The sequence below is a fragment of the Pomacea canaliculata genome, linkage group LG1, assembly GCF_003073045.1.
Source record: "Pomacea canaliculata isolate SZHN2017 linkage group LG1, ASM307304v1, whole genome shotgun sequence".
NCBI lineage: Eukaryota > Metazoa > Mollusca > Gastropoda > Architaenioglossa > Ampullariidae > Pomacea > Pomacea canaliculata.
The window spans coordinates 14,153,246-14,417,638 of NC_037590.1; the positions used below are offsets into that span (position 1 = coordinate 14,153,246).

Sequence of the window (264,393 nt, forward strand, 5' to 3'; positions counted from 1 at the left end):
AAAATTCAATTTGTGAGAGTCTTTCTTGCTGGAAACAATGTGAAATGTATAGTACTTAGAATTCCTGCTTCATGTTATGAAGTACATATTTTGTATTTTACATATATATATTTAGTATTATATATTATTATAAATTCTTATGAATACTTGTGAATACTGATATGACAGAAGGTAACTCCATGCCTGTGTTTAATGTAAACTTCATTTTACAGTTTCCTTGCGTTGTGCTGCATAAAACTAATGTGAAATGTTTCTAAAGAAATCGTATCATAAAATATTATTGTCGAATTCCTTTTTTTTTTTTGCTTTTATATTGACCTCAGCTTTCTTTTGCCTGTGTTGTTTTATTTTTTTAGGATCGTCCTCCTAAACTAAAAAATCGCCATTTTCATTATCATTGTAGAAGACAATGTACAGCCTTTACCCCTCACATACGACTGTCCTGTTCTCACGATTATTTCTGTTTAGCATACCTCATGTCTAAGAGAATCCGTGTAAATAAAAATAAAGCCACATCTTCATCAGATGGCAAGAAGGCGGCTGGTGCCAGAAAAATTCTGAACTCTTTCGTACCCCGAGTTACGAACGTCAGCCAGGCACGTGGCGAGGGATTTTGCGCTCGGATTGGCGATGATTAATGCGCGGGGGGAGAGTGGGGTTACCATCCACCATTCAAGAGGCTGAAGTGCTTCATCTTCCTGCTCTCTAACGAGGAATGCCACCCAGCTAAAAGCTTCGTCATTGTTACCCGCTCCATTTCAGTTTACTTGACTGCAGGAAGGCAGCTGACCTCGCAATTTCTGGTCTGCGATGCTTGCGGAAAAGACCAAGTTTTTTTTAATTTCGTTTTTTTCCCCATTTTTAGGAGCATTAATGTAGCCTCAATTATTAAGTCAGGTCATTAGCTCCGAAGTGTAAATCAGATCATGACTGTGCCTGGAAGGGAACTATCGTATGTAGAAATTTGGATTAGCTTGGCTCGGTGTTCTTTTTCCCAGAGTTGCCGCTCCCTGTATAAAACAGACAATACATCAATTTTTTTTTAAATTTGAAATAAAGGTGTCTAGGTGTCTTTTTCAGCACTTGGCTTACCGTGTTTCCACTCAACTACCCAAAGAGCTAGTTTTCTTCCTGCCAAGATGAAAAAAAACCAGCTTGTGCACCCCGAGAGAGATATTTATATTCTGGAAGAAGCTAACACACTTGTGCAAGGGTAGACAATTTTCTGAGGTAATTACCATCTAGTCTTTCAGGCGTACCGCCAGACATAAGCTTTCATGCACGGGCATACTCCAGCACTCACAAAAATAGTGGAGATGTGATATCATCCAGTGTCTACTGTATTCCATCAGCCACCAGGACAATACTCCAGACTTCTTCATTGGTCTGAAGTGACCATCTTCCTCCTTTCTTCGATTTTATCTCTCCAAAGTAGTAATTCATATTGCCAATAACAGTTTGTGATCGAGCATAAATATGTTATGTAATACAACTGGACATTGAATTATATATTTGTTATTTATGTGTCTCTTGGATGATGATTAAAAAAAAATGACATTCTTTGTTCTGCACTCATCCTTGGTTGAATATCCCTGTGTCAGGAAATTCTGTTGAGAATTTACACTCATTGCATAAAACATATGTTAGAGATAATCTTTCATTTCATTATATCAGAATTGCATCATTTAAACTGCAGAAAATAAGAAAGTCGGAAATGAACGTGTGGCTGGTATTGATCTGCGTTTTCCTTTTTGTACTAAGACTTAATACTGTGGACAAAATAGAAAGTAGACAAAAGCTTTCAGACCAGATTAAACGAAGGCAATTTCGAAGAAATCCGTCAAAGCTACAGCCGTTCCCATTAGACCACAGAGCTAATCACTATTGTACTCAACACATACATCAAAGCCAATGACAAATGATAAAAGGAGTTGATAAGCTGGATGCTGGAAGAAAAATAAACAAAGAAACAAAGGTGAAAGAAAGAATCCAATCAAACAAACAAAAAGCAATACGAACCAGGCAACACTAACTTAAAGAACCTCGCAGAATAAATATTTTAAATTGTTCTTTTAGCCGCTAAAAAGTCCAGACACTGCATGAATATACTGTTCGAAACAAAATCTCCTTCAAGAAGCTTCATCCTTGTTGGACTTAAGACTAATAACAAATCTGAAGACAGGACATTGCTTAAGCTGTTTTGCTTTGCTCGCTCCGTCCCGCGAGTGTGATTTATGGACCAAATCAGAAACCAAAATAGAAGACTACAGTCCCACAAGGAGGTCGATAACCAAAGACCAACCACTCATGCTTGCGAGTGTTTCCCAGCTCCGTCCTTGTCTTTGTGCTTAATACACATTTGCCAACTCCAGCCATGATTTTTTCTCTCATAAGTCCATTAAGTTGTCTGCATTGCATTGTATTATCGTCTGAAAAGGTGTGTAAATTTACCAGTGGACCCAGACGCAGTAAAATGTATGTGGACAGTTCTAGAAAACAAAAAGGTGTTGCCAGTGGCTAAAGATTTCGTGATAAAATATTTGTACAATAAATTCTCATTGCTCCGGCAGAACAATGCGACTCACTCGGCAAAGAAGAGGATGAATGCTGACCGGATGTATTACTTCATAAAATGTTTTATGGAATTTCTAACACTTTTTTTGAATGCCCGGGTTTTGTTGTTTTGATATGAAAAATGTTTCCACCAAATGGTGATTTCGCACTGTAGGGGAATAGACCTCATTCACGTGTGGCTCTTCCGGCTTTCCAAAGCGAGGCTCCATGAACCTTAAGGTTACCAGAAAGAATGAGAGCTTTTCAAAGAAAGTCAAATGGCACAGGTACTACTGTGTGCCACTGTATAAATGATGACACATTACATGTCTGCCAGGCTCTCGTGATTTTTCTTTTTTGTTTGCAAGTGATAAAAAAACTTTGAAATCTTTGAACTTGAACATTTTGGGGAGATAGGCAAACAGTTTCAATGCATGATATCTCTACATTTGTCTCTTTCTAACTATTTTAGACTGGTTCAATCTATTTGAATTACATAAAATAATCGGAATATGGTTAGGTTGCTGTCGTTTTCCTAGTTTTTTGGTTTGTTTTTGTTTTGGGTTGTTTTTTTTTAAATTTCACTTTTCACTTCCCACAGTGCTTTTAAGGTTGACTCAGTGGCTGGAGGAACTTTCTGCTGGAGGAATACAAATGTTAAAGTTGACAAAATTAAAGTTAGGATTTTGTTTTCTTACAAATCAAGTTAGGTCAAAAGCTTCTTCGTTTTCTTTTAATCTTCTACGAAAATAAACTTACGAAATTTAATTTCCCAAATTGCTTTGCCGGTCTTACTCATGAGAGTTCATATTTCCTACACTATGTATAGTTTGTCAGAAGTTTGATTGTGTAGGGCCTGCAGTCAGACATTACAAGATACCATCGGTCCGTCGTCTGTTCATTTTGTGTAGGATGGTCTCAATTGCTCTTTGTATAGCAGTCAATCACGGAATGATTGTCTGAAATACTATTTTTCTAGAAGTGATCTCTTCCACCTATCTCTTTACATTCGTATGTCTCGGTGCAGGCTGCTGTCAGTCTGAACCCCTACTTCCGCTTTTGTCACCGACGTGTGTGTACTGCGCATGCGCTGAATAATGGACGAACTGCCTCTAATCGTCCTGCCACGTCCACTCCAAAGGTTGTGGCCATTAAAACAGTTGTGACCTTTTCACTCAAAGAACAGGATGCTAAGAGCTATCCCACACACTCGCTCCACGAGTTACATTCAAGCTGCGCTGTAAGAAGCCATCGCACGGACTGTGACAAACTGTGAAACCACAGTTAACATCTAGTTATCACCTGTCCCCCGTCTCCATGGAGATGATCTGATCAGAACTGCTAACTCGCCTCGGCTGCCGTGTCAGCTAGCAGAGTTTCTGTCCATTCGATTTTTCTGTTTTCCTTTCAGCAAGATTGAGATGGATTGATACATAAGTGTCACTGTGATCCGTGTCATGACATTTCTATTTCTCTCGCCTTTCTGTGACTACCGCAATATTTGCTAGTCAAATATTTCCCCCGCTTATTCAATTTCCACTTGAAAGAGATGAATTTAGACCAGTTCTTTACTGGCTTCGAAAACACGGATTCTTGAGTCCGATCTTAATTTGAGTTTGTGACCTCTGTGGCTGGTACACATTGCCATGCTTAAAGTACCGAATCCCAAATGGTCTGACACTTCACCGACATGAAATCCCTGGGGGATGAGACTCTTGGTAGAAGAGCTCTGAAAATAGTGTGGGTGGGCGGTAATTTGCAACAAATTTCATACCGATAATCAATGTTTATTACAATCTATGCCGGTAGTTGCCAGCTTTTCAAAGCTTTGCGAAGCTACAAAATATACCAGCAGTCATCATATGACCCGTCTCCTTTCGTCTGTCCATCTTCCTTTTCTTTCTTTCCCTTTCCCTACCTGCACCTGTACCTTGCTGTCCACCTACCATACCTTTCCTGTGGCTTCAGATTGCACCAACATTTGCTGTGTGACCCCGGTCATTACTTTACTCGTGAAGTATTGTTTGTGAAATGAGGCTGACATAAGTTTGTCAAATGAAGGCGTTCGATTTAAAAAAATTTTCTTTTAATCTTGTATTTGCTTAACTTTTTAGGACAGCTTGACAAAAGTTTAACAAATCTTTTTCTGCTTTTTATATCGATTCTTCCCTCTTGGCCGCGATCAACATTTGTTAATCTTTACGTCAGAAAGGACTATTTTTTTCCTCTCCTTCCTTCATTCTTTTCTTCATTCGTTGCATTTTTTTTTATTATTATTATCGATATCTCTTTTTTTTTCTAAAAAACTGGCAAATCAGCTGTAAAGTTTTACTTAGCGAATTGTCGCTCTCGTCATCTCACCCAATCGACTTGCTCCTACTCATCAGAACTCCGGCAAAGCTCAAGCTTCTTATGTTACATTGAAAGGCGTTCAGCAGAAGACAAGTACTTGTGAGAAGGTGAAGGGGGCCGTCGCTTCTTGGGTCTGAGTTTGGGGATGGCCGTCTCACTCGGGTCAAGTCATCTAGACTTGCAGGACCAGACAATTCCACACGCTTTCCGAACACGCAGACCCTGGTTAAATCCCTGCGCAGGCGGAGGCAATATGGCGGGATTGTCTCGCTCCGCGTATTGAGCACTCCACAGACTACCCGCTGGCGTGGCCAGGCTCACTTCCGGTACGTGTTGGAAAACGGTTTTCGTATCTGTCCTGTAGGTTAACGGACTTTTTTTTTTTTCAAAGCAAGTCTTCCGACTTCCTTCCTAGCTCAATGTCTCCATCACATGTTTCCGCGACCTTCTCCTTACTTAACCTTAAGAAGCACGAAAAGTTACACCGGCTTCGAGGTCTCGGTTTGTTTTGTGCTTTTTGTTTGCAGGATATGTCCTGAAGGCGACAAGGTCGTGCACAGTTTGGCAACAAAACATTTGGAGTAAAAAGTCGATGCTCAAAGCCCTTTTTTCTTTCTTTTATGTTTTGTGGTGAACGTGGTCCGTGTCGGAAGAAAGGTCTGGCATATCTTCATCTTGGCAATCTTCTCAAACGGAAAACCCATGAAGTAAATTAACAAGCGCTGCACCCTACCTTTTGTCCAAAAATAAAACTCTTACAGCTAACTCACCCCAAAACCCTTTCTCCTTTTTTCCACTTTATCTCATTTAACCACTTTTACATCCTGCCACAGTGCATCAGCTTGCCTTCTTACTCTAGCTCTTATTTCACTAATGTAAGCACCATGTCTGTCATTCTGAACGATCTTCTTTAAATCGATGATAGCTCAGATGCTTTCGAATAAAGTTTTTTTCCTTTGTTTTTTTTTTAAACCAGTATTCTCTTTTCGGTGGTTTTCTTCCTTGCATCTGCCGTAATCCCGTGCCGATATTGACAGCACCAATCAACATAAACAAAAAGCGAACAGAATGAAACTTCAGTATTTTATTGTTTATAAGAAAGTCGCGAAGATATTCATCAGTTAGCTGCAGCACAGGTGGACGGAAAGTCAGGCGCTTACGTTCTCCCAACCAGCTTTCCACTATGTGTGGAGAGACAGCAGAAACCAGCAGTCGACACTTTCTTTCTTGCCATCCTTCTCTCACCAGATTACGCGTAAATTTTTGAACAGCATGGACACATAACGGCCGTCAACCCTTTCAAAAATAACAAAGATTTGTGGGAACAAAAATTTGGTCTGCAACGCTGCTGTCTTCGGTCAAACCCCAACGAGAAAGAGAGAGAGAGCACGCAAGATGGCCGAGGTCAAGTGGAGTTCATGCAACACTTCAATGTCGCCTGAAGCACCCGTCAGCAGACAGTGAGGTCGTTCATGGCCAGCCATGGCTTGCACAGCAGACAGGTCGCGCCCCCCTGGTGAGACTGAGAGCTGTGGCTCCTGCACGTTCAAGAGCGGCTCTGCACGGTGCCGAGAGAGTCGATCTCATCAACGTCTTTGACCAGACCCCCGTGCCAACGTCTGAGTGCCCGCTACTTACTTGCCAGTCGAAACATGCTACAGTGAAGATGCTACGGTCAATGCTACGGTTGCCCTCCTCTGCAGACCAAAGAGAAACCACTACGGTCACGTGATATTTATCATGAAGCGTGTTTTGGGATTCTCGTAAGAACCAACGAACCTATGAAAGACCCCACGTGCGATGCCTTATTTATGCAGGGTGCAGTTTTTCATGTTATTTGGATTTCGTAGTCATTCATCAAAGCAGAATCCCATCCACCCCAACTTACCGCCCATATTTGTGACCTGAACCCTCCTCCCTAGTTTGGGACCTGATCTGTATCTGAAGCATAACATAGTTGGACACTCAAGGTCGTCAGACACTCGAGTCTATTCAAGAAACTTTCTGACATTCTATGTCTAGTAGCAGATGTACCTGTTGCAACTGCAGTGCAGATATTCGATTACAGCGGTTTGTACAATACTTGGGACGGATTTGGCTGCTCTAAACCTCTTTATTTCGGGGAAATTGGGGGAGGGAGAGAAGAGAAAACGGAAGACTAAACGCGGATTGTGGCAGCAAAGCTGCTTTGCCTCCGGTCTGTACCTACAGCTGCATGCAGCTCCCTCAGCAATGGACCAATCCCAGCCCGTGATTGCTCCCGGACAATTATGTTGTAAGCTCCAGTCCTTACCTACAGCCAGAAGATGGATGGATTGCCGTTGACGTCACTTCCCGCCTGTACAAATTATTATAAACACCTCAGTCCTTTGCAGGAGGTCTGATTCCTTTGTGGGAATCTCTCGATGACGGCCTTGCTTAGAATGAAAATGCACTCAGCTTTGTTCATTTACTTACGTGCCGTTTCCATTCAGTAAGATAATGCCATAACATTTATTTTAGTTGGAGAAATACTGAGGAAAACCCAACAGTGACTACCACAATGTGTGAGTAGTCAATAGTACATCGTGAAGCGCGGCTAGCTGACGTGTCTGGTAGTGACAATGGGTATTCCTTATATCTATCAATGGGTGCGAGTCAGCATGCTGTACAAGCAAATAAACAGATATTTTCTGTTAGAGAATCAGGGCACATCCTTTCGCTTCTTCAGTACTTCAGTTTTTGGTACAATGTCTCACCAAGCACGTGAACAAGTATTGTTTGTTTGTTTGTTTGTTTGTTTGTTTGTTTGTTTGTTTGTTTGTTTGTATTAATTTTATGTTCCACGAGCGCTTACGTGAGGCAACAGGTTTGTCCTCCTGCATGACGGATGTTTCGGAAGTTATCTTGTTCAGCTGAATTAGTGAATTCCCATTGCAATCCTCTTGGCGGATAATCCCTTTCTTTGCCCGCCTTCGTTCAGACATTCATTGTAATCTGAACAGTGCGTTGATGTATGAAGGACTGTGGTCCCATACACGTCTGCATTAAAATTTAAAAAAGGGGGGAAAGGAGATGGCTCAGACTTTTCGAGACGTTTTATTGAAGGAAAATTCGCTCGTCAAAACGAGGCAGGAACCGATTTTTCACGCCGATACGTGGCGGGACGTGGCGACGCCTGGCGAGGCGATTCAATTTGCGGGACATGCGAGACCGTATAGCTTATGACGGACTATTTGTTCTGTCTGATGCACGGGCTTTCTCCTTCCGCCCTGCCGTTTGCTGGCCCCGATAACGTGACTAGCGCCAGAAAACAAGGATGGGGGGCCCTCTTAACTGAAATCCCTTCTTAACCCAAGTCCCTATCGTTACTGCCGCGGATCGCATCCCTGTGGGTGTCTAACTTGGTTACACTCTGGCGGCTTTCCAACGACCGTCTGGGAACAAGGTTCTCCGATTCTAAAACGGAAAGAAAGCCGACGATAATATTGAATGTAAAGATAAGGGCATCGGAAGATACAAGTCCGCGTGAACACGAAAGTAATTTACACTTCATTCGAGCACAACAGTCGCGAAGTGTATTACAGCCTCCCCCGCCTTAACTGAAAGATCTTGTTTCTATAATCTGATGAGGGTTGTAACTTTGCATGTGTTTATTAATAATTGCTTAATATTAATATTTGGTATACGTATGTATGTTGTGTTCATTTTGAGTCTGCATTTGTTGGTGGGTTTTTTTTTTTTTGTTTTTGTTTTGTTTTTTATTTTTTAGTTTGGTTTGGTTTGGGGGGTTTTTGGTTTTGTTTTGTTTGCTTTTTTGTTCTGTTTGTTGTTCTTTGTTGTTGTTTTTTGTTTTGTTGTTTTTGTTTGATTTTTGCTTTTGTAAAGCGTATTGCGCCAACTTTAAAATGGGAAAATGTACTATGCAAAATCTGTTTATCATATATTTGACGGAAAGAAGTTCACGATTTTTCTCGAATGTTCCTAACATTACTTGTGGGTGTTGCGTTGAAGTTACCATGTTAAAACTGCTGAAGTGAGCATTCCATCTTTCTCTCCTTCGCACAAATAATAATAGGTAAAGACGAGAGGTGGCTCTGTCAATCCGACTTTGTTAAGGAATGGCTCCGATCGCTACATGATTGATTGGTCCCCATTAGAGGCGTTCGCAGGTTTGAGTACTCGGCTCAAAGAGCTGTCCATGCCGAGTCCAGAGTGGCAGCACTGGCGCCAATCAAACTTCACGCCCGGATGCGTTGTTGAAAGGATGGCTACTTACAGATACGATGTGTGCATGAAAAGAAGACAGAAAAAAAACTCCCGATGGCATTAATCTCTCACGTGGTTACTCACTGACATGCCAGGTGAAGCCAGCCGTGAACATTGCAGTGAGAGGAAAACATTGGATGTGGAACACGCCGGATGCCTACGGGTTTGGTTTTTCTTTCTTTCTTTTTGACAGGGTGTGTGATTTGAGGAGTACGACGGAGAGAGAGGTACAAAGAAGAATGAGGAACGAGATCAGCGGCCGAGAAAAGGAAAAAAATGGCTAAGCGACTCTGGATAACCCAAGAACTGTCTGTGTTTGTCCGTCGCGCTGAACGTCCTGGTGGTGTCTGACAACATGGACGCCTATCGCCGCAAGCTCATCAGTCAGCAAAAACTCAGCAGCAAGTGTAAGGAGTAGATCGTCAGCAAGTGTCAGCGGCAGAAAATCCTTAGCCAGTACCAGCAGTAGATAGGGTGCCATACGAAAGTCAATCCTGATATAAACTAACAGTGGACGTCTTTGGTGTCGGTGGTGGCTCGGTCCTCTTTAGCATTGTCGGCTGGTCATGTCGGTCAGCTGATCCTACTTGTCAATTGTTCCTGTTATTCAGTGACTTTTGATAGTTCTGCTGGTCAACTGGCTATTTAGTTCTGCTATTCATTTAGTCCTGTTGGTTAACTAGTCCTGTCAGTTAGCCTTCCTCGAAAGACACCTTCTTTCCCTTTCCTTCCACATTCCAGTCTCTGTGCATCGCGTGTTGAATAATTTTAAGGACGAACAGGGCAGCTCACCTCAGATCATGTAACAATCATCTTGAGCTATTGACTAGTTGTCATCGTCTATGCCGATGCAAATTTTGCGCGCGCATCTGTGTTTATTTGTGTGTGTGGAAAAGAGGAATAAAGGAACAATGGCGCATATGGCGAGAACTTTAAGACATTTCTCTAATCGTGGAAGTAAAGCTTCGCTTTATTCTAGAATGAGGCACAGTACACAGCAAGACGGGATGACTCAAATGACTCGTGTCCAGTCTACCTCTCCATGCCTGCATGCATTGCACTGCGGACATTTCGTCCCCCGCCTCGCTGTACTTGTATGTCTGCGTGTTGAAGACATGGCTAGCAGACCTTACAACCACGGTTTTACTATCCAGACACGGTCACTACAAAACTTTCACCACTAGCCACCAGGTGTCATGAACCTTAAAAATTTGTTTCTTAGATATTTTTTCAGTCACGTGACTGTTGCACAGCATGTTCATACTGCAAGTGCATCACGTGTAACCTCAGTTTCCTGTATGCGTCGAGCGCACGGCAACAAGCTGGAAGCCTCAGTTGGTGATGTCGTCTTTCTCCATCATCCCTGTATTGTATCGAGACATTTCTATCTTTTCAGAAAACTTTCAGACGGAAAACTGAAGAGGGAGAAAAGAGGCTCGGCTCAGATATATATTCACTTGATTGTTTCTGACAATTTGTGGACTTCTTTTCGCACACGGCTGTCAGTATTTGTTGAAACATGTCGTCGACACCGTCTCCAGTTGCTGCCGAGGTCTCGAAATAACTGTAACAAACGAGATGCTCTTTTTTCGGTTCAATGTTTCATCAATTTGAAGCAATTTCTTGAAAACTCTGCCAGGTAATCAACATGGCAATCATAGCCTCCCACACACCCTCCACACACGCGCACACACACAAAGGATTTCCAAGAATTCAAGAGCTGAATGACTTTCCTTTTTTACATCAATTCTGTGTGTGTGTGTGTGTGAGAGAGAGAGCTTTTCATGTTTCTTTGCTATATGAAAGAGTCTGTGGCAAAACATGCTTACCGATAATTATGCAGGAGAGCAAAATCTTTGGCTTCGACTGAAGAAACGACACGCTTTTGTTTGAGATCAACCTGAAATATTAAAAGGATGAAACATATCATCCGTTACGGCACTTTGTAAGCATACGTAATTTAAGTTTGAAATATTTTCTTTTTCTATCATGCCCGTACATATACAGAGATAGATAATTTAATTCGATGCAGTCATATTAAACTGCCTGTGGTTTTAAAAAAAAAGGTTCTTGCTGCAATTGAATATACAGAATACAATTTAGTTTTATTTAGCATTAGGCAATAATATAGAATGAAATGCAACCTTGCAACAATGCTATAATATAAAAAGATGCTGTTTGCTGGCAATCCCTTGTATTGCACCATAACTAGAACATTAAATTAACACTGATCCTAGACCTTGCTTGCAGTGATACAAGAGGTACAGGTCAGCAGTTTTGCTAGCATCTAAAACAGTTTTTCTCTCACAGTGAGACAAAGGACAAACAATATGGCTTCCTAGCACGGCTTTCACATCCTTAAGCTCGCATGCACCCAAAGAGTCTTATAATTCAAGTCTCTGATTCAAAACGCTGGCGTGTAGACTCTGCCATGGACTCGACATGTGGCTAAGAAGATATGGTTTGTGTTTCCTAGTCGTTCATAGTAGAGTCTTTAAAAAGAGGTTAAATTTTCTACATGCAACTCACGCGCTTGCCCACGAGTGCTCATGAATACACACAGGCACGCACACAAGCAAACACACAGGTGTGCTCGATCACACGTTGACACTACACACAGACGCCGCACACCTTATTGCCGACGATCACAATATCAGGGTTGCCTGTCGCGTAGCGGTTGGCCTCCCGCACCCAAGATTCCAGGGCTTCAAAGGAGCCAGGACTGGTGACATCATACACAATAAAAATGGCGTCACTTCCGCAGTAGAGCTCGTTCCTGACGTCGAGGTACTCCGCACTTCCGGACAGATCCCACAGGTGGACTCTTACTGCAAATCAAACAGGTTCTTCACAATCTGCTTCAGTTTTTGCTTCCTCGGCGGTGCCTGATGGTTAATTATTGTGTGTACAAGAAGTGTGACGAGAAGGTGCAAGTGAGGATCGAACTGCCCTTTGACCTGGTAGTTTGGGCCAAAACTATCACAGCCGAGTAACCGAAATATCTCACTGTCCTATCTCATACAGTATGGTTGCCCGTGCAACAATAACAAGCTAATCTCAATCTAACGCCGAGTAACAACTGACACTAGATGTGCACAAGAAATTACAGAAATTCTTTAAAGTAATCCTTCTAGCCAGATCGGATACCACTGGCTATAATTAGAACGGGAAAAGCAATGAGTTGTGAATTGTGAGCACCTAACTTGAGCAAAAGGAATTTAAAAATTGAACGTTTTCCCTGGCTAGAGAGATGGAGATTGAAAGTCGTAAACACAGCGATTGGGAAAAGAGAAGAGGGTTAAGAACACACATAGGTAAAAAAAAAAATTGTTTATACCTTTAAACAAAGCCATTAGGACCCGTTGCTTTTTTTTTTCTTTTTTGCTTGTAAAGGTCATCCCTTAACCTTTTATAGGTTGTTAGAAGCTGAGGTGTTGGAGACCGCACTTTCCTCTAGCTAGTTATTCTTGTGAGGGCGGTGCCCTATCCCTCGCCCTCTCACGGCCTTACCTTTCCCAACCCTGTATGGAGTCAGGTCCCCATGTCAACATCTGAGTTGATCAAGGGAAATTCACTGCGCTACACGGATATCGAACGCGCACGTCACACCTCTCTTCATTTCATCTAAACGAATGCAACTGAATATTAATAGTTGTAATTTGCATTTATTTTACATTTGCGTTTCATTGGTGATGTTTGTTTATGATTTTTTTTTCAGGGGGAAGGGAGGGGTGTAGTAATTTCGACGGAAGGTGGGTTGTGAACGTAAAGTTCCCTCCTTTATTTGAAATATTGCTTAGAACACAGTAATTCTTTGGATAGCGTCTTATATCAAGAATAAAAACCAAATAAAATCAAAGGCGGCTGCACACGTCCCTGGCAGTGCGTGCGTTCAGTATGAAGCCATGTGGAATCATGTAGGAAACACAGCTTTGCACGATAGATCGATAGGCTGTGCTCGGGCAGACCTGCTGTTGTCAGCCCCGCGAGAAATCGAAGTGCTTGTAACCTGACCCTCTCTAAACTGGATACCACATGCCGGCACTCAAGAGCTCTGTATACTTGCCAATATGCAGGAGTGCTTGCTGGGTGGCGTGTAGGAGGCGACAGAAGAGGTGTGCTCGTGATTTTTTTCTTTTTTTTACGGGGTTGTAGCAAGGGCATAACAGTATATAATCCTCTCACATATTTTGTTTCAATGCATTGTCTTGTTCTAAAATGACGATTTATTTACGAAAAGAAACTATTTCAAAAAATGTTTCTTGTACACAAAGAACAAAGATAAAAAAAACTAGACAGTTTAAAAAAACCTTAAATGCACTGAATTGATTGAAAAATTAATCTTTCACGCAAACCATACGAGAGAGAAAGTGGAATGGATCTTGACAACAAAACTAAACTAAAACATTTTTGTTTGTATCTGCTGCCAACGCCTTTCCTCCTTCGCTAGGTTCTCCTAATACGGATTTTGGAAACATCAAGAGGCATGCAACATAAAAGGATTCTTTACCTCTTTGAGAAAATGAGGCTCTTGTGAAAGAAGGGAGGGAAGGGGGATTTAAGGAGAAGGGAACAAATGGCAAGTGTGAAGCCGATCGTTTTTAGTCTTAATCTCCATAATATCAAGAATTAAAAAATTTTCTTTTGGACGGCTCATTTCAGCCTAGCGGCGATAGCATCAAAATTCGTCATTTGAACCTATGCCACTGTTTACTTTCTCCTCACTAGGGGGAAAAAAAGAAAAATTGTAACTCTTTGCACTTCTATTACCCGTTTTCGACCAGAAAATCAGTTTGGCTTAGGTGTTGTCCCCCCACTTCCCCAAATATGTCGCCAAAAGGTAATTTACACAAACTAATCTGGAGAGTCTACACTATTTTAGGTCTGAAGAGTTTGCTTCTCACATAGCTAATAGCAAGATCAATAGCAGCAAGTCTCTTCAGCAGCACAACATCAGTCACTGAGGAGATTAGTAAGCTGAGAATGTGGATTCTTAGGACTACAAATGTACCCGGCTGTTTCTGAGAGACCGAAGGGTTAGGTCAGGTAGTAAACAGTCCCATTACGCCTCAGACGCTGCTCTCGGCTCTTCCAGTCTTCCTATGTCTTTTCAGAAGTGTTCTTCTGGTTTGAAATTACAGAAACGCAGAACACTGCTGCTACGGATGTGCATGGGGGAGATAACTAACTCACCCCTCGTTACTGAGACGTTCCAAGAAGACCCACATCGACACACATATTTTGTTTTCGTCAGAAATGTATAGAGAACAAGAAAACACGTTAAAAAAATAATGTGCGTTTGAGTTTGCATTCGATAAATGTTGGATAGATCCTTCGCAGCGCATGCACAAAAAAAAAAAAACAACTGACTGTTGGTCCTTCACTGCGTCTTGAAGGAAAGTCCAACATTAAGTACTGCGTGGTGGGTATCACACACAGAAAGAGATAGAAATCTTTAGCGTTAATAACTTACAATCTGTGTTCTTCACTGTCTGAATCTTGAACCCATAATCAACGCCCACTGTTGGCTGGTAACCAGCACTGAACTGCAGCAAAATATAAACCAGTGAGATCATTTTCGCTCTCTCTCTCTCTCTCTTCAGCCCCTCCCCAATTTTTTTTCTCTCTCTCCCGTACTCATGAACCCAGGTGAACGTGCATAATTATACGTAAATATCTATACACACGCAGGATTGACAGATATAGGAAACACACACATGACACGGAACATAACATTTATTCCATACCCTGAAATATATCGTTTTACAAACTCTTACCTACCTTTGCTATGTAGTGTTTTGGTCACCTATTTCAATAAAAATTTGGTTTTCTTTCTCAAATCGATGTAACCTAATGAAACATGACAATGTGAACATAACTACAATATTTACTGTTGCTAGTTCAAACATTTTCAAATTTACATACACTAAATTCTGTTATGTTATTTACACAATTATGCAATTGTTTGCATCATTTCAACAGGCATATTAAGATGATAAATCTATATGGTTGCATGAAGTATATGTATCAAATTAAAGATCAGAGTGATCAACTGTCAAATCTTGTATTTTAAGCTAAACAAGGAAGCGTGTGCTTTTGTTCTGCATCTATTTAAATAGCTGCAATATACTATAGGGTATCAAATATCTAGCTACTCTTTTTTTTTTTTTTTGCTTTATCATCAATCAAAGCCAGTAATTTTAACTCCTCCATAATTGTTTTCAAAATGTTTCTCAGTTACATGTTTGATTCTTCGGAAACAAATCCAAAAAGCACATAGACAATTGAGGAGCTGATTAAATCAGGAAGTGTGAGTCATATTACCGACCATTCTAGAAGAGACCATAGAAATAGAAGATAATCTAAGATTTCCGTCATTGTACAGTAAGCCACAAAAGCTATGGGAGGCAACTTTAGTTTGCAACACTGTGGTTACTGAATAAAGCAGGTGATAGCCTCCCTCTAGCCAACCTAAAGCCTAAGCCAAAAAAAAAAAGTTTGTTCTGACCATCCATTTACAAACACTGTACTACTGCAAATACTCTTTCAAAAAACAGGAATCCCATTAATAACAGACAAACCTCTGATTCTTGGTTTTGTGTCTCATCTTCATCCTGCCATTGGGTATACAAATACACCATTTGATGTATAGGTAAAAACAAAGCAAATCAATTACCAAATAAAACTGAGTGTCATTATTCAAAATTAAGGCAACGCCTCTAACTTATTTTACACATGCTTACTTATTCTTAAATTATTAAATTAAGGCAGGCCCTTATGATATTTATTAGTGTTCTTTGCTCCTATCTGAGCTAATAAAAGAGCACATTAAGCAACATCTGTATTGAAGAGGGTAAAGCAAGCAATATATCTGTGTATTGAAGTAGGTTAGGCAGTATTCATATGCCTCTGTATATCATTATTTTTTGCTGTATTCATGTATGTCTACATTTTAATTCAACTATAGCATTCTAACATATGGAAAGATATGTATTAATAAAGTAAAACACATATAACCTCTTTAATTATTTCAGTGACCACTGACACCCCAATATTCACTCAATCACACAAAATGTAGCACGTATATGAGCTCAGAAGCAGCTAATGGAGTTGAACATACAAGAAGTTAGTACCTACCTTGCTTTCACAGAAATGCTTTATAAGGCATGTTTTTCCTGTCCCTGCATTTCCAATTCCAACAATCTGAGGGAAAGTGAGTAAAGTATTATTATATTTTCTCCACGTTACTGTTATTTACGCTATATTATGATGCAAAGTTTTGAAAAAAATTTATGTGTTATTTAAAAGAAATGAAATTGCACAAATCTAAATTTGGAAACTTCTAAATTTTAAAATATACTTTTTATGAAGTGTAATCAAGGAGCCTATAGAACTTATATATGTGGTTGGTTGTGTAAAGCTCCTCATGATGGCTTGTGGTTGCACTTATGTAGTTGAAGCAGTGAAGATTACGACTGTGAATCCCTTTCTTTTATAATCAAAAGATTACATTTAGTCTTCTACTGGGTGTGCGATTACGAGCACGCCTACAGCGATAAACATCTACCTTAATCCAAACAAGCGTGGAGACTGCTTCATGATAATTTTTTGTCAGATGGCCTGGAGTTCTGTTCATTCCTATGTTAGCTGACGTTTCAAAGCCAAGAACGCATACGTTTATAATTAATAATCTAAAACACTTTAAAGTTCTGAGCAGAATGCACTGTCCTGTTGCTATGGTGACACCTAGCCAAGTTCAGAGCAGTAGCTTGTTAACTCTGTTCCGATTGGCCACTCTACAAAAATACCAATCATTTACTTCCGGTGTTGGTCAATTGTTTGTCGTACGAGGTGCTTTCGAAGTGCAAAGACATTTGTACTCAGCGATCTTTCAATCTTATTTTAAATGTTAAAATTTGTTTAAATTTTCTTTAAATATTCCGTATCTCAAATTAAAAATCGATCGTGTTGTATAAATGGCAAGGAGAGCCATGAAGTATGCTGAAGACGTCGGCTCGAATTAGATATGTCGACAGAGAGTGGCATTGTATCGATCCATGGAATCGAGGTAGATATTCGTGGTCGATCAACATTGTCACGATGAGCGTAAACTGTGTAGGCTGTAATAAAGGTGTTCCGAACTATTACTAATATAAGTTCCACATTAGCATGAAAAGAACATTTTTTTATTTAAAGTCTGCAATAAAATTTTAAATGATAGCCATTTAAACTCCCTGCAATAGCTGTCGATGTAACGAGACCCGATGTCTCAGAACCATATGAATTCGTATCCTTATGGTCTGTCGACGGGATGACAATTAGTAATGCGGTGTGGATTATAAATAATAATATATGACTTCTGCGGAGCATATGTCTCTCGATGGATTATCAGACATATATATTCGTGGTTTTCCAACGCATATAATAAAATCCATGTGTTGTGTGTGTTTGCTTTTTCATGTTATTCTAACACATTAATTATAATTAGATCAAAGCGTGGCTTGTATGAGACATCATTCAAGGAACCTCTGTGTAATAAAAATGAATGTTAACAGTGTAACCATTTTTTTCTCCCCCGGCTCCAAGAAACAAAATTATACGTACGTACCGCTATTTCACGCGATAAAAAAAAATGGATGACACCTGTATAATTATTGATCTGTTTTGTAGCTCGTACAGGCAGCGCGCTTAAAGTACTATCACTGACCCCAAACGGAATTACACTCCAAGCATTAAATTCTCTCAGTCTTGCAGGTAGTAATTCGCAAATGACAGCAAACTAATGATTGTTGTTTTCATACTTTTTAACATGGTATAGTACAATCCGTTTTCAGTTTAAATAAGTGTATTGAACAGAAAAGGTAAGACCGCTGAAAGTCAGCACATGCGAATAAACGTGGGCCCCGTTTCACTTGAGATATCGCTTTAAAACGCTTAATTAATGCGTAAAACTTTACAAAAATCAATTGGAAAAATAACGCCTGTTGCCAGTCTGGCTTCAACACGTCAGTTCTAAGCGTGTTCCCTCAACCGTGCGCATGCTCTGAACTACCGGTGCTCAGCGACTTTTCCGCCCTATGAATCGGACTTTAAACTCAAAGATTCAATGCTTAAAGAAAATAATAAAGTAAGATCATATTATTTTAATTTATATTTTGGGGATAAAATTACTCTCCCGTAAATTCATTAATTTTCAAAAATATAAATGATTAAATACTTGACGTAAAAGAAGACGGTTTCAATAACAGGAACCACAGTAGCCGCTCACCGCTCTATTTACGGAGCAGTTGCCGGATAGCAGATGCTTTCCGATGGAAAGGCAACAAGCTGGCGTCTGCTAGCAACCTGCATGAGAGCAATACACCGTCACTGTCTTCGTGCGTTTAACCACGCTGTAGCTAAAGATCATTTTTTAAACAATGGCAAACTTAACAATAGCTTACATTTTGTGGTTTTTTCTGGGAATATTTGGTGTTCACCACTTTTACCTCCGGCGGGATCGCCAAGCCTTCGTGTGGTGGAGTACTCTAGGCGGCTTTTTTGTGTCGGCTGGGTTAGAGATCTTTGGCGTCTTCCTGAGTATGTGAAGGAGTGTAACGAAGACCAGAATGTAGATGTCAGGGACCGTAATGACAACAGTTTTACTGTAAGATCCAGAGGAAAACCGAAAGTAGGGTTTGCTAGATTTTTTGGAATGATGATGATGGGAATCATTTTGGGGTACTTGGTACAGGCTGCGTGCCCCAAAGAAGTGTTCAACAGTCCAGGCATTGTTGGTTGGATTTGTAGTATGGTGATTCCTCCATTTGCCGCTGCCATCGGTAATTTCTTAATCATTGCTTATCTTATATGGAAATATACAGCATGTGTTCTTTAGTCTCCCATATGTTGACATTTCCAGTGTGTGCCGAATTGTGCATTTATAGTTACATATTTCTTTGTAACTTCATTTAGAAAAATGATTTATTGAATTATATAAAATAATATAGATACTGAGTAAATATCAAAAATACATGTAATTAACAAATTGCTTTTGCAGGCTTTTTGGAAATCAAATGTGAATGGGTTTGGTAAAGCAAATATTTCAAATCTATTTGAAATAAATTTTAAAACCATATGATAAAAAAAAAAAATAAATGTTTCTATTTTCCTGTTTGGTCTCGTTTTTCTTTTAATCCTAGGTGTACACCTTGTGGCCAACATTGGACTACTACAAGCAAGCTTGAAGTGGCCATTGATTGGAGCATATTTAGGCAGTCTTTGGCTTTTAGAAGATCCCAATAATATTGGTATGGTCAGTCTTTTGTCTTCACTGGCAACTTTTTTCCAAGGTTTTAGGTGGAAGCCAGTTCAGAAGCATTGCGGACTTTGCAAACGTCTGACTATTTTAAGCCTTCTGTGGGACAGCATACTTGTTGCTTTTGGGCTCAGCACTGTACTATAATGCTAACATCATCACAAAGGATGGTGAGTCAGTCCCATTGCGAGAGGCGGTCCACCACTTCTTCAAATCTCCAGCTTGGACACAGACAAAGGAGTCATTCAGGCGATTGTGGTACTCTTTGCAGGCTCATGGCTGGAGGAACGTTCTAAATGAGCTGTTGAAGGATTTAGATCCACAAGGAGAGGCAAATGCATACAAGGTGAGTCTACATATGGTTCAATTTTTATCTTAGTATTTCTGCTGCATGGCTAAGGTTCATTGATAATGCTGTCTTTTTTATATTGTTAATCAAAAATCAACCAATTCTAAAAGAAGCCTTATGAAATACTAGTATCTGACTCACAACACCTTTCAACCTCTATTATCATATGTGCAAAATTTAATAATTTAGAGAATCACAGGTCTGAGTCAAAAATGATTAATCTTAGAGCAAACACTGTAAATGCAACAATTAAAAAACAAACCCACATTTTCAGATACTAAGAGTAAGAGTACAAAAAACATGGAAAACCATACATACATATTTTGCAGGTGCTCGGACTGGATGACTCTGCAACCCAGGAAGATATCAAAGCTCAGTATCGGAAACTAGTAAAGAGAGTGGCATCCTGACAAGCACAAAGACTCAGAAAAAGAGGAATCTCATCAAAGGTTTATGGAGATTCAACAAGCATATAACACATTATCTACGCTTAAAGCTCGCAGGACACAAAAAAGTAGCAGCTTTTCAGAAAAAAAGCATACAGAATTTTAAATGTTTACATATGATTTTGTCAAATATCTGCTGTTTTATGTGAATGAGGATAGATGGAAATTACAAAAACCAAAATGCATTTGTGTGCAAGGCAGAGTTGTATTTATAAGATGAGGCAGTTCAGATCATATGTTCTGTGTCTTTAATCTGGTAATAAGCATGCCAAAAAAGTTCTAAACAATTCCTTGAACCAGAGTTAGTTACAGGGCTCAAATGGTTTTACATTAGGCAAACTGTCAGTCACCTAGAGTACAATTTCTTTTGAGAAGGCACAAAAATGAGAAAATTTATTAATTTGGGGAGGTGCTATTGATGGTGCTCAAGGATAGCTATAAGATATTACTCTTGAAGGCCAAATTTTCACCGGCTTGCAGGAAAGAATGGATTTGATCTGGCGAAGGAAAGTAGGGGAGCTTGTCAGGCCAGATGGAAGCAATTAGCAAAAAATGACTACTAGGGTAGCCAGCACAATGTTTGCTCCTCACCTCACTCGCTCAGGTTGAACCATTCTTTCCTACAATAAGCTTAAAGTTTGGCTTTCAGATGTAATGACATGAACAAAGTTAATGTAGAACATGGTTGGTTGGGGAGTAGAGAATGTAGTGGAAATATAGCCACGACTAGTTCTGTTTAATTTTATATTTTCAGTATTGATATTTTATCAACATGACAGTGAACCAAGCATGTCATTGTGACAAATGGTGAAATGTTTCTGTGTGGATCACATTTATTTTTATCATGACAAAATGTGTCCAGATGACAAAGTTGTAAAACTATGCAATTTTTTCGTGCTAGTGTAACTTGTAGACTACAGTTTTGGCAAATGGCTTTTGTCGATCTTTCACAACATATTTTCTGTTTGTCTTTCTTATTTTGATAATATTTATAATATTGCACCAAGTTCTAGTTAGAAGCTACTCATCATGCATGTCACACCTTCCATCCCAATTCAAAAGAAAGTCCAATCTATCATGATGCTCAAATTAAAGATACTTTCAACTGGATATTACTATGGACCACTTTAAAAAGTGTTAAGAAGTTAAAAAGAACATGTTATCTAAATTTGTTTTTCCCCAAACCCCATTTTCTATAATGCAGCTAAATAAATTTAAAATGAGGAACTTATCACTTACTAGAACATTTGAATCTCAACATATTTGTTTCTGTATTCACTTTAAATTGTTGAACATCCTTATTAGGTGGTGGTCACCTATAATGTCAAATAAATATATACAAACTATTTACAATACCTTTGTACATAAAATTAATTAGCCCATTTTTTGACATCCCTCTAGTTCTCTTAATATCCTTTGGGAATAGATGGTACTTGTAGTAAATGTTTTTCAGTCTCATTATAATCAATGGCAGAATTTCCCTTTATTACAGACCAGATGTACACTGCTGACTCTGCTGAGAAATACTTTTATGCATACTATTTTTCAAAAGAAATAAAAATAACCCGATTTATGCAATATTTTTGCTTTGATATCCTGCAGTTTTATCCTGAAATATTGCTCATCTAAATGGCCTGTGAATTACACAATGTATGAACTTTATTCATGTTAGCCGTTTGTCAAAAAGGTGTTTTAGTCACCTGTTTTGAAACTACATCTAATCAGCTGATCAACAATGGAATCTAAATCTGAATAACACATATGACCTTCAGATCATTCTGTATTTATGACTTTTGTGTATTTGTTTTATTGGTATTGATCTGTAAATATTTAATCTTTGTAGTGTGTAGCAGAAAATGATCAGTTTTCAGATCATTTAAAAATATTCATGTCCTTCCATGCAATAAATTATACACAAGTTTTCATTAAACTATTTTTTAAGGAAAATGATCAACGAGAAAACAACTTTTACTTTTAACAAATGAAAACATCTGTATAAAAATATATTATTCCATTAATATACAATAAACAGTTGGTTAACCAATTTGAGTTTTTAAACAAGTTATGCATTGATCTTTATCCAATCTCTCTCTTTGTACGTGCATGCAAGCAGGTGTATCATTTACCTTTGACGCAAACCTGGCTATACAACACCCTCCTTTGCAAGCTCCACGGGCAAGCCATTTCAAGGTCGCATTGATTACAAGAACGCCACATGATGCAACTATTTCCTTCGTAGCTTCCCCCAACAAACATATCTAAGTTACTGATATTTACCTTCTCTATGTTAGGTATCAGACAAAAGAAATTCGTCAGATGCTCCTTTTCTTTCTCTACAATTCTCTGCCCTTTCTGCCAGAGGGCCCATATGTTAATCAGATATATCTTTGTACGAACATGGCAAGATTCTGACCTCTTTCTATGCGTGGTGATGTCTGTATAGGTACGTGTCTTGAGAATCAAAGAGGGTTAGTCGCCCAGATTTGGGAAAGTAATATCTTGCCCTGAGCTCTACCCAGTCATTAGAAAAAAAACTCTGTACCTCAATACTCAACTTTTCGCAGTAAGTTCAAAGGTTGAATCAGAGGAACTGAATGGCATGACTGAACTCAAGCAAAAGTCTGCAGTCCAAAAGATTTGCACGGAACTCATTTGCTTCTGCATCATGTTGACAAAAAAAACCTGATGTAAAATGTTAAATGTCAGACAGTAGAATCTGGGTTGCAATATATTCACTTTGTAAGTGCGGAGGGCATAATAATATCTCAAACTTAACTCTATTTAACAAGGAGGGTGCTTTGCAAAAAAAAAAAGAACCATTTGTAAAAGATTCAATATATATATTAAACTGTTTACATTTGCTTATAATAAGGCAATGACAAAAGACTACCATAATAATGCTTTTATCTATAACACCTAATTCTGCAATCTACTCAACAATAAAATTAATCTTAAGATTACAAATATCAAAACTTCAACAATTCAAAGGGATAAGTTGGGAATACAGCATAACTGCATCGGCCAATTTCATCCCTAGCCTTTCAAAAACTTTCAGACAAACATATCAGGTCAAGCTCTCATTTAGGATTTTGAAGAGTTTAGTGATTCAACAAATTAAAACAGCTGTACACCATAAACATCCATATCCCTGAAAATACATGCTTATCCCATGCAACATGGATAGCAAAAAAAAATTTTTTTTAAATCAGCTCAGCAAACAAAGTACAACTCACTAAAGTGTGTACATTATGTCTTGCTACAAAAGCATACAACAAATAGACTTCCTATTCGGAAAAAGATCCAAATCAGCAGAAATAAAAGTAAAATTCAAGCTAATTTTTTAAAAACAAAATGGGAAATATAACTAACCTACGCATAAAAAGTTTTGTATAAGGCTTTGTATGCTAATTCCTATGCTATGTTCAATAATTTAAACATTTTAAGAATGTAGACAAAACTGAAAAATAAAACACACCAAAAACAAAGACATTTTTTCCCCTTTTAGTAGCATGAAACTGGCATGGAGCAAACTATACATATGAACGCATTCAACTTTCTTGGTTTGTTATAGATTTTTTTTTTTGAAGCCTGGTCCCATCAACTCTTATGTCACATTGAACATTACCTTAAATATCCAAATTGAAACAAAACTAATTCAAGCATGGATTAACCAATGGTATGCATGCAAGATCACAACATGCTGACTCTTGAAATAATCCAGCCATTTCCTTGTCATAATTTTATTAAAGAATCAACCATCATTGCCATTCATTTCACATGCATCATAAAAATGTTAACGTCTACTGAGAAAAATAAAAATTCATAGTTTTCTGGGGCAAGTATTCCCTGAATACCACATAACACTGCATCCCACTAGCAAATTCTGACAAACCAGCAAAAGAAGTGAAATATTCTGTCAAATGTTCATGATAAGAATATCATTTGATATGAAGACCAAAGAAGCCATTATTTCTTTGAATCTGCATACATATATATAAAATTGAAAATAGGCTTCCAGCCACGTTGACCACAAAAGCTCTGTGTAAAATATGAGATCATATTCACTAGCCTGTATTTAATGAACACTACATTTTAGTTTAAAGTTTGTAGTTAATTTGTTAATCTGTTTTGATGACATGAGACTATCTTGTAAAGGAATTTACAGTAATACCTACCAGTGAATGCAAAAACCATCGAAATGTTAAAAGCCTCATACAGAAGCAATGTTCTTAAATGTGTAGGAGAGGATGGTCATCATTAGAGACAGCTTGCCATGACTTTATTAAACACCACTGCTAGAAACAAATATGAGATGGCCAAAAGATGTACCAATTCACTACCAGATTTATAACATTTTACTCTTCAATCAGAAAAAAATTAAATTAAAAAAGTCTTACAAACTTTATATCATATCTGTTTAACCCTTCTACAATACCAACTAAAACTGCTACCATTTCTCTCGTTTGATGAGTATCTTCATATATACCATGTTTTGTATTTATGTATGCATGTGCATGCAACTGTATCTTCATTCCATAGTTTCTTTGTAAATAACATGCAGCCCTCTGGGGGAAGTATATTAAATAAGAACATTTCTTCTTCTTCATTTCCAGATTTTTATCATGTTCCTCGTTATGCTGGCCCTAATGTGACCTTATTAGGTTTTCTAAAGATGTTAGACCAATAAGTAGACAAAATTTTTGGAATCTAAGCATGTTTTGAACATGATGCAATTTAACATGAAGGGAAAAGCACACTGTGACACTTTAAGACCCTGTTTTTTTTTTAGATTTCTTTGTAAAACAAAACTTCCTCTCATTTCCTTGCCACTTGCCTCCTACGTGGACCTGAGAATGTGCACATACCACTTGAAAAAGCAGGTGCAAGAGGCACATGGTAGGCAAAGAGGCAGCCAAGCAGTGCAACCAATGATTAGAGCACCTGGCTGACAAATACATATCTTTTCAGATAGTGCAAAACTAAACAAGAATTCATATCCACAATGATATTCCAGTCTAAAGGACAGGACAAGAGATAACACTGTAAAAGCCAATTGAAAGAAATAAACTTGCATGCATAAAACTGTCCAAAAATACAAAACAACATAATATGGCTTGTACCTAAATTCCTAACAGATGCTGAAATTGCTTCATATGAAATCTTCAAAGTTATAACTTACACATGTAATTCAACATGAACTTTCAGGAAATTTCTTGTGCATCAAAAATGATTTACAAAACCTGTAGTCTGGTGGCAATAACATCACAGACAAATGCTACCTTCAGCACAAATCTGTTGTATTTAGAATGTATGCAAAATGTGCCCTCACTGAGGTTCTAACTTATCAACTGTAAGTTTACATAAAAAAGTCTTTCCCATCAGAAACCATATCAAGTGAAACAACAAAAAGGATGTCTTGCTTAATGGAGTGTGAAGAGAATATTCAACAGGTAGCATGATTTCTAAATGCTTATCTGAGCTTAAGTAACAGTTACTTTTATGAGAATAATCCTGCTACAATAAAATGTTTAGCAAGAACCCCTTTCCCAAAACAGAATCACAGGAATGATACCTGAACTTTCTGCTATATTTTAATATAATAAAAGTAGCTCAATGCGGATGAGTCTGTTTTCATCTAGAGCAGTGGTTCTTAACCGGGGTTTGATCGAACTCTAGGGGTTCGGTGAGTCGGTCTCGGGTTCGGCAGAGCCTCCACCACGGAGGTCAAGACACACCCGCAATTCGTGATGACACTAAAGAAGGGTTCGGTGAATGGCCATATGAAACTTGTGGGTTTGGTACCTCAAAAAATGGTTAAGAACCACTGATCTAGAGAGATTAAAAAAGAAACTCCTGGAAGAATATTTAGAGTAAAAGATGATAACAGATAACAACTTTCTGATGCTACATAAGTGCATCAACATTTGAGCTAAAAGAAATGCCAGAACAATATTATATAAGTTGCTAAGTTTTTTAAAACCAAAAGAGTTTCAAAAGACATAAGTTGTTCTTGAATGTTTGCAAATAAGAACTTTCCATTTCCTTTTCTTAATAAATAAAGTAGGCTGCACACATTTGTAACAAAGCTATCATATGAAAAACTATTTTCCCAGTGTAAACAAAGACTTTTACACATCTTTTCACTCTAGTGAACTGACAGTTCTTTAAACTTATCATGGACAATGAACATACTGACAAAGAAGTAATCAACTCTGCATCACCAAAATAAAACTTTTGCACAACCTATAAACATCATTCTGCAGAATCAAACAGGTACTACAGCAAGGTATTTTTACAGGAAACAGACTGCAAAACTGGTAAACTACATGTAGCAAGCTACAATCGATACCACCATATGAATTATAAAAATCACAACAACTCAACTGCTCAGTTATAAGAAAAGAAACAGGGTAATTGACAATAGGCCCTTTCAAGAGAGGTTACAGCAGGCAATGAACTTATTATGAGGTCACAAGCATGGACATGAGGCAAGCACAAGAAATAAATTAAGCAAATATGCTGAAGCAAGCACCTAGCCTATGCCAGCATGCCAGCCTTTAACACAGGACAGTAAACTCTGAATCTTAGCTCCCACTAGTTGTATCTTCAGTCTCTGATTTCGCTAGCTCGAATCTCAAGTAAAGCAAGAGTTTAAGCCCAGCATACTTCTTTTTCACATTCACTTTTCTAAAGCAGATAAACCAAAGAAATTTACTCAAAGGTTCAAAAGACTTCTTCTGACAGAATTAATGTACCCAGTCTTTAATAATGCCAGATCAGTTCATACACCTTCACAGGTTTCTTATCACAGTTCCACAATACACATGCATTTTGTCTTTACACTTATCTTTAAGCGATTACATTTAGCCACAAGCTTTCACTTCATAAGAGAGAAAAAGTAAAATCAAATCCATTTGTTATTATCCTTTGATAACCTGTCCAAAACTGCCTGAATGCTAAAATACTGGATGGATTGAAGTTTTTTCTTCCTTTACTGGGTGACCTGTGCCATACTAAAAGTGTTTAAGCAGCTGTTGGAGTATGGCATGGATTTGTGGGCAAAAACAATGTTGCCAAGTCTGTGTCTGTTCAAGTGGAAATTATTCTACCCCATGTGCAAAGATCATGACTAGTCCTGGTTCTATGATGAGGTCATCTGGCATGTGCTGGTTTTCACAATACATCACAACCACAGCTTGTTTGCCTGTTAATTAAAAAAAAATGTTCAGAACCATACTAAAAATGTATAAAGCAGTATAAAGGCAGAACATCACAACTGACCAGCAGCTTCCCAGGACACTGCTTTTTTTAAATCTTTAAATTTCAAACAAAATAGGTAAACTACTTAAATCTAAATCCAATGTCAAAAGCAAAATTAACCACAGGTAATAATATATCATGCCTAAATCCTAAGTGCAGTTATATGCTGAACACTTTTCCCCTCATGAATGGACTGCATCAACTTTCTCTTTTCCAACTGGATATATTTGATATGAAAGACTTAAGTAGGAACAGATTGTTATATTTAAATTATCATTTCAAAGTAATAATTCCTATGGTAATTTTCTGAAATTATAAAATATGATCCTTGACAATATATATCACAGGTGAGGTCCATTTTCTGAGCATTTTTAAAATTAGCATGTTACTCTTTGTTCTATTTTCTGTTTTCCTTCACATAAAAGGCTAAAATATTGCTAGGTAATGGGTTATTATTTCTATTAACAGAACTGCAAGAAGATACCTGGAATTCGTTTGGCCACATAGTTTTCATACTGTCTCCGGTTGAGCTGTCGAGTCTCCAAAGTGCTGAGGCCGTTAGGCCATCTCCTCTCATGTGCATTTTCCATCAACTCATTCACAATATGTGTTGGACATCCACTGTCTATAAGAGCACGCTTGATGACTGCCTGCAGAACAGCATCAGGTGTGGAGATCATGCCACCCCATCGAGTGACTCGAGCAGCCTGAAGGCTTGCAACCCACCTAACAGAGAAAAAAACAATGAAACTAAAAAATCCAGTAAGAAGCACAGTAAAGGGAGGAGCAGATGGGTCAAGACTGTTTAGAACATTGCAGAAAGGTGGAGATCTACTTACCAGTTGCGAACAGAAAATCATGCTGCCAAAACAGTGACAAGCCACACCTCTTTCTAAAGATAAGAATTTCTACTAAATTTGATTATTGAAACTCCTTGAAAATAATATTATTGTGAAATATAATTATTTTGCTTTTTTAAATGGACAATGTGGTGACCAAAGGAGACATCTGACCTGAAAGGGAGATGTCCTCATTGAGTTAAGCCATTTATTTCAAAATATAAATGAAGAGCAAAATGTCTGTTGCTTTATTCTATTTAACTGTTAAAGTTACCTGATTACATCTTCATTTTCCATTGACGCTTGAATTTCTCGAATGCGTGGATTACTAACTCGCATTGACCGCATTAGTTCCTACACACATAATACGTAGCATATTACCACATGTGCAACAGAAGCCAAGTGACTGTGCTTCAGACAGAGATCATTTGTTGATGAAGAGGAGTGCAGCATCCTAATTATCAATAGTATCTAAATAATGCAAATGCTCATATAGCCAGAGACAATCAACCTACTATTGGAAGATGCATAATACAAATGTTGTTCACATTAACTCCTGTCAATTAAACAACAAAATAGCTAAGTGAAAAAGTGACAAAGGAAATTTCTGATAAATTGCAGATAAATTAAACTTGCACATTAAGCTTCAGTCACTACCTTCAGCAGCTGTATTTCTCGCTTCTGTTCATTCAGTTGTAACTTGGACTCGATGATCTCACTCTGCATCTCTGCCATCTTTTGCTGATGACTGCTAACCAGACTTCTCAGCTCTCGCACACAGTTGTGTTCCTAAATGTGGCATTGGGGATACAATAAAACATCAATTAGAAAAGGATATCTAAATGCATAAAAACAGGTCTTAGCATTTGCAACACACGACTGCTGTAGCACTTCTCACTCGTGCATGTTGTTTAGTAATGGATCATATTTGTCCCTGCATGTATACCTCAATCAATTTAAACCTTACACGGGAAATCAAATTCCCATATACATACCTTTAACTCATCTTTTGGGATAACTAGTCCACAACCCTCTTGACACTGTACTGGTTTTTTGGGATTGTGCTCACATTCCTGCAAGTGAGAGGGGAGAGCATCCAGCTTGACAATGGCAGTACAGCCATACACTGCATTGTCACAAGCAATCTGAAGTCTTGATAGTAAGTTTCGCAGGATTCGAGGGGCAGGTTTGAGCTGATTAAAGGTGATGGGGCTTCTGTCTACCGGACAGGTTGGTTGCCTAGTGAGCCACTCCTGAATGCATGATGCACAAAACGCATGTTCACATTGTGGGGCCTGTAAAATAAAAATTAATGATAATCTAAATATATACTTTAACATTCCAGTTGTTATGTAAAATTTTATTCACACTTTGCATGCTTAATACAGCTATAGTATAATCAAAATTAAACTGGGATATGTAGTGTAGTGAAACTGTAATCAATTTGAACGATGTCTCCTACCCTTTTCAGTGTTCATGACATCTTGCCACCTTTACAATCTTTCTCTCTCCCTTATTATCATTAGAGCAATTTCTGAGGTCAGAACCACACAAACAAGATGATTTGATAACCACTATGTTATCTAATTGTTCACTCGCTGCCTGAAAATGACAAAGACAGTTACCACACTTTTTTTCATAAGAACCATCTGTGATCTACCTAACTAGTTGGTAGTCAAGTATACCAACAGAACTCTGTTAATGATTGATCCTTTTTTATCACCATCATAGCCCAGCCCAATGGCAGAGTGGTAAAGGGTTTGCTACACATGACAGGTTTATAAGCAGTTTTTTTAATTATTTTATGCAGGAAAGACCCAGATCTGTCAGTGATTGTAAGCTTAAAGGAATTGAGATTCAAATACCATTAGTCTTAGTATGTTGGTCTGATGATGATCACATTGTTTGAATCTTTTGTGGGACTTTTCTAATGCTGATAATAATATTTTTTGTGTTAAACATTTAAAAGTGATCTGACAAGTGGAGTGGACTTTGATGATGTTCTCATGAAACAATGACTTTTTATTTGGTGATGCTATGTGCTCTGTATGATTGTATGAGCTGGTAAACCATCTCATAGACAATATTTTCTAACACAGTTGAATTTCATTATCATGATAATGTCTAATGCCAAGTTTGTTCACCAGAGGCACTGTCCTCGCTTAAGGACTTTGAACCCAATTTATGCCTCCTTGAGAGATAATTGCATTTTTATGCTAATGGACTGTCTCAGTTTGGTGAAGCCTGGTAGCTTATTGATGTTGTACTCCTTATGTTGCATATCCCTCTGGTTGTTCATTTGAAAAAAAAAGGAGAAAAAAAGAAGAGAAAATGTACAAGTTTAATATTAAGCTGAGAATAAAGTCACAGGAAGTCCACTGGCAGATCTGTGTTATGATGAGGGCAAGAACATGTGCTGTCAAATACTGCCTGTAGGTTTTGTACAGTGTGGCAAACCACTAAATTAAAGATATAATGGCATAAAATCAAACTTCATGTTAAAAATAGGCATTATGAAGTTCAAGCAAATACCTGAAGTGGTTCTTCCATCACACCACTGCATATTGGACAGATCAGTTCTTCATCCACTTCACCTTCAAATCTGACTATCTCATAACCCATGCTGTTCCTGGAAAAATTAAGCTGATTTTTAAAACGGGCTTCTAGTCAAAAATGTCAAATAAAACCTGAAAGCAGTGAGAGGAAATGATATTTGTCTTACAATTTGTGATACTGACAATATAAATCCAACAGAAAAATTCAGACTTAAAGAAGCAAGTTTAATAAGGAAGTACACTAATAAACTTTATTAATAATAATGAACACTTATATAGCACTTTTCTGATTTGCTCAAAGCACTTTACAGAAAAGCTGTACAGAAATAAACTGAACCACCAGCAACCATGCACCCATATTCACATATAACAGACATGCTCACTTCTACAATAGAAATACCTACTCATATACAAAGTAAATACAGACACACGTTAGGTCAGACTCATGGTCAGGACATGGTCGTAGTAAAAGTTGCTGTGTCTTAAGTTTAGGCTTACAGGTGATAAGAGAATCAGAGTTATGAAGGCTGATAAGTAATCTGTTCCCAGTTGATGGGTTTGTTAGGAGAAAAACCTCAGTCTATTTGTTGTTCTCTTAGTTAGTGGGACTCGAAAAAGCTTGAAGATTATGAAGAAGTTTTGCAGGTGTATAGATTGGAGTGAGTTCAGGAGGTGCCAAGAACAGACCCAGAAATGGCAGAGTAAGTCATAGGTATAGTCTTGCCTTCGCTACATTATTTCATGTATATTTTTCGCTGTCCCTTGCTATTCTCTTTTAAGAATAAATGTATGAGCTATAAAATTAAATAACACTCATCAAGCTCAAGCCATAAAGAGTCACTTTGAGAGTGGGTTATCTTATAAATAAAGCAGAGTTTAGTGATGACTGTGTGTGTGTTTGGTTCTGGTTGATACAAAATCCACACCATCGTATATCCTATGCTGACCAAATTTGGGAAGAATACTTCTTACATGTACTGCTGGAAGGACAGTGATAATGTTGGGACTGTATAATTTGTTATGGCTAAAACTGAAGAAAATCAATATAAAAGAGCAAACTTTGACATTACTAGTATGCTACACTGAGCAAATTTTGACAAGGATGTAATCTGATAAGGTACCCTATAAGAATGAAAGTAAAAGAAAAAAAGGATCAAGGGAGCATACAAGTGAGACAGATTCTGTGTGAGAGAGAGTTATGTGATGAAAAAAGGTACTATAACAGATTTTATTTCACAAAATGCTACTTCCCTCCTTTTTGATCTGTTTAGCCATCCCACATAATGATAAAAAATCTCTGAAGACATCATCCTTGCACCACAATACAATGTTTATCTCCCATTCACTTTAAACAGCATGTCCCCTTTGCAAATTGCACCAAAACAAAAAAAGGCCTGTCAACAACAAGCGTTCTGCTCAAAGTGTTTCCTTTCCACCGCTTGCACTCTTTTGCAGTATTTGGACCTCCTCTGGAATTCCCAGTGCACTTATGGCATACACTATCACGTGGAACTTTTAAAACATACCAGCCTTTTTTGCAAAATATTTAACAGATTGACTCCCTTGTGCACGATTTAGAGATAAATATATATGTTGTGTGCAATGAGTAGCTTTGAGCTAGAACATGAAGGCACAACATAAAAATTATCATTATTAAATATAAGAATATAAGTATTTAGGTGTTTCACTACACTCTTATCAAACACATAATTACTCAATGGAATAGGTTTGTTTCAAATAATGTGGCAGATTGAAAGGTTTGAAACAGACTACTTTTTTCAGTTTTGAAAAAATAAGAACCAAAAACAGATGACTTACAAAAAGCGAATGAAGCCTAGAAATAGAACTATTGTTTGGGGAGTTGGGTTATAATATTATTACAGTGTTATTCGCCACTCTTTACCTGTTATATACCTGTGAGGTTACATGAGGTTACGGACTATAGTAAATACCGTTCGACTATTTTGGCAAAACTAAAAGTTTCACTGAAATGTCTTGTCAATATTACTAAGCTCAGGTTGTCATACTTTTCTTCGCAACGTTAAGAAACTGATCGACAAAAATTCGACTACAACAGTTAGGCCTCTGTTAAATATTTAGACAGATAAACGTTTACAACTACTCTGTCAGTTAGCGAGTTATCAATAACTTCAGACGGGCCATCGGTTTATGTATTATCTATATTGAGAATGGAAACAAATTGTGTCGGTTCCACTTACCTTAAAAACCTAGGAACAAAAGGTTATGAAATGACAAAAGCTATTTTCCTCGTGGCAGACTGTGAATCAGATCCTTACATACAAAATAACAACATAATGCCCCTGGAATGCTCACAGCAACTGAGTCTTTATGGTGCGCAGGCGTTAAGGGGACATCACTTCCAAGGAGTTACGTTGCTTCCTCTTACAAATATTTTGTTTTCTTCCGTGGTTTTCGATGTGGTGGGATCAAAATTAGTATGTAAATGAGTCCATCGGTGTAATTAGAAAATTCTTTGTTGTCATATTTAGGTACTAAAGGTATTGTGGTTGTTTCAATCAGGGTGCCTTTATCAATGTTTGACACCGGATAACATCCTTCTGAAAAAAAATCTTTGCCATAAAATGAATAAGGCTGCTAATCTAGTATGACAATTTTTTAATGGCTTTGAAACAATCTAAACCATAGGAAACATGGGTTTCGTTTGCCCATCCAGAACCACGATCAAACAATTAAGGTAGGGCAACTGAAGGGTCTAAAGTAACTGAATCCTTCAAAAAAAAATGTTTAAACTATACACAACCATATCAATACCAGGTTTACAAAGACAAAACAACTTGTAAAATAATATATAACTGTACAACTTTAGCAGTAAGAAACTAATATTAGTACCTAAATCTAAATAGAAATCTAGAATAGGGTAACTTAAGAGATCTGGCAACCAGTACAGTACCTCACCATTGCGGACTTGGACACCGAGAACAAGGGACCACAACAGGAAAAAAGTGCACTAGAAACAGTAAACAATAACAGTGGCATTATGAAGCAGCAACCCTCCTACACTTCCCTTTATTCTAATCTCTTACCCATCCCCCCACCGTGCAAAATCACCTTTAAACAGAAGCACTTTTACCTCCCAAAGTCAAATATGCTGTATATGAACTATACTACTAATTGGCATTATCTTTCTGTGAAGAAAAAATGCATTACTTAAGTGGATCCACACACCATGACTCTCATCTGCAAATCATAATCTTAAAGGATGAAATAAAGGTATCCACTCAAGTAAGGCATTCTAATGTTTTGGGGAGGTGTTTTCTTCCCTGTTGCCTTCATGTTAGGTAGAAACAAATTTAGCTAGCATTTCAAGAAATAAATACTTTAAAAAACTAGTCCACATATGATCATGGTCAAAACATTGCCCCCATATAAAGGGATAAGATTATTCCAAAGCTCACATAGACTGAATGTCACATGTATGAGACCGTCACCCTTTTTGTTAGTGCTTTTGTCTATAGTGCTGGTATGGTTTCCAGGAGGCCCGGAGTGAATGGACAGGCTTACACTAGCAAGAAAAGTAGTTTTGAATTCAAGGAAATTTAAATGTTTTGACTTCTCTGAGTTTGGAGTCTTAGCTTTTTCAGAATAACTGGGTCCAATTGTATTATAGAAGGACTGTTGACACCATGATATAACACTAAAAAAAGGCTTTAGAGTTTGAAAAGGGTTAGATCAGTTTAAAATATCTACTAACCCTAACTCTTGTAACCCACACTCCCATTTCTGATTGTATTTCATCGCATCCATAAACCTTCCAAAAACTTTATTTGTAATAAAGGTTAGTTTCAAGAAAACTGCATGCATAGGAGGAAAGTAAAGACTTTTATAAAGTTTCTGAAACATATCTGCTGTGTTAAAAAAAAAAAGAATTTTTTTCTGCTTCGAAACTCTATTTTCACACAAGCCCACAGGTGCATACACAAAATACAAACAATTTTATCTTACAAAGAAAGAAATTTATTATATGTGTATGTCATATTTTTTTGGCATTTATTTATAGGTTACATCAGTAACAACATTCAATTCTCCATTTTCCTCTCCTGACACTTCTGTGTAATGATTATTCTCAAAGATATACAGTTTTCATGATTAAAGCACTCTAAAAGATCCCTCTAATATTCTAACTATTCTGATTTCCTGTTAGTCCTTAATCATAAAAAATATATTAATTCAAAATGTATATAAATATTGACGACTGCGGTGCACAATAGACCACTGATGCACCTTGTCTCTACAATGTCCCACCATCAGTCTTTTGCTTGCAATATTTTGATATGTGTTACATTTCTTTGGTTTCTTTTTTTATCATCCTCCATATCAGCCAAGCCATGTGAAATATCATACATGGAAACTACAGATGGCCTCTTTACCATGAAGACATCATGTTCCCTAAGAGAAGAAAATAAAATCAGTATTATGCAGTCTGCAAATGTACTGTCCTTGGTCAAGATGACCACTTTGCTGAAAGTTGAAAAACCAAAGGCTGTTTTTATATTTTTTTACAGTACAAAAATACATAAATTGTCTAGCATTTCTGATTGGCTGAAACATAAACATATGCATCAAGCTGTCCTATTTCTATTTGCTACTAATTAAACTTCTGGATAGCAGAACAGTCAAGAGTGTTGTCTTGTTAACTATTTCACCATCTTTCCTTCCTCATTTTGTCCTTCTGTTTTAATCAAGCACTGTCACCACTTGCTGTCTCCCTTAAAAATTTGGTTTAAAAGTTAATGTGGAGGTGTACTTGACCATGAAGCCATATGGCTTTACCGTTCTAGAACTGCTAAAAATGTACCAGATGTTCCAACTCCTACCACGTCCCACTGACTGGGAGTAGTGTTTAATATGGAAACTGGCAGTAATTACAGAAGTGTACCTGTCATTGGTCTTTGCATCAACTTCTTCCTGAAAACAAACATACGGTTATCTGGTAAATTGTGTCTGTTATTAGTGCAGTCATTAATCCAGTTGCTTATTAAGCATACAATATTATGTAATAAAAAAGTAATCAATCAAGTGTTACCTATCACATAATATTACAAATTTTGGGAGACATTTTAATGACAATTTGCTAACACTGGTGTTTCTTGCAGGTCAATCATTTGTAGGAAATATTTTGAATAAATCCTTTCTCCAGGTAAAGTGTAGTTTAGAGTTAGAATCAATTTATAGCAAATGCTGACTACTTAAGGGTTTAAGATCTTAACCAAGCAGAATTTTATTAACAAATGGCCGAGTTCCGTTTTCTATTTTCCTCCATCTGAGTAAAAAGTTTTCTTCAAGGCAAACTACAGGGTACAGAATGAGAAATAAGAAAAAGCTGGCATGTTGTGTACTACACAGACATATCTTTTTTAACGTATGCTATTAATTCATTTACTTCTTGTTTGGCACTTCATTATGTTTCATATATTGTTTTGCATCTATTCATTTTTAATTATTTAATATTAAATTATCTATTGACTTTATAAGCTGATTGCCATCTGAGAAATTCAGCATGATCTTCATCCATGGGGTTATAGGCAAAACCATGAGGAGTAAAAGCCTCTGCAGTCTTCTTGTCCAATGATAGAGTAGTCAGATGTAGATTTTCAGCTCTAGTGACAGTCCCTGATCTTGCATTGGCAGGATTGAATTTGTCCAGAATGTCTTGAATGTTTTCTGGGCTCACATGAGGTACATAAGACTTTTTACACGGAAAAACAACAAAAATCCAAATCCGAAACTCTCGGCGAAAATGACAGGACCTTGCAAAAATATACAGGTTTCAGTTCACATCTTGTTTTCTCGTGAATCTTTTACATAAAGACAGAAGTGAAAGACTGCTACATGCCAGCAATTAAAGGCATGATTCACTTTTGGCCTTTAGTTACCCACTATAAGTTAGATACATTGCATTTCAGTCTTTACTAAAGATTACTTATATATCATGTTAATACTCTAAGCCTGAGTGCCCCCTAAAGTAGTCATAGCATAAACTCATTGCTCACTGTGGTGGTAGCAGCCTTTTATTACATATTTACCCTGTGAGTAATGAGTTTAAGCAAAACAATTCAGCCAAAGTGGACAGAGTTTGAAGCCAGGCAGTGGCCATGGGACACAGTGCCACTCTCCCTGTGAAATTAACATCCCTAACTCCTTGGCTTGCAGAACCTTTTTTTTCTGCTGTTCATGTTGGAAACTTTGGTTTTCATTGAAATAAAGAAGGTGCCTATGTTTACATACATATGTCAGAAATAAAAATTGAAAATATTTTTCTAATCAGCAGTTTTTCTAAGTTAAAAAACTTCAGATCTTTATTAGCAACCATTTTGCAAGCAACACCAATGAATGAGAATTTTTTGCAACTAGAACATACAAAGAACATGTAGTTATGCATACACTTTCTTACAATGCTTTCAAAAAATAATATGCATAGAAGTTTTTCAATGATAAGTAGCAGGCTTGAGATTAATGCAAGCAAACAAATTTCAACTATTCTTCATTAGTGAAAGGGCTACATTCCTAGAGAGTTTCTTAGGAAATGTAGTCTTAATGAAATTGAACAGTGAAAAGCAACTGAATTAGCCAGTTCCTGCTTTATAGTGGTACCGAGTCCATTGCCTCTGTGTTGTTTCTACTTTTTTCAAATGTATTTATTTTCATTTACTGTCTAAATTAGTACAGATGAATCAAGGTTCTTAATTTTTGTTGGGGAGTATTCTCTTTCACATATTTTAAAATATGCTAAGCTGTTTAAACAACATGCTGGGCCTACTGATTTTAAAGCCTAATATTCTTCTTTAATATTCTTCTGTAGCATCTAAAAGATATTTTCCCTGCTCTTCAAAAAATCTTGCATTGGGTGCGCTTTTATTATCTTAAATACACCTTACAGTTTAGTAGTGGTTTATTTTTTGTTAATCCTTTAGGAGCACAAGGGCTGAAACGCCAGCGTACTGAATTTGGGCGCCCCCCTCAGTTGGGCCCATGTGGTTTCGGCATCCTTTGCCTAGCTCTCTACTGTTCTTTTTCAAGTTTTCAAGCTTTTGTCTCCCAATTCTCCTCTCCCCCTTGGGGTTCCAGTCAAGTGCCTGCCTGGCATCAGTTGGTAAAGATCTGGAGCTTGCTGTTGATGGTGTTTGTCACTCCAGGTTTCAGAACTATACAGTAAGACAGCTTTCACATTGGTGTTGAAGATGCAGATCTTACTGCGGAAGGTTAATGCTTAGGGAGTTCAGATGGGCTGTAGGCTGTTGAAAGCATGTCTGGCCTTGCTGATGTGAACTTTTGATGTCATTGTACGCTCCACTACCCTTGTTAACGATGCTCCCCAGATACATGAAGCAATCTGTTTCCAGGATGCTCTCTCCATGAAGTAGGATTGGGAGTTCCTGCTTGTTGTTGACTCTCATCACTTTGGTCTTCTTTCTACTGACCTTTAAGCCAGGTCTTCTCTGCTTCCTCTGCTAGTTTGCTCAATCAGTTTGGTTTGTGCATGCTGCTGCTGATGAGATAGGAGACGAATGCCATCTGCAAAGTCCAGGTCCTCTGACTGGTCCACTGGATACTGGTGTTGTTGTCTTGGGTCGTCTCATCTATGACCATCAGGAAGACTGTCAGTGATAATATGCAACCCTGTCTTACGCCAGTCTTCATTATGAAAGGTTTAGTGAGTTTGCTGTTGTCGATAACTTGGCAGGATGCGTCTTCATACAACCCCTGGATAATGTTTATGAGCTTAGGTGGAATACCATAGTGGATCATCATCCTCCAGATGAGTCTCTGTCTACACTGTCAAAGGCCTTCGTAAAGTCCACAAAAGTTATATAAAGAGATGATTCCCACTCGAGAGACTGCTCAATGATGATACGGAGGTTGGCAATATGGTCAGTGCATGACCGATCCTGGCAAAACCCTGCTTCTTCTGGTCTCAGTCTCTTGTCTAATGCCTTCTTCAATCTCTCTAGTGTTATCCTTGTCAGGACTTTGCTGGGGATGGATGGCAGAATGATTCCCCGCCAATTGTTGCACTGGGAGACGTCTTTTTTTTTTTTTTGGTAGCTTGACCGGTGGCCTACTTTCTAGTCTGTTGGTACTGCCTCTTGTTTCCAGATCTTGTGTAGGAGGGGCTGTAAATTGTTTGATGGTGTTTCTGAGTCTGCCTTTAGTGCTTCTGGGGATATGCCATCCAGGCCTGCTGCTTTGACCCTTTTTGTGCTTTTTTTCATAGATTTAATGATTTCTAACTTAGTGGGAGGGCTGGTGTTGCCATGAAGTTGTTCAGTTGCTGGTAGTACGTCAGGTAAGGATGGTGGACGAGGTCAATTCAGGACCTCTTCAAAGTGTTCCATCCAGCGGTCTCTTTATTCTGCGTTGCTTGTTATGGTCTTGCCGATTTGTCTTTCACCAGCTTGTTTGGGTTAATGCTCCTGCCTGACCTCTGCACTTGGCGGTTGGCTTCCCAATATTCAGCTCTAAGACCTCTCTTCTCTGGCTAGTCTTGATACTTGTTGAGCTTCTGTTTCAGTACCTTTTGTGGCTTGTTTTATGCACCTTATACATAACATTAGCTTAAATATATCAACATTGACAAATATTCCTTTTGTTTTTGCTTGAAATAGGTCACCATCAGACAGACTCTATTGACATCTTTTGAACCAAGCTGTCTTGAGCTACAGCACTGCAGCAAAATAGGGTTAATATGGACCAAACACCATCAAAAACGTGATTGGAGCAATGTTGGTTTAAACGTGGGGTTTCCTTAAATCTTGGGCAATTCATGTTTGGCCCAAGATTGACCTGTTGTTTTATAGCGTGACTGGTCCAATATTGGGATAATCTGGGTGATACATTGGTGCCAAGATATCATCAGGATTTAGCCAATCTTGGGCTTAGTATGGCCCAATTTTCATTTTCATCTTGGTCCTATATTGCAAACAAAGAAGAGCCAATGCTGGTGCCGATGAAGCAGCAAGGTTAGGGCAATCGAAGTGTTGTTTTCCTTCAAAGTAATCAAAAAATCAAAGAGCATATTTAAAAACACTTAGGCCACAAGACTGCCTGGTCTACACTTTCTGGAGAAAACCATGAGCAAACTTAATTTGTTTTCAAAACGTTCCATAAACTGAGATCTGACTCTGCCCATGTGAAGCATTAATTTTCCTGAACACAGCCGCCAATTTTGTGGACTACTAATTAACCCTGCTATTATGTGAAGTATAACTTGATTGTAAGAAGGATTTCTCTTACTGTTTCCTCCAGCTTTTCCATTATTAGTTTTTCACATTCAGCACAAGATATTCTCTGTACCTTCTTGGTGAAATAGCCAGCAATACATTGGGTATTTTCTTCAGGAGCCAGTTTGAACTGATACATGGAGACTGCATTTTTCCATTTTCCATGCCTTTTATTATAAGCCACCATAGCGGTACATGTGCACTCAACGCTGATGTTGAGCTTCAGTAGAAATCAATCTCCTCATTTTCAATGTTGGTTTTTTTTTTGGTAACTCTGCATATTGAAACTACTATCATTAGTGCAGAAGAGAACTGAAATGCTGTGGATTTGTGTAAACTCCCTACCCTCCTTAACCTCATATTACAGAAAAACAGTTTTTATGTAGCCTTAGTTCAGTCTGCTAGAATAGAAAATTTAATCTTATACAGTTTATGAAGAATCTTCCTCAGTCAAAGCAGGCTTTGTATGGCTGAAACGCTTAGTGACTTGAAGTGCTTTTCTGCAAGTTTTAGAGCCATGAGCTGGTTTAGCTCTTGCTAAACAATCTTCTGTGTATTTCTTTTTAATATTGCTGCTTTTCATGAACCCGGCATTTGTAAAGATTCAAAGTCTTTTGGAAAAGAAAACAATTGATATCCATTAGTCTGAGAGTTTTGAAAACTGTGCACAGGATGTCGATCATAAGACTTCACCTCGCATCCTCATTTGAAGAATGATAGAAAAAGGAGGGAGCGACTGCGCTGGAATGTCCCGCAGCCTGGCTTCACTTTCCTGCCTCACTGTCCCTTCTTTTATGAATATCTGGTTAAAATATGAACCAAGAACTTCAAATTCCATATACTCTGTCACCTGCAGCAGACCTTAGCTGCATGTCTCTAACCTTGTCATACTTTCCCATGTTATTCATTCCTTTTGGACGTGGACAGATTAGCAAGAGGCCTGTCTCCAGTAGTATGTGGTTTATGCTATGGACAGGCGAGAAATAAAACTTTCTGTGCTGTTACATACAATAAAACAGATACAGAAGAAGCATTATGAACTTGATCTGTTTAACACTGCATACATGAATGAATACACATACATATGGACAAACACCTTTGTTACAAAATTCATGCATCAAATATAAGTCTTTACATCCAACATTCACCATACATAAAAAAGCTGAGCCTTTCTTTGAACATGGGGCTCAATAAGCAGACTGTCAATTGGACAGTGCATCAATCACTACTTACACCATCCACATATTGTACATCTGTTCTTGCTTAGCTCTCTGTAGTTCTTGCATACGATTCTTTGCAGCATTTACTTTGTCCATCACCCTGTTGTAGCAAGCCTGTCTATACTTTTCAAAATGGAATTGCCTGGATGTGTCCTCTGAAAAACTTTTCCTCATCCGGTCAAAAAATCCTTAGACAAAAAATCATCATCATGTATGTAACGTGCATAATTATGTACACATGGATACCTGTTTGTACATTCATGAGACATAAAATCAAACACATTTCACTTGCATACACATAGTGTTTACAGAACTTGCTATTCCAGGGCTAGGGTTCTTGCTACGTACTCCAGCTTTATTCCCCCTCCCCAACCATAGAGAGGTCACCACCTAATCACCAGATACAGCTGCGTTTCTAATTTCCCATATAAATATCTGGAAAACACAATATGGATGACAAAATCTTTATGTATACTTCATTCAAACCTGCCACCCTCACCCCTCATATTTACAAATAAAAATTACAATGCAGCACCAACCATCCATTTGAGGAAGCTGTGACTTAAGGTAACATATTTTCACCAGACAAGCCATCTTCTCATCAAAGATGTCAAAAATCTCTTGAAATGCATTGTGTCCTGTCTGGCAGTAAATTATAACTCACAATTGTTTAATGTTGAAAAATAAAAAAATAATGAAGATTGTTTATATATAGACCTTTGTTCCCTAGTGGTTCTCAGTGATTTACAAAAAAACAACACTAAGATCACAACAGTACATAAAGTATAACAATGTTCATTATGTCACACACTGCAATGAAATCAAGTAACACCAGTGCAGACACCAATCAATCAACAGTCTCCTCACACAGGTAAGCTTAACAGTTTTTGTGCAAGACAGTAGAGTGAGTTATGTTTTGGCTTCATGAATCAGTTTGTTGGAATTCCTCTTTATATATAGTTACTGTACATGCATGTGGACTTCCACTCTTTATGTTAACACCTAAAATAATAATTATTCATGCCTTACATGAAAGATGGACTATCAATCACTTTCGGATTTGGGTTTTTTAAACACCTACTTCAACACATTTGTGCGAGAGTTTATTTTTAAAGTAGGCTTCCATCATCATCTGCCAATTGGTCTTAACTTGTTTTCCACCAATCCATAAATCATTCTCAAATCGGCCCTGAAATGATATCATATAATAAGTTGTCTCATACTCTTTCGTTTATGAAGTGCTTTAAGATGAAAAATGACAAAACCTCATGATGATCATGCTCACTTCTGATTTTAGGATTGAAAAGTTTCCTTTGGATGCTTGTGTAAGAAATTGCTTTGAAATAGAGCACATTTGTTAAAAGAGATGCTTACACAAACCAAAAGGCAAAGAATATGTTATCATATTATCATTTGAGACATATGTCTTCTTTTATTCCAAAACAAAAGACCAACAGAAGAAAACTATACCAACTTTTTCCAAAGAAAACCACTTTTCCCTCTTCTGATTAACATCTGTGGCCATTTCTTCTGGTTGCCTAGAATCTTCCAAGTAACTTTTTTTACTCTCTCTTGACAGGAAAAAATATTTAGTTAAATAATTGATAGTTAATATGTGTAGCTGCTATCCTTTCCCCTTGTGCTGTGGCGTGATTTAATTTCTAACATAAAATGTGACGATCATATCATGTGACTTAATAGTAAGATAAAGCTATGAAGTTAACATTGCACAATGACTATTTCCTGCTGATTCTTCTTCCTGTTTTCTTAAAAAAACAGATATTTAGTAACAGTGCTAAGGGAAAGTGCAGGCTCTGGATACTTGGCTTGACTGCTCTGTAAACTAGCAGCAGACAAAAGTGTATATTTTGGCTTGGTCCCTGACATGGCCATCACATGGCATCCTATCAACATAGGTTTTCCAGTCAATTAATTGTTACTTGAAAAGTTAATGTGTGATGCAGCAGTTTATATTATTATGATGCTTAATACATTACATACAAATAACATCTGAAGGATGTTTAACTTACAGGTCCCTTGATACTTCACAAAGGCGCATGTGCATAAAGAACAGTGTCCTGTACTGTTCTTCCAGTTTCAAATTCTTGCTTTTCTGTCCGTTGGATTCCAGAAGAGAAACAAGACATAGGTCATGAGAATGAAAGTCTGATCTACCCCTGCATAACAGTGTTGTAAGCTTTTCCTTCTCCCGCTTCCAAGAACAACTGTTTCATGATAAGCAATGGTAGTATGCTTATTTTCACTTTTTTTTTAAATTTAAAGAAAAGTACAAGTGTCACTCAGTAATGTAGTGATTGACTTTATAAAAGGCTGGATCCATAATATCAGATAAAAGTAATTTCAAGTATAGATTAAGTTCTGTATTTGTTTGTTTGCTACTTTTAAAAGAAGAAACAGAAGAAAGAAGAAACACAGTAAACATTGATAATCATTAATTATCCAAATTTGATATTATTATTTACCTTTCACCACTGTTCATATTTTTATATATGAGCACAACAATCAAGGGAGTATAGCTATCATTAAAATTAAACCTTCACACTTACTCAACTGTAATTAACATTGTCTCATGAATTCCAAAGTAATAATTAAACAAAACAAAAGGAATTTAAAAACTGTATTAATGATGTTATTTTATAAACTTTGTTTACAAGACTGGATTATCTGATGACCTCTGGAAAAATTATCAGCTGCATATATAGTTGTACTGAACTGTTTCAGTTCAGTACAACTATATATGCAGCTGATAATTTTTATATAGTACTATATTGTTATATTGTACAATATAGTACTATATATTGCTAGCCGTCAACACTCGAGCGACAGGTCGGGTTATTATTTAGGACATCGAAAGTCTGCATTTCTCGTGCTAAAGTAGCAGTTTTTCAGAATCCCGAGAAATGCAGACTGTCAACGTCCGAATAATCTGAACTGTCGCTCATTTTCTCTCTGATTGGTGTGACTGCAGGCAATGTTGTGATTGGTGCACCAACGTGACGTAATACACTGTTAGCGGCGCTTGTTGATCGCAGATGCGAATAGTAGTGGATAATTAATTAATGGATGGGTTTTGGAGGCTGAAATTCACCGGTTAGTTTTATATCGCTTATTTATTGATATAAAAAAGGCGCAAACCGTTCAGGTTGGTCTTTATTATAAATGCTCAAAATTAAAATACAGTAATTGCTGTCTCGCAGCCAACGTTCGGTTGCTGCCAATCCATTGTGTTTGTACACCCAAACTAATTAAAGGCAAGTTACTCTCATTCCCATCACACCTGTGCCAACGTACATGCATACAAAGGTAATAATAATGGACAGTCCACTTACATATTTCATTATGTCGTCCATCGTTATCGGACTGCTCTCCTTCAACATCTCAAATTAATAAAAATAAACCATATACAGAGCCATTAAGTTTGAAACAACTTACATCAACTCAATAAGTATAAAAGAAGCATTATTAGTCTTCCATACTACTATACACACAACTGCATATGATTGTTTTTTTAAACTTAAAATGCATTAATCTGATAAGATTCAGCATTTTTATGTTGCAGCTGCAATGTATAGACATTACCTCTCTCGACGTTTGTTGAGGCACCATGTCCCCTCCTTCAAGTGGTTGAATTGTGATAAAAATCTTTCTTACAGTTGCCCTTACCACTGAAAAGACTGAAACATTTATAAAATTTTCGCCTCCTGTAAAATGATTACACACAGGTGCTGCAGTTAGAGCTGGAGTTACGCAGCTTTAATAATAATTTTTTTACTAATTGTATAGTAGTCTGGAACGTGGCACGCATTCACACGCATGAACGCACGCACAAGCACAGTTACTGGTCAGGTGACAATTAACCCCGTGAACGAAGGAGAGCGGGAGGGGATCGACTGGTGATAAGATGGAGGTGCGGGGATTGCCTGTAGTCATGCAGTTTCCCTTTTGCGTTTTGAGCTGGCAGGTAGCGCCATTTTGTTCATGTTTAATCAATACTGTTTCATCAAATAAAATAAATAAATAAATACATATTGTTTCTTCAAGAGATTATCATTTGGTATTTCATCAGCTTCAGAGATTTTTCAGAGAACCATAAAAACTATCCTCATGGATCAACCCAACATAATTTGCTATTTTGATGATATCCTTGCTTACAGCAAGAATTAATGAACAAGCTCACGAGAAACATTTAAAGAGGGTCATGAAAACACTTTTTGCCAGTGCTCACCTGAAACTCAGCTACGAGAAATGTGAGTTCAGGAAGCAGGAGATTGAATTCTGGGTCATCGAATCAGCAAGAATGGAATTACACCAGACCCAGGAAAGGTTGAAGCAATTAATAATCACCATGCCAGATCCAGTTTATGTACCAGAGTTGAGGAGGAGGTTGGGCATGTGCAACTTCTGAGCAATCTACTCCCAAACCCAGCCCTGTTCTAAGCGAGTTTTCCTTTCCTACTTCTCGTCCAAGTGACAAGTGAACCACAGGCTGATGCCAGTCTCAATGATCCAGTACGCGAGTCCAGCCCGGGGGCATCGCTTCATGTCAAGGTTCCTAGACAATGTCCAGAGTCGACATCCAGTGTCGGTAGTTCTGATACTGATGCCAGATACACTGCAGTTCCAGATCTAAGCAACTCTTATGCCAGTATCAGTTCAGCACCAAGAATGTCTCGTAGCTGCAGAATTATCTCCCCGCCCGCTAGTTATAAAGACTGATGACAATGACTTGAAATTTATTTAGAAAAGATAAACGATTAATCTCAAAGGAAAGATGTCGTGATAACTGATAAGAGTTATCCCGTGAGGACACATCCGGGGTTTTATGTAGTCAGTTTCCCTTTTGAGTTTTGAGCTGGCAGGTCCGCCATTTTGTTCATGTTTAATAAATACTGTTTCATCAAACTACAACAGAGTCTAGTGTCGGTGCGCTATGAGGAGGCAGCACGATACAGGAATGTTTTGGAGAGAATTCTGGTGAAGAGGGTAGGAGGACAGAATGTGAGGGGACAGTGCAGAGGTAAGAGCTACGACTCATCGAGAGCGCGAGTGTGTGGTGTGAAGGTTTCGCCTTAGCCAGAACTATCGACTGGCGTTTAAGTAAAAGGACTTAATTGGAACCCATAAGACCCATGTGTTTGTTCTTGTGGTGAGATCGGGACAGCAACCCCCATCTATTCTGTTACATTAATACTCACTAAACTTAATTGTCACTGGAGCATATATTAGCAGTTGTTATAAAAGATTTCTTTCTGCAAATCTATTTCTCTCACTTTCTGTAACAAAGAGCTGTTTGACTGAAGCATCAATACGGTGTCGAAAGATGTGTGAGAGAAATGTCTGCCCATTGAAGTGGTTTAAATTTGTCTAAAGGACAGCTCAAAAGCACAAGATATCTGAATACCCGAATTATTACACACTATATTACACACTGACTTGTGCAATGGGATGCGCCTGATCACATTTACTTACACTCATCAATTCCTGATGAAATATCGCGGATCACAGCTTGCTGATGTAATCGCTGCAACAAAAGAAGTTCTTGAAATGCATCATTCTGGTATTAAATAATTTTAGAAAGAGCAGCGTTTTTTAATAGTATTCTTTTGCAATAGCTAAACGTATGTTTCACGCACCTCATAAGATTCAACATACCAGCCTTATGATTTTGGTATTTGCTGTCCGCATCCCCCTGGCCAAGACTTCAGCACCGAAATCGCTAAGCATGGAGGATATGCCGGAGGCGAACTTGGCCAGAACCTTCAGAGTCTCGATGCAGTCGGTGCGTGCGATGTCCATCCATGGAACTTGTGGAGACGGGGCCGGAACTGTCGTATCCTAGAGAAATGATTACTTATAGAAAGTCTAGACCTTGACCCTGTCCGTGTGGGGAGATGTATCTAGGAAGGCGGGAAAGCCCGGGTACAGGGACTATAGGAGTTAGAGGTTGAACAGGGAGAGAGTGGGGACGAGCCGACCCGTAGAGCAGACAGGGAAACGTATATGTGGAAATAAATATATGTATAAACGTTCAACCAGAGTCTAGTGTTGGTATTGAGAGAGAGAGAAGATATGACAGGACTAAGATGATATTTTATCCGCACTACTTTCAAACAATTGGAAGCCGAAGGGAGGGGAAGACGGGGTGCCCGTAGCTATAGAGATCAGATGACATGCCATACAGAATGTGCAAGAATGTGATGAAATGTATGTTCTTCTATCTGCTCGCAACGAAATGTCAGAATAGATGTTATTTGTACCACTATGCGGAATTAAGCACACACTTTCAGTTTTTGTTACAGGGGCAAATAAAATTTAGAAATAATAAGGATGGAACCCGACAAAGAACTAACCGAGTAACTGGGTACAGAAGACAGCTGGGATGTGTATGGGTCCTTTCCTGAGAATTGTATCTCAATTATCATTCTTTCCTTAGATTCAGGTCTTTCTCGCTTCTTGTCCTCTTCAGGGATCACTCTTTCCTTAGATTTAGGTCTTTCTCGCTTCTTGTCCTCTTCAGGGATCACTCTTTCCTTAGATTTAGGTTTTTTTCGCTTCTTGTCATCTTCAGAGTCAGACGTGAACGCTGGCAAGACAGAGGCAGGCTGTGCAGTTTTTCGGGACGGTATTTATGACAATGCTCATGTCATACTAGTCGTAACCAGTGGTAGGCTGCTTAATTATTTCATACCCCCTTGACGGCGATGGTACGACAAAATACCTGATGTTATCGGTCTGCTTCACATGAGTGATTTAACTGCAACGTGTAACAGGGCTTCTGCTTACGCAAAAAATTGCGTACAGTACGCATTAAAAGTTCGGAGGACCCCTCCAATTTTCGTCAATGGGGTCCCATTCAAATTTGGGCAAAGAACAGGGACCCCTTACAAATCTGAAGAAGGGGTCCCTGGGACCCCAAAGAATTTAGCTTTAGCAGAAGCCCTGAGTGTAAGATATGTTTTTGAATCCCAGAGGGCAATTAGCAGGCAGTACCTACGAAGAAGCAAGTGGAAGAATCACACAGCATAGCATCAACTATACCAGCACACATTCATAGTCCAACATAATCGCAATTCAGACTCACATTAAAATTACAATTCATTAACACATGGTAGCGTTCAGAAGTCGCATGGCCAGAACAACAAAGGACTGCCCTATTCTGTTGGTCATGCATGCAAGCACACAGAATCGGCAGCCTGACGGGAGCTGATGGAACTTTCCCGATAAAACATGCCTGTCACCACGTGGAATTGCAGACTACTTTTGAAAATGCTTTTATAGAGAATCTCTAGGTCACGTTGGGCCATCCAATAACTTTGGGATTCAAGCTCTTCTCGCCTTTTACTGATAAACTGTTGTAATGAAAAAACAGAGAAGAAAGACAGCCCGCTCTCTGTGGGATTTATAAAATGTGTGACTAATAGCGTGAATGCTTCATGATAGTGACGACCATTACTTGAATCTACCTTACTGATAGTGATATAGGAACGTCTTCGCGTTCAACTTGCCTAGAGAACCACGAAGAAGATGAAAGAGTTCTACCTTTCAGTGCCTCAATGTTGTCTTGTAAGTGACTAACGTCTTCAATAAGATTATCCGAGACACGCTGAAATCAAAATGTTTAAGTCTTTGTTAGCTGGACGCATACTATCGCACATGTATTTTTTGGCAAATTATTATTTTATGAGACCTGCCAAACATTGCCACGTTCTAGGTACCAGACAACATGTATGCACACATAAGAGAATGTTATCGGGAATTTGTTTTTTGTGCTCGCGGGGGGGGGGGAGCATCACATCCTGGCTTTTGTGCACACTCTATTTGTATTCTCGCAAAAGCTTTTACGTAATCGTTAAGTACATAAAGTGGCGTAAAAGTCTCAACTTTACCTCGAGTTCATTGATCCTGCTTTGTAGTCTTTTAGTGACGGATTCTGAGACAAAGAAATACACGGTAAGTGAAGGCTGTCTATTCTTGCTGCAGATTGCCAGGTATCTAGCTATAATTTGTGGACACACGTTACAATGGCAACCTGCTTTTTTAATTTACGACAAATACCATTTCAGAAAATGTACTCAGGGAAATAGAAAGAGACATATCTCTTGACAGGCCCCGAGACTTAATTAGTTAATTACAACTACATGTACTCACCTAAGTTCAAAATAGTATGTAAGTAAGAATGCTGTGTTTCATACCGGTAATAAAAAAGAGGCCTAACTAATGAGTAAGGATTTTTTTTTGTATGGAAGGAAAGTACAATCACAACATTCAGAACGATCGACTTTCTGGAAGAAAAAAACAAGATAAATCAAAGTAACGCCATCCAAACATTTCTCGGTATCAGTTGGACAGGACATCACCTCAGGCAGCGAGATCGGTTAAAACAGTCCGGTACTAGGCGGCAGCTTAATTGTCAGGAGTCTGGCCATCTCCTTTTGCTGAAATTGTGTCTGGATAATGACTGGCTCATACCACACGTGTGGACTGGATAATGACTCCCTATCACTCGACAAACTGCTCTGTTCGGCGAACGTCTGTTGTCAGTAAATACGAAGGTTTGGAGAATTCCCCATACAGTCTTTTTTTGTCTCCAAAGCAAATGCAACATAGCCCAGTTAATCCTATTTGGCGGGTGGGTAAGAGGTGAGAGTAAAACAACAAATGGTTTCTTACCCCTGGTTTCCTCCTCATCAGACTGCGTTGGTATGGATAGCAGGTCCCGGGAAAGAAATTCAGCTTGCGTTGTCTCTGTTTGTTGCAGTCTTGGTGAAGTTGTCTTCATCAGTATTTTTGCTACTTCTTTACTTAGTTCCATCAATTCTCTTTTCAGTGTTTCTGCTTCCTTTAAAGATTGGAGTGCTGATTCAATAATGTCATCTGCTCCATCCTCTTTTGTCGTCCTTTTTGGTACCTCCGTTTGCTGAATCTTTTCCATTTCCGCTTCAATCTGCTTTTTGATGTTCTCCTGTTTCGTTGTTGTCAAAGACTCACTCAGCAGCTGAATGTTTTGACTAAGCTGTTCGCATTTCTCCTGAGCATCTTTCTGGAATAATTATCACGAAAAATCGTCTATGAAATGAAGGAAATTAACCACTGCAGTATCGTGACTGAAGGTTCCAGGCGGTAGTAGAGTAGTTCCTGGTTATTGTAAGCTACGAGTAACTTTTCAACCCTGCAATCTTCTGGCAGAATATCTCGTGAGTTTTCATAAACATATAAGATTTGTTAAGAGTGCTAATTGTTTTCTCGAATCAGTGTGCTTATTTTCCTGTAATTCCCTAAATCTAAGTCAAACAACCTCTCCTTCCATTCTTGAAAAACAAGCTAAGAAACAACACCAAGCACAGACAGAGGTCAAGTCTTCAACGCTACGAATGTTCCACTGGCTGGAGCCTTGACCATCTTAATGTATCCCTGTTGAATTCTTGATGTCAAGGGGTTTTCATTTCATTCACCCAAATTTGGAGAAATACACTATTGTACTAAGCCCATTCATCGACAATGATCCCTATGTAGACATTAAACCGAACCACAGCAGACCTGCGACAACAACTGTGTTTTACAGAACGTTTCCTCCTCTAATCCTTAGAGTTTCCGATGAGATGGTAAAACTTGGGTGAACGCGTTTCACTTAACGTTCTGTGGAAAAAGTTAGAACAAGTCCTGATCTTCCGCAAAGGTACCACCTGTCACATTCAATCATCAGGATTTTTTTTTTTTCTCTCGACGCATGCATTACTGAAGACATGACGGTCTGCACCCTTAAGTAAAAAAGCCCCACCAGATAATGAGAGAGGAAATAATAAATTTTTTTTTGTTTGCGAAAGCTGAAGGTCAATAAAGTTTGGATTACATTAGAGTTCTTGAGCTCCTCCAACTGGATATGCAGCTGCCTGTTGAGTTCTATCGCGCTGTGCAGCTTTTGTTTATCCGTAGCCGCCTGCTCAGTCGTCTCCTCCAGTTTCTGCAACACATGCGTACTCCAAGTAAACCAAGCATCTAGGCAGCTATTAGATCTTTCACTTTAGAGAGATACGCAAGCGTCATAATGTAAAAGTGCAAAAAAGACTAAGATGCTGGCCTGCATGATGATGATGATGATGATGATGATGATGATGATTGATGTTGATTGATGATGACGATGATGACGACGACGACGATCACCATTCAGCTTGTCTCTTCCAGCGTCCTCGGCACACACGGCGGCTTGATTAATTTAGAACCAAGACAACATGCAAAGGAAACGGTGTCTTGGCACGCGGACATTCGACGCTGGTGTGAGCGGACATGCTGGCCATTATTGTCTTGATCTCTGTGACGTCATACTCCTCGCGTGGCGAGTCGTCATCACTCTTAAGGCACCGCGCCATCGCCTCGCCGAAACAACGTATTCAAAGATGGCAGCTGTACCCCCTCTGTTCGGCCTCTACACGCCGTCAGCGTCTAACATGCACTTGAGCGGAATTTCCAGCTTGGGATGTTTGGGAGGTGGAAGGGTGGCGAGCGGAAGACAGTGCTTCTCATTAATGTGCTGATCACCGTAACGTCACGCGAGGAGGGTGACGTGTCGGCATTACACGGAGGCTAAGTGCATGTATCACGTGCTCCAAGCTTCCAGACGGACACAGCGTCTCAGTGCTTACTTTGTTCAGCTTGCGGATGGCTTTTTCCTCAGATGGTAAGGCATCTAAGTGTACTTTAGCTGCCTTCGTCATGTTAGTGTAGAGGGCAATCGCGGTCGCTAGAGCTGTCAGCAGAAAACAATTCACGTCATCGAGATGATGATGATGATGACGACAATGACAACGATGATCTATAAAGCGCTAGGCTCACTATCGAACTTTACACATGTTATGTGGAAAAATGGGTTTCTGTGAAGTGAGGAAACTGGACACAAATTCGTCAATTCCACTCATTAGTGAAGGGTAAAATAAACATTAACAATCAGGGAAGGAGAGAAGTACAATACAAATTCATCTCAAACAACTCAAAATTAATATTACGTAGGACAAAATAGCAGTTACAGGAAAAAAAGAAAGTACAGTGATAAAATATACCAGAGTGCAGAGGGGGATTTCTTGTATGTTTAATTGCAAGTATCAGCAGATCGGAGATCTTCTTCGAAGCCCAGTCCCACTTGTTCCTTTTCTTCAAAAGTGTCTGCGCTGCAACATTTCAGGATAAAGCTCGCACAAAATACTATTTCCCAAAGTTTGGTTGGGTGCATCAGGGGTGCACATTTACATTATCAAGTCTATAGCCAATGGGGAAGTTAGTACCGTATGCTAATTAGGCATACATGTGACAAACATGATGTCATATAACCTATATTTTCCCTTGTGGCTACGAAACATGCTTCAAGATGCTTACCGGGTAGAACATTAAATCCCTGTACATCTTCTGGTTTCGGTCTGAAATGAAAATAACTAAGTTCGTATCAATTTGCAAAGAGTTTTCTTTTTCTTTTAACCACTTTAAAAATGTATCTTCAGTGTGAAACAGAAAAACGAAGTCATCGACTCAAGACGATTTTGAAAGTCAAATGATCGATCTTTATGGTACTGGCTATCACAATGAGTTGAGCGACATGTTCCTGGTTATTATACTGTAACTCCGTACAGTTTCTACAACGTCACTTATACTCACGGGTGCGGCGTGGGCTCATATATCTCCAAGCTATAACAGGCAAGACCAAGAACCAGTTTATACAAGCAAACCAAGCGAGACTGTTGCATACGTTCTCTCATTCTGGTCTTTTTCCCTCCTTCCTTTCCGTCCTTTTCTTTCTCGCTCTGTGTGTGTGTGTGTGTGTGTGATATATAAATATATTTACGATAGTTACATCAATGGAAAAAAATCTGTGATTTTAGTTTTACATCCAGCCTCGCGTTGAAGATTAAAAAAAAAAAAGAGAAGGAATGTTGAAATACAGAAAAAGAAAAGACAGAAAACGAGTAAGCTGGAGAGAGAGAGAGAGACTCTTGCTATTTGCTTAAGTTTGCTTTGATATGAATTATTTGGAATTGGACTCTTCTATGTGCGCTTGTGTGAGTGGCTTGCGAACAATGTCTTGAACCCGGGTGGCGGAAACTGTATTGTTTCTTTTTTTTCATATCCCTGATCAGGTAAGTTTCTGAGATACGTGTCAACACGTGACTAGAATGATTCAACACACGACTATAAACTCTGCCCCGCCATGACTCACTGGCCTTTTTATGATGTGTTTAGTCTCATTCCTATGTTGAGTCTTCGATTCGCCTTCCCACCTTCCTCCCTCCCCCTTTTTTTTTTGCCTGATTTCTGTTGGTGATTGTTGTCGTGAACTGTGACTTCGGGAGTTGACTGTGTAAGGGAACTTTATTCTCATTAATCTGCTAGTTTTGATCTAACAACAAATGCTTCAACTTAACTGCTTCTCTATGTTCTTCTGCAGTCTTTAAAGTGTTTCTAAAATCATTTTTCTTAAGTGACTATGTGCGTACATGCATGCAGAAGGAAATAGTGCCATACCTTTCGACGTTGAGTAACCGAAATTTGTCGAGCAGTGCATCGGTTGCTTCTCTTGTCTTTTGAAAGGCTGTTATCAAATACTGCACGCAGGCACTGCAATAAAGCTCCGTTTACGGATGTTACGTTATTGTTTAAAACGATTTCAACCAAATTATATTTGGTTAAGTCTTCATACTGATCATCTTATGCTGCAAAACGCTATTTAAATTTCATTGAATTTCGGTAACAGTTTTCCTGGTAAAAGTGAAGTTAAATGCGTTATATAAACTGATTTACAGAAGCAGGCATGCACATTATTTTTACCTTAGAAATATTTTGTTCCTCACCTCGTCAATTCTCTTCGCGTGACACCTTTGTCAATTAACTGAAGGCGTTATTTTTTGGGGGTGAAGGGGTTTTTGTGGAGGCAGTTGGTGTAATTTCTAGAAAGTAATGTATCCTAGCACCCGGGGACGCTTCCCGGCATATTGCTGCACCCTCCAGTCAGTCGACTGTCAATGTGTGTGTGAGTCAATCCTTCCCTCAGCCGATCCCACCATCTGGCTAGCGGTCAGTCTTTATGTGAACCTGACTGTATTTCTGCTCTAACCCGTTTTGAGCTAATACCTCTTTTTCAATTCAAAATCCCAAATGGCGACCCCTGCCAGCAATCTCGTGACGTCACCGAAAACATCCCATTCTACACGAGCTTACATGTACTGGAGCTCGAGGTACACTTTTACGTTTAGAAAGATTCCTGCTTCCTTCTGTACAGTGGAATAGAAAGCATAAAACGTACTGCAGCTGTGTCTCCAAGACTTCATCCAATTTCTGGATTTCGCTATCTCTGCAGGCCATGTCTAAGCTGTCAATCTGCGATCAGACGTTTATACAGCGCTAATACATTGGCTTCATGCATACAAGGAAATTAGAAGTTTCAATACCCAGACAGAAGAGCAACCACATAAAACGGCGTTGAAGAGTATCAGACCCTGTGTGTGTGTGTGAGTGAGTGAGATATATATATTCGATAGTGACATAAATGGCAGAACAGTGTGTGTGAGGGAGAATCAGCTGGTACACTCTTCTGACATCATCATCATCAATCATCAATCAACAATCATCATCATCATCATCCTTACTTTTGTAGATTCATGGATCAAATAAACCCGAGTAGAAGTTCAAACAGAAATACAAGGTAAGAAATAATAAGGGCTTGATTCAAAGGCTTGTTCCATACTAAAAACTGTTTGCCCGGCTTAGGTGGTCACTTGAATTTTGATTAAACAGTGTAGATTTTTCTTTTGAAACTTCGGGTGAGTAAAACTCCCGAGTTTTATTAATTAACGCTTCCCTCCAACAGAAACGCATGAGTAATTTTCTCTTCCGTATTTGGCACAAACCTGGAAGACACATGGTAAACCATTGAGAAACTTGCAGATGTACTTACCAGTGTCTCATGCTGGTCTTCCAGCCAGCCGCTCAGTTGCACCAGCAGCTTAGATTGAAAGTCTGCTCTCTCTCTCGTGTTAGTCAGTCCTTGAAGCATGTCGTACTTATGCTGATAACGCAGGCGCCAAATCTCTTGGAAACACTGGAGGGATGGTGCAGAAAATCTGCTCAGTTTCGTTGAAGTAGAGATCAAACTAAAATACAGATGGTAGTCTACAATATACTCAACAAATTACACAACCCTTCACACTTACGTGTCTTTAATTTCTGGTACTTAGATTTTCTTTTTCTTAAATTTCATCCCGAAAACGTTCCACAATACCTTGTACTGACATTCCAGGGAATTCCATACGAGGAAGAACAATTTCATTTTAAATCGTTTAATGGTAGTTTTCCCGACGTATGTCAAATAAGGTTGAAACCCACCACACTTTAATCAAACCCTCCGTCCATACGTAGATCTCACCTGGTTAAGCATTTCACGCTCAGTCCTGACACCTTTGTACTTCTCAGAGCTACTTAGCTAAAAATACAAAAAACTTGCATTTACACATTCTACTAGACGCTGAGATGAACGATTTCAACATAACTGACGGCACGGTTAATTAATCTTAAATACATCAAGGATCCTTTATTAGTTTGAACATTGTTTTGTGTGTTATTTTGAAGAGGGTGAGGACAGCAGTAATCATTTCAATAAATAACAAAACAGCAAACAAGAGAACGAGCAGAGCGAGTTGTAAATCGTGAGATGGCTGATGCTGATATCATGGATAGACAGATCTGAAAGAGAAACACAACAGGATTTAAGCTCTCAGTCTGTACAAACAGAAAGCAAACTGAAAGACATTTTTCACCATTTGTGTCAGCACTCGGACCTCATCCGGCGGAACTGTTGACGGCAAGAATGTCTGCAACAAAGTGTCATTACGCTGTCATCTGTAAGAACTAAAAAGCAGCTGTGATGTTAACAGAATGTGGTGATAGAATGTTCCAGCAGTAAAGGCGCGGACTATCCATGCAATGCTGGAGGTGCGAGAAAAAGGTAAACCAAACAGAACGACTTTCTTTTTCTTGATCACAAAATTATGTTTGAAATGTTCAACAGATATTGGACCTGAAAATGTGAACTTACTAGTCCCATATGGATCGATAGGAAACGAGGTGGTACCTCCCCTGTAGCCTCGTATAACGATTTCAGCACCTGCCACAGAACTGTCACGCTGATGTATTTCTTTAGCAGTGCAAAGTGAACAATAATTAAGGGCATGCTTGGTCAAAAATGCAAATACAGAGGGAGGTAATGGCACATGGCATATTGGTACATGGCACTATATTACCTAAATCTTACCAGAATGTTACGAAGCTAGAATGCATGGTAAATACTACTATTTATAACTAATGAGCGCTATATCAACGAATGCAATAACGGAGCAATGAAAAGAAGACGCAGTCTGATATGTCAATCAATTTACGACAATTTCTTGAAACACGCACAATCATCCAAGACCAGTGATACAATATGTACCGGGTTCTGCTGATGGTTTTCCATTTATCATATATTAGCAGGCAGTAAAAGCCAGCTTTAAAATTCTGTCAGAGAAAACATTTTCAAAGAAGACACCATGTGCCTAATAAAAATGTCCATAATCGGTGACATGGTTCTATCTTTCAAAGCCTTACAGATTTGCTGTCACTTTTATCTGATGCTCCAAAAAATAACCCCCCCCCCAAAAAAAAAACAAAAACAACCAAACAAACAAACAAACAAACTCGGTCCCACGTTTTTCTACAGCTCAAGGCAAAAGCATACGCACTAAATACACACTTTTCCACAAGATGCCAGCAACCGGCGTAAGTCTTACCTCACGATGGTCCTCCGTTTCGAACTCCTGTAAACTGCTCAATATCTGCAAATTAAAAGCAAAAAAAAAAAAAAAAAAAAAAATAAAAAATTGCATAACTGATTGCTTGCCACAGAACGGGATTTGGTGGTATTGCTTTGTAAGTCATGCGTAGCTCCATATCAGTCACACAGTATTCACACACAATGTCGCATCTGTACTGGCAAAAGTACTGCCGGTACCTTATAGGGAGTACATGTACTTTAATTACAAAAGAGATATGATGCCTGACTGTCCTCTATTATCATTCTCGGCCACTTGTTGTTTCGCATATTATGGGTCTTGACAAGTGTTGTCGCACATGAAACTATTGTATACTTCTATGTGACTGTCGCAAACACTGTCACACATTCGTGATAGTTCCCGCGTGCGTGCGTATGAGTGAGGAGGAGGGAGAACAGCCAAAATCGTAATCTCCGTTTTGTGTTCATGTTTTTATGGGGGAATGTTGTTGTTAAATCTGCTGGTAAACTAACTGTAAAGTGTTAACGTTGGTCAAACGATAAATGTCATAGAGATTTCCTTTCTATATCAATAACTGATGTGTTTGACCAAAGATATATCTAATTCAACTAATTAAAGCGAAAACCTCCAATGGATGTAACTAGCTTATGGATGTTCTATCCCATTGCTTGTGCGTCAACAATAAAGAAAATTGCGGCGAAACAAAATTTATACTCAAAATGTGTTATTTCAGGTTGAAGTCCAGCTTTACTTTGTTCATCCGAAATTTCGCATTCTCCAGTTCGTCTATTACTTCTTGGCGCTGGCGCGTGCACTGCCTTTCGCCAATCGCGTCAAGAACTCTTTTGGAAGGTAGCACTGCAGAATATGGCAAAAAAGACATTTTGTCCTTTAAGGTTTTAGAAGGTTTGATCACTCTAACATAAAACGTACAAGAAGATAATATTACAGATGTTTAGTGATTTGCTTCTTTGGTCTTCGTTTATTTGCCAGCGTTTTACTGAAATAGTGTGTAGCATGGCAACTTAAATACTTTATTTATTCTTGCCAACACTATATTTTTGTCCACTATTCCAGCTACCGAACTTCCTTGTGTTTTACATTGGCAATATATGTTTCAAACATAGCGAACCCAATTGTTTCTGTCTTTCAATTCTCTTTCACCAGCATCAATCGAAAGGGTCAAGCTAACAATTTTTTAAGTCTGAATCATAAATGAATCGATAACTGGTCATTTAATTCTTATCAGACGGCTTATTTGCAGCTACATGGACATTATTCTTAACTTCTGCATAATGCGTGATCGTGTCAGCAATGTTAGTTGAGTCTGGTTACTTACCTACAGGATCGTCCGAAATGCTTGGGTTATTGATAGCTTTGTCAATTTGCATTCCTGAGGTTTGTAAATATTTGTTATCGCTAAGTTTTTCTGCCCTCGAGCACTTGGTACGCCTCCTTAATGGCGAATGGACTTTGCGTTTAGTCAAAGACATTTTGTTGTTGCTGCTGCTTTGGCGTAGATAGATGGAAGCAGAAATTTTCACTTGCAGCAAAAGTTACATATCCAGATGCTCTGTAGCGTTTCTTGAGCTTACCACTGCCCAGAATACAATTCAAAGCTTTGGTCACATGGATTTTGGACTACAACGGCTGTTGTATAAATAATGATATAATAATGCGATAAGTGTTTTTATATAGAGCAATTCCCATGTAGGCTCAACGCGCTTTAAAAGAGTGATACTTATCCAACAAGCATGTACTGTCATCTGCTGTTTACAAATAAAGACGTTCACATGCGAAGTCCGACCGAATGTGTACGCAACGAACTGAAATTAATCAAAGTGACGCTTTAGAGTTAACCAGTTATCTTCTGCAGTCGTTCTTTGGGGAGTGAGGTGTTAGAAACCGCACTTTTCTCAGGGGCAGTTCCCGACAACTAGGATGACTGAAGCTCACACGTGTATCAAACTGGCGAGCCTCTGAGTTTTGACTCCATCCCTCTAACCATGGACGTAGGATTTAAAGATCCAAGTCCATGCTCTAACCGCTTTGCTATTTTCTTCTCAATGACCTCTAACGGTTTACCGGACAATTACACTGTCAGTAGACTCACAAAAGTCTCAGGAAAAGTTAACCAAAAAATAAAACGAGACACGTTTTGTAAAGTTGAAGACATACCTGTGGCACTTGCTATTCTTTGGTTGTGGGCGTTGAATCCTCCTAAGAATAAAGTGCTACAGTTTAGATTCGAAAGATAACAAAGGGATTAACTCTCCACAAGTGAGAATGCAGCCCCTTGATCACATTCTCCTACTTCGTCTGTGTTCAAATCTGCTTTTTGTATTTGTCTCCATAAACGTCTCAATAATGACAAAACCCGCTGTAAGATGTAAAAAGTGCTGTGGTACCTTTCATTTAAAATAAAAACTATCACTGTCAGTTGTAGAGATTGAGAAATTAGGATAAAAAATTTCCTCGCTTTACTCGCGGGAGATAATAATAATAAATGCAAAATTTGTAGAACTCATGCTCACACTCCTAAGGAGTATGCACTTAGCGCTTCAGAACAAGAACTAAACATGGACGGGAAAACAAACAAATAAATAACAAATGAGCTATAAAAGAATAAACAACCGTACTAAAAAGAAGAATAAAATCAAATACAGAAAACACAAAGAGGAACCAAATACCAAGAACAAGAACTGTAACATAATATTGCAAAACGACGGGTGTGAAAAAGGACTAGCATTATAGGGAAGGTTGTTAGGAGTAATGTTTACTGAAGAGGTGCGTGCGTGGGAGGATGGAGACCCACCATTCTAAGGATCATTTGACGTAATGTTCGTAGAGCTGCATGGATGGTAGTAAAATGATGCACAGACGTAGTAGAGCCGTTGTGTGACAATGATTCTCTCACAAAGCGTCTGCATTAAATAAAAAGAGAACAAGCTATCAGGCGAATACAATTATTAAATGCGGTAGACAGGGGAAACTAGAATTTTGGAGGCTATTCTCCTTCTTCTTTTTGTTCCTATTCGCCCCCAGTGGAGCATTGCGCCGCAACCACACCCCGCCATCGGACCCGGTTCTGGGCGTCCCTCTCCATTGGGACTTGGAGGCTATTGAGTATGTAAGAATTATGCGTTGTGCAAACTATCGCCCGTCTTCATTTTAAATTTCTTTTACGACTGGGCAAGACTCCATAGCTTTGGAATCGTTTCTTTGTCGTATTTACAGTGCAATACAATATCACTATACCATACTACCACACACAAAAGACGGAATAGCAGAAGCACCCATACAATATAACTACACAAACACTCCGCAGTTTCAGTCACGAAAATACAAACGACCTTAATTCCTGAAACGATTTCTGAATTTTTAACGAGCAGCAATTTGCCCTTATTCTCTGAGTAGTTCACCGCCAGACCCCAGAGATCACTGGTACAAAAAAGGCATGATGAGACACAACTATACGTCAAGCTGTGATGATAAGACATTAACAGATAGTTTGCTTCTGGAGTACCGTAGATTTTAATCTCTACCCCAGCTGTATATCTCCCCATCATTTTGACAGATAATAGTTGTAGTTATTAACTTGTTGAAAGCAGAGACCAGTGTGTAGCTACATCGCCCAGTTAATGTATGAAGTCTCGAATAACTATTTATTCGTCTTGTGTGTCCCTCTTTCTGTGCGTCAGTCCTGATTGGCTGTCTAAGGCACATACTCATATACGTACTCGCTCATACTGACTTTTGATATGGACTGTAATGGTGCGAAGAGAAAATGCTTGTAATTAATTTAGCCACGGATTCAAAGATTAACGGGCTTATCTACATTTGTCATAATTTTTACCGAACAGGTTCCACCAAAATAGCTGAATTTCGTGACAGTAGATGGAGCGTGTGACGAAAGTGTACGAGTCTGCCTAAGATAATATGAGTTTAATCAAAACACACAGTAACTAACACAATGGCTCTTCTTTCACAATCACAAAATCCACTGAATTTACTATGAAAGTTCACTGGCAATGACACTTCGACTAACATATCCACCAAAAAAAAAAAATGTACTTTCACACTAGTGAGTCACGCTGTCTAGGCAATGGCTCTCTCCTCCTAAAACAAGCGTCCACCTCTCTCTGAATCCCTTGCTCTTCTTCCTAGTACACTGTCTCTGCAGTCACTTCTCACTTTCAACCCCCAAAACCACAATTCCTCTCCCCACAATTAAGTATCCAATTTCACCTCCTCTCACCCTTTGCTCTCTCTCTCTCAATCTCTCCTCGTTGATTCCTCTCTCCCTCTCCAATCACACCTCTCTTTCTGTTTTTTTTGTTGTTGTTGTTGTAAAAAACATCTAAAGGACACGCATTCCGGAAACGTCCATCATTCACACCCTTTTGCCCTATCACGCGTTCAGTCCTAGTCTAGGTCCCTGACAATATCTCCAGTCATTTAAAATAAAAAGCACTACTAGACCTTTAAGGGCGAATTAAATCTTTGCGTCTGTGAGTTCGTTGTTGCGGACGCTTCTACGATTTTGTTGTTGACCTGATCACTCGTTTGCAGATATTTCAGAATAGTACCGCGAGATACCACGAGAATATACAAGACTGAGCATACTTGTGCTGAAGGAACCAGACTAGTTTTGGTGCTCAGTATAAGTTTGCAATACTTGCATATGAGCATTTTGATTGCGCTTTTTTTTTTTTCTTGGCTTTCAGACATCCTGACCATATATACGAGACCTTTCGTTCTCTCTGATCATCTGAAGAAAAAAAAAGCTTCTGACAGTCCCCAGGGTTGTGACTGAGGCTAATAAAACAATTGTTTATGCAGATTATGCATATTGTACATCACCCAAGTCACACAAAGCCAAGGGTTTATTTCGTCGCAGGTCTTCTGGAGACAGCTACAGACATGTCTATGTCAGACCAGACTCCCTGAGCTCCGTTGGGGTTCGAATCGGAACTGAACATTGAATGCGTCTCCTGGACTCTGTATTCAGTTGTGTGTAGTGCACATATGTGAGTGTAGGTCCGTGCTGGCGCGTGTGCATGCTCCCATATGAGTTTGGTGTTTACTTGGTGAGTTTGGTCTCCTCTCATCCAGCACTTACCAAAGACCTTATATGACATATCAACTTTCACTCACTGACAAATGTTTCTCCTGTGAGAAATGAAAATGGCAAACAAAGGAACTGAGCATTCGTCACCATATTTCTTTTTTTTTTTTTTTAATATTCTGTAACCAGTTGACTAGAGAAAAGCATGAAAATTTAAAGTTCAACAGAAGTCAAACATCAAATTAAGCTCAAAGTTTCTGGCAAGTGAACAGAATGATTATTTTGCTTCAAAGACATGTCGCATTTTTTAGAAACGCAGATTAGCTCTAGCTCACATAAGGCATTTGTTTCCACGATGTGAGAGAGGATGCCCATGAAAGAATTGTGTGATATCTCTAGGTAGTCCATAAAAAGCAACCCAAATACTCCAAGTCTGCCACTGACTGAAAGCAATGAACAGCTTTCAGTAACGAAAGACCATATTAATATCTTAACTACAGTGACATCAAGAACATATCCTTATTTTATCTCTGTAGACGAACATAGTTATAAAAATTTTATATGACTGGGTTAAATTTTATTACGGTATGTTGTTTTTCAAAATCGTGCGAACCAGATACTCGCCTCCAAGCTTCTCGCGATTTGGGTGATTTTCTCTACCTCCTTTTCAGACGGTGGTACCCGAAGTATTTTGAGTTTTGGAAAGCTCTGACGTCGTCTTTTTCGTCTGAATCGCCTGTCGCCATAGCATCAGGGCGCGCTTGTTAACGGCGTAGCTGAGCGCCAGGTGAAACCCCTGCAGACCATTCAGTACTGCAGACGGGTACTTTAGCCAACCCCACCCCGGAATCTCGGCCAGCAGCGCCAAGATCCAGCACGTACCAGTAAGGGAGGACAATTTGGCGTAAATTGGTAGGTTGCTGCTTTCGGCTGTCGCTGAATGTTTTGGTACGCGCTCCACGTTGGACAGTGTTCTCGCAGTGATGCCCAGCAAGACGAGGTTAAAGGTCACGCACGCTGCAAGAGGCAATACAAAGCCCACGCCTACCAGAATCACAGAGTTCAGATAGCAGACGTGACCTCCATACCCGTAATTTCGCCCCTGGCTGATGACCTGGCTGACCCCGACAACGGAGATCACCACCATCGCCGGCAGCAGGTGAGCGACAGCTGCGTAGCGCCGCAGGTACCAGCTTTGACGGTGCTGCGCTTGCAAGGACGCCTGCAGCAGCACGAAAACATAGAACATGTGGAAGGAACACACGCTGGTCCAGCACACGACACACAGCCACGCGTAGTGCAGCAACATACCCAGCGCCACGCAAATGGCCGGCAACCCCGTCTTATCAGGGACGATGAGAACCATCAGCTGCCCGACTAGAAGCCAGGCGGCCAGACAAATGTTGTTGAGCCCCGGCAGCGTTCTCAGTTGCGAGAATTTACCATAAGTAAGGAGCATGAACACAAGGCTAACTATCGAAACGGAGAGACAGCAGGTTGAAATTATTTCGCTGACTAAAGAAGGTTCGGGAGCTTGGATGTGTTTGGTTTTGTGATTTGACGCACTGTACGCAGCCTGGAGATGTATTATGGGAACTTTTAGATGAAAGTAGAACTTCCTCACATATCGTGCATCGATAGAAGTGTTGGTGTAATGTCAGGTGTACCAGGTCATCAACCATTTCGTATTCATCGTGAGCCAGAAGCACGTACGCTAAAGGTGTGACGACATCGAGGTGTTCCTGCCTACTGTGGGAAAAACGATTGCTAACATTCCATAGCCAGGTATCGCCTCTTTCATACTTACAGCAAGTTCCGTTATCAAAAGGAGCTTACATTTTCTGCACCTGCAAACATTTCATCTTGAAAGTAGGTTTGAAATTCCAGCGACACATCGTCTGTTCGCAAAAGGATCTTCTCGTTTAAGAATATTCCAATAATTTCAAGTTCCAGTTTGGTACGATTCTCACTCTTACAAGCAAGGAAGACTACTGACGACTCGTCGTCTGCAGTGCGTTCGTGTATGTAAATGGCGTAAGACAAAGGCCGGTAGTTTCAGCAGTAGCTCGGCGATGACATGTACAAGTTGCCCTCTGACTTTGTGCCAGTGAAGAGTGATGTACATCCTCGTTGCATTAGTTAGCGGTTTGAAAGCCAGAGCGAGTTTGTAAATACCGAAGGTCGTGTCGTGTTTAGACTTGCAGAGATGCTCGTTCGTTAACACTCTTCGGGGTTCACAGTGAACTTGTCTGCAGGTATTCTGCAGAGAAAGAAGAGAAAACAAGGAGTACCTCGAGATGATATGTCACGCAATTTTTTTCTACACCTTTGAGATCTAGAGCAGCGGTTCTCAACCTGTGGGGCGCGCCCCCCCCCTCCCCCCGGGGAAGGGGGGGGCGACGTGCTTACAAGGGGGGCGCGAAGGTGGTCATTTTAAAAAAATTCTTATACCGGTATTAGTGAAATTAGCTTACATTGCTGGCTAAGGGGGGCGCGCGGATGTACCTTTGTTTGTCAGGGGGGCGTCACAAGTAAAAGATTGAGAACCGCTGATCTAGAGTTTAGCAGATACATAGATTGAATGGAAAATTTTTTCTGGTGATATAACTTAAGTGGTGTAACATCAGACTGAAAATGATACTGCAGAGAGAATCGAATGGTTCTCTTTGATCATCGATGCCGACTTTGTATGAATCTTTGCTCTGACGTTTTAAACCAACTAAAACAACTTAATTATCACTAACATCGCATCTAGAAACTATTGTGTGTATGAACAACAAAAGGCACAATTTATACAATAGATTTTTAGCAACTGTAATAACTGACTCCCAAATACTGCAGTCATTTCACTGGTGTGCAAAATATGACTTTTCTCTTACTGGGGTGAAAAAAGAAACGAACTCAGCAAGACTGCTCTCGCTTTGACTTTGTACTTGCCTTGGCGACATCATACCACTCTTCCGACTTGCACGACTTGGGTCCAACGGTCGTCGACCCCATTAAATTTACGAGAATTGATGTTCCAGAAACAGAACGTAAAGTAGTAACAGGCAAGCATTTAGGTCTAATATCATTGCAAAGTGCACAAAAGAGATTTTCGAAAATTACGCCGTCAGCTAGCACGGGAGACGTGTAGTTGGCGCACAAATCGGCGATATTCTTCGCAGTTTCTTCTGGAAACCAGGTGCCATTGCAGCTGATGACCTGCTGAGGCTCTTTAGTGAAATGCACGTCGTAGCACGCACGAGGTGAGTAGTTCCGAGGGACTTGCCACGCCATCAGGATCGCATCGTGTTGGCTGTCGTCAGCCCAGCTATTAACATAGTCTTCGTCGTGCTCCTCTCGGCATCCGGCAGTCAACTCGACCACGTCTGACTCGCCGTGGCACCAGGCGCAGTCCGCACTGCAGTACAGGACGGAGAGATTGGCCGACAAGACAGGGTGCGGGGGTGTGCTTGCGTCGGATGATCCACTACCGCGACAGTCACGCCTGGCAGTGCTGGGGGCGTGTGGCGGACAGCTGCAGACCGCACTTACGAGATGCCTTCTCCTTCCATGACAGACGCTGACGCACTTAGTGAACGAGTCTTTTGTCCTAACGGCAGCGCGGCTTGTTTTCGATCCCTGCTGGGACAGCAATCACCGTACATACCACAGCTGTCGTCGCAGTAACACCTGCGGCAGTGCGGCCACTTGAAACACCTCGAGCTCTTTGAGATCTTCTGGGTGCCATTGCAATACTCTCCACAAAAATCGTGCTGCGCCTCCAGCCCGCGCAACGCTGCGTTCGGTGACGTTGAACATCATGGCTACGGGACCGATGATTGCATCGGTATCCTTGAGCCACGTGGACGCAAGACTGCTGCGTGCGTCGGTATCGTTGCCCTGTCTTAAAGACGCATTACCAGCGATGCGAGACGAATGTCTACAGTCTTCATCTGTAAGCTCTTGGACAGATCCTCCAACTTCTAGCTGGAAGGAGGCGAGATCTTCTAGCTGACGGCGGGGTAACTCGCTATTGCAAGAAGCATTTAAAAGAACGTTCGTCATACTATGCAGCTGCATGGACAATAATGTGAAGATGCACAGTCTTAGAGATGTAGTACGGTATTCCACCATCTTCACATTTAAAGAACACACCTGGAAAATATAAGACTGACTTAACTAGAGTTAACTAGAATTTGGGAGGCAAATATGTATGTAACATGTTACCACATGCGATGTAGCAATTACTTCATATTCAGTTTACATGTTTTTTTTTTTTTTTTTAACTCTTATTATTGTCGCATCACTGCACGCAGAATTCCAATAGCGTAGAATATAGTATAGTTTGGTTTATTCCTTGTTGCTCCATTGAGGAGCATAGGTACTGTTGCAGTTTCTTTAACACCTTTTATTTATTTATTTTTTTTTTTACATGAGTGGATTGTTAGCCCAAAGCAAAACCCCCAACCTGGAGGGCCAGAATGTAGTAGAGCACCACTATATTTTTGCAGTGGGATAACTAAAACATTGACACTATCTCACTCCCACCGCGAATACTGTCAATGACGAAACCGCAGGAGTGACCTTAATTGCGTAAACATTTTATGAATTTCCAGCGCGCGGCCAGCTGGCATGATGCTCTGAGCTGTCAGGTTTGAAATGTCGCTAGAAGCAGCACAGCAGCTTCAAATGGCAATTCGCAACCTCCTGGGGCAAACCCCATGGAACCTATATTACCGCTTTATAACTATACCGCTCAAAGGGAGAAATACGTGATTGGAAACTAGACGCTTGTTTTACCTTTCTTTGTCTGCCCCTCCGTCACTCTGGCTATATCTCATACACATGCTAGAGCGTTCTGAGACTTAATGATTTGTGTTAGAGTCTGACATGACCTGAAAAAAATAATGCGTGATATTGTTATAAAAATGAATTAATAAAATGGAAAAGTCGACGTCAACAACAGAGATAATTCTACCTGTAAATATTTATTATGACTAAAAAAGAGCAAGGCACGCGAGAAGAGCAATAAATCTTGATAGCATTGCAACTATGGTTGCAGATGGCGTTGATCTACACTGTGTTGGACAAGCACTTGTACAGTAAAACGTGGGAACGTAGAGGAACAGAAAGATGGGAGCAAAAAGAGCGAAAGAGAAAATTCTAGAAAGAAAGCAAGTCAGAAAGAATGACGTACACAGACAAAGGCGCGAACATAAGGGACAACCTGATATGTACAATCTTACCTTCAAAACTTCTTGCAACGGGGCCACCCTCGAGTCTTGTCCTTCCATTTAAGGGACGAACAAGCATGTGATGATGTCAAGACCATATGGTACATTTCTCTTCAGGCACAGCTTACATATATGCCGGCTGGGATAAGTGGTAGATACAATGCCAGTCGCCCAATCGGTGATCTTCCTCATGTCACGTGCAATTTAGCATCTCCAGCTCCACCTACCCATACGTAAAACCCGCTAACAGTTGTGTAGGAAGATGTTCAGCCATGCTGACAGTAAACAACATGACCTTTTCACGCGCACTTTACGAAAAAAAAAAAAAAAAATGAGGAAGAGGAGTGAATGCAGCCACCCACAGACACACGTTCTCGGTGGTAGCATCACAACACATACGGCTTTCAGAGTTAGAAGACAAAGCAACACTAGAAGAAACAAAACTCTTTGAAAAATTAATCACTCGGTTATCGCAATCACAAGAAATTATGTAATATTCAAAATAAGATAAATTTTATAATCATGTTAATCACTATCAAAGTTTACAAGTCACTTTACCACCCCCATTCCCTCATAAAAAAGCATTTTATTTATCTAGATTTAGCATATCAGCTCTTTCTTTAAATAGGCTTAAAAAAACTTTTTAAGAATATATCGACAGCCTACAGTAATACACCGAAACACAGATACATATATTCAGACCGAACAGAAAAAAACCATGTAAATTCACAATACAGTATCTAAATATTCGTGATAATAAATATGGAGAAATCACAGACGTCAAATACAACTTATAGGAAAGATATTATTCAACATATAACCAAAGAGGGATAGTGCTGTTTACAAATGATCTCTGGTCCCGATGACTACAATGAAGTAAGTTGTGACCTGGCTTGGCCTTCATTTGGCAGAGATGTCTCCGTGAATGGTCGAGGGAAAATTAACAGTAAATCACGGAATACGTCAACAAGCGAATGCCACAGGTTATGTGTCCAATAAAGTTTCCACAAATATCCTCTGCAAGTTACAAACATGCCACCACGTGCGACAGCCGTTGATGATAATATATCACCTTTGTGTTTATTTATTTTTTTAGTGATCGTTACTTTTGCATTTGTTGCTGAGTCCTAGATAGCGATAACACCAGTCCTTCCCTAAGGAGGTTTTTTGTGACTATTGGCGATGCAAGTCGTGACTGTATTTTTATGAAGCAGCCATATCCAGATCGTATCACTGAAAAATTGTTTGATGCAAGAAAACATGAACCTGAAGTCACATCCAGTCGCCGCGCCCAGCACAGTCACGTGGTTTTTGTGCACCTAATTATCAGAAGGTGGAAAGAGTGTTGGCGTAGAAGTAATGGTTTGTTTTGACCGTTTGTGGACTTGTCTGTTAAGCTTGTAGGAGCTTCCAGATCTGTGAATCATACAAGAAAGGACAGATACATAGATGACAACAATCAGACATATTATCTGCCCTTGATAGTGATGTTTCTGCCTTAACTCCACTGGACCTGTCTGCTGCATTCGACACCATCGACCATTCTCATCAATATTAACGAAAGTTGAATGTTGTGTCCTTTATAAACTAGTCGGCAATGCTGCACTCGTATCATTTGAGGCAAACAGTGCAAGAACAAATGACAGGTTCGAAATGGTCTGTTGTCTTTTTAAATATTCATTAGCAACTCAAACTCTGTGACATTCACACATGTGCATAAATATTTCGCCATAGAAACCGCCAACTAACTTTTTTGTTTTAAAATAAAAAGGATCAGGGCCTTTGGGGATAAATAAAAGGAGGAAAAGCAATTCTGAAAGGAAGAGATCTGTAAGAAACTTAAAGTAATTATGTTGCTAATATTAAGATGGTGTTCGCTCCCTATAATCATTCTTGAACTTTATGTGCACTTAGTAAAATTTATGTTTCTGCGGGACCTGCCACCGCCACTCACAGCAAACCTTGCATTTATCCAACTGCTGTTCCATTCCTAACGATCAGTATCTCTGTCTAAGTTGATAATAAGAATTACTTTTTGGTTAAAAAAATGATGTTTGTCAACTGTAGGAATTCATCAGACACACGCGGACACTTGCATGCCTACCAGATCTGACCTAGGCTTATGAATAGAGGGATTTCAAACACTCGCCTAAAAGATTTCATGGAGTGGCTACACGCCCATTTCACACTGGATGCATACAAGAAATTTGGAGCCCTTTCCTCGATCTGGTCTTGTTGTTCTCTTTGGTCTAAAACTCTAGCTATCACAACTTCTAGCACCTAGACCCCCCTAATGGCAGTGCCCGGCTTTCTACCCCAGACTCCTACATTTTCCAATCCCGATCGAGTTCTGCCTGACAGGTGGGCGTGGCGGTATGAGGGATTGAGAAGTCCAGATCGTATCATTGAAAAATTGTTTGATGCAAGAAAAGATGACATGATGTCTGATCTAGTCGCAGCGCCCAGCCCACTAACGTAATAAAACTAATTTTGTTATTTTTAAACACTTAAAATTTTTTTAAATTACATGTATATGTGTTTGCTTATCTGTCTAGTGTGTTTTTGTAATCGATTTTTCACCCACTCGATCCTTTCATCCTAGAGGTCTAAAATTTTCACCATTTACTAATTTCAGGTGACAATGCAATATTAGATCATTTCCACAAGCATTCTAAAAAAAAAAATTAACAAAATGATCGAAAAGACCACAGTATTTATTAGGACAGCTATAAGGAGAGCAATGTTTTTAAGACAATCATCAGAAAACAGGTACTCTTGAGTTGAAACAAATTCCAAATACCTGTTGTACCAGATCTGATCCATGTCTCTTGTAAATTTTTTTATTATTACCATGCATTTTCTGTAAGCTGATATCTAATTTAATGAAGCCCACCCACATTCACTTCTCTAACTTTTCTACTTGAGACCTTGATTATTCACATTTTAGAGGGTCAACAAAGTATGTAAGAAACCAATAACAGCTTGCAAATGTAAGTTCGGAATTCTTTGCAATTTCACAAATGACAAACATATTTTTATTCTAGAACACATGCTGCCCTAATGAATGCTTTCTGACATTTCAAAAGCAATACTGTGAATGGCCACACATAAAGGACATTCTAAAATGATACTGGTGCATTAAAACAGCACTCTTTTTTTGAAAAATCTAATAAAGGATGAGGCAAACATGAAAACTGGTCACTGTGTATAATTTACATCTGAAATTGATTACGTCCTCTGTGACCTGATAAAAAATTTAAGAACAAGAATGCATTTAGAAGCAATCAAGATGTGGGAAGAATATTAGATATGATGAAGATAGGGCTAATTACAGTCATAATCTTCAGTTACAAAACAATAAAAAGCACACAGAAGACTCTGTACAAGTGTCTGCAGCAATGACATAAGCCCACTGCACCAATATTACTCTGACACACACCACACAAATGTATTTCGAAAAATGAAAAGCTAGAAATTCTCATTAATGCACAGATCCATAAATGCATATGAAAATTACATAAGATGCACCTTAAAATTTTAAAGTATTAAAAAACTGTGTTTCCAGATAAGATGAAAAAATCTGCAAGTTTTGATTTCTGTAGTCATTTTAAAGAATGTTTATCAGTAAAGACTACACATGTATAATGAAAGTCTGCATTTGCGAATGTGTAAATGTATACATGTGCATGTAACGAAGTCAATAAAGGTTAGCAAGGAATGGGCTCAGGAATCATTACAAAGATGCTATGTCAATATCAAAGAATTCTTTTTTGATTATGCACAGCCATAAATGATGAAATGAAGATGGGATTGGGAAAATGAAAAAAAAAAAAAACCAAAAGCAAGAGAGAGAGAGAGTAGAGAAAGAAGAAAACAGTATGAGCGAGGAAGAAGAGCATAAAATACATAAAGGTGAAGGACAATAAAAAGAGGCTGCAATGAAATAAGCAAAGTGGGGAGAGAGAAAATCCCTGAGGCAACTTCGAAAGGTTTAAGGAAAAATGTCTACAATATTTCCACATCTGTTTATGACTCTAAAATTCCAATAATATTTTGTACCAAAAAAACAAAACAAAAAAAAAAGTGGAAAATTTAGTGTTCATACGTCAAGAATAATATATTTATATACTATAAATATATTTAATACTAGAAGTCTGACAAAACCTGACTGCAAACCTTTGAAGATAATTACATTTATAAATGGCATAATTCTTTATACATGTATACAAGAAGTTAATATATTTTTCAGATATGATTACTGCAATCCTTTTTTATGCACTCTCTTTTCACACAAAATGGAAATATTTAATAATGGTTACCATCTAAAACAGGTTGGTTTAGAAAGTTCATGATTATAAAAACATAAAATATTTAAAAGAGGAGGTTTTAGAAACCTTTGCTGTCAGCATGCCACATGGCTGAGGAGGTGCATTTAATGTTCTGGTGTACTGTTCATCATCACAGATTCTTTTGATTATGCTGACAAATAATACCCCCCAAGCAATTTGCAGTTTTCATGCAATTCTGGCAGAGAATTCACTGATAACACTGACAATATTTCTACAAACTTGCCAATTACTGTACATACACATACATTTGCTTACTTGCTTATTCAGTGGAAAATTTTTGATGCCAATTTTAAGGTAGGAAAGTCAGCAGCAGATGTTGGTAGCATTCAATCTAAGAAAGGAATCTGCACACAGACTACATTTTAACTTGGTAGAGTCTGTCCTTGAAACCTAACCATACAGTTATTGTGAGTCTGACTTTTAGATGATGATTTTATGGAATTCCAACAAGCTGGCATCCAAGCAAAGAAGTAATATAGAGGCATTATTAAAATCCATGCTATCCATCAAGGCAAACCTCTTCTTATTACATTTACGTAGTTATATGAACTAAAGGAATAGGCATCTGCCAAATGTGCAAGCACTAAGGTGAAACAGAAATAGAAAGTATGTACAAATTTTGCTGGGGAGAGGTTAATGCTGTATTACATGGGCAGTGTTGACACTCAAAACATAAGATTGTATGCTTAGATTTTATAACCTGATCACTAATATTGTTGAATGCATTATCATTAGCTGGTTTTGGGGACAGGGAACAAGGACATCATGTGCATGCTGACTAGACTGCAGAATTTCCCTGTGCCATTTAACATACAAAATCTATTGCTATAATGATCCTGATTTTGTGACAAATAAAGATAAATAACTTTTAAACATTGGAATTAAATAGCATTAAGTGCAGTTATCATGATTAAATGTCAATATTAACTTTATAGATTGTTAAGAAAGGCTAAAGATATGATTGTAAGCCATCAGAAAATTAATCAAATTTATACAGACAAGTTCTGAAATAAAAAAGTAATAAAACTTTCTAAATATCACCACAGCTTAGTTTCTCACTTTGTCATAAACCTCATGAAATATTAAGCTCATTATACATTTGCAGGACTTGATTTCAGAAATACTTTAGCAAATTTTTACTAGCAACACACGTTTAAATTAACTAATCTCAGACACTGACATGCTGCTGATCAACAGCTGGACTATATACTACTCTAGGCAAGGAACAACTGCCTTCATAGATTAAAGCATTTTCATCAATGAAAACTCCACATTTTTTCATTCACCAAAATTGTCCTTTAGTTTAATTTTTTTAAATCTTCAAAGTTGAGAAGGGGACTATAAAAAAAACACTACTAAAAGGCAGTCTGCAAGAACAACAAATATCTAATATTAAGATGTTTCTTGCTCATTGTGACCTGTCAAATAATTAAAATTAAGCAAAAAGGAAAAAGAAACATTAGGCATAGAAGAAGGCAGATAAGCTGAAATTAACTGACATGATGCTCCTTCACCAACAACATCATTACAATTTCCTTGCATTAGAGCTCAACAGAGTGTTTCACCCTTATAAAAAATGTCTACTGATGAGGTAGCAAAAATTTGAACAGTAGTTAGTACAAATTTGTGCACAATGCACATAAGTCGAATGGCTTTAAAATAAGAATGGACAATGAGTACCATCCTCTTTTATCCATGATTTATTGACTACTGTAAGATAAAACACATCATTAAATTAGGTCTATTTTGCTGTGAAAAGCACAACATACACAATAAGAAAGCATTTCAGTATTAAGTTGTCAGACACAGCAAAAATTCTCTTATAACAGCCTGATGATGAATATTAATAGTAAGGAATCTTCTTCAAAGAGGTTCATAATGAAAAATCAAATGTGCACACATTCAAGAGCAAAAGAATGATGTACAAATACCCTTGGTATCACCTGTTCTGTTCAGGCAAAAGACAAACTTGAAGGAACTTGCCTCCCTTCTCCTAGATGCATTAATAAATAAAATGTAATTTAAAGTAAATAAAGATTCATCTGATATTCATTCACATTTGATCATTTCAAATGACACATTCATACATCACTTTTCAGAGACACTTCATCTGCTCAAAACCAGAGACACGTCTAATCTACACAAAAACAAATGGGAATAAGAACATAAAGCGATGAGAAAAATCTGAAAACATCAAAGATTAATTACAAATATTCAAGAACATGAAAGACTTTATCCAGCACAGAGTTTGTCCACAGACTATGAAATCATCTTACAAACACTGCACCAACTTCCAATTCTGGAAGATGGATGGCAACAACAACAGTTACATTTATAGTATTAATAATTAGGTAACTGCATTTATTGGATGTAGCAGCAATGTTCAAGAAGTTATAGTCTTCTAAGCACAATGTGATTTATCTTTGAACGAAGCCAATATTAATTCAACAATTACAGTTAAAGAAACTATCCACATTCAAAAAACAGTTTAAACATTTCACATTTCAAGTTATATTGCACAGTCCATCTCCTGTGTAATGTTTACCAATAACAAGCAAAAATCATAAACTTGGTAATAACTGTACTTCCTCAGCTAAACTGAAGCACATTCATGAGACTGCATGAATTAAAATTTCTTTGGAACAAAAGCTGGCATATACCATCTCCTTTGGCTGTGAATGAAACATGTTGAATATGGCTGCACAAAAGAATGACCACTTAAGGTCCAAAGGTCACTATCTGCATTCCTTTAAAATAAGTTACTGTACTGAGACAGTACTCTTCTTACACTTAAAGTAAGAGATATCACCTCTCACATCCCACACATAAGGCATACTGTCCTGGGATGTAAGTTCGACAAGGACAGATGCGCTGAATATTATCTTTACCTCCAACACAACTGAACAGTGCTTCGTCCTCCTGAACAATGCACGCTCCAGTTTCAGCATTGAACGCAGGGTAGTATATATTTGCTGACTGGCTGGAACTAGAGCAGATAATGCTGTGATTCCTCAGGGCAGCCTCTGAGTTGCTTTCCAAAAAATGAGTTGGCTCACAGATCAAATCTGCAAACCATTTGAAAAAATATTAGGGGTAGTCAAACAAGAAAGGAATCAAGAAAATCAAGAAATGCTTGTAATCAGTTTTCCAAAGTAGTAGTTTAAAGTAAGCTCAAATAATCTGTATCTATTTCAGTCTATTGTAAAGCAGCACTTTCTTTTTTTTGTAAATCCAAAGGAAATTAGTTGTATCTAATATTAAAAAAAATATTTTTGGATAATGGTTTACTAGGACACACCTTTAGCCCAGCAGGCCTGAGAACAGGACAAGCCAGGCTGGGCCAAGAGGAATGTTACAGCAGATGAAGGAGGCCATCTGGCCACCTGGTGCTGAAAATCACAAAACTGCTGGTGCTGAATGTAGGCAGACATTCGTTGCAGCATCCCCTCTTCTGTGTACTCATACGGAGTGTAGGCAGAAAACTGGTATGAGAAAACTGGCAGTGAAAATCATGCAGTTAAAGAGGCATCAGACAAAAGGATTCATGGACAAGAGATTTTTTTTTACGTTCAACAAATAGTAACCACAAAGATCTAGAGGAGCAAGTCTAGGTCCCTTATAAGTGTTTTTTCAATAAAGCATGCAGGCTAGTTTTTAACAGATTGACAAACACTACCACTACCTTATTCTGCCTGAGAATAGCTTGTACTGCCTCATGAACCTCTGTAAGGTTGTTAATATCAATGGTGTAAATGTGTGGCTTGCCAATGAAAACTTCTGCATATGGATGTTGTGAAGTGACCTGAAACAGCAATCATTACACACTTATATAACAATAATATTATTGCTGTCATGATACTTGCTGAAACAGACTTTGCATGGAGACTATATTTGACAGACTATAATCGTATTAAAAGAAAATGCACTTTGCTTACAGACATTCAAAACAGAACTCTTGACATATGGTTAATTAGATCACGTTGCCTTAAAATTTTCCTTTTATTATCTGCCATTCACAAAAATCTTTGGCACATTAGAAATTGAAGAAACAAACAAGAGAAGGGGGTGGGGAGAATTAGTGTTTTACGCTGAGCCAGAAACTAGGACTATATCATGGCAAGGCAGCCAGCCCTGTAAACAGATGCCACACGCAGGGAAAGAACAGTATGCCCGAGACGAAAGCTGAACCCAGGAAAGCCAATCCTCTCTATATTGGTGACAGGTACTACCTGTTGTGCCACTGGATCGCCCAAACAAGAAATAGAATTCAACAAAGAAAAACTGATAAGAAATAACACCTCCATATTTTCACACCAGGATTAAAAAAATGTGTAAAGTCAAAGAAATGTAGCAAGGACAAACAAAACAAAAACTCATATGCATGTCTCTTCCTCCTGCATGTAAAGTATATGATTTTCAAAAATAAATGTAAATAGCAAAGCAATATTAAATATCCCAAACAGCTGCAAATATATCTATAGTTAAATATACATTTGATTGTTTTCTGCAATTTGGTACCTACTTCTCTCTGAGTGGGCTTCCCTTTGAAAAACTTAGTGTTTCTGCTGCTATGTGGTGGATTGAAGCGTGGGTTCAGAAAAACAGCTCCATTGGCAATAGCCTCGAGTGGTGCAGGGCCTTCGTAAGGAAAACCTAGGCCAACAAATACCTGAAACAGAAATAGCAGTTACTGATCTGGTCACACCCAATGATCAAGTGTACATTAATCTGTAGTAAGTCCTACTGTCAAGAAGTAACTCCTGATTTGTCTCGACATTGTGACATACAACAGTGGCAATTTTACTCAGAACAAATAATCTTTCTCAAAGTATACCAGAGCAGACAGAAAAACATGTTTACCTTCACTTTTCTCAGAAGTGTATGCAAATCAGAGCCGGCAAGGATGCCATGATTGACAACATATGGAGGAAGCTTGGATGGAGCTCCTTGCTCCTGGTACACAGTCCCATGAATTTCCAGATACTCGTGGATGACATCCAGATATGCTTTCTTACCCTGAACAGCATTGGTTTTGAATACACAGATGCATACACTTAGAACACAAAAAATAAGAACTCCACAAAATCTTAAACCTCAAATACACTGTTCTTTAATTATATGACTTAAAATTCCTTTTTTCAAGTTTATTCTGGCAATGGCAAGTTGACAAAATCCCATCTAAAGGATCACTTTGGTCTGTATTACCTCTCTATTAAACATGTAGGTGTACATGTGCACACATATGAACACATCCACAATCCTGCTTCTAGATGAAATACACACAGACTCAACAGAGTTACACTACACAAAAAATATGTACTTACTTCCCACATGTATTCATTTTTGCCATACACAAGCGCTATATTCTTTCGCTCCTGATCTTCTGACACAGTGTCATTGAGATGATGTTCTACGACAAAGCCCATGAAAGAGTTGTCTGGCGAGTGAGCTGCAACAATACAAAAAGTATCTGCTTCAGAAACGAAGGTACATTTTGGAAGTAACTTTCCGATATTATAAATTCCCAAGTATATCTTTTTGTTAGGGAGACTCAGTACTGTAGTGGTGTACGATGGGTGGCTGGTTTTGTTTATGCCTGTCACTGAAAAACTCCCTGTAGTCACCAAGACAGCGAGAATCTGATTTACTCGGACAGGTAAAAGGCTGCAGAAAGTGACAGTTCAGTGCTATCTTCCATATGCTGAGTGTATTAGATGTGATAAACCATGTACAAGCTACTGCCCTTACAGCTAACCTGATTATAGTAATAGGACCTCAACACTGACATTATTACCTTTTATTGTTGTTTTATTGCTGTTTTTATTGGTTTTATTTAAAGAAAAAGAACACATTTAAAGATAATGTTATATGATCTTTCTACTTTAGAAATGTGCTGAGAATGCTTTCCAAGAGCCCTTAAAATTTGTTAGTGCTTGCTGTAAAAGCCTGCAGTCATAATTGAAGGTGAGAGTTTCTGATGGCTCTTTAAAGGCCATCTATTAAATTACAATAATACAAATCAATAAAATTCTTTTCGGAAGCAGACAAGAAGAACCTCACAAATATCAAGAGTCCTCAAACAAACTCTAGCGTGACAAGCATGTACAATCTACTGAGATAATAAACACTTACGAAACATAGTGAAGAACTGCCGAAGATTAAGATCCAAACCACCCCATGATGACAGAATTTTGTTCTGTTTGGCAAAGACATGATGGTTATACGCTGGCTCTGTCCCAAATGAGTCCAGAATGCGGAATAGGCAGCTGTGCATGTAATATACCAGAAACAGAAACATCAGTTGGGGAAATATTACTGGGCGGCAAAGAACCTTTCACAAGGTGCTATTCCTGATGATGTTAATTCTATGTGAGGATTAGGACTCCAGCTATCAATTTCCTCATTAAGATCCTCTATTATAACCCCCTCTTAGATATGGCCAAAACAATCTCATAGATGTATTTCACTATATAAGCATCATCTCTATTATGACTACCTCCCCAACACAACTTATGACTGAAAGTTTGTGGTCTATTAAAAAAACTTTTTTGCAGAAATCGTGTGTTGAAATGTATTTAGTACATTTTAAAATAGAGTACTTCTTGCTGACCATTTGTCCTGCATTGCAACATTGAAATAATGTAGAAGAAAGAAACTACATCTTGAAAGAAACCATAGTACTCCTGTATTGATTGATTGCACTTCTTAGAGAGTTAGTTCCCCTATAAATTTTCAATCAAGTGCAACAATGGCAGAATAAGCAAGCATGGCCAAATAAATGCAAAAATTGAAAAGAAAAGCACTATGATAAAATTTTTAGCTTTATTTTTGAATATGTAAATGAATGAACTTGAATTTATAGGTGTCTGAAGTCATGGTTTGTGGAATGAAAGCAGACTGGTTGATTTCCCTACCAGGACCTCTCTTAGTTATGGTCTGATTTTGGTGGATTTTAGTAAGTCTTAATAGGGAGGTTTAGCTAACCATTATTAAGAAGAATTATGCTGCCGTTAACATTTATCTTCAAACAACATGTGTGTTATTTTGTCCCCAAACAACAATTCATATTTATTTTTTTTCACGTTTTCTCAAAACTTGTCTCTCTTCACCTAAACTTTGCAAATCCTGCCTTGACCCTCTTCTTAAACTGAATAAGTCCCACAATATCTGTGTAGATAATGGTAACTGGCAGTTCTTTCCTTGTCTGGCATGGTGTCTTTGCCTCTGGAACTTCTGAAAGCATTCTGAAATCAACAGGAAACATAAGCTTTAAGTCAGTGTCATGGATAAATATATTAACACAATAGGCCCTGTGTGCAATTATCATCATGCAAAATTTGTTAGCTCTAAGTTAACAAAATAGCAGCCAAAAATGTGCAGTAAATCACCAGTGTCCTGACATCAAATAACTTTCCATAATAGGTGGAGAATATCTGAAGACAAATTGTGCTTTAAATAAGGAAAGCTCCCATTTCCTCACAGTATGGTGTTCTAAAACTCTGTTTCCTATATACTATACTATTTTTCAGAACAGTAAGACAATTTACAGACAGCATTTACCACACAAAATATTCCAGAAAAAAAACTAAATATCAACCAGAAAGACAGGACTGGTCCTTTACTTTGATGTTGTGTCTGTATATTTGTTGCTATATTTAGGTCTCTATATACAAATCAATTTTGAATCTAAATTTTTATATCTTTTAAAACATGTTTTGCTTTTATTTGCACATTGAGTCTAGTTATACAGTGGGTAAATACACTTTACACATCTACTTCTTCTCATCATCATTACAACTTTTCACAACCTGAATCATGTTAATAGTTAGTTAATGTAATAACCAATTCCATATATATCAACTCCATGTACAATGAGTGAAATTTCTGATCAGCTGTATGCTGCACAAACAATTAGCAACACATCCATCTTTAGTGGTCTAGTTGGGTGCAGAATATTTTTCTAAGGACTGGGTAAATCTCAATGCAAGACTCTACTTCCCCAAATCTGGGTTAACACCCCCTTCTGTTATCGAGATATACATAATCATCACTATGCCCAGAAAGAGATCAAGTACACAGTGGTCAAGATTGTACATGCATATGTTTATGTCATGAAGGTCCCAGTCAAAGCATCTACCTATAAATGCAACATCACAATTTTGAACTCTATCTGTGCACGGTGATGTTTCTAGGCATGTATCTTTAAAACAGAATGGGGTTATTCAGCAATATTTGGGGCATCTTGCACTGAGCTTTATCCAGTCAGTTTTGCAGATGTTCATCCAAACAGACCTTTAATCCCAGAACATTAATCTGTTCATGGACTGAGACATGGAGGTTTGCTAAAATGTTAGGCTCATGCCACTCACTGCACAAGCTGCTCTGCTTCACTTGTAATGGTGAGTTCATGACCCAGGATGTACAGGACTGATAGGAGGTCACTCCACTGAACCAGCTCCCCTAAAGGACCACCTAGAAAAGAAATAATTTAAAAGAGCTTCAAAGAAGGAAAATGCTGAACATAAGCAATTTAAGAAGCTCTTTTCTGTCACCAGTTCTCATTCATCTGCTGGCCACTAAAGATCTCACTCTGTAATGTTTGAGATCATAACACGACAATATTTCACAGCACAGCACTGCATTTTTAATTTTAACAAAGGAATGCATACCTTTGAACTGCATTTCTGCAAACTTCCAGCCACTTTGTTTGGACAGCAAGCCAAGATGTACAAGAATCTGTAAAGAAAATGAATGATCTAAATCCTAGAGTGGTACTTAAACAATTTTAAGAAAAATAATTGTAAAGATCTTTTAAAATAAACATACTTAACTTCTACTAAGTGATACTGGATAATTTGTGGAGCCTCTCACTTAGTCTGACATCCAGCATGACAATTAACTTTGGAAAAAACTGAGTTTATTATATGCTTTATTCCTCATGATATGTAATAAATATCTGCATATAGGTAATAAGAAAGTGTATTGTAACCTTTTTGACAGCGGGCTATGTTTAACATACTGAAGTGACTTTCTAGAAATTTTATGGCTTTAAAAGTTAACATCATTTGGACATTAAGAAAACAAAGCCAAAGTGCACTTACTCAGAAGAGGAAAAACCTACTTTTAAATATCCACCATACATTCATGAAAAACCTGTAACTTATAAATGCATGCGGAGTTTCACACATGCACAGTTACATACACATGCTTGAAAATTAAGTTTACACTAATCTGGGACTTGGAAAGCTTTGGGTTATTTAAATACTTAAAAAAATCCTAAATTGCATCCAAACTAGATGACTAAATTTAATCACAAGTATTTTCATACCTTATGTTTTGTTCTTCTGCTAAGATCTTGCTTTGAAGCAAGATTCTGCATGCCATTCACCCATTTATCCCACAGTCGTGTGATGCGCATCCGAATCCATGCATATCCCTGTCGTTCATTGGGATCCACAAGCAGATCTAAAAGACCCTTCAGTTCAGTAGTAATGTTGGCCTGGAGGCATTTCGAATGAAAACTCAGCATTTTGAGTCAGTTTAAGGCATGAAAAGCATGCTAAGTAATAGATGCTGATATGAAATCAGTGTAAACTCTTAATAAAAGAGAGAGAGGGCTCACATATCTCTTTGGCTCAAAAGACAAAGTTTGGTTTGATCTGTTCCATCCTTTTCTGGGACACCAACCTTCTACCTGAAATATCAAAATTTAAAAAAGCATATGACAAGTCCAGCACAGACCTATACATCAAGAAAAGACCAATTCACATACTGCATAATTTAATTAGTACTTGTGACTAAACCTCATTCTGGCATACTAAACAAAAACATTATTATGCAATGACAATGAGCAGCTTTATTAGTCCCAATGGGCAATTTAAACATGGAAAATGTACTCAGTTACTACATATGTAAACCAGTAAAATTAAAATAAAGTAATACTACATGATTTATCTCCCGATTCAATAATTATGAAAATGCTCCTTCTTGCTAGTTTTCTTCAAAAGACAATTACCAATTTTCCTCAAACTTCGCTAAATATATCAGCTTAACAAATGCTCTTCACAATTGTCTATGTTTGTAATATGTCATAGTATTCACAGTTTCCTTAAATAATAATTCATTTTCTTGCTCAGGCATGACATCATACCTCGCTGAGATACATTATAAAAGAACACTCTGATCCATCCACACCATGGGCCTCATAGCAAGGGTCAGACTTCCACATAGTTCTCATCCACTGTCAGCACATGCGGAAAAGAAACCAAGCAGAACCTTCATAGTCAAACCACACAGACCATCACTTTTGAAAACAAATGCTGGATAGTCAGATGTTTACATCTTTTAACAGGACACTTAAACATTTTCTAATCAATTTATTTAGTGATTTAGCACTACTTAATGAATAAAATAGTACACTTTAAGTAAATCCTTGCATGTAGGTATTTTCTGAAAAAATAGGTACACCATCTACAGCTTTTTTTTTTACTTGTACTTCCTACAGCTTAGTAGACTGCATAAGTGTGATACATGTTTTCGACTTCAACAGCCTCAAACTCAAACATTTCTTTGTCACAAATGAAACAGAAGATTATTTCTCTTTAATAATAAAGCAACAGATGAAACATTCACATTTGTTATGAAGTTTGAATCCTTAAAAGGATATGAAGGTTTATGCTAGAAAAACTATAAAGATATACTTTTTGTATAAGAAAATAAAACTATGAATAATGAATAATCTTTACCTCAATTTTGTTTGGACAGTGTGGGTAAATCTTCTTGTCATCATCTGTTAGCTCACACTTTTCATTTTTACCACTAAGAAGGTCTGTAAAAAATAAATTGCAGCCACTTTTCTAAATGCTCAACGCATCAACAAGAAATGCCCTTTCACCTTTACAGATCAACAGGTTTAATAAAATCACTTACATTTTAGTTTTCCTGAATTTAAACAGCACACATGCATACATATGAGCATGCATGCACACACAAATGTATACATTTGTATACATATGCAAAACAATGTATGCATACTTAATGAATATGGAAAGACATAAAACAAGTCCCTTTTACTTGTAGAAATACAAATATACAAAATTATCAAGCCAAGGTTAAAAAAAACAAAACAAACTTAGTATCTTTAGTTACCTTGAGCAGAAAGTATTATCTGTCGTTCTTCTGGTGATACAATAGGCACATTTTGCAAAAATGTTCCATTGCTTGTTATGTTGAGATAGTTTTCAAGCCTTTCCAGCCTAACCAGTATGCTCTCTAACAACACTGCAATAGTCTTTTTGAGATCTGAAAAATAATGACACTCTCTTTGTCTTCCTATATCACTCTGACAGTATGTAGTTCATTTGCCATCTGTAGAAAGAATCTAAAACTATTTTTCAAATAATCATACCTCAAGTGATAAAATAAAATTGTTTCATGGACTATTGAAGTGCAAAGCAAAAACTGAAGCCAAGGAGTGAAGATAGAATATGCTTATTGACTGGACACTAATGTTATACCACTCTGTACTCTACTGCGAAAAGAAAAACTTTACGGCTTAAGCAGTAAACAGTATAATATTTACAAAACAATGAAAAAATATACCAACATCATTTAAAATGGAGTACAAGTGGTCCTTATTCTTACTTTAGATTAAAATAGATTTTTTTCAACCTACAATTTATTACTATACACATCAAAAGACTTAATATCTTACCAAAGTTTAGTATTAAATGCCCACCAGTAAGATAAATGATTATTAATGTACCAAGAGCATATAAATAAACATGCAGTTTATTACAACTTCCGCCTCCTTATCTTAGATATGAAGATACCGTCTGTGCATACAAGCAAGCTATGTGTTTAATTCTGATGAGTAAAGCATGCAGCTAACTACTACATGAGCAAGAAAATACTCTACAAGACAAGGCTATCACCTTTACCTTTTATTTACTTATTTTTTTTTGCCTCACCAATACTATTTGATCAAAAATAATATTCACAATATCTAAAACTTTGCCTCAAATACACTTAGACTAGGGGTAGGCATCACATGTTACACTAGATGTGGAATACACAAACATTATGCAAATGTGGCAGTTACATAAAATTTACATAAAGTTTAAAGTCATTATCTCTGAGGAATATTGTCATCCCCACTATCAGAACAAATGCTCTCAAATGCTTTTGATATAAAACAAGTGATTCAGTCATACATGTGGGGAGGGGGAGGTAATACTTATCATTAACATATCTTACCAAACGCTGTGAAACGTCCTGCATAAGGGCCATCAACAATATCAGCATTTTCTTGGGCCAGGGCTCGAACATATTCCTGGCTCAACTTCAGTATCTCTTTCTGCAAAAAGCAGTTGAGCAATGATAAACCCATGCCATTAAACTTACATATTGGCTGTTGCACCATGTTTCTTTTTCCTAACACATTTGTTTGAGACTTAAAAATGTGTTCTAATGACTACACTGCATTTAAAATCACAGTGATGTAGGACCGTGTATCAGTCTATGTCCATTCATGTTTTGGAATATTTCAATGGCACTGTTAATAAGCACTCATGATCGATCCCCTGCTAAAATCATATTTAGTCTTGATCCCTTCTGCTGTTATCAGCCATTTTATTAAAAAAAAACAAAACTGTCTCCACCTGGTGATCAGGCACCGTGGAAGAACTGGGGAAAGGAGGAAACCTGGACAACCATAGTTGTGAACAGGTGTCAGATCCAGAGAGTGGTGATGCACCCAGAATGAGATGTAATATTGTAACCGAGTGGTAAGGTGGGGTTGTATGGTTGCAACAACAGTCCAACACTCAACCAAAAGGCAGGAACTTGTCAGCGGGTGTGCGAACCTTTATTACACGTGCTTGTACAATGGCCACGGCTGCTCGTATCGTCCAGCAGTCAGCGCTGTCTCTTGTCTCCGTTCAGCGCAATACGTTCTTGTAGAACGGGCCCCCACAGACTTGCTACTGTAATGTGTTTGGGAAGAAAGGCCCCGACTCAACATCTACCTCTAACTATATACTAAGCAGACACGTGACTACCCGTCACCTAATCTACCTGTGCCCAAACGCTATCGCTCTAATACTAACGCTACTACTGCCTACCGCGCTAATCCCGTACCTACTACATCTGCCACCCCCGGCTCTAGTTCTCGCTCCCCTCCTAAGTCACGGCGCCCTGTCAGGTCGTAAAATCGGACAGAAAGGTTTCCCCCACTGTCCGCTGTTACTGATCCCCGCCTACCTATAATTACCTGGCCTGGAATTAAGCTAATTCGTGACGCGTCTCCTGACACGTCCGGCCCTCTACAATATAATAACTCGAGGTCTTGTGATCATCCCTGTAATGGTGACACACCAATGTGTTATAATTATAACAGTCGACGCTCCCCTAAGCGACTTCACTACTGGCCATGCTAGTATCCACTGGTGCAGAAATTGTGACGGGTCATAAACTGTTATGGTTTCACGATTTTGTTTTTTTTTTTTTGTTTTTTTGCCCCGATGGTTTCCGCCTATTGTGACGTCTCTATCAAACACGGACATTGAAGCTCGCTCAGCCGGTATCGCTGCTGGCCACCGTCGACACTTTTCATCTGCGTATCCACACGTGTCTGTCAAAACACACTTCCTGTCTCGTCTGCTGTCACGCGCTACATGCAAGGTGTAGTAAATAAAGCAGACATTTGCCACAACTCAGCATACATTGTGCAACACAATGTGCTAACTGTAAAAACACTTAGCGTTGAATTACATGTACATGAACTATAAAGAACATCGTCATCGACTAAGCGCAAAGTTCGATCTACATTTCGGTAGGAAAGAAATGTCTTTACAGCAGGGATGCACAAGGCAGAGCTTCTATGAAAATTATTGCATTCTTTTTGGCCAGATATCAAGAACTTTGAAGAATTAGATCAGATTCTTGAAGATCAGTTGAACACTGAACCAGAATGTTTCGTATTTAAGCATTACTGAAACCTGTCAGCGAGAGCGCCAGTGAAACTAGTAAATTAAGCTCAGATGATTTATATTTTTCTTAAATATGTCCACTTACATCTTCGGTTACAAAAGAAATGTTTATTTGTAATAGCTTCTAAAACATTGCTCTGGTACGATTCATTAAGATCATTTCCCCCATACACTTTCGTGAAAAAAACCAAAAAGGAATTAAGTCAGTGATGTGGTCGGACTTATTTGTTAATAAGAGTGTCGCGTGATGCATTTGCAGAAAAAATGTAGTTTAGGGGAAAGGTGCAAAGAAAGACATCTTGGATGTGTCCTACCGTTGAGAAAGTAGGGGGAAAGTATGGCAACGAGGGAGAAGAGACAGATACCGCCCTCGCCAAAATACTCGCCCCGAAAAAAGTGCAGGCTCTAACATCTCATTCCCAACGATCGAAATATTTACGGACTACCTTCACCATTTTCTAGAAGTTTTTGTACAGTAAAGTGACGCTCACTGTATCAACATTTCAGTTATCATTTAAGTGATGTCAGTTAATGCCTACAATAGGTATACGATACATCCATTATACGAAGTACAGTGGCATTCACTGTCAATATGTTTGTCCATGTCCACATGTAAAAACCCCACCGCCACCATTACCCCTACCACCATCATGTCCCCATCAGTGTTATCCCTGTTGTTATCATCACCATCATGCAAGTCCATTGACAGTTTATCTATAATTCAAGTCCATCGAAAGTCTGAACTTTACATAAATGCATAATGCAATACTCACATGCAAAACAGCGCTCTCCTTTGGTTGCCGGTTGTTTGAGTAAATGAAAGTCACGTTGATGACAGTGATGCTCCAGATAAATAAGCACAACACCAACAGCAATAAAATTCGTCTCCAGAGTGACCTGCCTACTAGATGGAAACAGTGCAGTTGGCCTGCAGCTGCCATGTCAGGGAACAGATAGCCCAAACGCTGCTTCTCATACTCAGAATGCTAGAAATGCCAAAGGCAACTCGGTTTCCTGAAAAATATAAAGAATAAACAAGAGTTCATTTTACACTGGTGCACTCCCACTGTGGCCTCCCTATGAAATAGATGGTTTTAGTAACGAAAGATGCACTTTTGGAGGGATGCTGTAAATAATTGTAATTGACGATAATTTAAATTGTTAGATCATACACAGATCGGTGCCTTAAATCCAACTCTTCTTTGAGACTTTAAAACAATACACGGAAATAGTTTGACTACAATAGGACAACCCGGCCAACAAAAACAAACAAACAAAAGACAAACAACAACAAACAACAACAACAACAAACCAAAAACAAATAAAAAACAAAGCAAAACAAAAAACTCCACAAAGAAACATAATGTGAATACAATGAAAGCATGTTAATCAACGAACGTATATATAATACTCCAATAAAATGCGTTTCAACTATACGTATAATGGATACATGCACATGCTCAATCACCCACTTTCACAAACACGAAAATAAGCACAAGCGCACGTGCACGCGCGCGCACACACACACACACTTGTAAAAACGCCGAACAAACGGATCTGACGGTTTCTAACTTCCCTCTGACACTAAGTGCCATGCAAGTAAGCTCCATGGACGGAGCGTCGGCACACACTGCCGGGGCCTAGCTTGTCAGCACCCAATCTACTTACTGCGATTCTGCCCATCTTTTAAATGTTCACCACGGCGTGCTTCTCTATTTACTGTGATGCTTATGAATGCCTACAGCTCTGTCCTTTACCGCAGTCTCGATGCCGTGCTCTAAGGAAATAAATCGATGATGGCATGGTCGATACGTATGCCTTTCAGCAAGTGGGCAGGTCAGGGTTCGTGTATGTACTACGTGTTCAAAGTTCCAGCATCAAGTCCGCTCAAAGGACGAAGTGAAACATCTCTGGTCTCGAAGCTATACGCTGCCAAAACGCTCCCCAAGCTGTGCCGTGCTGGTCGCTGTACCAGGCCTAATCGAACACATTAGGATGTGAGGAGGGAGAGGAGCTCTTGCCCCCAATCACACCGGAACCATATATGCATAATGAAGCTCATTCTTGCTAATTTATTGGTGGGCTGCCAATCCGTCGGAATCTGGTGAGTGGAAAGGGACAATCGGTGTTATCAAAGCATCGAAAAGTCAGCGAATATTAAAGCAAGAATGCAAAGTCTGAAACAGGATCTTTTATTCCCAAGAAGACCTAGATTATGTATTGCCATACTTACTTCGCTGAAATATTGAACTTGGTCTCAGTCTACACGCGTGGCATCAGATTTGTGCATTAACAGGGGACAGGGTAAGGGTCAGTTTCTAAACATGAGGAATGCGATGAGTGTTGTCTCAGGCATTTAGGTGGTCGTTGCTGGGCACTAAAGATTGCGATCACCTCAACACACAAATCTTCCTTCCCTTACCGCAAAACGCTTCATACGTACAGGCACATGCAATCTATGCAAGATAATTGCGTCCAATGAAAAGCACCACAACCCCATAAAAACAAAAAATAACAAAATAAAAACGCAAACGCATGCGCGCGCGCACACACACACAATGGTAATGCATATAGAGATGATAAAAACTCTCTCGAGCACTTGCACAAGCATGCAATATTATAATATGAGTATACCAATAAAACACTAAAAGTCAAGCACCGTAAAACAACGACGGCCCACATGTAAGTACGCCCTATGATTGCACTAATGATGTTCTACCAAACGGATGCCTTTCTCAGAACGTCGATAAGCAGCGAATGACTATTATATACAGCATACACAAAACATTTCCCAGCCATAATGACTCGCCCCATGGGGTTTATCTGAATAGGATACATGTCTGACTAATATATGAGGACTTGTACGCAGTAATACACAAGACATTTTCCGGTTAGTTCTAAGCTCTGCAACAACATAAATTATTGCTGGTGTTGGTTGCTGACAACACGAGAGTACGCTGCAGCTCTTCTTCCAGGTGAGACCTCACGAAGAAACAACACAATTTAACACTTAAAGGAAATATGGTGTGAAGTCTGCGAAGTACATCTTAAATGGATTTAGATCGTTTCTTGTTGTTTACCAACAGATATACAACAAGAAAAGGATCTTGTACTTCACGGTGATCACTTCCTCCCCCCACTGCTTTAATCCGAATTTTTCACTTCAAGACGACGAAACTTGTGATTTACACAAGATGAAAGATCTTGTCAACAGACGAACTTGTAACTGTACACCGCTGCTCGTGCGATGTTTCTAAATGGATTCTTGCTGCACAATCGACGTGAATATGTTTATCAAAGGCGAACTGAGAAAAAACGTATCCTTCCCTCACTCATACAAACGCACACACACATAGAGAGACCGTATCTTTTCCGTATGAACAAGGATTTCAGCACACTATGTTGCACCTGTCAACAAGCATTGTGCAGAGAACACCCAGTCCTGTATAACAGATGTTTTGTGAATTAACTTGCGGCGCCTGTGACGCTTCATATACGACTGAAAACAGGATATTATGATGCATGGGTCCCACTTCCTGTAACTAGGACACAAGGAACGAAAATAACTATAACAAGCTAGTTGTAAACAACATTTTTTTTAAGTGCATTCTTTTCTCGTGTGTTTTTTTTTTTTTTGTGACGATTGCTAAAATGGCCTATTATATTTGTTACTTGAAAACGGTTACTGATGGCATCACCATAGCAATGTCATTTATGTATTATTAACAGGTTACACATCCGAAGCTGCAGCAAATCATCATCAAGCGCGATCGAGAAAGAGTGCTGGATGAGAGCGCAGTGCACATACCCGTGGTGGAGTCTGCTTTGAAGACCAGAAGGCGATCACAGTCCATCATGAAGCTGAACAGCAAGTTATTGTCTCACTCAGCTCTGATGTTAGCTGCGGAACGAAAAGTCCCTCAAACCCCTATGGGATGGTGCACCCAAGTGCACTTCATTATTCGCGCAGACGTACATAGGCATACATATGTATACAAGCGCCATCAGCAAGTTTAATTCTGCTGCTAATCACCCTAGTTGTACGGAAGAACTGCTAGCTAACGACACAATATTTTACATTCTTCCAGCCTGTAAGGCGTATTGAGATATTCAGATCCTGCGGAGAGATAATGGCGAAAACTGTTTCGACATAGCATGCCAGATTGTCTGAGTGATCTTACCACTGTGTTGTATCCATTTGGCCAGGTCAACAGCAACTGTCACAAGCAAAGTTACGACACTTCAGAGCATAGGTCCTAAAGCTCTATACATCCTTGAGTTAAAACCTGCTGTTCACTCTACAGATGATCACCTTTTCAGACAACGAAACCTTCAAGAGCGCCTGCGCCAGAGAGAAAAGAGCGAGAATAACCTTTTCAGGCCACAAGGAAAACTCTATGTGCACTATTTAAAAACTGTTAACAAAAGCGATTCTTTCATCAACATAATACCGTCGTTGAAAAGGTGCGTAAAAAATAACCTAAAGCGTTACTAAAATGATCTAAAGAATCTGTTAATGCATTTTTTTTTATATTTATATGACCGTATACTTGCATACACCAAACTCTTCCGCCTTTTCTTTTTTTTTTTGAAGACATACATCACTAATAACATACATATGTAAATCAAATGATACAATTTGACAAATCATGCAGGTTTGCATTCCACGTGACCGCAAACTAGGATCTAAACTTGGACGCAGAAGAACTCAGTAACACTCACAAATGTTGCTGTTTAAAAGAGAGCAAACATTAAAACGAGACACTGAATACACATTCACATTATCAAGTCAGACCTTTGGAATTTGCCTAACTCGATGATCAGTCGCATAGTTGCATTACTATCTTTGAATGTACCGACTTGAAAACGAACGTCGTATAGCCAAAGACCATGTGAGAAATTAAAACCATAGTGTTGCAAAGATAAAGCATTCAAACATCAACATCATTTAACTGACCAGAAGCACGTTAAATCCATGGACCGTGGCGCTAGCAGCTCCTAGACAGTTCGTAGCTCTGATGACACTACCCGGAGTGACCAAGAGATGACTCTACACGCCCTCGTAATGTGGAGTCTCTCTCTCTGTGCATGTTCATGCCGGTGTCGAGTCTTTAAGGTGCTCGTCAGCTTTTAACTCCACTTGCTACCTGTTCCTTGCAGGCAAGACGATGTACGGCCAGGTGACTTCCCGCATCGATTCTATACACCCATTTACTGTTCTGGTTTTCGATTCCACGAGGCGTGGTGATCTTTATGTGCTCGTGAGGTGTTATTATGGGGCTACTACATGTATGGTAGCGTCATGCTTGTCTCGCCTTATAGGACCTCAAACCCGCCCTGGAACTAGGCCACGACTTACTTTTCCAGTATATGTGAATTCGATGAACTCACGACAGCCTAAAGGCATTCGCACATGTTCCTACCTGCTTTCGACATATAATAGGCTTGTACATTTCCACAAAGTGAAGGGATCAAACGTTCACATTATGAACGGGGGAAAAAAAAAAAGCAATCTGTATGCAAACCAGCACTGATGTGCCAAAGCCTGCCCTTAGAACTGAGGAGACTGATGATGATAATGTGTCACCAATCGCAGACTTTAAAGGTGTCTGGTACAATGCACGGGTCGACGCCGTCCGTAAATATGTTCCCTGTGCTCTTTTTGTAAAATCTTTTTACTGTACACTTTTTTTTTTCTTTAAAGACGATGTACATAGGTTTTTTTTTTTCCTGAAGTTCGAGATTACAGTTTGAGAAGGGCGTTCTAAGTTCAAGTTGACTACGATAAGAATGATTATGCCTTTCGGTCTGACCTGAAGGACATAAAAACACAGTGTACTGTGACCACTGTTACTTTCACGGTTGTTATCATCTTAACAATGGTCTATGGCTTCCGGTTAGATCAGGGTAACGTTTGTGTGGCTTCCACTGCTCCCCATATAGTTCAAGTTTAAAAAAACTATTGAAACTGTCTTTTTTTTTAAACTTTGCTTTCCTGGGTAACTAGATCGCTGACATTTACAAGTATTATCAGAGGCTCAACGGGTCTTCTTCACTCCGTTTTCGGACAGAGCACGAGAGGACTGTCTGCAAAGACTACCTACTCTTGGCCTAAATTCTCGAATGAAAACTGTGAACAATTTCGGGTACCGGTGAACGTACACCATAACCGAGGTCCGAGGATTCTGGTTTGCAAATGACCTCAACTTTTTCACACCCTCCTGGCGCCTTATCGTGAATCTTATCTTCCGATTTCAATGATGCCGGCGACACGGAAGACCAGGTTTGTACCCGCCTTGTTATCAGGGGTGCTCATGTGGCCTCTGCCTTAGTTTTCAGATATGAAGTGTATTTTGAAGAGGTCGTCTGCATGGTTTTAGAAACGATTATCTGTAAACGATTCTTTTGAAACCCGCAGAAAAAATATTTCAGAAAATCAGAATCTAATAGAGCGTAATAAGATATTAGTTCACAAGCCGTTACCTGGTGTCCTTTTCTGCGCTGCGCTTGTTCTTCTGCGATGGCTTTAGCTACAGTTCCAATGTCTTGCTGGTGCCTACTTTTCAGCTTCCTGGATAGTCAGTCTTGCCAACTGTGTTCGACTTTCTTTAGTGTAAAGTCCTATTCACTGTTGGGATCGTCATTCTTTCTCTCCTCTCCTATTTCAGCATAGGGTGATGACAACGAGCTAATGGTTACGTGTCTCCTACCTTTCAAACGGTCTGATTAAGTGGGTCGCCAACAGGTTTGCAGTCATTCGATAGTTCAATCGTCTAAATGTATACAAGGGAAGGCGTGCGCGTGCACACACACGCGTACATTCACGAACAGAAATCAAAGATACGAAAGTAAGCGCCTCATTATTCTGAACAAACCCACGTATAGCGTTCTCATCGTCTTCGCGGGAGTTTTATTAAAAAAGATAAAGGATCGAAGCCCTATATGACTAACTCGTTTTAATCAAACATTCGGCGCTGTTTTCGCTTGCCAAATGTTTCCTAAGCGCCTTCCTGACCGCACGTCACGTGATCTTGATTAAGCTGGAGATGAAGTCACGTCTGTGCCGTATCCCCAAAGATGCAAGTGCAGTTTTTCTGCCGTTGCCTTTGAAAGCTATCTGCGACCATTTCCTGTGTTAAAACTTCAAGCACTAAAAGGCTAGCATTTGTATAACACATCGTTTCGCCTTTTACCCGTTTGGCCTCCGTCGTTACGGCTTGCACCAAGGAATCTTTATTCAAGAGAAGGCTCATGATGGCTTGCACTAACACTCCATCCTCATAAACGGACCGCCACTGTTTGACTTGGGTCGGCTCAGGTGACAGGAAAACCTGCAGGTGAAAACATGCATGAAAATGCCACGGTTGGCAGGTAATTCATTATCGCTGCAATGGGCAGGTTGGCGCGACTTCTAGTCCAGAAAAGTTGACACCAAATTTAACTGCTTGCAGACCACGCAGTGGTGTGTGCATGTGGAGGTACAGCTGGGTGAGTCGGAAAGCAAATAGTCCTAACTCTACCATCAGAGAAGCCTTTTGAACTCTAACAAATGGTTGTTTTTTAACGCATCTGATGCGGTTATGGTTATGTCATACTTCTGACCAGGAGCAGAGATAAAGGCCAAATCCAGTGGGCCAATGTAACCTGAGATTTCTACATTAAAGACCTTGACAGATATGGTCATCTCTGTATACTACAGACTTATAAGAAAGTGTACATTAAGGCTGTCAGTACTCAAAATTTACAGAAACTGATGACTACACTAAGTAGAGAGAGAAAGAAAACAAAAGCAGTAGCAATGACTGAGACAAACAACGTGAATAATTCAAGCTTACCAGCTGAGAGACTACATACATTAGATGAAAAATGGCACCTATTAATACTATAATTTTACTTGGCTTCTATGGAAACAGACTAGAACAATTTAAAAAGGACTATTAGTTTGCATCCATATTTGTATGAAAATTAAAGGAAAAAATATGCATGTTATGCAAAATAAATAAATAAAACTGTTATAAATCTTAACTATAATCATGAAAAAGATATGCGCATGAATGAGTAGAGAAAAGAACTAGGAGGAAAATTACAAAAAACATGAAACATACATTTTCATTTATAAATACCCTTATATAAAACGCATGTTTCTGTTTATAAAAATCATTAAATTTTAAATTAAGAAACAGATATTTTCACTTATAAATATCCTTCAATACGAATACCAATTTATTTTCTTACCATCTGCCTTTTCTTTCTCTCTCTCTCAATTGAGAGTGGAGTGGAGGGGAAGGGATATTGTGTTTGTGTGTAAAAACTGTGCTTGGATTAGCTTAACTTTTACTATGGTCACATGACTCTGTAAATGTCCTCTAAATGCTGTCTATTCATCAAGCAGGTTTGAACAGCATGAAACCTAAATATTTTTAATGAATGTTTGATTTGATATTTAACCGGACTGGATAATGCCAGTCCTGGTCCTGCTGAGCAAGATGACTGTGCAACATGTAAAATTTTCCACCGTCACAGTTCACTTAGATTTTTAGCTGTTTCATGTACAGCTTATCATTATATATATTTTGCTGGAAACCTATTTTGTGTTAAGCATTGTGTTGGCTGTTTGAAGTTTAGTCCCAACATCTTGCTGACCTGATTTCTTTAACGACGATCCCTAAATAGACGGTTCAGTTTGGTTAGGTTTGTAATAAATGTACTCTACACAATAAAACAAAGAGTAGCAGCAGGCTGTGCAATTACACAGATACGAAATTCGCCTCTACGTCGATCACAGAAATAAAAATCACATACATCTATCTCAAAGAGACTGTTTGGGGTTAATAAATTGCAAAGGTGTGTTTTATCTGTGTAATGCTGCTTCAGTACTGAACTCTGAAGCCAGAAACTTCACCCACAGCGAAGTGTCTAAACCTGTCTACTGTTGAGACGAAGCCCATAGCCCTTCAATAATTTGCTCGTCTGTGTCATGCACCACATCCGGCATCTTGGCGCATTGTCAGGCCACACTTCCCCTAAAGCAAATACCCAAATTGAAACAAAATGTGAATATGAAAATGTTACTTACCATCTTGTTTTGTTAGAAATGAAACACCATTCATGTAAACATGTCACTCAAGTACTAAGCTGCCATAGTATCATGTCTAGATTGTAGGTGTATCACTCAATCGTAAACTCTAGAAGTCGTCTGCATGCTTCTTATTTAGCAATTTAAGAATCTGACCATATGACGACTAACGTGTTAACATTTAGGATTCGAAACAAATGGCACTAAAGGATTTTAAAAAAACAAAATTAATGTTGATCAGTACTTTGAAGTTTGCAATCGAATCAACTTGACACAACTTTAATTTCTCAAAGAATGTTTAGTTATTTTAAGACACTGAAATTTCTTCTACTACACCTATTTTTTTTCCTTGTACAGTAGGTCACTATTTTGTTAATGCCTCCCATTGTGAGCAAATAAATAAATGCCAAAAAAAAAACCTTCTTAATCGTATACATAGTCTTTCAGACGCAGTCTAGCGTGAAATGGCTGCATTGGGATAAATCTGCATGGGCCATCACAATATCCTACCACCAAACCCCAACACAAGTATATTCTTGTATAATATAATGCTAACAAATATGAAAATCAGAACTAGCTGCATGGAAAAACTGATGTTTGGTTAGTTTGCATAAACCTATACCTTAAATTAAAAAAAAAGGTTTTAAAAGAGTAAAGGTTGTTCCATGACCTTAATGCAGTGATAGGGGAGTGAGATGTTAAAGCTGATCTGTACGTGGGAGTCAGCATCACATTCTCCAACCCTCAAAGGAGTTAAATGCCCATTCCACAAGATGGTGTAGATGCCTTCTGGCTGGACACTTTTGTTCAAAAACCCTACCTAAAGATGTATAGATTGTACTAGAGGTCAGTAACTCATATTTTACTGTGTTATTAATATAGTCTGCTATTGTCTTGATCATTGCATGTCTCTTTTTGATGCATTATTTTGCACTTATATTGTGTCCTTGCATTCAGCACATTTTAAAAGCTCCAGATCATTGCTAATGAAGAGATATTGTTATCACTAAAGGGAAAATAACAGCCTGATGCATAATCTTAAAGTAATAGAATACATTTTCACTATAAGAGCGTTACAGCCTGCCTAGCTACACAATGATAGCTGATGTTGAGATTGTAGCAATGTTAGAAAGTCATTATTTTGTACCAAAAGCACTGGCAGATAAACCAAACTAAGTAAAATAGTGGGCATAAGGTTTAGTATTTCCTAGAACACCTACACAAACACAACAATTTTTTTTAAAATCTCTCTTAGAAAAATTCAGATGAAAAAAAAATCATTTTAGCTTTAGCTAAATAAAGGGTCTTTTTGCACTCAAACACCAGGTTTCACCAACTGTACAACACAACAAATTCAGTAAAATGATATGCCAGGAATAAATTGCTTTCATAAAGTTTTCCATGATTTCTGCTTGGGGTTTTTTGTTTTTTTGACAAAGAAGTAGCAGCATATAAATGTTAAGAAAACAGTCAATCAACAAAAGCTTTCTGCGATGCAGAAAAAGTGAACTTGGAGAGCAATTAGGTTTCCCATAATTTCGTCGTTTTTCACATAGCTCTAAATATTTAATAGTTATAACAAAAATCCTCGTGACGTGTCCAAGTCCAGCGATATTGTCCCATGGTTTATTTATAAGCAACTCGCACAACAAAAAACAAATCTCATCCACACAATCCAACAATGACTAAACCACCGAACACGTACACTCGTCACACAGACCTGCATAATATATAATAACAACTCATATACACAAACCTACTGAAGCCGCATGGCTGAGTAACGATATGTACGAAACATAGCAAACAAAACACTATAAAAATTCGTTTAATATAGTTTCATTCATAGTAAACAAAACACTATAAAAAGTTGTTTAATATTGTTTCATTCATATATCAAGTTTAAACAGATTTTTGTTAAAACAGCAACAAGCGCCCTGTGCAACAGTTCTCAAACTGGTGTCTTCCCATTCCGTCTGCTTTTGATGAAATTGTTGAGAAAAGACAACTCGTGGTCTTTAAATGAATTCCAGAGAAGAAGCAACTCATGGTATCAAGGCTGCAGACCTTCGTTGATTTGCTTTCAAGACAGATGAAGATGGAAGAAAACAAGAAAGTAAGTTGTTACATTTTAAACTCTTATCGATGCTATCTGTTTTCTCCCTATGGCTGAGCAAGGTGTCTTGCTGACCTCAAAAAGCACAGACGAGCGGAAGTGCATGTTGTACTTCTTTGCTGTTTGTTTTATGCTATGGCTGCACAATATTGATTTTTTTTTTCCTTTTTGCCTTGTGTGCGCCCGTCTGATGGAATTTTGTAGAAATACGAGGGCGAATTTGCTGTGGAAGTGCTTCGATTTTCCTTTGTCTCTTTTATCCGATGCGCATCAGAATGGAGTGCGCTGTGCTCCTTGTTAGAATGTAGCAGACGATACTGAATGACATGCAAAATCAGGGGTGAATTTGATGCGACAAAGTTAAACTTGACTGAGGATAATCATGACCGTGACACATGATATGATAAATTAATTTTGTTGCTTCTTGATAACATTTTTCTCAGTGTTTCATACATTGTACTTTTAAGTCACCAGAATGCGCAGTGCCAATATCACTGTAGTCAAAAGTAACGCAATTCTGTTACACATGCTTCCAAAAAAATATGAATGTTTAGTATAAATTCACTTAAAAGAGATATTTTAACCAAAATAAATTATGTAGAATCGTGTGTGCTATTGACAAAGTATGAGTTTGTAGTGAACAAAAAATTATACATTAATTTTATTAGTTCATAACAATTTTATCAACTCCAAGGAAAGAAAATTGTATAATCAGCCCTGCAGAAACCAGAGTGTTTCACCCATGTCATTAGGACTCAGTTGATTGTTAAATGTTAAACAGAATCAGAATCACTTTATTGAATATACCATCAGGACGAGTATAACAAAACCATCAAAGGTACATACACATAAACTTATAGTAGGCAATATTTATGATGTTAAATGAGAATACTTAAGAATTGTTATAAAAATCTTCTTAAAATAAGTTATTAGCTCTTTATTGCAATGGTTACACAAAAATAATATGTTGCAATAGAATTTGCTATAAGTATAAAATTAGTACTTGTGATGATGTATTCAAATTACATTTTTATTTACACATATACATCATTTATATATTCACAATCATTATATGCATGCACATGCATGATGCATTTGTGTTTACGTGCTCAAGTACAATGCATGCAAACCCATGTATGTATATGCATACAAACACACGCAGACACATTCATTTCATACCTCAGTCTTTCTTTATGTTTCCACTGTGATTTTTAAGTTTCTTGCCACAATTATTTTTACTTGTACTACTGTTGCTGCTTTTACTGTACAGAAAGTACTATGATAAGGTCTGCTGGATATACACATGGTATGGTAATTACCACTTTTAGAACAAACACAAACACATGCACATATATGTGCAAACTAAAAAGAAAAACCTTAGGATTATTCTACTTCTGCCTAGCAAACCGTGTATGTTAATTTGCTATGTAACAATAAGATATATTATTATTGTACTGCAACAATATAAAATGTGCTGCTAACAGCACAGAATGTAAATCGTGTGAAGACTAACATAATAAATGTTTTAAACAGCAGAGTGTATTTTAGACTAGATCAATAAATATTATTTTATATGTATACTTCATACAGACATGCTGCAATTAGGATATGTTATAACTGTTGGGTGACATTAGATAATCTAGATACCAAAAGTAGATACTGCATTGAAAGATCTTTTGGAACTATTATTTGCTGCTAAGTAAAATAAAATTCTATATTTTATAGATGTTAATGAACTTGAATATAAGAGGTGAATCTGTTTGCTAAGACTGGAAGGTTTTCTTTTTGAGAAGAGAGCGTGAGTAACTAGTGATCATGTGATCTGTTTTACTGCTTAGTCTTTTATATGATTATTTGTGCTAATGGTCATGCAGTTTGTTTGTTTTAATTTGTCTATTTAAACCTGGCATATCTTGTTATTTTACTTATTTCTTTGTAGCTATGTGCAATTATTTATCAGTAAACTGGCACTCTCATTGAAATACATGTGTGTGTGTGTGTAAGAGAGAGAGCATGTGCAGGCATTCTAGGCTGTATCACCTTATTCTCAGGTGTTTTAAGTGGATATTTGATAAACATATTTACAGGAACTGTGATGAATATTCATTGGAACCATTACATGCGTAGTAGATCAGAATTAAGAAAATGCGTGTGTGTTCATTTTAGAAACATTTATATGGGTGTAGAGGGTTTTTTTTTGTGTTTTGGTAGTTTGTAATACACTGTTTCATTGAAAACCTTTCACTTTTCGCATTACATAGCATGTTGAAGATGTAGTAGTTAAATTAATTAATTTATTGACAGAATAACTTCATGGCTTGTGGAACCGAAATGATGACATCTAAGAAAGGGAGGCGATCTGCATTGCACTATCGTTTGTAACCTTGCTGGAGTCGCTTACCTTGGCCATGTCTTCGCGCTTACGTAGTGCTCTAAGGACTAATGGCAGTCGGTAAGAATCTTCAAAGTATCACATGACCTCAGGAATCAAGAGCTGACGAGTACAGAAGATCTTGATTGGATGTATGTTTATTTATTTAAATATGCACAGAAGGCTTTTGAGTACCCTATGGAATTATTTCAGTAGAGAATGCCTCAAATTCCGAGTAATTCAGCACCTTTGAAGTTGATTGCCATATAATAATTCATAGAAATGTAATGAAAAAATCTTATAAGCAGACTGTCATTCAAAAATTATTGCTACTTAAAGGTCTTACAATATTGTTTCTTTATGCCAAAGTTCTCACAACATCACTGAGCGACATCAGACAGGCATCAGCAGAGATGCAAACCATTGTGGTGACCGACAGGCCAAAGACAGCAAAGATTTTGTCAAGGGAAGCAAAATTGAGGTGGGTGTTGATAAGACTGTTAACAGCTTGTGATCTAACCTCCCTTTTCCTTGCTGTCCTTCATGGTGAGAATGAAAATGCCGAACAAACGACAAACTTTATTAATCCCACAGGGGAATTAATCTAAGGGAATTGTGTTTAATTACAAAAAAATTACACAGACAAAAGAAACAGAACAAGTACTATACAAGATAAGAGTAAGACAAGGGATGCTTCATAGCAAAACACAAAAACATGAAATCGTATGTTTAAAACCGTTCTTCAGAGACTCCTGCAACATAACACACCCATGCGCACACACAACTAACAATATTTTTATGGTTGAGCAGCTGGACTGCAGACGGTGCATAGACCTATTCAGCTTACGGCCATAGTATAACATTTTCATGAACTCAGTAAAACATATTCTCCGGAACAGACATGTTCTGGTATAGACAAAATGTTAGAAGATTTTGTGACAATTTGCTGGCCACAAAAAGAAGCCTAATCCCACCTTTTAGAACAAATAGTTGTGTACATTGCTGTTCAAACTGTTATGATAAGACAGACAGACTTTGGAACCAGCATGGAGAGAAACAGTATAAAAGACTGAATGAATGACTGATAAAAACTGCTCAAGATTGCTGTGATGATTATCTAAGGGCACCCACTGTCTCGTCAATAAACTTTTAGAATGTGTCTTGCACGGCAGTTGTAATCGTTAGTTGTCTGAGAATCGCTTTTGACAGAGAGTGCGTCACAAACAGTCCTTCTGCCCGCCTGAGATTTTATTTTCCTTCTTCCTCTTTCCGACAATCATGGGAAACAGTTGTAGATGTCTCCTGAACTATTCGAGGTTTTGGTTTCCTACGTCGTGACGTCGGAATGTTCAGTTGTTGTACCTGAGTAGCTTGCAAAATGCATGTCACACTTTTGCGATTTGCTGCTTTCAAAGTTTCTGGGTCGGCGGTTTGAAAAAGCAGTTCTTGTAGATTTGTCAGAATTAACTGGGAAACCAGTTAGCGTGGCGACCTAAATGGTGAAGGTAGTGTCAGGTAGTAGGAGTCACCCTTGATCGACGTTGCTGTTGGTGTCAATGGTTGCATACATTTTTGCTTTGAGGCGACTGCGTGTACAATTAAACTAGATGTTACTTTATCGGTTATGTACAGGTATGCTTCTTAACCAGGTGTACAGGTCAAATGTCCTTCGCGGAAATGTGTGTGCGCTTCCATGTCCAGCCATCTTCCAACTTCCACATTTCCTACATTGTATTCGTTTTTTTTCCCCGGGAAGAGTAGCCTCTTCTGTTCTAATAATCATGCATTGTGCCACCCCGTTGTAAACTTGTGGGCAGACGATAATATAAATTATATTTTTGCGACCGAGACAAAAGGGGAAAAATGTAGTGACTGTGCTTGCATAAAAGCTTATTTTTAAAGAGAGTTCTTCCCGTCCCCTCAAATAGAGTCGTACGGGGGCGCGAGATCACACGCACACACACAGATCGGGCAAACAATAGATGAATTGGGTAGACAATAGAAGCCTTGAAAACAGCGGCCATATGCTGCCCTTGAGTCTGCAAATGGTGGCTCGGTGCTCGACAGTTTCAATGCGGTGTGCTGACCCAGACATCATGTGGCAACCATGCTTCTGTGTGGCAAAGATGAAAGAAAGCAGCACCACTCCGCCCACTCCCTCCACCCCACCCCAGCCCTCCCATGCTCGAGGACAGGCTTGACCCACACGACTCGTGAGTTATGGGACGTCGTTCTTTGTGAAGGTCGATAAACGCGATCTGTCTTAAAAGTGCTTGTGCGTGCGTTGAGACAGCCACCCACTTAAAACGCAGGCATGGGTACAACTATTTGAGATTTTTTTGTTGTTACGCCTGAAGCTGTGTCAGCACCGCGACAGGAGCTACCTGGAACTGGAAAACCACCCCTTTATCCTCGGCAACCAGTGTACGTACCACAGTGGCTATGGAAGTGTGCACATAAACAAAAAGTAAGTGAAAACGGCCAGTATTGTGTGTGAGAGAGAGATACTGGAGCGCAATGTGTTCAGCGCTTAACTAGGGCAGGTAGCCGAGTGCACTACTGTCAAAATCACCAGCCTGGCTCTACAATGGAAGATAAATCAGTCGAGGCCGATTCGCCGCCGAATCCATCTCCACAAACAGGCGTCGACAAGTGGTAGATCTATACCTGCCACTCGTGTGCGGCGGAAACTTGATTGAACACGTTTTGCAATGGTGGAGAGCAAGAGTGCGTACGGTAGAATCCTGCATGCACCCGAGAGCTCCTCATTTTGGAGTATTGCTGGTATAACACGCACCGACAACACCGCCCTACAGTGTTGGTGTGTGTGTGAGAGAAGGTTGAGGGTGGGGGGACGTGTGAGGGACGAAGGGGCATCAGCCGGGGTGGTGCGCTTGCAATAAGAACTGTAGGTAACGCAGGTATAGCATTGACCAAGTGCAGGAGGTTCATGTGCCATGCCGCGTCATCGTTGCAGCTGGCGGCTGTTGGTGGATAGGGTGGGGGTGTGGGAGATGTGGCGTAAGAAGACGAGCGATGTTTGTGTTTACATTCTGTCCGTGAAGAGCTGAGGGCGGCATTCCTGACGCCTGACTGGGCTCCTACATCGTCTTCCTACCCCACCCCCACCAAAGAAAAAAAAATCTCCTTTCTGTAGCTACTTCACCGTGTGCTTCTTCGCTGTTGGCACTAGTCTGCGGTATCACCGATACATGCGAGATATGGGAGGGAAGATGTTCTCCGTCGGAAAAGTCTGTTCTATTTTTGCCCGATAACATGGATTAGCAGCAGCGTCTCCATCTTGCCACAGTCTCATCGCCTGAGACCAGCATGCAGGTTGCTTTGACCATTTTATTGCTTATGTTGCCTCTTTTCTTTTTCACCTTGACTCATGTATTTCTCTCACCTTCTCATCCTCTTAGTCTCAGCATTGTTCCTTTTTGGTTGTGGGGGGGGGGGGTCTTTTTTAAGTGTGGCCTGTTTGTGCTTGATGTGTCGTGCGATATAATTAGATGAGCTGTGGCTCACCTCACTCAACACAAGCATTATTATCAAATTTATGCAAACACTGGCATTTATCTGTCACAATGCAGCTAAGACTGCAAAATACTACAACATGTCTGAGAATGTTTCCGTAAGGAAACGTACTCTTTCGTCTGGAAATTACCCATTTGATAATTAATTTGCATTCTATCTCGGTCTCTTGATTGTCCATGGCATTGCGCGTTCGCCAAAGACGCCATGAAAATGAACATCTCGGACGAGGCCGCATGCTGGAGCACACTGAGCTACACATATAACTACCGTAGCATGGGGGGACAGGCCGCCCGATCCTTGCCAGTTTGATGTGCACCATTTATTATATTGAAAACAAGAAAGATGGAGGCAGAATGGAAACTGCTTTGTCTTCAGTCTCGCCTGATGTGTTATTTTTCAGCTTTAATGTCTTTTGTGCGGGAGATAATTTTAGTGTTGTCTGTTATCTGCATGCGTCATTTTCACCTTCGATCTGTGGGTTTGTGTGACACAGTATTGCTTCACATATTTCACACAAGTCATAGGGAATCTATGTGATGTACAGCATTGAGAATGAATTTTCTACGAGTGTGGTGCCTGCTTGTTAGGTGAAGGTCTGCGGATGTCTTCTACTTTATCGACATTTGCTTTTATTTGGGTTTGAGTAACCAATCCACTGTGTGTATACGTCATTGTACAGTGTCGTCACTGATGACATCACCGCATGATGGAGTAGAACTATAGAGGATAACTCTGAACCACTTCATGTTGACCTCTTGAACTGTGTACATACAACTGGAAGTGGTCACATGGAAGCCTTCACTTTATTTCTTGTCTTTAAAGCCGTGGTACAGCCGCAGTCGGCATAAAAAAAAAAACAACAGTTACTCTCTCCTTTGCCTTCCTCCATGACTCCCCTTCTTCTTCGATTTAGGCGGCTATTTCATGCTCGAAGACCACATGGTCTCATACGCTGGGCAGTTTTACTCAGGTCCTCGGATGTTCAACAAATCCTGGTGTAGTCTGTGGTCTTGGAGGCGGACACAAAGCACAGCTGAGGTGATAGAGGGAATCTTGGTGTGGTTTGTAGTCAGAGTTCTTGTTGGAGAAGTTTTGCTTCCATCTATACATCTTGAACTTCTTGGCCTCTTGAAGTGACTGATTGCTCCTTCCCGCTGCCTTTCTTCCCAGCACGCATCTTCCTTTTCGTTGCCGTTGGCTAAACTAAGAGCAGGCATCCAGTGGAAATAGTGGACGTCTGTCTTGCAAAGAGTTTGAAGCTGATGCTTCGGCTTTTCCAGGCTCTGGTTCGAAATGCTGGCATTGAGGGCTTATAGTGCAGAATATCCTGCTATGCGTTGTGTTATAATTTCTGTCCTGTTGTGGCTGGCAGCATAGCTAAGAGCGTTGATCCCAGCTTTGTAGTTATAGCTGGGGTAACTGCTGGAAGCTTACAGACTCACTGTGAGCTAATCGGACTGTTGGATGAGCGCTTCGTACCCAATGCTCTTCGTTGCATCGTTTGCGAAGCCGTCGGTGTAGACAATGGTCTACTTACTGTTAGGAATATACGAGGTTTTAATGATCTGCACCCTCCAGCGTCTGACAGTTTGTCTATTTCAATGACAAAGGTTTGACTTTCGAAGAGTCTCATGACTATGCTCCATTTAGGGCGTTGTTAAGAAGCGAAGCAAGCATGTTTTATCGTTTCCTTTCAGTAAATATGCACTCACACCCACGGAAGGACCGAAAAAAAAATTGCAGGAGGTGGGAGGGAGGATATGAAAAAGATTTCATTCTATTTTCACGGAAGCTGCGTGTCGCAACTGCCTTAATCCCTCGAAAGACACTCTTTCAAAGTTTTATGACAACTGCTTTTGTTTCCTTGCACGTGTTTTCACCATACAAAAGTGAGAGATGGGTTACAAAATATGATCTCGATTTTATGTTTTCTTAGGTTTTTTTTTTTTTTTTTTTTTGCTTATTTATTTGTTTTTATCTGGGATTCCATCCGGTTTTTCACTGTAGTTCTGTAGTTCACATACCTCAATTAAAGATAGAAAAAATAGAAAACAGAGGACTCGCAGTTGCGAGGCCGGAGAGAGAGATTTCGTAAGGTAATTAGCATTAAATCTCGGCGTGGGTTTCGCAGGGCGACAACGCTCCTGGCTCGTAATATTGTGGGCCAAGTGTAAAGTGAGTGTTCGTGATATTGTTGAGTTGCTGTTTGTCTTTGGTCAATTTATTTCCTTTCTTTTTACTTTCTATTATGCAGCTCAGCACTTACTCAATTGTTACCCTGGTGCGTCGGCATTCATATCCCCTTCGCACTGATCGACCTCGTGGCTATCCAAATTTTACAGTGCACATCCTTCTCCCTTTGCGTGGGGTGAGTGGAGTGACGACCGTATAACTGATTGGATGGATGATTTTCACCGCGTTCTGTGCAGGACCCTCAAGGTTTAGCGCCAAGTTTGCTTTGTGTCCCGCACCCTATTTGAGTTGAGCACTGGGATAAAACCCCCGAGCAGCACTAAAGCGTTCAGATCGTTTCGGCGTTGCCAACATTTGCTTTACGACACAAGTCGTAGGAGGTGCGAAAGTAAACCTTTCAGGCTGTGAACCTTGAGGTGATGAACTTCCACCGTATTAAGTAGAGTCTTCAGAAATAGAAAGTGCTTTGGGCAGGACATGACACAGACATACCGCAATCATACTGTCAAGAAAAAAAAATCAGACATTGTCCTCTAAAAGCGGAGAGAACAAGATGGTTTGGCGGTTAATGAAAATAATATGCGTCTCGAAGAATCATCATCGGGGACGACAACCATATGACGTCTTCATGGAGAGTTAGCTTCCTTTTCCTCGGGGGGGGGGGGGAATCAAGAGTTTTGTTGTTTATTTGGTTTTTTATTTTTATTTATTTTATTTTTGTTATTTTTTGGGGTGGGGGGGGGACACGCAATAGAACAGTTAATACAGCAGGAAAGTAAGAAACCCCGCAAACAGCTGAGTACTGTACTGGCTGTTAATAAAAAGGAAACAACTGCTGATTCTTCTTGGAGGAGAGTTACGGCCATGCACCCATGTTCGGATGAAGCGTGTTGGATGACGAACGCTCACGCGATATCTCGACTTCTTTATCTTGCCCGTCTCTGGGTGATAAGCAGACTGTAAAGCCTGTCTCTGAGAGGTCGTGAACCCACGTGAGTGGCATCATCAACCTCGTTGACATTGGACAGCGACGTTAGGGGACCATTTATATACAGTGTCGTCGTTGGTGTTATGGGTGCGGTACCAAAGGAGGGAGTGTAGGTGAATGATTTCGCACACACACGCACGCACGCACAGAGAGAGGGAGAGAATGGAGAGGTGGGGGAGACTGGGTGGGATTAGAATTTTGATGAGGTTCTTCGGCCTAAAGCCTGGTGCATGATGATAAAATGCAGCAAGAGATCTCACTGCACGACAGCGGGTCAGCTTGACCACTGCGACGCAATTTCCTGCGCCTGGCTCTGTAGTCAGCGATAACAGGGTAGAGTTCCACCCTCCCCGTTGTGACTCCATTCACTGTTAACATCGAGAGCTGATCGGGGGACGACAGCGTTTCACGCACCTGACTTTGATTTGCGTCGTTTTCACATTAACCCTCATGCGCGCGCCGGCTCGGCCGAGATATTAATGTCGTGCCGACAATGATGAACGAAGTTAGTCGTCATGTAAAGAGAGTTATGCTCCGGGACGGACAATATTCGTATCGTCATTCTAGTGTCCTGTCCTCAGTGAAAGACAAAGTGTATATCAGTGGCGTAGGAGGCAAGGGGGCAGCCGTCCTCTCATAAAAATTCTGCGGGGAATAGAATTTTTTTTTTTTGCTTCCCTTCCCGGCTCAATGCTTAAGGTGTGATTCTTCGCAAAGTACAAAAAAGGTAAAGGCGCCTAGAGAGACACACACACAAATGACAAAATCTTTATTTGGCAATAGAATAAGCAAAAGTTATTTATTTATTGCATCTATCCCTTGATTTAAAGAGAAGAAAAAGAAGCACTAGTTTACTACAAATGAAACAGGTTTTTTGTTGTTTTGTTTTTGGACACTGACTTGCATACCTTGAATATGATAAATATGATTATACAGTTTATCTTATTCTGAATATTATATAATTTCTTGTGATTGTGATAACTGCGCATCATTTTCATCGAGTTTTGTTTCTGTTAAATGCTGCTTTGTCGTTTAACGCTGAATGCAGCATGTGGGCGCCCGCGTGTGTGTACATGGAGTGCACTCACGCCCCTCCTCCTTTTTTCTCGTAATGTGCGAGTGCGAACGTCGTTCACTGTCAGCATGGATTTAGCCGTCCCCCCCCCCACTCCCCCTCTTATTCCGAAGATCAAGGATCTTCCTACGCCACTGTATATGCAGTGAAAATGTGTTGCCTGTATCTTTGCGATCGTGGTCAGAAACTAATTTTGTCATTCTAACAGGGGTGGTTCAGCAGGCCTCCTCTGTGCAAAGAGGATCCTCTTTTTGCCTGTATGTTGGTTTGTGAGCTGAGGGTTCGGATTTCGCCCCAACAGGTAGTTTCTTCTAAGATGTAGCCCCACCCCTACCCCGCCTCTACGTTTTACTGGGCTTAGTAGCTCGCTGTGATATCGCCTTGAGTTACTGTCTCGGCCCCAGACACCATCAAGCTGGGGCTAGCACTCAGCCAAGTCGCTACTGTTTCATAAGCGTGGCAAGGTCCATCTAGCCTGACTGTTCACCCGACCCCGGTCTCTGTCAAACTGTCTGGTCTGCTCACTTGTGCACGCGCAAACACGAACGCAGATAAAAAACATGAGCACACTGTTTGAGATGACATATTGGATTTGTTGTTTTTTTTTTTATATATGTTCATGTAGTGGGTGACTTTTGCCATTGATTCCCACATTTTAAGGCCCTGCTGTGGCGATTGCCAACATGGAGACAATAAGACAATGGTAGGCGTGGGAGCACCGAACTCTTGAGACGTCAGCAGTTCTATCAGCTTTCACGCGATGCTCCAGTTTCATGTTCATAAATCGTAGGTCAGAGGGCGACGCGATTTTCCAAGCTTGGCACAGCGGGTTTCTATCAGTGTCATCTTTCTTGTCTTGGATGTCACGCCTCAAAGATCTCTCAACACCGCGTACTACGTGTCACCGCCTGGGCTGGCGAACCTGCTCCAGAGATTTACGTGCAGGTAGTACTGTCAGCTCTCCCGGTGCACACGCTCTGTTCTGACTAGCACCGGTCCTGGACGAGCGTCCCGCCAGGTGTCTGACGCAGAGCGCGACCACCAGGTAAGCAAGATGTCGCTCTTTGCAACACGTTTCATTCTGTTCATTGCTGGATCGCGCATGATCAGCGTTTAGACCAGAAATAAGCAGAATGCAGTTGGTCAGACTAACACGGTCTTGATTTTGGGGAGAAACCCTCACTGGAATTGTTTCTTGCCTTTAACATAGGCGTCATTGCTGTGGTGTAGGGATTGGTGAAATTATCAGGTACTGTGTACCATGCATGTAAGTTTTTAGATGAAACCCAAGGTGCCCTGTCGTTTCTTTTTCTCTTTTCTCAGGGTGTACGCAGGAGGACAAGTCCTCTTAATTTTGTTTTTGTAGCGAGTTATCGTGCCTTGTAGTTTGTAAAACAAAACGAAAAATAGAACAAACTAATTTAAAAAAAAGAACAGACTTCAGAGCAGTGCTTGTATATTTAAGTGGTCGAAATATTTTACCCCCTCATTGGGCGCAATACTGAGATCAATTTGCTAAGTGAATGAATATGTACAGGATATGTGTAAGGCGGATACGTGGAGATTATTGAAGTAGCTGAACATCAACATGGACTGTATAAATCTTGCCATTATTACCGGCGACGGCGAATGAAGCTGCCTTTAATCAGGTCGGATAACTAATGGAATTATTTCATTACCGCTGTTTGCATTTAAACTATATTCCCCCAAGTATGTTGTTCATGCTCTTTTCCTTTTCTCATCTTTTTCCCTTCTCCGCTCTTCCCTCTGTCGCCCTCCTCTGCCCTACTCATTCTCACGCACGCACAGGCATGCATGATTATACCTGTGTTAAGTCGCCTACCATACAGCGGGCGTTAAAAGCAATTTAAACAATGAATCCTAGTCTTCAGAGGAGCAAAGATACTTCTAGGGTTAGCAGTTATGAAGTTAGAGTAAGACGTTTCTCCAGGCCAAAATGGTGAACTCAAAGACAATCGTCTTGTTTCCGAAGTTATAAAGCGATGTCCAGACCCCGCGGTCACTCCTTCATTTTTTTTTTTTTGGTTTTTTTTTTTTTAATACCTTATTTGACATCATTTTATAACTACAGCTCAGGGGTAAAGCAACAACTGCTTTATAATTTTGGAAACAAGAGGCTTGTCCTTGAGTTCCCTATGTTGCCTCAGGGCAAAAGCTTACCCTCGCTTTATCACTATCGCCCTACCGTGCGACTGACATTACTTGATGAATCATTGTTAAAGGACTAGGAGGGAGCAAAATGTTTCTTAGTGATTGGATAAAGCCAAGTGCAAGACCCAAACACTGTGTGAATAATCCACAGTTCGTTCTGGAGGTACACTCCTACAAACATCACTATGCACAGCAAGAAGTCATTAACATGACATCAGGGTAGGCCTCGGTCATAGGGAGAACTGGGAACATAAGCTTACTGCGACTTCATGATTCTGACATCTTTCTTTACATTGTGATGTTTGTAGGAGTGTACCTCGAGAATAGAAAAGGGATATTCATTCAAATTCGGAGAAACGTCTTGCACTGAGTTTTATCCAATCGTCAGCAAAAAGACTACACGCCATTAATTCTTTAATAGCACACCATCTTACTTTCTTTACTATTATCAAGAAGGAACATGCGCCTTCTGAATGCTGCTTAATCTTTCCACCATATTTTTTCAGTGTAACCTAGTTCTGTGTGTACTGCTAAAAAGTTTGCTTTAGTGTCATCGGTTAAACATCTTTGTTTGAATCTTTGAAAGCTGATGTGACAGTATTACAGCAATTCTCAATGGAATAAAGCAGCGCATAACATTGTTACGAGGGCCGGTCGGTAAGTTTTTCATGCACTTAAATATAAAATAAATGGAAAAGAAATATAACTCCAATTATTTTCAAAGCTGTGTAATTATTTTTCTACACAGTCACTACACGCTTCAGTACACTTCCGCCAATACCACGCTACTCTTTTAATTCTGTCCTTTGTTTTGATTTTGCTGTTTTATTGTTTGCTCGCTTCAGATTTCTCTTCATCTCTTTTGTGAGGTTTGGCATTGTTGTATGGGAAACAATGTTTAATTTCTTATTTCATTCCCGTTGATTCTGCTTTTTAATACGGTAAGAGTTTCAAGGTAACGTTGAAAGGTTTATTGCTATTCCTTTTCTTAAAAAACAAAAAAAAAAAAAGTCTTCAGAATTTCAATCTGGAGTAACTTAATCCTCTTTTAAGAATTCAATAACAGCACGTTATTCGAGCCCAACGTTGAACACGCTTCCATATACCATATGCTTTAGTATTCAGTTTTCAAGATTTTTCACCGAAGGTTGGTATTGTGTAACATTTTCTGCTGCGATCCATTTGTCACTGTTCCACCGGAGGCTGGCTCGCATTTCTATAACCTTTCTGTTTGGTCTGCTTAAAGTTATGGTGCTAGTGTGCCATGGAAGGCTGACATTATATAACATTGTCTCCAACGATCCAGCTGACAGCGTAATATCGACAGCTCACATTTACATCCGAGCACAAGAGCAGTGATTCATGGTCGATGTGGAAATTATTAAGTCCACGACCGCCACGATTTAGTTGATTAGAAGGGGAGGGGGAAAAAACCTGCGCGGAGCAAGAAAGCAAACTGAAATGACAATAAATCCCTTTCCATACCCACTCATCCCCCTTCCCTTTCCCCCTACCCCACCATTTGGCGGGTGGGTGAGTGGGTGGGCTAACGGTGGCCAGGGACTAATTTTGTCGATCACCCGAATATCATAGATGGCGCAGCATGCAGCAGTCGATACGTGGGGAGAAGGCTGATGGATGGCTAGGAGCTGTTTGCTGTTTTCAAGTATTTCCAACAAACGCCCGGTGTGGTGGACGCTCCGCAGAGACTGCAGGTGCCTTTGTTTCCTTTTGATCTCGCGGCCCCGCAGTCAGCACGTGATTTATAACTAGCGGCTAGTAGTTGACGGCGCAGGATTGTTCGACAAACTCACAGCAGCTTGCACGGCAGCCGTTGGGCTACCCGCTGCTGGGCGCCAGTCCTGCCAAACGGACGTAATTACGGAGATCGGTGGGGAAGTGCGTATGTGACGGGTGGGTGGGAACAGAGCATCGTACGCTATAACCATATAGGGATACCTGTGCTCTAAATACCGGTAAGTTGCAAGTTGTTTTTTTTCCGGCTATTTACCCTATCCACCATCCTACCTCCAGTCTTGAGCATTGACAGCGGTGTGTAAATATTATCTCCCCTACTTCTTTTTGTGTCCGTTCCTAGGAATATATTACATGGACTTCCACTCTAACATTGTGTATGTGTGTGTGTATGCGTGTGTGTGCTTGTAGGCGAGCGTGCTCATGTTTGAGAGGTGGAGAAGATGATGTAGTAGACCACTGTAGCACATACTCATCGCTTTTTAAAGTTATTAAATTATCACCGTACCTAACTTAAGGGTTTGTTTTTTTTAATATCAGAGAAATCTATTTTTTAAAAGAATGTACTTGTATATGTTTTTCACGATACTGTAAGAGCTTACTAAAAATATTAACAGGTGAAAGTCGAAAAAGGACGTCAGCTCCATGGTGCAGTGGTTCTGTGAATAATCTCTCTTGTGTAACTGTAGACCGGACAGGATAAGATTCCTACCCCCGCATACACGCATCTGCAGTTTCATTGTGGCGGACCTGCCGAAACATATTTATTTACGGTCCCGGCCTTCATGATGCTCGTAAATTTGCCGGACAGAAAGCATTCGAATGTAATATCACGACCACCCACCCCAACCACATCCCCAGATAAAAATGGCGCACAAGCCTGTTCTTCAGAAGACTTTTGTTTCTTTTTGGAATCTCCGAAATATGTTAGTTTACGTGGAGGTACTAAACAATGGGCTAGTAACTGAGCTGTCGCAGCTGCTGGGACTTGGGTGACAAGGGGATTAGGCTGTGTATGGGGCTCCGACCATAACGCGCTACAAGGTATCCAGGGTTTTACTTTGTTAAGATTTTCCTTTGCTGTAGTCTCGACATCCACAGGTCTGCTGTTGCTGCCGTGCGCAAGTGAATGGGTTGAGCAGAGGCTCACTTGCTCATTCTGACAGTCGGTTCTGTTGAGAACGAATGTACTGGTGCATCAGTGAGCGTGTAGTTGCAGCGAAAATAAAAAAGAAACAATATTTTTAGATGTAAAAGTATCTGCGATGGTTATTACTAAGAACGGGGTAGCGATCCTGAAATCACCACTAAGCGCATCATGGTTAGTTTGGTTAATTTTTTTCTTTGTCATGTGTGGACATTGGATTCTACATGTCGGGAAGATGCACTCAGTCGTAAGCTAATATTACTTGAAGTACATTCATATATCCTTTATACATGGTTCTGTCCTGGGATTAGTGAACCTGACGTTTGTAATCTTGTGCAGCTCTTGACTTTAAAGTCACATTGCTGGTGCCATTGCAATAATAAGGACAGTCGTGCTGAGAGAGACAGGAGAGAGGAAGTAAGGAGAAGTAGAAGAAAAAAAAAAAAACCAGTGATTGAAAATGACGTGTGACTCGTTGACAATCAGTCTTGTCACAGTGTACGCACACTAGTCCCTATTGAGAAAGAGGGTCTGCCATGTGTCTATGAATACTGGTAAAAGACGAACCATCATCCGGGCGTAAACCTACAAATTATCAGTTCTTCAGTTTCTTGTGGCGCCAAGGCTGGCATTTGTCCTGTGAAGAACTCCAGTGTGCAATTTTGTCCTCAGTAGCTTCGAGGTTACTTATGCATGTCGGCTTGGCAGTTCCCCGTCTTTCTTCTTTCGGAATAATGCTTACACTCCCTCCAGCTAGACTTAAATACTTCGGAAGACAGTTACTATCGGCGACACCCGCTTTTAAAGTCTTCAGTAGAGTCGACCACATGATGTAATGTTACTTAGCTTATGTTGTTCAAATATATGCTCTGCATTAAGGATTGAGCAAAATATAACTGTGAATAACAGCATTTAAGAGAGACATGTAGAGAGAGACTTTTCTCGGTAATTTCAAGATGAGTTTTATTTCCTTTAATTTTTTTCGTTGATGACTTAATTACGTTTATGTGTATGTTTATGATAATTATGAGCATAGTTTGTAAATAAAAGAGATTGTAAATGCATGTTTTCAAAGGCCAAAACTTTTATCCACTGCGAACAGGAGGGTGCCATTGAAAGCCTGATCACCCCACGCATATTACAACTTACACATTGAGTTTACCTGAGCAGTCAAGCATAATTCGTCAGCAGGTCTTTTTCTTTAACCTAGTCTTTTTCAGCCGAATTATTTTGAGGCCAGGTGATTCAGACCTCATTATTTCGGCGACCTTTGAATTCCTTTTGCGCCTGCGGCTTCAAAAAACGAATCCTGACTTAATACTCGCTGGCGAACAATCGTGGATTTTCCTGAAAATTTTGCACTGCTGCAGGACATACTTTTTCTGTTTGAATGGGAGATGGATGGCACTCGATTTTTTTAGATGAAACTGTCAAAAGTTTCAGTAACTCGAAATACAAGAAACGAGGAGATGGGAGCAAAATGGGGGAGTAGGGAAGGGAAGAAAGAGCGAGAATATTTTGATGCGCGAAGAGAGGTTAGATTTGCTTATCGATTCCAACATGAGGCTTGCAATCAGCTTAAGGCCTGATCAGAATCGACCGCCCGACTGTATGAGACGTGGCAGCCCAGCAAATCACTGCCTTCCCGTCTTCATCTTCTCCGCGCTGTTTTGTCGCCGCGGCAGGGTCGCCGCTGTCATTACCGCGGGCCCCGGCGAAATGAAGAGTGGTTAATAAGGCGTCGACAGGTCGTTGGATGCCTTACAGATCCGGTAAGCGTAGCGGCTGCCCTCGCACACGATTTGGCTTAGTGTGCAAGGTTGTGTTTCCACGTGCTGAAATGGGGTGTGCGGGGCGCCAACTCATTCCTCCCACCCCATCCACACATGCACACGTGCAACCCCTTCCCCACACTTGGCCAGTGCAAACGCAGACCGTGTATATGATGTGATATTAGTGTGCAATCAGCTTGCACCGTTTGTGACTTTCTTCCGTTTCGTCTGCTTACAAATGATCTTCATGAATACCAAGTGGTAATGAGACACAACAGGTGCTAGTTACAAGATAGGGTATCATAGTAAACTTAAAACGAGCAATTTTATGTCTACAGCATTCTTAAGACACCTACATCATCATGCGCAAACATACAACTGACAAATCTTCTGTGGTTGAGCACCTGGACTGGTTTCAAGTACCTGTTTTTTCTGTATACAGACATAGCATAACGTTTAACTGATTCTCCTTATTCTAACTCTAAAGCCTAACCCGAACCCGAACCTAAACTTATCAGTAACCTTATACACTGCTTAAGCCAGCAAGCTTTAAATTAAGGTCTTCAGAACAAACAAACATTTTTAAAAAAAAACTAACATAGGCATTAAAAATTGTCGCTGTGTACCCACCCTTTCCAACACACAAAAAGAGATAAAGACTTTGTGGGTAGATGAGAAAAAGTATCGGCTTGCAGTCTACTTCGGACACTGATCAATGAAAACGACTCTAAAACTCTTGGCGTGAGTGTAAGAGAAACACCTTTTGTGAGCTATCCGTTTGTGTTGTTTCCAGTAGTTTTTATATTAAGCAGCTTTGCCCCTACCTACCCACCCAGCCATGGAGTGCTGTCGGTGGCGGTGTCATCATAAATTAGCCGAAATGTGTTTTAAATAGGCTAACTCCTTTGTCTCGCGACCCGAGAAGAATTGCGTTTACAGGCTTGTTCGTTTAAAGACCTACCCGAGTGTAATTTATCAAAAAGTAATTTCATTACAAAATAATCATTTTTGAAAATCTTAGAACATATTCTTTTCGATTCGTTAGCTGAAATCTTTCAATCGTCGTTAGGCACATGATGAGCTCAAATACTTGAATTTTGCTCCATAAATGTGTTACATCGTTAGGGTTACAGCCAATAGGAAAGCTGAATGCATATGTTAATTAGGCGAGCTCGTGATGATTATATTCCGAGCTCAAGTAAGAATATCGAAAAGTTTTAAGGCTTTTATCTTCTGCACGGAGGTGCGCACTCAGATTGGAACAAATATCTTGTAATGAATCAAACGCAGTCACGAGTATTAAATAAATTAATTTAAATGCACTTCAGTGAGCGTCTAAGCCTTCTGGATTATATTTCCTTTTCTCATTTTTCCGTGTGTACCCTTTTGGTTAGTTGACATTTACATACAATGTAAGTGCGATGCGCGGTGGACCTGACAGTACGCCTGGATGTCAAGTAGAATCGCACGAAATGCGGCCGACAGTTTGACCCTCCTTCCCCTCCCCACCCTGGCTACTCCTCGAGATCGCTCATAGCACCATCAGGAACCTGATCCACGCAGGCTTATTTCTGATGCTATCGGATGTCTTGAATCCCAGTCTTGCATTGTAACGGGGTCTACAGCTGACATCAGCATCACTGGCGCGAGGGTGACTCATTGATGGTGGACAATATCAGATAATGTGGGAGACAGCTGAGTTGTCAGTAGCAAGATGCTGATAAACATTGCTGATGCAAGATGGAAGTACTGCTGATAAAGATTATTGGCCTTTAGACACGGTTTTGCCCTCACTGTCGCATCTTGTGTTCGTTTAACGATGTGCAGAACCGTCCAAGGAAGCAATATAATGAACTAGTATTAAGTATGTGAAATCAAATGATATTCAACACCTGCGGGATACTGCTGCTGCAACAGAAAGGGGTGATATTCCACACTTAAAAATAATAATGTGATGATGACTTATCTCAGCTTATAAGGAGTCTGTGGTATGGTAATTTTGTTACCATTATTGTGTTGTATGGCTGTGGGGCTGCGTGTTATTTCTTTTATTGCTATACTGTTCTGTCGCAAATTTGCAGCGTGATTAGCGATCACTGGCTGCAGTGCTGATTGAGCTGCACACGTGACATGGTTTCCGCGGGGGGAAATCATGAGCTTGGGCAAAACGACCGATTTCTGTGCTGTAAAAGTCTGCACGAGAGATGGAGGTAGGATCAGACAGGGTCAGATTTCAGGCACGTGGAGGTCGCAGGGTCCGTCCTGCCCCAAGCGGTTTACCTGCCTTTCCCACGGCCGAGCTAATTAGTGGAGATGAATTAGCGTCAAGACTTGACATAGGAGTGATGCGCAGTTGCAGGAGTACGCATGCCGGCGTTTGAGTCGTTGTTGTTGTTGTTTACGTGTGTCTTTTGTATGAGGATATTGATCGTTGTCGTTGCAAAAGAGTTCAAAGCGACTCACATCTATATATTTCCACATACCCACACTCACGCCTGTTCACACATAAGTGCACAACTTTAGGGCAATTACGCACACATGAATGGACGCGTGCACACACACACATATAAACATACACTCATGCACACTCTCTCACACACACGCTCACATATAGACACCCATACATGCAGTATTTCCTTCCCACGGTAGCTGTGCACTGGATAGGGGTGGATCGCGTGAGTACCTGGTCTAACATGGTGTCTGTAACACTGTGTGCAGAATGCCTCCGAGAAGAAGGTGGAGGAGCTCAACAGACAGCTCGCTGAAGAGAAGCAGTCGTCACGGCGGGCCATAGCGAGACTTCAGCGGGACCTGGCGAGACTGAAGAGCGAGCGGGCGCATAATCCACGTGAGTCACTTTGCTCGGCTGTGCACTGAATGAACACTGCTGCACCACCTTGACTATCTACTATAAGCACTCGAATTGCTTTCTTCCCCTTTCCAGGGATTGGTTAAGCTTGGGAAGGCTAGCCCGTCTGGAACCTTTTCCCAAACTCTCAGCGGACGTCAGTGCTATTTTAAGCCATGTAGTCCTTTCTGCTTGATTTCCTTTTTTTCCCCGCTCTCCTATTAATACATCCCTTTCCATTTCCTCTGTGCTATTGCAAGCTTGTTTAGAAATTGTCAGTGATTTTTTTTTATCTCACCTTCGAAAGTTTAACAAGCCTGGCGGATGCTTATTACTTGAACCAGACGAGCTGATACAAAGCAGGTGACATTCTCACTTAGCAGTAAAGGTGTCGACATACTCCATCACCTCGTCTTGACGGCGACTGGCACAATGCCCTCGGCCAACGATGTGTCGAAACAAGTGTAATATTTTGAAGGACATTGGTGATTCGCTTTAGAGTGCCGGATACTACACGCCTGCGGGTTTGCGGCCGACAGCTGCGCGCACCATCGAATAGCTAACAGATTAATCAAATCACAAACGTGGAGAGAACGGTTGAGTTGAATCAGCGAACAAAGGGGCTCCTGCTCTGAAGTTCCTTCTCGTGGAACAGCCAAGCGAGATCTTGCATGGCTAAGATAGGGAACGACCTCCGACCTTATATGGGACTAGTAAAGAGCAGCCGGTTCCAAAAGGTTAGGCAGAAAAAGAGCGCCGAGGTGTCCCTAAGGTCAGCTTCAGTGCACGTAGAAGCCAACAATTAATCAAGATCGAGCGTGTCAGCGCTGGCACCCTCGTCCGTTTGATGCGCAGACACTTTATTAAGCCGAGCTTTCGTCTCCGAGACGTGATCAAGCAAATCCTTGGGACTAGAAGATCGGCAAGGTAGGGAGTTGGAAGAAGAGGAAGGGACTCTAGAGGTGGTCATCAGATTGGTCGGCTTGTACTGATTGGGTGAAGCATCGTGGTGGTGTGGATGTAGAGGGGGTGGGATGAGGATGGGGGTACTGGAAGGTTTGGAGTAGTGTTTTGCATGGCTGGAGATGTGACTGTTTCATTTTTGTAGCTGGTCTAGTAATTCCGACTATGTCGCATAATACTTCGAGATAAGTCTTTGTTGTGCATTTCATTTGGGGTTTTTGGGGTTTGTTTTTTTTTTTTTTCTTTACTTGTTTACGTTTATTCTTTGAGTCTTTCATTTTTTTTAATTCCTTCATCAGTTTATTAATTCTGTCTTTCATACAGCTTTTAATAAAATGTTAAATTATGTCTTATCACATTGTAGACTGTGACTGAATTTTTTTTTATACCAGTCCATGTGCGGTCACACATGGGGGTGAGAGACAGTGCGGGGGTTCGGTGGCTTTGTGTGCTTGGTCTCAGACTGACGACACTTTTATGGCCGTGCTCATTGTCTCACATTTCAGCTGCTCTCCCAAATAGACAAGGACTGCAAACTCCAATCAACAAACACTAGCAGACACTTTTTGTCTGCACGCATCGTCAGCAGTGTTTACGACCAGCCATTCGTCAGCTGCCCACCCGACTGCAATTACACAATAAACGTCATTCAGTTGGTCAGTGACCAGTCTCCGCAGTCACCATAATCATCTCGTTCATTTTATTTAGGGACATCTGTATGGTCAGTCCGTGTCATTTGTCTCCTGGCAGAGTGCATGTTGTAATAAGAATTCCTCCCTCTTTAGTCTTTATCATCCACCTCATCGTCGTTGTGGTGATGGGCTGGTTGATAATTTTTATGTGCCGCTCCAACTGGTAGTCTGTCATAATTAGAGAGGAGAGGAGCGGATTTAGTGCAGCCTGCATGGCGCTGGTAACTAACCTTTTGTTTTCTTGGAACAGACATCTGGACCAGCCGACGTCACAATCACCGTTCCCCTCCCTTTACTTCACTCATCACCACCTCAGGCTTTATTAGATGTTGGCAGTTGTGGTTTTTTAAAACAATTCTGTTGTTGTGAACACTTTGCTTAATCGAATTTCAGTTTGAAAAGTAAAAAAAAAAAACTCGTTATATTTCCATATTGATAAAGTCCACTCGAGGAGAATGATAAACTACTCAGCAGGGATTTCAAATGAGGGCTAATTGTTTGCCAGCAGTCGTACACGACGTTAATTGTTATTGCTATGGATTGAAATCGCGGTTATTTTTAGCGCAGGACCGTTCTATTCCAAACATTGTAGTAGTAGTCGGGGGATGGGGAATGAAGAAAGACAAGGAGGGGGGGGGGGTTGCGGAGCAATAGCAGCAACAACAGTTGAAGGAAACATTTGACAGCAACAGCAATAGATTGACAGTAACAACATTCAAAATAAATATTGACAGCAACGCCAGTGGGTGGACACTGACAGCAACTCAGCAGCGATGATTGAAACATTGACATCGACAGCAGTTGAAAGAAATATTAAGAGCAGCAACAATAATTATTGACAGCAACAGTGGCAACAGCAGTTGAAGAAACTTTGACAGCAACAGCGTAAAAAACATTAACATCAACAGAAACAGCAGTGACAGTGGCGGCGGTTGGCGTGGTGGGAGGTAAAGGCGCCCAAGACAGTCTGTATGTTCGCTCACTTGGGAACCAACGAGCCACCCTGCACGTAGCCATCTGTTCTTTTTCACGCATGATTTGTTTTCCAGGACAGTATTTGAGGTCAATCACCCGTGCATCAGTTTTCATAACGCGGTAGCTTGGATTGTGTGCCTGTGATGTTGAACTGTCATCTGTCAGTCACTTTTTTCAGAGTACCCTCAAAGAAAAGACATTTCCGAAGATGTCTGTTCTTTCTTGTTATTTTGACGAGGGACTGTTGTGTAAGTGGTATGATGTCTTTCTACGTTTGACATCTCGCAACGCTGGAGTGTGTCCCTTGTACAAGTTTCTTTCACGAAGTATAGGAACCAACTTAATGCGTTTTTTTTTTTTTTTTTTTATCAACTCGCATCACACCTTCCATCCCACTCACTCCTAGAGAAGGTCGGGAACATCCCTACAGACTTTAGCGTTTTATCAAGCTTCCACGAAGTTTACGACTTGCTTAGTTCTTTTGAAGCCCATCGCTGTGACTGCACAAAGCCAAAGGTCACGCGCCCCTTGGCTTTGAGACGCATAAAGTAAGGTCACAGAGGCCTGGCTCCGGGGCTGTTCATGAAAGGATCCTGGGCAGAACGAGGACAAGTCGGACTTTACACGTAGAGGAAGAAGCGGGGGAGGTGGGGTGATGGGAAAAAACGGGTTCCGGGGGAGGGGGCAGCCAAACGTTTCGGTTGGAAGACTGCGGTGGGTGAAGAGGGGGTTGGAGTTAAAAAAGGGGGCACAGAGCGGGCTGTAATGTTTGGGAGAAAGGAGTTGCTCTTAAGTAGTCGCAACGAAGACGCTTCCGCTGCCGTGGCAGGCTTCAAACCGGATCAATTTGTCGGCTTGAAACAGTTGGTTCGTTCGGTTGCCATGGAAATAATTTTGCGAAAATAAGCGGTCTTTGTGATGCCACGCGAGTTGCAGCTGGGGTGGCGGGAGCTGGGCAAGTGGCGGCACTCTCTTAATTGCGCGAGGTGAGCGCCGGGGCTTGCTGGGAGAGCTGTCCGATGTGAACAGGTCCTGATGGAAGTGCGGGGCGAGCTGGAGTGAACTGTACCGAGAGAGGCAGTGGCCTGATTGGCTCCTGCACGCTGTTTTTTTTTTCTCTCCCTCCCTCTTCTTCCCCCTCCACCCATGCATGGACAGCTCTTGCGAACACTTGCCGTCCCCACAGGGGACCGAAAGTACTAGAGTTACCTTCCTTTCTTTCTTCGTCATGTGTCAGTAAAGGAGGAAGATGGTTTTCGGTCTCTTCTTCCTCCACCTCCTCCTCGTCCATCATGGCTGAAGGGACAAATCTTTTTGATGGTCATCATCACTTAGAGCTGGAGCGCTTCTGGTAAGTGTCTTGCTCATGGTCCGTCCCTGCGACCTTCTTGCTTATCTTGACAGCTCATCATGCATCAGTTGTTGGTGCGTGGCAGTTCGCAGCAACTGGGTCATAGTGTTAGCTTCAGGTCTGATTACTCAGGTAGCCAGAATGATCTCCTCTAGGTTCATTTAGCCTTAGCCCTTTACTGTCCCCTACCCTACCTCCGTCTCCGACAAGCCATTTTTTTTTTTTTGTGTGTCATCCGATGAAGCGTATCTTTCATTTTCCTCTCGGTAACTGTATTGCCTACCCAGTAAATGCAATCCTCCCTGGAGGGCACATTGATTATGTTTTGCCAATGTTTATGTGCCCATGTAAGCATATATCAAAGACATATTCGAGAGGGTGTTTGGTTAAGAAGTCCATTGAAGCCAGTGCAGCCTGTGGGAATCACATCATGTAAAGCGGCAACTAGTTGATGTTGCTGTGCAGCAGGACTGGTGGCAGGGAGGGAGAGAGGCGGTAATAAAAGACCGTGACGGCCGCTAACGCTGTGCAACATGCAGCTTCGCCTCGGCGACCATGTGAGAACGGAAATAAGCCTTCTAACCGGGAAATATTTTAACGAGCTGTATCCCGAGACATTTCTTTCTTTCAGTGGTTGGCATAGATCAACCAGCACCAAGAAGCAAGAGCTACTTCATCATACATGCACTCGCGACAATCGCCGTTTATTTATTTAGTTATGTGATTTGCAAGGTCTCGACGAGAACTTATCCCCGTTCCAAGCTTTCCGTGAAGTTTTTACTGGTTGTGGAGGAGAGCAGTTGGGGCGAATATTTTGTAAGGTGGGTAAGAAATTCTGTTTATTCTTCTTCCACTCTTTATTCAATTTTGGTTCCACTGCCATGACTAGGAAAACGGACGCTTGAGGACGCCTGTGGTTGAAGGCCTTTAGTGTACCATGGGTAACTTTAGTGTAACATGAGTAATGTCATTACACAGTGCCTGGAACTTTCCACCACGTTTAAAGTGAACAAGAACAGGTTCATCGGGAAAACAAACTGTTAACAGGGGTCATGGGTCGGGGTGAGGCTTGGAGGTGGGGGAGCTCGACTTGACAAAAGCATGAAAGAGTTAGTTTTCTGCATGGCTAGACGATTGATTTCGCCTGCAGCGTGTAACAATGGTTACTGTGGCTGCAAGTGGAGGAACAAAGACGAGAATTGGGGCAAGGAAAGAAGGAAGAGAGGACTCAGGCTGCGGCAGCAGTGGGCACAGCGAATCTTCTTGGGGCTTTTTTTCTTTCTTTTTGAGTCACAAGTTAATCGATTGAAGATGAAGAGACAAGGAAAGCCGAAAGGCGTTGCGTGTGTAGGGGGGATAGGGGTGTATGCTCGCGCTAATGTATGTTTGTGTGTGTGTGTACGCGTGCGCGCGTGTTTGAGAGAGCATGTTGGTTTTTCAATCTGTGCAAGCACTCGAAAGAAAGACGGTGATAGAAAGAGTAAATGAATAATTTTTGAAAATTACAGATAACGTCAGTAATCTCTGTAATGTCCGTGATTTGTAATTTTTTTAATCTGGCAATGTTAAAAAAATAATCCACATTAAAAACAACCCGCTTCTCTTTAGTCATCATTACCTGCCTTTCGCCTGATTACTGTGTATGCGCGTGAGCTTGTATTTCTGCGTGCATGCTACGAAACGTGTGGTTAAGCCGTAAGTTTTATTAAGCAGACGGGTAATCGAGGAATTCCTCTGAATATTGCGAGCATCAAATATTTCCCAGAACGATGTCATTTGGGGGAAAACAGGGATGGCTACATTTGTCGAAGTCCTCCGACCGCATCCTGTGGACAGGCTATCAGCAGCGGAGGTCAGGAATGGATCTATTAACCGGCTTAGTTTTCGATGAATGGCCGTTGACATAGCTTTAGGTCTTAGGGATGCATGATAGCCGTTTTCCTAATTTCGACGAGCCTGTCAACAATTTTACTTTCATAGCGCCCCGCTGTTGTCATCGAGAGATGATGGTTTCGCTAGTGTCCGTATTACCGCGAGTGATGGGCGGACTCATGAAAGCACGCGCGCAATCGAACGCTTGCATGCAGGTTACATCATAAGCATGTGTCTATGTATAGATCGGGAAGTTTTGTTTTCTTCTTTCTCTCTGTATGTTCCTTATAATATGTCTAGATTTAATAGGAATGTGAGCTGCTGACTGGTCGGCAAAAGCAGACAGCTTGCGCTGTTGTGGTTGTAGGGCCAGCAAAGAATACAAAGTCCTGGCTTGAGCCACCCTCAGTGTTTGTGAGTCGCATGTGGTCACTCTGGCCTGTGTGTGTGACGTGACTGACGAGGGCGCCAGTAGCGCGCCTTTCGTGTGCACTGTGACCTTTTGAATTTTCTCGACTCATCGAACGTGGGGGATCTGAGCGTTCGCTCGCGTTTGTGTGTGTGAGAAAGAGGAGGAGGAGCCAGGGGGATGATGGTAACGTTTCTCCTCTTGAAGCTGACTGTAAGTTGTTGGTCGGTTGATCTTGCTTCCTATTCAGTACCGGGATAGTGCTTGTCCGTGTTCTCCGCCGACACACAAGGTTCGATCGAGACTGTCGCAGCTGCAGTGTCCTTTAAGTCCGAGAAATCAAGGTTGACAGAAAGTAGGTTACCCCCCACCCCTTTTGTACACGTCTTTGTTTTCTTACCACCACCCACCCACCCCATTAACCCCTTTGACTGCGTTATCTGGGTGTTGGACTTTCTTGGCTGTATCATTTCACCACAGGTCTTTTACTCGAGTGACATTCATCACGATTGGAAAATACAGCCAGGGCGGCTTTGTTTCCAGATGACGGCGTCGTTGTTTTTGTTGTTGTTTTGTTTTGTTTTTTTCTCTCACCTGAGATCCCGATATGATTAATTTCTCGAGTCGTCACGTAGTTAAATCTTGAGTTGTTTTTTTGTTCGGTTTCAAATGTGACATGATTCACTGCTGCGTTGTACTTTTCATTTGATCATGTCTTTGTCTCGTCCGTCGCAGATCTCCGTGGTGTGGCGCGGTGTGTGTGTGGTGGGGGGAGAAGGTGGAGGAGGAGAAGTTGGCGTTGAGGTAATCATCGTCGACCAGAACAAGTGACAGCATTTCACTCCGTTTATAACAGTGTCGTGTTGCACGCTGAAAACTCAGTTTGATTACCTCAGTGACAATCGTTTTATTTTCAAATCCGTTTTTGAACCGCTAAGGCTTAGACATTGTACCAGAGTCCTACTTCAAGCCAGCATTCTTATGTTCCAGATTGCGATTTTTTTTCGTCCGTGTTTTGTTTTGTTTTTTACCTTGAAGTTGATAGTAAATTTTCTCTTTATCATCGGTAGATAAGAAGAAAAACTGAAATCTTTTGGGATCGTTTGTCCAAATGTGCATAGTTTTTATTAAAAAATAATCAACTACAACAAAAATAGTAAAAACCGACTTTCGTCTTCTGTGATGGTGGTATTAGTGTGCACACATCTGGGGAAGATAGGTTTCATTTTTTTCTGGATTCGAGAAACCTGATGTGACAGCTTTAATACAAGCCAGCAGAAAATTTTTTTTTCTAAAAATTCTTAGTTTTTGGACTGGTGGAGTTTCTCACGTGGTGTGGTGGTGGTGGTGGTGGTGGTAGTGATGATGATGATGATGATGATGATGATGATTTGAGAAGGGAAGGTATGTTTCAGTCCGAATGAAAGCAGCAGCGCACGATCTCGTGAGAAGTAATAAAGGACATCTTGGCAGCGTTAGTTCGCAGGTGCTTTGCAGGTGTATTCGTAGTGACGGTCGGTCGGTGGGTCGGTGGCTTAGGCTTCGATCGCTGTTGCTGCAGCCAGCTTCTCCGCTTTTGTGGCGACGTAGCACACAGGCCCGGCCAGCGTGCTTCGAACTCTTTGTCTGCAGGTAACAAGGCACGTGATGCGCGTGCTGGAACCTGGCCTGCATCTCTCACACTCTCACTCTACCCATGTCTCATTTTCTGTAACGCTTGCAGGCTTGCTTGCTGAGTATGTGCGTGCGTATTGCAGAACTCTTCATGGAAAGGTAAGTTGTTTCCCTTTATGATGCGCGAAGTTGTCTAGCGTCAAGGGTCACCTGATTGTTATTGCATGAACACACGCACGTGCACACACAAACACCCACCCACCCTTCCCCACACATAATGTCACGTGCATACTTGCCCACACGTATTGTCACGTGCATACGTCCCACACATACAGTCACGTGCATACTTGCCCCCCACACACACAGATCAACGTTTGCACTAGTAGCTGATGATCTTATTTGTCATGGAGGAAGATAGTGGGCAGGTTGTGTTGACCGACGAGGTTACAGTTGGGCTTTAAAAGTAGGAAGGGGAATGTGATGCCTAGTTTATGGAGCGTGTGAATCTGTATGTCTCTAGGGAAGTGGATATCTCTCTCTCTCTCTGTCACTTATGGCGTTCAAATTGCTGCTGTCATTGTCGATACCGGTAATGGTTTCTCTACTTCCTCGAGTAGTTTGAAAACAATCAGCGATCACTTATCCTTGTTTATCGAATTGAGCAATATTCAAATAGGTTGCTGTTTTATTTATATGATCTTTTTAAGTACTTTTGCATTCGATTACTCCTGCGTGTTATGAAGCACATTGTGTTTGATATATAAAAGTATCCACGGCCCTCACACAAAAGGGGCAAGTTGAATTCAGCGGTCAGGGGTGCAGAGTTTTTTTTTTAATTGTCAACGTACTCCATAACAAACAATGGATGGGGGATGTTTTGCGCCGAGCCAGCATCTATAAGACAGCCAGCCAGATGCCACACGCAGAGAAAGAACAGCATACCCACGACAACAGCTGAACCTAGGACAGCTATCTTCACTGTATTGCTGACGGGTACTAACCATTGCGCCAGCGGGCCGCCCACACCCAGCAAACAGTGGAAGTGAAGCTTCTAGCATAGTTAAGTCCCAAACGATCGCTGTTGACAACTGTAGCAGCTCTGTAGGGATGTGTGCGTTCAACAAGTTTATTTATCGGTCGTGCGTTGGCCGCGACTAAGACTTTTGTGTTGCAGGAGGTGGACACTTGGCGGCCACCCCCTTGATATTTGCCCGACAAACGAGTGCGCGTCGGGGAGTTTGCTGAACTCACCCTCTTCCTCAACCCCTTTTCCCTTTCATGTTACCTGCCTGTGGGACTGGCCAGGCCTCATACTGGCAAACACTTTCACTCCACCATTTGTTGCCCAAGCTGACTTGCTGTCATGCCAGAGCGTGGTTCTACCTGTGTCTAAATTTCCACTTCCCTCCGGTGTTTTTTTTTTTTTTCTTTTGTCTCCATCCACCCGTCTCAGACGTCGCCGCTCGCGACATAGGGCGGTCCACAGGCTGCCACTGGTTGATCACACCACGAGTGACGCAATCGAAACACTCCAGCCTAGGTTCAGCTAAAAAAAGAAAAAACTTTCATTATTGATGTTTTGTCGCATGACTCACTGTTCACGAGGCTGTCCGAAATCCCCACCGGTTTTGTCTCACCAGTTGTGTGGCAACTTGAGTCACTACTAGACGCCAGGACTAAGTGTTGGGGAGTTGTTTTCTAAAGGGCGCGCTTATCGTCATCATCTTCACGTGTCGACGTTCTCGTCATCAGAGTGCAAATGTTGGTGTGTGTGTGTGGTTCCACCGTCTTTTGTGCAACTCTCGGATCCCTTGTTTTGCCTTGCCATCTCCCCCACCTCACCTCTTTCTCCTTCTGACCCACTTTTCACGACTTCCGCAGGGGTCATTGGTGTTTGATGGCTGTACAAACGGCCAGTGAAGGACAGCGTGTGTGTGATGCCATGGCGGGAGGGCCCCGGTTCCCTCCAGCGACACACTTCTCACTGATGAAGGTAGGGGCATAGAGGCGCACAGTCAGCAGGGATCAGTTAGCTGCAGGCAGGGGACTCACAAAATCGGCATCAAAGATGACCACTGCTGACAAGAAAGAACTGTGACATCAGACTTGAACTGAGATGAAAGAGTGCTCCCGGCGGCTGTTGAAGAAAGTAGCGAAGCGAGCCTGTCGGGCTACCTGCATAATGCGGCTGCCGCTCAACCTGCCAGACATAGCGTACAAAGACAACAAAGACAGCCGTGAGCTAAAAATATAGGCAAGTCGATCGAAGGCCTTCTCTCGCCGTTGATTGCGCTTACCCACTTTCTTCACCCCCCCCCCCACCTCACCAGCACCCTGCTCTTTGCCCACCCGTGTACGCTGTGGAGCATCGCGATGGCTTTGTACCTGACGAGTCGCCAAGGTATGGTCACCCGTGGCTCCCCCGCGTGATACTGGGAGACCAAATCCCTGCCATCGACGCAAGAGGGATTTGTACCCCCAAAAGGCGGGAAATGTCACGAGACCTTGTGAGTCGCGAACCTCTGTGCTGTGGTAGAGAGCAACACGAGCGATCTCGCCAGTCGAGAAACTTTTGTATTTTCAGAACTGGTCTACGAGGCTTCTTGTTCCGTTCCTGCTAACTGCACGGGTGGACACACGTGCGAAGCTGGTATTGCTGTCAGATGGTGCTCGAACAGAGACATTGAGTGGGGTAGGGTGAGGAAAATTGTGCTGATAGACGAAGAAAAAAAATTGGACCTCTTTAAAACCAATTTTTATTTGCGTCAACCACGTCACCATCTTCCCGGAAGTTAGAGCAGTGCGGATGATCGTTTGTATCAGCGAGTATATTAAGTGTATTCAGCGCAGCGTGACGACGGAACTTGGCAGAGCGCCGCTGGCAGCTATATATTTCATTGACGAGGTCGATGGACGCAACAGCCGACCTGGGAGCGAGGCCGTCACGAATGATTGGTCTCGCCGATTAACGCGACAGCTCCGCGATAGCTTTGTCGCGTTAGTGTACCTGTCATCAGAAGGGGACAAATTAGCCGAGTGAGGCGGGAGGGCAACAGCCGCGACTGTACAGAAGTGATTTGTTCATGCGTGAGTCTACTAGTCGGGGCTTCCCACTCACCGCTGTAAAGTCCTCGTTAACAAACGGTTACATCAAAAGCAAAAGATGCTTGGCCTTGGTGGTGAGTAGAGGTTTTTTGTTGTTGGTGTTTTACTGCTTCCTCTTCGTAGTGTGGTTGAATGGATTCAGTATAGAGAGCCATAAGATGAGCGGAATTCATATTTAGAACACCCTATAAAAAAACACCTTTCGCTGTCGTGAATGTTCCTAACCGAATAACTGAAGAAAAAAAAGTTTGAACAGGACTATCGAAGTTTTTATATAACCTTTAACCAGAATTGGTGCAATGTTCGTCCTAAAAAGCCTCATAAGCGGGGGCACGTGGTCAGTCATGTGACTGTCTGGCAGAATTTTGGTCATGTGCCAATCGACTTTAGTTTAATCTGATTGACTTATCTAGAGCCATTGCTTCTCTTTTTTATTTTTTATTTCTCTTAAACATTTACCGTTAATTCACACGATTATGTTGTTTTTACTTGAAAGTACAGCCGTAGCTGGATGACCGAAGTGAGTTTGTAAGCATGATGTATAAAAAACGTGTAGGATGAGATCATTGTGATCCAGCTGTGCAGCCAGGGATCCGATACGAATTAATGAGTGACAGATTGTGTAGACTCGTGGTCCGACAGTGTGACAGCCGGTCGTGTAACGTTTAATTTAAAAAAAAAAATTGTTTCTCTAGCATATTGAGAAATGGGATTTTGAAGTTGCTCTTTATGTGAGAGTGAGAGAGCGTGTGTGCGTGCCTCCCTTCACGTGTGATTTAAATGCAGGAAAAGAGGTCAATCAAGCCAAATAAATCATAAATCTCACAAGTCACTTAAATAATAATCTCGTTTTGTTCATTTATTTTTGGCAGCAGTCATGTGAGACTGCGATAGGCTGTAGAAGGACGAGGTGGTAGTGCAGGCCCCGCGGTGAATAATGACACAAACCCTCGTTTTACTAGCGCGCAGCTCGCACCGATGCTGCACGCGCCCTTGCAGTCCCACGCTGCACACGAGAAGAGACCCATCTGCTACTATTATTTACAAATACAATGCAGGGCGCGCCCTGTATAACACTAACTTTGTCCCATCGTCCCACATCAATTAAGAGCTCGCATTTCCACGCGCGCGTGCGTGCGAGAGAGAACGACCGACAACATCCTCGGCTGCTTGTGTCGGTAAGAGTATGTGTTGGGGTAGGGGTAGGGGGTGGTTGAGGGAAGTGGGCCGGGAAAGTGGTGACGTTGTGCACACACCTCATCGTTCATTAACCAAGCAGATCACTCCCATTTACTGGTCTAAAAAAATGCTGGATAGATTGAGCGTTGTAGACAAACTTGCTGAAGCCACGTACCCTGCAACCATGTGTATGTCATATAAACCAACAAGAAACATGAACAGATTGATATCTACTTCCTAAGTTTTCAAATGAATGAACTGAAGATGCTTTAGCAAAAAAAAAGAAAAAAAGCGCAAAACTTTGACAGTTTATTAACAAATGTATAATAAATATATACACACCAAAATACAGTGATAGGGCATCCCTTAAACAGAATTAATATCGCTTTACGAGTTACGAGTTGCTAGCCAAGGTCTGTCCATTATGTGTGTTTTTGTTTGTTTGAGTTTTATTTTTAGAGCACTGTTCTCCATGCCCATGTGCAGATAAATGCGTACACGGAGACAGCTTCGGGCGACTTCTATTTTACATTTGTCTTAAATAAAGTATGGCCTGGACCGCACGATCATCTTGAGCAATAAATGTCATCGCCATAATTTAGTAAGTCATCTGGAAAGCAAGATAGTTTTCCTTCGCTGCAATCTGTCCTTCATTCATAACACGACACAAATTGTTGGAACAACAACAACAAACCGTCGTGTAACATTTTGTCTTTGTGATTTCAAAATATTTTCCTGGTTAAGAAGACCGTTTAGTAGTTTTGAATATATGTGCTCTAGATTCTTCGTGTCTTTCTGAACCATCTGCGATCATATTATGTGGTTCACCCTCTTAAGCCGGATATCAGTGGAATATGTGATCATGGTCGACAGACAGTATCGTGACGGTCATATGCAAAACTGCCAAATATGGTCACATGTTGGAGATTGTGGGGCCTATTAACAAAAGCGCGGAGGAGGGTGCGTGGGTACATTGTAGTTAGCACTGCCCTCAACGTTCCTTGCATAACTGAATGTAGGCGGACGATTAATGACGGCACCACGGCTTGTAAACGACGCTCTGCTGCTGCTGCCGCTGCAGTGCTCCTCGGAGGTGATGGTGCTGGCAGCGTGTTTTGTTCCCCTCCACCCACCCGAACCAAATGCATCCAGGCTACCCCATCCTTTCCCCATCCACCCCTTTCACGTTCTGGCAGCCAATGAACCTCGCATCCTTCCTCACTGGGGAATCAGTCGTAATTTTAATGACTGCAGAGAGAGACCTTGCCCTTCGCTCATCGACGTTTTAACGGCCAGGTGAACTTCGCGTTCTTTTAGCTCCTAGCGCTTCGGGTCAAAACGACATTGTTGCAAGGACAACAGCGCGTGGCTCCGTGCAACAAGCGGGGTGCTTGGCTTTTACCTGTTGAAGTGCCGTGTGGGGGGTTAGGCGGGAGAGTTCCGGTCTAAATCTACGGGTCTCACGCACGTTTACACAGACGTACGTATACACACACACATACAGATACACGCTTTCAAGCACGAAATCATAAAACAAGTGCAAGGCTGGCAGCTCGTCCCACAGCATTGGAAGGGCGGGGCCAGGCGCTGGGAGTCAAGATGGCTGTTCGCTTGGTGCGGATCTTCACCGCCCATTGTGTACAGACTCGGCCAGAGCTCTTTGCTGGGGAAGTCCTCTTGACTTTGACATATACCTTAACTTAATCCAAGGTCAGTAGTTTTTACACCGGCAACACGTGAGCATGTCTGCATTTCCTGTCCACGGTTGTCACCGGTAAACCAACTGCTAATGGCAGCTAGCGGTGGCAAGCTGTGCAAGCACTATAGAGAAAAGAGGTGGCAAGGGGAATGCGGAAAGAAGGGTTTTCATGACCGAACACATTCTATCGAATAAGACTATTAAACATTTTTTATGAATACTTGTTACATATAGTCACATAGTTGACAATATATCACCGACTAAACAGTCCGGTAACCAAATATGAGACTATACACGTGGCCGTCATATAGAGGTATGTCATTTTTAAATGTTCAACTATTAGTGTCTAGAAGATTTTACATGTCGGTTATAAAAGTTTGGGAAGAATGGTCTTTCAGGAGACCACTTTACACCCCGCATACGGTCACACACACACACACATTGTCTAATTCCCTCACTCATACAAGAGCGCGTGCAGAGGGCGGTAAAGAACCAAGGATTTCTTTGTCTTGCTAGCATGTGCAGAAAACGCCAGAATCAGTTTAGTGATGCTTTATTACATAAAAGCGTTCTCTGTCAAACCCGCTTTTGCATCTGACACCATCTGCAATGGTGGACTTGCAGTCAAACCAGTTCACAGGACACGTCCCGAGTCCTCGCACTCTTTCTTGCGCTAGCCACAGCACCAACTTCTCTGGACTTCCGCAAGTACGGTCCCTCCGCGTGCAAGGCTGCGGTTCTGACAGCATAACACTGTTTCTGTGTGTAGCACCACCGTTACCCCGGATGGCGTTGCTCGACTTACCTGTGGGTTTCCCATCTCGCTACACATCAAAAGAATACCTGTGGACTGCGAACCGCCGCTCCTAGCGGGTGAATGAGTTCGTCGGCGTCGTCTCATCAAAGCTCCCGAGGTGGTCGTAGCCAGCCGGGAGGCAGCGAGAGACGATCCAAGTATTCCTGTGGTACCCCACGAGCGGTGCTTCATAATGCAATCATCTGACATGATTATCTGCTTTGAAGAGGAGAATAGATGACAGTTTGGATGATGAAGACCCTCCCGCACACACCGCCACCACCACTCTCTTCCTTTAAGCCCACCACAACTTCCGATTGTACAGTTGCCAAGGATCACCATAAAATTCAGCAAGACATTACCGACATGCCTAATTTACTAGTCTGACACAGACTCATGGGCTAGAGGCGATGACTGCCGTGTGTATACCGTTGAACTCCGCTGTACATGGATTCTCTCCCTTCCCCACTTCCCTTCTCTTGCTTGTTCCTCTCGGTCATCTCGTCAGGCGAACAAATTAAAATTTCGATAGATCGTGTGTGTGTGCGCGCCGGGGTGTGATGCTGACGAACGAGAAAGGGCAAATGAAGAACAAGCAGGTAGAGGAACACGGCGTAAAATGCATTCCTTGCCCTCTCCGTTCTTGCCCGTGCGTGATGCGCTCGTGTCTGGTAAAGCAAAGCCATGATCAAAAGACTGGACAAGAGAAGCTGGCGGCCTGCACATGTTCGCACCCTGCTGGAGCTTCCCACGGAGAGGCCATTATTTACGGCGATCGCTAACTTCTTTCGTGCTGCACAGGCTGGAGGCCTGGAGTCAGGCGCCACAGGGAAGATGCCCCTGCTTCCTTTTCCCCACCCACCTCACTTTTTTTCTTTTTTCTTTATTATTATTTTTTTTTTTTTGAGACCTAATTACACCTGAGCTAGCTGCCCCATCACTTTGATAGAGACCTCGATGTCGCCCGCCTCTAACGACGATATATGTTTGTTCTAATTCGCTCCAGGTGTTGCTCTTGTTTTAACAGACTTCTTTTCTTACTTTTTTAATGTCTTAAGGGTTGGAAAAACGGTCCCTAATCCAAATTGCATGAGTGGGCGTATTTCCTGTTCGTTCATTTGAGTGCCTATATATTTTAGCAGGCGAACGAGCTCTGCGAACATCTTTATTCATGGAAAAGAACGTACGAACGGTTTTGCAACCGACCGTTGGTTTAATGCACTTGCCGCTTCTTGTGGCACGCCCACATATATGTCCATCTAGGAAAATTGCGACCTTTCTGAACCCAGCGGTTAGTATAGAATCCCTTCTACACTTATACCACATTGGCAATGATCTCCATTTCTTATGACCAGAAGAGCTCTTGTATGAAAATAAACAATGAGGAGTAAATATGTAAGCAGTGCAGCAGCTGTTGGACTGGTGGTAGTAGAAATGTAGGTGCATCCTGTTCGCTGCCCAGATGACTGGAAACGTAGCATATAGCCACACTTTTTTTTTTTTAAGATCGATGTAAGGGGCATTTACTCTGTGTTCTTGTAGCATACGGTGTTCATACTCATTGTGGATTATTCGAGTGTTTTTTTTTTTTTTTTTTTTAAAGCTTAAGTAAAAACAGACGTGTTCTTGTTTCTCTCTTTTCATATTTTCATACTTTCCTTATGAGTGTAGGTAACGACCCCCTTGTGGTTCTTGTGGCAAGATTCTTGGTTGATGTCGAAGGCGGATGTGGAGGGCATATTAAGTGAAGCCTGTAGAACCGGAGAGGTCACGATATCATTTGCAGAGTTAAAATGACAGGCCTCGGAGAAATAATTAAAGACCTCGCCGGCGATGTTCTTCTTGTTCCGGCGACGCCAATTATATCTCGTCCGCAGAGCAATTACACCTCTACCAGCCCTGGAGAAATCTTCAGGGTCCGCGACAGTTGGACCAAAAGTAGTCCACTCACACGTGCGACGGCAGCCCCCCGGGGGGCAGAGCAGTTAGCCTGTAAGTAGTCCCGTTAGGCCTAGACGTGAGACCTTCAGAGCTACAATCACGGCGACAGAGGACTCCGGCAAATCCTTCCTCGTCTCAATCGCTTGATTGGAGAGACTTTTTTTTTTTTTTGCCTAGGTTCTCCACTTCCCCTCCCCTCATATGCTTCAGCCCTGTCCTTCCCCACATCTCTCTATCTCTTTCGCGAAGCTGACACCCTGACCCCTTCTCTTTCCCGCAAGCTTTTTGGTTCAGCGGCTGTTACATCCGTGCCTACGTGTACAGGCTGCAGTAGTGGATGCTCGTGCGGGCGTGTGCACGGCAGTCCGGCATTGACATTAATGCATGCAGCGGGAACTCCAGGGAACTGCAAAAGGCGGAGGAAATGATAATTTGAAAGTAAAAGTGACAGTTGCGTACACAAACGCGAGAAAATGTTACCCGACTTGAATGCGCCTCGCGATCGCAGGGCCACCTCCTTGAAAATACTGGCCTTAAACGTTGTCCACTGTTTTGCTGCCTTATTTTCCTTGGGCAAAGCGGCGTGACCATGAAAATTCATGAGTCATGGAGGCTGTAGGAAAGAAGAAGAAAAAAGCTGGTTTCCGAAGCCTAGATACCGCTCATCAATTTATTATCGACGTAGGCCTCTTGTCATCGCGCTGACTAGCGATGAGCATTATGGAGATTGGCCGCTGGCATTTCAGGCGACGTGCGGTGGGTCGCGTTCAAATGATTTTGACCCCTTCTCCACCCCCACCCTTCCAAATCCTATCCACCCCCAACCAACCCCCGCATATTTCTCCGCAGGCAGTGTTTATCGTTGGTCAAATCATCTCGCAGTCTTCCGCTGTGCCCTAGATCACAGGCTTATACTAATGTATTTCCGTGGTCCACACCATGTTGCGTGCGTGTTAGGGATTGCAGCTATGTCAATTCACCACTCCGATTCCATCTTGCTTCCTGGGCAGTTATAGGCTTGGTGTGATGCAAAATTCATTTTTAATGACCTTAAAGCAAGATACTATTTCCAGAATTCTGGAGAAAACACCACCTTCTCCTTCTACCCCCACCCCCCTCTTCAATAAAAAAATTAAAAACTCCTTCCGTTCTCGAGATACAAACCCGTAAACCGTTACCATGCATAGGATTTCTCCCTCGCTTGTTTAAGGTACCCCTAATTAACATATGGTCCTTGCTCTCCCAGTAGTTGAGCCTTGATAACGTAAACTTAATCCTTATACGAACCTGACTCTTGTGATGTGACCTCCTTCTGTGCATTAAAACAACACCTGCACAGCACTAACCTGTAATAATCCTAAGAGCACCTGCACAGCGCTAACCCTGTAATAATCCTTAGGCATTTCTTCTATTTAGTGCTTTTTTCCTAGTTGGGAAATTGGGGTTGTGTTTGTTTGGGTTTTTTTTTTTTTAGTGTTTTGTTGGTGTCTTCTTTTTTGTTTTTTTGTGAGTGTTTTTTTGTTTTGTTTGTTTTTTGTTTATTTTGGGGTTGTGTTTTTTTTTTTTTTTTTTTTGCTTTTCTGGTGTCTTTTGGTTTTGTTTTTTTTTTCTTTGTTTGTTTTGTTGGTGGTTTTTTTTTTGGGCTTTGTTTCGTTTTGTTTGGTTTTGTTTTGTCTTTTTGTGAGTGTTTTTTGGTGTGTTTTTTTTTGTTTTGATTTGTTTTGTTTGTTTGTTTGTTGTTTGTTTTTTTTTTTGCTTTGTTGGTATTTTTTGGTTTTATTTGTTTTTTGTTTGCTGTTTGCTTTTGTTTGTTTGTTGTTGTTTTTTTTAGCACGGCGTTCGAGGGTTAGATATAAGTACTTTGCTTATTCTATTAACGATTTGCCGATTTGGCGATGCGTCGTTCCCTCCCTCTCCTTTTCTCAGCCCCCATTGTATCCCTCCCCATCTCGTTATATCTCTCTTCGCTGTCATTCACTCGCTCTAACACAGTCTCTTGTTCTGGCTGATTCATGCACAGCACGTAAGTAACAGTTCGTCGTCCAGAGAGAGGTAAAGACCTTGGGTGTGTGGGGTGGGGAGGTGGAGGGTGAATTATGTGCGATCTATCGTCAAGGCCGCTGTCTCGAAGGTGTTGTAAGAGTTATCGGCGATGGAATGCCGCCATGCAGAAAGTGCTTTCTAAAACTGTTGCGGCGATATTGCGATAGCAGCTGTGATTGTAATAACCACGGCAACGCACCGGCAGCTTCTCGATGGATCGATGTTTCTGGAATAACTTGAAAGCACTGGGGCGCGTTTCATGCTGGAGGAGGAAGGGAAGCGGGCTGTGACAGCGGTAACGTCCCCCTATCGTCGGCCGCTTTTACACCCAGGGAACGAGCTGATAAGGCTCTGGAGTCGCACAGAACGATTGTGGTGCCCGGGCTGCGATGATCTCGATTGTGCCATGTGGCAGTTTAATTGGCGAGGTCTATGTACCGACTACTAACATCATAGCAATTTTTGACGTTCGCAAACCGTCACGCGCTTTCCTTCCACACTGAGCAAGATAGCGGCACGGTGATAGCTTTTCGATGTGGATAAACGGTTGTGAAAGAGGAAGCTTTCCAGAATCCGTGAATGTTCGGTTCTTAATCTCACGCATGTGGACACGTGCAAACGAAAATTTGAAAAAAATGACACCCCCCCCCACACACACACACCCCCTTTGTGCGCTTGGTAACGTTTTTCCCTGACGGTAAAGTTGAATTACTATATGACAGTTATAACCACACTTAGCAAGACATAATCGTTCGGCGATGTTTGTCTAGTAATATCCAATTGTTAAATGAAATGTGAAATGAAAAATGAGCAAAAAAAGCGAAATATCTTTAGAAAGTCTTCTTCCCGCACCCTCCCATCCCCATTGTTCGTGAAATAACGATACGTAAGCCTAACGTACTTGACCACATTGTACAGAACACTCGGCGCTGGCATCACCTCGTGCGTGGCGTGTGCACAGCATGCATTGGTGACCCTGAGGTCATGGCGCCGTGATCGACACACGGGAGAGAAAAGCATATCCGACAACACCAAGAGGCGCACATTTCCCAGGAGGCAACACGCTCCTCGAAACCTGTGGACATTGATGCTTGTTAGCGATGTTTCAATAAGGACAGCGGGTTCCCTCGGTGCTCAGTGAGTCAGAAAGGGAGGAAAAGCAGTTTAATCAGCTGCTGTTGTTCGTTCATCACGGCTGCCATGCTGGAACATTACGACTGTCTTGGCCTCCGAAATGTCGTTGAAAATTCGGATTGGTGCGCAAGAGTTACATGCCGATTTTCCTTCGTTTTCTGCATAGTTATTTTATTTATTTATTTTTTGCCAGTGTGTGCTTTTTATCTCCAGCAAACGACATCAGGGCGTCTTAAGGCGAAGGGTTACCGTAAACAGACAATAAAAAGTGAGGGTTGAGTGATTGGAACAGCGGGGTGGCGGCTAAAAAGTAAACCTTCAGACGATGTCTGTTTTTGTGAAAGCAATATATGGCTCATTTGGGCTTCTTTGCATGCCAGCTAGACCTACCTTACAAGTACGTTGATCAGTTTTTGTTTCTGCAGAACTTACAGGGGCTGTAAATTAATATTGTGATGCAATCTGCAGCCTGGCTGATTACGAGATTTGTAACTCACATCTGATTATTTTTAAAACACACATTCATTTCGCTTGGAGACATACAGTGAATTTTTTAACACTTTCTGGTCTTCTGCAACTAAATACAATAAATACTCAAGTATTATAATGCCAGTTGATTCTTATAGGATTATCATTAAACTAAATATTAATGGAATGACAGATAATAGTGGAGCTTTGTTGGTTTAGTTTACGTTACCCGTGCGATTTTTCACTTGAATTGCACACCTCAAGCTCTTACAATGGATTATTGATATCAGCCACAAATAGGGAAGAACTTCAGCAAGTTCTTAAAGGTTGCTGCGAAACAATTTCCATGGAACCATGTTTTCTGACTTTCAGTTATGCTACGTTCAAGTTTAAATATGCTTACAATTCACTTCTTATATGTAGCACCTGCTGTGTATCATCTCTTTGGAGCGTCGTGTTGGTTTTCTTTCACCTTAATTATAGCTGGAGATTCTTGCCTCTGGCCTTAGCATTGAAATGTTTGTTGTCTTCGTTAAGCACGCTATCGCCACATTACGATCGTAATTTTTGCTTTATCTTCGCTTTCTCTTCCTTCGAGCTATGACTGTTTCTTTGCCTTCATGTGAAACAGTTTACCGTAACTAACCATTCTTTCGGCAGAATTTTTGTATTGCAAAAATCATGAAGAGTATATTTTATAGCCCAACATAATTGTTTTTTTGTTTTTTTTTCAATTTTGGACAATTGGAACCTTGAGGCATTGCAATGCTGGCTGTTCGTCTGTCCCTGCTTCCATCCTATGCTAGACGTCACGTGACGCAGAATGCGACTGTCGCGGTAGAGGAGTTTTAAGAAAGAGCGCCGTGTATTTTGTGCAAGAATAAAAACATCTTCCTGGAACTTTGAAATTTTATTCCTTTGAATTGAAACGGGGACGCTCCAACGGTACCGGGATTATCCCCCAAATATACCCACGCCCAACATATCCGGAGACCTGTCTGTAGAACCGGGAAAACGCACCTTCGCTACAAAAAGAAAGGAAAAATAAGAATAAGGAAAGAGTGTAACTGGGCACCTGGCTATCTGGCATTATCGGTCTCCCTCACTCGATATACTGGAAACAGGAAAACATGTGGCTTTGCTACACAGGACAGTGAGCAGATAGACAACGATGAGAAGATAACAGTGGATAAATAACACAAGAGCATAATATATAATCTACGACACTACTTTATTAATACTACAACAACATTGAAACACAAACATCCACAACCCTATATCTACAATCTAACATCTTTAAGATGCTGAAGTTCTTCCTGATGCTTCTTCTCGTCTCCTCAACGCGCGTGACTGTCCTCACTACATCTTCGTCTCTGTGAAGGGCGCAGGTAAAGGAGAGAACCACGCGTATCTTCTGCTTTTATCTAACGTGCATTGGCTTGTGGGATACATGCTAACCAACCAATCAACCCTTAAATGGATAGAATGATAAAACTCTGAAATGGTATCAGTATTTGCATAATTCTGAACAGCCGATCTCCACCGAGGAGTTGGTACGACCCGCTCATGCAACCCATTCCCAGGAATGCTTATGGTCTACGGAAGTGCGCTCGCTGGCATGCGCATTGGCAGATGAGACCGATGCTGGGGAAGATGAACTCGCCGCCCCTTTCCCTGCACCTCCCTCCCACGATATCCTCGCAACAACCTCGTACTACACGCCACCGCCAGAAAGGCGCGTGCGCTGGGCGTTGACCTTGAACGTGACCCTCCTGCGGGTCACGAGCGGCCGGCGAGGCGCATCAGTCAGCGGGAAAGATGCGATGGAGTTCACCGAAGCAGATCTATCAAGTCCACGGATCGTTCTCCGCCGAGGCTCGAGCCCTTGAGAAGGGAAAAAGCCGGGAGCTGGATAGGGTCGACGAGCTGGGATATCTGTATCTGGGACGGACCGCGAAACTCTCGTGCCAGAGTTGCCAGCTAATCTGAAAATCCTCGGCGTGGAGTCATTTCCTGCCCGAGCACCGCCCGTCTTCTTTTGTCTACGCGCGAGGCTGCGGGTCAAAGTGATCAGTTGCTGGCATTCCATTGATTCCTGGTGCAACTGCCCCGCTACCTCGTAGGCAGAAAGAGAGAGAGAGTGATGGTCTATCGTTGCCTCCCATCAGATCTCATTTGCACAAGTGTTCCCCAGTCCCTCCCCTTCGTCTCTCAACCACCCACTCCCTCCCCGCAGAATGGAGCTTTTTCTTTGATCTGTACTTTCTGGTTCTGGTATTTCTCTTTGTACCTAGCATCGGCGTGTAGAAGGGGAGGCATTATTTCATGCGTGAAAAATCCATCATTGCACGATCAGTCATCCGTAATCAGGAATTGATGGGTGTCTGCTAATACCGGCTTCCGAGAAAGGCGTTTGTGGAAGCATGTATCGAGAAGGTTGAAACCAGATTGATTTTTTTTCCCTCCCTTCTTCAAAAATCACTCCACAAGAGCTCTGTCGTCACCGTGAAACGTGCGAGTAATTAAGTGTCGTTAAATTATCGATTCCTACAGATTACCCTCGTGCTTAGCGGTGAAGAATACAACGGCTAAAGGGCGTTATAAAAGTTGTTTACGTTGTTCTCAGAAGGCCCGATCATATGCGGCGAGGGAACAATTACCATAAACATTTTTTGCAGGCAATTATGCAAACAAATTTCGACATGCGGAATGATTTATAATTTGAGCTTCGGCTACTTGCACTTCCTGGAGTGGGTGAGAGTGAGAGAAGAGAAGAAGGGATAAAAACCTTGGCCTGATATTGATAACAGATTTTGACAGTTTACGACTAATCCATCCTGGTATTTTTGTTGAGTTCGTGAATCCTTAATCGCCGCATTCGTCATCATCGTCATCTTCATCGTCGTCGTCGTCGTCGTCGTATCAAACGAGGACACCGATGCCTTAATTTAGCTTTCAAGCTGTAAAGCATTATTTTATTAGTGGCATGAGATAATTTATATAAAATAAGGACACGTGTTATAATTGTCGGGAAGTGGCGCATGCTATTTTTTCCTCCGCTAACAACAAATCGCTATTGATTCAGTTACGACTATTTATAGTTGCGTCAGCAGCGGAGTGCAGCAACAACGTCAACGTCCAGGCAGCGAGATGACGCGACGCACACTTTGCTGCAGCTTGTGTCGCCTGCTGCCGACACGCACTGCTTCCTGCTGTTGATGCGGGGTCCCGGAGGACACCAGAGACAAGTCGGTCAGAGGGGTCGCCAGTTCCTGAAGCATATCCGCGTGGAGCTCATGTTTACTGGTGGCAGATGCTTAACAGTCGTTTTCTTCCACCCGATACCCACCATCTAAGCTTTGAAACTGTCATGCCGTGATGTTCAGTGTTTGTGCAGGCAGTTATAGCTGAGCAAATTACTAACTGTAAACGGTGAAACATCTTTCGACGGTGTTTTTCAGTCTTCGTGCGATGTAGTGTGTCGACTCATGTTCATCCAGGATCTTATATGATACCGCGCCTCGCACTATAGGTTGGGGTGGGGTGTGGGATAACAGAAAGTCACTTTGCTTTATCACAGCTCGTCACCGACAAACTGCAGACGTGCGTCGAGTTCGATTGATATTAGGTACACCTCGGGGAATATCGGAGTTTCAAGTGTTCCGTGTCTGTTAGCCGTTCTTTTAAAGGCATGCTTCATCCCAGCGCAGAACTGCAGTTGTTGGCAGTCCTAGGCCCACCACCAAACCTAGCAGCGTCCAGATTTTGCTATGATCTGTAGTTATTTTTAAACCAAATTACTGCTAAAATGAATATGCCCTACAGAAGATCCAACAGCCAACTAACATCCTACTAGCCTGCGAAATTTAATCAACACCCACCCAGCACAAATCGTTACACTACGCGATTAAGATTTCCATCCCTTGTTTCTTGTTGCTATCTCTAACCAGGCGATTACATTCTAAGCTATATGCTCTGTGTGTATTGCGTGGTATTTTATTCTTAAATGCAGATCTTAAGTGAATAAATATGGAGGAACGTTTGATCAGACGTTCGTCCATATTTTTCCGGTTCAAAACGGCCTTTTGTGAAGCGCACACACACAAAAAGAAAGATGCAAAGTGCTTCCAAGAATTTGTCGAATAAATCCTAGCTCCTTGCTCCAAGACTGATCGGAGCTCGCCACCAGACTATGTTTCGAGGGTTTGTAGAGCGATCCTATGGGATGTAGGGCATAAAATATATGTTCATGCGTTCGCGTGTTGTGTACTTTGTTCTCGCGCGCTTCTCAGTCCGTGCGTGCGTGCGTGAAGTCTCTATTTCCTCCTCCTCGTGCCGCGTGTGTTCTCTCCGGACTAAGATGGCAAGGCCGAGCCCGTCCAATTACAGAAAAGCTGGCCAAACTGTTTCCAAGGTAAGCCGCCCTTACGGCTTATAGACATCGATTTCCCGCCCCGCCGTCACGTCTATGGCTCGGAGGAGCAGAACTACAAAAGCACGCCCTGATGGCGCATTTAACCGGCTTCGTTTTCAAGACTACTGCACTCAAATGTTATAGACTGGCAATGGTCGATAGTCAGACGTTCAGACTTTACTTCTGAATATGTTTTTCGTTTTAAGGAGATTGTGTTTATCTTATCTTCCTTTTTTTTCGGGTTGGAGGAGGTTTGCACTATTACCATCATAGTATATGTTTGTAGTGTGTCGGTCCTAATGTCGATTTACTTTCAGTGAGGTCCTTTGCTCATTCTTGGAGGACGAAAGAAAGACGTAGGGATTGATGTGGCTGTCATGATACTGTGGCAAGTAAAGGTTGCAGAAGCTCGCGACTGACCAGCCAAGGGAGATAACCGGCGAAAATGGGACATGCATGCTCGGACTTTGCCCCGTTGCGCGTGTCACGCCCCGACTTTGCCCTTTGTCACGCATGTCCTCTGTGTCACGTCTTAACGTTCGGCGGAACTGTTGCACGGAATGGAGAGGTGAGGGCGGGGCGGCGACTTCTGTGCGTGTAACCTCTTTTTTTTTTTTTTGCGCTAGTGTAACCCCTCTCGGCTTCGGGGCACGGGAGAATATCAAAGAAACCTGTGTAGCAATCAAGCGCGTGTCGACACGAATCAGCAGCAACACTCGACAGAACAGCGGGGCGTGCAACTGGCCAGACCGCCTCCATGCTGAGCGGTGCATCGCCAAGATGATTTTTACCTCCCGCACCATCTGGAACCGGCTTCCGTTGGAGTCCATGCGCTGGGGCAGTGCGCACGGCAAACAGCATAGCTCTCAGCTACACTTTACAGTACTTTTCTTTCTCAGTTTTAGCTTGTTGTGCGCTGACACCGCCGTGCACCGGACCCCTGGGTCCCGAGGCGCCAGTGTGAGTTTGTGGTCGGCACTTCGCTCTGATTCAGCCCAGCGCGTGATGTCTACTCATCCCGATGCCGGCGCGTGCTGCACTTGTAACGCTTCAGTGTTTTCGAGGTTTGCGAGACCAGTGCTAGCACTTAGGCACTTTTGCCGATGTCAGGGAAGGGTTTATTAAATACCTACAAGTGCGCGAGCTTTTTTTATATATATATAAAAAAAAACTCGTGGTCGTTATTTGGGGTTCGCTTTCTCTTCTTCAGCGAGTTACAATTACATCAGTTTCTGAAATAACAGATGTTAGATGATGGGCTCACGAGAGGACAAATTCACTTGTTTTTGTTTTGTTTTGTTTTGTTTTTTTACAAAAGAACCAGTTAAATGCTAAAACTGTTCGTAAACTTTAACAATAAGTGACATTTAGATATAGTTAAATATTGCCCCCTGAAAGAACATTCCACTTTAAGATGGACCCACAGATGCTTACCCACAAATACAAAATTATAAGAACCGCTAGGTGAAAATGATTATGGTCAGTATTCCAAAATAACTCTCGTCTTCCTCGTGATGTATGTTTAAAAGAAAGTCGTAGACATCTGGGTGCAACACAACACTCTAAAATCACATGTTTAGGACTGGAAAAGTCAATCTTGACCTAAAGGACTATAAAAAGTCTGAGATGCTTATCCTGTCTAAAAAAAAACCTGTTTACTATGAAAATTGTGTTTTCCCGTCATACGTGCAGCGATTATTGGAGGGTGTTCATCAAACCAAAATTTTTAAGACTTTCGGAGACTACGATCATATCCGCTTTCTAGTACTTTCATTAGACATACAAATAACAGTCATTTGGAGCTCTTCACGACGTTTGCTGCTTTCTACAAACCCGGAAGCAGTTATCACGAAGGAGGAAGCTGAGTAATTAAGCTGTATTTATCAGGAGACTGGACTGATATTCTGATGCAGCCCCATCCGGACAACGTCTGCAAGACCATCGGCCAGGAACGTCAGGCGGAGTCGTATCGGACTTGAATAAAAAAAAAATCGTTGGATGTTTGGCGTCTGCTGCCTTAGCCTGGTGACCTCCCCTGTATAAATGACCTCGTCTTCACACTTTCCTGGAGTGTGTGTGGAGGGGGGTTGAGCGATGTCTCATCTACTTCCGCGGGCAAGTCTTTGGTCTGAAGATTCTGATTGTGATTAGAATTGACTAATCCCACAAGCTACAAGGGTATCCTCTCTGTCCATGCTGCGGTCGTTGTGCGGAGGATGTCGGAATAGGAGAATAAGGAATAGTTGGGAATGTGTGTACTGTATAGTTCATGCGCTTTAGTGTTTGTGTGTGGTAGTGGTGAGAATATGTTTTAAAGAAAATGGACATAATCTCCCTGACCCTCCCTGTCTACATTTCCACCCCCAGGCAGTTTTCTGTTCACTATGTCAGTCCGTCCGTCCCACCTAATTTGGGGTAGCCTCTTTTGATGCAGAGCTCCCTGCACAGAATGAACCCTCATCATAGGTTCAAAATGGTATGAAGTAACTGCTAACTTCTGCGATTACAAGTCGGGCGCGAACTCAGGTGGTGTCAGCACCCGTTGCTGACGAGCAAAGGGGGGTGGAGTTGAGTTGGGGTGAAAGGGAGACTGCAGCAATGCAGCACTACGCGGGTTGTTTTAAACGTGCGATCTGGACTGCGCTGCGGGTGCTGCCAATAGTGCAGCCAAGCGTGTGCAGTCGGGTGTTAGGTACGTTACTGCACCTCCGGTCCTGGGTGGGCAGGTATGCGGTCGCATTCCTCTGCACATCTTTCGTTCGCTGCCCCACCCCCCACCCTGCGGCGGCCGGGAGTAGCTGGGATCATCCTGGGAAAACTAGCGCGGAGGGTAGATGGTTGTTGGTATGATGCCTACCTGACACGATAGTAATGCGTGTACCCAGCACAGTAGGGGTTGGGTAGATGACGAGAGGAGAACGAAGCAGATAAATAAATGAACAAGATTTTAGTTGGGAACTAGAGACGTGTGTCGATTGTGTCTTTCGGTTATGAACATGAAAAAGATTTGGTTACTGTTTAAAAATTCTTTCGCCAGATGCTGGCAAAGAGGCCTTAGCTAAGGTTGTCCGTGCACGGTATTGTAGGCAGATGTTTTTAATGAATCTTGTGTGTGGCAGCCGTTAGCGCGTGTGGCCTGCCAGATTCTTCGGCCTCATCCGCAGTGTATAGGCGCAGCGTAAACTGTGCCACCGTCTCATATGAAGAGGGCATTAAAACAGGCATGCATAATACTTGCACCAGGTGTTCCGCGATAAATCACATACCTCTCGCCATTTTTATCATCTTAGAGTCTGCTGTCTTTAGACAACACAGGCTTTCCTCCACTCTTGTCCTTGAATATAGTGTGTGCGTGTGTGCGTGCGCGCGCGTGCTCTTGAAGTACCTGTATGCAAAGGTGATTAGTTTCTGTATGCAAGAACATGAACATATTTATTAATGTATCTTTTAATTTGGCATGTGCATGTGGATGTATGTGTGTGGCGTGTTAATGGCACTATACATTTACATATTTATGTTTGTACATTTATACGCATTTGTTCATGTTTGTATGTGAATGTGTAGCTATCCGTATTTATGTAACGTAAACATATCGCGATATATATTGATATACCTGTCTGCATAGTTTTCAGAGGTATGGTTACATGTGCGTATTAGGCATGTATGAATGTAGTGAATGTATATGTTTGTATTTACGATGTCGATCAGTAGCATGAGCGGTCATTTTACGCACCCGCAACGACCCACACACCACCCGAGCTAAGCACCTGTAGGTTGGGCGGGGCTTATCGCTGAGTACTGCGCACCGGAAGGTTTGGTACCTATGTCGGTGCTTGGTACAGATAACAAAGGCTCACCGGGAGGGTGGTACCACCTATGTCAGTGCTTGATACAGATAACAAAGGCGAGAACCTTCCCACTGTTGTTTTCGGCCTTCCTGCGCTCGCTATTTTGGGACCACACAGACTCCGGGTGGCCTGCGAGAACCTCGACGAGAACATGCCAGGATAGTACGAGATGAAACATGCATGGTCGTTTCATTGTTTGATACTTTTTAGGTGTTGGTGGGAGGACGGTGGGGAGGGAATATTGAGAGGGAAGAAAGCGGACTGAAGAAACGGTTTACATGTGCAGACTTGGATAGATGGATGGATCAAGCCCGAAGGTCACACGTGGAAGGGCAGAGGGACGATAAAATGGATGCAAAGATCGAACACTGGAGCAACGCACAAGTTTTGAGTTGAGTTCCATCCCGTACAGATGGACTGGTCAGCGTGCAAGCGTCCTTCCTCGCAGGCACGGCGGCAGTAGCGGTAGTGGTAGTGGCCGATGCTGCTGGTGGTAGTGATGATGGTGGTGGTGGTGGATGTAGCTGCCAGCGACAGAGGGATGAGGCGCTGGCGGACGGGCGGGGCGAGCGCCAGCGAGTGGTCATGGGCGTGTAGCGATGAGGGCTCCCCCCGCCTTTGCCTTGCCGCTCGCTAGGCAGGCTGATCCCAGCGAGGGCGATGTTACGACAACGGAGTGGCGGGTCCGGGCGGTAACTAGCGAGTCACCGTGCGGCGGGCCGCGCAAATCCCAGGGATGCTCCTGGCGTCCTCTTTCTTGTCGCATGCCAGTGGAATTCCTGTGTTTCTTGGAAACTATGCGGCACGTGGACTGGGTGACTTGTCCTGTCGGTAATTAGCGGAGGATACCGGAGGGGAGGACATGTTTCTGTAAGTATTTTGTGCGCGCATGTGCTTGTGTGCGTGCGTGTTCGTGCGTAAGAGAAAAAAGTGGTTGCCGATCTTACTATGTAGTTTCATGTGTGCGTTCGTTGGCGTTATCTTTACGATTCGTATGTTTGTGTGTTTGTGCATATGGATTTCCGACTTTTAGCCTCATATTCAAATCATGCTGATTGCAGAAAAACCGAGTTTTCAGACAAGGCTCGTGAAAGTTTTGTGAAACGATGGTGTCTTATTTAAAGAAATGTTTAGAATGTACCCTGCCAGAGTGTGAGGAGTCTTTTCTTCCCCCATTTCTACGCTCTACAAAAGCATTGTGTCAAGCAAATATAATGCTGCTGTTTTCCCCTCCACAATAATCTATTAGTATGCGAGCGTGGCAGAAAGAACAGTCTGTTTTAGGTAAGCCATGTCACGTGACAGGCGCGAGTATCTAAACAATGCTTTCGTTCTACATGTGAAGTGCCGCCGACAGCAAGCTCACTGAAGGAACTTTTATCATCGGGATAATGCGCCAGTTCTTCGTTTCCGTAACTATATATAGTTCATGCACGGCTTTTCGTGCGCGTCTCTACAACTCTCTGTCCTCTTGCCACCCCTCCTTCCTCTTCTCTCTCTCTCCCCCTTCCTTCAACACACGCGCCATAGTTTCGCCCTTTTGACAGGTATTCGTATTTTTGCCATTCTTGTGTGTTTATATTTCAATAAAAGGTGTTGAAGTTGTGTAAACGAGATTTGTCGAGCTTCATTTCCAGTGGTACAGCCAGCATCTCTTGACTGGATTAGCTGTCCGTGTGTGATTTCTGCAGCCCAGTGGCGCGCGTGTCTCAGGAAGTGAAGTAGCGGGGCTGGCGGCGGCACGTATATGTTCATATTAGTGGGGGCCCCCACCAGCTCCTCGCTGGCATCCCTGCAATCTCGGACGCGCAGCGTATAGATAGAGCAGGGGCTTCGCAAAGGAGTTTGGGGGGTCGGGGGAAGGGACGAAAGAGAGGAAGAGAAGATGGCATACTGGTCGTACTTGCTGTTCGGGGACGTTGATGGAGGGGGAGGTTGGGGATGCTGCTGCTGCTGCTGGCGGCAGGCCGTTACCGTGTGGGAAAAAGTGGGGTGGAAATGGTAGAGGACGACGAGGTCTGTCCCCCAGGGGGCGGGGGGAGGAAGTTGCACGCATGGTAATGAAGGTAGGTACGCGAGAGGGTTGGGAGGTGGCTTGGAGAGAAAACAGAGGCGGCAGGCAGCTGGGCGTTCACCGTCACACACCCAGAACTGTTCTGGCTGCGAAGCTCCCTCATCACTGCATTCCATCCCTAGGGATTTCTTGGGGAAGGGAGTTTGTTTTCAGATGAACTTTACCCCTCCCCTCTCACCCTTTCCCGTCAATTTCTTCTCATCTTTCGATCGAAGCCTTGTCGCTTTTATCTTCCTGACAAATTTCAGCTGACGGGGGTGTTTTTCTTTCCCTCCCCCCTCCCACTTCATCGCCACCACCCCGATTGGGTGGGTGAGATAGGGCAGGACGGAGATTATCTCTTTAGAAAAAAAAAAGAAAAAGACAAAACGAAACTCCCTGTGGAAGGTCTATTATACCTGTGCTGTGTTTCGCTTGACAGTTTCGTGACCTTCGGGAGGAGGGTAGGTTAGCGAGGAGAGCATCTCGACGGCGGCAGCTTGGCGGTGTCAAGGACGTTTGACGTCACTGCTGCAGGGTCACCTGGTGTGACTCGTGTCTCCCTCTCTCTGCCGGCGGCGCGGGGCGAGGCTTGAGCGCGAGGTGGCTTGGGATTCTCGCTAGAGCATCCCCGCTACTAGCCGCTGTACCCACACACGCCTTGTTGCCGGGAACACAAGCCAAGACGGGAGGAAAAGGCCGTACACCAGCCGCCGGGGGATTGCGCAAGCGTGCCGTGTCCTATTATATTTAGGGTTTAATGACATCATCGGCTGTTGGGGCGGATTCTTACAAGCCACGTGACTTTTCTCTGGCCGCTCTCCTTTCCTTGCCGAGGGTATAAGTTTACGTGGTGTAAGGCTACAGATTTCATGGTTCTGCGAGTTTGGCAAACCCGACAGAGTGTGGTTCGCGCTCTGCTCTAGACAATGATAATGGATAATGGTTGTGGTGTTCGTTGTTGGTGGTGGTATGGCCATGGTAGTACCCAGCATCGTATGAAGAGAGGAGCTAGATTATTACAAGTTAAGACTCTCCACCCCACCTTTTCACACGCACACGCAATAAAAACACCATCATCATCATCATCGTCATATTCATCATCATCATCATCTGCATACCAGCGAATTCAGTTGACGAGTAAAAAGTACGTGACGGGAAAGGTTAATTGTTGCATCTCAGTAGATGTATAGCAGATGACTTGTCCCACCCTGTGATTGATGCGAGGGATTAACACAAGAGCTCCTCGCTTTATGGTCAAAACATGGGGCCGTTGCGGCAAGCTTTGTAACATTCAAACCGTGCCGCGAGTAGAGATGTATGGGCGCCTTTGACAGCTTGCAGTGAAAAGTCTGAAAGAAGGCTCAGTCATCCGTCAAACACGCGGGTCATCGAGTCATATCACTTGTAGACTGGGATCGAGCGGGTGGAAAACAACCATATCTGGGTTGTTATTTTTTCCAAGAGACATCAACTCCCTGCTTTTTACTTTCGCCAATAGAAAAAGTAGTGCTTGAGGAAGAGCGTAAATTTGTGTGATTTTTATCTTCGATGTTTGTCATTTATTCACGACTAGAATGGGCACCCGGGGTTGTTCAGTACTGATTTCTCCCGCAGACATTTTCAAGGGATGTCACGTCCGCTGCCGGCAGAGTTAATTTCCCTTCATGATAGCTTATGTTCTCTTTCGTAGGTATCCCAAACACGCGTACCTGTAATCTTTACGGAACTGACACTGAGTGAAAAAATACTGGACAACTATGTTACATATACTGTATGCCCAGTTTCGTTAGAATCAGTCACATGGTGTTGATTTGTATAGAGGACACGCACAACAACACACTTCATGTTTTAATGGGGACTGATCTTTCAATGATATCCAGAAGCGCTATCGACTGTCGAGTTCAGCAGCTGGCACTGACACTAACGTATAAGTGAACATAAACCCTCATACCAGTATTGAATAAGTTTCTTAATAACCTCTGACAGTCGCAATAAACGGAACTCAACTTTGGCGTGAAGGGGTCAAAACATTGGATCTGGTTTCCAGTTTTCTCATAGAAACTATTTTTTTTTTTAAATTCCCGCCTCGTAGAAATAGGATCAAAGACAAATTCTTTGAGATAGTAGAAAAAGGAGTGAAAAAAAAAGAAGATTCATAGCCGGCAACGTTCAAATGCGAGGGAGGGGAGGGAAGGATGGGGAGTTGGGGAAGTATATTAAAATCCCATGCGTTGTTGTCAAACCCTCCCTCCCTTTTATGTGTGGTCAGTCACTGCGAACAATGCTCGGATCTTCTTTCAGCGGGCGAATTAATGGAGAGGAGAGAAAATTGTATATTATGGCGCCGGCTCCAAACATGCCTGGGAACGATTGGCGCCTGACATGAAGCATGGAGTGCCTCCTATAGCGCGGACCAATCACGGTGATTGCTGTGTAAACATTGCCAATCGAGTCAACTCCACAGCCAGAGGCCGGGTACGCAGCCTCCTCCTAGCTGGATGCTAAGGCCTGTAAGGCTTATAAAATAATTAGAGGTTTAGCTGTCTGCTAAGGTCTTAGCATCCAGCTTATGCGTCCGGGCCCAGGAAGCTAAGAATGTCGTTGACCAAGCGTTCAGCAACGCCGGCTTTTCCAGCAGCACGAACAGAGACTTAGTACAATGACCCAGAGAAACGTGAGAAGAGGGAGGAATTTTGCTAGCCGCCGATAGAAGCACTGTTATTACCAGTACTAAAGGTTATTCAGCTCGGCGGATGCTTGTTGCAGCGGTCGGTACGCAAGATGGAGGGGTACTTCCGTGCGCACGAGTTTTCAGGCGACAAAGACAAAATGAATCACAGGCTTTACGCCAGTGCTAGGGAATGCTGCCGGTTGGGCCGAAAGGAATCGAGGGTATGGGAGAGAGGTGGGTTGGGGAGAAAGGATGAAGAAGAGGGTGGATCAAGCTCGACGGGACGATTGCGGGAAAGCACTAAGAACTAGGCTCTGACACGAAGAACAAGAGCTTGTGCGAGGAGTTTTCCAGCGTTGTCAGTTCATTGTCAGTCTTCCAGAAGGTAGCGCGAGACAAAGAGTTGGTTAATTTACTAAGTCCCGTTTTCATGCACCGGAAAATCGGGTGTTGGGCGCTTGTTTTCGCTGAACTCTCTGGTTCCTGGGGCCCAGTGCACAGTCGAGTTAGCTGGAGGCTAAAGTTGCGTTAGTTTGCTTTCACCTGACCACGATAGAGATGAAACCAAAACACCTGGGAATAAAAATCCCTAACGAAGAAAAAGAAAAAGACATATCCATTTGCGTACTTATGTGTGTTCGTGTGAGGTCGAGTGTGTATCACAAGATGTCACCGTCGCCCTACCACTACCTCCACTTCCGTAGCTATGAGGACAGTAGAGGCGAAGAAATATATGTATAAATAAATGTATAATATTCGGTCGCTCCACCCAAGTCCTGAGCGCTGACGAGGGCGCCAGTCGCTCCCCTTAACCCTTGGGAAGGGGGTTAGTGATAGGGGAAGGGAGGAGCGACGGTGTGTCGTGGCGGGCTGACGGCGATAATCATCTTGTTACGCTAGGCAGCACAATAACCAGCGGCGTGAAACTGACACCTTCATCGATGTGGAGATGACGCTGAGCAGCCGCCCCTCGGGCCCTCGTCAACCGCCCCTCCCTGGAGCTTGCGGTCAGCGCCGACGCGCGGAGGGACAAATGAACTTAAGTCTGACAGGTCCTCTGTCACCTGCCGTCCGTTGAACACTCTCGCCAGCGTGAGGCCTGTCCTGCAATCGGCCCCAGGAGCACGGAGCTCCGCTAGTGGCCTTACATTAGCGTGATGGCTGTAGGCGCGCGCTCTCTCTCTCACATTTGAACGACAGCGCTTTTTTTTAAACAATTTTTTTACATTGTTTTTTCTTCTTATCAAGCTTATATTATTAGCCTGATTACTGTCTTTCACGACACCTCTTTTTAAGATTCAGCGTTCATATTTATTTTTTTGTTTCCTTTATATCAGCAGCGCTTGTTGGCACGAATGGTTGTCTTCGATTTTTTTTTTTTTAACGTGTACTTTACTCCACCCGCCAAGGTCCGTGCGTCCAGCGTGGCTAGTTGTAAAATCGCTAAAGGCTTTTAGATGCTAGTTGCGATGAATTGGTGAGAATGAAAGAGATCATCGCAGTGTAGCCTTCCGTTAAGGCATGTAGAATTAGGAGTCGAACTGTGGCGAGTAACCCCCATCGTTCCATGTGCAGGCTACCCCCACGATCTCGCGAGATGAAGGACCGGAATGCTTTTGAACAAAAATACCCCCCTCTCTCTCTTAGACGATAAATACTTGATCACACATACATTTTTTATACCTGATGGTCATAGATATTTTCCCGGATTCGAATGGAATTAGAATGTTAGAATACATGTTAGTTTCTCTTCATACTCTACCTTGCTTTGCTTACATTTTGCTTCAATCTCTCTCATGTCATAATGATGAAGTCAGTAACATCAAGGTTGTCAAATGTCTCTCTCTCTCTCACACACACACACACTAGCGTCTTTTGCTGTGCACTTACAACGGTTGACCTTCTGTTGCAGCGCGACTGGCGAGAGGGGGTGATGAAGGAGCTGGAGCGCGAGAGGATGTTGCGCGTGGACACAGAGCAGCGTCTCCATGAGATGCGCGTGGAGAGCGACTCCTGCCGGGCTCGACTACAGGCGCTGCAGGACGAATTCAGGAAGTGAGTCTGGTGGTGCGGCCCTCAGAGGGAGGGCGCTTTATTTATTTATTTTGGTTTGTAAGAACATATTCTTTTTGTCAAAACAATCCTCTTGGCAGAGGTCTAGATCAAGTCGTACAGCGACGCGACAGGTGTTGGTGGTGGCAGCGGAAGAATTCATAGACCTTCCAAAACAAAGAAACCCAAGTGCCCACTTGACACGAGGCGTTCAGCATCATCACGGTGTGTGAGTAGATTTCACAGTCTTGCTGGAGCGCACTGTGCTGGCGGTCAACATGTCTTCAGCATCGCCCGTTACGATGCTCATGACCTTTTGAGTACTTTGTTCAGGTCAGCCTTGCCGCTAGACGCTTCTGCTGTTGCTGCTTGTCATTCTTGGTAACTTGTTAAAGGACATTTTCGTGAAGACAGTCTGACCAGCCTTACTTACATCAGCTTCTGTGCTTATTTATTTTATTTTTTGGGGGATGGAAGTCTATTGTCACGTGATATACTTTATATAACTGGCCGAATTTTCTTAACTTCAGTAATTTACCTTCCGTTCTTTGTTTATTCATTCTGTCCTTCATACTAACTTTACATACTGTCGGTACAGATAACAGGTGGACTAGGTCAGAACTAGAAATCAGTAAGTGGCTGGCATTTTTTTTACCTATTTAACTTTCTCTTGAAAAGTGTTTCGGTCAGGATTCTTTCCAGATGCAAACATGGTTAGTCAGGCGTATACGACTGGCACCGTCTTTCCTTGAGTGTGGAAGATGTGTGTGTGTCAAGCACCACCCAGTTCAGTGTTGTTTCCATCTCCTGGAGCAAAACGAAAATAAATTTAATTCTTTGAAGCATCCTGCACTTTATTTCTGCTCCACTCCCATCCCCCGTACACCTAGTTGGCCCTCCTTCATGTCAGTTACAAATGAGAAAAGTGAAGAGAACCTTTTCCTTCGTCTTCCTATTGTCTTCTTTTTATGAGAATGGGTATTAGCAGAGCAAGTGATTGTTTTCTTCATGGAAACTTATTAAAACCACACGTTGCGTATGGCGGAGGTTTGAGGAAAGGGTCGGTTTATTTAGCTTGCCAGTTTTGTCGGCGCCTGAACAGATGCGGTTCTCTATCCCTGGCACCTATATTTTGACAGATGGCAGGACGGTCAGTAGGTTTAGAGCGGGTCAGAGAGGAGCCTTGGAGCAGTCTTGACGTTCCTGCCGACATCTTTTCAACAAATACGTGATTGTTTGATCATTAAGAATACCTTGACAACAGCTGCTCTCCCCGTCAATAAATACACAGATTGTTTTATAACGATGTGTCTGAAGATCGAGTTATCTACCCTGCAAGAGAGTTAGAGATAGTTTACCTCTTTTATTGTTTTTGTAGATTTTTTGCGCTTTTCCCTTATGCCAGAGGACACTTTTAGTCTTATGCTGACGTGGGCAAAACGATCGCCTTTAGTCAATGGATGACAGCAGCTGAGACACGGCCACGGCTCCAGACTGAATCATTACGTGATAGCAGATGCATTGCCTGAAAATCTCAGGTTAACCGGAGCTCCTTGTCTGAGTGGTCCAACCGGCCAAGACGGAGGACCCATAGAAAGGACGCCGCGGCACGCTGACAACGGCGGAAAAGGGTGATTGATGGTCAGGAAGTTTTCGTGACCACGCCCCCTTTCGACCAAGGATGGTGAGCGGAAGCGGAGTTTCTGGAGCGAAAAGACTTGCCGCTCCGCTGCGTCACCGTCCAGCCGCTGCTGCTGCGCACTCTAATACAGTCAAAGAAAGCGGATTAACCGAGTGGTTAGAGCATCGGGGGCACGCACAGTAGTCGGTTCGATGCCCGTGCAGCGCATCGCCAGTATACGACCTCCAGGAGACCCATCTGTCGAATGGGGTCATAAAAGGTCGAAGTAAAGAGGAGCAGCGAGGGAAAGGAACTGCCACCATTCTCCCTTCCCCCAATAAAAACAACGGTTTCTAATACACGAATCACCCCATCTCTAAAGACATTTCCCACAGGGACTGAAAGATGAGGAGAGTGCATACCTTCACCATTTGTTTTATATACATAGTCACGTGATACGCTTCCTGTACCTCTTGCCTCACTGTCTAAATACTGTAAAGAAACTACGTTGTCCTGGTAATAACACACACTGACCTGCGATAAAACCCACAGTGAGTAAAGTTCATCCTCCAGTCAGCTTTTGCCAAGATTACGTCTTCTGTGGCATTGTCAGACTCGGGTAACAGTTTCCCCACAGCTCAGGGGGCAATAACTTCCGTCCCAATTTTTGGTGCTGTAGGCAATCACGGAAGGTGAAATGAGGCGGCGCCTATCGTGATAGCCAATCAGGTCGCTCTATTTCTCACCCCGCATTGCACTTTCAGGCAGGCACTATTTTCGGCAGATACCTTTAATCAGCACCCACCGCCCGTCACACCAAAGTGACCGGGAAATTGAAAGCTTTCAAGTCGGCGGCTGAGGACCGAGTGAAAAGTGCAAGTCGGCAGATAATGGACCCAGCTTGCAACTCTCGGTAGGAGGATTTTTGTCTTGGATCTTCCTCGGCCTTTGAACTGCAGTCTGTTCATCTTTTCTCTGTGTTGGGAATGCTGCGAAATGATCGAATAAATGATTGCCTTAGCAAAATTGTGATCGTTGATATCGATGCTTATATCATCGTGTTCCTCTGCGTTTCACGAAGAATTTAAAATAGAAAAAAAAAAAAAAAGAAAGAAAGGCAATGTGCAGAAGAGAAAGTGAATGGATAAGAGATTAAATAAATGTTTGTGCCAACTTTGAGTTAAATGCATTATACAGAGGCCCCAGTAGTACGCCATGGCAATCCTTTCGCTTCAAGAAAGATCGGGGGGGGGGGGGGGGGGAGGAGGGAACGCAATGTTTTTTGTTTTTTTTCTTCAACTTAGGGATTCGAACCCGCATTTAGCTGTAAAAACTTCACTGGATTTTCTTTTGGAGTATATTTCTGCGCACTTGTTTTCGGACTTTGTTGTGTTGTGGTTTATTTTGATGTGTTGTTGCAATTTATTTTGGCATTGGTTTCGTACAGTTTATTTTGCTTCTTTGTTACCATTGATTCTGATGATCTTTGTTCCGCGAGAACTTATTTTTTTGTTTATGTACTTCTGGTTATTTTGATGTCGCCGTGTTATTTGGATTGCAGTATATACTCTTCATGAAGTGTTATGTCATCGCAGTCTCTATCCTGTTTGGCGAGACATTTTCTGTGGTATTTTACCCACCCGCTGTCTTTCGCCAGTTCAAAGACCCCTCCGTTTCTCTCATACTTCAAGTCTGCGTTCTGCCTCCATTTCCCCTCTTCCCTCACCCCATCCCCGCCTCTTCTTCGCCCTCCCGCCCTCTCCTCGCTGGGTGTCACCGAACAAAGTTGATTGCAGTCAGAGGACGACTGGTCTGTAACAGCATCTCTAACAGCCAAGCTCCTGCCTGCGGGATCAGAAGGTGGCCGGAGGCGCCTGCTGGTCTGTGGCCTGGCCTGTCCAATGGCCTGTCCAATCAGTGCAAGAACTGCGCTGATAGATCATGCCGCGCGCCCTCACGTGCCCCGTCCTGTGGGCGATACGGAGCCGTGTTTATGTTGGGCTGATAGCTAAGTGCCCCTTTGTCCGCGGAGCCGGCAGGTCGCATGGCCGGCTCTACAGCACCGTCGCACATTAGTGTATTAGCAATCTTGGACAGAGATTTGTCTAGGAGAGCGCCTGACGCGCTTCACAAGGAGTAGGCTTTGCAGGGTGCTTGGGCGGTGTTTGGTTCGCGACCGCACTCACCAACACACATGCACACACACCGGAGAAATGAAGTTGACTAAGCTGTCCGGAGGCTTCGTGCACGTGCAGTCGAGATCTGAATTAGGAAACATAATTGGTGGATTCTTAGGTACTTCTGACTTAAGCTTCTTGACTAAACTTTTGCCAGCCTCCAACAGAATAACGGAGATATCGTGCACCAACATACAGTCATTGGGTTTGGCGCGTGCAGAGAGAGAGAGAATGGGTGGGTGGTTGAAGCACATTTAATAGTTTTGTGCTGTCGTTGTGAAGAACATAAACATTACTTTTCGTACGAAGTACCCAGTCCTGATTTCGTGAGTATCAGTCGATACCCAAAATTAGGTTCAAACTGGGTCTTTCTTATTGGGTCATCAGGTCAGAGTTCATGCTATGTAAGTATTTTCTCTCTCTCTCTCTCTTTTTTTTGTCAAAGCTCCTTTCTTTCAATCTGCAACACCCCCACCTTCCCATCCGCTGCCCATGAGATTAATAACCTCCCGCAGTTTCACGTTCACATACTTGTAACTTTTTTGTTTTTGTTTTGTCTGAAATTCTGCGTTGCCTTTACTGCAACTATTGCCAGCTCTCCTGAGATGGTTGTAAAATTTCAGTATTCACGTTGTAAGAACTGTTTCCATTAGGAATGGCACTGGAATCTAGAAGCTTAAAAAAAAAATCTTTGTGGTTTTATTTTTAGCATCTTGCATCTTTATCATCAGAGTCAGTCAATTTCATTAACATTCACAGTCCGATGTTCAAAGCCCCTAAGGCATTTTTTTCCCCTATCGGAACCGGAAGTGCGTAAGCAGCGTGCATTCGTCCTCTTTCCTCCATTTCCCTCCTGCTGCCTTCCCTGCGATATCCCATGCAAGCGCCTGCCTTCATTTCTAGCCGTTCGGGATCTGGTGTGTTTGATCTTGTAGCTTATGATTACTGCTGCCCTCGATAATTCCACGCATTTTTGTTTTTATTGTAACAACTCGCATTAGCACCGATGTGCTAAAAATACAGAAGATTTCTCCAAAGGCAGGTTGCAGCTTTCAATTTTTATTTTAATTGTGTTCATTAGCAGAGGCGAGCAGTTTCGAAGAGGGCAGCCCAATACAGAACAAGCCTTCAGTAAAGAGTAATCGAGCAAGATAAAAATTCTTTATTAACGAGGGTCTAAGTATAAAACAAAACATAACTTTTTGTTATTCAGCCTTCGCCTTATACGGAGAAAGAAAACCTAAGTGGCTAACTTCATAGATGTAATAAGATACGACGACATCAATACAAAAAATCGAGAGAGAATTCAAAGTTGGAGGGAGGAAGAGAGAAAATCTAGGTTAGGGTGGAGAAAAATTAGATAATCTGAAGGGTGGATGAAAATATCCTAAAAGGTTTATTGCATCTGATGACGTCTTACGAGTACTGCAGTAAGTCGTGGGTGAGAAAATAGATGTCTTACAAACATTCCCAACATCAGCAGACTAACAGCAAGGAGAGGAAAGAAAGATCGATGGGCTCCACGGTCCGCCCCCCGGCAGATTCACAAGTGTAGCTCTTCCATCAAGTAAACACAAACGGCGGCAGAGACAAAGAGCTCTGAATCGGTCTTCCAGCAGAATCTTATATTTCTTTTAATCGCTACAGCGAGCAAAGAGGGAGAAATCGGACGGCGCAGAAAGAGAGGGCGGGGTGGGAGGAGATTTAAAAAAATGGTGAGGGGGAATCACTCGACGATTTGGTTCAGGGTGGGAGAGGGGAATGTTGGGTGGGGGGTGGGGGGGAGTGGGTCTTGCCAAAACGGGAGGATTGGAGAATTTGTGAATAGTTGGAAGATGAGCTGTGTTCAAAGTTTGTCATATTGCGGGAAGAGAGTTTTGGAGAGTTTTCGAAGTGTATCTCCGGGGTTGGCAAACAAGTGTCTGAAAAGGGAATGTTTCGGTGGAACCGAGAAGGTTAGAGGAATCAATCGTCAGAGCTCCCTCCCCTTCCCCGACACACACACGCGCACACACACGTTTGCCCTGTCATCGATTAAGACGGTTGGTTTTGATCTTTAGAATTTCCGTGAAAGAAGTGGATGGAAAAGTAGTGAATAATAAACAGTCCGTCAGACTGCTTTTAGGTTGCATTGATGGTTGAAATATTGTCACGTGTTGGATTAGGGGTGGGTCACTTATGACAGACTCCTAGAGATGATTGTCTCTGTCTCTCCCCTCTCTCCCTTCTCTCACATTATTTCTTTTAAAGCTCTCAACCTTTCTAGACCCTAGACATGTGTGCATGTTGGGCTCTGAAGAGATGTCATGGCAGTGCGGTGAGGGAGGTATGAAAGACGTCTTCCCGCCCCCTTTTTTCTCTGCCACGTCTCTCATCTTCTCTTCTTCGCCTCTCCTTCCATTTCCCTTGCTTCTTTTTTTCTCAGAATCCCTTGGGGTGTCAAAGGCAGTCTGGCGTGCAGAGCCTGGATTTGCGAGGGGGTTACCCGTGCGCGTGTTCCGTCAGGCAGTGACGGTGTCCTGGGGAGAATGTGGCTAGGGCACCACGTACACATTGCCCATTACTACATCCGGGGGCCCGGAGCATCACGTAAACATGTCCCTAGCTACGTCGGGGCCGTTGCATCACGTTGCCTTTCCTGTCATTCCCCTCCCCCATCCTTGTCAGGATGGCGGGATTGCCTCCAGACAATTTGCTGGCGCAGCGGGCAACCTTTTGCTTATAGTCTAGCGCTGATTTTATGACGTGCAACAAAATGATCGATAGGATGTCCCGTTGAGTCGCAAGGACGAAGACAAAATAGTCCGAGGTTTTGCGAGGGGAGGGAAGAGGAAGGAACCGGAAGTGCTAATAATACTCGTGTTTGTTATGTCCTCGTATCATCACATGCATTAAATGTCAGCATACATGGTGAAATCTGAATTTACAAAAACTCTTTCACGAATCAAGAAAACACTTTGTGAGGGGCGTGGGGAAATTTTTATGTATTCAACTTCGAGAAGTGCGCTTGAATAAGAAGTAATTTCCCCCCTTTTCCAGATAAATCTTCGGGTGCTATTCCCCCCTTCCCATCCCGACTGTCACGTAGAAGACAATTTTCCCCATCGATTCTCGCCATAAGATTAAAATCAGCACAGTGTGAAGATTAATATGCCTGCAGTGAAGGGATGTCTAGAAAAACGAAATGGTAGGCTGGTACATAGAACTCTTTTTTTTTTTTTTTTTTTTAAAAAACCCCAATTGATTTGAGCAGAAGTAGACTCGTTATTATTTTAAGCTTTCAGAAAAGAATAGCTATGGGAATTTTTTTCTTATCAAGGTTAACATTCATTGTTTAGTTTTTAGGGCATATCTGTCTGGTTCACACTGGGGCGAATCATGAGGAACACATAGGTCATTTGCCATGCACGGACATGGAGCAGCGGATACGAAGTGTTCCGACTGCTGAGCCTCCCGTCTCGGGGAGCCTCTCGGAGCCGCAGTCTGAGCCTCAGCGAGAATCGTTGGTTTCTGTTTGTTATTAGGTCCTGTTGTGTTTACCCATGGAGGGCCGGTGTGATGAGCGCAGGAGCGCACCTCTCTTCCCTTCTGCCTCTCTAGTCCTGAGTGATGGGAGAAGCACCATCGAGTTCTCTCCCTTCGCACTTTGCAAAGTGTTTTTAATTAGGGCAGAGGTCGTATTTTCTCTACAAAAGAATGAGAAAAGGAGGCATCTTGTGTTTTCTCTGTGTTGCTAATTTTCTTTTGGTTTGGCTTTTTTCCTGTAAATTGTCCCTACCCCAAGCATTTTATACTATATGCTTCCTGTCTCTTTACTAAACTAATACGCTTTACATATCTTTAATATACCTTATAAACGCTTCTCTTTAATAAACCCTGGACTGCATTCATAACTGTACTTTGTTTAATTTTTAAGTTGGGAGATATTGTTCTCGATATTGTTTTTTGTTTGTTGTTGTTTGTTTGTTTTTTTGTTGTTTTTTTGGGGGGAGGAGGAGGGCATTCAGCCTCTAGCTTTGGTTTCGCTGTTTGACAAACACCAGCTCCCGAGCGTTCGCGAAGAATATGATAACATTCATGACCTTCCCATTGTATGGCCTCCATGACCTTTTTTTGTTTTGAACGACTTTCTCATTCGTCGCATGACCTTCTCTACTTTCTTGTTCATCGTAAGACGTTTTTCTTTGCTGTATTTTATTTATTTATTTATTTTTTTTGGTCGTAAAGAACTTTCTTTTGATCGCGCATTCTTAAGAATTTTGCGCATGTCCCCCATGCCCATGCAGGCAGGTAAGCGGTCAGCAGTCTTGATACTTCGGCGTCGGCCGTTACAGGTGTAGTAGCTAGCACCGACAACTTTGTTTCGTCGACACCTGGCGGCGCTTTTTCTTGGTGTCGATGAAGCGCCCAAGAAGAAAGACGAAAAGCAGTCGCTTGTTATCGACCGCCGGGTGACGGGAACTGGGTCCCACGCTGGAGCCGTTCGTAGCTACCTCCCGCGCATTGACCTACCGCAAAGCATCATAGGTAAAATAAACATTCTTCCTCGCCCTGTAAAAGATCAGGGTGCAGTCTGCGCGGATACCATTGCGATTCCCACTCCCACCCCTAGCAAGATCATCGACCGTCTCTGCTTTTTTTTTTTTTCTTCTTCCTATTTTCGGGAAGTTATTGGCTTTATCGCTGTGCATTTTCAGTACTAATGTCACCCTCATTAGAGTGGCAGTCACAAGGGTGGTGTGAACGAGGCTTGAGTGGTTGCCCCGCTCCACCCACCCACCGTTATCCGTGATGCCATCTACGACCGTCGTGACTGCCCCTGGGAGAAGAATAAAGCTGTTATGTCGCAGGATTTTCTTTTCAAGGAGTTTTGTGTGAGGGGTATTTATCGGTTGATTTAGAATTGATTTGGGTGGAGCTTCGTAAACAGCCAGCCATGGCTTCTCTTGTAAGAAACATTTCTATTTTTACAATTGTTATACGAAGTACATAAAGATGATGAGAATGTAAAGTCGTTGGAACAAGGAGAGAGTTAAGACCAGACGCTTCTTCCTAATTTTGTGTGCTTTGTGCATCCAGTGCCCCAAAAGTAATCTTTATTGTTATTATCTGCCAACATTAACTGACCTTGTAACATTGAATGCAGAGGGTTAACTTTGAGCTTTGGTCAGTTCCTTGTCTCAGGTTAGCTAGTGCTCGGGACTTGCATGCAGCCACAGGGCTTACGGTGCTTATCGGAAAGGTTTCACACTTCATCATTATGCCTTTTCACTTTTGGGGGAGACTCTTCATCAATGTGTGGACTTTCTCTCTCTCTTTTTTTTCTCTCTCTCTCTTTCTCACGCGTCCCACACACGCGCGCTTATATTCTGTATTTATTTCTCAGCAAAGAGAGTACTCCCCGTGTGGTTATAGCTGCTTAACTTAATGTTGCAGGATGGAGGAGATGGTGCAGGAGATGCTACAGTACAAGACCAAGATCGATCAGCTGAAGCAGGAGAAAACCAACCTGACAGTAACATACGAGGTGAGAGCCTTGTGCCTATATGTGTGTCTGTGTGTGAGAGAGAAAGCGCGCGCTCTATCCTGCCGGCCTAACAAGTTTCCAGTCTCGAGCTTTCTCCGTTTTGCTGAGAAACCGAATCTCCGGGTTAGAGTAGTGCCGCGAGAGGGCACTGTCTTCGGAGAAGTCTGGTCGTGTCCACACACACACACCCTCCTCTCTCTCTCTGGGCCTGATGCACAGGCCAGAATCTGACTCCGGCAAAGGAGAGTCAATAAACTGACCATTTCTTGAGATGTTTGCTTCTCTGTCCATGTTCTCGTTCTTGAGCCTCACTTGCTGCAGTCGTGGTCTCGATGGAGAACAGCATATAGCGCACCATGTGCTCAGCGATTTTTGTTTTTCCACCAATCTGGGTGACATACCGGTAAAGTGTACAATTATTTAAACTGTTCATTAGCTTTGTGAACATGATCAGCTATTTAAATAGATGTCAATTGTTTTCTTTGTTGTATCTTTTATGGGCTTTTTCTTGTTTCAAGATCGTTTAGATAGAAAATGTACATCTAGGGTTACTTCGTACAGTATTTTGGGGGTTAGGGATATGATTTTGGCTAAGGGTGGGGTTGAGGGTTTTGGCCAGGATGTGTGTGTGTGTGGCCGATCACATGTAAAGACAAAGTAGATCAGGGCATGTGCAGTAAGCCCCCTCTCCCTACTGACTTGTGCACAATACTCTGTAGGATCACAATTTCAGACGCGTTCTTCATGAAATATATTGCCTTTCTAAATGAAGTCGCTTTCCTACTCCATCCACATCTCCATTGTAAAAGAAAATGTTAGTGATGGGGAGGTAAAAGGGAGGGTAAGGGTGTCGTTTGCTATTATTATTATTGAAGTTACGATCGTTCACATTTAGAATCAGGTTTTCTTGAAGTAACACTCATGATTGCCGTTCAAACAGGCACTTTATTTCATGACTTTAAAGCCTTACCCGTCGTAGGGAGGTGTGTATGCATTTAAAAAAAAAGAGGGGGTAACAAATCAGCATCCAATATGGCAGCCTTCCAGTTGCGCCTCTGGTCGGTGAGTTGCACGTGCTTGGGATGATGTCCGTCACTCTCCCGCCACTGGTCTCCAAGGACAGACTTGGGCTTCTGTACACTTAGTGCGACTTGCGACTCCAGCCCTCGCCCACAGTGCCATATAGAAACAGTAGTGAAGGACAACAGAATGACGAGGGAGGTCTCTCTGTTCTTCCCTATTTCTCTATGTGTGTGTCTCTCTCTCTGTTTTTATGTTACTCACCCTAGCCCGGCATCTGATCACTTCCAGTTTTGAACGCTTCTGATGTGTTCGGCTGTCATCCAGAGACACGATGATTGGCAAATAAAAACGAAGAGGATAGCTCTCCGGAACTGCATGCACGCAGTTGTAAAGTTATACATCGCTGTATAAATCCCATAATGCCTGACGGTACAGGCATGTAGTGCCTCTCAATTACCCACACATGGCAAAGGTCATGGTGGTATTTCACACAGTCCTGCTGGCAAGAACAGGTTTGACCACATCGTATCGTTACTTGTCCTGTTTTCTCTAGATTACAGATATTCTATACAAGTGGTCGGGCGATGATAGTTGTGCCACATCTGTTTATCCATACGATTGTTTTGTTTGTTTATGGGAAATGAGGCAAAATGCGGAAATTGGATTTTTTTTAACCACTTAAGTTTCGGTATCCTTTTTCCCTGGTTTTTGCGGCTGGATTTAGTGAGAAAATGATGTCCTTCTCGTAAAGTCATGTATAAAACATCGTTGATTTCATAGTTTGTAGCAGCAGAAGAAAATAAAAGGAGAAAGCCATGACTACGTCACTTCCGGATGGCGTGATGGCATCATTACAAACGCGGTAGGAGGACAAGTCTGTGTGCCGCTAGTCAGGAAGGACACAAGCTGCGAAAAAAGACATTGTTGAAGTACATCTGTCATTATTTTTGTGAAAAAAGACATTGTTGAAAGTACATCTGTCATTATTTTTCTGGAAAAAGACTGCTGAAAGTACATCTGTCATTATTTTTGTGGAAAATGATTTTGCTGAAAGTACATCTGTCATTATTTTTGCGGGAAAGTCGGTCTCTACAGCGCACTAATGTCTTCCATCCACCCATGCCATTTCTCCCGCCGATCGGATGGCCTAAATCCAATTTCTCGCAAATTTTCCTTTTGGGAACAAAAAATATCGACTAACGATTCCAACACACGTGGGTGTTAAAATTAGTGGCATTAGTGATGAGAAAATGTTACGAGTGACAGCTTTCTAACGGAGGACATTTACATTTGGCAGACGGCTTCAAAATTTCCCTCTTCGTATTTCTTTTTCAAAATAAAATTAAGAGAAGTAACGATACATAGTGTAGAAAAAGGCATAATGATCCACAGCTTTGTCAACGCAAGCTTTTGTTATCAAAGTTTTTAGTATATCTTTATTTGTTAACACACTGGAACCTTCGGCATGAGGGGAAGTCACCATTGTAAGACGGACGTGGAGATATCAATGGCAGAGTAATTCTGACATTCAAGAAAGTACAATATTACATAAAAGATAAGTATATAAATCAATGGATCGTACAAATCGAAAACTCCAAGACATTTAATTTAAATCATTTATTTGCTCGCGACACCCATGTTTGTAGGAGGCGAAGTAGGAGAAAATCACTAGAAGCGGTTTTTTGTGGGTTTTTTTTTTTTTTTTTTTTTGAGTGACATCCGCGGTCCTTTCCGCCCTCATTGTCCGGCCCGCTCGTGCCGCCCAAGTTAAATGTGCATTTAGTGGCACTGGCTGCCGTGCTGCTGTTCAGAACCTTCTATCGACTGTCTACTTCCTTTCCACTCAAGAACCCGACCATCCGACTGAGGTTTTCCTGCTGAAAGAGGGTGCTCAGCAACTGACTTTAACATTCTCTCTCACACACACACATCACACGGTCACCTTCCGTGCTGCTGAGATATTTGTTTTGTAGTCTCCCCTCCCAACCCCACGCAGAACCGTAGGGAGTTACCTGTTGGATTTATCAGGTTTTTAAGAAATGCAAGACTTAAAGAAAGTAGGAGGGTGATTGAGTGGGGATAGCTTAAGAGGGTGAGGGAGCGGGAAGCTGGGTAGTGTTGACGCAGTAGTGTTGAAGCTTTCAATACAATTCCTTGTCAAGCAGGAAGAGGGTGTGTGGAGTACGCGGCCTACAGTCGTGCGCCCTTCTTGTTGCCAACGCTGGTGTGTGTCTTTCTCATTCTGTCTCTCTCTCCCTTACAGTTTTCTTGGCCGACTAGAGGGCCATAAACATGTCACCCTTGATGGCAGACCGTTTGCTTCATTGACCACCACCCAGCTTGTTCTTGGGATGGTTTTGCCGACCTCTCCAGGGCTGTAATGGATTTTGTCAACAGTTTTTTGTATGGATATTACCAGAATTTCTCAGCGCTTACAGCGTGCAAGTACACTTTCTTGTCAAGGCACAGAAACAAAGACAGAAGAAAGATGGTGGAGTTGAAATGCGGCTCAAGGGAAATCTGATGAGCATAAAATCCCATAGAAATTTGCTGTAGACTTTTTCCTCTTGATGAAGTTTTTTTTTTTTTGATGGGGAGGGGTATTGTTGCAGAAAACAAATTTTAATATTTAAGTAGTATGCAGATGAAAATGCCAGTGGATGATCTCATCTTTGTCAGAAATTGCATTATAATCATCATCATATGCAAAAAGATTTAATTGAAGTATTAAGCCATACCCACTGATAGAAAGAGAGTATGGCTGTTATTTTTAGAAGAAAGGCTCAATATCATTTTTTCCTATTTATATTTTGTGACAAGTACACTGCTATTAAGATCCTTCTTCTAAGATGTGTTATAATTCATTGTGCCTCAGAGTCGTATAATATTAGTTATACAAGCAGATGGGAGTTGACAGGTTTAGAGGGACCAGCCCTTGGCTGGTGGCTGGCATTATTGCTAGAGACCTAGTTAATCTTACACACTTTGAAAACGGCATGCATTGGATCATAAAGTTAATGAGGCACTCCATCCAAGGTTTTAAAGAAAGAGGCTTTTTTTTTCAGAATAACTTGCAGAAATGCCGGAATCATATCAGCAGGTTAGAGAGAGAAAACATGATGCTGCTGAATCAGGTGAAAAAGATGGAATCTCAGGTAACAGAAAGTTATATTTTACTTCACTTTTGTGCATTTGATGCAGTTTTAAATACAGTTTAACTCTCTTGCTTTCTTTTCTTTCTTTTATTCAGCTGAACATCTGTTATGACAATACATTGGTATCCATGCCAAACAAAAATCCCACATTTACATTTGCATATACATGCATCACACATTTGGATATGAGTAATTGATTAATTAGGGCTATAAAGGTATCACACTTTAACTCAAACAATCTCATTTCACTTTTAAGACAAGCTATTAGACAGACACCAGTTTGTTTGAGCAGAGAATGGGATCAAATCAGAGATGTGTTTAAACATGGCTGTGGTTAATTAACATCACTTGAGGCCCTGTTTCTACATTGCTATCAGTAAGCACATGTTTCCCATACTTGAGTCAGACTTGTCCTGCAATCTTTTTTGCAGCTTCATGGCAAGGGGGATGAGCGAGACAAGTCCCGGCTGCTGCTGGAGCGGCTGAAGATGGTGGAGGCAGAGAACTCAAGCTTGGTGCTGGAGAATGAGCAGCAGCGCCAACAGTACGAGAAGTGCCTGGACCAGATTGCCAACCAAGTGGTGCAAGCTTTGTTGGCACAGAAGGTCTGTTGATGCCAACTTAAAGCTCCAGTTGTAGAGTAATGATTATTGTTGAAAATAAAAGTGAATAAATCACTTTTCTGATGTACAAAGGCTGATAGCATGTCATCATGTGATTGAGGCGACCCTATGCTACTCAAGAACTAAACTAATGTGATTGAGGGTCACATGATAAAGTATTTCAACCATTCTGCATATAGAACCTTCAGCAGTACTACTGCAATCAAGAAAACTAGTGGAAAGATTGGGAACTTATCCAGATAGGAAGATTGTGAACCACTTAATAATGGGCTACTAGCTAGCCATTCCATATATTTCAAAAACTGCAATCAACTAATGGCATCATCTACATGATCATCCTAGACTTACTTATCCATAATACAAAGCAGAGATCCAACCAGCTTTCAAAACTAAAGAAGTATGAAAAAAAAATTTCTTATGTGCAGACATTGCGGGAGGAATGCATGAAACTGCAGCAGAGAGTACAAGATCTTGAGCTGCAGAACCAGCAGCTGAACCACATGTTCCAGCAACGTGTACGGTTTCCTTCCGATTCAGCCTTGCAGGTTTGTGGGTGTTTAGCCCCTCCTTTCATTGTCAAGCTTGTATGCAACCAGCAGTTTTAGCGGTTTTATTTTCATTTCGTTCAGAGTTAACCTTTGACATTTACAAAAATGTTAATTGTGCATGTCTTTTTCATTGAGCTTACATGTTCTGCTCTGGCACAGGCAGTGGCTTTTCAGACATTTTGATCATGACCATTCAGCTTGGTGTTGTGTTCCTGAGTCCTTAGATTAGGGAAGTGATTATTTACAAAATCCCATTTTATGTGCAGCACCTGTCTTGTAGCAACAGTACGTATGTGTGTCAGACAGCTGCAGGCTCAGGAGAGGTGACTAGTGCTCAGTTTCTGCAGGGCAGCGCAGCCTCATTGCAGAGCATGTGCAGTGAGACAGTAAGCTATTAATTTTTCATGCATTTTTCATTTCTGTCAGGAATGTTCTCTTGCATCTTAGCGTGTACTCCAGGACATAACAGTCACAGGGGCACAATAAATTGGTGGTTGTCCAGTCCTGTGGCAAGATCTTCAAGTTAATAAATTTATAAGCCATAATGTCTTTAGTGCTCTTGATTCTGAAAAGCTAATGAAGCCCATCAAAATGACCAGCAACAAACATTTATGACTCAAAGGAATGATTTTCAGGTTTCATTGTACTGATGCAATAGAAAACAGTAAATCTGATGTTTTTTCATTAAGATTTGATTCAAAATGGTAACTTTGACAATTTCATGAATTTCCAGCAGATGTTTGATGACAGCCCTGGCCAACCACAAATGAGCACCCCACCACCATGGCTGAGAGACAGGCTGGAATTGTTACCTCTAGACGATGATGTCAGCCTGTCAAGTTCTTCCAGTGGCAGTCCCTCCTCACCCACTACTCCTGCTACCTTCCAGGACCGGCCCACCATTTCAATGTCAGCCATTCTAGTTCCTGGCATGACCACAAAGATAGAGACAGAGTTTCCTGCGACCAATTCCAGCCCCAAAGTCAAACGAATTAACGTGTTTGAAAGGGGCACACGGTCGTTGGAGAGAAGGCGTGGTGGATTTGCTCCCTTGTCATATGCAGCTGGCCCTGGTAGAGGAAATTCAGGGTCAGTGAGACTTCAAAGAAAGACAAGGCTTCATCAGGTTTCTTCTGATGCACAGACTGGAATCCCACATCTACAGAATGGTGTACAGCTTGTGACAGGAGGAAAGCAGGCAAAGCCAAAAGCAGATGTTCCAGAATCTGCCACTGTCTCACCAAGATTATTTTGTCAAGGTGTAGAAGGTTTGACAAAGCTGGCAACACCTGGTGCATCCTCTTCAGCAGATCATGCTGTTGGTGGTCAGCCAAATGTTGCTGCAGATTCTACCAGCAAGCTTCTGAACTTCAGCTCTCTAATAATAGACAAGGTGAAACTCAGGCGCAAGAACTCTGCAGCAAGTGGTGACGATGCTGTGCATGCTGCATATTGCACCCCAATGCGCAATTCTCTTCCCCCTTCAGTGCCATTTCACAGCCAGTACTATTATGACTACAGTGATGAGGATAGTGACTCACGACCTGTCTCACGTATCTGCAGCAGTGCATCAACTGTCTCCCTTAGTGAACTGCTGGACACAAGTGGTGAAGCTGAACTCCCGTTAGATGAAGACTTCTTTTCTGATTGGTCCTCTGTATATCTCTCCCCACAGCATAAACTTTCCAACAGACCCAGCAACATCCATTCACTTTCAGTGCAAGAGCCAAGCCCTTGCAGTCAGGAAAATGGGCTTCAAAAGACACTGGAAGCCCAAGGAGAAATCACTGTCTCTGAATCATCCAGTGAGAAAAAAAAGTGTACGGAGTCAAAAGCAGCCCCTATAGCTGACTGTGAGCCATCATCATACAGAAAACCAGAGGCTCCTCGATCTGCATGCAAGACAAGTCTAGGGACCAGTGAAGGGCCCAGAGTGAAAGACTGTAGAGACTTGAATACTATAGCAGCAGCTAGGGTTGACATCGTAAACTGCATGGCAGGCAATTCCAAATCATCTTCGAATGCTTTTGATTCTGGACAAGGCATCTCTGAAGCTATGTCAAGCACTCATGATACCTTAGTCAAGCAGACTGAGTCACCTTCTGAGAAAGGTGCTGCTTCTAAAAATGTTAAAGCAGAGAAAGCAGAAGTGAACACTGTTTCCGTGTTTAAGTCAGTTACTGAAGTTCAGCTTCCCACAAAACAGACTGGCGTATTGCTTAATGGTTCCACGTTGAACCTAAAAGCAGGGTTGAGAGATTGTAGTCCAAGTAATACCTCACAACATTTTGTAGAAAATGCATCACCTCAAGTCACCGAAGCTAGAGATGGCTGTGTTAAAGCCCGAGATAAAAATGTGGAGAGTAACTGTTCCATCAGAAATGACATACCTTTCTGTCGTGATCTAGTGACTTCAGTCATAAGTTGTGATGCTCTTGGCACCACAACAAAACTGAAATCCCAACCCCTGACAGGGGAGGAGAAGAGCAGAGTCTGCCGACCTGATCATCTGATCCTTGCTCCTGCAGACAAGCATTTCAATTTTCATGGATTCACTTCTTCTAGTTCATGTAGCTCAGAGGAAAACTCGTCACTTATATTTTTGCCCACCAAGCATATCAGAGGAACCAGTCCTCCAGGGGTATGTGGAGCCAAGGAGAGTAGTGAAGCCAGCCCTCTATACAATCCAGACAGTGCCAAAGCAAATAAAATCCCCCCACCTGTGCCTCAGAAACCATCTCGCATCAGCCCAGATGCAGCTACAAAAAGTGTGCCTCAGGTGGTGTTACCTAAAGGCAGCCTTGCTGCTGGTGACCCTGGTGGTAGTGTATGTGGCAGTGAAACTGTGGGTAAGTTCCCTGCAAGCACAACTCTCACAGTAGGGTTTATGACTTGTCCACAAATGCAGATCCAACACCTCAGCAGTGATGACCACGACTCTGTGCAAGATTTTGTCAATCTGTTGGTTAAAGACATGAAAGAAAGGGTGGCTAGACACACAGAATGGTCCACCATTAGCAGCAGCACTTCCTCTACTACCACAACTGTCTCTAGTGCAGGCACATTGGCATACTGCAAGTCTTTGGACTCCAGCTTTGAAAGCTTGAGGGCAGAACGATCTGGAAGCAAAGACGATGGGTATTCAACCATGTCAAGCGACATTCACCCTAATGCTATGGACAGGTATGCCTTTCCTGACTCTTCAGGTGGCAAGCCATCTGTTGAAGGCACAAGCTCAGGGAAGAAGGTATCAGAGAGAGAGCAGAGCCACATGCAAGAGGGGGCCTCTATAAGTATGAGGGATAAATCTTTTGAAACAAGTGACCAGGACTCAGCCATGGAGACCTCCACCCACAGCATGGACACACGCACATCGAGTCAGAGCCTGTCTTCCCAGGTGAGCAATCAAAATTATTATGGTATTTATCTGATAATGTCAATAACTGTGAGTATGTAGATTCATTTTACAGGTTTTCAGACTCTTGATATAAAGTTTTCATGATTTAAGTAGCTTCTTCCCCAACCCTTTTAGTTGATTTAGTCTTATACTTATATGTGATTTTGCTGAAATGTAAGATCAGGAAACATTCCTAGATTCATTATTGATAGTTGTCAGTCTATTTTGGTGGTGGTGGTGGTGGTGGTGGTTGGGGGTGGGCTATGAAGAAAATGGCAATGTTAGGTGACATATAACATAGCAGTATAATAAGAGTCTAATATTAAACATGAGAAAACATCATTAAGAGTAGTAAAGACACTGACTACAAATTGATCAACAGGTTTCCTCTTCTTCTGGAGATAATGCTTTGAGCCCTGTGTCAAAAGTGACTCGCATGGCTCGATTCTTTGAAGAGGAAGCTGGGAAAACTTGCCGCAGCAACCAGCAAAGGCCTGGATCATGTGCTTTATCTAGCCCTTTGTCACCTACCCTTTCCAGTGTGGGCACACCAGACAGCTCTCTGTGCTTGAGTCCTAGCAGCAGCCAGTCTCCATGCTCAGTTGTGCAACCCTCCATTCCTTGCACCATGGCTATGAGGTCCTCTCTGCACTCTTTTGTGCCACAGTCAGGCGAATCTGGTCTGTCTTATGCAGGTGTGCATTCCCCTCTGTCAGTGCCTTTTCACAGCCCTGCCAGTTCTGGGAAGGTCCATCTACAAAGAACCCAAGATGAACTGAAATGTGAGCCTGGGCCATTACAGTCTGGCCTGCCTCATCCCCATACAGCATCCAGCAGTGACTCTAGCACACCCTCGGATGTTCTTGTAGCCTGTCCACTTAATGACAAACAGTTGCAAAGCTCCCCTGACATACTTCAGTATCAGCTGCACAGCGTGTGTGACTCAGTCAGGCTGTTGCCATCACCTAATCTTAGCCTGCCCATGAACAGCACTTCCAGAAGGGAGAACGTTATGTCTTGGCCTCCATGTAAGCAGAATACATCTCTTGCTGGTTTATCATCAAATAGATCTCACACAGATAATCCCAGTGCCTCAGCACATTGGGAGCCTGCACTATTGCATGTTAGTGAAGAGAAGTTCCTAGATGACATCCCAGAGGAAAGCAGTGATGAGTGGGAAAATCTGTATGTGCGCACTTTTCAGGAGCAGCAACAGCAACAACAACAACAACAACAACAAGCACACAAAAGTCTGCACCAACACTTTTCTGGAACTCAGCAGCAGCCCAGCAGTAGCAAGATGTTGGCAGGTTCAACCACATTTTTGACAAAAGCAAAATCAGAAAGCAACCTGTGGGAGAAGCCACAGCTAGGATCATTGTATGATGAGATGATGTCTGGCAGCTGGGATAGCAGTAAAGTGCTGGAGCGGTCTGCCTCTGTATCAGAGGTAAAAAAATGTTTCCCTTTATTTTACTCACTGCTGAACAATTTCAACATTTGATTTAGGTAGTTTTTATTATATTTATAAAATGTTTCTTCCTTTTTTCACCTTTTTACTTTGTTTTTCTTGTTAATTCCACATTTCTGTTTTTTGTGTGTGAGAAAGCATACATGGGTGTGTGTGCATATATGCATCAAACAAGGTACATAGATGCTTCTAACAGTTTCTTTCACTTAGATTTTATACAGTTCATGAGGCACAGTACTGTTTCTTCGCCTCTTTATAGGCCTTTTTTTTTAATTTTTTTTTAGTGGAGAAAACTTAGAAACTAGCATTTCCTGAAATGTATCTGTTGTAAGTTAAATGTATCTGTTGTAAGGTATACAGAGTCAACCTGTACGTTGGTCTTTCTGTGTCAGGTGGATTGTCGCAGTCGAATTCTGTGTGCTCAAGAACGGGCATCGCTGCAACACAGTGCTGATAAAATATTTCTTGATGAAACAGAAATCAACCAGCGAGTGGCAGTGCTCTTAGGAAGAACTGTAAGATGCCTGTTTTCATGACTAGTGCAGAAATGACATAGTGTGCAACTCGGTGCTAGCATGTCAGTGTTGAGACTTTTTCCTCCCTTCCACCTATTTAGCTTTCTGTCCACCAGAGCAAATATTCCTTATTGTCATCGGAGACTTTAAAAAGAAACATATTTAAAGACAGAAGGATAGCTAGGTGATTAAAAATGTCTGACAACAAGATTTTAATTTTAAAGAAAAAAAAATAGATACCGATAAACATGCCTGTCTTAATAAACCAGGAAGAGGTATTTCCCATAATAGTCGACTAGTGGTTAGAGTAGAATATTAGGGTAAGTTGAAATAGGAACATACATCAATGTTTTCAGCATGATTACATTTGCATGAAATGTTTTTTTAATGCCTTCTAGAATGGTTGATGATAAATGTAGAAAGTTGTACCCCATGACACATTATTCCTTTTGGCTCTGTGTTGTGTTAGAGCTATGAGATTTCTAGAGCATGCTTGTTGTATAGAGCCTGTTATCACAAGAGCATGTACTATATTATCAACCAGCAGCTGGGCTCAGCTGAAGATGATTTGGACAGTGAAACAGAGACTGCTCAGCAGATCATGGACTTAAAGAAAACACTCATGTCAAAATGCTTACCCAGTCTTCCAAAGTGGAAACCACAAGAGACAGTTGAAAAATTGAAAAAGGTAGACAATGACAGCTCATGGCTTGACAAGATAGTCAAAAAGAAAAAACAAAACTTACCTGTCTTCTTTTCCAATTAATTTAATGTTTTCCCAGCATGTTTTGCCTGTTGAAATAGTTTGTTATTTTTGGCAACCTCATTCCTTAAACTCTTTAGATGTTGTGTTCAATGGATTTAACACTAGCAGTCTTTATAGTTATTTAAAGACCTTATTTCATTTCACAGTACTTAATATCACCTTCCACTAAATGTCAGCACAGAGCTAGAGTCTTTGATGTATGTGGTTGTTAGCGTCATCCCCAGACTTAAATTATTCTTTTACAAGGCAGGACTATCTAATCTGCATTAGTTTTGTTCATGTGCTCGAGATCATTTAGCTTGTATGCACTAATCAAAATGCATGCACCTAATGCATCCTCCTAAGATATTGCTGAAGCAAATAAGATTGTGTGTGTGTGTGTCAGAGCATATGCATGTGAAGTGTACAAATAAAGGAATAAACCATATTAACTTGTATGGCTTGTCTATCCATATTCCAAGCCTTAGAAGATATATCTAAAATTGCATTTGACATATTTTCCTAGAACTCCACCCCTTCACCATCCTCTATCCAAAAGATGGATGGCATCAGTGCAGAAGATTGGCTGCTGAAGTTCACAAAGGAGGAAATTGAGAAACATACTTCTGGTTCCCTCAGGCTGGATGTGAATATGGTTGGCGAAGGCTTGGGGAAGTACTTTGGCAATAGAGGAGAGAATGAGAGGAGTCAGACTTCTGGAGAATCAGACTTTTGTTACAACAGTCAGGATTCAGAACCCATAGTGGAGGGCCAAGGGCCTGTAAGTGCGGAAGATGCAGATTCCAGCGAGTGTAGTGCTAGATCTCCAGTAGAAGAACAAAAGCAGTTCAACAGCCAGTTCTACAGTCTCTGCTTGGTGGAGTCCAGCAGAAGTCTGTCCTCAAGTGTTGCTAGTTTCGACCACGACCACGATCGTGAGCATGAGGGAGATGACCAGTTCCAGCCTCCCATTTCTCACCCTTCTTTTTTGATCAATGAAATAAAATCAAAAGAGTTTGATGACATTGCACGACAAATTGCCAGTCTGTCTCGAACAGTGGATGAGCTCAGTCGCAGCTTGAACAGCCTTAACAGTGCAGGATCCGGAGGATCCAACCAGGACTTACGTGCCAGCTCTTTAAATCATAATGGCTCTGAAGCAGTCAGTGATGCAGGAGCAACAAAACAAGTCAGTATTTTTTCTACTAGCATTCTAATAAATAAAAACCCTCTAATTTTTGTGGAAAATTAGTCTTGTCTGCAGTATGCAGAGTTAAAAAATACAGATCAATGAAAATGTAGATATTTTATAGAAATATGTCATTCATTGCCAGGGAAAACACCATTTGTGTTGTTTGTAAAGTCTATTGATGATTATGAAGCTATGTCACAAAACTAAGACAACCTTTATCACGCTTCAGATCCCTCAGAGACTTAGCTCCCTCAGCTCCCTCTTTGGTGCTCTGCTTCTCATATATCCTAGTAGGGCGTTCCTACCAAAGAATGTTGAGACATAACATCATTAGTCCATCGGGCAAATCTCTTTCCTCATTCTTTGCCTGACCATTGCAGGAATGCATAGACGGATATCACTGGGTGGATGACGAGTTTTACCTCACTTCCTGCGGAGGGGAGGTTATCATTGGCAGTGCCACTTTTCTGGAAGAGGGGCTTCATGGCTACTGTGAAGATGGAGCAGGTGAAGAGGGAGGTCTCTTCCACTCCAATGATGATGATGATGAAGATGATAATAGTGATCATGTGGGACACATGGATGCCAGTGACGACTTCTTTACTATAAGAATGCCTCTGAACACTGTTCTGTCAAACAACTGCCAGTTTCAGTCTAAAAAAGGTGAGAAAAGAATTCAGATTTTTCTAGGTCCAACACAGTTAAAATTTTTACCAGCAACATTTTCAATCAGATAGAAACATGTATAAGCTATGTAAAGAGAGCTCCAAATTGGGTAGAGAAAAGTTTTCTTATGATTTGACAATGTAAATTACTTTGTATCAGAGATCTGAAAACAAGAGTTCAGGTTGGAGCTTTTTTAGCTTAAGTCATTTCTTATTCAATGCCATTTTTGCAATTCTGCATGCATAGAATCACTTCATTCATAATTAAAACAATATCATAAAGATTACAAACTATTAAACAGTTATATTGAGGTTTACTATTTTTCAACAGACCACTACACTATCCGATATGTTTATTGGGGGTAAGGGTGTCTATCCCAACAATTTGAGAGCCTGAAAACCAAAACACTTTTAACGAGAGGTCTGAAAACCTCTTGCATTTTATAGAAACACTGACCAGCAATTTTTAAAGTGCTGTTGCTTGTATTGTTGCAGGCCTTACAGAAAGAGAGCTGCTGCTGAACAGGCTGACACAGTTTCGATACAACAGTGACGGTCAGCTGGACCAGCAGGACACAGGGGTAGATGAGGCATGCATGGGCTGGCGCATGGAGAATTCTGTTTCACATGCCAGTCTTAGTGGTCAGGAGAGAGACTATGCAGGAAACAGCTTGATTGACAAAGAGGTATGAATAAAGAAATTGCATATTTGTCTCCCTTGAGTGCCAAGTACCACTACCCACTCTAGTCAACATAACTTTTACCAGAATGCATTTTTTTTTTAATGGCATATCTGATCTTAGAAGAGGATCCATAGATGTGCTGACTGGTCCCAGATCCCCTACTGGCTCTGTCATGATGTCAGTAGATATGCCTAAAATATGCTTACATCTCCCGCTGGCTGTATCCTACACAAAGTGGGTTCCACATCTATGTACATTTTACCTGAGTAATAGCAGGGTTGTATATTAAATTAAATCAGCTAGGTGCATTCTTTGTTATGATGAAAAGACAGAAGTTAAAATGAATCTGTTTTCAGACGCGGACAAACTTACTGGGGTCTGTTCTGGCATCGGGAGGGGAGAGCAATGACAGTCTGTCAAGTGATATTGGTCTGGACCACATGATGTGCCAACGCCTCATTGGTCGCAAAGGTAAGCCATTTTTGTCCAAAATATGTCCCTAGTTAAGTTCTTAAGAGAAAGTTTATAATTTTTTTTAACTTTCCTTCTTACATTTCATTTTTACTGATAAACTTGAATTTAACTTTTTCAGGCAAGTTGGATGTGGTACGAATTGCTTTGCAAAAGCCCCGTCCAGTGCTTGACTTCTCCAAATTTTTCATCCACTTTGGTAAGCCAGAGCAGGAGGCAGTGGCAGCATTCGATTTCCTTGAGGACATTTCGACTTCAGAATCTGGGTCAGAGAATCCCTCTGACCCCATGTCAAGGAGGTCATGTAATGCTAATCATGTGCTGAGCAAGGAAACTCTTCTGCGTCAAGCAGCTGCAGCAGGTCACCTGTCCTCAGCATGCAACGCTCCCAGGCTGTTCTCAGGGAGCGATTTTACTAAATTTTGTGTGCCAAAAGACAACGCAGGCAATATGGTGCCTCAGCACCATCCTCATAATGACACATACCAGTGCCAACCACAGGTCCACCTAGGGCACCACCATCACCAACAGCAACAGGTGGAGAGGAGGAGGACACTAGATACCCCAAAAGATGGAGGCGCCACCACCAGCAGCACGCCACCATTACGCAGACGCAAAATGCGGCAGAGAAGACGGCGGGCTGAACTGCGGCTGGCATCCAACAGGGGAGGAGATGGGCTGTCACCAAAGTCAGGTGCAGTTAAAACCAGAACTGGCACAAAAGCCATACGAAGCCGAAGAGGAGAGAGAATGCATGGAGAGTGGCCAGACCTTAAGCAGGCAGAGCCTGCTATGAGCACACTGTCCCTTAGCAGTGACTCTTGCTGTGATGGTAGTTCCTCCTCTTCCAGCCCCAGTGTAACAGACCTGACTAAATTCTGACAAGGAATGTGTGTTTGCTGCTGGCATGTACAGAAGACATTTGGAAATCTATCAGTATGTAATATTCCCATTGTATATCTGTGTGTTAGCAAGAGAATGCAGAAACTAGAGGGTGCTGATTATCAAAAGTTTGTTGCGAGCATTTTTTTTTTTTGTTTCTTCTCCTGCCAGCAGATTTTGACATAGTTTAAAAATCATTTCACTGTGTGTCTCACGGTCTGTGAGATGGTGGTGCTTCGAGGATGGACTTTAGCAACTAAAAATGTGTTGAATGTGCAAAACAGGGTGCCTCTTTACTGTGGAGTAAAAAATTCTTATGTCTACTCATTTATCACAGCAGTCTTTACAAGCCAACCTTAAAAGCTGTTTCTGTATGCAGAGGAAGGCAACATTTTTCTGCATCAGGCAGTTTCCATTCCATGATGTCAAACACCTTTTGATGGGTCAAGCTAATTGTGCTCCCAGTCACTAGTCTTTTCTCAGCTTCCCTCCTACTTTTTGTTTCTTTGCATGGCTTTTATTCCCACTCAGCAACACCAAAGACAAATCTTAAGGGTGTCTATGCAGTTTGAATAGGCAAACTGCAAACACAATAAAAAGGGGAGCTAATTTACAAGTGGGGATGACGAGTTTGTGCTGTGGCACATTAGATTTTCTTTTGCTATATCTTGCCAGTATTGAAAGGTTCCACTTTCTCAAGACTTGCAGGTTGTTCAAGGCCAGAAATTAAAGTACTTCAACAGATTATCTTAATTTTAATAACAGCTATTTCAGAAAATAGAAGAAATTATGTATCTTTTTTGTATAAAACTTGTATATGGGGCAAGACATTGCAAAGAGAGCAGTTATTTCATTAACAACAATTTTTTTGCCACCAAGAAGAACTGTGAAAACAATTTCTTCATGTTCTGAACATAATTCCAAAAATGTTAGAAATCCCACAATCCTTCCAACAATGAGACTAAATTTGTTTCCTTATTCGGTAGTTGACATGCCTTTCTAGTGTGAATAATTCTAAAGATCCAAAACTGTTGAAACAATAATGTGAAAGGAATGCTTGATTAAATGTGTATCTTAAATCTCTTTGTGTTTGAAAAATCTACTTGAAAAAAATATCTGTTTATAAAAAAAATAACCCTTCATGTTGTACAAATGTTATGGACAACATATTTCTATTGGGTTAATGGGTATTATTTTCTAAGTTATGTTTATAGAAATTATTTATTAGAATTGTTCAGTATTTATAGTACTCCATATTTTGCAAGCCATTGTTTATCAAAAAAATTATTTACCCTTTCTGTGTGATTTGTTTTGTGAAAATTTGTTGGAGACTGTATGTACAGAACTAGCATTTTTAAGTGTTACAGATGTTGATGGAAAAGGTGGGTAGGTATCACTGTCTAATTTAGGGAAAATAGTGTACAAAATGGAAACTATGATTTTCTTGGAATGTTTTTTTATTTCATTTTTTTGTTTCCTTTAATTTTCTTAAGGGACGAGTTGGTTTATGGTAAGAAATACTTTTCAGTTTTAAAATCTGTCATTAAAATGAAAGCATTTACAACTTATTCAGTCATGCTAAATCAATATGGAATGTCATTTAAATTGTACATCTACACATCTAATCATAATGGTACAATAATTATGGAGGAAACTAGATGCATCTTAGAAAAGATTCTCCATGAACAACGAAATAAGTGCTATAACAAGTGATTCCAATAGCTTAAATGAGTGTCTACCTCATATAGTTATTTAGATAAATGTATGTGTTTATTCCAAAAGTGAAGTGACCATTGCATAAAGATTTTTATTTAGCATTTCATTTTTGCAAGGTCATAATTCACCAGCCTACTGCCTTAAAGTTCATTGGTCACACACAATCATTTTCAGAATGAGTTCTGGTGGAAATTAAAGTATTTCTGAAGCATTCTTTCAGCTATCATAAGCATAGTAACTCTCACACAACTATGGTAGTTGCTTGCCTAAACTCTGCAGCATATAAAACTAGTGACAATATTCTGGGCTATATTGCTTCAGTAATGATTGTGGGAGCTTTGAATTAAATGCTCAACATGATATTAAATCAGATGAATATGCAGACTGCAATATGTTTTAAAAATTATAATAAATATTTGCCTTGTGGATTGCATTTGTTGTGCCAGGTTCTCTTGCAATGGTTTTCTTCTCTTTGAGAAATATTGGACTGATAAAGAATCTTAGTCAAAACTAGTTTACGCCATATCCATCCACAGTGAGATGTTTCTTTTTGTAGCTTTTTTGCTGTACATACATTATTTTTCTATTCATATTTTTGGACCATGTCTGTATTTTTAGAAATCTTTTGTTACAAAATAGACAGATTCAAGTGTGTGAAATTTTGTGTAAGTTGAAGTTTTGGGTGCGCCAATGCTTTGCAATACTGCTGATGCTTTCTGGTCCCAAATCCTACGTTAAATGCTGGGCAAAGGCATTGTGAAGCAGACTACTATAAATTTTCAGAGGTAAGTTAATCCTAAATTTGGTTTATCCAAAATGAAATGCCTTGATGTCTGCTGTTTGCAAAATAATATTTAACAATGGCATGGTGTGTCATTAGTGCAGCTTTTGAAGAGGTTTACAAAGTGTAAATTTTATGATCCACCTTCGGTCACCTTCAGTGTGTGGAACAACAAGAATATCTTAGGTCTTTGATTCGGTAAGGGTGAGGAATGTCTGCATACAATTTTAGCACAGAAGAAGCAAAAAAAGAGTCTAAGTATTTACTTCATTATCACAGGCACCAAATCTTATCTTTTTCTAATATTTAGTCAGACATTTAGTGCCAGTGAGAAAAATATGCAGCTGGCATGAGCATTTTTGGGTCAACCACTAGAGTTCATCTTTGTGAATATACCTTAACACAGTGCTCTGTAATCCTTCAGAAACTTTATTGGACTGCATAGAAAGTTTTGTCAAGATTACTACTTAACTCTTCCTATACAGTTGGCACTATCTTCAATTGCGCCAGTAGACCTGTATTAAATGAGTAAACAGCCCTGTCTTAAACTGTTTTCCCAGTGGCCAGTGATGGCACAGATGCATCGAGTGCTTGCTGTGTGCTATCACTGACTCCTTGATACACCTGATACAAATATGCCAGTGTTTTCATTTGTTAATTTCAATATTGAAGTACAGTTCCAGATCATGGTGCAACTCTTGTAGACATCCTAGTGTTTGGGGTTTTTTTTTAATGTTGCTGATGTGGAAAAAGGCTTAAACATCTAAAATGGTATCAGAGAATATTAACTTCTGCTGTCTTCAGAGTGCATGGCCAAAATCAATCATATTAATCAACTATGCAATGCCTTACAGAAGTGACCAGCATGGTACTTCTTCAAATGACAATATACGGTCACAGACCTGCTTCACACCACTGTCTTGCCATTAAAAGCTAACATCAGACTGAGATGTTTCATGTACACAGCTTTCAGGTTGACATTTTGTAGTCATGGTAAGAATTCCTAGACTGGCATGCATGACCAGGAGAGACTGAACATTTTCTCATGCTTCATATGCATATGTACAAAATTGAGCACATGCATGCACACACACACACACAATACATACACTGCATGTGAACTAACTACAAAAGGGAAAAGGTCTCTTTCACGACTTGCAGGAAGTGCAGAAAAACACATATTTTATTTTCTGACATACTAAAAGACTTTGTAGAAGACTGCCTCATGTACAGTAATGACCGGGATGCCTAAAATGATTTTTTATTTAAATTAAATGTTTGAGTGGATAAAAATGTTCTTCCGAAACATAAGGCATGATTCAGTCTTATTCATGCAGCGGTTCATTTCTCTGAGAAAGGTTTGTACTTGGTTTTGAAACAGTCCAGTTTTCACCCTCATTTCCACCAGTAACAAATTTAACTTGACAATTATAATTATGGCTGTTTTTGAGCCTTCTACGCAATGTGTGTGCAGTGTGGCAAAGAAGATGACCCGTTGCTTTTGTCTTAGTGTCTCCCTTTGTGAACTTTCAGTTTTTCTCTGCTCCACCCAAAAAGAGGAAACATTTTAACACTTTACTTATTTTGGTTTGCCTACCCTTCCCTGGGTAGCATGTAACAACATACACAGGGCATTCTGAAGTGATCTGACTCTCCACATGAACGTGCCAAGGGTTCTTGCATGTCTTCCTGTTGACTGTATTAGGATCTGTTTTGCTTTTATTTGATAGTGAAGGCTACTACTTTGACAATTTTTGAGCCATTGTTAATGTCTGTTAAGAAGCTAAGGACTTAAACTGATTTACACTGTAGTTCAGGAAGTTTTTGTATGTTGTGTGTTTTATTTTTGTGGCTTTTACTGTCTGAATGACCTTAGTGAGTTTTTAATGTAAACATGGTGTGTTTTATAAAGTATGCTGTTGTAATTGCTGGAGTTAGCAAAATCAATGCATTTACTTTCTGCTGTCCATGAGGAACCATTTAGCCATGTTATTGTACCCCTGATGTACCCCTGATGGTGGTATTTCAACCATTTTTGTGCTTATGGCTTGCAGTAACATATATTGTGTGTTCCTTTTTTGCACTGTGATGGTTTTATTTTACCCTCATTGAGCATGACTAAATTTAGAACTCCTGTGATTTTTTTTTCTCCTGTTTACTGCCAGCATCTTTGTGATCACATTTCTTTTCAAATTTTGGCCAAAGCAAAGTAGAAATCAAAGCCCAGGTGTTTTCATCTTTCAAATTATAGGTGTTTATCTCCCTGAATTTGTTCGAGCTTGTGTGGTTCTTTGTTTAAATTCCCATTCTCTTCGTGTTGTTTCACAATTTGTGTGATTATACAGGGCATATATATGGACCAAAGCAAAATTTTTTAATATTGAATATTAAATTTTTGTGTAATGTGCTACATGATTATTTTTCAACATATTTTACATACTGAAATCAAATTATACAAATCTCTTTTAGCCAGTACAAATCATTATTCTTTTGGGCATAGAACACCTGTTTCTAAGAACCATCATTATAGACTATACTGTGGACACTATATTAATATATAGGTATTACTTACCTTTGATGGATCCTGGCAAAAGTAATTCATGTTACTTTTCCAGAGTACTTTTGGCATAACACCTTTTTGTTTGTGCTGTGCATTCAGTGTTCATTGTCATATCCTTCTACCATCTAATGTGCATTGGGTGTGCTTGGATTTTGGACATTTGTAATACCCTTGCCCATGTACTCGAGTAATATATGTACTTTTGGTGGATGGCTGGTATCTAGATTTTCTAGGCAATTTATTATGCCTATGGCAACACTAGGGTTGTTTTTGGCAACATATTCTGAAATACAGATTTTTCAAAAGACAAATTTTGAAAGATTGCAGTATCGACTTGTGGAATTGCTGCCGAGTTCTTGAATGGCTGTATCAGTAGTGTTGTACAGGTTTCACTTTCATGCCTTGCGGTATAGCAGCTTCAACTTGACAGTGCCATGGAATGTTGAGATGCAAAGCAGCTTATGCCTTAAGGGATGTGGAGAGTTAAGAGACTAATAGCATGTTACTAGTTTTAGACCTAAAATCATTTTAAGAATTTAAGTAAGACAGTTCTGTATAAGGGTTTAAAAATCATTTAACCAGTTTTATCAAAGTCTAACCTGGCATGTTGCATGGGTGGGTTAAAGAGGTGAGTACAGCCATACCATTGCAATGGGATAAAAATATAAGAGTTTGAAAAATTTGCCTATTTATAGTCAGTAGAATTTTTTTGGCCAAGATGCCATATTTGAATATATTCAATATTAAAATATAATTTTTTAAATTTAATCCAAGACAGCAAACGATCATGGTATGGTATAACATTTGTTTTAGAATAATGCATGATCAAAACTCTCTGACAATATTGTGTGGTTGTAATCGAAAATGCTAAAACCTTTTGTCATTTTACTCCATCAGGCACTCTATTCTTTTTCTGTAAACAGTTTTTTTTTTTTGGTTTTTTTTGGGGGGGAGGGTTTTTTTTTCTATGAAGCTGATTCTGATAAACGTTTTTGTCACTGTTAAAATGTTTTCTAGCAGGGTTAGACCAGCTGTAAACTGTTTTAATTTTAGAAAAGAAAACCACACTGAAAATACGCTGCACATGAATAATTAGAAACACATTACTAAAATTGCTTCTGTAGGATAGCTTTAAGGTTTAGAAATGTACACCCAGCCCCACCCAGTAAAACTGTTTTGTGGTAGAACACTAAAGTGTAGAGATCACACACATTTTCTGTATAAATGATCATTTCTATATGCTAAGTTTTATTTAACCAGACATTTATTAAATTCATCAGCTAAAAAATAAATCATATGCAAGATGTGAAAAATATTATGACATATCTTTCATCACATTTAACACAAATCGTTTGCGACCACATTACCAAAAAAAACAAAAACAAAAAGAAACTGAAGAACAAATGCATACAACAGTTAAAACCCATTTTGTGTGTAATTATACCTTTATCATTCCTTGTTAATAAGGTCAAGTCTAGCAGGTGATAGCTTTGCAAGTTCAACTAGGTATCTGGATCCAAAATACCATGTGCATGCGTGAACATATGCTAGCCTGTCAATCCTTGTATTTGGCACATGCACAAAAAGTTTTTCTTATTAAGCAATGCAGCCTAACAGCATCACTCGCATTGTTGAACCCCATCCTGAAGTTGCGAGGTAGTTACCTTGGTCCTTTATGTCCAGAAGCCAGTCATTACACTGCACGTTTCACACCCAGCAAGAGAGGGCACCACTGTTCTTGTACTCAAAATACCAGATGACTCTTTAGATAGGTCTTTTGAGTCTATTGCACAGATTATAAAGTCTTTCCTCTTTCAACTATAGATCTTCAATCCCTAAACAGAATGAGCTGAGGGGTGAAAGTGGCACAATGTAGGGAAAAAGGTGTTGATATTTTGGGGTGTCTTGATCAAGGTTGGGTTCCAAAGGTAACTGCCCTTTTCCACATTGTTTCTTTTCATCTGATGGATAAATAAATAGAATTATAAACAGAATAAATTAATAACATAAAAAATTATAAATGTTATACTTTCTAATAAATTGCCAATAGCAAAATCTTGAAAGAAAAATCGATGTTGGGGTACAGAGTGTGGCCTTTCTCCTATTTGAGAATGTCTACAGCAGCAACATATAACCAGCAATTCTAGATGCTCAGGATCGGCAGTCCAAGCAGAAATCTCTTAAAGTTTTACAAAGTTTCATGATAAACAGCCAAGCATATCCATTTCAGGATGTCTGATCTCCACTTCGTTCGGGTTGGCTTGGAATTCTTCAAGGAATGCCATTTGATATGCATCAATTGCTTATCACTGTCATTTCAACTTGAGATGTTTGGTGTGAATCGAGCAGGAACAGGAATCCAAGCATAAATATGCATGAACACATGTGTGCACACAAACACAATCTTCTACTGGATAGTAGAGTAGTAGCCAAAAGTTGCTATTAAATTATCTCACTAAAACATTTCACAGGTGCTCAGGTGATTTGATAACCTAGTTCACGTAGACCGAGGATGGCAAACATTATCATGACAGTCATCACTCTGTCCAAGTGGATGAATGTGGCTGTTCCTGATGAACTGCTGCCCACCCTGGAGAAGACAGACAACTTGAGTGCCATGGACCTGTTGTAGGGAACCTCCTGGTTACAGTAGCTATAGTCACAGCAGGACACGCACTCCTGTCAACAAAGAATTCAGAAACAATTACAGCAAAGAAAAGTTTTTGAAGTGTGAAAGACCGAATATGTATGTACACCCAGCATGCATGTCAAAATGTAAAACATAAAAATAATACAAGTGGGATTTGGTATGTTTGCTTCTAATCCTGTAAACTATATTCTTAAATTAAAAATTTTACTGAAAAGAAGCGGTGAGGATGATGTTGAGACAAATGTCCAAAATTGAAAGGAGGAAGACTTGAAAAAGACATGCTAGGCCTGTTAATGGACAGTATCACATCAAAGGAGCATGCTTCAAAACAACCCTTATATCAACGACGCACACGAATCTATGTTTTTTTCCTTCCATAGTCACACGGGGTCAAAATGTATTGTATGTACCCTTTCAGCTGTCAGTGCATTCAGACTGATGACTCCAGCAACACTTGCCCATGGGGTGGAACGCATTGGCTAACGCCGCTCAGTAACGCAGACAACAATGGTTTCTTTTTTGTGCTCCTAAGCTTCAGTAAATAAAACACCTATTTTCCACTGCTGCTTCAGACACAAAAGATCGCGGAAAGCAAGCTACACTGGAGTCAAATTTCGCGCCGACCCATCGCCCCTAGCCATTTATTTCCGTAAAATAAAATAAAAAACTATAATTTCACCTTTTATAACCCTAACCCTGACTTAGCGAAGGATGTCTTCCCGGCCTTTAAAGTGTGCTATTACCTGATGCTTCAGCCTCGTTTTCAGAACCCTCTCCATGCTGCGGTTACCTGGATGTTCAGGTGTGCAGCAGTCGCTTCTATACCCACCACACCAGCGTGCAAAGCGCGCAAATTCAAGAAAACATTTTAATATTGCAGGTGAACTGCATTGCATTAGCGTGTCTTGTCAAGCAGTCTCACACTGCCGCGAATACACCTACCATCATTCGAGCAGGTGTCTGGTTACACTAAATGTTATAGCGAGCTGTTGAACTTTCACATCACAGGTGTAATTAGATACATAGCGCCAGCCACTGCCGGTCGTCGGTGTAAAGCCCGTCTCACAATGCTCACCATGTGTGAACCTCTGTGCTTTGAAGAGTATCTGTATATCTGAATTTTCTCATCACACTTTTCAAAACCCCAAATAAATGAAAAAGAGAAATCGTCATGTGCATTAATAATAACTTTCGGTGTATTCGGTGCATTAATAATTAAACTTTCGGTGTATTAAAAAAAAAAACCAATGTATATGTCATGCTCAGACTGACTGTAAAGGTTAAAAGGTTAGACCATTAGGTTTTCGTGCAGATGACGATCGAGTTTCTTTCATCTCTTCAAGGCAAGGCCCACCTATAAAACACAAAACTCTCTTAACGTTTTATTGTTCAGTCCAGTCTAAATCATCATCAGAATCCTATTTTTTAAATTTATTATTTACCTGTTTATGAGAGACTGTTGGTAATTACAACGAAACTTCAGTTTTCTCGTTCTCTGTAGCACGTTTTTAGCATTCTTATCATAACACTTCCACGATTCATAAAGAATAATCTTCACTCGCCTAAACAATACCAAAATTCATAAAACCTAAACTTCGCACGTGCGCCTGAGTCCAACACCGACCATCAGTCGCGTACAGGCGACTCAAGACACGGGTGATATCGAGGCCATATATTCAGATACTCTTACCTTTCTCATAACACCTGTCCACACCTGCTGAGCCACTGCAGGTGAGCCAACAGGGAAACGAGATTAATGGCTTGAGGAACCTACTAACTTTTTTTTTTCATGTAAAATCGAGTTTCATGCCGTTTGCCACTGAAACATTTCCCATCAACTGATTGGTCTCTATGGACACTGTATCCCACGTGATTTTTCTTCTCGATGCTTCAAACAATTTTTAGCGGATAACATCACTTAACAAACAATAACATATAGAATATTTTGAACGGAAAAACTTACCCCGACATCAGAATTTCTCGAAAACAAGATTTTATTCTGCTCTACTTTAATGCACTGTACCACGGAGCTACACTGGGCATGTCTGTAGTGTCCACAATACTCTGTACTGATAAACAATTAACCCCTAGTAACCCCGCCTCTCGCTCCGCCTAACGACGGGGTCGACCTTAGGCAAACATGGCGTCTTGTCTCTGCCATGCGACTTTGGCAATTATTTTTATTGGTATAAGAAAACACATTGATGAAAGGGCTAGATTTGTGATAGTAAATTACATATATCAAACAATTATTTATTCATAATAAACGATGCTTCTATAGCACGCCCCTGCTTCAAATATTATTGACAGAAATTGAGAATGAAAAGACAGTAATTTGTGGTGATGATAATTAACAATTTTGTGATCACACTCTTACACTAAGTCTTGACACAACGATCTGATATCTACATCACAAAAGGCATAAAGTGGGAGAATTATGATAGTCATGTGGAGTGAAAGTACAACGGATACCCAACGTCTGCTATTTTTAACTGTTCAAAATTATTTTCTTCAGCGTGAAGAAACAAGAATGTTCATATAATACAGAATGTGTAGTTACCACACCAGGACCAGACAGACAGCCATATCTCTCACACACACAGATAAGGAGAGGATGGAAGGAGAGCGAGACAGTCATGCGATATAAATTCCCCATGAAGACGAGACCTCCCAACACGCTAGTCATCTTCTAGAAATAAAAGACAAGTTGTCGAGGTGTAGCCTAGGTGGTAACGGCAGTGGCGTCCTGACGTCGTCGGCTCCCCTTTCTCTCTATGACCATTAAAAACTCTTTGGTGTGACCCCACGCGAACTCCCATGACCTCTGGGTCACGTCCTGTGGGTCTAACAACCTTTACCACTTTCTAACAACCTTTACCACTTGTACAATGTTTTCTGCTGTTACTGGCCAACGTCACTGTCCACTCCTCGATTTTATTTGTTTAATTCGCTACACTGTAATGCTGACTTGGGCTTCTAGGGTTCATCCACAGCTAATCCGGTCCGGATGATTTGCTACCTGTAGTGGTGAATACGATATCCTTGCCGGCTGAAAGTTTCATCTGGCCTGCAGATTGGCCACACCTGTAGGTGCTGATCCCCTCCGCCGTGTTGACTTGGGGTCGTATCGCCGTCTCGTCCAATATTTGTCCGTCAGTTTGTACCCCGACGACTGCCGTTGTTACAACACCGTGCAGAGTGTCGAGATAACTCAGGGCTACAGTACACCGTTCGTCCTTACAACTCAGGTTACCACACCTTCTGCGCTCTGTTACCCACACTTCAGGGGCACAAGACGATCTTTCTGTAGCACAAAACTACATCTCATTGTCCCTCCTTGCACCCTCTTCCTCTCCTTCCAGTTTTCCCAAGATCCATTTCGACTCTCATGAGCGAGCTGGTGATAAAGTCCTTTCCACCTCCTGTGTTTGCCGTCAGGTGGTGCGCTCAGTAGTAGAGTGTCATCGTAACACTTGAACCGTTTTCACGGGATCAGTGCATTTTATGTCTTTGCCTCACTGCATTGAGAACTAAAAGGTCCTGGGTTTCAACATGGTCTCAGGATACCACCTCAGCGTGTGACACCTCCGGGTATTACTGTTTTCTTAACCCTCCATCATCCCTTTCGCCTCACACTGCAAATCACTATAAATGAAAGCAACCGAAAAGTGCCTACCTCACCTGGCTCATTCGACATGGCTGTCCTAGCCTTCCTATACGCGCACGAACACACATGCACAACATACTTCCTACCCACTCTCTTCCTACCCACTGTCTCTCTCTCATGCACAACATACTTCCTACCCATGCACTCTCTCTCACACTTCAAAAACTAAAGTCGTAAAATGACCCAAAAGGACGCCAGGTCATCAGTAATTTAGCCGGGTGCAAACTGCAGAATGCACACTCCGTGACCTTTCACGCCAGGGGTCGCTCCACAAGCCTCATAAACCTATGCAAGCAGTTTTACAGCAGAATTTGCTCTCAACCGAGAAGAGGTTCGAGTCTTCAAGACTTCCGTCATTGGGCGGGGGACGGCTGTACCTCTCATGGCCGGTGTTTGTGTGAACTCGCTGGTCCACAATCCCACTCTTTGATATGTTGGCCGGTCAAATCCTTCCTTCTAAGCTCTAAGCTCTGGTGGCCTGTCTACGTCACGTGCTAGCTTCAACGCCATCTAGCGGGCAGACAGGAAGGGTAATTCATAACGGAATAAATGGTGACAACTGCGTATTTTTCGAATGGAGCACCTGCTTTTCTTATTAATAGAACCAAACGGAAATTAAAAAACGTTTTTCCTTTTATTTATTAAAGTGATTTTAGCTGAAAATAGTCATTATTTTTTCCTTTCTTCGTTCATTTCAAAATGAATTTCACGGAAGAAAAGAGGGTCGAACACCTCGATGCATTGTTGATATAACGAGTATTGAGTAATGAAAATTTCTTACTGCTGAAACCTGTCACATTGTCGTCTTTCTGAACAGTTCAATTATTTTAATAATGCTTCCAGGAAACGTTATCGAATCTTTCTGGATGATTTTTCCAATAAAAAAATGTAACTTTGTTTGTCTTGATTGTTTATTGCAACAGAAAATGAATGTGTGCATGTGTATGTTATTTGTTTTAATTGAGAACTATCAAATGGGATTCATCAATCAAGGGACCGCATTACGTGAAAGTAGGAAACAGACTTTTAACAGAAGACATTTGAAGTCAAATTATTATTTCTCTTTATTAAATTGTCTTTCTCCACACACAAAAATCTAGGTCTACATTTAATTCAAGAATATGGCAGACAGTGCACAATACCAGTACAAACAAGGGACACTACATACAGCTGGCAAAAGGTCAACAGACGGCCTACCTCCTGTCCCCTAGCGTTGACTGTGCAGCCAATGTGCTGGTCCGTGCAGTCACTCGGCTGGACACACCGCTTGTTGACCAACACACTGACTTTGGTGATCGAATCAAATCTGTGTCTTGTCTGGCATACTGTGTGGTCTGAAACACCAAGAGACCTACACTACATGGTTTGACAAAAGCCGATACTACACTTAGAAGGAGACATATTGTCTCGTCTTTAAAGAAAGAGAGAGAAAGCTTTTATTGATTAATACTGATTCAGAATAATGTCTAAGACAATAGCCGGTCACAAAAGCAGACTTCACAACTGTTCAGTCTGTAAACAATTGAGGCATTTTCTACAATGCGCTAAAGTGCTAAACACTCCAACAGTCAATGCAAAAAAAAAAAAAAAAAAAAAGGGGAGGTTCCATAAAGTGCAATTAATTTCGTCGTTCACCTTTTTATCCCTGGTTCTGCCACTCACTAGACTGACAGGAAATATTAAGGTCCTGGACTGTCATGGAGACACGCTATGCTCGCCATAATGTAGTAACCAACATGCAAAAACACACACAATGATCGTTCTCAGCCTCGTTCCATTCTCACCCATAATGTGACTCGACTCCACACCGGGCTTCCACTTCGAAGAAAAGTTCAAATCAAGAAAAAATCATCTTTACTTATCTTTCCAGGCCTTTTTTTTAAGATGGTTTCTTTTTTCAGAAGTGCTTTGAAAACCGAGAAAGAATGAAACTGATTATGACACTTGAGGATCTGCAAGGTCAACTTTCTCGGCACTCCTTCAGAGGTCAAACTCTTAGAACACCTTTCCCCTCTCCGTTTGGATGTTATCTACAGTCTTTTGCACTTATCCCTGACTGCAACTACCCTTCGCTGTTAGTGTCACCACCTACTTCTGACTGAATTAGACAAGGGTCTGTAGAGGGGATCAACACCTATATTCTTGACGAGATTGGCAAACCTATAAAGTGCCTGCCAAGACAATATTAATGTCCCGCGAACCACTGACACATACAGGGCACTAAAGAATAGAGACTTTTGGGGGTTCGGGGCTGGGTCCAACTTTGCGTAGGTAGTCTTTTTTTTTCTCTTTTGAGCTTATATTATGATTACAGATGTGAGATGGAGTAGTGTTAGGGCAGTAATGAGCTCTGTCATCTGTGTGTTTGCGGACCTGGTTGTTTGTAGATGGTGATGAGCTGGACTGCGACTCTTGCTATCAACTGACTACTCTAACAGTTCTAGAGCATGTCTTTGGTAGTATATCTCCCTCCGCTACCCCTCCCCAAACACACACAATTATTTTCTGCAAGAGAATTTTTAACCCTCGTCCAAGTTATTTTCGAGAATTTCAGAGTAAGCACGTGGTAATAAACGGATCGTGCACACAAAAAACTGACCAGCCAGTTCCTTAAATAAACTGGTACATAAGTAAGCAAAAATTTTCAGATATTTCAGAAAGCTTTCAAAGGAAAAGACACCAAACCTCACAACTAGCATAATGAAACTCTTGGGGGTACGGGCGGGTAATTAAGGGCCTTGGTAATAATGGGGTTTAGGATAAGTGAGGGACAGGGTTAGAGAGAGATTAAGGCAAGGCGCTGCCGCTGCTGGGCACACTAATGATTGTCAAGCAGCAGGTGAACTGGTGACAACATAATGCTGACATAGGGTCTTGTGATGAATGAAGCAACTGATATCTGCCTCACAGGTGAGACAAAAAAAAGCACGCCAGACTGAGCGAGGGTGGGTGGGAAGGTGGTAGAGAAAGAAGGAATAAGGGAGAAAAAAACAACAGATGTCGAGATAATCGCCGGTGCCTTTTAAGGTTGTCTCCATGACGACAATGTTCAAGCGCAGTGCATTGACTATTGTAGTTTAATACAGGTGTTCAGAGAGATAACTACCCATGAATTGGCTTAAAAGAAATTTTTAACTCTAGACATTTTGCGTTCTCTTCACTATGATTCTGAGTTACTGCTCGCATTTGTTTTACTCTAAGATATGAGATATTGATGCCACTTTATGACCTGTTTATAAATTACAGTTATCTGAGACAACAATTATTCATTAGAAAACTTATTCACACGCTCACACCTCTTTCTCTCTATCTCACACACACACACATATGACAGGTTTATAAGTTACAGTTATCTGATACAATAATTATGAATTAAAAAATTAGAAACTCGTTCACTCACTCACTCCCCTTTCTCTCTCTCAAACACACACAAAGGGGTGCAAGGATTCATTCGGGCATATTGTGAAACTGCGCTTAGTGAAAAGACAATTTTCCTTTCTCCATCCCTCTCCACTTACTTTTGGGACAGGTGAGATCCGGGGCCCAGTTATTACAGGAGTCGTTGTCGCTTTTATCGGGGCATGTCCAGCACGTGATGTCTGCAAGAAAAGAAATTCCGCTGTACAATAGTTCCTATAGGTGACAGACACTCCAGACTCACCAGAAACTTATGCTTTTGCCCAAACACTCTTCTTGCAACCCTATCAGCGTTAGCACTACAACCACTGCAACTGAACCACATTCACCGTTTCCCACAACTGTTATTCTTGGCGAGCCAACATAGTTACTCTACAGAGGGGTAATAGTATATTCGGGTGAATAAAGTGCGCTTTTAGCACTATTCTCGCGGACTAAAATGTTTTAGTCATTTATACTCTTATCATCAACACGATACTTCTCTGACGTTCTCTTTGCATTGTTATTTATTATTTACACAATTAACATAAGCAGTATATATAGACACACAGAGAGGGATCTCACCGCTGGCTGGTCTTTGGGTGGCAGGTTTGATGTAGAAATCGGCGCAGTGGCATCTCTCAGTGGCACACAGCAACATGATCAGCAGCAGCGAGCTCAACCACTGTAGTTCCGGCATACTCCGGCTGGCTCCTGAGTCTCCTTCTCTCTCTCTTTGGTGGAAAGCACCAGTCGCTGGAATCCCTCACAACCCTTCACACCACTGAAGCCTGCTTCACTCACAAGGACAGCTACTGCAGTCCTCAAACCTTCGTTTGCAGATGTTACTAAACGGGTGCAACTACATGCACGAAGGATATTCCAGTGCCAGCTTCTTTAATCCGTGGTGAGAAGGCAGCTCTTCTACAGTTGTTCCCTGTTACTCAGAATCAGCTGAAAACAGCTCTTACAGGTACTACGCAGACCATTTCACATACTATTTGCTCTCTAGCGTAGTCCAGAAGAGGCTGCAGATGGATTCCAGCCATAAAGCCAAACTATTTTTCCATAAATTATGCTTATAAAGTTTGGGCAAGGCCTCAGTCATCCGCCCACCTGACAGCTTTCTTCACACTAGGATGAAATGATTTTTGAGCTCGGTGGCAATTTCTACAAGTCATGTGCCTGGTCTGAAATGTATGTCTTTCGACAGGGCTGCAATTTCTTCTTCAAGAGTGGACTTGCACACAGTGCCGGCTGTCTAGTTGGCTGCAAATTAATGGCCACGCAGATGGGAAGGGACCGGCCTCGGGAGCAATTTGTCTCCCGCCCGCGTCGGCAGTGTAAATAATATCTGCCGCACCGGCGGTCGTGCTGCCGATTTCTGCCAAACGCAGAGAGCGGACTGTTGCAGCAAATGCTGCAGCCGGGCTGCAACATATGCGAATCTTTTCTATCCTCTTCTCACTTCCGAAAAGTGGTGCCAGCGATTTAGCTCCTGTGGATGACGGATGACATCTGGGAAACAATCTGCAACAAAAGCAAAGAGTGTGAAAAGTATGTCTTCTCGGTCTTTTCATTTAGTCTTACCAGAAGGACATAATTTAAGTGCTGCGTCTGTCAATCTGGTATGAGGTCCAGAATGGTTCCCTGCAGCACATACGAACCCCAGGGTTTGAACGATTGCCGTGAAGAAGAAGCTCCCTCCCAAGACCAATCAATATCTTCTTTCAGGCGTCTAGAGTGACAGTCAGGACTACGACTTCAACAGCAGATACGGTGTCAAGTGTGTGGGGAATGCACAAGGCAACCAGGGGAATGAAGAGGGGAGAGAAAGCACGGCATTAATCCTGTAAATTAAAGTGAAGGATGTAATATGGTGCGTTAGACCTAATATGGCTACCACCGGGTGTCAAGGATCGGATGAAACCCTGCTGCTGCTGTCAGCCTGGAGTGCCCTGTCTATTGTCTCCTAATCTGTCCACTATTTGTGGGCTCGGAAATCTTATCCCACCCATTCAGTACTCACCGTGTGACAAGTACCCACGTTGGTTCAGACCCGATTACAGTATTAATTCCAATAAAACTATCCTTACACTGTTCGTCCTAAACGATATTTTAAAAAGAACGAGTAACATGGCAGGGTAGGTGCCTCTACTCCATGTTTACAAGTCGTACCCAAAGCTTCGTAGCTGTGAAAACGAAAATGACTTCTCTTTTCAAAGCTATTCATGCGTGGTGCCGTGAATTTTTTTTTTTTTTTTTAACTTACACCAACAACATGCCGGATAGAGAATGTAGAAACTGTCATGAACTACAATGAACGGCGTGAACAGTAACACCCGGATCAGTGGCATAATACCGCATCATAAACACCACACCAAGGGTGCAGTGCCTCTCGAGGCGACCATATGTCAACCCTGCATTTACGAAAATCCTCTGCTTCATGGCAATGAATGAAGTCAGTCGCAAACAGCAGGTATGAGGACAGGGGCAATCATCGACATTTCAAGTTAAATTGTGCAATGAATGTTACGGTCCCCCAACCCCTTGTTCACCCATTCCACCCAACAAATAATTTGCTTTCATAATTTGGGCAAAGTAAATTAACATGATGAGAAGGGCAGACAACAAACATCTTATATGACATCTTCAGACTAAGTCCCTGGTCCTCAGGATTCGATCGAAGGGTTCTGTCCTGCGAGGCAGCAGAAAGGACAAGCCAATCGTCTTTAGCATTAGGGGAGATATCATCTACTTTCTCTAGCCTCTTACAGTAGAGGAAAAGCCACTCGTGATCGTCTGCTGTAAAAAGATGTACATCTCTAGGGATGATACAAACATTTTCACCTTCTGAAGCAGGTTTATAGTAGATAGAACTCTCAAGGAAATAATTATTCCGAGCAAGTTTTGAGCTAAACGTTCATCGTTAAATAATAGACTCGCTGCTTGGCAAGCATGTAAAATTCAACAAGACAAGAGAATCCGGAAATTAAAATCTCTCTCGCCGTTTCCTTACTGTACTGCACTATGGCCCTTGAATCAATCCATCTATCAATCAAAATACTATAATCCTACAAGTGGTTTTAAAATTCAAGTAAAAACAAACACTGGATGTACTGCAATTTACTGTGTGCGTAAACCAAGAAAAGACAACGGAAGCTGATTAAAAGTTGAAAAAGGCCATTGGACTTGCCCCAAATTTCAAGCAACATATCTGATCATCTTGTTTCTCTGTCTACGGGATAAGAATCACACGTAGCTGCTTTCTTATATGCCTCTATGGCTTGATATGAAAGAGTTTGAAAAAGTTCGTGTTTATTTCTTTCCTCCACCCTCTTTATTCCCCTCTCTCTCTCTCCTCCCATCTTTCCTCTCTCTGTGCGGAGGCATCTCTCTCTCCTATTTGACCCTATGAAAGCAGTTATTTCAAGTTGTTCCTTGTGGTTGTCAGACACTCCTCATACACCGCAAACTGCTGATGGCGCATCGTGATTGATTACTTTGAAAAGCTGACTAATCATTTAGCCATCAGCACTGGCTTTCGAAAACATATGCTTGATGTCCCCCAAGCGACCCAAGATCTACCTGTCACACCTTAATCCCACGATTAGCATGATAATCCGTTCAACATACGTCTATCTAGGTTGCTCGGTAGTACTTCGCTTTGACTGTGCGGCTTTCAACCGTAAGTGCTAGAGCAGAAGCACAAGAAAGCCGTTAACACTAAACAACATACAACACCAACGTGAAAACTGCTTTTACCTTCAACAGCTTAGAGCAGTTAGCGAGCGTGCACATTCAAACAGTTACTGGCGGTCCCGCAGAACGAGAGCAGCTGTAGCAGACATGTAGCTCCCTCTGAAACTGGCTGTACAGCGGTAGATTGCAGTGGTGGTGGAGGAGGTGGTGTTGTGGTGTAGGAGGTAGGGAGGCTCCTGGTAGGGCTGAGTGTCGTGGATTTGTCAACACGAGGGCCCGATCTCGGCAAACGCACAGCGCACAGCCCTGTCACACACCGCCGCCGCTCTCTCGTGGGTCTTCATCCGACTGCACGGCTTGTGACGGCGCGAGGCCGAGGCGAGGGGCTTGCTGTACCGCTGGCGTCTGTGACCTTCCCAATGAGTCACTCCCTGGTGTCGGCTGCTGCCAATACTCCACCACACCAACCCGCGCGCGTGTGTGTGAGAGAGAGAAAGACGCAGTTAGCAGTCAACCCACACGTCACTACCAGCCTGTGAGCAAGAGAGAGCAGGCAGGCGCGCGCACACACACACATGCACGCGCACTGTGCTAAACAAAAATCAATCCACAAAACGTGCTGCGTGATGATTACATTGATGACTGGTATCTTGATGGAATGGCCAAAGATTGCCAAAACCATTGAGGCCTGATCTTGGCTGAATGATGCTAATCAGATGCAGCAGAGTCCTGTAATTGCATTTCCGCAGACGTCAAAAGCAAAGAGTCGTTAACAGACCATGGTGGTCTTATAATTGCATTACTGTAGACTAACCCTAATTGCCAGATGTCTTAACGATGATCCAACGTTATGCATGAGTGCAGCTCAGCTGAATCGTCCCTATAAGGGTGAGTAGTATTGGTGACTGTAAGAATTCCGATGTAAGTCGTCAGCGTGAACTTGATGAAGGGCGCACTACATTTGAAAATTATCACTGATAATATGATTGTCGAAAGTCACGCCTGTGTGCGAATTATGCTCCAACTTCATCCATCCTTGCATGCTCACATAACGGGTTGGCTTTTTGATTCATTTTTTTAAATCAAATTTTCGATTTTTGCACTCGTTGCTTAGTCTTTATAAAATAAAGGTTGACTTCCAAGCAAGACCCAACACTGAAACAAAAAACGTTTTTAAAGAGTTCAAATTCTTCAAGTATTTCTAAAGCAACCCCCCCCCCTTTTTTTTTCCTCTTCTCTTTTTATTTTATTTTTTTATTTTTTTTTTGGTAGGTGGCTAGCTGACAGACCAGCATGTTCGGGATCCCTCTGCACAGCGAGTTGTTTTATGAGTTAATAAGTTAATGAATAGTGGACAGAAAATACAAAGCTGACAGGGCGTCACTTTATAGCAAACTCCGGATACCCCGTTAGGTCACGTGCTGTCCTGCTCTGTATCTGAACATCAGAGACACAACAACACCCGTCCGGTGCACACAGCACACACCTGGAGGCCGAGGACAGGAAGGGGAAGTTGTGTGTGGGGAAGGGGAGGGTCTCGTGATGTTGACGACCTCTAGGCGTCCGCACCCGGAGGATTGCTTGAGGAAGGAGCGTTTGGGAGACCATTCCGACCGGCCAAAGGTGGACTGCGGCAAACAGCTCAAGAGCGCCGTGTTTTCATATCCAATCCCCTGATTACTTTTAATTAGTTCTGACGGGCAGCATACTCCCCGTTGTTAGCCGCCTGGGTTGACACAGACATGCCATGATTGCTTACCACCATCTCTTTTTTTGTTTTTAACGAAGCAGAAAATAAATGTTGAATAGTTGGGAAAGTCAACTCGCAGAGCAAGCTTGCCTGGGCGGACAATGCCGCAGTGAAAATGGATTTGCCGGAGCAGGCGGCTGTTTTGCTGACCGACCTCCTCTTTCTATCAACTTCTCTCTCCTTCCGTCTCTGTATCAGGCTCTCGATCTTTCCTTACATTCTCTCATGTGCATGTGTGCGTACACATGCATATGCAAAAGTTAATAAACAACTTCAGGAAACAATTTAGGTCAACATCGCCACCCTACATCCATAATTTTATTTTCTTCTCTCTCTCTCAGCTCCCTCCGTGGTCTCTCTCGTGCTTTCTGGAGCAAAACCTATATTCAGAACTCTCAATCTAACTAAAATTCCTTCATTTATTTGTCAGTGTCTATGAATTAATCAAGCGATCAAGAATCCCCAGACCTCTTTTTTTATTGACACTTTTGACCGGAACGTGACAACCAATATTCTATAAGTACAACAAACTAATTTGTTTTTTTTTTTTTAAGAAAAACCTAAAGGCACTAAAGGCAAGCCCTCCTAAGCCCTCTGGTGTTCGGACAGAGTTTTCTCGGCGCGCACACTCGGCTCTCACGCCATCAGCCGAGGGCTGAGGCAGGTCTCTCCTCCTAAAAACACACGACATCGCACAGGACACGCACGTTTTCACTCGTCGCGTGAGTGTGGTTGTTGTAATCAGCAATTTAACTCCCCTCCCCATCAAATCACTAATCTTTGAATTCGTGGGTCATGTTGATATTTCCCCACCCGACCCCTAGCCCGCGAAAAATCTCGACTCTCGGCTATCGTGCCCTACAGAGCATACACTCAAACAAGGAAGAATGAAACAGAGGAACAAAGCAACTAAAAGCAACTTTCACACTTTTGCTTGTCACGAACTCAGTTCGAGATAAGACTTTCATTCTCGTCTTTATAAAGTATTTTACAAAAAACATTATCGAGACATTAAACACACAATAATGTCTGTCTCTCTCTCTCCCTCTCTCTCTCACACACACGGACTCACTCGTTACTCTCATTATTAAGCTATATTTTTTATTGTTTACACAAGAATAAAGATATTCTTTTTTTATCACTAGCGTGTTTTCCGCAGATAAGTATGTTTCACTTTTACACGACGAAAGGTTCAAACATTTGGATGCAGTTTTATTTTTCTAATGACTAGGTAAAGAGTGCAAGATACTATTTTCCCCAAATCTGAGTGAATACCACTTTTCCATTTTCGAGATATCCGCATACAAACATCCCCATGCACAAAAGGGTCAAAATCGTGAGGGAGCGATATATTTGGTTCACATAGCTTTCCCGCTCGTCTACCAGCTGAAGCTTTCAAAACATATAAGTATCATTGCACTAACCTGACCTCTTTCTGTGTATGGAAGTGTTTTCTCGACAGCGAAAGAGGGGTATTCACCCAAATGTGGGTAAATATTATCCTGCAATGAGCTTCACCCAACCATTCTAATAATATTGTTTATCCCCTCCTCTAGTCATTTAACATCTCCGCAGAGCTAGATACTCGAATACGTCTCCTTAATAACTGATTCTACTTCAAACAAACCCCTTCCAAAAAATATAAATACAAATGGGGGAGTGTTGTGTAGGTCGCATTGTAGGAGCTCATAGAGAAGATAGTTTCTCACAAGTATGTAGTCCTGTATCGGCAGTGTTTGGATCACCAGGCTTCGTCTCAAGTACCCATTTCTGTGATGCAGACTTAGTTCAGATTACAAAGCTGTATAGCCATCAAGCAGTGTCAACATCTGCTGAAGACACTATAGATCCCCCTGCTGACACCATGAAGTGTCACAATGACACTCGCTATCTGATGCCGCACGTGTCGATGGCACGAGGACATCTTAGGATGATAAGAAGACTCATCTCTACTAATGTTATGTCAAAGATCTCGACACTGATGTCACCTGAGTGCAAAGTGAAGAGTGCACACAGCACTTACCACATTCACACTCAACAGATAATTAAAATCTTTTTAAAAGAAGCCAACAAAAAGTTAAGACTTCAATTTCTTTCGTTTAGGGAATGGTTGGTACTTTTCTGCCTAATAATATCAAATTACCAGAGAGGAAATAATTACCACAGAACTGTCGCATTGAATTCTGAAGCACAGACAAAGAATGCTGTCGCTATTATAGAAATCATAAAAAAAAGAACGGTGGTGTCCTGCGGACAAGGCGGGGTTGGAGTTCCTGGCAGCAGCCACAGGGCACTGGCGACAGGGACCCGGGCTGATGTTAGTTTGGCCTTTTTGTGTTGTCGCGATGGTACAAATTGCGGGCTTAACGGCGCTAGTGTATGGCTAGAGGACGGGATTAAGGCCGTTTGTTGCAACCTAGCGGGCTGCCGAGGGTCGCTTCGTCCTCCAGCGAGTACCCCTGATGTTCCCACACTCTATTGTCACACCAAACACAGCTCTTTCTACACCGTGGAATCCGATCAACAAAGAAAACAATTTTCCTGTAAATCCAAATCAACAGTGATGTGGGTCATTACCGAGAGTATTTCGACGCACTATGAAAAAAAAAACCAAAACACCAGCAGTTTGGGTAAACAAGAAAGTCAATTATATTTTTTACTCCCTCAGTGCAAACGAAAAAGATTGACAGGAACAGAGGTCGTGGAAGATAAAGACAGACAAACTATAGACAGGCAGCCAGGCAAGCAGACAGACCACATAATGAGACTGGATTAACGTTTGCCAAATTAAAATAACTGAAAACTATTGAGCTAAAAATATTTTTTAAAAAAACGTGATGTATACAAGGATGCCGACAATAGCATTAAAAACTGGAGGCTTACCTGTACCTGACAAGGGGTTATATGAAGAATTTATCTTTTTAGCTAAGGCAGGGGTGGGCAATTAATTTTCCCAAGGGCCACATTAGAAATTGGATTCAGTTTTATACTGTAGCTAAGCCGGACTGAGCTAAGGACCACACATCAGCAAAGTTAAAACCACTTTAGATAGTTCTCATTTTCACTTTTTTTTTTTTTTTGGTCAAACGTGTAGTAGTTTATAATTGTGCATTATAAGCTTATGTCATTGCCTAATGTATATTTTGATTTTAGTAGTAGCAATATTGATTTCCGAAGCGCCGATATTTACAACAACAACAACTGCTAGTGACACAATGTCATCAGTTCTGGAGCCGATCAAGCATGTTTATCACGAAGTAGTTAAATAAATCCATGGGGCAAGAGGCGAAATAAAAACACTTCTCATCTGACATGCTGTCCAGATTCTGTGCACACACATCTAAAATCCACACATGTAGCAGAAGTAGTGACGAAGCTCAATGTCCCAACACGATAGAACGTGAAGAGTGCGTGCTCTATAGATCGGAAGCAAAAGGTTGTATCATTGCTCAGACAAATAAATAATCCCATAAAGTGAAAAAGTCTCGGACAAGATGTCCCAGCGTTAGTGGAAAAAGTGGTAAAAAGAATGACTTTGCACGGGTTTTCAACCGAAAACAAAAATATAAAGTGTAAAAAAGCGCAACGCAAGAGAAGTCGACGTAGATCTAACGACGGAACACAAAAGTTTCTGTAAGAGAGTGAGGCTAAGGGACACCACTCTTTAACCAAAATAAAACCACGATTTACAAGTCAAAAATATCAACTAAAACTAATTTTAAATCATCAGAAGAAGTAAGTTTAAAATTTTCCTGCAGGAGGCCACGCTTTTATGCAAGAGTTTATCATCAAGCACGTGTGTATGTGTGTGTGATAGCGCGTCAGAAGCGTTGTAGAGTGTTTTCATGTCTTGGCTAGTGCCCAGGAACGTGTGGACATTTATCTGTAAGCAGCTTGTCAACCGAGTCACCATGGACGTCACTTGTCATGATGACACTTCCCACTGCTGTCTCAGACAACAAAAGCCTGAGTGGACAACAAAGAACGACGAGATGAAGCTCGTATCAGACCAGCGACGGGGAGCGCAGGAAGAGGACTTATACTTTCTGACAATGACACCTCACATGAGAAAGAACTTTGCTTTTCATCTCAGGAGGATGTGTACATATTCAATACTGTAATTCGCGAGCAATCGAAACTGTGTTCTCAAACTTTTGAAGGTTCTTGTATTTCCCCAAATCAGTAAGGAATAAGAGCATGCAAAGTGTTTTGAATGACTGGCAAGTCAACTACTTTGATTCTTCTTTGGATCGCTAGAAAGTAGAGGGAGGTACTGCTGCAGCAGAGGAGGTTCCAAGCCGAGACTGCCGATCATTCTTGTTAAATTATCGTTCCGAATCGTACAGGTTAGGTGTTACTTCCAGACCTGACATTTCTCTGCCCCAGACGGCGACTAGTCCCTGGAGAACGCGGGGTCACGCGATGTGAGACGCCGGCCATTGCGCACGGCACTCTATTCAATTCCCAATTAATCAAACGTGACAGGACCCACAGTTAGTCTCTGCAGAGGCCTTGTCCCCAACGGGGATCCACGAGTGGTAGTGTGGTCGCGGTTGAACACCTCATAGACATTGTCTTTTTCCCTCTTCCCCACACACACACGCATATGTAGAAAAACATGAACGCACTGGCGCAAAAGAGGAAAATAAATCTTACTGACCTTTGCTTGGAGGAAATATTCTCCCCTATTTCTAGAATTTCAGTACATGCACTTTGTGAGGTCACGTCTGTGAGCCCATTAGTAATTTTCACACGTTTAAATTTACATTATCAACTCTCTCTCAAAACACACACACAGGGAGGTGTTGGAGGTGTTGCGTGATAATAATTCTGACAGCAAGACCAAAGTACAAGTTTTTTTTATCGGGTGTCAAGTTCATTATAAAAGATGTCGATCAAGTAAGAAAACACCCGCCTGACAGTTCTCCAAACTGTATCGACTGCTGGAGCTATCAGCCTTCGCACACTGCCTGTCATCATTCACAAGCCCTGAACAGACCTTCTAAAACCTGACTAACGCAAACCGAGAGCCTCCGCCGATGACAGGAGCAGATAACTCGGAACACCTGGCCATTTTCCCTCTCGCTTTTCATTTCAGTGGTCGTTAATACCTTTTGTTGGTGCCATACTGTCCATACCGGCGTCAGACAGCTACAGACTCTTCCTGAGCCCTCCTGTTCTGTGACCTATTGTTCGTTGTCCGGTCTCTTGATATGGAAATGGTGTGTTACTGCCCTTTAATGACTCGACTCCCTTTTTGTGCCATTTTCCAGCAAGTTCTTACGACGTTTTAACCACGGAGAAAATTCCCTCACAATAAATGGGACATATTTTATAACTTGAACGCTCTATATCAGTAAAATCAAATACAAATATATCTTTAAACGGTGTGCTTTAAGACACCACACACACGCGCGCCTTTGAGTGAGAGAGAGGTGACGAGAGGGAAAGAAAAATCTAAAATTATTAACTGTCTGTTCATCCTACTTACCATTTAAGATAAAGATTATATTGTGAGGGAGACGTATTTAGATGATCTGCATAAATGTCTTGGACTCAGAAAAATGTTCCCTCAGACGAACTGACACTACTTCACTTCGTGTACAATAGAGAAGAATTTTTTTTTTTAAATGTGTTCATCTATAAAAGATTACAAACAATTTGGCTGGACAATCAGAACATATAACCTGTTTACCCTTAGGATCGCACCGCTGGTTGACATGTGTGGCAGAACCTAAACACAGAAAAGGATATAAAGAAAGGGAAAATACGCGCTTTCAATCGTCAGGTCTGCAGACTGGCTGCCATTATAGTGGAGTGGCCGTACGGTGAGTGTGTCATACCCTCTGGTGGAGGAAGTGGAGCTGCTGGTTTTAGCCTGAAGCGTAGTTATCGCCCCACACCTGTAGAAGGCTCTACTATCACGCAACGTGAACTGCACGTAACAAGACGTAGTCGTACGTTTGCCTCCCCTTCACACCCAGGGCTTTACCTTCTCTTGACATCCAGGGTGAAAGTGCTTTGACACCCCGGCCAGATCAAGTGGTTGTCAGACCCGCAGGTGACGGCATATAAAAAAACCTTTATGGCACAGAGCAAAGGCGAACCAGGCGTCGACAATTTGTATAATTTGTATCTCTGTTGGTCTAGTACAAGCGTTCCCGTGTTTTTCACTACAAGTTGGATGGTGTACGGAGGGAAAATAGGAGCAGGCATGGAAATAAAAACCAGCAGACCAGATACAGCACAATTGAAGACTTAAGAAGATCAATGACAACGCATTGACACAGAAGATTCGTTCAGGCAAGAAATAAGCGTGGGCCTTAATGGGAATAGGGTTAAATATAATAGCGTTGTTGTTGTTAGGCATCATTTGAAAAGTTAGCTAGCGACTAAAGCCTGTGAACTCTATTGTCATTCTTCACGCGCAGACTTGGCATAGCTGAGTTATCGTGGCTCCCGCAGACAACACTGACGGCGTTAGTGACACCACCCAACCTTCTACCCGATCCTCCCACAGATCGCAGAAGATCGGGTCACGCGAAGGTCTAATGCATTGACATGCAAAATGTAGCATAAAAACACGCCCTGACGCGCAAGTAAACTAGACGCCGAGCAGCATGGAAATTCGACATCAACCCCTGCAGCACCTTTCTCCTAGGAGGTGTCACCCATCACCATGCTTCCGGCACGTGGTTCTTGAGTTACCTATGGTCAGTGTTCCGGCGCGACAAACCCGCAATTTACACCTTTGCACTCTCGCCGTTCGTACCTGTTCGCTCGAGAACTGAGCCTCGATAACCGTCAAGGATACCCGAGGAACAAGGGTAACTGCCAGGTGCGCAACACACCTTGGGCATGACTGCTCACTTGATACGCTTGTGAAGGTTGCCAAACAAGCCTCTCCCCCCCTTGGGTTCCTCAACTAAAAGGTAAAGGGTTGACGGTGGACTCTGAGTTCTCATGTTGACTGGAGACCGTGACGATCCCGTAGTTACGTCTTGGTGACGTACAACATGCAGGTACTTGCGATAAACAGTCAATAAAAGATGGTCGCATCAAATAATCATAAATAAATATCTATGACAATATAAACAGCTATAAGAAACAAGTATTTATGTTTCATAACGAATAAAGGCCAATGTCGTCGCCTAACCTTTCGATCTCTGTAATCAAGATAAACGTGTATTAAACTAGAACTAAAAAAAAAAAAAAATCAAATAATCAGGAATGTACCTTTCTTCAAGCCTTGCAGCAAAGCTACTATCATTTCACGAACTCGTGGTGAAACAATAAACGATTTCCCTGTCCATGGTGCCTTTACGTTTAATGGCTGTTTCCTTCACCTCAAAAGAAAAATAGCAATAAAAAACGATAAATTTGAATGATACACCACAAGTTTGATCTTAGCATATGAGAGTGAAGAGTGTTCATGGTGACCATTGCTCGCTCGCTCAAGTGCAACAGCAGTATTTCTAATGAAATACATTTTTGTCCACTTCTTCTTGTTTCTCTATCTGCTGTCCGTCTGCTTTCAAGTCGGCTCTCATCTTGGAATTTGCCTGCCGTGTGTACAGTGCTAAGCTTGGCATTAAATTTCTATTTGCGCATGGCCAACACTCGATGGCATTATCCCTTCCTTTAGCGGCTCTTAACAACATATTGCCAAGATTCTTTTTGTAATCTGGTCATTTTCTAAATACACTAGGTTGTACAGTCCCTTCAAATAATAAAATACAGAGTTTTGCAATGTCGACATAACTTTAAAATGTCAGCACTAAACACGAACACGAACCTATAATAATAGACAAATGTCTCGTAAATCTTGTTACTGGATGACAACGGAGTAAAACCCTGTAATAAGTTCTAAGGCGAAATATGGAGGCTTGAATGTTTATATTGACTATAGGGAAATAAGGTGACTTCTACTCAGCACTCCTTATGTATGTCCTTGCTACTAAGTTATATCACATAATAGAGAGGGAGAACATAACGAGCAAAATAAAATTGATTCTAGAATGTGGTGCACTAAAGCTATGTGCCTGTGGTGGTACGACTCAAGTGCTTCTTGAAACCGAACAGTAGCGGCAGAAAAGAGAATAAAACTAGCGGAAGCACTAAACATTAACAAGCTGAGCACAGTACTTCACATAGTTTACTGTTTTGCAGCTTTTATAATCTTTTATACTCTTTTATATTAGGCTGTACGCTCTAGAAAGGTAAACGCAAATCAAGATGGCGTTGGTTTCGAATTTCAAGTGCGGTTGAGGAAGTCTCGTCGCATGCCTCACAGGCCAGAGAGCGCAGTCCGCAAATAAAAATAGTTCTTACTGTACTTCACGTCGTCAGCTGGGGGCCAGACGCCAATGTTCAGGTTTTCGAGGGACTGAATGGCACCCGACAGACAGGTGTCGTCTGCCTTCGCACTTTGCCGTCATCGGTCCTGGGTCAGAGGTCAAAAGTCGATTCGGCTCGCAATGTGCGGCAAGACTTTTACAGCTCTTCTGTGAAAGTTCACTTCAGGGTCGGTTTGCCATCGTCTGCTCATCCCCAGCAGCAAGTTGTTTAAAATTATAGCCACTGCCCAGTGTCTTTACTGTCTTCATGACATATAATCGAAACAGAAATCATTAGCACCTCGCCCATCAACCCACACCGCCGCAACTTTCAATTTTAGCGACCTTAGTGTAGGATGACCGATGGAGGTTTGATTAGCCGAGGTTCACGACCTAACTCGAAACGAAAACACGACGTTCGCAGTCAATGGCAACAGGAGAATTTACCCAGACAACACACTTAAGCCAGGATGCATTGTTTGCACCTCCGCCCGACATTATGGGAGGTGTACGAGGAAGGACGGGGAGGAGAAGTGGGGGAAGGGAGGGGTAGGTCTGCGCTATGTGTTAGCGACCATGACAACAGGAGAGCGTGCTCGAAGCGCTTATTTAGCCCTATACAGTACTCTTGCTGAAACGGTTTCAAGCGGGTCAGCTGTCTTTCATGTCGACTGCCCCTCCTGTAGTCAAGAGAGATAAAAGTGTGTCTAAGCGACCTCTGAGGTCGACCTCGACACCTTTCTGCTTACCAGACTGTCGTGTGAACAACGCCAAACCCAATGTCAAGGTGTGACTTTTGACTGCGAGGCAAGTCATAGCAAATTTGAACTGTAAAATGTGTATGAATAGATGTGTGTGTATGTTAGCGAGAGAATGACAAACATATAAACAGTGTGTATTATGTAAGTATATAAATACCTCGGTGGGTCGACGTTCACCCGGGGTATCAACAGCTAGCGACGCGCAGCTTGAAATGTGCTGACACACAAAGGGCGAGTGTTTCCTGTGCAGAATAATCACTCAGCAGCACCGAGTATCCGTGCACACCAAAGCACAAAGGCGACAGCAAAGAGCACTCACACACAAGCACACATACACACATGTGCGCGCTCAGCACTGTTTGTTCAACTCCGAAAATGCGTTTACTTTTACAGGGAGGCTACCGCGTAATTTTTATCCTGTTCATGAAACAAGATTTGTCTACCTTTAAATCTTGTCAGCTATGCCTTTTTACCACTCTCCGACAGTATATAGTGTACCGAACAAAATAAAATTTTCTACAAACATTTAAAAAATTATAATACTTTTAAATGTGTATATTTCTAAGATCCCCGATTCTGCGTGAATGACTAACAAGAAAAGAGTATCCATCATTGTTTTTTGTATGTTGGTATAGTTGATCATGATTTATATGATGGGTATGAGAGTGCGACTCGGCATCGCCCACGAGCATGGTGTCCCGAGCAGTCTCTACCGAAGACATCATGCTGATAGCTTTGGTCCCGATTACAGAAGACCCCTTGGCTTCGTCACTGCTATGACCCAGATCATTAATATGTTTGGTTTTCCCGATATAAGCATCCAAATTTCCTTTGTAGACCTAAAACTTCCTGCAAATTTCCAACCGATGACGTTTCGACCAATTTCTGTTAGTGACTAGGCCTGAACTTTATCGAATTGAATAATTGAACAATGCAAATCAACAGGGACTCTGTCAATGCGCTATGTAGAAGGATATATATTTCAGAGGTGAAAAAAAGCAAGCAAACAAGCAAACCACTTTGATGATCCGTACCTTCAAGGTTTTAACCTCTTGTTCATTCATTCACCTGTATACATGCTCTAACCCCAATCGACGTGCCGAGATTTAGGTCACATTCAGACCACAGCCTTTCGTCTGCCTCGTGCATCATAGCAACAAACAAGCACAGTGCAGATAAATGTGCGCGCGCTCACACACCCACACGCAACACTCGTGTAAGCCAGCATGAATGAACGCCATTCACTAATTGCTTCTTTACTTTATTTGACAATATTTTCGTTTCATGAACATGCCCTAAATGTAGTTAGAACGGAAAGAACAAAGAAATGTTTTGGTCTACATTATATCCAGCAGCTTGTCATCCTCACATGAAGCAATCGAGGAGCTCGTCTTTGGCGTTGTAGAAGTGGTAGATGCAGTCTAGGCCGATGCCGGTAAACAGAACGGTAAGACAGTCCTTCCTAGGAAAACAGCATCAACAGGTTTCATGTCAAGTTCTCTTCAATTCAAACTCCTTTGTTTTAAGGTCTACTTGGGTGCAAAACGTTTTCATTAAAAAAAAAATTACTGTTCCCTTCTCCGCCCCCACGTCCCTCCCCCGATACTGGTCTCCGTTCTCTACATACAATCCCATGCACCGAGAGAGATCACACCAATGACATAAGAAATGTCCATGGATATAATTAACACATTATCGTAGTTTTCTTATCGGCTGTCTCGACAACGAGTGTCTCCAGGGACAGTAGTTTTGAACCCAGGGTAAATCGTTCCCCTTAGGTAACATGGGCAACTCAAGGACAAACATCTTGTTTCCAAATCATTTGGAAAAGAAAAACCTCGCTCTTCTACAGCTTGAAATCTGTCTCAATTCACTATGAGAAAAACTCACTTGCAGATCGCTTCAGGATGTCCGGGGCACACCTCTGACTCTGGACATGGCTCACGCATGTGGACATAGTCCGACAGAACGACTCCCACCAGGGCCGCTGCAGGAACAAACATATACAATCATACATGCACGTGTACAGACGTTCATGCTTCAGGTACACACAGGTATATATAGGTATATGCCATATATCAAGATCAAATTAATTTTGGGAGTATGTCTTACTTTGTATGTCTGTCTCTGGTAGCATACAGAGATACAGAAAAGAATGTGAATGAACAGACTCATCAAAACGAATCAGGCCTTTTGCCATGCTAAAAAAAATTTGGAAGCCCAAAGCTCTAAGGAGGAATAATAATATATATAAAAAAATCTTCAGAAGCAATGTCATTTCGTTCTGTCTTATGGAAGTGAGTGTTGGAAGAAATCAGCAGCGATCAGGCAGAAACTAGAGACCTTTCAAACCATTTATGTGAGAAAAATGTTCAAAACATTCTAGCCCTATATAATTACTAACGAAAATATCCTTACAAGAGACAGCTGCACAAATATGACAACCACAATCCAGAAAATACAGGAAATGGATTGGGGATGCGTGCAGAATTAAACCAGAGGCGCCACACACAATAGTCCTTCACTGGACAGCTAAAAAATCATCCAAACACTCACGCCGACTGACCGACGGACAGAATATCATATAGACTGACTTACTCGTCCACTGACTCACCGACTCATTAACTCACTGACCAAAATGAAATTGTTCTTCTAGTCAGAAGTTTGTTTGAATGTAACAGTTTATAGTACATCATAAAAGAAGCCCTAAAAATGGAAGTCAAAGGCTCAATTCTCTAAAGATCGCAAAAAAGCCACGAAAAGCGATATTAGCAAAGTGTAAAACAACTAACCCACAAAGAGGAACCTTCTCATTTTGCTTTGAAGTGTGGTAAGTGGAGCCTCGTGTGCGCACCCTTCTCTCTAGTGTCGGGAATTGTGACCTGTACTTCTAACAGCTGACTGACTAGCACTATCACAGCTCGGTCTTTAATACACCATATTCTTATCTCGCAGAAAGTTCAAGCCAGTCACTTCAATATCTATCTTTATAAGTGGCCTGGGTCTTCACGATGGCAGGGAAGGAAAGCAATACACTCCTTTGGTGGTTCTCGTGTGACGGTTTCAGAGAAGAGGTCTAACTTGGCCTCTACCCCTGGACCTCGTTTATACAGGGCTAACAAAATCACAGGCTCCCCCCTCCATGCCTATGAAAACAAGCGCACCTGTAAATGAAATCTCAACGACTGCTGATGTATTTGCTCTAACCTCCAACTGTCTGGTCCCCCTACTCTTCTTTGTTCTACAAAGTCCATGGATCACGGTCTGCAGTCTCTCTGTGTACAGACGACAGGGTGGCTGGGTAGGTCTGTCAGGACATGGTCCTCCGTTTGCTGGTTTGAATGCTTGTAGATTTTCTTACCAGTAAGACACACACTCACGCACACATCCACGTAATTAACTATTAACACTATTTACAACACCTTATGAAGATGGTATGTGGACCAGTCTGTAATACTTTTTTAACATTTTCTTGTCAGTTTGGACGAATAAACTCCTACTGCTTTTTTTTTTCTTTTGAGCTTTCTTTGAAAGTAACAAGTGAGCTGTATATTGGTATTTATTTTCGTTTGTTTATTCGTGCATTAATGTTACTCGCAAAAGATTGCTCGAGTAAACTATATTTTTGGTATCTCTCTCTTCTTCAAAAAAAGTTTTCCCAATTTAATTGCACCAGAGCAATATACATTTTTCGTGGTTTTTTATTTATTTAACAAGAACCTATATTCGTACAGACACAATCTTGCGTGTGTGCGTGTGTGCTTGTGTGTGTTTTCAGATTTTTTTTGCCTGTTGTTTTTACCTGGTTACCTGTGTGTGCGCGAGCTGGGGTTCTGTTTATCCCTGGCGCCGTGTTGGAACACCCTGCAGCCGACTGTCAAGTGTCAACAAATCTTTTGCGGTAGTCGACGTCCCGGGTGGCCTACACTGCTGTCACTGTTGTCAAACAAACACAGTATACAGTACAAAAATGTAAATTAATTCACACCGTTATTGCTACAGCTGATGTTCCTAATCACAGTGTTTTCCTGCAACCTGCGGGAGCCTTTTCTGGAGCCGTAACCATGGACTACACTCGGAGATACAGCTCTGGATGTGAAGTTACTTCTGAGATAAGGACGACAGAACGGAGTACACTAGAAAATGGTGGAAGAGAGGTGAGTCAGGAAAACAACATCAAAAATGCATGATAATAATCATCACTTGTCGGGGAATCATAAACAGGGAAATACAACTCGTCCTCTAGGCACCAGCGGGACAGTGGCATTTCGTGTTGAACTCTGAACCCGAAGAGGATGAAAAAAAAAAAAACTAAAAAAAGAATAAACAATGATTTTTAAATAGCGTCCCGATATTTCAATAAAAAAAAGTTAACTGGACTTTAGACCGTAGGGTGCGTTTAAAGTTAAGAAGAGACAGTCGCTTCCCACACATGAATTGTCAATAAGAGTCGTGGACAGTGACGGATGTCCAGGAACGAGAAAGCAGCAATATATTTTTTGGTATGGTTATCTGGGGCTACATCTCATCGATAACATTTTCATGAACCGTATATCAGGGATGTCAGCTACGAAGTCCAGAGATGGTTTCTACTCACCAGCCAACACAAGAATGCACGGGACAAATTTACACACACACGTACCGAGAGTAACATAACTCAACTGCCAATCTACTTTGTTCGGAGGGTGGGAAGTAAGGAGGGAAGACTAACAAGACAGTTTGTATACCATTAGCACAGACGGAACGCAGAGTCCATGATTTTAGCTTCCCCCCACCCAGTCAAGCTGACAGGAGGTCTGTGACTTTTATCACGAGAAGTTCACTCCCCCCTCAGCACCACCTGTTACTTCGCGATCTCGTTGCCCGTCAGCAAGGACCCGTCACGTCCAGGTGTAATAAATCATGTTAGTGATTTGATCAGTTGAGTGTGATTTGTAGTTTAATAAAGCAAGGTGCGTGGCACGTGCACCTTGTGCACCCCAGCGCTCGACACAAGTGAAGCTGCTGTTGGAGACAGATGTCACCACCAGTTCTATTATTCACCTTAAAACAATAACTCGCGCACCCCCATCGGCACGGACACTGGCTCTGTCAACTTTCATCGTCTATATTTTTTTCAGGTGTCGTTTGCTGGATCCCTGGTAGTGACACTACCCGACTGACTAATGAGCTCACTTCTCAGGCTTCCTTCATATAAAGATCCCTTGCAGCAGGAACACTGACCTGTGTCCTTGCGGAGAGCACGAGCGGTTTATTGAGGATCGTCTGCTTGATTTTTTGTTGGCTGCCTTTCCATTCACCAACTTCCTGCTCCTCCTTCGTCTTTCTACACCGACAGGAGCTGTCAGGTATTTTTTTATTTTCAACAAAATGCTTACAATAGAGAGCGATTCTCAGCCATTTTGAGCTTCACCCTTACTACGTATATTCTCGAACTTAAGCTTTTAAAATTAGTATGGAAAATGTTTTGATTGTACCTGATGGAAACCATCCTGTATTAATATAGCACGTTTAAATAGGAATTCTGTCATACGTTTTGACATCTTCGTTTAATCTTTAAGTATTTTTGTTTTTAAGTATTTTAAGTATTTTTGTGAAGTTTTGCCATTTTGTCGCAATGTTTTGAACTCCCTCGCTGACCTCATCAGTAGGTCATCTGAGCAGAAATATCCTGGAAGTTGTGACGAAGAAGTCGAAATCTTAACCTTTGTTAACCCATAATTTAAAACCTTACGGAAAAAGTCGCAACTCGATGTAATTTATTTTTGTAAGTAAATTAAGTACTGTTCTTCAAAGACAAGATTTAAAAATATTTTAAATTTGACAGCATAACCAAATGGTGTCTCACGCACTTACAGGGATTCGATATTCTAGCCTATATGAACAGCTCCTAACTTTAAATTACAGTCGAGAAGCCTCAGAGATATTGAAACTGTTCACAAAAGTTCTGTTGAGATGTATCTGTATGTATGCAGAGTAGTCGTGCGAGCGGTCCCAAGACATGTGATAGTTACAGAGAGCATGCTAGGATACACGGACGTGTACTTAGCAAAGGTATAGCAAACACCGGGTATACAGATACACCTCTTCTTCATAACCAAGGTTCCTGACCATGAAGTTATCCTGTAAATTGCACTTTAGTAGGTTACCATTGAAAGGACTAATTTGAAACACAACAATTGCTGATAGGGGTGGGGTACGTTGGGTGAGGTATGGAAGGAACGGTAACGCCCAAGGCCATCAGTGTAGTACCAAACTGGAATGCCATCTGTTTTTATTCTTCCAGCATGAAGGGCAGGATGCCAAGGAAACTTTAGTCAAACCTGTCAAAGCGCCTCTGAAGTTACATCTTTATGTATGACATCAACGAACGGTGCCATAACTTTCAGAAAGAGTTGTCCCCAGATCCCCAAATTTATGAAATTTTTTATATATACTGTATATAGATCGAGTTTTGCGAATTATGCCAGTGCAAATGCATCTATCAAAAAAAGACTGACGAAAAACTTTGTCCAAAACAGATAGTAGCAGCTGTGCAGTTCACAAGGATAAGATTTCATATATACATATATTGTACACCCTAGGAGGCAGGTTGCATGCATGTTTTTATCTCCCTTTTCTGTCTTAAAGTGTCCCGCTGTTCTCAGAGTTTTGTAGGCACTTGAATGTAGACAAATACGAATGTTCATGCAAACTACTATTTTTTTTTAAATTTTGGATGCATAAAATGTATCGTTGTATCCAATAAATGCTGAGATAAACATGATAAGAAATATGACAACAAGAAACTAAAAACAATCCCCAAAGTGACGCCGTTCTATATTTTTCTGTCTTCAGTTTTAAGTGGTTGTAACAAGACCTTGTCCAGCACTCATTAGAGTTGAGACAACAAACGACTTGCCGTGGTCCTGGGAATCTGAACCATGAAGCTGTGCATTGTAATGTTGCTGTGCTTGGGTGAGTAGACATCGGAGACTTGCAATGAGACATGATACACAGAGATGTGAACCTCAGCTAAGACATGATATGCTCACTGAGACCTAAAACATCAGATGATACATATAATGAGATCTCAACTTCAACTAAGACACATTACGAATAATATCAAGCATCCTGAGATTGTCCAAACATTTTTATCAAACAGGCTTTCATGTTTATTTCTCCCTACAGGTGCCGCCTATCTTAGTGTGGCACAGCTGAACAACTACTGGGTGGTGGGTCCGTGCCCCGACGATGAGGTTAAGAGGGGCTGCCCACTGAGCCCCAACGCTAAGTGCAGGTAAAACTGGCTGTAGATTTATTTCCACAGTTTTATAACACAACCACATCATCTGAGATACAGAATTCAAGATATTATTCTCGTCATGCATAACACTAGCTTCAAAATTTATAAAAATGTGTGTTTTTGTTTTTTTAGGATGCCCTTTATTATTCATGCCAGTATACCATGTTTATCACTATTATTCCATCCTCCTCGGTATATTTATCTTATAGTTTATTGCTCTGGGCGCGGAAGAATGAAGAACACATGTATATCAAAAGCAAGAGAATAACATAAGTGACTGAATCAGAATGAATAATCAGAATGTGGTTAATGAACATTTATTTGAACCTATAAATTGTTTCTACTGAATAATAGTGTGTTACTGAAATGAAGGAAAGAGTCGTTTTATTTACACACAGTAATAAGACTCTCTCTCTCTAACTATATATATATAATGTTCTTGTGATAATCAGCAGACAGGTACAATACTGTTCTTGTGATGAAACATCAGTCTTGTATTAATAATTTCTTGGGTATGAAGATGTTAATAGACCTATCAGTTGTGTAGGAGATGTGATACATTTATATGGTTATGCAGATTTCCCTTCTAATAATCCTTAATGTTTTTGTTTGTTTGTTTTTTTATTACTCTCAGTTTTATTTGCTGGAACGTGACAGACAGCACAAACCCCGTTGAATGCATGTTCCAGCACTTTCTAAACGGAGAAAGGGTTGGCTGCTGGGCGAAATAAGTGCAGTGTGGCCGGCCTGTCTTCGAGGATCAATCTTCATAAAGTTCTTCGTGAACATGCTACGGTCAGCCATTTAAAAAAAAAAAAACGGCTGTCTTTTGGTTGCATTTTCTGGACTTGTCACTTTTTAAAGTCCATAATGTTTTGTTCTTTTTCTTTTAACATATGTAATCATTAAGTGTTCAGTAAATTCGTGAAGTTCATTGAGACAAAAGTTGCTGTTCTTTTGGTGTTGTGTGCTATGTATGGAGGAGAAGTGGTGTAATGATCTTAAGTGAAGGATGGTTGTACAATGATCATTGACGATCCCCCACCCTTTCTCCCCCACCCTCTCTCACACACACACACACACATGCATATATCACACATACAAACTTATATATATATATGTGTGTGAGAATATATCTATTAAAGAGAGATAACAGTTTTATTTTTGTCTCTGTCTAACGTATTTATGAATGTCTCACACCCGAGAACACACGTACGAAGGCAGGCGCGCGTGCTGCAGCACAGCTGTCATTAACAATCAACGACGATGTCAGGCACACCTCTGATGTGACCCTGACCTAAATTCTGTGACTAGGTAAGCTTCATAAACAAAAACAAGGCACGGCAGAGAGAAAGAGTATGTATTCCTGTCCCTATAAGCTTTTAGGGTGTCTGTTTTCGTGGCTGGGTTACAGTGGGTCTGTCGGTCTGACAGCCGCCAGCGCATTATCAAGGGAAAGTACTCCTACTCCCCTTCTTGTAATCAGTTACTGAGTTGGTGACATCCCTTTTATTTACATGTTTGTCGAATTTATTCGCCATCAGCCTCCCATTTATATTATTTTTTAATTTCTTTAAGGTTCATTTCCTGGTATTGTGAAATTAGTTTACATTGTGTCGTGAAATAGTACAGTGCAATAGGTACTCTAGCTCCACCATGCATGACTCCCCTCTCCCTCTCCAGCATTCAGGAAACGTTGTGCTCGAGCTCTCACCGACCATTACAAACAACTGACACTGTTTGATGACGACAACCGTGTTTTATTCTACTAGAAGACAATATGGCTACTCGATATCTCTCCTTTCTTAGAAAGCAACCTTCACATCAATAAAAATTGGCAGCAAAAGAAAAGCATAAAGCACACAGGTTCGATGCTCAACCTTCCCTTATTAGCACTCTTTAGTATCATTAACAGTTACTTCTTGCAAAAACTGATTTCCTCGACGCGGCGTTGTAGCTCCTTTCTTAAGGGGTCGGAAATCAGAAAGTGTGTGTACAGCGTCATTCAGACAGTAATCAGAGGAGTTTAGTGAAAAGATTTTGGAAAAAAAGTTTTGTAAAACTTGTTCCATAAAACTAATTCAGTAAAATTGGTTTCCTAAGAGTAGTTTCGTAAACGCTGTTTCGTAAAAGCCATTTCTGAAGCAGTTTTATGAAAATCATTTCGAAAACCGATTTCGTGAGAGTAGTTCAGCAAAAGGAGTCCCGTGGGAATGTTTCTATGAAAGAGATGCCGAGAGAGCAGTATTGTAATTTGTGAACGTGCTTCTTTGAGAGTATAGCTTCCTGCAAACCTTTCCACCGTACACACAACACATACATCGTTTGCGACTTGCACACACATTGCTTACACCTGCTTCACGATCTCAGCGTGTTACTGTCGCTCTCAAACTCACTAATCACCTGGACAGCGTGCGCCCATCACTCGCACGTGCTACTTGCCAGCGCGCGGAGCTTGACCCCGGGAGGTCACGTGCAAAAGCAATCCTGTTGAAGGGCCGCGACCATCCGCCGCCGCAGTGTGGAGTGCCAGCTGGGGACAGCTCAGGAGGATTGTGGGCTGATGACCGCAGAGGAGACGAAGGACTAGTACTTGGAGGCAATGGTTTGTGTGGTTGCGGGAGGAATTTTTCACACCGCAATGTGTGGCCTTATGGCAGAATTTGTGTACGGTGTGTCTTGGCTGTCCTCTGTAAGATGTCGACTTTGAAAGGCCGTCTGTTGGTGAGTTACTGACCTCTCTATATATATATGTGTGTGTGTGTGCAATAGTTAGTGCATGTCTATGTTTCTGTGCATACGTCAGTAAAGGTAAAGCTTTAAAGTGCTGAAAAGATAGCGGGGTTTTAACACATTAAACGATGTCCAATGCATGAAGACAAGGATTCCGCACAATTTCATTTAAAACAATGCGTTATGAAAATTAATGTTGAATAAAATTTCCCACAATGATTACCTTTAACCATGACCAACTAGTCGTCTGTATCGCCTCCTCACCTCTACAGGTGTGTGTGTGCGCGCGCGGGCGCGTTTTCACTTCCGTGCATTGCCTTACAATTTCTCCTTAACAGAACATTTCCGTCAGCAAAGCTAAAAGTTAGATTACAATTTGTCATAGCTATTTACAGGGCATCGCACACAGGCACGTGCAGAAAAGTTCTATCCTGTCCTTAATGGGTTAGAAAAAAATTCGAAGGATTGATTGTTGCAACACGTAAGTTTTGGTATTTATTAGCAACCTCTAAAGTCAGTGCTGGTGTATCTGTTGTCGGCCTGAGCATGTGGAATGGATGTCTGGGCAGAAAGCTAAGACCATGACAAATTTGTGTAGCTAAAACAGTCGCTTTGCTACCACTGTAGTGACAACTAAGAGGTCATGGGTTCAGATATCCCCTTGAGACACACTCTTTATGTGACTTCTGTTCGCATGGCTGGCCGTCTGGCGATCTAAGTACCCCATTTATCTCCCCATCTCTCATCAAAGTACGAAATCTCCTCTCGGTGCAAGCTCTTTTTTTTTGTCAAATCAACCATCTCCAAGCTAGGTCTGATGAGCTGCTGCAATGTGTTCAACATTTCTTTAGCTCATGACATCACACTTCTGTTCTGGTTGGTCCACCATTTTACCTCTTGACATGATTAGCTCCTGTCACTATTACAGTGAAGGTTGGTTGTTCTGGGTTCAGATCTTGTCTCGTCATGCTTTTCTTTCTGTTCATGTGGCGGTCTGTTTACAGGGCTGGCTGCCTTGCCAGGATATAACCTTAGTTGCTGGTTCGGCGAAAAACACTAATATATTCCCCCGTCCCCTTTTGCTCTTACATATTTCTCTTCTCTCTTCTGGTTATTTTACCATTTTAGCTCATGCCATCATATTTCTGTCATGATTGGTTCATAGCTATTGAACATGTGTGACTACAAGTCATCAGATGTGTCTGGACTTTTTCTTAACGGGCCAGTGATAATGTACTTGGGGTGCAAGACAGGTCCGGCTAGTGCACCTAACCACTGCTGCTGTGTCTCATCATGCCCACCCAAAGACTGGTCACAGTTAAGGGAGACAGAAAAAGATGATGTGCCTACATTCTGTGACCTTTCATACAAGTCTCACTTTCCACAGTCCTTTTGTTTTCTTTTACATTTGCTTGTAGTTTATTTTCTTTGTGTATCGAATGTTTCTTCGGCAATGAAAAACAAACAAACAAACAAACTAACAAAAAACACTATACTTCTATACTTCTATAAATATTTTTCCTTTTTCCTAAACACTCGATTAAAACTTAAAAAAAAAGGAAAATTGGCGTTCATTTTCCTTTTCTGTTGAGGGGCTCGCAGTAAAAGCACCAGTCATCGCTGAGCCCACGATCAACAGCTTAGCATAAGAAATTTCTGTGGTCTCTCTCTGTTTCTCTCTGTCTCTGAACGGAGTTAGAATGTCAATTACGAATACATGCACAAAACTCATAATTTGTAATAAATTTCTACGCTTGCACATACTACACCTGTGGCCTCGATCCAAGCACTTGATCTGTTTGAGAATTCAGGATTGTTCTATTAAAAACGTGAAGAGCTAACAAACAAGAAATGAAGAAAGAGAGCCAGAAAAGAAAGTAGATTGACCGCAATGGAGCAAAGGAGCACGAACTTGTATTACTGGACTGCTTGCAGACGAGGCTGGTGTATACAAAGCTTCCGGTTTAGTCACATTCATTGTTTAGGCTCGCCGAGACTAACCGCGGAGAACTTCGCAAGAGGCTAAGCGTTGGTCTCGGCAGACAGACAGCAGTCCACCTGTACACGTCCGTCCAAAGAAGCGTGTACTTGAAAGCAATGGCAAGTAAATCTGTCCTTTCAAGTGATTAGCGACAAGGGACAAGAGATCCCACTTTCTGTAAACTCAGTGCTTTTGCCTGATAAGCATCGTCCTTTACTACACTCCTTCATCTTCAAACACCCGTTTCAACGCCACCCGCACAAAGCAGACAGGCGACCAACTTGCACAACTAATGATGCAACTGAAGCTTGATGACAATTTGTTTTTTGAGTGAAGATTCCGATGGGTAAAGGGAATAACTCGGGAAACAGAAGGCGTGTCTGTGTTGTTTCCTGTCTGCTAATGTCGATCTTTTTCAGCTTCTTCCACCCAACTTCATCTCATCTAAAAATAACATTTCAGTTGTTCTCATACATTGGATGTGACAAAGCCGTAAGGGGTTGGTCACGACGAAGAAATGCTCGCCTAATGAAGAAACAGACCTAGTGGAGAGCGATCGAGTAGTGGGTGAATTGTTTGAATCGTTCTAATAGAAACTATTACTTTCGTGTGCAAAGAATGGTTTTCTGTAAATAATTGTTAATTGTAAATTGCATGTGAAAGGACTTGGATGGGGACCATATCAGTAAAGTCAGTAGGCAGGAAAGTCGACTGAAATTTAAAGAAGGAGAATTAAGAATGTATTTCCAGTAAAGCTGGTAATTTTTTTTTTTAATAAGTAGTGGTTTTGTTAAAGCTCGTGACATACGAGGATGTCAAACTATATTAACATCCCCTTCACCCTTGTTTTTGCAGTTAGGAAGGTAACTTGAAACTATGTATTTAATATTTAGTATGAATTGCAATATTTAAGATTTATTGCCATGTCTCTTACCTGTTGGTAGTTTTAATCTTAACTGAATGAGGCGATTCAAAATTCAAATTTTTCCAATTTATAAATCCAAATAATATCTTTTAATATCCATTAAAGTCTTCACAGAGAAGTTCTGCTCACTTTCAGAAAATAGTTTATTCTACATGGATCAGAAACACTTGGATTTTATAAGTTCTGCAGCTTGAATTCCAGAAAGTCGATTTTCTTTGGAAAAAGTGATCTGCACACACATCATCGATCGGTGTTGGAAACAATAATTTGTCTCGTTTTACGCAGTAATACGCTTTACCCTCAACGCTCTCTCGCGTTTCAAGCACAGTTTGGAAATAAGATATTCCAATTTTTATTTTTAATCCATAAATGTTGCATTAAATTTGTTTTTCAGTTTGTCGGATAGCGTGTTCTCAACTGCAAGTCTCGGGTACTGGCAAATCAACACTTCTCGTCACCTGAGGGAACATTGAACTTTACACACACTTTTTACACCCGCTATCAGTTGCACTTTACTCAGCTGTACAGGATAGAGAGATACACAGCTAGACACGATTCACATGGACACAAGGATTCGATTAGTGTGACCTTTTCGTTGAAGATTCCATATTTATCGCCGCTAAGGTCAGCGAGTCAGATTCTCTGGTCATACGATTCTATGTCTCAGCGAGTTAATAACTTTTCTGCATGCTATCTAAAGATTTATTTCCCCGAATTCTCAGTGATTAAAGTATTTGACAGTTCTTGTCTTAAAATAGTTTTCAACGTGTGTGTTTTTCGTGATGCTTCAGTAAAATGTAACGGTTTTAAATGCTTACATTCTGTAAGTCATTCTTACAACCATTGTTTTCTGCTGAAGTTGTAAAAAAGCACGTAGGTTAAAGAACTTATTCTTGACACAGATATTCTCTTCTACTTTCTAGAGACATCACTCTTTTGTTCTACATTCATTACCTTCAATTCGTTTTCTCTTTCATTTTTGTCGATCTGTTTGTCTATGTCTCTCTGACTGACTGACTGTCTGCTTTTCGTTATTTCGTTTGGTTACTTTCCTTCTGCTCACAGTTACCCTGTAAGACCAGTTTACCAGACTACCCTGATGATATTTTAAACTTTCAAGGCAAGGGAGAATGTAAGTTAAGATTGCTAAAGGGAAGTTTACGTTCAGTGTATGAAATAAATTTCTGCTACTGACAGCACTATATGTTCCGGATAGGAACAATAATTGTTGGAAATCGATCGAAACAAGTTAATTTATTCCTTCTCTTATTCCCTCCTCATTCTCCTCCGTTTTCTTCTCTTTTTTATTTTCGTCTTCCTTTTCCTCTTTCTCCAGCCTCATCCCTTTTGCTAGTCTCCTCAAATATAATTATTCTGACAACAACGGGACACCATGCTCAATCACGATTATTATGACAACAACGGTACACCATACCTGGTTCAAACGCTAACCACGTGAAAGTCATGTGGAACCGGCGCGTGCAGCGCGGATAAGGGGCGGGGGTTGCGAATAAAACCAGCCTGTCAGTCTCTGCCACTGGCTCTCGCGTGTCCTCGTCGTCACCCTGGTCACTCGACTCGTCTGCAAGATGGTGCACGTGTCTGTGGTGGTCCTGGCCCTTTGTGTCAGTTGTGTGCTTGCGCAGCCCTTTCCCTGCGTCACGCCGACCCAGCTAACGGTCAGTTGATGAGCTTTTTTCCCCCTTTATCTCTCTCTCTGTCCTACATTAATGACTTGTGCTCATGTGGTTATAATCTCTTCTCAGACTGATTTCTGGTTTGTGGCCGATACTTCAAATTGTAGCTCAATTTATCGCGAAATTTTCTTGTTAATTATTTTTACAAAAAAAAAAACTTCTTGCGACTTGCATATGGCGTGAAAGTGTACGGCCATTATTTGTCGTAGTCTTCATTTTATTAATTAATAAAATCAGCGCCAATTTGATCCCCCTGTTGGCTGCTTTGTGTTGTTATATCTGCTATGAAACCTCGCGAACCACAACTGTCTGATGCACGCCGACAACAGGCTCTCAGGCTCACACTCTCTGCGAGATGGAGAATTCGCTGTATTCCTCCGTCTCTCTGTGATGCTGTGGGTAAATCTGATACAATATCCCATTGTCAAAGGAAAATCAATCTTGCAGATATCAGTCGTTAATGAGCAGTGTACAGACCATGAACCTTCTGTGGTGATAGAAGGCTCGACACATGGCGGACAGACTGTGGTGCCACACAAATGTCAACCGTCTTTGGTGACGCCGCGCTGCTCTCTGTCTCTCTCTCTGTGCTGAATCGACCACTTGCAGAGATAGGCATGACATATTTTGTTGTATTCTCATCAGCAATTTGCAGTGACTCAAAAATCTACACAACTGTTTGCATCTATACCTACACAAGTGTGGATGAATGCTTGGTCAAGACGGTCAAAGCTTTTAGTTTACTATGACTGTTACATAAATTCTTTATCCTTCTTGGTCATATTGTTTGTCCATACTTGGCCGAAGGGCTTACAGGGAACTGTGTGTAGAAGAGTGTATAAATTATAAAAAGGCATTCGTCTGGAAATGTCTCCTTATCACACACACAAGGGACTGTCGGCTAATGAATGGAGCTTGCTCACACACTTCTGCTGATTGCTTTCCGTTATCTAATTTGTGGCCGCCCATATTCCTTGTCCCAAGTTATTACTTTAAACGACTAGTTGTTTGTAGTCAGGACATACTTATCACTCTGTGTCATTCACAGCTACAGTTATTCTGTTAATTGTTCCAGCCTATAAATATCACCAGGCACAGAAAGAAGTCCAAAGTCCTGATGTCACAAATTTACAAATACTTTTGTTGTTAAGTCTGCAGTCAATGGGAGAGCTGGGATTATGTGTAACAGGTCTAGTGAGATGCGAGGGTTTTTTTTTTCTAGTGACTGGATGAAGCTTAACACAAAGATACTTTTTCCCCGAATCGGGCTGACTGCTCCCCCAACCCACTTCAAATTTTCGATACACGCATACAACATGCACAGAAAGTTGTTCATCTCTTACTGTCCGATGATGATTTTGGGGGTCTTCAGCCAGTTTTGGAGAAATGGCACACTGAACTTTACCTAGTCATTAAAAAAGACATTCATCCCACTAGGCCTTTAACCATGTGTATGTCGGAGTTGCCTGGCTTCACTATTTTTATCTCCTTCTGGACAAGATGATGTTTTATGGGCTTATAGCTGGAAAATGTTTGGGAAGAGGGAATAACGATCATGTTTATTGATTAGGCCATAGACCCTTAACAAGAGGATAAGGTCACACGACTTGTATTTTGGTAATGCATTAAATAAAATATTGAATAAGTGGGTTATACATGTGTGTATACTACATATTCAAAATTATAACAATCAAGATTAGTGTGTTCATCCTTATTGCTCCATTCCAATGCTTTGTAGAGGTAAATGGAAAAGCGACGTGTATTATGCCTGCATTATTATCAGCAAGTACAGAAAACCTAAAATGAGGTGAAAATTTCTAGAACCTGGGTGAGATAAACTGCTCAAATCGGCATACCTAGGACAAGAAAGTTCATAGTGAAGTCCAGTCTCATCGCAGTAACAAAAAGGACATTAAATAGACAAAGGTTATTTAAAGTATCTTTAAAGTATGAAAACATGCATCACCTGGAATACCAGAGAATGCAGTATAAACTATTGTTTAATGTGCTCGACAGCATCGTCGCCCACTCTTTTGACCTTTAGCTCTTGCGCTGATTGATGAGTATTTCTGTTCTGTTCAGACTGAGAGTTAACACGCTTGAGCAGGTCTTCAAACCTGACCCTCAAGTGTGACCTTTGCTGACTGTGGATAAGGGAAAGGACTGGCTTTGGATGACACGGGTATCGTTTATTGTAATGTTCCCTCAGCCGAGAGCCTTACCCTGACTGCTGTATCGCGAGTGACAAGAGAACAAGCGCGAGAACGAAGGATCGAAAGACAAAGAGATAGCACACACATAGGAAAAGGCGACATCACTAATCTGTCATGCCTTGCTCGAAACACGCAATTTATCAGATATATATCGTTCCACAGGCGATACTCGATAGCCACGTTGGCTTAAAATAAATGAGACTTTTTTTTTTTTTTGCCATGAGTGACCTATCTGAAAACAATGGAGCTTCAGAAAGATTACGGATAACAATAGAGCGTCCTGCTGAAACGTGTTTAATGCTTGCATCAGCGGAGAAGGTTTATCATATATATGTATTGATATCATGTGTATCAGCAGGATCGTATAAGCTTTGTTCAGAACAGCTGTACTGGCTAAATTAATGTGTGTGTGTGAGAGAGAGACCTAAATGAACGCTGTCTTACATATTTCTTTGTCCATCATATACTTTCCCTCGATCCTCCCTAGAGCTCTCTCTTTATCTTTCCATTATCATTCACACCACCACTGCCTTAGACCTGCTATGAATCTTTTCCGAGAATTATATGCATGCGACCTTCATCTCAGTGTTTGGCTTGTCCTCTTCCGGTTTTGACTACGGCTACGGAATGATCCATGGACGTGAAACAAAAAGACACTTGCTCGCTCAGGTCAGAAGAATAATTAGTATCTGAATCTACTGACCAGTCAGGGTGTCACAACTTGTCTAGGGCACAGATGGTGGCAAGGAACACACACGCCCCCTTCATCCAGTATGTGACTAGATCGCTCGTCGTAAGGTCGACGAGGGTTAGATACAAGTTCAAGGAGAGTTGGCGGCTGTAAGAGTGGGGTGGGAATGGTCGCTTGAGTCTGTCAGACACAATACTTTTTTGTTGCCTATTTCATCTGATACAATATTTTGTTGTTTCATATTTCTGTGCAACACTTTTGTGCTTGTCTGTCTATCCATCGTAATAGTTATCGCCAGATGTTTCTAACGAAATATACTTTAGACATCCAGCCCACTAGTAGTGCTGCAGGTCGTGACCTTTCTCTAACTGTTCCAGACTCGTGCCAGCCAGTACGACCATCTCGATGACGTCATCAACCGCTACGTCGTCGTCTACGACGCCGTCAATCAGCGACGAGCCATCTTCGAAGAGCAAAACGTCGTAAATCCAGGCAGACAGTAAGTTGCACGACCTGTCTTGGTACATCATTATTTCTGTTGTCTCACCATAATAAAACCTTATTCCACTTTCTCTCACAAAAGCTGGTTTCACAGAGTAGCACCTGTAACTTCCCTCTCTCGCTCCTACAGCTGTCTAATTTTATAATGGGTTGGGAAGATTTTCTATCTTAGCATTTCTGCCTTTTTATGGCACAAATTTTACTGGTAACAACATGATCGTGGGGCACATTTCCTCTGTCTTCACAGGTTCCGAGAGTACCTCATCCTCAACAACCTCAACGTCCTGTACGAGATCAACTTGACATTGAAGACATGTCGGCGCTCGGTCCCTCAGCCCTGGCGCCCCTACGGCATCCCTCCCAACGCCACGTTTGAGACAGAATACTACATCGGAGGTCCAGGAGAGCAGCTCCTTGCCCAGGAGTGGTCAGACCGCATTCCCTACAGGCAGCGTGAGTAGACATTTTCTGTTTCTCTCGTCTGTGTGCGTGTGTAAAACAGAGAGAGACCCAAACAGCGAGGATAGTAGGTTGTGGGTTTTTCTCTCTGAACATAACCTTGTTTACTAGCGGATGTATAGCCTGAGCTGCCCTCTGGACCTGGAACATCAGCATCCGTTTAACCAACCACCAACCAGCGCGTACTGCGCTGAATAATTGACGAAATACCGACAGCTGGGTGGGGTGGGGGCAGGAATTTACTGGGCCACGCTTACTATCGAACCCTCTGGATTCGGACGCAAGTGTTCTAACCACTCCGTTATCCGCTTCTCCATTTTACCTACCATGGGTCGAAAGGATGACGACGGAGAAACCCCCGATGGCCATTTCTGTGACCAGGTTGCAAGAGTGAATGTGCCCCGAGACAAATCAGAATCCAGAAACTCACGATTTTCACACTATTGGTGACAAGTCAGCTTCTTGTCAGTACGCTGCAAACCTATCCTTGACTGCGGATATTGCAGACGGAGAATGTGTATTCATTTCATATTCATGATGGGGGATTGCGCATTCAAGTGCTGTTGCTTAATCGTCTTTGCAGGCGAATACTGGATAGGGGCCTTCAGCGTCCTCAACTGCTACCCAATCCGCGAAGTCATCATCGCCAACGGACAGGTCAACTCCACCGTCAGCACCAATTTCTATGACACCGTGGAGGGCATCTTAAACCCAGATGACTTCCTGCCACCCGCCGAGTGCCAGAATGCTACATGGGTGAAGCCCGATATGATAAAGGTCCCCCGGCTGTAGGCCTTGATTTGTCAACTCACCACGCTCTCGTTAACCCTCGTCATTGCGATGACCATCAGATCAAGTTCACCTTTAATCTTTGGACTGCCGATGAACTAAAAGATTAGACTGTAGATTAAGCAAAACTCTTTTTCGTCTCAGTTTTGAAATTTAATCGTAGCCGATTAAACGACGTTTTCAGAAATAATGCCTATGGAAGGAGGGGGAAGAGAAATGGTTTTCTTTAATTAGCTTTCCGGGGAACTTTATATCTAATTTTAAATGAAATGCATTTTCTGCATGTAACTCCAACCCGATTTTAAAATTTACCCAACTGCAAACCGGCGCCTCGTTTTCCCCGTCTCAGCTAGTGAGCTAGCTGAAACTTTATTTCCAGAAAGATAGACTAAAGAGGCTGGACATTTTTTTTTTTTTTCCTTTCCGGAGACAATATCTCCGAGTCTCACGAGTCTTTCAGATGTTAAAGCAAAACCAGCGGCTTTTTGGCTTAAACATTACAAAACATGCTCTGCCAACTGCTAAGGCAATTTAATTTCGGTTTTCTGTTTGTTTTAATCGAATACGAGCTCAGAAGCTTTCTCTGTGATAGAGTTGATCAATTGTGCCAAAAGAAACGAGTGTCAGAAAGATACTCTAAACCACCCTCGTCTCTCATTCGGTCAAGATGTACCCACCAGCACCCTTTCCTTTGCGCGTGTGTGCTTTTTTTTTTTTCTTCAATGTGTACAGTTTATCTTAATATTTCTTTAATGTGATGAAATTGTACATTTGTACATCAAAAACAGTGCCTCTTGTCACCTTGTTTGAGAATTTCGCTGATTACTGTTACCCTAGTTACCTTTTGTACTTATTTGTGTTTCTCCCGCGTGACGTGAAGAGTGGATCCAAGTCCGTTAACTCTTGCTCCTTGCCCGGAACCTGTGCAATACTCACGATGTCGCTTTAGTCCCGGAGGCTCTGGATGCGTCTGTCAGATGGCGCACAAGTGTCATACGGACGGAGCCACAGTCTGTGTGTCTGTGTATGTGTGTGAATGTGGAGTCACTCGTGTGTTATTGGCGTTTTTTGTGAGAATGATACGACTGTTTTCTGTTTTTGCTTTTTTTTTTTTAAAAAAAACAAAAGCGAGCATATCTCGTTTATATATCGATCACAACATAATCCCCATTTGCACATTTTGTAGCTTTTGAATTACTGTACTGTTTGTGAATAGCAGGTTTGAGAAGGTGAGATGTATTGAGTACGTGAACACATAACTTTGTACTGCTAATTAAAAAAAAAGTTTCTTTCACGTGTTAATGCATTTTCCGTACTAAATCTTATGAACCTTAGTCTATTTTTTTTTTTAAGTTTCTTGCATCATAGTCTTTCGAGTTTGGTTACAAGACTGAGATTTAAAAATCCTGGTACATTTAAAAAAAAAAAAAAAACCCAAAGAGACCGACAAGCCGTTATAGGGTAACCTAGATACATGCCCAATCTATTTCACAGATCCTTGTTTATCTGTCTCTGGTTGTACCTACTTTCACAACATACATCTTTCGATTTTTCTACAGCTTGACTTACTCCCTGTTCCGTAGGGTGCTCTAATTATCCAATTTTGACCTCGTGCTTTATCTATCAACGTCTGAGTACTAACGTGATTACAAACATGTTCATAATGTAGCCCTATACGACCACACAAGGGTACAGATAAAAGGTGTCTGATGTATACTATGATAATGATTCGTCCAAGCCTACCCAACGCCCTATACACACATTTTTATTAACCTGTGATTGTATCGACTTGCCATGTTACCCTTGTCTGCACCGATTGTGAACATATCTCTCATCTGACACCTCAGGTTCAGTGCTTTGTGTTCAGTAAGTGTGACGCCAAATAGGCCTGTTATCTACTGCCTTAGATGACTCAAAGACACGGAGAAGCAGAGAAGCGTGTGTGAATGTGTGGGCGCGCATGCGTGTGGTGTTGTCCGACAAAACAGGGAGAATTAGTGAAGACTAGTAACATGCATGTATGGAAACTGGTGGCATTTGCCAGAGGACACCCCCAATCTTCCCCGCTGCACCCCATTCAAGACACGCGCATGCGCTCTCGCACCACTCACACGCGAAAGAAGACACCAACTAGCTGAAAGGAAATGATGAGAATTTATTAATTAAAGCTGTAGTTCATGTACAATGCATGCTCGCGCTCTATTCATATGAAAACATCAGCAAAGGGAAACAACTCTGACCTCCCCCCGTTCTCTCTCTCTGGGTCTCGGCACCAAGCAAAAAACAAATAAACGCGCTGTCTGTACAAAAACCCAGTATTATGTCTCACACACACTTGTTACAATTCTTCAAATAAATTAACTACATCACAAATAACAGCTTATCACATTCCCGAACGCCTTGGAAGTGTTCAACTTCAGACGGAGTTTTACATTAAAATTTCGGGTATAGCAGTGCGAGGGAAAAAACACATCTTGAACGCAATATATCTACAAACCTGTTGCACTGGCTGGAGTCAAGTCTAACAACGAGCTTCAAGGTAAGGCTCTGTCTGAAAATCCATCAGGGTTAAAAATTGAGGGTCATTCGAAAGATGGGGCTTGTGGAGGGCTCGTCAGTTACGATCAAAAGTATCATTTATAAAAATACTGTCGATCAACTCATTGCTGCAAGTAAATGTTTGTGGGGGAAGGGGTGTGGTATCAATAACCGACGAATGCTCCACAAATTCCAAATGAAAAATGTTGGAAATTCAGAGAAAGCCTTGAAGGCATACACAGTACATGAACTTTGCTGGAATTAAAATTTAAAAAAAAAAAAAGGTGAGTCTATAGCTAAGCACGATCAGGACAAAAAACAAAAAAAAAAAGAAAAAAAAACCCAACCTAATAGTTCTTTATAAAATGTCTCAATAATGATTTCCGAAATATAGACGGTAATGTCATGAATATGTGTGTTCCGTATTAAACAGCAAACCATGGTTGAAAAAAAAAAAAACAAAAACAAAAGATATTTCAAGGTAATAGGAAGCACCATCTGTAAGAAAGGCAATTAAAAATAAAATTGTCATGATGTAAAATCCAGTTTGCAATGGAGGGGAGCAACCATGCAAACGTTTGATCTGAGTGGGTGTGAAGCGGGGCATTGCAACGTGAATATCACAACGGTCGGGAAAGGACGGGTTGGCAGTTTGAACTTGAGCGATTGCTCTTTTCTCCCCACAGAATAGCTTCGTCAGAAGCAATGCGCTTTGTACACGGTCAGCTCCGCAGAGCACGTGGTCACGCCCACAGCGTTACGTGCTCGGCACGTGTACTCGCCCTCGTCCTCTTCCGTCACGTTGCGCATGATTAGCGAGCACTGTCCGCCACTTCCTGGCTCCAGACGATGTCGCTCGTCCTCCACCACCTCCTCGTCCTCGAACAGCCAGACCAGCCGCGAGGGTTGCGCACCCGCCACGCGGACATCGAAGCGAACGACATCGCCCACCACGGCCGTACAGTCCACCATCTTTTTGACGAAGTACGGCGTCGACGAGCGTCATCACCCGGGGTGGTGAGAGGCGAGTCTCTGCTGTGCGACGCTACCGCCCTCTTGACGCCCGCGGCGGGTTCTTTGTTGTGCGATGCCGCAGCTTCCGAGTCGCCCGCGGCGACGGCCAGGTCTGTGGACGGTGGCAAGGCGGTATCGCCGGTGGCGAGGACAGAACCGGTGCCAGGAATGGCGGATTTTTTGGTCGAGTCTTTGGACTGGGTCCCGGGTAGGCGGCTAGCTGTTAAGTTCCCTGCCTTTTCGGGAACTACCACATCACACTTTTCTTCTTCAAGCAGTTCTGGCTTTCTGGTCAACCTGGGTTCTCTCCTTGTCGATGATGGTTTTGGGTCGGGTTCTGCATCCTTCAGTGGTCTCCGCCGAAACGACGAAACGGGAAGTTCTTCCGGAAATGCAGGCGCTCCCAGACCGGATGTTCTCTCTGGGTTCTTTGAGTGACGTGTCGCGGACACCGCCTGGTCTTTGCCGCGACTGCTGGCAGGCCGCATAAAGATGTCGTCGTCGTCGTGATCACCTGCTTTGCCGTTGTCTTTCCCCTCTCCCTCGAGTGTCTCTTCCTCGTCTACGACCTTGGCAGGAGAAGAAAAGATGTGCTTGGGGGTTAGCACTGGCTGGGAGGAGGAGTCGGAATCGGGGGAGTGTGAGGTGATGGCAGAACTGCTGAGACTGAAGCCCTCTAGAAGCATCTTTCGGATGGAAGCCATGCGGCCCAGCGCGCGGATAGCGTTGCCAGTTTTCTGTGCAGAGGTGGAGAGAAAGAGCACACACATGCAGGAGAGCGCTAGCCAAGCCCAGGCACCGACACCACGACAGCAGAATTTGCAAGCAAGATAATCCCTTAACATAATCTTAACAGCCACACAACCAGCAAGCACAAGAAATCAGCCTAGAACTATTTCACGCCTACTCAAACCACTATCCTTTACCTTCCAGCTTTTATACCTCAACATCCTCCGTATTCGCTCTCTCTCTCTCGCTTCGTGTGCGTGTGTGCGTGTGTGCGTGCGTGTATGCAGTGTAATTATCTGTACCATACCAATACCCTTCTCAAGCAAAGCTAAAGCTTTACCAAATCATGCTCAAAATACAAATAATTCAAACTCAAGTGGAAAAAATACCAAAATGAAAAAGGCTACATCTACAATCTACTGCAAAAGAAGATTTTAAGGGGGGAAAAAACAAAACAAAAAAGGCAAAACAATACGAATCCTAAACAGGTCGAAAAGCATTGGCACTGCATCACGTCAACGGCAACAGACCGAAAACATGAATCCAAAGAAGAAACACGTTTATCAAGCTCAAGTATATGTTTATCGTGCAAACATGCACAATCTATGCATGATAAGCGCGTTTCTACTTTTGCGCAAAAACGGGCAGAGGCTGCGGGTAGAAGGGAGGGAGAGAAGGAGAGAGCCACTCACACTACTATTTAAAAAAAAAAAGCAGAAAGGTTTTCTACTTAGCAAAGAAACAACTAGCAGAACCAGTGAGAAGAATTAAACAAACCAACTTGCGAGTTAAGAGGAGTAAGGATCCAGGGAGCTATAATGGACTTAGTTGTAGGAAAGGATGAAGATGGAGTGGGTGGGGGAACCACAGAACATTGTCCTTTACATTAACGAAACTGATTAAATAATATTTTATCTTCTTGGCTACAACATCAACATCACAATAGTTATTGCAACGAAGCTTTATTAGCGTCAAGATGGGGAGAAGTCAGCTCAGACAACTCTACATGTCTCCAGATCATGCTGACTATTCTGCCTGTCGATAACCTCTTAGCAATCCCACCGCCAACCTCATCAACCATCTTCACGCAGACCCCTTTCCCCTTTTACCTGCCACTTGCGGCGCGCCAGGAAGTCACGCAGTCTCTCTGTGTTGAGGCGCTTGCAGCGGATACGCTGGTCCTCCTGGGCCAGCCAGGGGTGCTGCAGGCACTGCTCTATAGTGTCGCGTCGCCTGTCACATACAGCAAATAACCTGTCATTTTCACCTCTCACCTCGCTGTTCACTGAACTGTGTGCTGAGAACATAACTATCAGGCACAACACAAAATGGTGTAAAAATTGGTGTAAAATATGGATATTTATACAAATGTTTGTATGAAGTTATCAAATGCATGTGAATGCTGGATTAGACATAGGACATGCTTACACTTCTTTAGGCTTCAGTTTTCTGAGGCAATGTGAATGTCAGCCTTTTGTGTTTAGCAAAGGTTATTAATTTTCTCTGACCTGATACCAAACCTGGTGTTTATGTTTACTTCACTGCAAAGAACTCTAAGATCATTGTTGCACTTTTCTTATGTTAACAATGGAGCAGGAATATATGAAGGAAAAAGGGTCAAGACCAAAGATGCTTACTCTTTACGCTTGATAAGCAGACGGCAGATGAAATCTTTTGCGTTTTCAGAAATATCCTTAAAGGGTTCTTCGTCAAAGTCGTACTCGCCGCTTGTCACATTGGCAAGGGTCTCTGCATCATTGTCACCCAGAAATGGGGACAGGCCAGACAACCTGTCAAAGACAAGATAGAAGTAATTATGAGTTGCACAACAAGACATAATTGTCAGGTAAATGAGGAAAGAAGTAAATATCTGGGGTTTTATTTTAAAAAACTCACCAAACAAAAAGTGTGTTACTAAACATCCATAATCTGGAATCATCATTGGCTGCAGACTGAAGTAAAGGACATTACCAGTGTTAGCTATGGACCAGGAAGCACCGTGAGGTAAGGTGAATGTGAAGTATGAAATCACCTCTCCTTTTTAGCTAAGGCCACAGACAGCTTTGTCATCTAATAATGTCGACCATAGGCCTGAGAAATCACTAAACGAAAACCAAAACCACACAACTGCCACTCACAAGATGTAGCAGATGACCCCTACACTCCAGAGATCAGTGGAAAAATCCACTTCGTCATAGTTGATGACTTCAGGGGCAATGAACTCTGGTGTGCCATATAACACTCTGATGCTCTCCCCTGGCCTGTATACACGGGCCAGGCCAAAGTCGATGATTTTGATTTGGTTGGAGTTTTCTGCGACGCAAAGTACGTTTTCTGGCTTCAGGTCCAGGTGAAGGATGGACTGTGAATGCATGTAACTAACGCCTGAGCAGATTTGCCGCATGAAATGCACACAGTCCCGTTCTGTAAGCACAAAGTCTTCCCGGATCACCCGCTCAAACAGCTCACCAGCTCCAACACTATTCGACACAAAAGAAAAAAGATCTCTTCAATCAAAAAGCCATGCGTTAAACAAGCAGAACACCAATATTTTTAAGATATTCAAGCTCCTTTTGAAAATATCAATCAACATGCCAGAAGGAACAGACAAAATCATCTAAACTTTATTTTTGTTTATATAGTTATTCCAACATTAGGACATTTCCTTTAGCCAGTTCTATTTCCTTTTTGTTATCTTTAGCAAAGTTAACACTCACTATTCCATTACAAGCACCACTGTGTTATGTGTTTCATAAGCGTCCCACAGCATTAGAAGCTTGGGATGGGCTAGCCGGTTCATGATGTCCACTTCTCGTCGCACATTTTCTTTATCCTTCTCGCGACATTTAACCACTTTGGCCGCCCACACTGAGTTGGTGCTTTTCTCCAGGCACTTGTAAACATTTCCAAATTTACCCCTGAAAGGAGATTACATAGTTATCTCAGTCTGACAACAAAATCTCCACAAAAATTGTCCTAGTGAAGGATTTTGTTTTCTCTAGAACATTTCTGATATACAACAGTATCAACAATTAACACACTTCCACTCAACAAAATGTATGATGCCATCTCTGTTTACATTTAAATCATTCACTCATTGTTAAATTCATCTAAAATAACACATTCATAAAGCAGCATCTATTTTTAGATCATACTTACTTTCCTACTTCATGCAGCAATTCATAGTGATCTTCAAACTTTCTGCTCAGGCAAATCTTGACTTGTTTATGTTCAAATGGAAGTGAATCTGAAACATTTTAAATCTAGAATGAAGAAATGTGCACAATATTTTAATCTCTGCCATCCATTTCCTTTTTCTTACAAGTATGGTCTCATTCAGTGTGCAAAAATATCCTGAAAGCTTCCCCTTAAAATTCTGATTTCTGTTTTCTTTTCCCTGGTTGTTGAATTAATCTAATGATTAATCTTAGAAACAACATAAACATTGTTAACCTGGATGAATTAGCAAAGAAATTCAGGGCATCTAAGAGACTAGTAAAAAAATCTAAGCCTTGTAAAACTGCAAAACAAAAAACAACAACACCCCCCCCCACTTTGTTAGACTTTACAGTTGACACAGTTATGAAAAGATAATCTGTACACTACAGACTTTCTTGTAAAATATTTTACTACTTGCTATTGGCAAAACGATGCAACATTAAAATAAAGCAGTTTAACTGATAAATATGGCAAGGAAAAGGTTAGAACTGTAATTACAAAATATAAATATAAATAAAATTCTTATTTAAGTATATAGGAATTATGAATGCTGCATAACTATGATCACTGGTCAAATTTCTCTGTTGAGCATTGCCCCCTAATTACTAAAATCTTTATATAGTCAATACATTGTTTATCTTTATTACATTCAAATCAGCAATACAAGCACAGTCACCCTGACAAATAGATTTCCGAATAATATAAAATTACAAATATGGTGAAAGTAAGCATGCCAGCTGATCTAATTTTTGAAGATTTTTTTTTAGGAGCATAAAAGTGGGGTTTTGTGTGAAGAATAGCAAGGAAGCTTAAAAAGCTGTAGCTATTGTATTTTTATTCCATATCACAATGAGCAACTTCATCTCAAGACATTAGAATTCATTGCCTAAAACTCCTTGTGTCTGCTGTGGCTGATTACATGAATACAACAGCCTGAACAAGCAGATAACAAACAGTATCCATGCAAATGGAAGGCTTGATGAACATCAGCATTACAAACATAGTTGATGCAATCTGCAAATTAATTCATATGAATGGTTAGCTGGGGTTAGAAAAGCACAAATATGGCAGCTGAAAACCTGGGGTGAAAAGTAGCATGGTTAGAAAGATTGGTTTCTGGATGATTCTAATAAATCATGGGCTTCTCAGTGTTGAGATGCCTGTTTACCTCTGCCCAAGTATTCAACAGTTGGGGAGAAGACTTCAGAAGGTCCTGAAACAACCCATAGCAAACATTTGTATGCCTGCACCATGCCTAACTATCTCAACTCATGGCCTCTATAAAGCAAGTGCACACCTAGTAGCGCAAGAACCATAGCCACAGAAACAAGCAGAAAGCACTCATTTTCTGCAATGCATGAGTATATTTTCAAATTTTTTTTTTTTTTAAATTACCTGTTTACTTTAAAAACTTATCAGAAGTCTTAGTTTCTGAAAATGTGCTATTGATTTGTGATCATTAACTTCAATGTTAGAGTTCACCAGGTTTAAGACGTCATTGAGGTGGTCCATAATTATTGCGCTAGTGAGCTAAACATGTGCCTAAAATAGGCAAAATAGGAAACAAAAATAGCATCTACTTCTTATAACAGCAGTCAAATAAGTGTCAGCTGAGGACGCTATAAAGCAGGGAAAACAAATTGCAATTTCTAGCAATATAAAAGCAGTATTTGTGTTTTGGGGTTGATGGAAGAGCTAGATTAGTGCAGGCAATTGGTAATCTACAGTCTAAGGGACGTGTTAAGCAAAAAACCTGAACAACCAGACAAAACCAGTGGAAACTACACAAGACTTGTCTTTTGAAAATTGTAAATGCATGACTTTTCAGAACCTTTGACAATATCTTAACAATTGAACCACACAAGTTTCTTCAGGTTCTGGATAGATGACAGACACAACTCTTAGAGCTAACTTCTGAATGTGTTAGAAACTTTTTCAATATAACATCAGAAACTTATTTTCATAAAAAAACAAAATCAAATCACAAATTTCTCTGTGTAGTTTCCATCTTGTATGCAACAAATAATTCCTGAGACACAGCATGCACTAGCAGATCTAGCTGCACATGTACTACTAAAGTCATTTTTTATTGTTACTAACCATCTGACTCATATTCCGAAGGGCTAAGCCAGAAATCAAGTGGCTGCACTATATCCGAGATTTCTGATGGCCTACTAAGCCCCAACTTGTTCCCTGCTCGTACTCGGAACTGGTAAAAGCAGTCTGGTTTCAAATTGGATGCGTAGTATGATGTGCTCTGCAAATATTTGAATAAATATATTCGTTTTATTTGTATTTCAGTGCATGCTGTTATGTGATAAATGCCTTATGCATAAATGCATAAACCCTTTCATACCCTAGTAGCAAATTGAACAGTAAAAAGTTCTTTTCTCAGTCACAAACTGTGCCATACCAGCCACCACCTGCCTGTTTAAACACTTTTGCTCTAAAAGTAAATATTTACATTTCCAAAGCATCAGAATGACATAGGCAAAGTAATCCTATTTAAATGAATGCATATAGTTGTAACAATCCATACTATGAATTTTACAATGAACAAAAATATTTATTTCAGACTAAATAGACCTTTCAGATTCTTGTTTTCTACTCACTCGGCAATCAGAGGTTAGTGTAGACCATGTCCCCTCACTGACTTCCTGCACTTCAATGGCATAGTGAGTCACTTGGGAACCACCATCATATGCAGGGCCACACCAGGACAGAGAGACAGACTCTCTGCTAATGTCATAAAAATGGGGTTTCCCAACAGGTGGGTCTGGCACATCTATAATTGTTAAAAAAAGAAGAATACTCATTATCAAAATATGATATCTTGAAAAGTAGCACAACATAATTCACCTGATCAGGGAAATAAAGATCCAAACAGACAAGTTTCACTGACATAGTGTTAGTAGAAGTGAATATTTATGGGAATGGACACTAAACACATCTAGTAAGCTTTCTAAACACAATAAAAGCCAGCTTTTAAATGGAAAAAAATACAGCCCAGAAAATGTGTCAAATGTTTCTAATAAATGTACACAAAATGCTGCACTTAAATACTTTTATAAATGCATCACATTTTAGTCCAGAAATATCTGACCCTATAGAAAACTATTCTAAAAAAAAAGTGACTAGAACTCTTGCAGTGAAGCCTGTGATGTTTCAAGAAAGTTAATATAAAACACTTAAAAAACTAAATACCTTGGACAGTGATATCAGCTGAAGCATGATCAGTGCCTAAATCATTGGTAACAGTGACAGTGTAGCAGCCTGTGTCGCTTCTGCTGACAGCATCAATCATCAAAGTGCAGATGCTAGCTCCCTGGTGATCTTAAAGTGGTCACCTTTGAAACGTCAGAAAAGTCAGGATAAATTAGGCTCTAAAAGCTACTCTCCAAAGAGGCTCTAGAATAACCCAAAAGAGAACGTAGGAGACAATGATAGTTGAAGGGAAGGAGACAGAAGAAAATATCTGAAACTTTTATCAGGCTACAGTACATGAAAAAAATTCCACAAAATATTTAAGCAGGAAACAAACCTGCAATCAGCTCTTTTTTTGATTGGAACCATCTAATACTTGGAGCTGGCTCGCTTGCAAAGGTCAGGGTCAAGCGCACTGGTTGACCCCGCTGCACAGCAATATTCTGAGGCACAAGTGACGTGATGTAAGGGGGCATGGACACAGGGCCTTCAAAAGCACGGCCCTCAGATTTGGAACTTGACGATGCTGAAACAAATCATTCTCAGTGTAAATACTTTTAAGTTCACAACCTCTTGCTTCGTTCATTCATGCACAATTATTCTTTTCATTAGGAATACAGAAATCACACCTACATTCCACAGTGAGGTAGCAGGAAGAGGAGACTGTGCCAGATAGATTTGTGGCTGTGCAGGTGTATTCCCCTTCATCCTCAGAGAATGCCTCTGATATCACTAGCTGAGCAAAGCTCTCCTCATAGCTTAGCTGGAAAAACTTGGAGGGCTGTAACATAAAAAATATGACGAATACTAGGATACAATTTAGCAGTCATCCAGAAGCAAAGCATAAAAATGCAAGGAGAACAGTGAGATAGAGTAAGTTGGTCTCACAAGTTTGAGGCTAAAATAATCTAATAAATCTTATATAAACATGCTTTAAATAGTAACATTTCAATAAGGGGTAGAAACTCTTTCAGCTTACATTTGCTTACTAATTCCACTAGAGGCACCAGTATCTGAAATGTGTTGATTTTTTTAATGTTGTGGCAGCAAAAGCAGCGAATATAACATACAAAGACCATAATTTAAATTGAACTTAACAAATGTAGCAAATACAATGAATGTAAAAAATTTCTTCAATGACCCCCAGGTCTCTTTGTATTATTTCATCTGTAACAAAGTTACAGCAATCTAAAATTCTATAAATTGATCACCTTACCTTAATGACTTTATGGTTGACACTCCACCTGAGGACTGGTTCTGGGTCACCCAAGATCTTGCACTTAAAGACTGCTTTTCCACCATATCGCGCCCTCTGGTTCTCTAGCGGATGTATAATGCTTGGTGCCAAGCAGCTAGTGATGCTGCTGTTCCCAATATCAGTCTCCCTTTCTTCTAGCCAGCGTCTTTTCAAGGTTGCATCCACAGACTGCAAAATATCTGGTGTTTGAGAGATGTCTGTGTCCTGAGATATGTCAGAGGCAGATGAATAATCAGAAGTCCTTGGTGTTTCTTTTTTGACCCGTGACAAAGCGGACAACCCCTCTGACAACGGCTTGAAAGTGGAAGGTTCTATTCTGGCTGGGTCAGCATTGTTTACTTTCCACTCTGCTGTTGTTTTAACACTTTCAGTTTCAAGCTTGCTGTGATTTATTAGTTCAGGAGGTGTGTCTCTGGTAGGTTTCAGATGAAAATTTTTTACATCTTGAGGATGCGATTCAAACTTTGATTTTAGACTATTTACATCTGTACTTATATTTATGTTTGAATTTTTTTCGGTTGACACCTTACTGACTACTGATAAAGGAGGGTTTAAATGTTTTCTCTCCTCTGCTCTATTTCTTTTCTTCTCTAAAACAGATCTGAAATCTTCTTGAACTTCAGTTTTTAAGGTAGCGTTTTTATGCTGTGGAGTTGATTTTAATTCTGTACTCAAAGATGTCCTTCCATCTTTATGTTCCTTCAAAATACTTCTAAAATCTTTCCTCAAAGCACCAATACTATTTGATTCTAGTCCATTTTTCCGGTTTTCACTTCTTTTGGAGAATGATGCTCTAGATCTCACATTACTGTTTGTAAACATTCCAGTGTTCCTGTGTGTAGTTCTCTGTCTCTTCAGAACACTTCTAAAGTCATTCATTGGCTGATTACTTGAAAGCTTTGTTTGATGAGCATTTTTGTCTGTCCAGTTCCTTGCTGGGTATGGTGCTTGGGTCAGAAGCACAGAAGACCTAACAAGAGAATTGTCACCTACCATCAACTGTCCTCTTTGAAATCTTCTCTGATTGGTTTGAAACTGTTGTCGACTTGTTGGCTTAATTTGCTCTGTGGAAGACATACTTTCAAACAAGTCCAGATTTTTTTTTGTAGTTCCTATGGAAATGGAACAGCCTGTAAGTGCACTGTGTGTAGGACCTGCAGAGGTGGTTAGTTTTGGGTTAGTACTGTTGGTGCCAGGCTGGGGTATCATCACACAACTCTTTCTCAGGACATTGCGGAAATCATGAGCATTATATGATCGGCCAGATTCCTGGCTGTTTTGTTCTCCCATCTGGTCTAAGGGTTCCCTGAAAAGATAAAAAAAAAGCTCCTATTGAAGATAAATAAACAGAACACAGGAAAATATCACATATATCACATGGGAGCTAGATAGACATGTGCAGAACAAACTTTGATTCAATGAATGGACCAAAAAGTAATGAAATGAGCACAATGAGAATGAAGAATACCTGGCTTTTAAGGAATCTGTGCCATGAGGCTGCGTAAACTTTGAGTGTGATATGACCAGGGAACAGGTGTGAATAACCAAACCAGCAGAGTTCTCAGCATGGCACATATACTGTCCAGAATCAGATTTGTTTGTTCCCACTATCTCAAGTGTGTGAATCTGTCCATCATCAGAAATCTGCCACACAAAAAATAAGTTGTAAAACTTTTAGACAAACTAATAACAACAAACATGCCAGTCTGGTTTATTTAACACTGGTGGGAAAGGCAGCAACTTTCCTACAAGGTGAAGGCTCGATGTCTTTAGAAACATGGTTTGCTAACTGCTCATTGTTTAAGTTCTTCACAAATGGCACAAGTGCTTGGGAAATTTCCCAGAAAGATGTGCTCTTTGGCAAAGTAACAGTTTTGATAAATATTTAGCTACTAGTATGTTCAGACATAAACAATGTTCTTTCAAAACTATGGCAGACTATAATAAAGAAGGCTTAAACACATGCTAACCTCCAAAAGACCTTTTTTATAATGTCAACAAAACTGACAAACCTGAAGTCTTTTGCTCTGGGACAGTTTGTATCCATTGTGCTCCCACCAAATGGTAGGTGAAGGGTGTCCACTGACACAGCAAGTAAACGTCGCATTTGAACCTTCCTCAATTGTCAAGTGTATTGGTCGGGTTAGAAATTCTGGGGGTTGAGGTTTTTCTACTTCTGTGTAGACAAGCATTCAAAACAAAAATGCACACATTCTACTGGAGGGAAGGATTTTTGAAAAGATAAAAAAAAAAAGTTAAGTTCAAAGAAAAACAAGAAAATATAAGAGGAAAGGGATGCTAAAAAACAATAGGAGGTTGGGAAAAGCAAAAAGAAAATCTAAGAGCAGAGTAAGTCACGGGGAAAAAAATTTACTAAAAAGAAACAAAAAAAAAAAAAAAAAAGGAATGTTGTTTGAAAGTGTAGTGGAAGAGGGTTCATTTGGACTCCTTGGTGCTGGTGAGACCAGAGTCTGTTGAGACAAAGAAGAGGAAAACCCAAGTTACCAAGGCTTTTTTTTTTTTCACTAGAAGCTGTGCATTTGTTCTAGAGGTGCAAATTTCAGCACTGCTACAAAGTACATAAACATAATTATAAGATCAGATGTACCTGACAGGATTTAAAAATCACATCCTGCACTACAGTTGTTACACTTCTGATTCATATTTATAAATGGCAGCCAAAAGCTTAACTTATCTTTTTTCTAATCATCATTTACTTTATTTTTTCAGCTGGTTTTACAAATGGATTTTTTTTTTAAATATAGTCTGATTAACATTTCTCAAAAAATTCCACACCGATGGGGAAACCACAACTGTTTTGGTCTTATGATAATAAAGTGTTTTCTCACCAACAAATAATCCATGGTAAGTACATGCAGAAAAGAAGCCTAGTCTGAAGACAACAACATTCCCATTATCACTTATTATCGCACACTCGTTATGATATCTGCATTTACATGCATTACTGACTTGTAAGTCACCACAAGGCCACACTTTGTTTACATGCCATAAGGAAAAAATGTATCTTTTTTATTTTTAATTTATTTTTAGTGTTGTCAGTAACATATTTTCAGAAATCAGAAAAAGAACTCTGCAAAACAGATGCTTTAGAGCTTTCTCTACTGCAGTCAATGACATACAGAATGTAGCAAGTGTGGGGTTCAAGCAATGTTTCCTCTTCACAAATGATGTCAAAATTGAGGTAAAAACACAAAAGACTTAATATTAACATGTGAGTCCAAGAAAAAAAGTGAAAAAGAATAGGAAATGTACTTAATAAATATTTTAAAAAATAGTGCAACATGGTTACTAGTTATTAAAACTTTTCAAGTTAAATGAAATGATAGCAAAGAATATCTGAATATTTTCAAAATATCTACAAAATAAAAATGCTGGCAGGGGGGAAAAATCATCTAAGGCTCTGTTAACATTTAAACTTGTCATTATGCTATTATATCATAAATGTATACCTTTAACAGTGAGTCTGCAGACTGTGTTTGTGTTTCCATAATCATTAAAAGCCTCACACATGTATTCTCCAGCATTAATAGTGTAAGCACTGGATATGAAGAGAGAATGAATGCCGTCTGCAGAATGGAGGGTGATTCCAGGTGTATCAACAGTGACCTCCATATTGTTGTGCCTCCAGAACACATTGATAGGCTGTGTGCCTGTCCACAACACATGCGTCATGCCATGCTTTACATACTGAACAGTGTGTATACATATATGTATATAATTCCACACTTTGACTCTTGTGTGTGTGTGTGATGTATACAGAGGCATACGAGTGAGAGTGGTATGTTTATGCATGTATTGTGTCTATATTAATGTGTAAATTCATGCACCATGCTCTGAAGACCTACTGAGGGCAAAATTCTTTTTCAACTAATGGGTTGTATCATTACACGATGCTTACTCCTAACAACTGAGAAAATAAACCCCTTATCTGTTTTGTGAGATAAATATAAGGATTCAAACACAGGCAAAAAGGGTTAAATGCATAAATCTATGTCTTCAGCTACTTGTCACTTTTGGCAAAAGTAGTTACCTCCCTGCTGGTAAATAAATGACATGAAAACAATGCACAGGGACTGGCACTTGCATGCTCTCCAGTCATAGCATTTATATTCCCTTAAAATACATGCAAAATATCTGGCCATCAAATGGCATAATGCATTACTATCACTATTCAATTTTTACCTTTACATTAACTCTAAAATTTGGGAATATGTTGATTTTTACATGGGGTAAATTAGGGTCTGTAAATAATGTTGCCATACTAAAATAACTTAAATTTCTCATGTAATTAATGAGATACTATACTTCTGGCACTTCTTAAATTTCTCTTATCCTTAGTTATTTATTTCAGTTCAGGTTTACTGACACAGCAGCATTGACTTTTTGTGCAGAATTCATATATTTTAAATGGCCACCAAGAGAGAACATGTCTCACTGAAGATACTGGTTTCTCTGGTTCAAAATTTGAATGCATGCAAAAAGAAACTATCATAAAAGACATCTCAGTAAAAGACAACAAGTTATAAAATATGCATGCTCAGAGCAAGTTACTAAACACTATTCATAAACACTACCAAACAGATCAAAACCACATCCATGCACTAATTCAGCATAACTCTTTTGAATTGGCTTATGAACTGACCTTTGACTTCTGCCACCAGCTCCACCTTGTCTCCATTTTCAACTTCAGTGTCATGCAATTCTTGAGTGAAGGCAGGAGGTTCTGGATTCTCACCAGCTTCAAGAGAAAAATAGATTCTGTTATAAGTGACAACAGGACATAGAAAAAGAGGAAAAGGTAGAAGATAAGGAAGGAAACTTGAGTAGAGTGTGGATGTGTGTGTGTGGATGCTAATCCAAATCCCAGAGTTTCTAAATCTATGAGTGCTTTTTTCCCTTTGCTCACCTGTAACAAAAAGTGAACAGCTGGTTCTGATTTCACCTCCACCACTAGAGAGCACACACTCATAGAGTCCAGAATCATCCTCCTCTGCCTCAAGCACGACTAGGGATGCTATTGCACCAGTAAAGCGAATTCGATAATGGCTGCTAGGCTGCACTTCTTTGCCATTGTGGAACCATGTTACTTCACTTTCATCAGCATCTAATTAACCGAAAGAAGCAAAATATCACAACTCATATCACAATTGAAAATAAGATTTTTTTTATTTGATGAATAATGCTAATTTAAAATGTAAAAGGTTGGACATAGATGTACAAATGAAGCATAGCATACCTTGCACCTTGCATTCCAGTCGGACATTATGTTCACCCACTGTGGCTTCCACATCTTTAAGTGGGATCACTAGCACTGGGGGTGCAGGTGTATTTCTAGTCAGTAACTTTGGCTTGGCTGTTGACAGAATTACCTTTATTGTAAGACACTTGCTGGAACTTAAAGTTTTACCACACTTTCTACTGAATCTCAAATGGTTGCAGAAAATTAATTAAATCACTGGGTAAAAGAAAAAAGCCCAAAGGAAACAGGCTTTAAGCTTATGTAGGACAAAAAAAAACAAACTAATAAATTGATCTACTTTCCATTCTTAGAATGCAGTAGTCTTTGACAACATTCGCTACTGTAGCCTGTACAGTGACTGGTCATGTGTGGTAGCTTGTGAATTTACTAGTATTTAAGTGGCTTTTATTTTTAAGCGAAGGTAAACAATGCAGCTCACCAAAGACATCAAGCTCAGCTGAAGCAGCATCAGTGCCAGCAGAATTCTCAATAGTGCAGACGTACATGCCACTGTCATCAGAATGTACGTTTTGAATCTCAAGGTAGTGATAGCCATCTTGCTCGTACATCTGAAAAATTGGAATTTTTGTAATTGAGATTTAAATTTGTAAATAAATCCATGCTTTCAAAGACAAATCTTTCCATATGCATGTGCATTCCCACACATCATGCATATACTATCTTACACACACACACACACATTCGACACTCACCTTGTATTTTGAACTGCTAGACAGAGACTGTCCGTCTTTGCTCCAGGATAGCTGTGTGGAGGGAGAACCCTCAAAGGACACTTTGAATTTCGCACTCTGGCCTCCATCAACAAACTGTCTACGTGGCCTGATGACAAACTCTGGTGCTCTCTCTTGTTCTGGCTTTTTTACATCAGGTGATGGCAACCGTCTACAATGAAAACAGGGAGAAATATTTACTTTTAGCTGGGTGGTGTTATCTCTAATTCTGTTCTCTTCAAAAGGACAGTTAAGTATATTTCACAAGCAGAAGATGACATGGTGATAAAACATGTTTCCACATACATGTTGCATACGTGAATGTATATGTAAAAAAGTGAATGAAAAGATAAAAAGATGCTTACCTCCTACCAATGTCTAGTTTGAATTCAACTGTAAGAAACAAAAAGAAAAATAGTTTGAAAAACAACAAAAGCTTAACCTAGTATCAAAATCAACACCGTAAATTTCTACATTAAAAGAAACATCAAAAACAGGTGGAGAACAAACTCATCTACACAATGTCCATGAATCCAGAAAACACAAAACATATCTCTTGCCACTTGAAAAGTTTTGGGGATTTAAGATACATATCTGCAGCTTATCTACATACATATCCTGCTGATCTCCACTAGACTATCAAAGCAGCATAGAACTTATTAGCTTTGAAGCAAGATGGGCGTGTCAGGTCTGCCACTCTTTATGGACAATTTCGTCCGCCAGGGCTCAAGTCCCTGGCTGAACTAGGCGAGAGGAGGCGATGGCAACTCAAGGGACAACCGCAGCTGCGTCTAAGATGGAGAAGTACACTTGGCTGTTTGAACTATGGTACGCTTCTCCCACATATTTGTTTGTCCAACCCAATGCCTTCAGTGCAAAACAACAAGCAAACAACTCCAATCCCGCTTTCCCCCATTTTATTTACTTATTTTAAAAATATTTTTGAAGCTCGCGGCAATGTTTCGCCAGACTGCAGGTACAGCTTTGTGCCATTGTCCTAGGTTACCTGTGTCTCCCGACGACTCTCCTTCTCACTTCAGAATGTGGAGAGCCGGGCAAACATGCGGGGGTTCCCGTCCCGCGATCTGAGCGCTCTTGTTAACTGTCGCTACCACATTCCCCCCTGCGATGTGAATATTACTGTTGTCAAGCTGCCTGTTATTCCTGCTGCTTTTCCTGAGCGAGCAATGCGCAAGAAAGAAGGCCGGAATGCCAAAAATGATTAGCCGGAGCTTGTTGAAATATCGGGTTTGATGAAAACAAATCTAATCCGTGAAACGGACTCAGAAACTTTGTGCTGGGTATCTGGATGCCGAGGGGAAGGGGTGCAATGTTTAGCTCTTTGATACTTCTCTGTTTATCTTTCATAAACTGCCTGCTAGCACAGCATCCACAGACTTGACGCATACTATAGCCGCTGATACCCACCCCTCCTCCTTCCATGGCTCATTATTATGCCAGAAATGCTGCTGGGGACCAATTTGTTAAAAGTCATTTAAGTCACGTGCACTTTGCACAAGCCTCAGGGCAAAAGCACACGACACAGAAATACGAACCTTCCTTCATGCCGAGGTTTGCCCCATCGCTGTGGTCTCTTTTAGCGCGGGTGCCACCTGCAAAGAGAAGAGGAATGTTTGTCATGTCGTTCGGGAAAAAAAAATGTAAGAATTGTACTGCCACTTCAATATCAATACAGCTGCGAGAGACCCTGAAAATAAAAACGTTTGACCCATAAAGGAGAGACCAGCGGACCAGCCTTTACAAAATTGGCGATTCAAGTGTGAAGTACCAATGCTTATTAAAAAGCATGACACACAGGTTTCTTGCTACACTGCAAACAGTTCTCTCTTTATTATGCACACGTTTGCACGTGTCCGGCATGCCAACAGGAATGGAAAGGGGGACACGTTGGTGTCGGGATGGAGCATTCACCTCCACCTTAAAACACACATCAACTGTGAGAGATATACTCCCAGACGAAACTGTATTCTAATTTGACTTACTGGTTTAAAAATACCCATAGGAATTTCGAAATTTTGTATAGTAAGAACATTTCAAATTAACCACTTGCAGTTTCACAGAATGACATTCCATTGTTTAAGGTAACGCAGAAATGTCCTTGTTTAGATATAAGCAAACTCTTATTTCTTAGAAAAGAAAAAAATGGCAGCATTCGAAGTAAACAAAACTAATCGTAAATAAAAGAGTGCACTTGTATATAAAATAAAGATACGGTATCTACGCAAATGATACCTTTAAACATCAAACGTCTGCATTCTTTGTTCACTATCATGCAAGACACGACAATAGGAAGCTGAAATCTACGAAATGTTTCTTCTAGAAGTTTCTTCTACCTAACTTGCAAAATGACAGTTACGAATGTGAGACTGGACATGTTTGTTAAGGTCACATGAAATAGGTGGTCATAAGCTTTTATTTGAAGCATCCGCATTTAACGCTTCATCCAGTTCCGGAATAAGAAAAGGCAATGGAAACTGTGAGATAAAGTATTATCCTGCTGTAAATAAATATCTGACCCTTTTTTTTTTTTTTTTTTTGGTTTAGCAGCTTTTGCAAGGTTTCGGTTATAATTATAAGTCTAAGTAGGATTCTTACTTTGTTTAAGGTCTCATCCTTTGGTAAATGCTGCGAAAAATCTGGCTTATTCCTGATCGCCTGCTTTAATCGACTTAGTCAATGTCCGGATTAGGGCGTTTAATAACGGTAATACAGCTTTAGAAAACCAACAGACGTTCACTTAGTTTAGTGATGCAGTTTTAATACTGCTGGTTGGGGAATTTGCTGGGAGGGTGGATAAAGAGGCTGATACAACTGAATCCTCTGTGCTGGCCAGAACAACTACAGACTCCCCAGTCCCCTACTACAGCGTGCAGGAGCTGATTATACCAAATGAGTGACAAAATCTTGTTGTCTATCCTCTGACTTATTGTCTAGAAACAAACAGGTGCGGAGTCGAAGTTGTGTGCAGCGCCAGGAGAAGACACAAGTCCCAAACACTGAATCAACGAGCCAGGCAAACAGAATAGTTTCTGCGGCCCCGCGAGGTTTGATCCACCGAGGTTCTTCACAAAAGGCCCGTGCCAGCAGTCTTCGAAACATCACCCTGCTCAACTGCTGGCAGGATTACAACCCTGTCAAAGTTTACTCTGCGCAAACACAGGTGTAAACACGGTTGTAGACGTGGACTTCTGACCACACGTTTTGCCAATGCGACCGTGTGCCCCCACTGACTAAATATCCCAGCAGCCTCTGTCATTCACTGGCAGGGGTTATCTTCATGAAAAGTGCGTTAAAGGAAAGATATATCATGTATACATATAATGTAATAACCTTAGGTCGACATAACTTCTGACCTGCGTACAGAAACGCTTGCGAACATAATAGACGTGCAGCAAATGGATTGGACGCGGTTACAGGATGGACGTGAATACCTGCCGGCAGTTAACTATTCATGATTAGTGTACGCTGCACAAGAACAGAGCGAGCTTTTTTCGTTTTTTTTTTTTTTTTTGTTTTTTTTTTTTTTTTTTTTTTGTTTTTGTTGTTTTTTTTGTTTTTTTTTTTAAGTACGAAAATTGCACGTGCGCCCCGTCCGGTCATGTTTTTCACGTCTAAAAGACCCCAGGACAGACTACAGCTGTCTTCAACTGCGAGACTTCTGCCACGGTTATAAATGTATGCAAGCGAAAGGATTTTGAAATGAGTTCTGACCATGAAGCCGAGTTTATATTGGATACTAAAGTTTATAACCAGCACCTCATCATCACAAGGGTGGAAAATATGGGTGTAAATATAATCACACGTTTTTTTATTAAGAAAAAAATTACCAGTTCTCAAGAGACTCTGAGAATGCGTTTATGATCGTGTGCAGACGTGAAACTAAGACCTAGCAACACGCATTCCCAATGAAAGCACAGCAACGCCCTTGTCACGTATTGAAATCACTGCCAGGTTGGATGGAACGGCGCGCGCCCTGATCCAACAAAGGCCGAGGGTCAAGCTGCGTTTCGACAAGGTCGGTCCCCAGGAATGCAGGGATGTTTTTTTTTTTTTAAATATACGTCCGATCAAATCTGGACACTAATATTTCATAAGGGGCGACCTCACCTGGGGTAATAAAAGAGAGCAGGGTCGCAAGTTAGCTTCCTTCCCCTACCAAAACCACCTTCACGTTACCCCCGTACCGGTAACCTCCCCGCAGATGTTTGCCGTGTCCAAAGCATGGACATACAAAACCTGAGTGATACTACTTTTAGGGGTGGGCGAGTGTAAGTTGTCAAGCTGGGTGCTTTTGTGGGGTATTTTTAAGGGCTTTGTGTCACATTAGCAAGTCCCCTCCCTACTCGTCTCTCTTACACACTTCTTGAAAAGAACAGCAGCACTGGGCCTCGGGTCGTGTTAGTGCTGGGTCACAAAGGTCTAGCTTGCATCGTGAACAGATAGTGCTAGTGCTGGGTCAAAAAGGCCAACATTTCCCCTCTCCCAACCCCGGTCATGACCATTACTTGCCCAGGTCCGTCCGCATCATGAACATGTGACGGCCTCCATATCCATAGAGACCCGCCCACACATTTCGTGCGGGGATGAACACTGAGCCCTGAGGTAAAAGAGGGGAGGATACGATGAGGTCTGAAGATGCTGCCATCTTGTCGCAATGCGCTTACGGCCAATTAAAATAACTCTTTGCAGTGGCGCGAACAACCCAGCTATAATACTCTCAAGCAAATCGTACAAATAAAATTCCGTGCACTCAATATATTGGTTTCTTCACTCGTTAATCGAGCATGAAAGGTTTCGTTCCAAGGGCCCTTGACATTCACCAAAAGGAAGAGGTAGAAAACCATTCGAAAACCACCTAATACTAATTACGTTAACCTGAAACTTTCTAGTGTGCCCGGGTGCAAATCCACCCCTCGATCTTCTCCACTGTAATTTACTTCTAAGCAGGTGGCGTGTCGCCGTGGTATCGGTGATGAACCTAGGCAGTGACACTCGACAGCTGGTATTAGGGGCTCCAACCCTCCTGATCGCATCTTTGAAGGCGCCAGCCTACAGATATTTTTTTTTTAAAGTCACAAACCCACGGATTGTCATAGGTACAGCTCCACAGAAGTTTCCAGAACACAAGCCCCCTACTAGGCAAATCCTGAGCACGCCCTGAGCACGTGGCGTGAATAATTAATCCTTCGGTTAATCAATCTGGCTGAGACATGGTACAATGGTAATTACTTCCAGGATAACTGGGAGGCACAGCAAATTCCACATAGAGCTATCGTATGAAACCCAATCCATTCCAAGTTCGGATCACGTGACCCCCGACATTGATCTGACAAAGGTACTGGATAAAGAAATGGCTTCATCAGGTGTAAAGGTTCCAGTCAATAAGAAGTCCTCTCTGGGGATTTAATGTAAATTTAATGTACTAGATTGATCTGGAGACCTCTCTCTCACACTCACACTCCCTTGACTTCCTGCTCGTGGAGCCTAAGTTCTTTTCTTCTTTCATACTATTGAATCGACGTGACCTGAGGTCACAAGGCCTGACAGGAAAAATGTCACGGCCGACATAGCTGGTCAGGGTTAGTTTGGCCACCAGCCGATGGGAAATGGTCGGTCAGTGAACTCTCATCGCTTGGGTCTCGCAGTAACCAACTATATAAGTATAAGAGATACAAGATGACGCAGCAGTCCTGACGTCACTGTGGTCAGGGAAATCCGTGTCGAGTGCGGCAGTACAAGAGGACGAGTCGTCTCAACCCACGTGACATGTGTCTCCCACCTGCATGCGACGCCCACGCGTCGAGAACAGCTTTATTGTTTAGTCGCGCCTACACTAGCTACCCCCGTGCAGCATCCGCTGCTGCTGCTGCGAAGTTCTGTCAGAAACAGGAAGTGTGAGCATGCTGCAGGAAGATATTCTGGACAGGCTGTGAATGAACGAACGCCGTTTTTGCTTAACCCCTTGGCGGACCTTCGTCAGCAGCAGTTTAGAGCCCCCATCTCAACGGCAACAAGGAAGCCCTCCCAATCCGTCTCTACCCTCACGACTTCTTCCGCCATGCCATGTAGAGCTGTGTGCATTTAGCTGCAATCACTTTCGCTGAAATACAAACAATGAACGCCTGCAATTACATCAGCTATAACGGTACTGGATGATCTCGCTCCCTTTCGAAAACGAGTCATAACTCACTTGAACACTTCCCTGGCTGTGACCTGCTGTTAGTCACGGATCGAGATATCGCATGTGAACTGTACTCACACGGGGAAGGGGTGGAGGCCAACAGTGGTGTCCTATGGCCGTAGGCGCGAACACTACTCAGCTCGACAAGCGTGTGGCGCACTAAGCTCCCCTTCTAGCTGACCAAGCCTTTGAGTAGGCCAGTAGAGTATCTGACCTCTTACAGAGGCTTAGAGAAGACAACGCTGTAAGGGATTATAGGATGGACACCCTTGATCATACGCTGGCCTCGAGATGAGTGGCCGCACTAACACACTACCCTGAAAGGTCAACTCCTATCTTTACCTCTTTGTAGTCATGTAGCCGCCAGCTTCCGGCAACCCACTCAATGCTTCTTAACATATCAAGTTATCAAAGAAAGGGGAAGCCTTTAATTTCTACTACTGTATCTCGTCTGATTTCACCTTACTAACCTCTTGTCCACTTTGAGCTACACTGACGAGCAAAGGACCAATAAGCGATATGTGATTTCTGCTTGCTTCATGCCGAGGACGAAAAGGGGCACTATGACCTCTTCCCAACCCCTCTAACGTTCAGCAGTAAAGACGTCCACCACCCCAAATCCTCGACCCTTCAGCGAGTTGGGACAAAGAAAGGCGATGTGACGAGATGCTAACGGCAAGCAACGTGTGCAGACAAGCAGTGTGGCCACAACATCTGTTTGCTATGTGTGGAATGCCTCCGGCCTCCCCCACCCCACTCAGTGATTTCCATCTCCTCTATCCCCAGCACCTTCGTGTCCCATCAGCTGCACCCTAAGCACCTTTCCTTTTTTTTTATCTGCCTCAGCCCTCGAGGTAAGATTTATCCATTCTTCGTGGTCCATCATTTTCTTCTGCGGCTAAGAACATGAGACATAGCCTCGTTCACTATAGATACTACAGGGGATAAAAGATCTTGTCAGCAGGCCATGTCTGTGCTCTTAGTTTCTGGTGGGTTGGACAGTCCTGCAGTGAGTGGGCCAGTGTCACTGGAGCTCTGACGAAGGGCACTGTGGGGACTATCCAATGCTGAACTTGACTGCTATAGCTGGGATGCTGCTAGAACCATCGTTATTGCTTGGCTTCTTTTATTGTCTTGGCTTAGGTAAATCTGACCTGGGGATGGGTCACCTGGGCCAGCCTCTCTCCCAGTCGGCTTCGAAATTGCCATGGATACTGCACTGTAAGAGTATTTTTAGTGGACGGCTGCAAGATACAAGTCTATTTCCTGGTTCTAAAACTGAAGTCCAGCAGTCTGATAAATAGTTCTTCAATAAATAAAGTTTCTAGAGAGGAAGGGTAATCAATGGTCAAACCAGTTTCACCTTTCGATCAAACTAAATGTTACTGGTTTACAAATTTATTTAAGCTTATTTCGTGGGGATATTGCCCTACAGAAGTTCCCACGATATACAGTAAGAGGAACAATAAGGAAGAGAATAAAAGACGAGAGATTAAAAAAAAAAAAAACCACCAACGAAGTCCTACTATAACCTTTACAACGCCCTGCTCTAGTTAACCCTCAGAAAGACAAACTGCTAAATCCTTAGGTGTAGGCCGGGGATAAGGCCAAGTAAAAAAAAAAAAAAAAAAGAGTATATTTAGCCATAGTGATTAGTAGAGCATGCGATCCGAACACCCGACTATCATGTTGCCTTGCAAACAGCAAAATATTGTTTTCGTGGTTCATGTTTTATGCCCGTATCCAAGTAGCTATGTCTATTGTTCCTGGACAATCAGTTGCACAGCTACATTAAAGTCTGAACGGACTGTTGGTGTTAAATTACTTGTGTCGGGAAGCGAGCTGTGACAAGAAATGTTATACAATCTTTATCTAGCTGTTAATCACTGGGGTGCTGTGATCTCATCAGACTGAAATGCACGATCCACCAATGTATGAGAAAGGTGGTGGTGGGTCTATGTTTGGAAGACAGGATAGGGGGGAGGAGAGGGAAGGAGAACTAAGGGTCGATCAATCGTGAACATGCCGATGACGTATCTACTCTTACATTCCTTAGTCATTTCCGTGTCGTATCTCTACCCTGCTCGTTCGTGCCACAGCAAGCGATTTAGTCTTGCCGACAATAAAATAAATTACAATACAATTAACAGCTCGTGCCGAAAATTAGCTTCAGTTTGTCTGTCAACCTATATTTATTTAAAATAAAAATTGTCACACAAAGAATGTCAGGAAAGCCTTTGATAAACAGCAAGGGAGACAACAACAACAAAGGCGGGTAGTTTCAAAAATTGTTACGCGACCACCGCACCAACCAATGACAGGCTGTACAGCGTGTACCCGACATGTCACAGCAACACAAACATCATTAAAATCGTGGATAAAATAACTCACCAAGCTGTACTTGGATGGCAGAGCGATAAACTCGCCCCGTGTTATTACTGCCACTCATCTGTACTGTTCCGTGTGTTCACATCTGGGTCACCGTCTCCGTTACGCTCACACTTCCATGGCTCGCGTACACACTCGGACAACCGCTCAGCTCTAACGGCTGTGTACTGTGTATACCGTGTCACCGTGTGTGTATGTGTGCGCGAGCGCACCACTGACAAAGTCCAGGTGTAGTGATGTTATCTATGCTGACCACCGGCTGAAATGATTGAAGTGGACACCACCACCACCACCACACTTCAACGCCTGACAAAACCACAACAGCTGTGTGTACGCACTTGTTCCTTCTTTTCTCCTTCAACAATCGAGCCAACGACAGCTAGACTACAGAATCATTCATTACGGTTGTCGAGACGAACCCTGTTATGAAGCCTTATTCATCACCGGGGCAGGCGGAAGCTCGCGCAGGGTTTGAACCCTACACAACACTGACCCACAGGTCAAAGTTGATCCCAAACTTCATGGCCCAGCTGTGCGTTTGACACTGACATTCCCTTGTTCAGTCTTCGTTCTTGAACCGGCGTGACAACACATCAGCACCAGTCTCCGCGACTTCAGCATCACCACAAACCCACCTTCCTTTTTTTTTTTCTTCTCTCTCTCCTTTAACCCACTAGCTACTGTCACTCAAGCCGGAGTCCAACGTACCGGGACAAAGATACTCATATATATATGTCGCCAATGTCAAGGCTCTAACTGAAGCGTTTTCTTCCACACGGTGGACGCGCCGTTGGTGTAGGGGTTGTTGGGTGGTGGTGACGCAGCACGCGTGCAGACTGGCGTCGGGACATGCGTAGACCGACATCAGCGGCAAAAGTTTGGATTGGTCCCCGCGGGGCAGCCCCTTAACCGCGGATGCAGGACAAGAACAAAGGCGGTGTAAATGTTTACAGATTACTGGTTGTTCAGACAATCTGCAGTTTAAGGTGGATGAAACGTCTTTGTCTTCTCGGCCACAGCGAGGCCAGGTACCTGCAACTCATACAGAGTGCCTCCTCTGCCACCAGGGTTAAGTGGTTAAACTTTCCGCGACTGCAACCCTGGCATGTGACTGAAAACTAGTCAGCATTCTTTCGTCACGGGACTCGATAAGTCAGCCGCGAGTTTCTCGTTAGAAGATTTGAGTGTGAACCTATACTGAAGAAGTCAGAAACTGGTCTAACGGTGGGGTTTCCCTGGACAGATGTCTGCAGAAAAGCGAACGAACAGTGCTAACATCGCGTGCAGTCTCCCGACAGGTCACGGGTCACGGATGGCGGAGGATGAAAGCAAACACGAGGGGCGGGGAGAGGGGGATCAAGGGGTCACGATGTGCGACCGCAAGGTCAAATGCCGACAGTGGTCGCTGTAACTGTACTCATGACCTCGTCCTGTACCGTCGGTCATTAACTCGCTTGGAATCTCGGGCTAGAAATAAAATTAATTAAATAACAACTATGCGTAGTTATTTGGGGAAGACTTTAGCCAGATATCAAAGTAGGTTTATCACAATCAACAAGGTAATTTCCAGTATACATGTACATCTTTCTGTGTGCGTGTTCAGTCTAGAACTGTTTGGCACAGAGAGTCTTTCTTCATTCACAACTACACCCACAGCTTGCATGTTCCCCAAAATAGACTCTAGAGTACATGTACACGTCCTGTTTATGTTTCGCGCAACAAGCACTTAATTTATATTTCCTGCAGTGCTTATTTGTAGGTAGTGAAGGCTCGTCCCACTTAAGCTCTGAGTCACATGTTGATAAAGTCTTCTATCGTCATCCCTTTCCTCCTCATCATCCATAATAACAATAACGGCGCATGAGTGCAATTTTGAAAAGTGTTTCTCTCGTGTCAGAACATGCATCTGTGAACAGCAGATATGTGGCGTTGTGTCTGTATACTTTATAACAAAAGTCAAAGTATGTGACGAGCATAAAGAAGACAGGTGATAGCAGGGCGACAGCCACTGCTTTGTGACCTGTCCGGTGTCAACGGCCCACTTTGTGACACAGAGCCGGACGCAAGTCTTTGCACGAGGTGGCTTTTCTGGAATGACAGACACCCATATGCACCTACACGCAAAAATTGTTATATTTTCTTTCCTGAGATTTTGGTCTTTATCATTTATTGATTACAAATATGGTCTTAATACATGATTTATTAATTTAATACGGCTTCCTGTGGGTTGCGTGGCGCAATGTTCAACTCCTTTCACCTCAGTTGTGTCCCTAAACGCTCTTTTCGAATCATGGAGGGTGACAGGAAAAAGAGTAAGGTGGTGGGGTTGGGTTGGGGAAGGGTAACGGATGTACGGGGAGGGGGAAGGTTAGGGGGATAGACGAGGTAACGATCGTGAGAACCTTTCACCTCAAGATAGCTTAGGAAGGAGATCGGGTGGGGAGAGAGGAAGTGACGTACGAGCCAGTAATATCCGATGCTACAAAAGAGCAATTTATCGAATAACAGTTCTTGGTTCAGGAAGAAACCATCCCTAGATATCCTATTTCAAGAACCGTTATTGTTTACTATGGAAACAATGCATAATTATTAGATATATTTCAAGTCCTTTATATTTTCTTTTCAAGGCTTCCATATGTTTGCATGTAAAAAAATCTCCCGAACGAGCCTGTATATATTGTCACAAAGATTAATTTTAATAAGACTACCTTTTCTATTCTTAAGTAGAACATCCGAAAAGAGACCACGTACGTCCTCCATGATATGCAGTCGAAAGAGAATCAACCTAATTAGTGTTTCGGAGGGTGGAGACAGTCGTGTTGGCAGCAAATTGCATTAATTTTACATGAACTCGTTTTTTAAAAAAATCTTTTCAGTGTAACAAAAAGAGAAAAAAAAAACGGTGTCTTGTGTCTCCCACAACCAAGATCGCGTAAGTCCTGGATCACGTGACCTAGCTGTTCCATTCAATGAGCGGACGACAGGAACTCAGCAGGTCGATGTTTACGAAGCTAAAACTCACCTGCCAGTGCCCGGCGGCATTTGCTGCCACCTCGTACTAATGAGCTCAGGAGGCGTGGGAGTGTAGTGCAGCGTGCACTGACAGGTACGCGAGAAGACAGGTCTCAGCAGCAGCAGCAGCCCACCGGAGCCTGTCACTGCACGGCGACAAACAGTCCGTCCATTTTTCCCTCCCCAAAGCCCTCAACGTTTGGACCTCCATTGACTCGCACATAAACAGAATCAGGCTAGCCTAACATGACGGAGGGACGGAAGGAGATACACAGACCGGTCTCTGCCGTTCGGCTACAAGCGTCATCACTATTGTATTCTAAGCATCGTGTTCTCTGATCCCTTTCAACCTAAGAAAGCCACTGTTTGTGGTTTGGATGTTATGGGATGTGTTGAGTGCTGATCATAAAGTAGGACCAGTTTAAAAGCTAACACGTCATCATAAGGTATAAAGTGAAGGTCGTCGCCTGACCTTTTCAAGTCGTTGGGGAGTAAAGTCATTTTTCTCAGGGCCAACTGTATATGAGGGCGGTGCCCATGTCCTCTGCTTTGATGTCTTGCTTCCCCAGGTACCTATCACCGCCCGTTAGGTCGGGTGAGGGAGTTTGCTATACGCTACACGAGTATCGAGCCGCACGCCTCTCAGTTTGGAAACCAAAGCGCTAGAAACATCCCGCCTTCCCTGACCTATAAACTCTCACGCTATCAGCAACTGTCCATTTATCTTTGTCCGGTTCTTTACTGCAGACTACCAGTAGCTCACATTGCCATTCCTGAATACCTGAGTCGACAGCAATTAACCCATGTGGCAGCCGACACTGGAGACTGAAGTGGCACGGGAATTTACATGACAAGGCTTCAGGAGACAGAAATAAAATCATTATAGCCTCCTGCGGTGAGTCACTGGGTTGCCCACTCCCTCGGTCGGCCCGCCTTTGAGTCAAGCCGCATCCGCTTCAAAGGTGTCTCCAGGTGACCAAACTCGCAAACTCGCGTGAAGAAGCCGTTCCTCGTAGTCAGTCATGCGGAAAACCCAAGGCTGTTGTTGTTTCCATCAACAGTCGCCTTGTCTATGAGAGTTCAACGATTCAAGATTAAATTTATTTTTATTGCTTTGCCACCTTCAAGAAGCGTTAAGAATATAAAAAATAAAGTTAAAAAAAAAGCCCATTGTCATGTAATCTCTAGCCCCATCCACCATTGATTACGTGACTAGAACGACCACCCGGCTAACAGGTGTGTGGTAACTCTCCGCACGTTTATTACACCAGGTGAGCCCCTATCGCTTATCAATATTTAGATACACTGCAATCGAAGTAGCTAAATATGCAGGTATTAAAAACATATAAAAGAGAGTAGAGCTGTGGACTCAAAATAAGAAATCAGCTTAAAATAGTAACAATAATCAGTAATAATTATAACTACTACAAGTCAGGCCGCGTGATGGAATTCAGGTAGGACTTTGCTTGAGCTGATAGGGCGCAATATCTTTCTTGGTATTGTTAATTTGTTCGAACACGTAACTCTGCTACAAGTCAACCTACATCGCTGGGGATTAACCTATGACCCCCTCTCGTGCGTCCAGCTCACCTTGAGTTGACGGCTTCCCTGCGGGAATCCCGTGGCGTGGGTGGCGGTCCTGCTACCATAGTGACGTCACGTTTACACGTGTACATTCTTTTCTGTTGATCAACGGTAAAACGAAAGACCAAACAAGTTGTTTTCTTTTGGGTCTCGTGACAACTTTGGAATGTAGAGGTCAAGCAAGTATCCACCCATAACCATCCGTGACCTTTTCTGTGTAGCAAGATCCTAAAATAACCAATGACGGGAATAATTGTGGAATAACTGCAGGTCTGCTTCCGTTTAAGTGGCCAAGTTCTAATGGCATAATTCTGTCATCGATAATGTAAAAGCAGGATATTATATGTCAGCCAGAACATAGGTTTTTGTCCTTGATGACAACAAGGTTGGCATCCTGTGAACTTAAAGGCCTTCCTCCAACAGCGTGACGAATGTGGAATGTGCTAGAAAATGTTACGACTGTTTCCTTGAAGTATCGACAACACACACACATCATTAAAGTCTCGTTCTCCGGGAATGGCTTTGTGATCTCGTAGACAAGATATAACGTGCGGGAGAGAGACAGACATATATCATCTCGGTCGAAGTTAAGGGTGGCAGCACCTCTGATGAAGAGACTCGGTGATTTCCCTATCCTACGTTATCTTATACAAAAGTGTTCAGGGTGTATATTTAATCTGTCTCAGCACCACCAAAAAGCCATCACAATGTGGATACTCACGCAACCCAGCAAGATGGTGGCTGTTCATGCGGCAGGAATTAATTCTAGCATCTGGAGGTATAGATAACATCACTTTCGTTTCTTGAATCTAAGCGTGCAGGAAGACAACCCGATTTAATGAAGGAAACTAATGCTTGAAACCTAATGCAGCTTAAGCAGATCGCCCGTCATGTACTTCCGAAGCTTACATTGTCACACAGTACCACAGTGCAGTATTTATGCTCGTGTGCATCACATTCAAAATTTGATTGCCAACTTCATATTCAAAAAAACAATAGTGATTCACTTGCTATGATTATCGGTGATAATTCTGGCTACTTTCATATCTGAGCTTTTTACTTTTTGAAAGTTCCAGAAACCATTTTTTGTTTTCATAGAACATGGAAAATAGAAAAAGGCAACGGCCTCCCGGCTACTCGATTTCCTTACTGATATTTCCCCTTGTGCGTCCGACTCTTATCATATGACGGAATATTTTAAACTAAAACCTAGCTGCACATTTTAATAACCGGATGTGCAAAATCCTGGGGTTAGGGCAAAGCGACTTAAGAGATAAGGGAGACCACTGCCCAACACATTCGAAGGTGTACTTGCGAGTTCGTTCCCTTAAGATTGTATGGGCGTTTCATATACATGTACTAAATTGCTGCAACTAGCAACGACACTGTAAATCGTCTGCAAGTTGTCCAGGGAAATTAGTTCGTGATCTGACCGTCAACGTGGACCGACCTACCCCTATTCCCCCGCTCCCCCCGAGGGTGCCTGTTTATGACGCACTACAGGCCACTCGAGATAGTGACCATAGTATGGCGCGCTTCATACCAGAGCAGCGTGCATGCGTGTACGCTGATAAGTCATGTTCATACCGATGAATAAAAACAGGCTTTTAAGTATACGATCATGAAAAATTTAATTAACATGTTTGGTGTCAATACCTGAGAGAAAAGCAGGAGGAAAGTAGTTGTAGTGCTTTAGAGATAGAACCACAAGTGGGGGACAGCAATTCAAGTTATTCCTGCAATAGTCTTTAGGCCGAGTTATCAAAGTCATCATCAGGATATTAACGTGCATCGAACGATCAGTCTTTACCACCCTTTCAGAAAGAAACACACTTATACCTTTTGGCAGAAGAACTGTAGTTTGGTTTAAAAAAACTTGACCCGTTGAGTTAAATAAATTGCAGGATACAACAGAGACGACAATCCTGAGACAAAGTTTAAGTAAGGATTGGAACAAACTATATCCTATATCACAAATAAATAAACAAGTGAACAAGATTGTCGCTTACATCGAGACCTAGTTGTGCTGTTTCAGTTTGGTAACATTTTGAACGCTACTTGAATTCAGCACCTGAATTTCAGGGGAAAATATATTAAAAGCAAGTTTGAACACATTTCATGATGTCTCCAGCCAAACTTCTTAAGAATGGGCGTAGATTTCTTTCAAAATTATTTAACATAAACAACAGTATTTTTCCAGTTTCTCTGCTGTCCGTTTTTCAAATATTCCGTGCACATAGGTAGAGAGACGGGGGTATCTTACAAACAACTCCTGTCGTCTGCATCACAATGTCGTGATCCGAACCGACTCCTCTTTTTCATCCATATCAATGATTGTGCTCAGTTTGTTGCTTCGTACACTTCCGGTCTTCTGAGCGCCGACTAACGACGTCACATCCGGCATAGACCACGTGGGTTTCACTATGATTTCAGCCGAGTGCAGCAGACTCCGGAGAGTTCGAAAGTCAGCCGGCGGTTCCCTGGTGGTGGTGTCGCAGCTGCTGTTGGAGTCTGCGCTGCTCCACGTGCTGTCACTGGGTAGTGACCTGGTGTACACGGCTAGCTTTACGTCATCACTCACTGGCGCAGTCAGGATGGAGTCGGATTCGTCGGAAAGAGAGTTCACCTTCAGCCAGGGGCTGCATTCCTCTTTTCTCTCGTTCTTCTTGTTTTTCGCGTCCAGCTTTGTCTCCTCGTTCACGCTGGATTTGTCCCCGAAGCCTTCGACCTCATTCCCTTCAAACTTGACCTCTACCCCTATACCAGATTCAATGCTGTTGTTTAAAACGGATTCATGCTTTTTCAGGGTGTTCCAGCCTTCGGAGCCAGCCAGTGACTTAATGCTGGGGCAGGTCTGAGAGTCACGCAGCTTCCTTAATGAGTTCGTTTTCCTGCCTGGCAAGATGATGGGCAACGAGCGCTTCCTGCTGGGTTGCAACGAGTTCCGGAAGAAAGCCTCTCTCTGAAGCTGGCCTAGCTCCTTGCAGACACCCTCTTTCTCTGCCTCACACATGCGGTTCTTGGCCTCGGGGTCCGTGCGGGTCAAGATGGACGTGACGGCCCCTTCCAGATGCAGGCTGAAGCTGTGCCGCCTTCTCTGCACGCCCTGTTGGGCCTCGTTTGGCGGTGCCTCGATGTATCTCTCAGCAATCTCCGCGACCTCTGGCCCCTGCGCCTTCGTCTGCACTACGTCGGAGGGTCTACTGGGCTTCCCGCGGCCGTGGATGTTCTCCGCGCGAACTCGAAAGACATATTCCGTTCGGGGTTTAAGGTTCTTCACCTGATAGCTATTGCCTTGGCAACAGCTAGTGACCACAGTCCACTGAGTGTGTGTAGGGGAGGATTGTTCTACCGTGTATGCAAGAATGCTGCTGCCGAGGCCGTTGTGTCTTGGAGAGTTCCAGGTGAGAGTGACGGAGTTGTGGTTCACTTCTTGCACCTGAGGTTGCGACGGGGGGCTTGGTTTACCTGGCCAGACAAGGGGAAAAAAAAACATCTCAAGTTAAAACACATTTCCATTTCTAAGCAGCATAATTGTATTAATAATCATAATAATTAAGCGAAATTAAGGCATAAATTTTCAGTTTGGGTCAAACTAACTCTTCTTTATTGTTTACAGGTGAAAATTGTTACAGCAATATTATTTATGTTACGAAAAATATTTCGAGTCTGATATTAGAACACAAATCAGTAACTCTAAAAAAAAAATCGTTTTTACATTTATTAACTCTTTAAATAACCAAACGAGACTAAGCTGGTTAAGATGGCTGGGCACCTTTGTCAAAGTAATCCCCATTTTGGAGAAAAACTCTTTTCATGTATTTTGAGTCTTAGCGAAAAAAAACACTGCTGTAATTTTTTTTTTTTTTTTACAAAATTAAAGTAGAAGATGAAATGGGAAAAGAATCAGTGCCATATACAGACCGACTAAACGATTTGATTTGCTAGATCTTTATAAAGCAGTTTCAGTAACGACCGTTAAAAAACCCAGGAAAGCCCTGGCACTAAATTGCACGAATGTTAGTACACTAGTCACATCGGGCATTTTCCCCATGCAGCAATACTTAGACTATTATTGGTCATTTAGAAATGACTATGACTGTCAACATAACGACTATACAACTAAATCATTCACGGAATGTGATTGCCGGTCACGCGCTGTAAGGGGAAGGGGAGAGAAAAGCTGGAGTTCTCTGTTGCCTCTAAACATTTCAAATATAGGGACCTCTGTTTTTATCCCCGTATGGCAGACGCGACCTTTCAATTAAATGTAGTACTATTATCATGGGTAACAACGACGGGACTGTTAACCTTTGGAGCAACACACTCCATCTACTGTCACACATCTGTCTTCTAAAACTCTCCGTCTGGGTGTGTGAAATGCGTTTGTGCGTACGTGCTAGCTACCTTTAGACCAAACACACATCGTCCTTTTATCACTTAAATGCATCGTTTTCACGTAAACATAACATCGGCCTGCAATACAATCGGTTACTTTTCGTATCCTAAAACCCATCAGCTTCTGGGCGGTCCAACATTTACCGAACTTCTACCGCAAGAAGCAAGTTTGGGTGTTTGAGTGAGGAAAACATAACAACCAGCTTTAGGATTAAAAAAATACAAAACAAACAAAACAGGAACAGGTTCTTACCTTTCACCGTTTTCTTGTGATTCTTCGTGCTGTAGTCGGTACCGTCGTTGATGGTGTACCCTCGCTGTTTTGCGCGTGAACTGTCGTAGTCGAAGCGGCCAGCGCTTTTCCGAGAATGTGTCGTACCCATTCCCCTCCACGCCAGCGGTACGGGTACCCCCCAGGCGTGCCTGAAGCTCTCTCCCCTCACAAAGAGGTCGATGGGATTACGGGTACCTGTGTCCGGTGGCGGTCGGTCAGTTCACGGGACGGTATTTGCCAACAGTCCTACTACGTGCTCTAGTCCTGTCGCTGGCCTGCCTGCAGCTATCGAGAACTTCTCTACTCCGACCTGAAACGTAGTTCGCGCGTGTGTTTATATATAGCCGGCTTGAGGTCGACAGAAACGGGAAAAGCACAGAGGATGTTGTCATCACTGTCCATTCTTCTTCCAGCGGCCGACTCGATCCTGCCGGACTTTTTCTTCCTGGCGCTGAGCTCCCAGAGATGTTACTATGACTTCCGAAGCCACACTGACGCCAGTGACGCGCGGGAAAAACTGCTGACTGCAAATTCACACGCTGTCCCAGCCCCGTCCACAAGGGCCTGGCAATGAAGTTGAAAAGCAGCCCGACCCTGCGCCGACGTCGATGAAGTATGAGCACTGTTCTCGCTGGTCGCGTGTGTGTGTTTCGCGCGTGTCGTACGGCTGACCTCCGCCCCCTACCCCCAACTCTGTCATCAGCTGGGAGAGCCCCCTGCGACAGTCGTGCCGCACCTGTAGCGTTTCGTGCTTACCCTAGATAGGAAAAGTTGCTGCAAAGAGTTCCTGTACTGACTCACGAATTGGGGACCTTTGGATAAATAACCTATCATCACTACATTCTCCACCAAGCCATCCTTGTCACCCGCGAATCTCGTGGGCATGGCCCCTACCCCGCCAGCCATCCGACACGGGGAGGGGGTTGGGAGTGTACATTCCCCGTCCCTCACCCCCCCCAACCCTTTTCTCAGCGGCAGACGTCCGATGAGAGTGCGGGGTGTATGTCAACGAGACGATGTAGGTAGGCGGGTAGGGAAAAGCAAGTTGGGGTCGTGCGGGTGTAGCGTTCATTGTCTTGCTCACGCAGACGATATGGTGAGGGCATCTGTGTTTAGTCTGACTGTAAGCTGTCAGGAAGTTCACGCTAAACACCGGCTTAAAACTTTGTCATGTCACCGAAGCACAAGACCACCGAGCAAGAAGGAGCTAATAAACCCAAGGGACAAACCGGAACACGATCGGAAGCGAGTGTTGGCGACGCGATAACAAGCGTCGTTAAAAGGAGCGTGCCGTTGCACACAGCGTCTGCCGTGTAAATGAGGCTGAACATTACCCTGGTTTATCGCCAACGGTCATGACGGGACCCTCGGCTACCCTCCCAACCCTTCCGATCGAACCATTCTTGCCTGTCCGTGGACGCACTGGGTCAGAGGTTACTGAAGCACAACGATTTAATAAAGTTACTTTCGCAAAGTCAGAAATCTGGACTGTAAAAAGCGACTTATTCCGCTTTATTCATCTTATTAGTCATCAGAGGTACCCTTTCTTTCTGTCTGCCCCTCTTATAATAAAGGGAAAGTATGCTGGGTGTCTGAAGTGCGTGCGACTAGTCTGCATAGGCATGGGTTTGCCTGTGTCTGGAACATAAGATGTTTCGAAATGTTCGCAAATTTCTCTGCTTTTAAAACATCTTGTTGACTGTTCATAAACAAGACTGGCATTGTCATGTTACAAGAGCCATAGCGCCAGATTTGAAATGCCTTCGCCATTCCTCATAAGATGATGAAATGCCCCTACTTTTAAGCTTAAAGACTTAAGACATTAAATGTCTTTGAAATATTCAAGCTCAACAATCTGTCTTTGCTATGGAGATATTATTAGTTCGTGGTCTTTACCCTCCCACCCTTGATCCATGAGATACCACTTGCCTACCAATGTATCTTTACCAACTGTCTGTTTATGACAGCTTTTATTAATATGTATGATTTAAACTGTAACATTTTATCTTTAAAATTGTGTGAGCTGAGCTCACTTCCCACATGGTTGAAACCAAATGACCTAAGCAATAAAATTCTTTATTTATTCGTTCATACCCCTATTATGTACAGAGCAAAAAGCAGTGAGCTGGCGGGAGTGCTAAAGTTCACAGACAAGCCACCATATGGTGTCATGGCTATTCTCTCCTCTTTCCGATAAAGTACAATAAAACTTGTTTTTCGGAAACTGCTATCAACAGGAGAAAGAGCGACCCTGCTGCTCAGAAATTTTATCTATCACTTCAATTTTCAGGGCCGGGTCTGGGCCAGCTGTACGGTGTGGTAAGGATGCTACACAATCGTCACGTCTCTCGACACGCACACTGGCCGCCATATTTGTAATAACAACGTGTTCTAAATAACAGCTGCTGGTACACACGCAGCATACTAAGCAGATATGTTAACGTGCAGTGAGTTGTCACAAAGCAGCTGTTTATCTTTGTCAACCACCTGCTGCGCACAAACATCACCAGCCACCCGCCTCCTGCTCTAACTGCACGGTGTTCGGTGGCGCATGTTCCTAATTCAGTCGGAAGCAAGATTGGGTTTCCCAGATGTATGGGGACCTGGGACTGAGAGCATGACACATCCCGCAAGCATTTTGTTTTCAAGGAGCTTCACGCGGTGACATACTGATAGGTCATAGTAACAATAAAGTTCCTACGCTGCTCGAATGGACGGTCGTCAGTCCGCCATTCAACCCCCTCCCTCACACACACACACGGACTTGTTCAAGTACCTTCCATACTTTTACCGCGGGTGGCGTGAGCTGCGCTCAGAGACGAGATGGTACGATTGTTATGGCAGGGACTGTAAAAAAATATTTAAACTGTTGAGGATTGTGCGGTGATATAATTTCAGAGTTTACAAGTGCTCACTGCAATTTATAGCCAAAGCACATACACACCCGCAGTTGAATGAAGATATTATTTTTGTGAGTCAAAATGCACGGCACTCTTTCTTGAAACTTTTCTGTCCTTCGACTAAGAGTCATTCTGCGTTGCGTGACAGTGTGACGACTTTCATAGAAAGGGACGAAAATGAGCGAGCAGACGAGAAAAGCAAGCATTAACAATGACTAGACTCTAGAGAGTTTGT

The 264,393-nt window shown here is 41.6% G+C and overlaps 12 protein-coding genes and 3 long non-coding RNA genes across 33 annotated transcripts; 4 read left to right on the plus strand and 11 right to left on the minus strand.

The window, feature by feature from the left end:
- Positions 1–9,893: 9,893 nt before the first annotated feature.
- On the minus strand, positions 9,894–16,949 carry LOC112564082 (ras-related protein Rab-30-like). Of its 2 annotated transcripts, XM_025238668.1 has the most exons (7): positions 16,721–16,949; positions 16,291–16,356; positions 15,735–15,767; positions 14,627–14,699; positions 11,785–11,981; positions 10,983–11,053; positions 9,894–10,717 (listed from the first exon to the last, which is right to left on the minus strand). In XM_025238668.1, the coding sequence occupies exons 1-7, from the start codon at positions 16,787–16,789 to the stop codon at positions 10,546–10,548; spliced, it is 681 nt and encodes a 226-aa protein (XP_025094453.1). In that variant the 5' UTR covers positions 16,790–16,949; the 3' UTR covers positions 9,894–10,545. The 2 variants fall into 2 exon arrangements, with proteins under 2 accessions (XP_025094453.1, XP_025094464.1); XM_025238679.1 differs by lacking the exon at positions 15,735–15,767 and having other exon boundaries at positions 9,895–10,717.
- Positions 16,950–18,427: 1,478 nt separating this feature from the next.
- Positions 18,428–22,289, plus strand: LOC112564066 (dnaJ homolog subfamily C member 22-like). The gene is given in 6 exon segments (XM_025238645.1): positions 18,428–18,693; positions 18,696–18,974; positions 19,335–19,555; positions 19,557–19,796; positions 20,129–20,194; positions 20,196–22,289. Coding segments are annotated over 6 exon segments (1,083 nt in total). The 5' UTR covers positions 18,428–18,572; the 3' UTR covers positions 20,352–22,289.
- Positions 22,290–23,325: 1,036 nt separating this feature from the next.
- On the minus strand, positions 23,326–33,274 carry LOC112564073 (E3 ubiquitin-protein ligase NRDP1-like). Its single transcript, XM_025238657.1, has 7 exons — positions 33,119–33,274; positions 30,877–30,973; positions 29,340–29,639; positions 29,002–29,133; positions 28,619–28,698; positions 27,990–28,231; positions 23,326–27,449 (listed from the first exon to the last, which is right to left on the minus strand). Exons 2-7 carry the CDS (start codon positions 30,964–30,966, stop codon positions 27,346–27,348), a joined length of 948 nt encoding a protein of 315 aa, XP_025094442.1. The 5' UTR covers positions 30,967–30,973; positions 33,119–33,274; the 3' UTR covers positions 23,326–27,345.
- Positions 33,275–34,879: 1,605 nt separating this feature from the next.
- LOC112573840 lies at positions 34,880–36,632 on the minus strand. The gene is made up of 3 exons (XR_003101285.1): positions 36,406–36,632; positions 35,818–35,846; positions 34,880–35,327 (listed from the first exon to the last, which is right to left on the minus strand). It is a non-coding gene; the product is annotated as an uncharacterized LOC112573840 (long non-coding RNA).
- Positions 36,633–40,888: 4,256 nt separating this feature from the next.
- Positions 40,889–59,502, minus strand: LOC112573845. Of its 2 annotated transcripts, XM_025254489.1 has the most exons (29): positions 59,385–59,502; positions 58,546–58,803; positions 57,958–58,064; positions 57,204–57,248; positions 56,474–56,542; positions 56,196–56,249; positions 55,805–55,861; positions 55,337–55,480; positions 54,686–54,759; positions 53,908–54,000; positions 53,044–53,073; positions 52,768–52,808; positions 52,455–52,562; positions 52,041–52,144; positions 51,251–51,361; positions 50,071–50,440; positions 49,287–49,330; positions 48,940–49,003; positions 47,751–47,983; positions 47,053–47,235; positions 46,870–46,921; positions 44,980–45,074; positions 44,730–44,777; positions 43,410–43,492; positions 42,854–42,950; positions 42,461–42,568; positions 41,919–42,021; positions 41,393–41,567; positions 40,892–41,125 (listed from the first exon to the last, which is right to left on the minus strand). In XM_025254489.1, the coding sequence occupies exons 2-29, from the start codon at positions 58,697–58,699 to the stop codon at positions 40,987–40,989; spliced, it is 2,985 nt and encodes a 994-aa protein (XP_025110274.1). In that variant the 5' UTR covers positions 58,700–58,803; positions 59,385–59,502; the 3' UTR covers positions 40,892–40,986. The 2 variants fall into 2 exon arrangements, with proteins under 2 accessions (XP_025110282.1, XP_025110274.1); XM_025254497.1 differs by lacking the exon at positions 44,730–44,777 and having other exon boundaries at positions 40,889–41,125.
- A 3,109-nt stretch (positions 59,503–62,611) lies between these two features.
- On the minus strand, positions 62,612–68,046 carry LOC112574130 (latrophilin receptor-like protein A). 2 transcript variants are annotated; one of them, XM_025255010.1, is made up of 3 exons: positions 67,506–68,039; positions 67,060–67,154; positions 62,612–64,534 (listed from the first exon to the last, which is right to left on the minus strand). In XM_025255010.1, exon 3 carries the CDS (start codon positions 63,731–63,733, stop codon positions 62,942–62,944), a length of 792 nt encoding a protein of 263 aa, XP_025110795.1. In that variant the 5' UTR covers positions 63,734–64,534; positions 67,060–67,154; positions 67,506–68,039; the 3' UTR covers positions 62,612–62,941. The 2 variants fall into 2 exon arrangements, 1 of the variants encoding a protein (XP_025110795.1); XR_003101366.1 differs by lacking the exon at positions 62,612–64,534 and adding an exon at positions 64,716–66,414 and having other exon boundaries at positions 67,506–68,046.
- A 2,143-nt stretch (positions 68,047–70,189) lies between these two features.
- LOC112565538 (alpha-1,6-mannosylglycoprotein 6-beta-N-acetylglucosaminyltransferase A-like) lies at positions 70,190–95,036 on the minus strand. Of its 3 annotated transcripts, XM_025241023.1 has the most exons (19): positions 94,907–95,036; positions 87,499–87,931; positions 86,604–86,844; positions 84,098–84,197; positions 82,991–83,143; positions 82,588–82,670; positions 81,993–82,082; positions 81,465–81,536; positions 81,171–81,341; positions 80,512–80,578; positions 80,212–80,314; positions 78,952–79,086; positions 77,975–78,108; positions 77,167–77,291; positions 76,703–76,858; positions 76,365–76,511; positions 75,525–75,644; positions 75,141–75,324; positions 70,190–74,907 (listed from the first exon to the last, which is right to left on the minus strand). In XM_025241023.1, the coding sequence occupies exons 3-19, from the start codon at positions 86,769–86,771 to the stop codon at positions 74,648–74,650; spliced, it is 2,268 nt and encodes a 755-aa protein (XP_025096808.1). In that variant the 5' UTR covers positions 86,772–86,844; positions 87,499–87,931; positions 94,907–95,036; the 3' UTR covers positions 70,190–74,647. The 3 variants fall into 3 exon arrangements, with proteins under 3 accessions (XP_025096808.1, XP_025096797.1, XP_025096817.1); XM_025241012.1 differs by lacking the exon at positions 87,499–87,931; XM_025241032.1 differs by lacking the exons at positions 87,499–87,931; positions 94,907–95,036 and adding an exon at positions 89,058–89,300.
- A 1,838-nt stretch (positions 95,037–96,874) lies between these two features.
- Positions 96,875–182,222, plus strand: LOC112556836. Of its 11 annotated transcripts, XM_025226258.1 has the most exons (19): positions 96,875–97,019; positions 99,324–99,471; positions 99,760–99,871; positions 116,748–116,877; positions 152,020–152,162; positions 161,394–161,484; positions 165,573–165,662; positions 166,094–166,267; positions 166,711–166,830; positions 167,100–167,219; positions 167,567–170,230; positions 170,613–171,680; positions 172,094–172,216; positions 172,761–172,904; positions 173,488–174,150; positions 174,534–174,816; positions 175,314–175,504; positions 175,858–175,972; positions 176,094–182,222. In XM_025226258.1, the coding sequence occupies exons 5-19, from the start codon at positions 152,041–152,043 to the stop codon at positions 176,852–176,854; spliced, it is 6,729 nt and encodes a 2,242-aa protein (XP_025082043.1). In that variant the 5' UTR covers positions 96,875–97,019; positions 99,324–99,471; positions 99,760–99,871; positions 116,748–116,877; positions 152,020–152,040; the 3' UTR covers positions 176,855–182,222. The 11 variants fall into 11 exon arrangements, with proteins under 11 accessions (XP_025082043.1, XP_025082051.1, XP_025082067.1 ...); XM_025226266.1 differs by lacking the exons at positions 96,875–97,019; positions 99,324–99,471; positions 99,760–99,871 and adding an exon at positions 102,088–102,726; XM_025226282.1 differs by lacking the exons at positions 96,875–97,019; positions 99,324–99,471; positions 99,760–99,871 and adding an exon at positions 107,849–108,228.
- Positions 182,223–183,300: 1,078 nt separating this feature from the next.
- LOC112556886 (ly6/PLAUR domain-containing protein 6-like) lies at positions 183,301–206,525 on the minus strand. Of its 3 annotated transcripts, none has more exons than XM_025226322.1 (5): positions 206,331–206,525; positions 192,210–193,154; positions 191,747–191,827; positions 189,426–189,562; positions 183,301–184,590 (listed from the first exon to the last, which is right to left on the minus strand). In XM_025226322.1, exons 2-5 carry the CDS (start codon positions 192,322–192,324, stop codon positions 184,387–184,389), a joined length of 537 nt encoding a protein of 178 aa, XP_025082107.1. In that variant the 5' UTR covers positions 192,325–193,154; positions 206,331–206,525; the 3' UTR covers positions 183,301–184,386. The 3 variants fall into 3 exon arrangements, with proteins under 3 accessions (XP_025082107.1, XP_025082119.1, XP_025082099.1); XM_025226334.1 differs by lacking the exon at positions 206,331–206,525 and adding an exon at positions 205,408–205,729; XM_025226314.1 differs by lacking the exon at positions 206,331–206,525 and adding an exon at positions 195,390–196,007.
- An 888-nt stretch (positions 206,526–207,413) lies between these two features.
- Positions 207,414–209,207, minus strand: LOC112575229. Its single transcript, XR_003101587.1, has 3 exons — positions 208,966–209,207; positions 208,064–208,160; positions 207,414–207,635 (listed from the first exon to the last, which is right to left on the minus strand). It is a non-coding gene; the product is annotated as an uncharacterized LOC112575229 (long non-coding RNA).
- Positions 209,208–211,218: 2,011 nt separating this feature from the next.
- Positions 211,219–214,403, plus strand: LOC112575219 (metallocarboxypeptidase inhibitor b-like). Of its 2 annotated transcripts, XR_003101586.1 has the most exons (4): positions 211,219–211,521; positions 213,011–213,130; positions 213,344–213,452; positions 214,093–214,403. XR_003101586.1 is itself a non-coding variant. In XM_025256911.1 (3 exons), exons 1-3 carry the CDS (start codon positions 213,097–213,099, stop codon positions 214,187–214,189), a joined length of 240 nt encoding a protein of 79 aa, XP_025112696.1. In that variant the 5' UTR covers positions 213,005–213,096; the 3' UTR covers positions 214,190–214,403. The 2 variants fall into 2 exon arrangements, 1 of the variants encoding a protein (XP_025112696.1); XM_025256911.1 differs by lacking the exon at positions 211,219–211,521 and having other exon boundaries at positions 213,005–213,130.
- Positions 214,404–220,618: 6,215 nt separating this feature from the next.
- On the plus strand, positions 220,619–226,736 carry LOC112570116 (mammalian ependymin-related protein 1-like). The gene is made up of 4 exons (XM_025248359.1): positions 220,619–220,776; positions 224,076–224,197; positions 224,447–224,652; positions 225,242–226,736. The coding sequence occupies exons 1-4, from the start codon at positions 220,687–220,689 to the stop codon at positions 225,448–225,450; spliced, it is 627 nt and encodes a 208-aa protein (XP_025104144.1). The 5' UTR covers positions 220,619–220,686; the 3' UTR covers positions 225,451–226,736.
- Positions 226,737–227,585: 849 nt separating this feature from the next.
- LOC112566508 (myosin light chain kinase, smooth muscle-like) lies at positions 227,586–252,780 on the minus strand. The gene is given in 24 exon segments (XM_025242761.1): positions 227,586–228,980; positions 228,983–229,736; positions 230,838–230,961; positions 231,366–231,518; positions 231,867–232,208; positions 232,446–232,646; positions 232,888–232,975; positions 235,048–235,204; positions 235,560–235,732; positions 236,152–236,280; positions 236,489–236,677; positions 236,785–236,932; positions 237,368–238,715; positions 238,878–239,053; positions 239,422–239,585; positions 240,880–241,080; positions 242,073–242,168; positions 242,337–242,534; positions 242,667–242,783; positions 243,109–243,238; positions 243,383–243,572; positions 243,766–243,793; positions 244,957–245,013; positions 251,994–252,780. Coding segments are annotated over 24 exon segments (5,520 nt in total). The 5' UTR covers positions 252,052–252,780; the 3' UTR covers positions 227,586–228,681.
- On the minus strand, positions 247,476–251,225 carry LOC112570154. The gene is made up of 2 exons (XR_003100597.1): positions 250,153–251,225; positions 247,476–250,094 (listed from the first exon to the last, which is right to left on the minus strand). It is a non-coding gene; the product is annotated as an uncharacterized LOC112570154 (long non-coding RNA).
- A 5,420-nt stretch (positions 252,781–258,200) lies between the features above and the next one.
- LOC112570097 (striated muscle preferentially expressed protein kinase-like) lies at positions 258,201–262,334 on the minus strand. The gene is made up of 2 exons (XM_025248336.1): positions 261,238–262,334; positions 258,201–260,054 (listed from the first exon to the last, which is right to left on the minus strand). The coding sequence occupies exons 1-2, from the start codon at positions 261,365–261,367 to the stop codon at positions 258,871–258,873; spliced, it is 1,314 nt and encodes a 437-aa protein (XP_025104121.1). The 5' UTR covers positions 261,368–262,334; the 3' UTR covers positions 258,201–258,870.
- Positions 262,335–264,393: the final 2,059 nt, after the last annotated feature.

Coding starts and splice junctions, on each gene's coding strand:
- LOC112574130 (XM_025255010.1), bottom strand. CDS start 63,733: ATGCTCCTTACTTATGGTAAATTCTCGCAACTGAGAACGCTGCCGGGG.
- LOC112556886 (XM_025226322.1), bottom strand. CDS start 192,324: ATGCCGGAACTACAGTGGTTGAGCTCGCTGCTGCTGATCATGTTGCTG. Junction 189,563..191,746: donor GGATCTCACCTGTCCCAAAA/GTAAGTGGAGAG, acceptor TTGGTGTTTCAG/ACCACACAGTATGCCAGACA. Junction 184,591..189,425: donor TCAACGCTAGGGGACAGGAG/GTAGGCCGTCTG, acceptor CTTTGTTGACAG/GAGTGCGTGTCCTGCTGTGA.
- LOC112565538 (XM_025241012.1), bottom strand. CDS start 86,771: ATGGCAGCTGCAGGCCAACTGCACTGTTTCCATCTAGTAGGCAGGTCA. Junction 80,315..80,511: donor TGCAGAAATGCAGTTCAAAG/GTATGCATTCCT, acceptor TTTCTTTTCTAG/GTGGTCCTTTAGGGGAGCTG. Junction 76,512..76,702: donor CACTTCTGAGAAAAGTGAAG/GTAAACATGTTT, acceptor TTTCTGTTTCAG/GTATTTGTTGGCCTAGGTTT.
- LOC112573845 (XM_025254489.1), bottom strand. CDS start 58,699: ATGTCTTTGACTAAACGCAAAGTCCATTCGCCATTAAGGAGGCGTACC. Junction 55,481..55,804: donor AGCGTGAAATGCTTAACCAG/GTGAGATCTACG, acceptor CCATCCCTCCAG/TGTTTCCAAGAGATTTGGCG. Junction 42,022..42,460: donor TCTCGCACAAATGTGTTGAA/GTAGGTGTTTAA, acceptor ATTTACTGCCAG/ACAGGACACAATGCATTTCA.
- LOC112570116 (XM_025248359.1), top strand. CDS start 220,687: ATGGTGCACGTGTCTGTGGTGGTCCTGGCCCTTTGTGTCAGTTGTGTG. Junction 220,777..224,075: donor TCACGCCGACCCAGCTAACG/GTCAGTTGATGA, acceptor TAACTGTTCCAG/ACTCGTGCCAGCCAGTACGA. Junction 224,198..224,446: donor GTCGTAAATCCAGGCAGACA/GTAAGTTGCACG, acceptor CTGTCTTCACAG/GTTCCGAGAGTACCTCATCC.
- LOC112564073 (XM_025238657.1), bottom strand. CDS start 30,966: ATGGGTTATGAGATAGTCAGATTTGAAGGTGAAGTGGATGAAGAACTG. Junction 29,134..29,339: donor TCCCAAAAGATGAGTTAAAG/GTATGTATATGG, acceptor TGCCACATTTAG/GAACACAACTGTGTGCGAGA. Junction 28,699..29,001: donor GAGAAATACAGCTGCTGAAG/GTAGTGACTGAA, acceptor TTATGTGTGTAG/GAACTAATGCGGTCAATGCG.
- LOC112575219 (XM_025256911.1), top strand. CDS start 213,097: ATGAAGCTGTGCATTGTAATGTTGCTGTGCTTGG. Junction 213,131..213,343: donor TGTAATGTTGCTGTGCTTGG/GTGAGTAGACAT, acceptor TTCTCCCTACAG/GTGCCGCCTATCTTAGTGTG. Junction 213,453..214,092: donor AGCCCCAACGCTAAGTGCAG/GTAAAACTGGCT, acceptor TATTACTCTCAG/TTTTATTTGCTGGAACGTGA.
- LOC112570097 (XM_025248336.1), bottom strand. CDS start 261,367: ATGGGTACGACACATTCTCGGAAAAGCGCTGGCCGCTTCGACTACGAC. Junction 260,055..261,237: donor TCACAAGAAAACGGTGAAAG/GTAAGAACCTGT, acceptor TTGTCTGGCCAG/GTAAACCAAGCCCCCCGTCG.
- LOC112564082 (XM_025238668.1), bottom strand. CDS start 16,789: ATGAACAGAACTCCAGGCCATCTGACAAAAAATTATCATGAAGCAGTC. Junction 15,768..16,290: donor AGCATTTCTGTGAAAGCAAG/GTAGGTACTAAC, acceptor ACCCAATGGCAG/GATGAAGATGAGACACAAAA. Junction 11,982..14,626: donor GACAGTGAAGAACACAGATT/GTAAGTTATTAA, acceptor TTTGATTTGCAG/TAAGAGTCCACCTGTGGGAT.
- LOC112556836 (XM_025226218.1), top strand. CDS start 124,787: ATGCGCGTGCTGGAACCTGGCCTGCATCTCTCACACTCTCACTCTACC. Junction 152,163..161,393: donor CTGCAGGACGAATTCAGGAA/GTGAGTCTGGTG, acceptor TTAATGTTGCAG/GATGGAGGAGATGGTGCAGG. Junction 167,220..167,566: donor AGAGCATGTGCAGTGAGACA/GTAAGCTATTAA, acceptor ATGAATTTCCAG/CAGATGTTTGATGACAGCCC.